We start from the raw sequence: 275,758 nt of genomic DNA, 5'->3' as shown, positions 1-275,758 counted from the left end.
TACGCTCGAGGAAGCAAAACGATGCTGATGGACAAGAAAATGGCATCTTGACCTGAGAGAGAGACTATTTTTTTGTTCCCTATATTTATGTCAAAGCTATCCTTACCTTCCTTATTCATGGAGACAAGTGTTCCCATTGTGGCCTTTATGTTATGTACATTTTTGAGAGTAATATTAAAAGAAATTACCATGCATAGTTGCAAAGTATTTTATTCTCAGCACAAACTGTTTACGTTCAGACCGCTTTATGCTCTAACTGTATAGTGTGGTTAAAAAACTAAAAAAGAAGAAGAAGAAAAGAATAAATTTAGTTGTTCAACTAGCATGGCAACAGACTCGTGTACATAGTTGATCTAATGTTGAAAGCTTATTACTGTATTTTCAGTATTGACTCGTTCATCGTTCTAAATGTTTTAGAGAAAAAAAGGTTGTAATACAAGCTACAGATTAAAATGATTAAAAACAATAATAAACATAGCCACCATATAGCTATTTCATTTATATGGTATATATTTGATTTATTTATTAATTCTGTTTTGTACTTTTTTTTTGGTTCAGTGAGAATTTTTGCCTCATACTGTTACTCTTATATGCTGAAATATTCTTTGCGTTCCTTATAACAGTGCATATCTTTAACACGTGGAAACGCTTTCTCGTCTGTCACGCAGGTGTTGTTCCTTTCATTTGACCTCATCTACTGATTTTGATGTTTTAAAGAAAAAAAAAAAAACAAGACTAATAAAACTATGCTTTGACATATTCTAGGTTTATTGATTAGGATCCAGCAAATGTATGGTCATAGGACTGCATGTGTACGTTGTGTTTTATTAAAAAACATTTCATGTGACTGTATGATGAAGCCTTTCATTATTGTCTGTGGCTATAATATATGTGGCTAAACTCTGAAACTGTAGTTTTCTTGTCTTTTTTTTTTTCCGAGTACCATTGAGTGATTTCAAAAACATTTGTGAAATCCGTCATGTCATACTGCATGAGACAAGTGGTATCTCCAGCCAAAGGATTGGATATGGTCGACTAGGCCTTAACGGCATGACAGCACCGTTAAGGGTTTGTAATTCACTATGACGTAGCCTCGTGAAAGCTACAAAACCAGCGGATGTCATTGGTGGCTCATCCATCTCCAGCATTACACTATAATTTCCTAAAAACTTGCGTTTGGCTGTGTCTTTTGTCATGCGACACACAATCGATCACCAACTTAAGTGATGCACGTCGCACTTACTTCTGTGATCTTCAAAACATTAAATAATCACAGAGAAATTTAGCTTTATGCTAAATCTATCTGGTATATGGGTGAAGAGAGCATGTTCTAATGCAAGTCATGGCTAATTTAACCCGAGGTCCACGCTGCGTAATCACCATCCCAAAAAATGAAGGAAAGAAAAAAAAATTCAAATCTGCCAGACAGCTTATGGATGCCCAGTAGCAGATGAATCGCGCTGTGTCACATATATATATCATCCTGGGAGAAAGAGACCACAGCCTTCCTGCTCTGCTTAACCTACCCTGAAATCACAAATATTTCCACAGGGAGCCTGTCAGTGTTGAAATACCCCTCAGTTTATGGGCTCCATGTCTATCTTAAGGCCAAATATGCAGCTTTAAGTGCCTGAACATCTTTCACAGGTGTTCCAAGTGACACGGCAGACTTTACCCAGGAGGCTTTTCACAGCTTAACAGTGGAGCCGCAAAACCAACATGTAGTAAAAGGTTATCAAGTCAAAAGAATAGCTAACACATTTGGTTATTTTAGTTACCATGACATTAGAACAATGAGAATAGAAACATTTAATCAAACGCAATACAAAATGTCAGCAATGTTTAAATAAGCCCTGTATGGCTATAGCAAAGAAATCATTTTTGGCTAGCATGTTAAGTTCACAAAGAGGATCCAGATCAGGTGCTGCCAGGTCACTGATAGAGCTCACTGAGCCTGTTCCAGATCTGGGAGTAGATCTCCAGGAAACTGTCGTTACATTAGGAGCATGCCCTGATGTTGTCAGGCATGTGTACAAGAACATTAGGGAGCCATGCAAACTAGTGAGCTGCTGCAGTGAAATTCCAGTATAATGGACTAGCCTGCCTCATCATTTTTTCACTCTGATTTTAAGAGCGACTTTCAAATCTGCACTTTGTAGTTTGATTATTTTCATTTCAAGCAAACAGTGTGGCATCCTTTTGTTCCAAAGACATTACCCAGTCCGTATCAGTATAGATTTCTAGCATGATTTTTTTCCCATTGAGATCTTTCCTTTAGTTTTTTTTCTGTCTCGTTATTTGGGCTTTTGGAAGCAGCCAAATTTTGGGGGGAATAACATCAATGGCCAACCCATGGCCTTTAATACCTTATATGTAATTTAATGCACGTCTAAAGGTAGCTAACTTTAACTCTAGCTAACAAACTTACCCAGATGCAAGCCTTTATTTGACAGACAAGTAGTATTAAATAGTTTTAGGCCTCCATCTAGAGCTGTCGTAAAATTATACTTTCTAAAAAAATGTATTTAAAGATGGCAAAAGGGAGCCCATAAACAACCAGTTGGGCCAATGAGTAAATGAAACAAAGCAAAAATGAAATAAATTTTTGAAAGGAATTAAGCATGTCATAGAGGTTGAGTAAGTTGTTTTTAAAGACATCTGCTGCCGGTTCCAAGTTAATGAACGATTCACAGATGTCATCTCCCGGGCCAGACTATCACTACTCCAGACTTGGGGATTAAACCTTACAGCTTACGGAGAGGAACTCCACTGAAGTGGATTCATTAAGCACAAGACCACCACTAAAGCACACATTGCAGCATCCACAGTGGAAAAAAGAAAGTACAAAGAATCACATCGCACATTTGATGCGATGCGATCAAACTCTTATAGTTATTCTTTAATATCGGTCTGTCCCTTTCCACTCATTTGTTTTTCTGTGACTGTGAGAAAAAGGACATTGCTGCAATTCTCAGTGTTGTTGAGGAGGTTAACAGTCATGCACACATCAGAAGGAATGGTCCTCCCTGTGCAAACCACTTCTGTAAAGTGTGTGAGTGTGTGTATGCCTTCCTTTGTGCGGATTTTTTTAATGTTTGTGCTGAATGCGGTTAGGTGGCTGAGACTGAAGCTCCCTTTTAATCTGACAGAGAGCATTTTCGTTCTGTTGGGTCCTATTATTAAAGCCTGCTTCAAAGGCACAACAAGTGAAACCACTAACAGGAAATGACCCAGTGGGCTTGAATTCGGATAGATCAGTGCTTTTAAAGCAGGTTGGGATGGCGCTTAAGCGTATCTGCTGTCGGCCATGTATGCGGCTCACAAGACAGTAGGAGGATAACAGGAGGGGTGCCGAGACCTCTGCCCTATATTAAACATGCTGCAGCTTAATGCGAATAAGCAGTTGTGGCATATGTGACACATTCGTTCCAATGTGCATGGCAGAAGTGGAAGTTATGACATTGGTGGGGCAAATAAGATTGCCCTGGATAATAAATGTTGCAATAATTTGCTGTTTTTAATAACTGTATAATGAGCCATCGCTTTGCCCTGCGAGTTGACGGAAATCTGGAATCATTAATCTCTGGTGGGTTAGCCATGGTGTTTGGCACGGGCTGAAACAGCACTGAGTAGGAACATACTGGTGTCAAAGGACAAGCAGATCTTAAATTTTGAACAAGTTTGCCATATGTTAGACATCATGATGTGTACAAGGCTGCGAAATGGTGGCATTAATGGGTGACTTTTATTACTAAACTCGCTCCTAATTGCAACAATGCAATCCAAAGTCAACTCTCAAAGCAGGAACTCGCTTCATTTGGAGTTGCTAGGGAACACGTTAATCCCTAGAATAAATACAGTCTTCAATAAAAGCTAATTGTCTGTGACAGTCATTTGCTTTGCTGCAGAAACATTCAAAATGGGAAACTGTAAAAAGATTCAGAGTTGGAGTAGCGGTGCACCGGTTAAGCCTGCGTGGATGATCGCAGTCGTGTAGCCCCGTTATGTCGGCCTCACCTGCGGGACAGGAAACGTAGGCCCTTTGTCATAATGCTCACCTTGTGCATTAATATTGCCATGCTTTGACACACATATATTTTTGTTTAAATTTCTGGATGACATATGGGGATATTTATGAGTCACTTGCGCTGGTAGTGTTTCAGTTGAGCTTCATTGCAGCAGGTGCAGAAGAGAACATGGGACATTTTTTATCACCATCCATTACATGGAGCAGACAGGCATTCTATACCTACCCGGCGTGGCGATTCCTAAGGGTGCCGTAACTATTGTTTTTCCTGGCCGATTCAACCCCGCGTTCTTCTGGAATACCTAGCTGTTTCTTTTACACTGGGATTCAAATGCAACACAAAGCCATTGTCCCTGCTCAGTATAGGCAGAGCAACTCGCTCATACCACTCAGGATGTGACACGCAAGGGCTTTATGACCTGAAATGAATCATACTGCACACCTTAAACGCATTACAGGCTGGGCAAACAGTCCTCTAATGGTGCTTTGAGAGCCATGGCACAACCAGTATATTGGACTCAAGAGCCAGCTGGTGAGGACAAATCCACAAGGATTCCTATTTTCCCTCTTCTGACTCTCTGGCAGGCCCTGCTCCATCATTCAATTTTTATATGTGCCCACTGCTAGTAAGCTGCGTTACTACTGGTTTCAAGGGAGAATTAATCAAAAACAGGTCTTATTAAAGGTATAATTGACGACCAGTTGAATGGGAATATAATGTACTCAGTCAGAGCCCAGATGGGCTTTATGTGAGCCATAGCTGACACTAGTGGCTTCTACGTGTAGGGATATGTTGTTCTGTAGTGGCACTGCATTCCTTCCTGGGGGGCTATCGCTTAAGCCAGGTATTGCATTGTGGGTAAGCAGATTTTAGAGTGGGGTATAGAATACAGCAGGGGGTAAAAGCAGGGCTCTCATTGTCCAGGAATGTTTATTCCCCAACCCCTCTCCTTGAATCAGGGATGGATTATGCAGTAGCATGCTTCGAAGCAACCTTGGCTCCACTTGGAGGTTCTGGGGAAGGAATAGTCATTCATCATATACACACACGTGCAAACGGTTGTTATCCGTCTAATAAGAAGCCAGGTTGATTGCTCCCTTAAGGCCCGTGGTGAGTAGGTGGAAGTGGAAGCCGCTGAAGCAGGGTGTTGAGGGTAAGTCCCTGGGCTGGGCTCTTTGGGAAGACTGGAGCCAGTGATGCCCCCAGTGAGGGCAGCACAGTCATCATCTTCCGCACAGCAAATTTTATTGGGCAGTGTGTGGGTTTGTAGAAACGTGTTTAATCAACTCAGCTATAGGGGAGGTCTTGACCTCATCGCAGACATTTCCAGCCCAGATTGAGCGTGTGTGTGTGCGTGCCTTTGCTGTCGAGCGTGACCTGCAGTGGAGTCAGTGGCTGACACTCTGCTCTTTGCTGGTTTAAGTGATTAACTGGAGAAAGTGATAACTGATTTGTCAGTTAAGAGTCTGAAACGAGACAGCGTTCCTGCAAGATCATGCTACAGGGACTACATAAAGTGCAAGTGTGCAAAATTGCAAAAAACAGTGCAACAGCACACAGAATGATGCAGACATAAGACAGTGCAGACACAGAAAGCAGAGCTTTCTGACACCACGGGCAGGTCATAACCTTCAAATAACAATTACTGACTATTTGTAAATTACATTTACTATCAGATGGGCTGGCATCCCATTTGAATTCTGATGCCTATAGTTTATTTCCAGACATTCAGCAAGTGCTGCCATCAGGTCAAGAGTTTGTAGCCCAGTAATATGTGCTACATAAAGCTCTTGTTCCAGTTGTGTTTGGTCTTAAAGATCTAAAGTGACTTTCTTTTTGTATGATTATTATTATTTTTCTGGCTAAACGCCTTCCCCTGCAAATCAAATCACCAACAAAAAGCAGCACTGTGTGATTTCCTCATCTTACCACCGAGAAGTTTAGTTACACACTTAAATATCACTAGTTTAAAAGATTTATAGACGTAGTGTACTGCATTTACCGATGCATAGGGCCCTAATTGGATACCTGCCTGCACTGTGCCTCATATGTGATGTGGGTTATGAGTCAGATAAAATAAACACATGGTGTGTGTGCGGTCTCTGTGTGTGTAAGGAAGCTGAACAGAGCTCTGTGCACTCATTTACTATCTCCTGTGTGGTTTGGCAGCAGCTTTGTCGGTATGGGGGCGTACAACGGGCATCCGTCTGGACGTGAGGCAAGCCTGGCATGCCTCTCAGCCCCCTGCAAGGCTGAATGAGGGTGGGATCAGAGCAGGAGTCCACCAGGCTCCAGACTGGTAGTCTGTGCATGCGTGTAAGCAAATGTGTGTGTTTTTCTTTGTGTATCTGCACTTCTGTGTGTATTGGGGGTAATTAAATTGTAATCACACAGGCTTAAACAGCAACCACAGGGTTTGCCATTGTTCTGCATGTCACTTGCAATCTGTTGACTTCTTTGCATATTGTTCCATCCATTCACAACTCTGTCAGATAGACTGCCTGAGTCTGTGTGTTCCCTAATTATTTCTACACCGGTTTAACACCGCATCATTTATTTGACCTTTGTGGTCATTATAATAGTGAGGCACGATCCAGCCATGCTGAAAGTAACACAATAGCATGCACACCACCATGGCTGGATGCCATACCTCCATGTTCTGTACTGGATAATAAGTGAACCACTGCAGAGCTGAGCCTGGTTTGCACTTGGATTGCAGACCACCCTCGGAAAATATAGCCGCCTCTGTTGTTTGTCCCTAGACACTCCCTCTTTCTGATCATCACAGTTTGTTTATTGTACATAATAGTAAATACAGCATGGATAAATACATACATCATATTTTTTTAGCTGAAGATGAGAAAGTAAAGCTGCTTTTGATGGAAGCTACTCAAATCTGAGCCTCACTGGCACATATGCCACAGCCACTGAGCAGGCAGCAGTCACAGCAATGATGGCATCTGACGGGGCTAGTGTCGGCGATTCTCCCCGATGTCAAAACGGCACCTGTGAAAAAAAATTGAAATACGTCTGAACAATAAATACATCAAAGAGGTTTCTTCCTGTTAAAAGGGAGTTTTGCTTCCCACTGTTGCCAAGTGATTTCTCACAGAGGGTTGTTTGATTGATTGTTTGGGTTTTCTCTGTCTTATTGTATCGTCTTTACCTTACAATATAAACCATCTTGAGGTGACAGTTGCTGTGATATGTCATTATATAAACTGAATTGAATTGAATTTTCCTGACCTAGAGTTTAATTTTCCCCAGATACTGGTGTAGGTACAGTACGTCAGGGCTGTAACAACTAGAGGTTTTAAAGGAAAGAAGAAGCCGAAATTCTACTGTGTTTTATTTAGTGTGAGTAGCTTTAAATCCAATGTTTCCTGCACATATTTCTAGCAACATGTGGACACCCAAAATAATGAGTAATTGCCAGTGTAATATAGGGTGGTTGGGGTAATGATACAGTAATACAGCCCTCTCCCCTAAAATTGCAATGTAAGATTGGGCAACACCGTTTGTCCTTTCCTCTAAAATATCTCAGTTATTAATTCCTCATATACACTTGATGTATATTTTCTTTGTCTTTTATCCTTTAAAACTTCAGTTTGCTACTCCCTTGTTCTGCTTCTTTGGGTACTGAAAATGCACCCTAAATTAAAAAAAATTGCCCTGTAAAATTACATTATAGGTTGTAGGCTGTATTTTGAAGTGCTTCTTGAAAACACTGTAGATTAGAAATTGAATGAACTCAAGCTCCATGACTTATTTTAAGTATTTGATCAACTCAGCATACCATCCATGTTTCTACTGACGTCTCTTCTTGCATTGCAGCAGGATCATCAGTGCTCTTTTCTTCCTCCACGTCTTCTACCTGTTGATTAGTTGCATACATTCAGAAACACAGTAAAACACACAGAGCTGATGAGCATTGAATAAAAAGGAATAAATCTTAATTTACATCAAGCAGGCTACTCACTGTTGTGAATGGGAAGGCAGCGTTCCCCTCAATGCAAATAGTTAGTGCGACAGCCAAGACGACTGCAGACGCGAATGTTTTCATTTTCAGCAGTTTAAACTTGTCAGAGTAGTTGAATTTTTCATTTCTGCTATCAGCGCTTTTGAGCATAATGGCTCTGTTTGCTGATCATGCTGTTATTTATACAGTGTTACCTTGTCACTGGCAGTACTTTATTCCCTCTTGGGAAAGACTTGCAACACTACTTAAATGATGCTGGGTATTGTAATAGGAAATTCCCAAACAACAAAATGTTCAGGACTTTGCACTGGTGCGAACAGTATTTGTTCAATAATCTTAATTCCTTAATTCAGCCATAGTATTTAATTTTCATGAGTGCAACAGTTTAATACAGCACACAGTTTGTCACCTATATTCTGCACTATGCTACTAATACACTAATTATTATTTCAAATTAATGTGTCCAGTGCTTGGAACTTTCTCATAAGAAGATGCTAGACTGAGTGGGTTTCCTTTCAGTATTGACCAGTTATGGGACAGTGCAGCTTAAACAATGTAGTTTGCTACTGTCTAATACAAACTGAATTTAATCTGATCACTCAGTTTTCCCTCAGTTGTGTGAATCCGTTTCCTGCACTCAGACAACTGCACTGAATGCAGGGATTATGGTTTTATGATACAGATATATATTTGATGTCAATGTGTAATACTCTGGCAGCACGGTGGCATGGTGGTTAGCACTGTTGCCGCACAGCAAGAAGGCCCTGAGTTCAATTCCATCATCAGGCCAGGGTCTTTCTGTGTGGAGTTTGCATGTTCTCCCCGTGTTTGCGTGGGTTCACTCCGGGTACTCCGGCTTCCTCCCACCATCCAAAGACATGCAACTTGTGGGGATAGGTTCATTGAATAATCCAAATTGCCACTAGGTTTGAATGTGCGAGTGAATGTGAGTGCGAATGGTTGTCTGTCCCTGTGTGTTGGCCCTGCGACAGACTGGCGACCTGTCCAGGGTGTACCCCGCCTTTCGCCCTATGACAGCTGGGATTGGCTCCAGCACCCCCCGCGACCCTGAACAGGATAAGCGGAAGCGAATGGATGGATGGATGGTGTAATACTCTGTATTGATTTATTACAAATAATAAAGATCCTAATATGCTGACATGATCCAGTTTTCAACAGATCAGTATCAAATGTCATGTAACTGTCAACTTAAACACAGAGCAAACAGCTTATCTTTAAATTTTGTCACTCTATTACAACCACTTTAATAATATAAATCTGTTCAAGGAAATAAATTGTAGGGAAAAATCAATAATGAAAGGAGTGCATGGTGTGTTTACTCTGATAAAGGTTGAAAGGGTCTTTTGAATTTTACTAAACATCTTGTGCAATAACCAAAATCCCTTATCTCCACTCTGTCTCATGTACTGTGACCTTGCTGACCTGTTAGCTTTAGCTTAATGAGCACATCTGTGTCAACAACAACAGTAGGATTATTGGCTCTGCAGGAATACATTCTGCCTTTTTAACTGTTTTTTTAGGACTATAAGGAATAATTACTTCATTTTTTGGTCTCATTTATAGTAGCTGCAAGGACCACTGCAGCTATAAATCCGCCTCGAATATATTGATGAATTGATGGATGATTTCATTATTTTTAAAAAGATTCCAGCCCCTGAGGAGTAATGCTTTCAGCACTGGAGTAATGAGTGCAGTGTTAAAGTACCTGTGCAGAAAAATAAGAGCTTCTTGCAGTGTTGTCATTAATGGAGATCACACAGCTGGGATTTGTTTACCTTTTTCCTCTAAGTCCTGATAAAAGTAGTCCCCCTCTCCTCCCCCCTATGCATTACTTAATGTGATCAAGTTTAGTTTGAACACTTCACACCAATAAATGATCAGTGAAAATGATCAGCTACATAACAGCCAAACCTACACTGTGAATTGTTAACCAACTTGTTAAGAACAACAAATGGAAACAAAACGAGAAAGTCTAATCCATCATCAGATCAAAAGATCTGTACGGGAAATAAAGATGTGGTTTAAAGTTTACATGCACTCATCATGGGCATGAATGTCGTGGTAACTTTGGGCTTTTAATGCTTTCTTTGAACTGTTGTTTTTCCAGGGTGGAATGATTGTACTGAAAATATCCTTAAAACAAGAATTAGTTGCAAAAGCTTGAATTTATTGATATATTAGAGCCTGTGTATATAAATATATAAATTCAATTTATGTCCATAATGAGTCTATATAAATGTTTGACAAAAAACAAACAAACTCCAGGGCTAAAAAAATAAAGCTAAGATGTTAGTGCCAAAAACCACTAGCTGGTACTATTTTTCTGCTTGAAAAACAAGCCAGTCCCCGTAGACTTCCATGTTAAATTTACAAATTAACTTCTAAATCAAAAAACCCAAACAACAATGCCATAAATATAAGGTCCCAAGCATGGAGAGGCTAAAGTCTAAAGTGCTGATGCACAAATACAGACTTGGCAGGAACCAGTTTAGCTGGTTACTGCTTTCAGCTGTTGCCATCTATATAAATGTAGTTATAGCTGCATAAAGTGGATGAATCAACACTTCATAGCACATTTGCTGTCATATACCATTGTGTCCTTATACAGTGAGAAGTACTACTGAGTAACGATTGAACTGTCTATGTTATATTTATATAAAATGTTATGTAGTGCCACATAATGACTTCAAGTTATAGGCCATCCATGTAAAAATGTAACTTGAAGTAATGTTCTACTTCGTGTTTAGTCTATCTACTGTTGAACTTAAAGCTGCTCTTTATCGGCTGCAGTGTAATAAAATCTGTTATTCAGAGCAAAAGAATTATTCTGAAGTACCGTTTAATGTTATTATTTGACAGACTTGATTAATGAGTACACACATGTGATTAAATATGTTGATACAGTCACATCATTGAAGACATAGAAAATACAACCTTACCAAATCAAAATGTTTCATCCTATGAACACAGTTAAAACTGACTATTTTAAAGCTTCATAAGTTAATATTGAGTGGTTGTTGGAGCAGGAATCCTCAGAACCTGCAGCAAATTCCACAGATACCGGGGGTGCAGCAGCCACAGCAAAAGCGACACTTGATGCCAGGCCTGTGTATGGTGTTATACAACTTCTGTGGGAAACACAAGAGACATGAGCACAGAGTTCATCTGCAGCAGCATCACTGCTCTTTATTTTCACCTGCTCTAAAAAATCACTTTCATTTAGCTGAAGTAATTTGGCCACATTCACTCAGTTAGTGTTACTTACCTTCCATGAGTCCACTAATATCTGCTCCTGTGCTGCTGCTGGATAGTCCATGCTCATTGGCTCCTCCAGCTCCTGCTCCTGTTAATGAATTGAGTGCAGTAGAAACCACATTGTAGCACTGAAACAAACATTTGCAGCTTGTAAGATAATACACTTGGTTAAAGTCAAGTTCTTACTTCAGTGACTGGGACAGCAGAGCTCTGCTGGACACAAATGAATGTGAGCACGACGGCCACTGCAACTGCAACACTGAACGTCTTCATCTTAGGAGGCTTTGAGAGGCTCAACTTGGACTCTTTCTCCTGGTCCGGATGATTGTTGTGAGCTGAGTCCTTCTGTCTGATGGTTAATGTGTGCAGAAGTGCTGATATTTATACTGATTTGGGCCCCTGCTGCCTCGTCACTCACAGCTCTTACTCTACCTGATTTCAGGAACATTGCAAAACTCCATATTTTCCTGTGCTATGAAATTCTGGGAATGGGAAATTCCTGAGGAACGAGAAAATCTGTACTTTTCTCAGTCGGCATGAACTTTGACCTTTTCTTTGGATGTTTAACTATATGGGTATATGGCCTCGTCACTCACAGCTCTTACTCTACCTGATTTCAGGAACAAGATTGCAACATCCTTAACTTTCCCATAATTCCTATGTGACCCCAGGGAGTAGAAATTTCTGAGGAACTTCTCTTGCCCAAAGTGATGCATTATTATGAACATGAATAATCATAAATGATTTTCATGTCACTATAAAACATTGCATATCATTTTAAAACACTGTACAAAAGAGACTTTTTCAATATAACATTCATTTTCACATTCTGTTCAAATCAGTTTTATTTATGTAGCGCCAAATGATGACAACAGTGAGGTAAAGACCTTACAATAATACATGTCACAGTAGGATAAAAACTGGTAGAAATAAGAAAAATAGTGAAGATTGATCCATGATTCACACTGATGTAACTTACTGGAAGACTTAATGATTTCACAAGACTTTAAACTTAACTATAACATAGATCTACATACACAGTGTTTTAATGGCAGAGATAAGATAAGGTTGTCTAAAACATTTATGAATGAACTTGTATAGAAAGTGTTTCTAGGAAACATTATCTAACACTTCTACATTCTTTAAAAAAGTATGCTTGGTTTAACTTTCAAATAACCAATGAACCAGTCCATCAACTCAAAGCTGTTGCACATTACTGCATTTTTCTCATAATTAGTGGTAATATTAAATGATGATGAGATGCTCCCTACAAATATGGGAAAATTCCACCAGATGTAAAACTCATTGTGTTTCTGTCCTCCTATTCAAAAATATTGTCGTCTTGAGTAACATATCTATAGAAATCTGAATAATGCTGTGAGTGTAAAACCTTAGTTTTCATGAAAATGGTGAATGGTGAAAAACTTCATGAAACAACATCAGTTTTGAAAAACACCAAAGGATGTCTTCATGATGACTTTATTAAAGAGCACTAGTAATAATTTTTTTTGACAGTTTTTGACAGTTTTTGACAGTTACTGTAAAGCTGCTCACTTTACTTTTGCTATCAATGGCTTGGCTCTATTAACAGGTTGTACCACATACTATATGGGCAAGAGTATGAGGCAACAACTCTTAACTGACATCGGCACAAAAACTGTATATCAGGAGCTTCATGTCACTGGTTTCCATTAATGTTTAATTCTTGTCAGACAGAAACAGAAACAGACAGCACATGTTGTAGTATAGTGACTCTGAACTTTTTAATATAATAACATACTGTAGTTCCAAATGCTTGGTACACTGTTCACTGTTACAGCAGGATGACCAGATGAAGAAACACTGTCAGACTTTAACAAATGCTAAGCAGTCAAATCATTTCATGTATAAGAGTCAATATTTAGTGGTTGATGTGAGAATCGCAGGTAGATATTCTCAGAATCTGCAGCACAATCCACAGACACCAGCATTGCAGCAGCCGCAGCAAAAGCGACACTTAATGCCACGCTTCTGTCTGTAGTATGGCATCTGTGTGAAAGAGGAGAAGAGCAGAGAGTTTATCTTCAGCTGCAAGTCACTTCATTGTTTCTGATTTTATGTAAAGCTGTGAGTGCACAGTTTATTTTAAACATCTTCCTGCATTTGAGAGATCTCACAATTACTGTCTTCATTCATTTATTGAATTAAACTCACCACCCATGAGTCAGCTGATACCTCCTGATGTTCAGCAGCTGGACTGTCATTGCTCACAGCCTCTTGTAGCTCTTGCAGTTCTCGTATCTGTAGAGAAAGAAAACAGATCTTAGCATCTTCACAACAAATTCATGCAGAAGAAGCACATTACATGAATTTAACACAGTCTGTAACCTCAGCAAATGTGGCAGAGCTCTGCTGAATGCAAATACACATGAGTGCAACGGCCACTGCAACTGCAACACTGAACGTCTTCATCTTCAGGAGGTTTGAGTGGTTTAAGGTGGTCAGATCCTTTGACTCTCTTGTTGACTCCTGTCAGCTCCTTTGTGATGGTTGACTGAGGGAAAAGGTGCTGGTATTTATACTCATTTGCTCCACTGCTGCCTCGTCACTTAGAGTACAGAAACTACTGTCGGGAACAGGCTTGCATCAATAGGACGGGGAAAACCCATATAGTTAAATACTGTTTTAGTAACATTGTGTCCTCAGTTACTGCATCAACTACATGCTTGTATTACACAGTTTATCACAATAAACTTTATGGTCATTTAGATATAATGTGGATTTTTGTTGTCATTTTAAATGTTGTATTTTCCTTTGTTACATTTGTAAAACGGACTGCTATGCACCGTCCATCCATCAATTCATCCATCAAAGCTGCCATAAAGCTGCCATAAAACCTAATTTTTGGATTAACCCTCCAAAGTCTGAATCCCAGCTTGTGCACATCAACATCACTGATTTGCACAAATACAGTTTATAATGAAGACATGTTAAATATTAAGCACTGAAAACAGTTTGGTTGTTGTTGTTTGGAACGTCATTTAATGCATGTTGTTTTGTTGCCATAGTGATGCCTCCAGGGGAAAATTAGGGAGCAGAGCAAGAATAAGACTGTGGATATATGTTCTGATAGCTTTGGGTTCTCTTTGTTTTTGCCTAACAATCATAAAGAAATGTATTAGATTTTGTGTGTGTCCTCATTATTGAGCTTTAATCCTGCATAAAGGCCAAGATGAATCTCTTAGAGTAGAACTTTACAGTAACTATTAGAATAAAAAAAAAACACACATTGACTGCTTTAGTTTTTAAGATTCACTTCTGTCTTAAGTATTTTTTGTCTCCATATAAAAGATATCAAAATCTGTGCATACAACTTGATGTAAAAAGAATCTATGTACATTCTGCAGTCTATGATGCTAGAATGACATCACAGCATTTAAACATGTTTTGAATGAAAACATCAGCATATGAAAACAAAACTGAAGAGACACTGCAACCGTATGAAGGAAGACGACTATTTAGTGAAATTTCTACATTTCCCTGAGGATTAACTGCTCTGTAACTTACCAAGAACTAAAGTAAGCTCAAATTTCATTTGGTTATAGACTTAAGATCATTTACTTAAATATAAAGCCTGATTTTCCTGCCTGCCAGGACAGTATTTATGTACTTTACATTGTGCAAGTCTAGACTATATTTTACATCATAGAGAGGATGATGTGGATCTATTATTCAGGAAAACAAATGAAGACTTAACTATTTGTCAGCTGTTGTAATATTTGACAAATTATACATAAATTAGAAAATGTTCTTAATCATATCTTAGAGTGACAGAAGCTCTGCTGTTAATCTTAGTATCTGCAGTTTTTACATGCTTACATAAACACACGCAGTTACTGTCCCTCCATTTAGAAAGACAGAGGCATCAGAGTGAGCATCATTCAACACAGACGCTCTCACAACACAAATCCTGACGTCGGTTTGCAATAAATGTAATTTAAAAAATTTACATTCATGTATGCTATATGCATTTTGTCCATTCCAAAGTTGTGAGTCTATACCAGCCAAAATGCTGTCTTTAGTTATTAACATTTGAAATGATGAAGGCACTTGAAAGTAACACAACATTAGCTGCCTTTCCAGAAAAAGACAAAAACCTTTCAGAAGTATGTAAGGTTTTGTGAGGTTTTCCTCCCAGGCTTCTAGACTTCTGATTGGCCAACATTTCTACACTGTTAGGATTTGGCATGTTCCTGACTTTGTTTTTAGGGTTTACATGTGGAAGGAGATATTTTTTCAAAACTGCACATGTGGACGGGATTTTTTCTAAACGAAAAAGGAAAATTTCCGTTTACAAAAATGCCCGTGTACGTGTGGACGTAGCCTAAAGTTATCACAAAAAAGCAAATTCGCTGAACATTCTGAGTTGTTTAGTGATCATTGTTGTTTTCTGTTCCTTGTAGTCAAAATGGATGGAAGCGGAGATGGATCACAAAATAACCGTAATGGTAAGCACATGTACTCAGTCGTAAAATTGATGAAAAACTGATTTTCAGCAGATATTTATGAATGCTAATTAAAAGATAAAATGATCTTGCAGGCCGACAGGTTAACCCAGAAATGTTTCCAAGAGGAGATCAGGAGCCAGCTTATGAACCTGTTGGTGGATTCTGGGGTTTACTGGAAAGACTTTATGTTAGTCTCTATGATATCCTTTTTTGGAGGCTGACTGAGCTACTAGATGAATTAGAGGATCGATATGATGTCTTCTATATTGACTTTCACAATGTCAATGACGGCAATGTCAACAATGTCAACAATCACAATATTAATGTGAGAGACAATAATGCCAATGTTGACAACAATGAACTGCATGATGATCATAATGCTGTTGTTGTTGTCGGCATTGAAAATGACGATTCTGATGAGGCATTTGAAGACTGTGAGGATGTTCACCCGTACGTCCCAGAAGAGGATCCTCAGCCAGGTGTATCCAGGAAGAGGTCTAGAGAGATGGATGTGGAAGATGTGGAGGCAAACAAAAGAATCAGATGGAGCGAGGAGTTTTCTGATGATGACTCTGACTTCATCTCTGCCTGTGACACTGATAGCGAGGGCTGTCCTCATCTTGGTAATATTGCTGATGAGGTACCGCTGTCTGTTGGATCCACGAAAAGGTCCAGAAAGGAAGATGGAGATGAAGAAGAGCCTAATAGCAAAAAATCCAGGCTCGCAAACTCTGATTCGGGGACCAGCTCAACTGTGTATGATCACTCTGAGAGCAGTAGTGATGAAGTCTTTGAAGATGCCCATGAAGAGCCTGACAACCATGAAACCGGAGGCTCGAGGAAAAGGTCCCGAGATGATTTGGAGGAAGAAGAGGAATACTTGCGCGTTTGCAAATTTCGGAGGTGTTCAAATGAGTCCACCAGCACCAGTGATGACAACTAACACTATTTCAACGGGATTTTTCTGTATCCTTTTAGTAGGCTGATGGCCTACTCAGGTGACCCTGAATCCTCCCTTGGTTTTGCTGCCATAAGTTGGGCATACACTGTGCAATTTTTTCAGTCGTGTTATTCAGCTCCTGTTCAAACTGTCCGATTGACTCGTAGGGGTTAGAAGTTCGTAGGTCACGATGCAGGGTCTCATACTATACGGCCCGATGCTCTGTGCAACCTGAGTGCTCACACTGTGTGTCCATAGCATGAAGGTTATGGTAAAATGGTAAATGGCCTGTATTTATATAGTGCTTACTAGTCCCTAAGGACCCCAAAGCGCTTTACATATCCAGTCATCCACCCATTCACACACACATTCACACACTGGTGATGGCAAGCTACATTGTAGCCACAGCCACCCTGGGGCGCACTGACAGAGGCGAGGCTGCCGGACACTGGCGCCACCGGGCCCTCAGGTTATAACACAAAATTTTACACTATTTTCACGGTTGTTGTGGTCGCGATAATTTTGTGAGGCCACATCGAAAAGGCTCGGATGAGCTTGGCAGTTCTACAAGTTGTGCCTCCATCGCTTGTGTCCGGATGACACGCTGCACTGCCGTGCTGTTCTGTCTTTTCGCTTTCATCTCTGTGTTTGCGCGTGCGCAGTGAGAGACGCTGCGTTGACACCCTCACAACGGCCGACAGGATTTCAAACAGGTTTGATTTTCTTACGACCAAACGACTGATGATCGGGAGCTGGTCGTGAGGTGTTAATCACTTCTCGTTACCCCATGTATACGATGCACGACACACGATTAAGGCCAAACTCGGGTCGATCCCCAAAACGGTCGCACGACTGAAAAATCGGCTCAAAATGGGCCAAAAATCGCACAGTGTATGTCCAACATTAGGCGTAGGCTGCTGGGGGATTCCCATGATGCACTGGGTGTTTCTTCTTCACCCACTATGTGTTAATAGACCTCTCTGCACTGAATTGTACTTGTTGTTAACCTCTGGCTCTCTTCCACAGAATGTCTTTATCCTGTTTTCCTTCCCCCTCCCCAACCGGTCGCAGCAGATGGCCGCCCCTCCCTGAGCCTGGTTCTGCTGGAGGTTTCTTCCTGTTAAAAGGGAGTTTTTCCTTCCCACTGTCGCCAAAGTGCTTGCTCATAGGGGGTCATTTGATTGTTGGGTTTTTCTTTGTAAGTATACCTTACAATATAAAGCACCTTGAGGTGACTGTTACTGTGATTTGGCACTCTATAAAAAAATTGAATTGAATTTAAAATTGAATGGATGTGACTGTGTAGATTCCAAATCCAGCATGTCCAAATTAACACTGTCGGATTTGATTTCAACACTATTAAAGTGTCTGTATGGGTCCACACCAGAGAGTGTTAATTTAACTCTTTTGGAGAGTTGGTACGTTAACTCTGATTTAGTGTTAAACACCAAATCTGTCTGGAGTTGATAATTTAACACTTGGTGTTAAGAGTTTATATATTAACTCTCAAAAGAGTATTTTAGTTTAACTACGTAAGAGTTTTCTTCTAATTAATTCTAAAAAGCGGGAATTTTACTGTTCTGAACTTCTAGAAATTTCTTTTGGAAATAAACATTTACTAAAAAGATGCAATGGTTTTTGAAAAAACATTTATTCTGAACTGTGCACCACAATTTCAAAACATTTTCTGAAAGATGTAACAGTGTACATGTTCTCACTTTCATTAGAATTTTGTTTATCAAAAGGTCTGACATAGGTGAGCTGGTAAATGCAAATAACAGCATTCTCATCACTTATTTCTTCAATACAATATGCATGTCCTTCATTCATCCCTTTGTGGAACTTCAACGCACTTCTGCTCTCCCCCATATTCCATCTTCACAAGCATATCCTATGTGGAGACTGAATAAAAATTAGTTGACACTAATTAATGGCACAAATAATCCAGTAATCAATTGCAGCACAGTAAAAAAAAAGGAATCCTTTTTGAGCCATTACTTGTGTAAAGTGTTTTCCCAAAAGACAAGGACACAGGCAACAGGTAATACTGAACTAAATGCACATGGTTAAACTATTTATAAGAATTTGTTTAAAGAGATGGGATGGAGAACGTGGCTAGAGCTAGGAGTGTCAGCAGAGAGCAGGAACCAGAGGAAAAGCTATCGAGAGACTGATCACCTGGGTCGTGATGGGAACAGTCCAACAGGAATTCTGCATCAATCAGTCAGCGTGATGCCTAAAAGTTTATTCAGATGTAAATATATTACATTTTTAAAATGAAGAATATGAAAAAAAATCATCAGTGTTTTTAATGACACTGCATTTCATTCATGTGTCTCTATTGGACAGTGTTGTAGAAGTTACAGAAGATAGGAATCAGTTCCACCTTGGCCTGACGTTTGATCACGTTTGGTTGTTCTGGCTTTGAGCCTGTTTGTGATACGCTACATCCACATGATACAGCTACTCTAGCTTTTTTTGAAGTGTCGTGAAATATTTTTGTTTAAATGTTCTGCAGAACGGAGGCAGCGCACATACAGTACAGATATTATCTGAAACAGCATTACACAGTGTTACACCTACTTTACAGTTTCACCACAGTGCAACGTCTCTCAGTATTGTTGAGATGTTTTCTATTATTATGTCCAGTATCAAATTTCTGCTGTACGCAAATCTTTCTATTCTGTCTTTTTCTTCTGTGTGAGGGATTCCTGCATTAATCATGCAGCTTAGAAACTTCATATGCACACCGTGAAAACACCTCCAAATAAATTCAGTGAAAGGTTGTCAAGATAAGGTTGTCTAAAACATTTATGAATGAACTTGTATAGAAAGTGTTTCTAGGAAACATTATCTAACACTTCTACATTCTTTAAAAAAAGTATGCTTGGTTTAACTTTCAAATAACCAATGAACCAGTCCATCAGCTCAAAGCTATTGTACATTACTGCATTTTTGTCAAAATTAGTGGTAAAATTGAATGATGATGAGATGCTCCCTACTTATAATTACAAATATGGGAAAATATGCTCACTTTACTTTTGCTATCAATGGCTTGGCTCTATTAACAGGTTGTACCACATACGACATGGGCAAGAGTATGAGGCAACAACTCTTAACTGACATCAGCACAAAAACTGTACATCAGGAGCTTCATGTCACTGGTTTCCATTAATGTTTAATTCTTGTCAGACAGAAACAGAAACAGACAGCACATGTTGTAGTATAGTGACTCTGAACTTTTTAATATAATAACATACTGTAGTTCCAAATGCTTGGTACACTGTTCACTGTTACAGCAGGATGACCAGATGAAGAAACACTGTCAGACTTTAACAAATGCTAAGCAGTCAAATCATTTCATGTATAACAGTCTATAGTTAGTGGTTGATGTGAGAATCGCAGGTAGATATTCTCAGAATCTGCAGCACAATCCACAGACACCAGCATTGCAGCAGCCGCAGCAAAAGCGACACTTAATGCCACGCTTCTGTCTGTGGTATGGCATCTGTGTGAAAGAGGAGAAGAGCAGAGAGTTTATCTTCAGCTGCAAGTCACTTCATTGTTTCTAATTTTATGTAAAGCTGTGAGTGCACAGACTATTTTAAACATCTTCCTGCATTTGAGAGATCTCACAATTACTGTCTTCATTCATTTATTGAATTAAACTCACCACCCATGAGTCAGCTGATACCTCCTGATGTTCAGCAGCTGGACTGTCATTGCTCACAGCCTCTTGTAGCTCTTGCAGTTCTCGTACCTGTAGAGAAAGAAAACAGATCTTAGCATCTTCACAACAAATTCATGCAGAAGAAGCACATTACATGAATTTAACACAGTCTGTAACCTCAGCAAATGTGGCAGAGCTCTGCTGAATGCAAATACACATGAGTGCAACGGCCACTGCAACTGCAACACTGAACGTCTTCATCTTCAGGAGGTTTGAGTGGTTTAAGGTGGTCAGATCCTTTGACTCTCTTGTTGACTCTTGTCAGCTCCTTTGTGATGGTTGACTGAGGGAAAAGGTGCTGGTATTTATACTCATTTGCTCCACTGCTGCCTCGTCACTTAGAGTACAGCAGCTACTGTCGGGAACAGGCTTGCATCAATAGGACAGGGAAAACCCATATAGTTAAACATCCGAAGGTCAAAGTTCATGCCGACTGAGAAAAGTACAGATTTTCTCGTTCCTCAGGAATTTCCCATTCCCAGAATTTCATAGCACAGGAAAATATGGAGTTTTGCAATGTTCCTGAAATCAGGTACACAGTAAAAAACCAAGTGTCAATTTTACACTTACAGAGTTGATTTTAACTCTGCTTCAGATAACATTTGGTCCCACTCAAAATTAGAGTTAAATTTACTCTATGGCCAGTGTTAACTTTTCAGTGTTAATTGTACTCAATTTAGTGTAAAAATTAACAACAAAAATGTGTAAAAATATTTAACACTGAGGGTTATTCACACTGTTCAGAGTAATTTGATTACACTTTATAGAGCTATTTTTACTCCAAGTTTAGTTTAATAATAACACTCTGATGTGTAATAATATATCATTTTTATTTCTCTGTAGTGTGATTTTTTCATATTCATCTTATGATGCTATATTACTAAATAACTGTGATCTATCCTGCATTATGGAAATAACAACAAATATACAGGTTAAAGTAACAGCATTTATTATGTTTCTCAATTCAGTGTCATTTAATTAACGTAACAAACCTTTACAATTCACAGTTCTATGATGCTCACTAGAGAAAGCAATATGACATTTCCCCAATGTCGTAGTTGCAGAAAAGTAACAAAGTTGGTCAGGGATGAACTGTATGATGTACCAAAGACATAATGGGCCCTAAAGAGTTCATCAAGGGCTCCTACTGAACCTCTCGCTTTACATGGAAGTGCATGCTTCTCAATCACAATGAAGGTGTGAATGCTGCTTCTTGTGGATCCCTGAGTAAGATGGTAGGGCTGACTGCTTCGGGTGATGTTGCCTAGATGCTGCTGTACACTGGTTCCAGCCTACAACAACACATTAAACAACAGTATTAAGTGACTATCCTCTGACAGTAGATTAGCTCAACTCACTGTCCATGAAAATAGAGGTGATGGAAAGTATATTTTAAACAACATACCTTTGGGAATTTGATGAGGTTATTAACAGCTTGAGATGCAGACATCTTTCCTGGTCTCTTTCGCCCTTGTGCAGATGGTGGTAGCAGATGTAGCAGCAGCAAGATAGTAGACAAGTCACTGTCCCAGCCTACAGACCAATAAACAAGGAATTATTCCAAAAATACATTGAATTGACAGAATTACCTATATAACCAACAATGGCAAATAAAAACAGTCACAATCATGCCATTCTCAACTTCAGTACCTGACTCAGCATTGCACATTAACTCTAAGAGCTCTGAGGTGGGGACAAGTCCATGACTTTCCTTTACAACCTTTGCTTTGAGATTGGTGAGCCACCTCTCCAAGAATTTGCTCCCAGTGACCTCACAAAACAGGAGTCGGAAATCTTGTTCTATCTGTAATGCTTCTTTCCTCCACAGCTTTTCTTTGAATGGTCTTCAACCGCCATGCAATGTATCCTGAACTGCTCTCTGGATCGTAGTAATGTTTCTATGTAATTAAATAAACGAAGAAGGACTATGTTATCAACATTTCTGAGGGCAATTATGTATTTAATGTCGAAAAGTTCCCTTTACTTACATATCCATGTTGTAAATATGGGTCTTCCAGATATGGAGACAGAGCAACAATGCCCTGCGCATACATCACTCTTACGCTTTTAGGGGGAGATGTCCTAATGTATAAATTCAATAATTGGCATTAAACATCACAATTAAAAATAATACAATGTTTAAAATGTTTCTTTATATCTTACATTTTTGATTCTTACCCATGTTATTCTGTCATCTCAGCCTCTAGTGTGTTTCTCATCCATCTTCTGGTTGCATCTCTCAGAGATTTGGTTTTTGCGTACTCTTAAACCTTTCTATAAAATAGGAAACATTACTTAATATTACTTAACATGTCATTAACATTGCTATCAGTTAATTTACACAAAATACATATTTCTTACTAAATAATGAGCAAAACTCTAAAGTAGTGTATGCCTTTGGCATTTGCTTAAAATAATATAAACCAGTAAAGTTAACTTTATGGTAATGTTACCCACTTTTTCTGAAAGTATGTTCGCTTATGTAAGCTAATTAGCGATTATTAGTTTACTGATAAACGGTAATTTAGTTGTTCAAACTGTGCGATTTGACATGTGACAATGATATTATTTAGACAGCATTTAGAAGAAATACATAGTTAAAATGTTTTAGGTTCATATTAACGCAGTGATAAGATAACGAACATCTTAACTTTTAGCAACTGCTAGCATGTAGCTACTGGAATGCCATTAAACCTATGGGTAAATGCTGCTAACATGTCCTCACTCGACATCAGTGAAACTATAAAGAGCTACTTAGTTTAAAAATACCTTTTAAACAATGTTACCAGTATGGGAATGTTAACTTCACTTACCTGACTGTGGCAGCTCTTCGGAGAAAATTCCCTGCGCATTAGAGCTCTGAGGCCACACACGCCTGCGGACTGGTAATAATCAACACTGTGTGGAGTGAAGTCTTCACTGCGTGACTAACAAACTTTACAATGACTTTTAACTCTGATGTTAGAGCTGGTTTACTCCTCATAGAGTTGTAAATACTCTATCTAGGTTAAAATAGGTTTACTCTGAAATATTGACACTCCATTTTTTACTGTGTAGAGTTAGGTAGAGCTGTGAGTGACGAGGCAGCAGGGGCCCAAATCAGTATAAATATCAGCACTTCTGCACACATTAACCATCAGACAGAAGGACTCAGCTCACAACAATCATCCGGACCAGGAGAAAGAGTCCAAGTTGAGCCTCTCAAAGCCTCCTAAGATGAAGACGTTCAGTGTTGCAGTTGCAGTGGCCGTCGTGCTCACATTCATTTGTGTCCAGCAGAGCTCTGCTGTCCCAGTCACTGAAGTAAGAACTTGACTTTAACCAAGTGTATTAGCTTACAAGCTGCAAATGTTTGTTTCAGTGCTACAATGTGGTTTCTACTGCACTCAATTCATTAACAGGAGCAGGAGCTGGAGGAGCCAATGAGCATGGACTATCCAGCAGCAGCACATGAGGAAGCATCAGTGGACTCATGGAAGGTAAGTAACACTAACTGAGTGAATGTGGCCAAATTACTTCAGCTAAATGAAAGTGTTTGTTAGAGCAGGTGAAAATAAAGAGCAGTGATGCTGCTGCAGATGAACTCTGTGCTCATGTCTCTTGTGTTTCCCACAGACGCTGTATAACAGCAGACACAAGCGTGGCATCAAGTGTCGCTTTTGCTGTGGCTGCTGCACCCCCGGTATCTGTGGAGTTTGCTGCAGGTTCTGAGGATTCCTGCTCCAACAACCACTCAGTATTAACAAACTGTATGTCACAGACAATGTGTGAGATTTTACTGTTTTAGTCACATTGTGTCCTCAGTTACTGCAATCAACTACATGCTTGTATTACACAGTTTATCACAATAAACTTTATGGTCATTTAGATATAATGTGGATTTTTGTTGTCATTTTAAATGTCGTATTTTCCTTTGTTACATTTGTAAAACTGACTGCTATGCACCGTCCATCCATCAATTCATCCATCAAAGCTGCCATAGGGCTACAGGCAGGGTATATCCCGGACAGTGTTAACCAGTGTTGGGACTAATGCGTTATTAAGTAACGCGTTACAGTAACTACGTTATTATTGTGGTAACGAGCATGGTAACTAGTTATTATGCCAAAATCAGGAACGCGTTACTCGTTACTGGGATTTAGATAGGGTCGTTACTCGTTACTTCGTGTGGTGGCTATCGCGGAGCTTCCACAGATTCAGTAACATTAGCAAGTGGTGGAGGCCAGCAGGTGGAGGAGGGAAAGGGGAGGCAGGAGGAGGAGAGACCCGAAGCGGCCGCTAGTCCGAGTGTCAGGTGAACTGAACTTCAGGTAAGACGTTATGACCTGCAGTCTATCTGGGTCAGATATAAACCAAGTTTAGGTGGAGTTTATTTTCGTTATGCTGACTTTTTCGTACTGCGTGCTAGCTAGCATGACGGGGTTTCTATACAGCTGGGTGGGTGCTATGATGTTAATGATGTTGAACTTTACTTTGTTCATAGGTTAATTATTAGAGTTGCCAACCGTTCTCTAAAAAACGGAATCGTCTCGTATTCAGAGGAAATTATTACGCAATTCGTATTGAGGTGAAAAGGAACAGTTTGTCCCGGACTTCAGCTACAATGAAAAAGACACAAAGCTGGAGTTATTCTTTGCTGCACAGCTGCCTCTCATTCTCTCCCCTCCCCCTCTCCTGCTGCTACTTCAATCATGAAACTGATCAATGATCAGCTGATCGGCTTTTCCCTCTTGTTTATTTATCGCCCACTTTGCGCCAGAAAGAGGAAACCAGCGGATGTCGCGTTAACAACAGCAGCACGTTTGGTCAGCTGTTGTTAGAATTTATTTAATATTAATTTCTAGTATCAGCTGATGTTTGCTGGAGCCACATCTGTAAGCTGCTGGTCATGATATCGTTTGGTTATCTGGTGAGAGGGAAACATGAAGATGAAACCAGGAGATGTCCTTACTGGATCATCAGAGCTGAACAGGTGATGGAGAAACAGGTTTTCCCTTTAGATGACATGAATGAGTTGAAGTTATGAACTGTTTCTGAGAGACAAATAACACCAGGATCCTTTTCTAAGTAGCTGACAGCTGGTAACTGTGCAGGGGCGGATCTAGCAAAGTGTTGCCAGGGGGCCAGGTAGGGCATTAAAAGGGAAAGGGGGGCACAAGGAAATACTTTCTTATTCTCATTTCAAATGTCTAGCTTTTAATAAATAATTATCTGAGTCTTACAACAAACGATTGATTGATTGATACATATACCATCAAGACAGTATACATCACTGTCACAACAGTGTTGTTTTCATTCAAAGGCTTTATGATTTTTGCTATAATGGTGGGCCGGTCTCAAGTCAAAATGCCCGGGCTGATTTTTTTGTCCCAGTCCAGCCCTGTATGCAGCTCATCTGCAGTCTGGTGTTACCTACATCTTTCCTATTCAGAAGGCAGAATTTCTGAGTTCTGAGTACAATCAAAGCACCACGACTGCAGTTTTTGTGTTGGATGTAAAAAGCGCACGTGACGCTGTGACGTAGGCTAGAATCATGGCGGCGGTCAACAAACGGTCCAGGCGTGGGATTTCTATCGTGGAATATGCACATTATTTTTCCTTTGGTAGGTGGCACAGTGCACTTGTGGCAAGTAAGCAAGCTAGAAGACTGGCAGTCTTGCTGGGTATCCAGTTAGCAACACATTAACAAGAGAAGTCTGAGTAAAACCAAAGTTACTTTCCCTAGTAACTAGTTACTTTGAAAGTAACGAGTAACTTGAAGTAACTGAGTTACTTTTGATGGAAGTAACTAGTAATGTAACTAAGTTACTAATTTAAAGTAACTTACCCAACACTGGTGTTAACACATAGAGAGAAAAGCATTCATGATCACAGTAACCCTGTAACTGATTCAAATCACAATTTAAACCAAACACCAAAGTGTTCTGACTTGAGGGGAGACTCTCTAAAATATTCTAGTTTTATTTCAAACACATACGCAGTTGGTTACATATGGTTAAAAATGATTCAAATGCAGTAATATATACATTTTTCATATAAATAGAGTCATAACTTGATATTGTCCTGTAAGCCCCACATAATTAAACACTTAGTTAGATAAAACATGTGAGTTTTGATGTTATGTACTGTATAGCTTGTGTAATAAATAAACATGTAGCCCAATAAGTATAAAATCCAGAAAGCTACACGACATGGGGCAGTTCATTTACAAAGACAAGTGTAGCTTGAGTTTCACACTGTTTTTTGTTAGAAAATAATCAAATTGTTAAATGCTTAAAGTACACAAAACGTCAGAAATCTACACTGTCATGAACAACAATGTAAACCAAATTTTTGGATTAACCCTCCGAAGTCTGAATCCCAGCTTGTGCACATCAACATCACTGATTTGCACAAATACAGTTTATAATGAAGACATGTTAAATATTAAGCACTGAAAACAGTTTGGTTGTTGTTGTTTGGAACGTCATTTAATGCATGTTGTTTTGTTGCCATAGTGATGCCTCCAGGGGAAAATTAGGGAGCAGAGCAAGAATAAGACTGTGGATATATGTTCTGATAGCTTTGGGTTCTCTTTGTTTTTGCCTAACAATCATAAAGAAATGTATTATATTTTGTGTGTGTCCTCATTATTGAGCTTAATCCTGCATAAAGGCCAAGATGAATCTCTTAGAGTAGAACTTTACAGTAACTATTAGAATAAAAAAAAAAACACACATTGACTGCTTTAGTTTTTAAGATTCACTTCTGTCTTAAGTATTTTTTGTCTCCATATAAAAGATATCAAAATCTGTGCATACAACTTGATGTAAAAAGAATCTATGTACATTCTGCAGTCTATGATGCTAGAATGACATCACAGCATTTAAACATGTTTTGAATGAAAACATCAGCATATGAAAACAAAACTGAAGAGACACTGCAACCATATGAAGGAAGACGACTATTTAGTGAAATTTTCTACATTTCCCTGAGGATTAACTGCTCCTTAACTTACCAAGAACTAAAGTAAGCTCAAATTTCATTTTTATAGACTTAAGATCATTTACTTAAATATAAAGCCTGATTTTCCTGCCTGCCAGGACAGTATTTATGTACTTTACATTGTGCAAGTCTAGACTATATTTTACATCATAGAGAGGATGATGTGGATCTATTATTCAGGAAAACAAATGAAGACTTAACTATTTGTCAGCTGTTGTAATATTTGACAAATTATACATAAATTAGAAAATGTTCTTAATCATATCTTAGAGTGACAGAAGCTCTGCTGTTAATCTTAGTATCTGCAGTTTTTACATGCTTACATAAACACACGCAGTTACTGTCCCTCCATTTAGAAAGACAGAGGCATCAGAGTGAGCATCATTCAACACAGACGCTCTCACAACACAAATCCTGACGTCGGTTTGCAATAAATGTAATTTAAAAAATTTACATTCATGCATGTTATATGCATTTTGTCCATTCCAAAGTTGTGAGTCTATACCAGCCAAAATGCTGTCTTTAGTTATTAACATTTGAAATGATGAAGGCACTTGAAAGTAACACAACATTAGCTGCCTTTCCAGAAAAAGACAAAAACCTTTCAGAAGTATGTAAGGTTTTGTGAGGTTTTCCTCCCAGGCTTCTAGACTTCTGATTGGCCAACATTTCTACACTGTTAGGATTTGGCATGTTCCTGACTTTGTTTTTAGGGTTTACATGTGGAAGGAGATATTTTTTCAAAACTGCACATGTGGACGGGATTTTTTCTAAACGAAAAAGGAAAATTTCCGTTTACAAAAATGCCCGTGTACGTGTGGACGTAGCCTAAAGTTATCACAAAAAAGCAAATTCGCTGAACATTCTGAGTTGTTTAGTGATCATTGTTGTTTTCTGTTCCTTGTAGTCAAAATGGATGGAAGCGGAGATGGATCACAAAATAACCGTAATGGTAAGCACATGTACTCAGTCGTAAAATTGATGAAAAACTGATTTTCAGCAGATATTTATGAATGCTAATTAAAAGATAAAATGATCTTGCAGGCCGACAGGTTAACCCAGAAATGTTTCCAAGAGGAGATCAGGAGCCAGCTTACGAACCTGTTGGTGGATTCTGGGGTTTACTGGAAAGACTTTATGTTAGTCTCTATGATATCCTTTTTTGGAGGCTGACTGAGCTACTAGATGAATTAGAGGATCGATATGATGTCTTATATATTGACTTTCACAATGTCAATGACGGCAATGTCAACAATGTCAACAATCACAATATTAATGTGAGAGACAATAATGCCAATGTTGACAACAATGAACTGCATGATGATCATAATGCTGTTGTTGTTGTCGGCATTGAAAATGACGATTCTGATGAGGCATTTGAAGACTGTGAGGATGTTCACCCGTACGTCCCAGAAGAGGATCCTCAGCCAGGTGTATCCAGGAAGAGGTCTAGAGAGATGGATGTGGAAGATGTGGAGGCAAACAAAAGAATCAGATGGAGCGAGGAGTTTTCTGATGATGACTCTGACTTCATCTCTGCCTGTGACACTGATAGCGAGGGCTGTCCTCATCTTGGTAATATTGCTGATGAGGTACCGCTGTCTGTTGGATCCACGAAAAGGTCCAGAAAGGAAGATGGAGATGAAGAAGAGCCTAATAGCAAAAAATCCAGGCTCGCAAACTCTGATTCGGGGACCAGCTCAACTGTGTATGATCACTCTGAGAGCAGTAGTGATGAAGTCTTTGAAGATGCCCATGAAGAGCCTGACAACCATGAAACCGGAGGCTCGAGGAAAAGGTCCCGAGATGATTTGGAGGAAGAAGAGGAATACTTGCACGTTTGCAAATTTCGGAGGTGTTCAAATGAGTCCACCAGCACCCGTGATGACAACTAACACTATTTCAACGGGATTTTTCTGTATCCTTTAGTAGGCTGATGGCCTACTCAGGTGACCCTGAATCCTCCCTTGGTTTTGCTGCCATAAGTTGGGCATACACTGTGCAATTTTTTCAGTCGTGTTATTCAGCTCCTGTTCAAACTGTCCGATTGACTCGTAGGGGTTAGAAGTTCGTAGGTCACGATGCAGGGTCTCATACTATATGGCCCGATGCTCTGTGCATCGGGCCGTGCTAATCTGTGCATCACATGTGCCTGCACATGTGATGTGACAATAAAAGTGATTTGATTTGATTTGATTTTGATTTGCACCTGAGTGCTCACACTGTGTGTCCATAGCATGAAGGTTATGGTAAAATGGTAAATGGCCTGTATTTATATAGCGCGTTAATAGTCCCTAAGGACCCCAAAGCGCTTACATATCCAGTCATCCACCCATTCACACACACATTCACACACTGGTGATGGCAAGCTACATTGTAGCCACAGCCACCCTGGGGCGCACTGACAGAGGCTGAGGCTGCCGGACACTGGCGCCACCGGGCCCTCAGGTTATAACACAAAATTTTACAACTATTTCACGGTTGTTGTGGTCGCGATAATTTGTGAGGCCACATTGAAAAGGCTCGGATGAGCTTGGCAGTTCTACAAGTTGTGCCTCCATCGCTTGTGTCCGGATCACACGCTGCACTGCCGTGCTGTTCTGTCTTTTCGCTTTCATCTCTGTGTTTGCGCGTGCGCAGTGAGAGACGCTGCGTTGACAACCCTCACAACGGCCGACAGGATTTCAAACAGGTTTGATTTTCTTACGACCAAACGACTGATGATCGGGAGCTGGTCGTGAGGTGTTAATCACTTCTCGTTACCCCCATGTATACGATGCACGACACACGATTAAGGCCAAACTCGGGTCGATCCCCAAAACGGTCGCACGACTGAAAAATCGGCTCAAAATGGGCCAAAAATCGCACAGTGTATGTCCAGCATTAGGCGTAGGCTGCTGGGGGATTCCCATGATGCACTGGGTGTTTCTTCTTCACCCACTATGTGTTAATAGACCTCTCTGCACTGAATTGTACTTGTTGTTAACCTCTGGCTCTCTTCCACAGAATGTCTTTATCCTGTTTTCCTTCCCCCTCCCCAACCGGTCGCAGCAGATGGCCGCCCCTCCCTGAGCCTGGTTCTGCTGGAGGTTTCTTCCTGTTAAAAGGGAGTTTTTCCTTCCCACTGTCGCCAAAGTGCTTGCTCATAGGGGGTCATTTGATTGTTGGGTTTTTCTTTGTAAGTATACCTTACAATATAAAGCACCTTGAGGTGACTGTTACTGTGATTTGGCACTCTATAAAAAAATTGAATTGAATTTAAAATTGAATGGATGTGACTGTGTAGATTCCAAATCCAGCATGTCCAAATTAACACTGTCGGATTTGATTTCAACACTATTAAAGTGTCTGTATGGGTCCACACCAGAGAGTGTTAATTTAACTCTTTTTGGAGAGTTGGTACGTTAACTCTGATTTAGTGTTAAACACCAAATCTGTCTGGAGTTGATAATTTAACACTTGGTGTTAAGAGTTTATATATTAACTCTCAAAAGAGTATTTTAGTTTAACTACGTAAGAGTTTTCTTCTAATTAATTCTAAAAAGCGGGAATTTTACTGTTCTGAACTTCTAGAAATTTCTTTTGGAAATAAACATTTACTAAAAAGATGCAATGGTTTTTGAAAAACATTTATTCTGAACTGTGCACCACAATTTCAAAACATTTTCTGAAAGATGTAACAGTGTACATGTTCTCACTTTCATTAGAATTTTGTTTATCAAAAGGTCTGACATAGGTGAGCTGGTAAATGCAAATAACAGCATTCTCATCACTTATTTCTTCAATACAATATGCATGTCCTTCATTCATCCCTTTGTGGAACTTCAACGCACTTCTGCTCTCCCACATATTCCAGTAATCAATTGCAGCACAGTAAAAAAAAAAGAATCCTTTTTGAGCCATTACTTGTGTAAAGTATTTTCCCAAAAGACAAGGACACAGGCAACAGGTAATACTGAACTAAATGCACATGGTTAAACTATTTATAAGAATTTGTTTAAAGAGATGGAATGGAGAACGTGGCTAGAGCTAGGAGTGTCAGCAGAGAGCAGGAACCAGAGGAAAAGCTATCGAGAGACTGATCACCTGGGTCGTGATGGGAACAGTCCAACGGGAATTCTGCATCAATCAGTCAGCGCGATGCCTAAAAGTTTATTCAGATGTAAATATATTAAATTTTTTAAATGAAGAATATGAAAAAAAATCATTAGTGTTTTTAATGACACTGCATTTCATTCATGTGTCTCTATTAGACAGTGTTGTAGAAGTTACAGAAGATAGGAATCAGTTCCACCTTGGCCTGACGTTTGATCACGTTTGGTTGTTCTGGCTTTGAGCCCGTTTGTGATACGCTACATCCACATGATACAGCTACTCTAGCTTTTTTTGAAGTGTCGTGAAATATTTTTGCTTAAATGTTCTGCAGCACGGAGGCAGCGCACATACAGTACAGATACTATCTGAAACAGCATTACACAGTGTTACACCTACTTTACAGTTTCACCACAGTGCAACGTCTCTCAGTATTGTTGAGATGTTTGCTATTATTATGTCCAGTATCAAATTTCTGCTGTACGCAAATCTTTCTATTCTGTCTTTTTCTTCTGTGTGAGGGATTCCTGCATTAATCATGCAGCTTAGAAACTTCATATGCACACCGTGAAAACACCTCCAAATAAATTCAGTGAAAGGTTGTCAAGATAAGGTTGTCTAAAACATTTATGAATGAACTTGTATAGAAAGTGTTTCTAGGAAACATTATCTAACACTTCTACATTCTTTAAAAAAAGTATGCTTGGTTTAACTTTCAAATAACCAATGAACCAGTCCATCAGCTCAAAGCTATTGTACATTACTGCATTTTTGTCATAATTAGTGGTAAAATTGAATGATGATGAGATGCTCCCTACTTATAATTACAAATATGGGAAAATATGCTCACTTTACTTTTGCTATCAATGGCTTGGCTCTATTAACAGGTTGTACCACATACTATATGGGCAAGAGTATGAGGCAACAACTCTTAACTGACATCAGCACAAAACCTGTACATCAGGAGCTTCATGTCACTGGTTTCCATTAATGTTTAATTCTTGTCAGACAGAAACAGAAACAGACAGCACATGTTGTAGTATAGTGACTCTGAACTTTTTAATATAATAACATACTGTAGTTCCAAATGCTTGGTACACTGTTCACTGTTACAGCAGGATGACCAGATGAAGAAACACTGTCAGACTTTAACAAATGCTAAGCAGTCAAATCATTTCATGTATAACAGTCTATAGTTAGTGGTTGATGTGAGAATCGCAGGTAGATATTCTCAGAATCTGCAGCACAATCCACAGACACCAGCATTGCAGCAGCCGCAGCAAAAGCGACACTTAATGCCACGCTTCTGTCTGTGGTATGGCATCTGTGTGAATAAGTTGAAGAGCAGAGAGTTTATCTTCAGCTGCAAGTCACTTCATTGTTTCTAATTTTATGTAAAGCTGTGAGTGCACAGTTTATTTTAAACATCTTCCTGCATTTGAGAGATCTCACAATTACTGTCTTCATTCATTTATTGAATTAAACTCACCACCCATGAGTCAGCTGATACCTCCTGATGTTCAGCAGCTGGACTGTCATTGCTCACAGCCTCTTGTAGCTCTTGCAGTTCTCGTACCTGTAGAGAAAGAAAACAGATCTTAGCATCTTCACAACAAATTCATGTAGAAGAAGCACATTACATGAATTTAACACAGTCTGTAACCTCAGCAAATGTGGCAGAGCTCTGCTGAATGCAAATACACATGAGTGCAACGGCCACTGCAACTGCAACACTGAACGTCTTCATCTTCAGGAGGTTTGAGTGGTTTAAGGTGGTCAGATCCTTTGACTCTCTTGTTGACTCTTGTCAGCTCCTTTGTGATGGTTGACTGAGGGAAAAGGTGCTGGTATTTATACTCATTTGCTCCACTGCTGCCTCGTCACTTAGAGTACAGCAGCTACTGTCGGGAACAGGCTTGCATCAATAGGACAGGGAAAACCCATATAGTTAAACATCCAAAGGTCAAAGTTCATGCCGACTGAGAAAAGTACAGATTTTCTCGTTCCTCAGGAATTTCCCATTCCCAGAATTTCATAGCACAGGAAAATATGGAGTTTTGCAATGTTCCTGAAATCAGGTAGAGTAAGAGCTGTGAGTGACGAGGCAGCAGGGGCCCAAATCAGTATAAATATCAGCACTTCTGCACACATTAACCATCAGACAGAAGGACTCAGCTCACAACAATCATCCGGACCAGGAGAAAGAGTCCAAGTTGAGCCTCTCAAAGCCTCCTAAGATGAAGACGTTCAGTGTTGCAGTTGCAGTGGCCGTCGTGCTCACATTCATTTGTGTCCAGCAGAGCTCTGCTGTCCCAGTCACTGAAGTAAGAACTTGACTTTAACCAAGTGTATTATCTTACAAGCTGCAAATGTTTGTTTCAGTGCTACAATGTGGTTTCTACTGCACTCAATTCATTAACAGGAGCAGGAGCTGGAGGAGCCAATGAGCATGGACTATCCAGCAGCAGCACATGAGGAAGCATCAGTGGACTCATGGAAGGTAAGTAACACTAACTGAGTGAAGGTGGCCAAATTACTTCAGCTAAATGAAAGTGTTTGTTAGAGCAGGTGAAAATAAAGAGCAGTGATGCTGCTGCAGATGAACTCTGTGCTCATGTCTCTTGTGTTTCCCACAGACGCTGTATAACAGCAGACACAAGCGTGGCATCAAGTGTCGCTTTTGCTGTGGCTGCTGCACCCTCGGTATCTGTGGAGTTTGCTGCAGGTTCTGAGGATTCCTGCTCCAACAACCACTCAGTATTAACAAACTGTATGTCACAGACAATGTGTGAGATTATACTGTTTTAGTAACATTGTGTCCTCAGTTACTGCATCAACTACATGCTTGTATTACACAGTTTATCACAATAAACTTTATGGTCATTTAGATATAATGTGGATTTTTGTTGTCATTTTAAATGTTGTATTTTCCTTTGTTACATTTGTAAAACTGACTGCTATGCACCGTCCATCCATCAATTCATCCATCAAAGCTGCCATAGGGCTACAGGCAGGGTATATCCTGGACAGTGTTAACCAGTGTTGGGACTAATGCGTTATTAAGTAACGCGTTACAGTAACTACGTTATTATTGTGGTAACGAGCACGGTAACTAGTTATTATGCCAAAATCAGGAACGCGTTACTCGTTACTGGGATTTAGATAGGGTCGTTACTCGTTACTTCGTGTGGTGGCTATCGCGGAGCTTCCACAGATTCAGTAACATTAGCAAGTGGTGGAGGCCAGCAGGTGGAGGAGGGAAAGGGGAGGCAGGAGGAGGAGAGACCCGAAGCGGCCGCTAGTCCGAGTGTCAGGTGAACTGAACTTCAGGTAAGAAGTTATGACCTGCAGTCTATCTGGGTCAGATATAAACCAAGTTTAGGTGGAGTTTATTTTCGTTATGCTGACTTTTTCGTACTGCGTGCTAGCTAGCATGACCGGGTTTCTATACAGCTGGGTGGGTGCTATGATGTTAATGATGTTGAACTTTATTTTGTTCATACGGTTAATTATTAGAGTTGCCAACCGTTCCCTAAAAAACGGAATCGTCTCGTATTCAGAGGAAATTATTACGGAATTCGTATTGAGGTGAAAAGGAACAGTTTGTCCCGGACTTCAGCTACAATGAAAAAGACACAAAGCTGGAGTTATTCTGTGTCTTTGCTGCACAGCTGCCTCTCCTTCTCTCATCCTCTCACCCTCCCTCTCCTGCTGCTACTTCAATCATGAAACTGATCAACGATCAGCTTATCGGCTTTTCCCTCTTGTTTATTTATCGCCCACTTTGCGCCAGAAAGAGGAAACCAGCGGATGTCGCGTTAAACAACAGCAGCACGTTTGGTCAGCTGTTGTTAGAATTTATTTAATATTAATTTCTAGTATCAGCTGATGTTTGCTGGAGCCACATCTGTAAGCTGCTGGTCATGATATCGTTTGGTTATCTGGTGAGAGGGAAACATGAAGATGAAACCAGGAGATGTCCTTACTGGATCATCAGAGCTGAACAGGTGATGGAGAAACAGGTTTACCTTTTAGGTGACATGAATGAGTTGAAGTTATGAACTGTTTCTGAGAGACAAATAACACCAGGATCCTTTTCTAAGTAGCTGACAGCTGGTAACTGTGCAGGGGCGGATCTAGCAAAGTGTTGCCAGGGGGCCAGGTAGGGCATTAAAAGGGAAAGGGGGGCACAAGGAAATACTTTCTTATTCTCATTTCAAATGTCTAGCTTTTAATAAATAATTATCTGAGTCTTACAACAAACGATTGATTGATTGATACATATATACCATCAAGACAGTATACATCACTGTCACAACAGTGTTTGTTTTCATTCAAAGGCTTTATGATTTTTGCTATAATGGTGGGCCGGTCTCAAGTCAAAATGCCCGGGCTGATTTTTTTGTCCCAGTCCAGCCCTGTATGCAGCTCATCTGCAGTCTGGTGTTACCTACATCTTCCTATTCAGAAGGCAGAGTTTCTGAGTTCTGAGTACAATCAAAGCACCACGACTGCAGTTTTTGTGTTGGATGTAAAAAGCGCACATGACGCTGTGTCGTAAGGCTAGAATCATGGCGGCGGTCAACAACGGTCCAGGCGTGGGATTTCTATCGTGGAAATATGCACATTATTTTTTCCTTTGGTAGGTGGCACAGTGCACTTGTGGCAAGTAAGCAAGCTAGAAGACTGGCAGTCTTGCTGGGTATCCAGTTAGCAACACATTAACAAGAGAAGTCTGAGTAAAACCAAAGTTACTTTCCCTAGTAACTAGTTACTTTGAAAGTAACGAGTAACTTGAAGTAACTGAGTTACTTTTGATGGAAGTAACTAGTAATGTAACTAAGTTACTAATTTAAAGTAACTTACCCAACACTGGTGTTAACACATAGAGAGAAAAGCATTCATGATCACAGTAACCCCTGTAACTGATTCAAAATCACAATTTAACCAAACACCAAAGTGTTCTGACTTTGAGGGGAGACTCTCCAAAATATTCTATTTTTATTTCAAACACATACGCAGTTGGTTACATATGGTTAAAATGATTCAAATGCAGTAAATATATACATTTTTCATATAAATAGAGTCCATAACTTGATTATTGTCTGTAGCCCACATAATTAAACACTTTAGTTAGATAAAACATGTGAGTTTTGATGTTATGTACTGTATAGCCTGTGTAATAAATAAACATGTAGCCCAATAAGTATAAAATCCAGAAAGCTACACGACATGGGGCAGTTCATTTACAAACACAAGTGTAGCTTGAGTTTCACACTGTTTTTTGTTAGAAAATAATCAAATTGTTAAATGCTTAAAGTACACAAAACGTCAGAAATCTACACTGTCATGAACAACAATGTAAACCAAATTTTTGGATTAACCCTCCAAAGTCTGAATCCCAGCTTGTGCACATCAACATCACTGATTTGCACAAATACAGTTTATAATGAAGACATGTTAAATATTAAGCACTGAAAGCAGTTTGGTTGTTGTTGTTTGGAACGTCATTTAATGCATGTTGTTTTGTTGCCATAGTGATGCCTCCAGGGGAAAATTAGGGAGCAGAGCAAGAATAAGACTGTGGATATATGTTCTGATAGCTTTGGGTTCTCTTTGTTTTTGCCTAACAATCATAAAGAAATGTATTATATTTTGTGTGTGTCCTCATTATTGAGCTTTAATCCTGCATAAAGGCCAAGATGAATCTCTTAGAGTAGAACTTTACAGTAACTATTAGAATAAAAAAAAAACACACATTGACTGCTTTAGTTTTTAAGATTCACTTCTGTCTTAAGTATTTTTTGTCTCCATATAAAAGATATCAAAATCTGTGCATACAACTTGATGTAAAAAGAATCTATGTACATTCTGCAGTCTATGATGCTAGAATGGCATCACAGCATTTAAACATGTTTTGAATGAAAACATCAGCATATGAAAACAAAACTGAAGAGACACTGCAACCGTATGAAGGAAGACGACTATTTAGTGAAATTTCTACATTTCCCTGAGGATTAACTGCTCTGTAACTTACCAAGAACTAAAGTAAGCTCAAATTTCATTTGGTTATAGACTTAAGATCATTTACTTAAATATAAAGCCTGATTTTCCTGCCTGCCAGGACAGTATTTATGTACTTTACATTGTGCAAGTCTAGACTATATTTTACATCATAGAGAGGATGATGTGGATCTATTATTCAGGAAAACAAATGAAGACTTAACTATTTGTCAGCTGTTGTAATATTTGACAAATTATACATAAATTAGAAAATGTTCTTAATCATATCTTAGAGTGACAGAAGCTCTGCTGTTAATCTTAGTATCTGCAGTTTTTACATGCTTACATAAACACACGCAGTTACTGTCCCTCCATTTAGAAAGACAGAGGCATCAGAGTGAGCATCATTCAACACAGACGCTCTCACAACACAAATCCTGACGTCGGTTTGCAATAAATGTAATTTAAAAAATTTACATTCATGCATGTTATATGCATTTTGTCCATTCCAAAGTTGTGAGTCTATACCAGCCAAAATGCTGTCTTTAGTTATTAACATTTGAAATGATGAAGGCACTTGAAAGTAACACAACATTAGCTGCCTTTCCAGAAAAAGACAAAAACCTTTCAGAAGTATGTAAGGTTTTGTGAGGTTTTCCTCCCAGGCTTCTAGACTTCTGATTGGCCAACATTTCTACACTGTTAGGATTTGGCATGTTCCTGACTTTGTTTTTAGGGTTTACACGTGGACGGAGATATTTTTTCAAAACTGCACATGTGGACGGGATTTTTTCTAAACGAAAAAGGAAAATTTCCGTTTACAAAAATGCCCGTGTACGTGTGGACGTAGCCTAAAGTTATCACAAAAAAGCAAATTCGCTGAACATTCTGAGTTGTTTAGTGATCATTGTTGTTTTCTGTTCCTTGTAGTCAAAATGGATGGAAGCGGAGATGGATCACAAAATAACCGTAATGGTAAGCACATGTACTCAGTCGTAAAATTGATGAAAAACTGATTTTCAGCAGATATTTATGAATGCTAATTAAAAGATAAAATGATCTTGCAGGCCGACAGGTTAACCCAGAAATGTTTCCAAGAGGAGATCAGGAGCCAGCTTATGAACCTGTTGGTGGATTCTGGGGTTTACTGGAAAGACTTTATGTTAGTCTCTATGATATCCTTTTTTGGAGGCTGACTGAGCTACTAGATGAATTAGAGGATCGATATGATGTCTTCTATATTGACTTTCACAATGTCAATGACGGCAATGTCAACAATGTCAACAATCACAATATTAATGTGAGAGACAATAATGCCAATGTTGACAACAATGAACTGCATGATGATCATAATGCTGTTGTTGTTGTCGGCATTGAAAATGACGATTCTGATGAGGCATTTGAAGACTGTGAGGATGTTCACCCGTACGTCCCAGAAGAGGATCCTCAGCCAGGTGTATCCAGGAAGAGGTCTAGAGAGATGGATGTGGAAGATGTGGAGGCAAACAAAAGAATCAGATGGAGCGAGGAGTTTTCTGATGATGACTCTGACTTCATCTCTGCCTGTGACACTGATAGCGAGGGCTGTCCTCATCTTGGTAATATTGCTGATGAGGTACCGCTGTCTGTTGGATCCACGAAAAGGTCCAGAAAGGAAGATGGAGATGAAGAAGAGCCTAATAGCAAAAAATCCAGGTTCGCAAACTCTAATTCAGGGACCAGCTCAACTGTGTATGATCACTCTGAGAGCAGTAGTGATGAACTCTTTGAAGATGCCCATGAAGAGCCTGACAACCATGAAACCGGAGGCTCGAGTAAAAGGTCCCGAGAGGATTTGGAGGAAGAAGAGGAATACTTGCGCGTTTGCAAATTTCGAAGGTGTTCAAATGAGTCCACCAGCACCAGTGATGACAACTAACACTATTTCAACGGGATTTTTCTGTATCCTTTTAGTAGGCTGATGGCCTACTCAGGTGACCCTGAATCCTCCCTTGGTTTTGCTGCCATAAGTTGGGCATACACTGTGCAATTTTTTCAGTCGTGTTATTCAGCTCCTGTTCAAACTGTCCGATTGACTCGTAGGGGTTAGAAGTTCGTAGGTCACGATGCAGGGTCTCATACTATACGGCCCGGTGCTCTGTGCAACCTGAGTGCTCACACTGTGTGTCCATAGCATGAAGGTTATGGTAAAATGGTAAATGGCCTGTATTTATATAGCGCTTTACTAGTCCCTAAGGACCCCAAAGCGCTTTACATATCCAGTCATCCACCCATTCACACACACATTCACACACTGGTGATGGCAAGCTACATTGTAGCCACAGCCACCCTGGGGCGCACTGACAGAGGCGAGGCTGCCGGACACTGGCGCCACCGGGCCCTCAGGTTATAACACAAAATTTTACACTATTTTCACGGTTGTTGTGGTCGCGATAATTTTGTGAGGCCACATTGAAAAGGCTCGGATGAGCTTGGCAGTTCTACAAGTTGTGCCTCCATCGCTTGTGTCCGGATCACACGCTGCACTGCCGTGCTGTTCTGTCTTTTTCGCTTTCATCTCTGTGTTTGCGCGTGCGCAGTGAGAGACGCTGCGTTGACACCCTCACAACGGCCGACAGGATTTCAAACAGGTTTGATTTTCTTACGACCAAACGACTGATGATCGGGAGCTGGTCGTGAGGTGTTAATCACTTCTCGTTACCCCATGTATACGATGCACGACACACGATTAAGGCCAAACTCGGGTCGATCCCCAAAACGGTCGCACGACTGAAAAATCGGCTCAAAATGGGCCAAAAATCGCACAGTGTATGTCCAGCATTAGGCGTAGGCTGCTGGGGGATTCCCATGATGCACTGGGTGTTTCTTCTTCACCCACTATGTGTTAATAGACCTCTCTGCACTGAATTGTACTTGTTGTTAACCTCTGGCTCTCTTCCACAGAATGTCTTTATCCTGTTTTCCTTCCCCCTCCCCAACCGGTCGCAGCAGATGGCCGCCCCTCCCTGAGCCTGGTTCTGCTGGAGGTTTCTTCCTGTTAAAAGGGAGTTTTTCCTTCCCACTGTCGCCAAAGTGCTTGCTCATAGGGGGTCATTTGATTGTTGGGTTTTTCTTTGTAAGTATACCTTACAATATAAAGCACCTTGAGGTGACTGTTACTGTGATTTGGCACTCTATAAAAAAATTGAATTGAATTTAAAATTGAATGGATGTGACTGTGTAGATTCCAAATCCAGCATGTCCAAATTAACACTGTCGGATTTGATTTCAACACTATTAAAGTGTCTGTATGGGTCCACACCAGAGAGTGTTAATTTAACTCTTTTTGGAGAGTTGGTACGTTAACTCTGATTTAGTGTTAAACACCAAATCTGTCTGGAGTTGATAATTTAACACTTGGTGTTAAGAGTTTATATATTAACTCTCAAAAGAGTATTTTAGTTTAACTATGTAAGAGTTTTCTTCTAATTAATTCTAAAAAGCGGGAATTTTACTGTTCTGAACTTCTAGAAATTTCTTTTGGAAATAAACATTTACTAAAAGATGCAATGGTTTTTGAAAAACATTTATTCTGAACTGTGCACCACAATTTCAAAACATTTTCTGAAAGATGTAACAGTGTACATGTTCTCACTTTCATTAGAATTTTGTTTATCAAAAGGTCTGACATAGGTGAGCTGGTAAATGCAAATAACAGCATTCTCATCACTTATTTCTTCAATACAATATGCATGCATCAGGCAGCCTTCACACCTCCAACGGCCCCAACAATAGAGACACTTTGGACACTCATTCCCCCACCTCTCCCCCCTCCATAGAGCCATCACCACCTTCAAACACTTCACCTACAACACCCCCCTCCTCACCCCACACAAAGGATGATTTCACACCACCTCCTCCCACCACAACTCTTCATATTCATGAAGCAGGTGTGAGGAAGCAGTTTAAGAGTCTGAATGCTCGGAAAGCTCCCGGCCCAGACGGTGTGTCTCCTGCCACCCTCAGACACTGTGCAAACGAGCTGGCCCCAGTGTTTTCTGGCATTTTCAACTCCTCACTGCAGGCATGTCATGTGCCTGCCTGCTTCAAGTCCTCTACCATAACCCCTGTCCCCAAGAAACCTAGGATCACTGGACTAAATGACTACAGACCTGTGGCTCTGACATCTGTGGTCATGAAGTCTTTTGAGCGCCTGGTTCTCTCCTACCTCAAGACCCTCACGGCCCCCCTCCTGGACCCCCTGCAGTTTGCATACAGAGCCAACAGGTCTGTAGATGATGCCATCAACATGGCTCTACACTTCATCCTGCAGCATCTGGACTCCCCAGGAACCTACACCAGGATCCTGTTTGTGGACTTCAGCTCTGCCTTCAACACCATCCTTCCAGACCATCTCCGAGGCAAGCTTTCCCAGATGAATGTGCCTGATCCCATCTGCTGGTGGATCACTGACTTCCTGACGGACAGGAAGCAGCACGTGAGGCTGGGAAAGAATGTCTCGGACTCCCGGACCATCAGCACCGGCTCCCCTCAGGGCTGTGTTCTTTCTCCTCTGCTCTTCTCCCTGTATACCAACTGCTGCACCTCCACCCACCAGTCTGTCAAGCTAATCAAGTTTGCAGATGACACCACCGTTATTGGACTCATCTCGGACGGGGATGAGTCTGCCTACAGGAGGGAGGTTGAACGTCTGGTGTCCTGGTGCAGCCACAACAACCTGGTGCTGAATGCCCAGAAGACAGTGGAGATTATTGTGGACTTCAGGAAGCACACAGCCCCACTCCCCCCCATCATCCTGACTGACACCCCCATCACCTCTGTGGACTCATTCCGCTTCCTGGGTACCACCATCACCCAGGACCTGAAGTGGGAGCCCACCATCACCTCCGTCATCAAGAAAGCCCAGCAGAGGATGTACTTCCTGAGGCAGCTGAAGAAATTCAACCTGCCAACACGGACAATGATGCAATTCTACACTGCAATCATCGAGTCCATCCTCACCTCCTCCATCACCGTGTGGTACGCTGGAGCCACTATCAGGGACAAACAGAGACTGCAGCGTGTTGTGCGCTCTGCTGAGAAGGTGATTGGCTGCAGACTCCCATCTCTGCAGGATCTGTACACCTCCAGGACACTGGGGCGTGCAGCTCGGATCACAGCTGACCCTTCTCACCCTGGACACAGTCTGTTTGACCTGCTCCCCTCAGGCTCCGGTCCATTCGCACCAGAACCTCTCGCCATAAGAACAGTTTCTTCCCCTCTGCTGTTGGACTCATGAACAATAACCATATGACTGTTCCCACCACTAACACATGACCCTACGCTGTGTTCACTGCATCATTCCATGTTTGGCACTGATCACCGCCTGCACTCATGTATATACCTATCTACTTAGCACTTTTAATTCTTATTCTTATTTTTATTTATTTATTTATTTATTTATTTATTTATTTTTCATGTCTATTTAAGCGTAATTTATGACAGTATGTTTGCACCGAAGCACCGCAGCAATTTCCTAATGTTGTAAACCTGCTCAACATTTGGCAATAAAACCCTTTCTGATTCTGATTCTGATATCCTTCATTCATCACTTTGTGGAACTTCAACACACTTCTGCTCTCCCCCATATTCCATCTTCACAAGCATATCCTATGTGGAGACTGAATAAAAATTAGTTGACACTAATTAATGGCACAAATAATCCAGTAAACAATTGCAGCACAGTAAAAAAAAAGGAATCCTTTTTGAGCCATTACTTGTGTTAAGTGTTTTCCCAAAAGACAAGGACACAGGCAACGTCTTCATCTTCAGGAGGTTTGAGTGGTTTAAGGTGGTCAGATCCTTTGACTCTCTTGTTGACTCTTGTCAGCTCCTTTGTGATGGTTGACTGAGGGAAAAGGTGCTGGTATTTATACTCATTTGCTCCACTGCTGCCTCGTCACTTAGAGTACAGAAACTACTGTCGGGAACAGGCTTGCATCAATAGGACAGGGAAAACCCATATAGTTAAACATCCGAAGAAAAGGTCAAAGTTCATGCCGACTGAGAAAAGTACAGATTTTCTCGTTCCTCAGGAATTTCCCATTCCCAGAATTTCATAGCACAGGAAAATAAGGAGTTTTGCAAAGTATTGCAACCCCGGTATCTGTGGAGTTTGCGGTTCTGAGGATTCCTGCTCCAACAACCACTTAGTATTAACAAACTGTATGTCACAGACAATGTGTGAGATTATACTGTTTTAGTAACATTGTGTCCTCAGTTACTGCATCAACTACATGCTTGTATTACACAGTTTATCACAATAACTTATGGTCATTTAGATATAATGTGGATTTTTGTTGTCATTTTAAATGTCGTATTTTCCTTTGTTACATTTGTAAAACTGACTGCTATGCACCGTCCATCCATCAATTCATCCATCAAAGCTGCCATAGGGCTACAGGCAGGGTATATCCTGGACAGTGTTAACACATAGAGAGAAAAGCATTCATGATCACAGTAACCCCTGTAACTGATTCAAAATCACAATTTAACCAAACACCAAAGTGTTCTGACTTTGAGGGGAGACTCTCCAAAATATTCTATTTTTATTTCAAACACATACGCAGTTGGTTACATATGGTTAAAATGATTCAAATGCAGTAAATATATACATTTTTCATATAAATAGAGTCCATAACTTGATTATTGTCTGTAGCCCACATAATTAAACACTTAGTTAGATAAACATGTGAGTTTTGATGTTATGTACTGTATAGCCTGTGTAATAAATAAACATGTAGCCCAATAAGTATAAAATCCAGAAAGCTACACGACATGGGGCAGTTCATTTACAAACACAAGTGTAGCTTGAGTTTCACACACTGTTTTTTTAGAAAATAATCAAATTGTTAAATGCTTAAAGTACACAAAACGTCAGAAATCTACACTGTCATGAACAACAATGTAAACCTAATTTTTGGATTAACCCTCCGAAGTCTGAATCCCAGCTTGTGCACATCAACATCACTGATTTGCACAAATACAGTTTATAATGAAGACATGTTAAATATTAAGCACTGAAAACAGTTTGGTTGTTGTTGTTTGGAACGTCATTTAATGCATGTTGTTTTGTTGCCATAGTGATGCCTCCAGGGAAAAATTAGGGAGCAGAGCAAGAATAACTGTGGATATGTTCTGATAGCTTTGGGTTCTCTTTGTTTTTGCCTAACAATCATAAAGAAATGTATTATATTTGTGTGTGTCCTCATTATTGAGCTTTAATCCTGCATAAAGGCCAAGATGAATCTCTTAGAGTAGAACTTTACAGTAACTATTAGAATAAAAAAAAAAAACACACATTGACTGCTTTAGTTTTTAAGATTCACTTCTGTCTTAAGTATTTTTTGTCTCCATATAAAAGATATCAAAATCTGTGCATACAACTTGATGTAAAAAGAATCTATGTACATTCTGCAGTCTATGATGCTAGAATGACATCACAGCATTTAAACATGTTTTGAATGAAAACATCAGCATATGAAAACAAAACTGAAGAGACACTGCAACCGTATGAAGGAAGACGACTATTTAGTGAAATTTCTACATTTCCCTGAGGATTAACTGCTCTGTAACTTACCAAGAACTAAAGTAAGCTCAAATTTCATTTTATAGACTTAAGATCATTTACTTAAATATAAAGCCTGATTTTCCTGCCTGCCAGGACAGTATTTATGTACTTTACATTGTGCAAGTCTAGACTATATTTTACATCATAGAGAGGATGATGTGGATCTATTATTCAGGAAAACAAATGAAGACTTAACTATTTGTCAGCTGTTGTAATATTTGACAAATTATACATAAATTAGAAAATGTTCTTAATCATATCTTAGAGTGACAGAAGCTCTGCTGTTAATCTTAGTATCTGCAGTTTTTACATGCTTACATAAACACACGCAGTTACTGTCCCTCCATTTAGAAAGACAGAGGCATCAGAGTGAGCATCATTCAACACAGACGCTCTCACAACACAAATCCTGACGTCGGTTTGCAATAAATGTAATTTAAAAATTTACATTCATGCATGTTATATGCATTTTGTCCATTCCAAAGTTGTGAGTCTATACCAGCCAAAATGCTGTCTTTAGTTATTAACATTTGAAATGATGAAGGCACTTGAAAGTAACACAACATTAGCTGCCTTTCCAGAAAAAGACAAAAACCTTTCAGAAGTATGTAAGGTTTTGTGAGGTTTTCGTTACATTTGTTTTTAAACTGACTGCTATGCACCGTCCATCCATCAATTCTCCATCATAGCTGCCATAGGGCTACAGGCCGGGTCTATCCTGGACAGTGTTAACCAGTGTTGGGACTATCGCGTTATGGAAGTAACAGCTAGTACAGTCACTACGTTATTATTGTGCGCTAACGAGCACTGGTCACTAGTTATATGCCAAAACCAGGAACGCTGTTACTCGTTACTGGGATTTAATCGGTCCGTTATCGTTACTTCGTGTGGTGGGCTATCGCGCGAGCTTCCCAGATTCATAACTTAGCAAGTGGTGGAGGAGCCAGCAGGTGTGAGGGGAAAGGGAAAGCAGAGGAGGAGAGACCCGAACGGCGCAGTCCGGTCCGTTCAGGTGAATGAACTCAGGTAGAAGTATGACCTGCAGTTATCTGAGGTCAGCATATAAACAAGTTTGGTGGAGTTTATTTTCGTTATGCTGACTTTTTCGTACTGCGTGCTAGCTAGCATGAGTTTCTATACGCTGGGTGGGTGCTATGTTATGATGTTGAACTTTTATTTTGTTCATACGGTTATTATAGAGTTGCCAACCGTCCCGTAAAAGGACATCGTCTCGTATTCAGAGAAAATATTACGGGTTCGTTATTGAGGTGAAAAGGACATTTGTCCCGGACTTCAGCTACAATGAAAAAGACACAAAGCTGGAGTTATTCTGTGTTTTGCTGCACAGCTGCCTCTCCTTCTCTCTCCTCTCACCCTCCCTCTCCTGTTCACTTCCTCATGAAACTGATCAAGATCAGCTGATCGGCTTTTCTCTCTTGTTTATTTATCGCCCACTTTGCGCCACACGAAAGAGGAAACCAGCGGATGTCGCGTATAACAACAGCCAGCACGTTTCAGCTGTTGTTAGATTTATTTAATATTAATTTTACGTATCAGCGATGTTTGTACAGCTGAAGCTGCTGGTCATATTCGGTTTGGTATTGGTGAGAGGGAAACATGAAGATGAAACCAGGAGATGTCCTTACTGAATCATCAGACTGAACAGTGATGGAGAACAGGTTTACCTTTATGTGCTGTGCGTTGAGTTATGAACTGTTTCTGAGAGAAATAACCGGATCCTTTTTTTAGCTGACAGCTGGTAACTCAGGGCGGTCTAGCAAAGTTTTGCCCTGGCCGGTGGCTGGCATTAACGGAAGGCACAAGAAATATTTCTTTCTTATTCTCATTAAATGTCTCACTTTTAAAAATAAATTATCTGAGTCTTACAACAAACGATTGATTGATTAATGCATATATACCCTCAACAGTTACATCACTGTCACACACAGTGTTGTTTTCATTCAAAGGCTTTATGATTTTCATATGGGGGCCGGTCTCAGTCAAAATCCCGGGACGATTTTTTTGTCCCAGTCCAGCCCTGCATGCAGCTCATCTGAGTCTGGTGTTACCTACATCTTCCTATTCAGAAGGCAGATTTTCAGTTCTGAGTACAATCGAAAGCACCACGACTGCAGTTTTTGTGTATGTAATTAGACAAGCAGGCTAGAATCATGCGGCGGGTCAACACGGTCGTGGGATTTCTTCGTGGAAATTGCACATTATTTTTTCTATTGGTAGGTGGCACAGTGCACTTTTGGCAATAAGCACGCTAGAACTGGCATCTTGCTGGGTATCCAGTTAGCAAACACCATTAACAAGAGAATCTGAGTAAACCAAAGTTACTTTCCCTAGTAACTAGTTACTTGAAGTAACGAGTAACTTGAAGTAACTGAGTTACTTTGATAGAAGTAACTAGTGTAATTTACACTAAGTTACTCATTTAAAGTAATACCCAACACTGTGTTTTAACACATAGAGAGAAAAGCATGTACTGATCACAGTAACCCCTGCTAATGATTCAAAATCCAAGTTAACCCAACACCAACGGTGTTCTGACTTTGCGGGGAGACCCCTGTCCCTCCAAAATATTCTATTTTATTTCAAAACACATACGCCGTTGGTTACATATGGTTACAATGATTCACAGCAGTACATATATACATTTTTCATATAAATAGAGTCCATTAACTTGATTATGTCTGTAGCCCACATAATAAACCACTTAGTTAGATTATATAAAACATGTGAGTTTTAGTCATGTACTGTATCGCTGGTAATTAAATAACCAGTAGCCCAATTAAGTATAAAATCCAGGCAAGCTACACGACCTGGGGCTAGTTCCATTACACACACTCAAGGTTAGCTTGGTTCACACTGTTTTTTGTAGGAAATAATCAATTGTTAAATGCTTAAGTTTACACAAAAACGTCCGAAAATCTACAATGTCATGAACAACAATGTAAACCTAAATTTTGGACAACCCTCCAAAGTCTGAATCCCCAGCTTGTGCACATCAAACATCACTGATTTGCACAAATACAGTTTATACATGAAGACCTGTTAAATATTACGCACTGAACGCCGTTTGGTGTGTTGTTTGGAACTTCATTTACTGCATGTTGTTTTGTGCCATAGTGATGCCTCCAGGGAAAATTAGGGAGAGAAGCAATAATCAAGACTGTGGAATATCTGTTCTGATAGCTTTTCGGCGTCTCTCTTGTTTTTGACCCTAACAACATATCAACGAACGTGATTACTTCTGTTGGTGGGTCTGCAAATTATTTGGCTCTTAATCCTGATTAAATAAAGGCCAAGATGAATCTTGAGAGTAGAAACTTACAGGTATAACTATTAGATAAAAAAACAAAAAACACCCCTTGTACTGCTTTAGTTTTTAAGATCTCATCTTGTCTTAAGTATTTTTTGTCTCCCTATAAAAGATATCAAACTTGTGCATACCCCTGATGTAAAAGCCATTATGCCCATTCTTGCACGTCTATGATGCTGAAGGACATCACAAGCATTTAAACCAGTTTGAATGACCCAACTATAGCATTGGTCTTGAAATCCAAAATCCAAGAAGACACTGCAACCGTATGAAGGAAGACGGACTATTAGTGAAATTTCTGTACATTTCCCCTGAGGAGTTAACGCTCTGAATTCCAAGACTAAGTAAGCCCAAATTCATGTTATACGACTTTAAGGCTCCTTTACATCCCTAACTTAACAGCCGATTTTTCCTGCTGCAGGACAGTATTATGCTTACTTACATTGTGCAGTCTAGGACTAATATTTTACATCATAATGAGGGACTGATGTGGATCATCTTCTAGGACCACAACGATAGACTTAACTTTATTTGTCAGCTGTTGTAATATTGACACTGCTTACCTAAACTTCGACGAAATGTTCTATCTCTATCTTCAGAGTGACAGCCGCTGCCTGTTCGAATCTTAGTTATCTGCAGTTTACATGCTTACCAACACCACGCCGTTCCTGTCCCTCCATTTTCAAGAACGACAGAAGGCATCAAGTGGAGCTATCATTTCACACACAGACGCTCTCACACACACAAATCTGAACGTCGGTTGCATAATCGTAATTTAAACACCTAATTCATTCATGCATGTCTATGCATTTTTGTCCATTTCCAAAGTTGTGTCTCTCTCCATCCCAAACTGCTTTGTCTTTAGTTATTAACATTTGAAATGATGAAGGCACTTGAAAGTAACACAACCTTAGCTGCCTTTCCAGAAAAAGGACAAAAACCTTTCAGAAAGTTGTAAGGTTTATTTGAGGTTTTCCTCCAGGCTTCTGGACTTGATTGGCCAACATTTCACACTGTTCGGATTTGGCATGTTCCTGACTTGTTTTTGGGTTCTTACTGTGAGAGGCGATATTTTTTCAAAACTGCACATGTGGCGGCATTTTCTACGAAAATAGGAAAATTTCCGTTTACCAAAAATTGCCCGTGTACGTCTTGGACGTAGCCTAAAGTTATCACAAAAAGCAAATTCGCTGAACATTCTGAGTTGTTTATTATCCATTGTTGTTTTTCTGTTCCTTGTATCAAAATGGATGGAAGCGGAGATGGATCACAAATAAACAACGTAATGGTAAGCACAGTATCCAGTCGTAAATTGATGAACAACGCCTTTTCAGCAGATATTTATGAATGCTAATTAAAGATAACTGATCTTGCAGGCCGACGCGGTTAACCAGAAATGTTTCAAGAGGAGATCAGGAGCCAGCTTCACAACCTTGTTGGCTGGACTTCTGGGGTTTACTGGAAAGACTTTATGTTAGTCTCTATGAATATCCTTTTTGGGAGGCTGACTGGCTACTAGTTGACTTAGAGGATCGATTGATGTCTTCTACTATGACTTTCACAATGTCCATGACGGCAATGTCAACAATGTCAACATCACAATATTAATGTGAGAGACAATAATGCCACTGTTGACAACACTGAACTGCTGCTGATATATGCTGTTGTTGTTGTCGCATTGAAAATACGCTTCGCATGAGGCATTGACGACTGTGAGGATGTCACCCGTACGTCCCAGAAGGGATCCTCAGCCAGGTGTATCCAGGAAGAGGTCTAGAGAGATGGATGTGGAAGATGTGGAGGCAAACAAAAGAATCAGATGGAGCGAGGAGTTTTTGTGATGACTCTGACTTCACTCTTCGCCTGTGACACTGATAGCGAGGGGCTTGTCCTCATCTGGTAATATTGCTGATGATGGGTACCGCTCTGTCTGTTGGATCCACGAAAGGTCCAGTAAGAGAAGATGGCGACGAAGAAGAGCCTATAGCCAAAAACTCCGCGTTCGCGCAAACTCTACATTCAGGGACCAGCTCAACTGTTATGATCACTCTGAGAGCAGTAGTGATGAACTCTTGAAGATGGCCCATGAAGGCCTGACAACCCTGAAACCGGAGGCCGAAGTAAAGGTCCCGAGAGGATTTGGAGGAAGAAGAGGAATACTTGGCGTTTGCAAATTTCCAGGTGTTCAATGAGTCCACCAGCACAGTGATGACCAACTAACACTATTTCAACCGGGATTTTTCTGTATCCTTTTAGTAGGCTGATGGGCCTACTCAGGTGACCTGAATCCTCCCTTGGTTTTTGCTGCCATAAGTTGGGCATACACTGTGCAATTTTTTCAGTCGTGTTATTCAGCTTCTGTTCAAAACTGTCCGATTGACTCGTAGGGGTTAGAAGTTCGTAGGTCACGATGCAGGGTCTCATACTATACGGCCCTGGTGCTCTGTGCAACCTGAGTGCTCACACTGTTTGTCCATAGCATGAAGGTTTGGTAAAATGGTAAATGGCCTGTATTTATATCGCGTTTACTAGTCCCTAGGACCCCAAAGCGCTTTACATATTCCAGTCATCCAACCCTTCCACACCACATTTCACACACTGGTGCGGCAAGCTACATTGTAGGCCACAGCCACCCTGGGGCGCACTGACAGAGGCGGAGCTGCCTGGACACTGGCGCCACCGGGCCCTCAGGCTATAACACAACATTTTACACTATTTTCACGGTTGTTGTGGTCGCGATATTTTTGTGAGGCCACATTGAAAAGGCTCGGATGAGCTTGGCAGTTCTACAAGTTGTGCCTCCTCTCCTTGTGTCCGGATCACACGCTGCACTGCCTGCTTTCTGTCTTTTCGCTTTCTCTCTGTGTTTGCGCGTGCGCAGTGGAGACGCTGCGTTGACCACCCTCACAACGGCCGACAGGATTTCAAACAGGTTTATTTTCTTACGACCAAACCGACTGCTGATCGGGGCGCTGGTCGTGAGGTGTTAATCACTTCTCGTTACCCCATGTATACGATGCACGACACCACGATTAAGGCCAAACTCGGGTCGATCCCCAAACGGTCGCACGACTGAAAAATCGGCTCAAAATGGGCAAAATCGCACAGTGTATGTCCAGCATTAGGCGTAGGCTTCTGTGGGACTCCCATGATGCACTGGGTGTTTCTTTCTTCACCCACTTATGTGTTAATGACCTCTCTGCACTGAAATGTACTTGTTGTTAACCTCTGGCTCTCTTCCACAGAATGTCTTTATCCTGTTTCCTTCCCCCTCCCCAACCGGTCGCAGCAGATGGCCGCCCCTCCCTGAGCCTGGTTCTGCTGGAGGTTTCTTCCGTTAAACAGGGAGTTTTCCTTCCCACTGTCGCCAAAGTGCTTGCTCATAGGGGGTCATTTGATTGTTGGGTTTTCTTTGTAAGTATACCTTACATATAAAGCACCTTGAGGTGACTGTTACTGTGATTTGGCACTCTATAAAAAAATTGAATTGAATTTAAAATTGAATGGATGTGACTGTGTAGATTCCAAATCCAGCATGTCCAAACTAACACTGTCGGATTTGATTTCAACACTATTAAAGTGTCTGTATGGGTCCCACACCAGAGCAGTGTTTAATTTAACTCTTTTGGAAGTTGGTACGTAACTCTGATTTTGTTAAACACCAAATCTGTCTGGAGTTGATCATTTAACACTGGTGTTAAGAGTTATATCATTAACTCTCAAAAGAGTATTTAGTTTAACTACGTAAGAGTTTTCTTCTAATTAATTCTAACAAAAGCGGGAATTTTACTTTTCTGAACTTCTAGAAATTTCTTTTGGAAATAAACATTTTACTAAAAAGATGCAATGGTTTTTGAAAAAACATTTATTCTGAACTGTGCACCACAATTTCAAAACATTTTCTGAAAGATGTAACAGTGTACATGTTCTCACTTTCATTGAATTTTGTTTATCAAAAGGTCTGACTAGGTGAGCTGGTAAATGCACATAACAGCATTCTCATCACTTATTTCTTCACAACTTGCATGCATCAGGCCAGCCTTCACACCTCCCCGGCCCCAACATCGCGACACTTTGGACACTCTTCCCCACCTCTCCCCCCTCATAGATCCCTCACCACCTTTCAAACACCTCACTCACACCCTACACACCCCCCTCCCACCCCACACCAAGGAATGATTTCACACCATCCCATCCTCCCACCACAACTCTTCATATTCATGAACGCATGTGTGAGGAAGCAGTTTTTAAGAGTCTGAATCTCGGAAAGCTCCCTGGCCCAGAAGGTTGTTGTGTCTCCTTGCCACCTCAGACCACTGTGCAAACGAGCTGGGCCCCAGTGTTTTCTGGCATTTCAACTCTCACTGCAGCGAATGTCATTGTGCCTGCCGCTTCAAGTCCTCTACCATAACCCCTGTCCCACAAGAAACCCCCCTCCCCTAGTCCCCATTCACGGACTAAACTGACCTACAGACCTGTGGCTCTGACATCTGTGGTCAGAAGTCTTTGAGCGCTTGGTTCTCTCCTACCTCAAGACCCTACGGCCCCCCCTCCTGGAACCCCCTGCAGTTCGCATTACAGAGCCAAAGGTCTGTAGATGATGCCATCAACATGGGCCCTTTTCTTTTTTTTTTAACCCCAAACAAAAAAAAAAAACTTCCATCCCTGCAGGCATTCTGGACTCCCCAGGAAAACCTCCACCAGGATCCTGTTTGTGGACTTCAGCTCTGCCCTTCAACACCATCTCCAGCCCCTCTCCGAGGCAAGCTTCCCAGAGAAATGTGCTGATCCATCTGCTGGTGGAATCACTGACTTCCTGACGGACAGGAAGCAGCACGTGAGGCTGGGACAAGAATGTCTCTCTGACTCCCGACCATCAGCACCTGCTCCCCTCAGGGCTGTGGTTCTTCTCTCCTCTGCTCTTCTCCCTGTATACCAACTGCGCCACCCTCCATCCCACCAGTCTGTCAGCTAATGTCGCACGTTTGCAGATGACACCACCGTTATTGGAATCCTCTCGGACGGGGATGAGTCTTGTCCTACAGGGGAGGGAGGTTGAACGTCTGGTGTCCTGGTTGCCCAGCCACAACAACCTTGGTGTGACTGCCCTAGAAGGACAGTGGAGATTATTGTGCGATTCAGGAAGCCACACAGCCCCTTCCCCCCCCCCATCATCCTGACTGACACCCCATCACCTCGTGGAACTCATTCCCCCCCGCCTTTCCGGGTACCACCATCCACCCAGGACCTGAAGTGGGAGCCAACTCCACACCCACCTCCGTCATCAAGAAAGCCCGCAGGATGTATTCCTGAAGGCAGCTGCCGCAATTCAACCTCCAACACGACAATGATGCAATTCTACACGCAATCATCGAGTCCATCCTCACCTCCTCCATCCCCGTTGTGGTACGGCTGGCGCCACTATCCGGACAAACAGAGACCCTGCCCTGCGTGTGTGCGCTCTGCTGAGGAAGGTGCTGGTCGCAGACTCCCATTCTTGCCGGACTGTTACACCTCCAGCGACACTGGGGCGTCGCAGCTCGCGCTCACATGCTGACCCTCTCCCCCTGGACACAGTCTGTTTGGTACCTGCCTCCCCTCAGGCGCCCCCCACCCTCTCCGGTCCATTCCTCCCGACACAACCAGAACCCCAAACCCCCCCCCTTCTCGCCATTAAGAACAGTTTCTTCCCCGCTGCTGTGGACTCTAGGAACAATAAACCATTAGACTGGTCCCACCACTAACACAGTGACCCCTACGCGATGTCACCGCAAATCATTCCATGTTTCGGCATGATCACCGCTGCACACTCATGTATCGACTATCTACTTACACTTTTACTTCTTATTCTTATTTTTATTTATTTATTTATTTATTTATTTATTTATTTTTCATGTCTATTTTTAAGTCGTAATTTATGAAAGAATGTTTGCACCGACGCACCGCAGCAATTTCCTAATGTTGTAAACCTGCTCAACATTTGGCAAATTAAAACCCTTTCTGATTTGATCTGATATCCTTCATTCATCACTTTGTGGTTGTAACTTCAACACATCTCTGCTCTCCCCCATTATCCCTCTTCACAAAGCCTCTCTATGTGGAGACTGAATAAAAATTATTTGACACTACTTAATGGCACAAATAATCCAGTAAACAATTGCAGCACCAGTTAAAAAACAAGGAATCCCTTTTTTGATCATCACTTGTGTAAGTGTTTTTCCCAAAAAAATAGGGAACATGGCAACTTCTTCATCTTTCAGGAGGTTGTGAGTGGTTTATCAGTGTGGTCAGATCCTTTGACTCTCTGTTGACTCTTGTCAGCTCCTTTGTGTATGGTGCCTGAGGGACAAACAGGTTGCTGGGCCTAGTTCTTTCAAATAACCCATGACGAATCCATCAGCTCAAAGCTATGGTAGCAATTACTGCGTTAATTGTCATGTAAATTAGTGGTAAATGATGATGAGAGAATGCTCCCTACTTATATGACATATGGGAAAATATGAGCATTCGTTACTTTTGCTACAAGGCTTGGACTCTATGAAACAGGTGTACCACCTACGACATGGGCAGAGTATGAGGCAACACTCTTAACTGCATCAGCACAAAACTGTTACAGCAGGAGCTCATGTTCACTGGGTTTCCATTAGGTTTTAATCTGTCAGACAGAAACAGAACAGACCAGCACATGTTGTAGTATAGTGACTCTGAACTTTTAATATAATAACATACTGTAGTTCCAAATGCTTGGTACACTGTTCACTGTTACAGCAGGATGACCAGATGAAGAAACACTGTCAGACTTTAACAAATGCTAAGCAGTCAAATCATTTCATGTATAACAGTCTATAGTTAGTGGTTGATGTGAGAATCGCAGGTAGATATTCTCAGAATCTGCAGCACAATCCACAGACACCAGCATTGCAGCAGCCGCAGCAAAAGCGACACTTAATGCCACGCTTCTGTCTGTGGTACGGCATCTGTGTGAATAAGTTGAAGAGCAGAGAGTTTATCTTCAGCTGCAAGTCACTTCATTGTTTCTAATTTTATGTAAAGCTGTGAGTGCACAGTTTATTTTAAACATCTTCCTGCATTTGAGAGATCTCACAATTACTGTCTTCATTCATTTATTGAATTAAACTCACCACCCATGAGTCAGCTGATACCTCCTGATGTTCAGCAGCTGGACTGTCATTGCTCACAGCCTCTTGTAGCTCTTGCAGTTCTCGTACCTGTAGAGAAAGAAAACAATCTTAGCATCTTCACAACAAATTCATGTAGAAGAAGCACATTACATGAATTTAACACAGTCTGTAACCTCAGCAAATGTGGCAGAGCTCTGCTGAATGCAAATACACATGAGTGCAACGGCCACTGCAACTGCAACACTGAACGTCTTCATCTTCAGGAGGTTTGAGTGGTTTAAGGTGGTCAGATCCTTTGACTCTCTTGTTGACTCTTGTCAGCTCCTTTGTGATGGTTGACTGAGGGAAAAGGTGCTGGTATTTATACTCATTTGCTCCACTGCTGCCTCGTCACTTAGAGTACAGCAGCTACTGTCGGGAACAGGCTTGCATCAATAGGACAGGGAAAACCCATATAGTTAAACATCCGAAGGTCAAAGTTCATGCCGACTGAGAAAAGTACATATTTTCTCGTTCCTCAGGAATTTCCCATTCCCAGAATTTCATAGCACAGGAAAATACGGAGTTTTGCAATGTTCCTGAAATCAGGTAGAGTAAGAGCTGTGAGTGACGAGGCAGCAGGGGCCCAAATCAGTATAAATATCAGCACTTCTGCACACATTAACCATCAGACAGAAGGACTCAGCTCACAACAATCATCCGGACCAGGAGAAAGAGTCCAAGTTGAGCCTCTCAAAGCCTCCTAAGATGAAGACGTTCAGTGTTGCAGTTGCAGTGGCCGTCGTGCTCACATTCATTTGTGTCCAGCAGAGCTCTGCTGTCCCAGTCACTGAAGTAAGAACTTGACGTTAACCAGTGTATTATCTTACAAGCTGCAAATGTTTGTTTCAGTGCTACAATGTGGTTTGTACTGCACTCAATTCATTAACAGGAGCAGGAGCTGGAGGAGCCAATGAGCATGGACTATCCAGCAGCAGCACATGAGGAAGCATCAGTGGACTCATGGAAGGTAAGTAACACTAACTAAGTGAAGGTGGCCAAATTACTTCAGCTAAATGAAAGTGTTTGTTAGAGCAGGTGAAAATAAAGAGCAGTGATGCTGCTGCAGATGAACTCTGTGCTCATGTCTCTTGTGTTTCCCACAGACGCTGTATAACAGCAGACACAAGCGTGGCATCAAGTGTCGCTTTTGCTGTGGCTGCTGCACCCCCGGCATCTGTGGAGTTTGCTGCAGGTTCTGAAGATTCCTGCTCCAACAACCACTCAGTATTAACAAACTGTATGTCACAGACAATGTGTGAGATTTTACTGTTTTAGTCACATTGTGTCCTCAGTTACTGCCTCAACCACGTGCTTGTATTGCACAGTTTATCACAATAAACTTTTAATTTAAGTGTAATGTGCATTTTTGTTGTCATTTTAAATGTAGCTTTTTCCTTTATTAGACTTGTAAAAATGGCCATCCATCCATCTATCCATTTACATAACCACTTTCTTGTGGGGTGGGCTGGACAGTGTTCACACACAGAGAAACAAGCACTCAAAGTACAAAAGCTATGTCTGGAGCAGTCTTGCATCAGTGGGACTGGGAAATTCCACTGCATCGGAAATGGGAAATTATCCATGTTTGTTTCTTTGCTCTACAACTCCAACTTTTTTTTTCAAGCAACATTCTGATACTTTTATTGAAGAACCAAAATATGTACTATTTATATCATTATACCTTGATAAGTTGTTTCCCTATAATAACTTCAAAAATTTTAATGGCTCATGAAAGAATTCTTTAAACCAACCAAACGGATGAAAACAGATCAGGATCTCGAATGTTTATTTGCTTCAGATAATAACTTTTTAAATACTCAGATTCAATCCGTCAAACTGTGGATGTCACTTGTGAGTTCATTTAAGAATGATGAGATAAGCATATAACCAATATTCTGAAAGCACTGCATGACGTGTTGAGTCCTGTAGAAAATGCGCTTCTGTAGTTGAGTTAAAGAAAAGCTATAAACTCTTTCTTCTATGTTTAGATTTCATACACAGTATAAAGTGCCTAATACAAGCACTGGATTTGTATTAGGCACTGGACTACTACTGGATTTATAGCTGTGTGTGAACCAGCAAAGACAGGCTTACATTTGCATAAACTAAGTTGTTATATTACATCTTAACTCTGTCTTAGTTGCTGGTTCTAATTTCTAAAACCTGTCAGACTCACAGTAAAAGTGCCTCATAGAACCATAGTGTAAGCAACATTTACAGTTACTGTACATAAAACAAAAGAAGGCCTACATCTAAACAGAATTATTATCTCTTAACTCTTCCTTAGCTGCTGTGTTTATTTTCTGAAACCTGTCTGGTGTGCTGCTCAATGTTGTTTAAGCAGCTAGGACACGTTTTGTCGCTCATAACTCACAATGGTTCAGCCTGCTCTCACAGGTGAACTTGCAACACTCTGTATTCCCAGCATCTATGCTTGAGCCTGCAGCTTGGAAATTCCAAGTGAAAGGCAAGCCTGCATTTGCTTGTTCACCATAGTTTGTCCTCAAATACCAAAGCAAAAGGAAAGTAATGCCGATTCTTTGAGATATAATGACAAACACGCATAACACACAAAATTATTTTTTTTAAAGAAGATGGATATATAATGGTGCTGCAGTTGTTTGTATTGCAGTTGCTCACTATTGAGTCCATCCCTCCATCTATTAATCGATCCACCCTCTTATGGTGTTCCTATATTTAACTTATTGTTGACCATTCATTGTGAATAGCTGTGTAACTACTGTGTAATGGGTTTCATTTTAGGGCTTTTGCCTTTTGGTTCGGGGTCTGTGCACCTGCAAACCATGAGTGGAGCAGCTCATTTATGTGCTGAAACACCTTACGAATAAATCCAAGAATCTGTGTGTGTGTTTTTGTGTATACTGTATACTGTAAAGTAGCAGTACTAGTGCAGTGTCCAATGATGTGATAAATCATATGAGCATTCATAAGCCACCCGCTTTGTTTATTTTCCTGTTTACAGCTTTTTCACCCCCACAGGAGCTAGTGCTATGGAAGCCCATTTCTGCCAAAAAAAAAAAAGTATTCATAACTCGAAATTTCATGTTATTTTCTCAAAATTTCGACTCATTAACTCGAAATGTAGCTCAAAATTTTGACTTACTTTTCTCAAAATTTTGAATTAATAAGTCGAAATTTCGAGTTAGCGCTGCCAATCAGTAATCTACGTGAATGACGTCTTTTCCTTGTTACCTGGAAGCTGAAGCCCTCAGCTACAAATGCTACAGCTAAGCTACCAGTGTTACAGCCAGTCATGAATGCACAAATTGCTGATTATTTTCAGCGTGACTTCACAAATGATGAAATCCTTGAGTTATTAGCGGAATCACATGGCGTTTCTATCAGCAAACGTACTCCTGAAAGCACCAATTTTTTGTGATCTGGTTTTGAGTGTGCATTCCACGTAGATTATTGATTGGAAGAGCTAACTCGAAATTTTGACTTACTTTTCTCAAAATTTGGAATTAATACATTGAAATTTTGAATTTATAAGTCGAAATTTCAAGAAAATAAGTCAAAATTTTGAGTTAATAAGTCGAAATCTTGAGAAAGATAACTTGAAATTCCAAGTTATGGATACTTTTTTTTTGTGGCAGAAACGGGCTTCCATAAGTTTCAGTAGTCAGTAAAAGCACGGATAAAACAATCTACTGTCTGAAGCAAAAGTAACACCTGACACCTAACAGGATTCTGTTTGATTTTGTGTGAAAGACAAGAGCAAAATGTCAAGAGCCTGCAGTATGATCCGATCCCTTAGCATATCCCCCCCACCCCCACCCCCCGCCCCCCTTTTTCTCCTGTGGAGAGAGGCATTGGGAAAATATGTTTTAAAAGAACCACACATACACACACACACACACACACGCACACACTTATATTTGAGTGATTTTACAGTCATTGTTTTAATTGAATGAATTGAGCACACCAACTGTGAGTCAGCTAACATCTCCTTATGTTAGCTGACTCACAGTTGCAACTGGACTGTCATTGCTTGTTGCCCCCGATAGCTCTTGTGGCTGTTTAAAGAAAACCAGATGTTAGTGTCTTGGCTGCTCATTCATGAATTTAAGTCGGCCTGTTTCGGCAAATGTAGCAGAGCTCTCCTGAAGGGCCCCTGCAACTGCAACATGTTATGTCTTCATTTTCAGGAAGGTTGAATGGTTTATGTTGGTCAGATCCTCTGACTGGCTTCTGTCAGCTCCTTTGTGATGCTTGGCTGCGGTAAAAGGTGCTGGTATTTATACTCATTTGGTCCAAGGTGCCTCATTAGTCACAGTGTAGCATTTCACGACCAGCTTACATCAGCGGTACTCTTAAACTGCGCAGTGTTTTGCTCTGAAAGCATGTATCCTTCAGCAGTGTTGTACAGGAGGCTGTGCAGTGCTCAGGTCTGACCTAACAGGGTGGTATAATTTCATTCAGCTGTCTACTTTGGCTATAAAATATATATATATTCTAAAAAGAAAAAAAAGAATTTAAACTGAATAGATAACAGCCTTTTCACCTCTTATGATGTTCATATATCTGTAACTGTATAAAAGAGCCCAAAGTTCACAGGACAATTCTATTTGAATTCTGATACAGGTGTTTGTAAGTTTATATAAGTTTATAAACTGTTCATTTAATATTTAACCTTCTGTTAGTTTGATCCAGCCCACTGTCTGGTGACATCATCCAGTTAGTAAGGTGGGCAGTTTCATGTCGGACGAGCAGTGTTGGTCCGGTGGGGGTGCACTGATTCCTGTGGGATGTGATGTGTGCGTGAATGATAAAAAGCCACACACACACACCCCTGTGATTACAACCACAGGAATTGAGCTGAAAGTATAAAGTGCCTCAAACCAAACCTCAAGTTCCTTCTTCCATACTTTGTGACAATTTGGCCTTAGGTGGTGTTCTGGCCGACACACCGGGGTGACCATATTTTTAAAGAGTGAATCAGTGCCACAACCGTGCCTATCCCTGATATCTCCACTCCAGTAACATTAATGGAGAGTTTCTTAGCATCTTTAGTACTCGATGATTTCTAAACACTTGTTGTACAATGTGCTACATGTCTGAGACAACATGCCTTTTGTGCTGTCTTCTTTCTCTCACCCCAACAGATGACCGCCCCTCCCTGAGCCTGGTTCTGTTTGAGGTTTCTTCCTGTTAAAAGAGAGTTTTTCCTTCCACTGTCGCCAACATGCTTGCTCATAAGGGGGTCATATGATTGTTGGGTTTTTCTCTGCATTATTATTATTGTAGGGTCTACCTTACAATGATGCTAGAAAGATGCGACTGTTATTGTGATTTGGCACTGTTTAAATAAAACTGAATTGAATTAAGACACACAAATATAAATTTGTGTGTTAATTATATTTATTTAATCTATATTTCTAAGCACCTTTAAAACAATGACTTATTGATGTTAGAAATTGATACACATATTAATGACTTTGGAGATATGTAACTTTGTTTTTTTTTTAAATTTTCCTCTCACCTCTGATCTGACACTGAAGCGCTGCTGTTACCTTTCAGACAGAAGCAGACAGATGATTATAAGTTTCACTTTTTTTAACATTAAATATATATATATATACAGAATACATAGAGTTCCATTGATTACATTTGTTCTATTATTTATTTGATAATAGTTTACATGTTACTGGCACTTACTTTAATATACCACAGACTCAGACTGAGATTAAAACGACATAGCCTTTAGGAGCTGCGTGAGATGTCGCAGACTCACCTGTGTGGACTCACCTGCAGGTCGAACTGAACATGCTTTGAAAGAAAAGATGCAGTTTGGTTCCTCTGAGGATGGAGGAAAAGGTCTGTCAGAGTCTTGCAGAGTAACTGCTTATATCTGCAGCGGAGTGGAGACGTCAGAGCAGGACGCCTCTTTACACACTCAACAATTATGCGATAAAATTTCACCCAAACTGCCAGTGTGTGTTTCATTTAAAACAGTTAATCTGTCATCAGCACAGGTGAATGGAAATGTGTGTAATGTGTGTTTTAATTTACTGATCCACCCAGTCATTAAGCAAAGGTTTATCTTTCGGTGGAGCACCTTGAATACTTCATGTTCCTCTTGTAGTCATGGAACAGTAAAGAGGTGGTTTGCACATATTTCTACATAAATACAACATTGCTCTTTGGTGTGTACTAAGAATAGAGAAAAATGAGAAAAAATGATCTGAAATGACAAAGAAGTGGAAATGTGAACACAATTCTGGAAGCATGATGGTCAATGTAACACTTCAATTCAACTTCCACTGGTCTCACTCAAAAATCATTCTGTTTAATCTCTGAACACAGACTGGATCATTTAGCAAGCTTTGTTCACCTACACGAACGCTGGACTTTTCTAGCAACATGTCTTAAAAATTGATTTATTTTTCCAGGGGTTTAAAGGCACAGTCTGTAAAATCTCACCACTAGATGTCAGTAGACTGTAGATTGCAGTCAACTAAATTCTGTTTTCTTACTCCTCTCAAGTCAAGTGCATAATCCCATTTCTGGTGGTTGCTGTAGAACAACCACATTAATCTATAATCAGTGTTGGGACTAACGCGTTATTAAGTAACGCGTTACAGTAACTACGTTATTATTGTGGTAACGAGCACGGTAACTAGTTATTATGCCAAAACCAGGAACGCGTTACTCGTTACTGGGATTTAAATAGGCTCGTTATTCGTTACTTCGTGTGGTGGCTATCGCGGAGCTTCCACAGATTCAATAACATTAGCAAGTGGTGGAAGCCAGCAGGTGGATGAAGGGAAAGGGAGGCAAGAGGAGAGACCCGAAGCAGCCGCCGGTCCGAGTATCAGGTGAACTGAACTTCAGGTAAGAAGTTATGACCTGCAGTGTATCTGAGTCAGATATAAACCAAGTTTAGGTGGAGTTTATTTTCGTTATGCTGACTTTTTCGTACTGCGTGCTAGCTAGCATGAGTTTCTATACAGCTGGGTGGGTGCTATGTTACTGATGTTGAACTTTATTTTGTTCATACGGTTAATTATTAGAGTTGCCAACCGTCCCGTAAAAGGCAGAATCGTCTCGTATTCAGAGAAAATATTACGTGTTTCGTATTGAGGTGAAAAGGAACATTTTGTCCCGGACTTCAGCTACAATGAAAAAGACACAAAGCTGGAGTTATTCTGTGTTTACGCCGCACAGCTGCCTCTCCTTCTCTCATCCTCTCACCCTCCCTCTCCTGTTTCTACTTCAATCATGAAACTGATCAATGATCAGCTGATCGGCTTTTCTCTCTTGTTTATTTATCGCCCACTTTGCACCAGAAAGAGGAAACCAGCGGATGTCGCGCTAAACAACAGCAGCACGTTAGATCAGCTGTTGTTAGAATTTATTTAATATTACTTTCTACTATCAGCTGATGTTTACAGCTGTAAAGCTGCTGGTCAGGATGTCGGTTTGGATATGTGGTGAGAGGGAAACATGAAGATGAAACCAGGAGATGTCCTTACTGAATCATCAGAGCTGAACAGGTGATGGAGAAACAGGTTTACCTTTTAGGTGACATGAATGAGTTGAAGGGAAGTTATGAACTGTTTCTGAGAGAGAAATAACACCAGGATCCTTTTTTTACTTAGCTGACAGCTGGTAACTGTGCAGGGGCGGGTCTAGCAAAGTGTTGCCAGGGGGGCAGGTAGGGCATTAACAGGGAAAGGGGGGCACAAGGAAATACTTTTCTTTCTTATTCTCATTTAAAATGTCTCACTTTTAAAAAAATAATTATCTGAGTCTTACAACAAACGATTGATAGATTAATGCATATATACCATCAGAACAGTGTACATCACTGTCACAACAGCGTTTGTTTTCATTCAAAGGCTTTATGATTTTTCCTATAATGGCGGGCCAGTCTCTAGTCAAATTCCCCGGGACGATTTTTTTTTGTCCCAGTCCAGCCCTGTATGCAGCTCATCTGTAGTCTGGTGTTACCTACATCTTCCTATTCAGAAGGCAGAATTTCCAAGTTCTGAGTACAATCGAAAGCACCACGACTGCAGTTTTTGTGTTGGATGTAAAAAGCAGGCTAGAATCATGCGGCGGTCAACGACGGTCGTGGGATTTCTCTCGTGGAAATGTGCACATTATTTTTTTCCTTTCTATTGGTAGGTGGCACAGTGCACTTCTGGCAATAAGCAAGCTAGAAGACTGGCAGTCTGGCTGGGTATCCAGTTACGGAAGCAACACATTAACAAGAGAATTCTGAGTAAAACCAAAGTTACTTTCCCTAGTAACTAGTTACTCTGAAAGTAACGAGTAACTTGAAGTAACTGAGTTACTTTTGATAGAAGTAACTAGTAATGTAACTAAGTTACTAATTTAAAGTAATTTACCCAACACTGTCTATAATGAGTTCATGCTGTCGGTGTACTGTGTTAGCTGGAGTCCATGTCTATTTACTCTGGAGGAGGCTGTAAATTTTTTTGAAAGGAGTACAGTACAAGTCTTTTTAGCACATGTAGTGAGAGTCAGAGAATAATAATACTGCAACAAATCAGGACATGATCTTTCATCGACTTCCATCAGGTTTGTTCAAAATGCAGTCAGAAGATATTTGAGCATCTGTGCAACCATTTCAACAAAGAAAACCATGCAGAATTACTGCACCATTTACTACACTTAATTCAGACATATCAGATAAAAAGAGGATAAATAATCGTAAAGAAACATTTGCATTTGCATAAAGTAATAACATTTCTATGAAAAAAAGCTTTGTTCAAACTGGCTGCTACAGGTCAACAAATCACATTTTGTCAGTTTTCATATGTTTTTTGTTTTTTTTGTCATTAAAGTTTGTAATATTAGGCAAGAAGATGGGTGAGCAAGAACAGAGAGAAAGAAGAAAAGTGAGAGTAAGAGCACGGGGCGGGGGGGCTAAGGAGGCAGAAGGTAGTTATTACTTATTTATTCATTGTCAGTTCAACTGCATCATTTGTATTACAGTAACAAATAAATATTTCCTGTTACCTTTTTGTATCTCTGCACTGATTTTCTTTCTTTTACTGTACTTAAATTACCAGGCTGAAATGACAGAATTTTGTTACATATTGTGTGAAATAGACAACATTTTAAAAACTTCACCAAACTAAGCTGCAGTTTCTGGAAACATGTTTAAACATTTGAAAAAACTGGACTGTCTGTGGGCAAAAACGCATGTGAACTGGAGGGTCAGCAGTAAATCTGAAGGTAAAATTAGAGTCGGAACACATCGCTTTTTATGTTATGATGTGATTTTGTGGCCTTCATTTAGCCTAAGGACACAAAAGCGTTGATATATTTTTATCCACCAGGGCATACTGTGAACCCAGCAACTTATGTGTGTGATCTCTTATCGCTCTCCAACAGCTGGTATAACATTCACTCCTCCAGGTGGTTCCTCTTTTGGGGTACCCAGGATGTTTTCTGAACTAGGCAGAACAGAGTCGTGTTATTTTGCACCTCAGTCACAAAAAACCTTCAGAAAAAAACTGAAAGCTTTTGTCTCTCTGGGAGAATTTAACGCTCTTCATACTTTTAGAGCAAAGCTTCTGTTGCTAAACTAGACTTTGCATTATGTTCCTTGTTTGTTTTGACTTTCCGTATTTTTATCATTCCGTGTCTGTTTTTGACATGATGAATTTTGTAATTATTGTAACCTTACAATGATGACCCTTCTTAAAAAAAAGTCTCCTCAGAATTCATCTGAAGGGAATTCCTGCTTAAATTGAACAAATATATTTTTAAAAAAATCCAAAGATCTGTCTGCATCTGTTCATTAGCACATAGAGAAGAAGCTGAACTTGGTAGTTCAGCTGAGCTATCCAGTATTTTTTTTTTATGTTAGCAGAAAAAAGACTAAAAGACTATTTCAAATGCTCGTTGGCTCAAATTCATATATAAAACATTAAGTATGACCACAGTTTGTGCTACAAAAGGCAGAATTTTAGCATGTCATTTCAACAAGCCTGCTTTTGCCTTAGCTTAGAGTTTAAGCTGGCACTATAAGGTTGATTCTACTCTGTTGTTGACACGAACAGCAGAAGACACCACACCCTGTTAGTCACTGCTGTTATACTATTTGAAGTTCACTGTCTCGAGCACATTCACAGTCGGTGGATTGTAATGTAGAGTCCCTGCAGTCAAGTCTGCGCAGTCACAAACATTTGGTTGGTATGCAGATGTCTTCCCCGACCCTTGCGTTCAGCATCCAATAACAAAATTGGCATCACTTGAACCTAAATAGATCCTAACAGATTCACATATGCAGTAACATCAAAAGCTTCCCTCCTCTCTCCCTGGTAGTAGGTTATTATAGTAACCTGGGAATTATTACTGAGTCTACCACTATTGACAGTGATGCTCACTCTTGATATTACTGACGTTTGATTTTCTCATGATAAGTAGTGTCATTCACCACTTTAAAACCTCAAGTAGATCAAGTTCCTGTTAAGGTCCTTCCAGTTAAAAGAACCCAAAACGTTTTATTTAGAGTTAAAACTGTGTTAACATCTAATTTACAAGCATCTAATTATTCAGCAGTAGATGCTTCTAAATTAAGCATTTCCATGAAAATAGCACATTAGAATAAAGCACTCTGACCACATGTCTATGTCTGAACCACTTTCAGCATTTTGCTTTAAGACTTTTCCTTTTTAATGTTGATTTTTTAAAAGTTTTTGTAAGAAAAGCAGAGATCTGATATTGACTGCGCTTCTTGGCTAACTAAAAACTAAGACATTTGGATGTTGAGTGGCATCTACAGACCAACTGTATGACTTTATTCCAGGTGACTGTAGCAGTCAGATGATTTTTTTAAAATAATAACAAATAAATGTCATCGCTAAACAGCTTCTTTATTACAACATATTAAAGAACACATGTACAACTATATTTTAGTGGTTGATGGAATTCTTTTTGAACTTTGTTAACACTGAGAAGATGTGGTGTGTGGTTGGCTGTTCACAAAGGTATACTAACCAATTAAGTTGTCATTGTTTAAAGACTATATGAAGACGGATGCATTATTCCCTTCACTGTAATAACCACATCTAGACTTCTCACTTTGTAGGACCTATGTTGTTTGTGGAGACATCAACATCTGTCCAAACTGCGGTTCAGTTTTTGCAGTCATACTTTAGCTTTGACCAGTTGACATCAGGGTTTCAGCCATGTTCGCCAGAACATCTTTACCAGTCACAGTGATTACATGCCTTTATGTATGCCAAATTCTAGCTGTGATCGAAAGCCACAATATTTAAAAATTGGAAAAACAGAAAGAAAGAAAGTGTTTTTTCAACGATCACATTAACTTCTTGGTTATTTTCTAAACGATGTCGATCCAATTTTAATAGCCTATTGGAAGAAAGCCATTAGCTTACTAAAGAGTGTATTCTTTGACTTAACGCCAGACTTCTAATTTGATCCATCTGTAAGAAAAATACTTCAATAAATGTTCTGTGTTTGTTGGAAGTTAGACAAAATTCAAGTGCCTATCAAGATCATAACTGATACATTTACAGCTGGTGTTTATTATTGCTGCATGTCACACAGGTCAGACCACAATAAGTTAAGTGAATGTCAGAGTGCTGAGGTGAGTGATTGATTGGTCAAATATCGGTGTGTTACAGACATTCTTTCTATGAAGAAGTATTAGGGCCACATTAAGAAAAAAAATGTATTTGTTCAGTTTGCGAATAAAGTCAAAATTATGATATTAAGCTCAATACTATTTTGAAAAATAAGTCGAAATGTGGAGATCAAAGTTGTTGTTTGAAAGTGGGAAACAAACGGCCTCAGTGCAAGAAATAAGTTCTAATAGTGACCAGTAGAAAACCACCACACTCACACTGAAAATAGGCTACACAAGCCTTATTTTTCTTTGAAGCAGACTAGTGGGCTGAAGGCGTAGTTCTGAAGCCACCACAGTCAAAGTAATGTACTTGGTTACAAACAGGAAAAGGTGGTCACTCAGAAGAACAAGCAGGCAATCACATATCAGTCTTGCATCTTCCCGAGAAAGGCTTTTCACCCACCTTTACCTGCCTTGCGTCAGTACGGAGTGATTCCACACCAGATCCTGCGAATACAACTCTAGAGCTCTTCCTCTCCATATTCAAGTGACTTCTTCTGGTTGCTCACTTCCTAATTACAGAGTAGGCTTTTCCTCCTTAAAATCCTGTGATGTGCAGTCTTCATTCCAATCTGCAGATGTCGCTGTGCGGCGTTCAGGAGAAAGCTTAGACATGGATACGGGGGTGGAATAAGAAACCAGAAAAAGGATAGCTTTGTTTTTGTTCTTTTATGACTGTAGTAACATGTGAGTTTGCTCCGAATGGCTGCGCTTGAGACTTTTCATTACAACTCTCTAAATCCACCGGTCCAACAGTTTCCAATCCAGGCTTTAAGTACAACAAATCCACGTAAATCTTAATTAAAATGAATCCTCCTTCCGGTACAACTTTAAAAGCAAAACCATTCGGGCCAGGTTAAAACTATTTTCTTTTAAAATGTCATTTTCCCTCACCAGAGTCTCCAAGTTTAACCAGCTTCCCTGCTACAACTGTGTCCTACAACCTTCTCCCTTCCTGTTTCTCTCTCTCAGTTCCTCTTTCTCTCCCCTTTATAGAGAAGGGCTCAAATCATCATCAATCAACTACTCCCTGTACTCAACTCCAAATAGCTGGCAGACATATTTCACCATGCCACTTTCTCCAACACTACACCCTATATAAAATGTCTTGCATAGATGAGTTAGAGAAATCGTACTTTAGAATCAGTTTGAGTTGCAATTAAATGATTTCTCTCTTAGCACATAAACACAGTGTGGTGATAAGTATAAGGTTGTTGAAAAGATGGTGCAAGGATACTGATGGTTACATCCACGTGCAATAAAGAGAAAGTATCACAGGACACAATAAGACAGCTGATCAAGTTGTTTCACCAACTCGCTAACACAATGCATTTTGTTGAGGGTAATCTCTCCTTATACACTGCCTCCAGAATTAAAGTGTAGCTTTGTCCCTAATGCTACTGCTTAGGAAGTGAAGGACAAGAAACTTATTTTTAAAGCAAAAGTAATATTCAAATAATTGATTTTAACTAGCTAAGAAATCTATCATTAGATTCTCAGTTTTTGGGACAGTATTAGGCAGGCCATAATATATTGAAAATTGAAATGTTTACAATTTTTTAATTATATTAATCAATTTAAAACTTATTTCTCATCTCAGTTCAGATGACCAACCACTGACAACCTGGACAGTGGTTGGTCATCTGAACCCTGTGAAGCAGGGAAGTGAAAAAAAAGCAAAAGATAGATATTCCTTTGTGCACCTGTTTTATATTTTGTAATTTTGGATAAACAAAAATGTTAAAAATACATGAGAAGCACCAAAGGAAAGTCTTGTTAGTCTAATGACGTGACATCACAGAAAAACTAAAAATATAAGACATGTTTAGAAAAGAAGCGTTTAGCTAACATTGACTGGACTGCGACTGGATCTCATCCCTCTTGAGCTGTTGTGGGAACAGAATGATAAGGTAACCAAAACATGTCAATCAAAGCTGTCCAACTTATCAGAGCTGCTTCAGGATGCATGGAGTAGAATTTCTCCAGATGACCTCAACAAACTGACAGCTAGAATGCCAAAGATCTGCAGGTCTGCTTAAGGTTCTTTAAGATAGCAAAGTCTGAAAGATTATTATTAGCTTGAGTCAAATCGTGATAAAAATTCTAGTATTTTCTGAAGGACCACAGACTTTTGAGTATATAAATGTCAAGGAAACCCATCAAACCAAGTTTGTTACTGCTCAGGAAGTCCTGTTGTGTACGGCAAAATTGCCTTCACGTGTATTTCCATCAGCAATGACGAGATCGGACCATATAACCATATTCTGTTGTTTATCACTATGATAATTGTTAGCTAATTTCATTCAGTTTACTTGCTATTTAATGATAATTTGTTAGTTGCTATAGCTACTGTTGGGTTTAAACATGTGCACTACTAATTAATTAGTATATGACTTACTTTCAGCGAGATCTGCTGATGTACTTAAGTGCCAATGCTTGAATGGGGAATTCAGTGTGCAGTCCAATGGTAAGATATGCTTATTAGACTTTGTACATCGGCCTTTCTTTAAAATGAAGATTTTCTGCTTTCATTATGTTTTCCAAAATACCTTGTACATGAGGAACGGGCCTAAATTGTTTTTGGCCTAATGATGATGACTGAAATATTATTTAGTAACTTAACTAGGCCTGCAGTCGCCACAGGTATATGTTTATCTCCACATTTTAGTTATTCAAGTTAAATAACATTTATATATAAAGTAAGCACAAATAACACAAATATATTTAAGCATTATATTGTAGTAATGTTTAGTTAGTAAGTTTGTTATTTATAGACGGGAAAGATCTGCACATTTATTAAGAAAATATTTGGATGATGCAGTTACACGATTGTAAATAGATCACAGACTGCAAAATTACCCAAAGCCGGAAACATCTGCAAAAGTTTACATACCACGAACAGTGGCTCTTCAATCATACTTTTTAATTTCTTGTCTATGAAAGTACATTTTACACGTCAAAAGAAAATGACAACTGGCTTTTTTAAAATTTTATTTTAAAAGAATTTTAACAATGTGGCATGAATTGATCTGTCATTGTAATTGCCCCTTCACATACCACTACAAAGGATTATAAGCACTGTGGGCTTTCTACATTCTTACTGTAGCTGTTTCACTGCTTTGCTTACAAATATTGCATCTTTTGCAATAACTCAAATCCCAAACTACAGTCACGTTTACTGAAAAGCCTTCTGAATTCTGTGCTTGTCTCAGAAACAACAAACTGTACTATGTATACATTCACAATTTATCTTTATCTTTATACCTTTATACCTCTCATTGCTTTACCAACCATAAATATTTTTTTCAACATTTTCAAAATAACACTTTTTTGGACTATCATGTCATTTATCAGTCTTCATTTTCATCTCAAATATGTGAAACTGTGCCCGTACTTTTTTCCATGTTAATTTGAGATGGAATGAACCATTAGTGTCATATTTTGGATCAAGGTTTTTTGTTTTTCTCGAATTTCCTTACACACACACACACACACACACACACGTATGTATTAAAGAAGCTTATGCATAAATTCCCCTAGGATGATTTATGGTATCTGATGTTTGTGACATAACTGGTCTACTCCAATCCGCAGGTCAATCAGCATTCATGGCGCGTACTTTAAATCTCATTGTGCGTTAGTCGTTCTCATTGGCAGATGCCTTCGTCCAGTCCACCTCCTCCTCATCCCCACCTCTCATCACTCAGGGTCCTCTGAAGCCTCCATCTTAATCTCCACTACCAGGGTCTAGACTCCAGGGGTCCTGCTCTAATTCCTACTACCGCTGGGGTTCTGTTCCGTGGCGACGGGCCATCGGAGTCTGACTGCCAAATACCTCTATCTAAATTCTGTATATCAAAAAAATCATGTTCACTCTCTTTGTTGAACTATCTTTGTGCTATGTTCATTGACATAGTTCATTCCATTTCTGCAAAGACTTCCTTAGTTAGCATTAGCTGCTGCTCAGATTCCCTTTATGTGTGCTATTTTTATGAGCAGTGATGCTTGCAGTGACTGTACTCTTACCGTTGAATGTCTGCATGTGAGTTTTTTATGGGGTATCTGTAAATTTGCTGTGTTTTGCAGAAAATACCCTGGGTTACACTCTCACCCTTACATACCTTATTAGTCAAATAACTGTCACCAAGACCCATTACACCAATGCTAATTCTTCTTTTGCTGAAAAATAAAACAGTTTTTATCAGCATTCAGCAGTAGTGACCTGAAAAAAGTACGTTCAGGTAGTTGTTTCAATTTGGTGTAGCAAATTTGTTTTGAATCTAACTGATACTGATATTGTTTTGATAGTCTGATATTCTGATATTACCTGCTTGCTTAGCATGCTAGCTTGCTAATTAGTTATTACAGAGTTTGCTTTAAGCTAGTGTTCCTGAAATTATATATTATTTTGTACTACAAGCTCGAGCTGACTAATACAAAAACAAACAGATCAATTAATTACTGTATAACTGATTTTCTGCGAGACTTGTAGAAGTATAGCTAGCTGAAGATGCTTTGTTAAGCTATTGCTTATAGAATTTTGTTTTTAGCTATAGCTGCTATATTTTTCCAATTATTCCAAACTACATACCTTAACTAGAGTTTAAATATTTAACTAATTTATTTAAGGTGTTTATCAGTGAGGTAACTCTTTTTTTTAACATATACGTTATAGAAAAAATTCTGTAGACATACAAAATAACACTGAAATGTATGATAGTAATGCTACATTTTATTATTCAGGCATTTATTTTTGCAAGCAATTCATGTTACACAGTTGTGCATAGAACATAGCATGGGTAAAAACAGCTGCATTTTTTTTAACAATTTAAAGTTGTCAGCTGATAAAAGGAGTAAAACCATATCAAGTTAGGCATAGCAGCACCTCCAGCAGACTTTGCCATTACAGCACGTGCCGCAAAAGATACCACGCTTTTGTCTTCCATTATGCAGCATCTATGTAAAAGACAAGAAACATGAGCACAGTGTTCATCTTCAGCCTTACAGCTCACTCTTGTTTGTGCTCTGTAGCTCCCTGCTGGGCACTTTTAAATTAGCCCAATGATTCATTCAAATATCCCTGCTCACCTTCCACGAGTTCAGTGATATCTCTTCAGGTTCTGCAGCTGGATTGTCAGTGTTCATTAGCTCCACCAGCAATTGCTCCTATTAATGAGTTGTCATGTTTAGAGCGAGAAAAATTCCTACACAACAGAGTTATTAATACTGTAATAGTAAAGGTTAATTTCTTACTTCAACAACAGGGACAGCAGAGCTCCTCAGAATACACATAATTGTGACCACAATGGCTACTGTAACTGCAGCTGTCAGTGTCTTCATCTTAAGAGGTTTTAGCTTAAACTTCTTGCTCTTCTCTGATGTTTTGATGTCTCTTGTTGTCAGCTCTTTGAGATTTTCTGATCCGATGGCTGAGTATAGAAAAAGTGCCAGTATTTATATCCCCTCAGGCTTTTGTTGCCTCATAACTGGCACCATACACGAGACGCTCGGGAAAATGGGTGAAAAATTTCCAAAGACTGGTAAATTTGGAATTTCTTCATGTTTTACTCATGTCTGCTCAATCATTAACTTCTTTCTGACTGTCATGTCTGTGAAAAATGAACCTAACTGCAGACTCTGTTCATTGGACTGCTATCTTAACAATTACTGCAGTTTTTGCAATGACTAAAATCCCTGGCTTCACTGTGTCAAAGCCTTTTGACCTGTGTGCTTGACTACAATGTCATGGTCAACAAATGATGAAATGTTTTTTGATAAAGCAGGAGCTTGACTTATCTTTGAACCTCTGCTGAATATACTATCAGCCACATAATAAAGCTTTTACCACATCTCTGACATTAACAGCATGACGTAAAGAATAAAGTTCACTTTTCTGAGATTAATGAATACGTAAACTACTGATAAACAAAAAGACAAAAGAATTGACAAAAAGAATTTTGCATTAAAGTTCGGGATTTGTAATTTAAGATTGGATACTCTGTTTGATAAAAGTATAAATCTGTATATGAATGTCTACATTTTTCTTGAAGTTGGGTCCTTTGTGAATTCACCATTTTAAATGTTATCAGTGATATAACAACGAAACTATAGCAGAATATGTTACATGAACTATAAAAGATTGAAAACATATTATGTATTTAGAAGTATGGGATTATGGAAAGTAGCAATAGGACATAAATAACAGATATTCAAACGCTTGTATGTAGCCTACATGTGGGTGATTACCAAATCCACCAGAAACATGATTAAAAATAGCAAATTGACAAAAAAAATGTCTTCTTAAAAGTTACACATAGAATAAAGTAGTGAGATTTCTTCTCCTGACGTATGGTAGAGTCTGCTGATACATTATTTACATTCAGCTGGGTCACTGTTGCCTCATTGTTGGCAGCATGTAACTGCCTCCAGGAGGGAGCTTGGAAATTGCAGTGAATGGTTATGGGAAATGAGAATTTCTTGATTTTCTTGGCTGAACAGTCTGTAACTAAATCAAATCAAACCACAACTTTTAAATTAAATCATTTCTGTATGATGGGTTCTGCATGTGAAGTAAAAATATGCATCTGTTACAACTCAGCAAAGAGCAAACCAGCACTAGATCAGGTGTTGCATACCTGCTCTACACTGATGTAAAAATTCCTCAACAAGATTACCTACTACAGTTTTCTATTTTTTTATTGCTCCAGTTTTTCACTGGAGGTTCATATCTCTCAGATGCAATATTAAATAAGCTCAGATTAACAGAAACACCATGAACTATTTCAGCTCTCGTGCTTTCTCCAAGCTACTTGTATGTACCTTTAAAGGTTTCACTGGTTCCCCCTCATGTGTCCATCAAACAATTTTGCATATACCCAATATTTTATATTTATGGTACTGCAGTTGTAGTTTTGCCTACAGAGACTCCTGCACAACGTGTATGATGTGGTGCATTAGCCAAATGCTAATTGGTTAACAATCGAGCTGGAACAAGGAAAGGAGTGACAGCGGCAAAGACCAAGAATACGACATGAAAAGTACAGACAGTAGCTGCAGTGCACACTCGGTTTCACTTCAGTTCTTTGTATGTTATAAATTAGTTGTTCTCCATGGCTGGCTAATTTACAACAATGCAAGCACTTATTTTTGACACTGCCCCCATTTGACAACAGATACTCTCTGCAGGTAGATGGACGGTCTGAAGCTGCCAGCGGACTGCTAATGGGCTACCACAGCCGAAACATAATTTTCCTTTTAGCATTGTAAAAAAAACTTTGTAATGTAATGTAATCTCACTCCAAGAAATGGAAAAGCAGAACCCTTCTAATTGTAGACAAATGTTAGGATGGCAGCCACTGCAGCTGCAACCCTGAACGTCTTTATTTTCAGAGCAGTTTTGAGTTCTGCCTGTTTGTTTCAAACAAACAGCTGGTATACTCTGTTAAGTTCATGTTGCGTCATCACTGGCAGAACCTGCATGCTTCCCGATTGACACTGATGCTTTTGACTTTTGGCTATATTTCCTATTCCACTACATCAACCATGACATTTATTTTCAGTAACTGTGTGTTTACCTGTGACAAAAAGAGCTAAACTCCACAGTATGGTGACCGGATTGTATGGTTTTGTCACTATACAGTCAATGGAAAGTCCTGCTCCAGAGAAAGGTAATATCTTTTGCTTAGGAAAAGGGGGCTTTACAGGCGCTAAAATGGAACAGAATTTTCACCACCTTTGCATATTACCTACAGATAAATCACAAAAATCACCTTGAGACAGAAATTTCTATTTAACTTAATTCTTAATTGTTTGTGTAATTCAGTGGTGCAGCTGGTGTGGGGTATGAGGTGAAATCAGGTCACCAGCTCATCAAATGGCCAACACTCAGAGACACCTATTCACACAAAGGTATTTGGGTAGTGACACAATTCTTGCTCAGTAAACTCTCTGTATTTACAATAATTATATTGTTTAAGTCTAACCTAGACTATATCTTTCAGACTGTCCTTGACTTAGACAGATGTTGTGAAAGGGTTTTTCTTGACCAGTAATCTGCTGTAATTGTCTTATGTGGTCTTTCAAGCCTTTTGGTGTTGTTGACCTGGTCGTTGCATTGTTAAGGATGCACCAGATTATTGATTTGGCCACAGTTTTTGCTGCTTGTCTGATAGTCTGCAAAGCCCAAATAAACCTAACAATGGCCTCCTTCACTAGTACTGACATCCCTTTGGACTTCATATTGAAAGCTCCAGAGAAAAGATATTAAATGAAAGCTCAACACTTGGAATCAATCACAGCTCGTTTATCTGCTTAATTTGTTATGGAGTAATCAGGGGATCCGCCTCGGCTGGCCACAGAACTGCTTGTCAATCAATTGCACAATCACGTTTGAGTCTGAAAACAGGAAACTGTTTAAAAATGGCTTCCATCCATCCGTCTGTGAAGGTTCTCAGTCATCCAGCTCATGGTAGTCTAAGGAGCTTAGAAAAGCGTCTGGACTTCTTAACCCTCTCACTCTCAAATTAAACTTTTTGTTGTTAATGCACAACCAAGTCCTGCAGTGGTACTTCTGAGTAAAAAAAAAATCATAAAATATGTATGTGGGGTAATCAGGTTGTTAGTTTTTAACTGTTGCAAATCGGCAACGCCTGCCTCGAGAGGGTTAAAGTTGCTTGAAGACGTTTCACCTCTCAGCCAAGAAGCTTCTTCATTTCTAGGGTCAAATGGTGGAGAGTCCCAGATTTAAACCCTGTGGGAGTTTTCCCCCAAAGAGGGACAAAAGGACCCCCTAATGATCCTCTACCTAATCACATGAGCCAAGGTGGCTGATTGTGACCTAGACCCATTTTCACACCTTGGCTCATGTGCTTAGGTAGAGGATCATTAGGGGGTCCTTTTGTCCCTCTTGAAGGTAATACTCCCACAGGGTTTAAATCAACAGGGATTTTTGTTTGCTTGTTTGTTTTGTTTTGTTTTTTCCAGTTTTACATCATCCTGCCACTATCGCACGATTGTGCAATTCTGCTAATATTTGGTGGAACAGTGTTCCATTTCTAGTCTTATAATACTGCTTATGAAAAAAGTGATTATAATGTCATTTTTCCCTTCTTTTTTTTTTGCCTGTCCCATTTGGTTCTTTAGTCGTCAAAATTGTTGTCTGAAGACCAACAAGGATACCCAATGGATTTACTTTGCCAAATGGATCATCACGGCCTTGCCGTATTGGTCCATTTGATCGACCTTTGTTGTTACTATTTATTTGATTTGATTTTCAGTTGTTACAGATGGGACAGACATGACTGGGGGATAGGAAAGGTAGAAAGAAAGATGAAGGAAAAGAAAAACACAACGGAAGAGGGACAGTGAGAAAGGGCACTTAAAAAGAGAAAGAAGAAAAAAAAATCTCCTGGATCACCTGTTGAGAGAAAAAGAAGAGAAAACAAGCAAAAAAACCCAGAGCGCTTGTATTCAAAAGGTTTCCCCATGTAATGGTCTGCTAGAGGATGTAGAGAGCCATAGCCCTGTCCACCAGGGCATGAAGCAGGCATGGAGGCGATCCAGGCCCCAGACATCCAGATGCCCCAGAGTGCGAGAGCCCAAGGAGGACACCCGGAGGGGCTTCCGTGCCACCCTCCTGGGAAGAGCTGAGGAGAGCCCCAGATGAGGGGTCACCCAGTAGCCACGGAGCAGAAACCAGATGGCTCTGCCGGCAGCCAGCTGTGCCAGAGTGAACCGAGCTGCAGGCCCGGAGGCCCGAGGGTCCCCTTTGCCCCGGAAGAGGCCTGACCGAGCAACAGGCACCAGGCCCCACCAAGTAGTCACCGGGAGTGAGCTGGTACATACCTGAGCGCCCAGCCCTGGACACCAAGAACCAAGAACCACCAACGCACCGACCCCTGAGGGCATCAGTTACCGGCAGGGAGTGTGGTGAGGGGAGATAGGCCTTTGGAGGGCCTGGGAGTTCCCAGAGAGGTGGAGTGTAAGACCCGACCTGACATATAGACACAGACACAAACATGCATTCCCACCCTCATGCACACATATACAAATACTCAGCACTCACCCCATGTAGGGATAGATATACATGGACACTGTACACACAATCACATTCCCCAAACAAACTCTATACCCCGGGTCCAGGTACCCTCGCCCCTGTAGGGGGAAACGGCACCTAGACCCAGGGGATGTTACCCTTTCCCCCGGGGTGGAGGCAAGCAGACCGCCCCAGGCTCCGCAGCAGCAGGGAGGCCCCGCATCCCAGATCCCAATCGGACGGCCAACACCTCCTTCCAGCCCCCCGCCCTGATGGCGAGCAGAGAACAGGGGTGTGTGAAGACCCCAAACCTCCCTCCTCTTGCTATTGTGTAGTGTTGCTGCGTGTTGTTCTAAGGTGCATTTAAAACACGGGAGAGCATGGTGCTGCTGCCAGAGAGCAGCAGGTGTTAGCACGGTCCCTCCCGAGAACCCTCAATGTCTACATGGATTTAAAACTGAGAGGTGGGCACCGGCGCCAGAGGTGGGGTTGAATACACAGACTGTTAACGTGCCCACCCTCAAGGCCCTACATGTATGTGTTATGAGAGTGTGAGTAATGTGGATGTCTAAGTTGTGGAATAAAATTGAGGCACAGGTGGCCAGAAGGGGACAGGGGACAGGGGGGGGGGAGCCTCCCCTGCACCCTGGTGACACACCCGCACCCCAAGGTCCTACTTGTGTGGGTGGGTGTGTTGAGCGGGAAGAGGGAGGCAGCCGGGGATGGGGAGGAAAAGAAGGGAGGAGCAAGGTGCCCCTCCCTGGGGCCAGCTCCCCCGCTGACCCCAGTAGGCACCCCTGTCCTTCGGCACCCACCAAGGCAAGGGAGCCCAGGCTCATCCAGACCGGGGGCCTACGGCAGCAGGACCGACCAGCCCCACAGGACCCAGAACAGCCCACCCGACCCCACCACAGAGGAAACTGTACCCACCCTAACATTCAATCATCTCCCAGACTGCACAAGACAGTAGACACCCAGGTTAAGTTTATTCTCCACCTCTCCTATGACTCTCCCCCACCTGCAGAGTGGACTCCTGCAAGGATGGAACACTACTCCCTTCTAGTAGGCCACAAAAACTGGCTCATGTTTTCGCAGCAAAAATGCTGGAAAGAACTTCGACCTTAGAGTCCTAACAGAATTTTGGCTAAACAAAGATACTGGAGCCTCAGCTGACAGATTGGTCCATTTTAACTTTACCATGTTTGCCACTTTATCATTGTTTTTCTCATCAACTTTCCCTTGTAAATGTAATTTCATACATCCTTGACTGCAACATAATCCATCATAAAGCAAATGGATTTTGTGAGTCTTAAGAAACGCCATCAGAGAGGATGTCTTGGTCAAAAAATGTAGTCCCCTACTCCTTGTTTCCCTCCAAGGTGCTTTTCCCTCTTTCCTTTCTGCTGCCTGCCTGCCAGTTAATACCACATTCATGAGTAGTGAGACATTTCAATACAATACTGGGAACTGTGCCAAAGCATGTGTAACACAGGAAGAAAATCCAACGCGAGACCATTGTAATTAGTCCAATAAATGTTTTCACTCGGATGTATTAGAAACAAAGCGGGGCTTATTACGACACGCATGGGTTTAATAGCGAGAGCTTGTAAGCGGATGATGTCTTCTGCGCAGAGTCAAAGGGCGCTGCTTTTCTGTGCCAGTGAAACAATTTAACAGGAGCCTTTGCACCAACAAAACCCTATGTTCTGCTACCGTAGAAGAGAGAGAAAAAAAAGGAAGTGAAACGGCATCGCTGTTTCCTAACGTGAGGATGCAATAAATTTATTGATGAATTGCGCTTAAATTTAGGTTCTTTTCATCATGTTTCACTCGCACTTATAAAAGATATAAATAACAGAATTCCACTGCAGTGACATTCTCGTTTAATTTGCTTTAATTATCTGCTAAATAACGCGGATGCTTATAACTTTCATTAAATCTCTGATGCTTCTTAGAAACTTCCATAAATTGCTCAGTGAGGCTGGTTAAACAGGATAACAGAGCTTCTGAAGTGTTTAATACAGCACAGGAGACTGCCATGCTCATTACTCGTCCCAGAGAGGCCCAGAACGACATTTTGTAAGCTGTAATCCCTTCACTTCGGAGATGCAGACACACACAGTTCAGCGTGGCTTTAATGGGCTCAGGCTCCCAGTCAGGGCCCACAAAGCTCCAGCGATAGATGTGGCTTTTCCAGAGGGTGTTGGGGAGGGAGGCTCGAGGGGGCAGAAAGGGGGTCAGGCACATTTGCCACTGGGTGTCGGCTGACCTAAACCATTGCCACATGAATGAGTTGTGCATGTGTGATTAAAAAGAAAATAGAAGGACGGAGATGTAGAAGAGGGTTTCTAACTGGTTTGGATAGGTAGAAGCACAAAGTAGAAGGGTAAACAGGGAGCAAATATGAAGTGAGGTAGCTGGGTGTACAAAAGGGCATCGATGATTGATATGATATGAGGAGCTGGTTTGCATTGTGGTTTCAGTGTGGTAGTGCCTACAAAGCATGCCCTGGCCTCTAATTTGCTTTGGCTCTGACCTGTGTTTGTTAATTAAGCCGAACGATAGCCGGTCAGAACCAAGAGTTTCTCTGGTGCTTCCTGGGAGGCGATATATTTAGCTGTCTCGTGTGGCCCTGCGGGGTGGCCTTGAGGTGACAGGTCTGTTGCGGCGTACTCGGTCGCAGCCTGTTACGCCTGTAAAAATGTTTGTGAAGCGAAAAGCCCAGAAAGCTGTGGTCTTGTGCCAAAAACGGGTCTTCATTCACTGAGTGTGTAATGACAGAGCAAGGTTGCACTTGGTGACAGTCCTGTGGATGTTGGTCTACTATGAAGTAACTTGGCCTCAGTGTTGTAAACAAACTTCTTTTCATTATTTATTTATTAACCCTTGGAACAGCGAGTGTGTATAACTGAGGGAAGGAATTGTGAATTGGCCATCTTCTGTGCAGATCTCATTAAAATGACTTCGACTAAAATTAGCATGGAATCTTAATTTGGCTGGAAAGTTAATTAATCCACATAACTTTCAAGGAAGGCTCGTAAAGACCTGCGCTCATATGGCTGTAATACGTTATTGGAGACTTTTGCAATGGAAATGCTTAGTCTTCCAGCCACCCAGGAGTATTTAGTAAGCAAAATGGCCTTTTCAACACCGCATCTTGTCCCCTTTTCAAATTTCTTAACGCCTACCACTTATTCCAAGCAGGCGGTCGAAATGAGGCACACTGGAAATTGCTCCTGTTTTATCCATGTCGCTTTACACCCCAGCTTTTATAACGTAACGTGGCAAGCATTACACGATGAGGGACTAATGATATATTTTCTCAGCTGGAACGTGGGAATTGCACCGCGGACCCAAAACAGTGTCGAGTCTCAGTAAATTAGTGTGTGCCGCTAAGTGAAAAGTGAACCACTTGCCAGATCTGTGTTGGCTTGGGACCCATAGGGAAGCTGCTGTGCTACATAATGGGAGCGAGAGCCTCAGGAGATGCTGAACGTATGGGGAAAGGAAGCCCACTGTCAGCGAGAAGTAAGCAAGATACTCTGCAAAACCAGACTTCACCCTCTGACAGCTCGGAAATATCCATTTTAATAAGGGGGAAAAGTGGATTTGGCCAGACATGTTCATCCCTCCATGGAAACCCATCTGTCCTGGTGTGAGGCGACACCCTCACCCTGACTTCTAACCAAAGGGTTGAGCGCAGCAGACTTCTTCACACCAATTGGCCCCACAGAATGTATCTGCAGTTTTCTCCTCAGTCTGCTGACTGCTTTACTTTCTCTAAATAAATCAGCCTTTTTGACAACATGTAATGTATTTATTTATTTTTTAATCCCATCCTGTCTGGCAGCTTTTGCAATCAGGATTGTGATCTAAATGCATTGTGGTGCCACACATTTTGCTTTTGCAAGAACAGCTACATCTCTACATCTCTCCTCTTTTTCATGCAAATCTTTTATCTGTTTATTTTTTCATTTCTATTTGTGTTATTTCAAGTATTGAATTATAAGTGCTATAGTATGACGATGTCTAAGGCAATACAGCCAAGAGACAAAACAAAGGAGGTGGGGTAAAATATAAGGATAGAGTACAAATAGAAATGCACAATGTTATTGTATTCATTCATGCTCCCATTCTTTTGTACTCTACAGAATTCTAAATACTCATGCTCAAACCTCAAACCTATAAACATGATCTCTTTTTGGCTGATCTGCCAATATCTGCTGCTATAAAAGACAAAAAATACTGGCCTGTCTAATCATAACACCTACAGGAGCCGCTCAGCCATGGAAACCCATACCATGAAGCTCCTGGTGCATAGCTTTTGTGCTGATGTTCATGCAAAAGGAGGTTTGCGTCAGGACTCATTGACTCTGCTCTGTAACCCTGTGGCTGAGGTCCTGTGGTTCCTTCCACTTTGCAAAAATACCGCTTACAACTGATTGTGGAATATTTAGGAAGAAATTTCACAAATTGCCTTTGTTCTATTACATGATCATACTGGATTCCAGTGAGCATTTGTAAAGGCAGACTACACGACTAGGTTCTTGGCTTTATACACCTGTGGCAATAAGACTAAAAACAACTGAGTTGATAGACTGCTGTGGGCCCCGATAGTGCAGCTTCTGATTGAGGAAAGTTTTTTAGCTGCATACAAATAGGTCCAGTGGTGAACACTGGACATAGGACAGACAGTAAAATTACCCTAGTATCCCAGGGTCCAAACGCCAAAGAGCATTACTTGCTAATATCAAATATTTCTTAAAGGCAGTGGAGGGATGACTGGAATTATAGGAAAAATTCATTTAGGAAGGACACTCATAATTCAACTGCCACCATAGATTAATTCTATATTTCTGATGTTACCTTATAGAGTCCATGCAGTTCAGTTTGTAGGAAAAGATAACGTATAGTACTTCATATTCTTTTCTCAGTGCTGCAGCTGATTGTCTGCTCAGTAAACTCAGAGTTAAACACAACAGATACACTGCCCTGGATGTGTAATCTGGCCAAAATGACAAATGAAAAATGTTTAGAAAAATGCAGCTGGCAAAAGCTGTCAATTATTTGTACTATTACTACTTAAAATACTTTCAATAACAAAATATTTGCTACCAATAAAGACTTCTTTGATGGTTGCTTAAGCTGTTTTTTTTTTCAGTTACAAGAAATGCACACAAAGGATCCAACTCTACATTGGTTAACTTAAATTTAAATGTTTAAGTGAGCCACATTAGCTTTTTTATGATTTTGATTATAATGGGGCCTTATTTAAAACACATGGATGTAGTAATATTCAACAGCTGCGCCGCTCTGCCTCAGGGGCATTCTTTGTTCGGCTAGGAGGAAGGGAAAAAGGGGAAAGGAAAAGAAAAACTTCCACATGCTAACATTTACACAGTGATTTCTTTTAATTGCACTCTACTTTTTAATTTGCCATGGACTAATGCTTTAAAAAAAAAAGAAAGAAAGAAAGAAAGAACTGGAGGCATTTTATTGAAGTCATGCCTTGCACCGGACCAAGTTTTCCTGATTGCTGTGGCCTTGTAGCCTGGCTTTTTCCTACCTGACAGCCTGCGTTATTCCTATCATTTGCTAAGTCAAACATGCCATAAAGTATTTCGACTCAGTAAGATGAAGGGAACGCACTGACTGGGTGAGCTTCCTCTGGGTTCACTGATGGATTGATAGATTCACTGGGTGAGGGGAAAAGATAAAAAGGAATCCTGTTTGAAAGTGGGCTTGAGGTGAATATGCAAAAAGCCTCTCATTTTCTTTAAAGAGAAAGGAGAAGAACGTTAAACTGATTGTAATCTAAGCAGCTAGAAGGCAGGTGTAATATTTAGTTAAACACTTCCAGTCATTAATAAAACATCTGTTAAAGCTGTGAAAATACACCAGAGCTGATTAGATGCATATATATATATATATATATATATACTTACTGTGGGCTTTGTCACATCTTGGGCCCACTGATACTGCAGAGGACATGTCTCATTAAGATTTGCATCAAACACCTGATACTTGATCTAAAACATGTCAGATGTTTAATGCTCCAATGCATTACCCTGCAACTTTTTTCCTCCACTGATGAAAAACACCCTTGCCCTGATGAGAAAAGCAACAGTGAATTTTCCCTCCCGAAATTTACGATTATAAGCTGTCAGTTGCTTTGGCTTTATGTCTCTACTGTCTGGCTCCCTGTACTACAGCAGCCACCGCCAGGGTGTGCAGAGAGTCTGGCAGAGCACGGTGTCAGCAGTAAAACAAGCCTGTGTCTGCACTGCGTGACAGCTGCGTCCCTCAGTGTTCATGTGCTTTCTCAGACCTAAACACAGACATTTGCAAGACAAATCGCGATAAAATATATGACGAATTGCTGCTTAGCTAAGAATTTGATCTAATCCTTTCACAACACCCCTCAAAGTTTTGACTTGACCTAAGCCTGTACATGCTAAAAATGTGCAAGATCAAACATCTATGTTTGCAGATATGTTTAGGTTCCATTTCACTCATTTTTTTCCCCTCCCTGTTTTGTTAAACAACTTCAGGAGGTGGCCTTTTGTAAAACCTGCAATTAAAACCCAGTTCATACTGCCAAAACCGAATTACCCTCCGTTGTTTCTTTCTCGATTAAATGGCCGTTTCTGTTGACTGCTGCTATAACAGTGATTCAATCTTTGCTAGTTTTGCATTTTGCTCCTGCATCTGTTGCTGCTCCGTTCTACACATTTTAGCTCTGAAATAAACAGAGGGAGAACTGGGTAAAGTTTAATATAATGGCTGGAAAACTGATCAAAGAAGAACCATGTAGAAAACTGCAACACCAAAAATAAATAGGAAAAAAAAGAGAGCTAACACTGAGGGCAGTGGTTAGACCACTTTTGGGTCAACAAATGTAATTAAATAAACTAGAGGTGCAGGCTTCTATGCCCGACTCCAAGCAACTGACAGTGAGGCTTTAAGGCTGTTGTTTAACGGCTGTGTACGTAGGCCGGGATTCTTTCCTGGTTTGCACACTATCACAATCTCCTCAGGCCACGGCCCCACAAGGGACAAGGATTCTGGATCCCCCTTTAAAACTTGATGTATACATGACACTTGATCTCCTATAAAGTTTTAAATCTATACTACAGACACTGCAAGAATGCAGATTCTGGTATCAATCTGATAGCAAGTAAATACAGGGCCAGTGCTACTGATACCGATACCAATACTTTTAACTTATAAAAAAAGTAGCTTATGTAAGGAATCAGTGTTTCTTGATTTATAAGCTGAATCACATAATGATTTTAATATTTGTGATTGGTATTTTTTACTTTCCACAGTAATTCGTTAACACAACGAAACACTTTTGTCTCTTTCAGCTTTTCATGTATTTTGTGACTGGGTTTTTTGTAGAGCTGGAATGTAAATGCATCTGCCTCTAAAGCACTTTGGGTCTGCTTCTGCTGTTTAAATGTGCTATAGGTTCATGAAAATAGAGGCGATAGGTAAGGCAAAAGGGTTTTTGACATTTTTTTTACAGCGAATGTTTGAGGTATATTTTTTTCAGTTCCAAAATATATATATATTTAACATAATTCAGTGGGCTGCATACTAACCTTAGAAGACAGAAACACAGTATCGATTCTGTCGCGCTGGTATCAAGCTGATACCAATACCGGCAATGACATCGATACTATCGATATTTGCACCGATCTGTCCACTTCTGAATCACTGGGTAAACAAGGAAAACCAAAATCGAGCGCCTAAAGTATTTACAGCACTAAAACGTTTGCATCATGTTTTTTCTGTACAGTTTTCATTCATCATTTCATTTCACTTGTGCTCACATGCAATCACTGGCATCTGAATGAGTGCCACCAGCTGTTCATCGTGTTGCCCTAAGCTTTGAATCGCTTAACAGCAGGGGAATAATGCGCACTTTAATTTGCATTATTTTAATATTTGCTGATTCGCAAAACACTCGCGGTAAGTCTGCAAAAAGATCGGTAAACTGCATCTTCACGTGGAGTCTACGGTACCCCGGAAAGTCCTCCGCCACTTGTTTACTGCACACTCGTACCGTATTTGTTGACATCCTTGATCATGCCACCAAGACAATGTAAACAGATCTGAGGGGTGCTAATCACTCCGGCTGGCTCAGAGTGGATGCTGTGTTTCTGATGAATCGCTTGCGCAGAATAAACAGGAACGCTTCATTAGAGGGGTAAATGGAAAAGTGAGTGTTTATGATCCCAATTACCACCTTTGCTTTAGTGCCTACTTTAATCATAGCCATATTCGTCTTTCTCACTCAGCACTACAAAGCTTCCCACTTCACCACCACACACACACAGTCACACACACATACTACAAATAAAACTGAGCTAGACTGAAGCAGTTCTAGCTGCCATGCGATGTGGAAAGGAAAACAACTTTGTCACTTTTACAAGACTGTGTGCTTAAGTTATTGCTATCCCACTTTTTAAAAATCTATTAAATACTTAAGAGCTTTCTTCCAATCCTAAATAATAAGTTTTGTAGAACATGACTCTTCCATTTGCAAATAGCTTAAAAGGGCTCCTCCTTCTCGGCCTTCTCTATGTAGACCGGCTTAAATAGTCAAATAACCTGTGGCACATAACCTTTCTTCATCATTATAGTTAATCACCGTTCATTTCCAGTTTCACAATAGCCCACAAGATCAAACATGGAGTATTTTCAGCATTTTTCTATGGCATGGTCTGGAACAACAGTTTGGTATAATTGAAACAATATGCAGCATATCAACACTCACAGTTACTGAACCATCACCACAGTTTGCAGTTATCGTGAAAATGATGTGAGCTCTGTTTGCTCTCTGTCGCTGCCAAAGCGAGCGGCATTGCGGCTTCGGTTAGTTATACGATACGCCAGCAACACCATCTTGTGGACACAGCAGGTACACTCAACACACTGGCAACTACTAATCAAGCCGGGTCACTCCCAGCCATCTGTAGCCTGTGGTAAACAACGGTGTTTGCTTTTTTTTCTTTTTTTAAAAACCCTCAGAAGTAAATCAACAAGGAGCTACAGACTTCACTGAACTGTTGGCTGTGATGTGATCGTGAAGCTGCATCAAACGTGACATGAAGATGTGTGCGATGGGGAGGAGAAACACTTGCCCCGGCACAGCAAGAACAGGACGGCCTCGGGCTCTTGAATCCTCTATGATAAATTGCCCAGACGTTCCCCACTGTTATGACCAACATTTGATTTGTGGTCTTTGTCTCGGAGGCGGCATTTCCTGTATTTGATACATGTTCAGTTTTTTTTTTTTCTTGCATGTTTCTCATTTCACTGTGTTTCTCCCTTTTTCTTGTTGTGCACGCCAACGATGAGGGCTGGGTTCCTAGTATGGTGAGATGCGACAGTTCAAACATGCTGTGGTTCATTAAAGACATCCTGTTGGCTTCCAGAGGGAAAAAAGATTCCAAACCAGCCTGCTGTTGCTCCGGTCTGCCCTCTAAAACCACAATGGCCAGACCACATCAGCGCTGAAGCTGGAAATCACAGGACAATCGTGGGCAACCGTACACACAATGCCATTTTCATTTGTGGTGTGTGTGCAATATTCAATAGCTGATCCAGTATAGACTGCTGCTGTAAGCTGTGCAGATGGCTTCCTGTGATGTTTAATGTCACGTTTGTAGTGGCAGGACAGTCACAGAAGCATTAAATACTGATAAATCCCAACTTTACTGTACTTCACACAATGCTGTATTTTGATTTAATGAGACTTTGACTTTGTCTAAAGTCAGCGTAATAAGGGGGAGCGACCGCTAACTGTAACTAATAGCATTCAGACAGGGAGAAACATGCTTCCCAGTGAGCACAAGGAGAGGTTTGGTTTGGGTAAGTCATGTTGTAATGAGCTGAAGGAGTCACCACCTCGGTTGACTCATAGGAAGAAAGTTGATAGCTGAGGTTGGATCCGAAATTGCTGGGATCCTGGAGAAAACGCAAGAAAAGAAATGAGAGTCGAGGATGATCAAAATCAACCCCTGACCTCGTTGTGGATGCCAGTGATGAATTAATTTGACAGCTATTTAGGGAACGGTGGTCTCTGAGAGTAAAGATACATTCTTTTCATAACCCCATATGCACTTATTTTTGTGTGTTTCATGGCGCTTCTGTCGAGCAGTGCGTTAGATTAAAGTTGGACAGTGAGACTGTGAAAGCCAGTATATTCCAGTGGATACTTGAGCACTGTTGACTCACAGCAAGACGATGCTAAGTTCTTATCCACCCACAGAAAGGCTGGGGCCTTTCTATGTGAAGCTTGCATGCTCTTCCCGTGCTTGCGTAGGTTCTCTCCAGATAATCTGGTTTCCTCCCACAGTCCAAAGACATGCATGGGTTAGGTTAATTGGCAGTAGGTATGAATGGGAACACACCTACAAAACATGATACATTGTTCAAAAATACTTTTCATCAGAGCATAGCATCAAGTCAGTAAGTGGCAGAGGGGGTTGTTGATGTCAGTTTCAGCTGCTTTGATGTTAATGAAAGCAACAACAGGTGCACTATATGGGCAAAAGTGAGATAAAGCCCCAAACTAGGAATGCTTTAACAGGTGGAGGCCACTGACATTTTTTCGCTCCACATCTTTTATGACTGTTTTTTTTTTTTTCATTTGGCTAGGCTCAATGTCACTACTGGTAGCATTAGGCCATACATGGATTGCACAGAAGTTGGATAGGTAGTGCAACTCCTCCAGGATGCCACATTAATATAAGTGCTATTACCAGAAGGTTTGCCATGTCTCCCAGCACAATCTCAAGAGCATGGAGGAGATTCCAGGAGACAGACAGCTACTCTAGGTGAGCTGGACAGGGCCGCAGAAGGTCCTGAACCCAACAGCAGGACCGGATATTTTGCTCCTTCTTCCATGGAGGGGTGGATGAGCTACAAAATGACCTCCAGATCATTGGTGTGAATGTTTCTGACCAAACAATCAGAAACATAGTTCTGACGTCCTCTAGTGGACCCTGTGCTCACTGAACAGCACCGTCTGGCATTTGCCGTAGAATACCAGAATCAGCAGCTGGACCACTGGTGCCCTGTGCTTTTCCAGGACCACATGACTGGTTTTATTGTGGGTCAGTGATGGGATGGGGAGGCATATTCATGGAGGGACTAACAGACCTCTACAGGCTAGGCAACAACACCCTGACTGCCATTAGGTATCAGGATGAAATTCTTGATGGGTATCTCCTGTTGCCGGGCAATGCACAGCCTCATGTGACGAGAGTATGTAAGCAATTCCTTGAGGATGAAGGAATTACTACCATTGACTGGCCCCCATGCTCACCTGACCTAAATCCAATAGAACACCCCTGGAACATTATGTTTTAGTCCATCCAATGCAGTCAGATTGCACCTCAGACAAATCCAGGAGCTCAGTGATACCCTGGTACAGATCTGAGATGAGACCCCTTAGGACACCATCAGTAGTCTCCTTAGGGCATAGATACCCCCACTGAGATCTGATGTGTTTTCAAAGTGTTCCTTTAATTTTCTGAGCAGTGCACTTGTTAAGAATCTTATTTATTTGATATATTTCTCAGGAGGAGATCAAAGCAGATCTATGCAGAGATCTAACATACTTAGATCCAGCAGGTGGACAGAAGAGAAATCCAATTTCATGTTCATGCAACCAAAAATTATTTATATGTGATGACTTTAGTTCATCCATCCACATTCTTGCCCTTATCTAATTCAGGGCCACATGGGGGCTGAATGCCAGCTGTTACAGGGCAAAAAGTGGGGCACCCTGAACTTTGTGCGTCACAGTGGCTAACACAGAAAGAAAAAGCTTAATGCTGTATGTGTTAACAGCTATGATAGTGTGCCTGCTGTTAATGCTAGCACTGGGATAATTTGTGTGTAATTATCACTGCCAGCAACCCCCGCTTGTGTTACAAGTTATTTGACCTATTAACCAGCTTGTTGCAACTACAGATTTCCAATCAGTGTCATTCCACTTTGCCTGTTTAATGAGTTTACTTATTTCAGTGTCTGACCTTGCTTTTCTTTGTATCATTCCTTCACCATTTAATGTGGACTATGTAAGCGCCTTAATATCAGCTATTCTCATATTTAAAGGCTGCAATGACAAACTGTACAATGTCTGAATGTGTTGCCGTGTAGCATTTAATACCAGGAAAGGTGAGTAATTTGAATTATCAGCAGACAGATAAAGAGCAACAGTTTAGTAGTAGAGCAGAAAGCTCAAATTGTTAAACAGACCAAAAGTACAGCAACAATACATTACTTGTAAATTCTCTGCATAAGTGCTAGAAACAGTATACGCAGAGCTGCAGTTAAACAACTTGAATGAGTTCAAGTATTCATGTATGCAGTGGAAGTGTGTGTATGTGTGTGTGTGGTGCAATACAGTAGCTGTGTACCCAGGGCTCTGATCCAAACAGCTGGTACCCATCTGTTTCTTCTTCTACTCCTGCGGCCTGTGGCTCAGGGAGTGAGGTGCACTGGCATGCGGTGTCTGGGTCTGGACCAGTAGTAGGGAGGTATGCACTGCAGGAGTGTGCGTGTGTGTATGAGTGTGGTTTATGGCGAGTGAGCGCTCCTGTGTGTGTATATGTGGTTTCGCACTAAACTCCTGTATATGTGTATGGACTCGTGGGTATATACAGCCATGTGTGTGGGTTACGCGTGTTTGTGTACGACTCTGGCCGGCGCCGCATCCTGCATGCCTGTGTGGTGTGACTATGTGCGCACGAGTGTGTTTGGTGGTTAGCAATAAGTACAATATATATCCACTTTAATATTGTTGATACCCAGTCGTACCTTACAGCAAACATATCTCAAAGCACTCTGCTGCCCTCTTACTGCCTGCGCAAACTCTCCCATGATGCAGTCTGCTCCAAAAATGACTCACTGCGGAGACGCGTTCAGTCTTTCCATTTGTTGTTTATGTAAATCATATAGACTTGAACATAACGTTTGCCATACCGTTCCAGATTTCCGTCATTACTTTATGGCTTTACTGATCGCTGTCTGAAAATATGTGCTTTCCATCACACAAACACATAAAAAATAAGACTCTTATGATGCTTTAAGCAGAAAAAGGCTCACGGTGGGTAAGGTGGTATTTCCGTTGGGTGAAGAAGTAGATGCCTGGAGAATGTTGAGTGCTTGAGGAATAAGATGATCTTTATTGATGTGGCAAATGTTATGTCTGAGGCTTTGAGGATAAAACAAGGTTCCTTCCAATTGGTTTAATAAGACTGTTCTCATGAGGAATTGGTTAAATAATCCATGACCTGCACTGAACTTAGTCCCAATTTTTGTAGCTTTTGAGGAATTTTTTTTCAAAATTCCACTGGAGGGCAGTGTTGGATGGCTGCCTGAGAATTTTTGGCTGCTGCAGGTGACTGTGTATTTTGTGTGTGTGATTGTAAAAGAAGAGACATCATCAGATGCAGTCTGTTTTGTTCTTTCTTGTCTAATCTTAAAACACAGTAGGCCTACAAGGCGCAGTCCCAGCACTCAACTTTCTTGTCATTTCTTTAAGTAGTCTTCAGCAATAGTGGACATTCAAAGCTCTATAGATGTTGGCTGCCTTTTGTTCTGTTCTCTGTCAAGATGTTCCCACACTGCTTCAATAATACTGAGGTCTGGGCTGTGAGAAGGCCAATCCATGACTGATAATATTTCATTGTGTGTTTTTCTATCCGTGTATGCTTTTACTGCATTATGATGGAAATTAAAAACATTTTCTTAGAGCTGCTACTTCTTTTGTCTGTGTGTTCTGCTTCCTCCAGTGTTTTAAGGACACACTGCACACCATGCTGAGTGAGATAAGTTTATCTAGCAGCTCTTTGGGAATCACCTTGTTGGTGCAAAAATACTGTTTTATGCCTGTCAAACTCTATTATCTGTTTTTGTACATCAAAATAAATAAATTGGAACAGTTTCTTTGTAACAGGCTGCTACCAACAAAGTACCTAAGACACAACTTAAAATTGGTTCTTTTCTTAGTTTTCCTATTATGTGTAGACAACAACACAACACAACAAGGAGGCTTTTTTATGCCTGAGTGATTCATAGGTGAGTGTTAAGTGGCTTAACAAACAAATATTTATCTGAAAATGAGTGAAAAACCACCCAATGCCCAAATAAGAACTTTGAATGACCTTTAGAAAGCTCAGAAAAGTACTGCTCAAGACCACTTGACTCCTGACCTTTACACAGAATTGTAAGCAATACTGTAAGATGCCCCACCTTGTGATGTAACCCACTGAGGTCACCTTAAGCACGGTCTGAGTGGAGGAAACTCATTTATCAAGACTACACTGTCCATATGCCACCATTCTATTGATGGTTGTTACCGTGGACATAGGCCTCTTTTACTTTAGGCCTCTTTTACTCCTTTTTCAAACTTCTTCTTGGTCCAGAATGTAAACACTGATATCCTCAAAAGATCATTCTTTATCCTTTATGTAAAGATGTAAAGCCTCTTGGATGAGAAGTGGAAAAAAAACTTAAAGAAGTCAAGTTGCCTTCTCTTTCAAGTTCTTTAGGCCACTGCACAATCAGACTTAATGGTAAATATTAGGAAAAAATACAGAATGCAAAAAAACTGAACTCTTAAAAATGACACGAAAAATGAACACAAACCAATAAAAATGATTGCAGACACAGAAAAAACTAAAGGAAAACAAAAAAAACACTTATTTTTTTTTTTTACTTAACTGTAAAAAAAAATGAAGAGCCACACAAAGCAGTTATAAAAATAGACAAAATAACAGGAGAATGACATGAAAACATAACACATAAAGCTGTAATGGCACACAAAACACCTGTAAACTATTTTTCTATTTTTCTATTTTGGTTTTGATAGAGTTGTTCCAGATTAGTGGGAGACTGTTTCTCGATAATCTGTCCACATGAAAACATGCTGTTTGAGTGGGTGGAGGTGACGTGAGCTGCTTCTTGTAAAACAGCTGATCTGATCTGACCTGCTGGCACCCGTCCCAGCATTTCTTGTTTAACACAAATGTACTGGTACTGAGGGACATCTGACCACTAAACCTTTTGTGGCAATCATGCAGACCGACCAGCAGTGAGACAAATAAGGGACATTGAGGAGGAAATCAGGCCACTACTGAACTTAAAAGAAAAAAATACATTTACTTGCTGTCAGAGTCAGTTTAGACGTAATGCAGATAATGTTTCAGTTATAAATTATGAATGCAGTACAAAATGCACAACATCTGTGGACTGATGAATAATTCCAGGAGTAATTAATGCAGAGACAAAAACAACAAGTAAAAACTTCAGCTGGATGCAGAGTGAGGACATCTAATGAGTAGCTAGGAGACACCAAACAAGCAGCAGAAAAATCCTAATGGCTAACAGAGAGACTCCTGACTGTGTCCTGTGTTTTGCTGACAGTTACTTTAGTTTATTTTTACTGTAAATCTATAGCAGGACTTACAAAATCACAAACTTAATGTCGTAGTTTCTCTTTTTTTCCTAATTTTATTAAGAAGCTGAATGTCTGCTGGAGGAATTCTTCCATTTGCAATTGAGAAAAAACAGAACTGACCATAAATCAAGGGTATTAAAATAATTTTAAAAAAAAGTTTTTTGTTGTTTTTGTTCTATTTTTAAATGGTTTTTGCATCACCAAATGTAGTTATCTTCATAGTAATGTTGCTCATTATTCCGTCTATGACCTCTGTCCAAAAAGATTAATATGGGATTTGAAATGGGTAATACTTTGTGAAATTTACTGTCAATACCTGTGGGACACACACTGTATTAAACCATATGTCTCACACAACTGAGGAAATGCATATCATGACTTTTAGTATGTTATTATGAATAGTTGTTTATAAACTCTACATTCCAAATAAAAAAATGGTTAAAAAATCCAAACACTGATTACTTAGTTTAGCTTTCTAAATACATTTAAAACAACTAGAAAATATCTGGTGTGTCAAAAATGTTAAATGGCAGCAAAAGTAGCACCCTGAGTAGTGAACTGGAGCTCTAGAGACAGCAAAGCAGCTTCAGCTGACACAATGAACCCAGGAGGAGTCTCAATACTCTTCGCTGTATGTGCAACCTTACAGTAAGAGCCAATCAAAATCTCTGTAAGTATAGATCCAGTGAGTTCTAAACACATAAAAAGGTTAGGTGTCACTTAATGGCCCTACGACTGCTATTACCAAGTCACATGACCTTAATCCTGGCTCAGTTTTCATGCTGCCATTGTCCCTGACTGTCCCATGCAAGGCCACATGGGTTGGCTGGAAGACTGTTTACTTAGCCTGGCAGGGCGAAGGACACTGTCTCAGCTGAACTATGGACACGCAAACACATATACTGATACTGATAAGCACTCACTGACGCATCACCCTCCCTACCCCGGATCCAACGCCACCTCCAACGCTTACCTCCCCTTTGATGTGGACATCGGGTAAGTTGGAGGCGCAGTCGAAGATTGCAGCGGTCCCAGATCAGATGTACACACTGGAACACTTTCACATGTTGCTTGTCTGTGTTTATTGTGCTATGGTGTGTTGATATCTGTGCATTCCTGTATTATCCTTCTGTGTTACACATTTCAATGTTTTTTTTCCTCGCTACCTAGCCTGACCTGTCTCCCCAATGTGATGTTTTTGTGTTGTATGTATGGTCGGCAAGGTCTGTCATCTCTCGGTTGTGGGCAAAAGACCTGCAACTGACAAATAAAGGCTATCTCATCTCAGTTGTCGTGCTGCATTTACACTAAACCAGTAGTGCAGGCAATGCACTAGAAAATTTCATTCACAGCAACTGTTATAGTGGATACACACAAGTTTCAGCTTGTCATGCAGTGGTAGCATCGTTGTGCAGCAATGAATGCGACTCTTGCTTTGTAGTCCGAGGTCTTTGAGATAAGAACTGTAGTTGAGGAGCTTTTGTGTGAGAAAATCAAGGCCATATTTTAAATAAGACTGGAAACCTGTTCTTTTTAAGGATAAAGTGTTTAATATCTAATCTTATTATTATCAATACAATCTAGTTTTTTTTTTAGATCAGTATTACTTCTGTCTTGATAGTTATACCAGCTCGGTACATTCAGAATTTAAAGGGTGGTTTCAGACTTCACCTTAATGAGAACATTACAGCTGTTGTCAAATAAAAGCAAAATGCAGTCTATGAAATGTTTAGTCTGATGCCATTCAAGTCCACAGCTCTAGTGTTCTTTCCAGCTCACCTGAACATCCTGCACGTGTAACTGCAGTGACATGTACAAATCTGGATGGACAGGAAGACTGAGGTATTTGTCACTTAAAAGATAACCAAGTTCTCACTGACAAACAGAGGTGAGCAGGATACTAACAGTGGGTCTTGAAAGCAGCCATCAGCTTCAGCTGGATGATTTGTTCATCTTTTTCGAGTAGTTTTTTTTCCTATTGTCAGAGATTTTCATTGACTGAAAACTCTTTTTCCTGAGATCTATTGCTTAACTATCATTCTTTCTGGTATATCTGAAATCTTGTATTCCTATAAACAGCTTATGTCATGGTCCTGGGTTGGTGATCCAGTGTTTTGTGGTTTTGGGTTAGTTATACTCTTTGAATGATGGTTTTCTGTTTGTATTGTATTTATAGTTTCTGGTTTCTAGGTTTTCTGTTTCTGTGTCTCCCCTGCGTTCCTGGTGTCATGTCTCTAGTGAAGGTTTTGTTCTGTATTCTTATTTTCCTTATTTGTCTCCGTGTGTTGTATGCTTGTCTTGGTTTTCTGCCACTACGTCTTCCCTGAGTTCCATGTCTAGTTCCTTTTGTCTCTGTGGTTCATATTTCCTCTGTTCCCAAGTCTTCCATGTTTCCACGTCTCAGTGTCTAGTCTGCATCTTTATGTCATGCTTCCTGTTTTATTTTGATAGCCCCTGTCCTGTGTTAGTGTGTCTAGTTTTGCTTTCGCCTTGTCTCATTATGTCTGATTAGTCCCAGCTGTTTACCTGTATTCAAGTTCTCCACAGCACAATAAAAGCTGCCTCCCTTAGCTCATCAAATGTCCTGCATTTGGGTCCTGTCTCCTACTGTCCACACAGCTGTAGCTTTGACAGCTTAAATTTAAAGAAAATCTGTACTGTCTCAGAGTATTTCTCCTTATATTACCACTAACACAAAGTTCTCTCTGCGCCTGAAATACTGCTTATATGGATTATGGCGTAATATCCAGGATAAGATTTCATTTTGTGCTTTGGACCTGCCACATTTCATAAAGCAAGCATGTATTCATGAGAATAATGTGAAAACATTAAAAAACATGTTTTACTACCTGTAAACTACCTGATGTTTCAGCACTTTTTCCTATTAGTCTGCATTAACAAGCCTCTTAATGCATTAGTGGTGCTGTGACATGAGATACAGGATTATGATACCTGAAGTGACCCCCCCCCCCCCCTGCATTCTGGTGAATTTTTATGCACCACTTTCAGCCTTTTTGCATCAATAAATGAAGGAAATGAGGCTCCGGGTGGCAATACATACTGATATATAATGCAGTGAGTCATTCTCTATTGCTTTCAAACAAATATTCTCAAATTTTGTCATTTATTATCATCCCTGCTGAGTCCAGACACACGTAGACATGATATTACTCTTTTGTGTTATTTTGTGTTCCCCCTTTTCCAGATGTGAGTCAGAGCTTCGGCAGACAATAACTCAGCTTGTTCGATAAATCCATTTAATTAAATTCATTAAACCCTGGACCTTTCATAGCCGTGATACGTTTTAGCATATCAGGCACAAAGTAGCATCACAGCTGAGCAGATGGTGGTGCAGAGTCAAGTGGTGACCTTGGTGTGTTATGGAGTCTTATCTTTCTCAGACTTCGCTGAAATTCAGCTTAAATTTGTGCTACGCTTCCACTGAAATCCAGCTACTCAATGCTAATTTGCACTAAGTTAACCTTCCAAACATACAGTGACTCAACACAATGCAGATTTAAAGCTAGATAGAGCACACACACACACACACGTGCGCACACAAAAAGAGTCCCCATATTCTAAGGCACACGCCCCCATATTTATTTTCAAACTCCATTGCGGTTTATTTCACAACTCAAACATTTAGTAAACAATTAAGCAAATAAAAGTAAACTGCAATAAATTACAGGTAGTAACTACTAAGTCTTTTCCGCTACGTCCACACCTACACGGGTATTTTTTAAAACGCAGCTGTTTCTATGCGCTTGTACCTTTAGCCCAAATGGAAAAGAAACTTATAAAAGACTTGCATAAGATGTGGCCTACTTCATATAGTGAATCATATAAGGCTTATATGATTTACTCATGAAAGTGGCCACTTTCTCATTACTTTGATGTATTGTTTTAGTAAGGCTCTGCCCCACACTTTGGGAACCTCTGACTTAACCTTCAACACTTTACTGTTTTGGGAAGGACGGGCTCTTAAAATCATAGTACAAAAAAATGCAGAAAGGGAGTGCCAAGCGAAGTCGTTATGGATATATTCCTTAAGAGACTCACATGTTTTGTTTCTGTATTTGTTTACTGTATAGTGACCCTAGCATTACGTAACAGTGTATTATTTGAATGGTCCAAAACTAATCTTAATAGACTACAGCGACATGTATGTTTCAGTGCAGTAAAATAGGAGCTTGTGATACTTACTGTGTAAAATCAAACCAGTTAACTGCTTTTCTTCTAGTTAATCATTACAGTCTAAACCCTCGCAGACAGCGGCTGTGTCATCACAGTTTCTTACTCTCTCCTTTGCAGTAGCCTGCAGACACTACACTATTCAGTCCGGGACAAGCAGGCAAACTAATCGAACAGTGAGTCATGCAGCGTTTCACCGCAGCACCAGACCCTGCTGGTGGAGGAACGCTGTTAATTGCTTTGGATCGGAGCACAAACCCAACATCAGCCCCGACGTGCGGACTGAGCGTCTAGAGAAGGACTGTTCAGTTTCTCTCGGAGTAATTAAGATCGGAAGCTGCACTTTAGAGTTGTTGTTTTGTTTTTTTTTGGAGGGGGTGTGAGTTAACGACTGCGCGAAGGATCACCGACCTTTGAATTCAGTGGTGTCGCCATGCAGTGGAGGATGGATGAAAGAGAGCGAGCGGGGCGGGAGAAATATCACAGATGATGCGGATTCTGCACGGCGGGTTGTCTCTTCAGCCTCTTCCAGCAGCAGCCCTGCCTCCTGTAAAAGGTGTGGCTATCGTGGCTGTCGGCGACTTTATTTGTTTTGGTTGGCGACATCCTGCAGGGCGCATAGTGAAGCACTGGCACTCATGGCTGTTTAACAGGCGTTTACGCACTGATCCAGCTCAGCAGTAAGGTAAGACAATGCCGGTGTCCGGTCCTGTGCGTGGGTTGGGTTGGAAGAAACTGGTAGGTGTGGGTGACAGCACAGGAGTGTAGCAATAACTTGACTCAGTGAGCTTTGCAGAGAGATTTTGGGCTTAGGTTGTTGCAGGTGCGTCCACCTTGTGGAGAAATTCTGCGTTGCTTAAGGTACTCAGCAAAACCGTACATCATTACAATCCTGAGCTAGAAGACAGCGTGCTCCCGATGCCACATTTCAGTATTGTCAGATGGAAAATGAATCGGTGGTATATGGTAGCCTGACTTATACTGTAATCCAGCACCACAGGAAACTGTGTGTGTGTGTGTGTGTGTTCTGTAATGGAGGCAAGCTGAAGTGAGACTTTCTTTCTCTAGTGTGGAAACATTTTTTTTTTGTACCACAGGTAAACACTGAAACAGTCCAAAAACAAACATTTCTAAAATGAAATCGCTGAAGGAGTATATTCCTGCTTTAAAGTGTTTTCCAATTCTTACCTTGAGTAAATCTGCAGGAAAAAAAAGGTAAACCTCTACTGCAGAGACAATATTTGCTGTGTCGACATGGAAACAAACAGATTAATTAAACCAGCTTCGATGCTATAACTTGGCAGCCCATTTATTAACCTGGTTACAGTAGCCTGTGTTGTCATGGCATCAGTATCCAAAGGCTGGATAGCTTGACAGGAATTTACATGTGCAGCATGATAACTTCACAGGGGACTGAGCTCTGCTCTCAGGTCAGCTGTGACTACTAGAGGCATGTGACACCATTTCATCACTGCTGAGCTTTGGATTATTGACCAGAGTTATCTCTCACAGCGGGTGTGTCATCACACACACACTCACACACAGCTATTTCTTCAGTCAGGTGGTCAGTAATGGCAAATGTGTTCCATGTTGTTGTTAAATTAAAGCATGCATCTCTTGGCGTTTTAAAATAGTTACGCTGACATTAAGTTAAGTGAGACGATGAGACAGGAGAAAGTGACGCCTCAATTGAGAAGGTGGGTTGTCACTTCAGGTGACACCATTCGTTGTTTTATTTGGCATCCTTACAGACAGAGTTTATGAGTTCTGATGAGTCAGTTAACTGCTATGTGTTGACTGAGCTCGTGCTTTTGTTAAATCAGTAATCGTTACCAATGTGTGTATACTACCATGTGAGCTTCATACCTTTTCAGTAATATGATGTTGGTCATTGACCTAATAGCTTTTTATTTAGTTTTATCTCCATATTTAAGCTCCTCAGTCTGTAAGTTTTAGGAAACCAAATCCTTTCTTCTACCATTTGTCTTCCCACGGCATTTAACACCATTTAATGTAGGAAAAGTACAATAGAAGTGACAGTTATAATGTAAATGTTTTCTAATCAGCTTTGTCACTGTCACTATCTTTTTGCTCTAATGTTTTACATTTTTTGGACATACTAAAACAATCTTCTCATTAACAGCTCCTAAACGTAGGTAAATACAACCTCAGATAAACAACGTCATGCCATATCATTATTAATTTAACAAAAAATGAATCCAAAACATAGGAGTTTGCGCAAAATGAAATACACTCTTGCTGCTTCCAGAGTTAAGAGGGCAAACAGCAGCCTGGTGCTGATAATCAGATGCGATCAGGAAGTGTGGTGACCTCTATTAGAGCAGAAGGCCTTTGAGAATTCAGGTATGTATAAAAACAGCGCCAAGGAGGAAAGACATCAGCAATGGAATTGGAGAAGCAATTGTTGTTTCCTATCAATAAGGTAATTCAGTGCTGAGAAAGAGTATTTACAAGTGGAAGATGAATAGATTCAAGACAGTCTAATCAGGAATGGATGTCCCAGCAAATTCAACCCAAGGTCAGACTGTGCAATGCTCAGAGAAACAGCAAAAAAACCCCTCAGGAGCTACATCGCAAACTCTACAAACCTCATTTAGCATGTTAAAATTCATAGTACGATTATAAAAAGACTGAACAAGTATGGGTTATTTACCTCTTTGTTCTAGCACAGCTAGGTTTGTAAAGTTGCATCTGAATAAACCACAAGACCTGCAGAACTACGTCCTTCGAACAGATCAAAGTGGAGACGTTTAGCCTTAAATGTACAGTGCCACGTTTGGTCATAACCAAGCAAAGCTTATGTGCCCATTTACTGCATACCAACTGCCATGCACGGTGGCGGAGTGGTGATGATTTGGACTTGTTTTGCAGCCACAGGACCTGGGCATTGAGTTGGCCATGAACCCCTCTGTATACCAAAGTATTCTAGAGTCAAATGTGAGGCCATCTGTTTAACAGCAAAGGCTCAGCTGAAACTGAGTCGTTTAACATTTAACAAAACAATGATGAGCATAGCAGCGAATCTACAACAGAATAGCTGAAAATGAAAAGAATAACAGTGTTGCAATGGCCCAGTCAAAGTCCAAAGCTCAACCTCATGGAAACACTGGGATCTTAAGAGAGCTGTGCATATAAACAAATGCCTACAAATCTCAGTGAAATTAAGCAAGGTTGTAAAGAAGAGTGGGCAAAAACCACTCAACAACAATGTAGAAAACGGATATAGTCATACAGAAAACAATTGCCTCAAGTTATAACTGCTATAGGTGGTTGTACAGGCTACAGTTTTTCACACACTGCTCCTGGATTTTGGCTTAGTTTAAAAAATAAATAAATAATGAAATAGTGTAATATGTCATGTGCCGTTGTTCATCTGAGGTTGTATGTACCTTATTTTAAAACCTGGAAAGGGTTAGATAATTTTTTATTATGTCCTGATATGTAAAACGTTAGAACTAACTGTAACTGATGCTGCCCTGTGCGTATAGGCTAAATATTTAACAGTAAACGTTAACCTGGGCACACAGAGGAAGTATGAAAACAAGGAGCAAGGATGCTCAGCTGCATTAAGCAGTTGTACCTTTTTAAGCATTTCTAGTGAAGGACAGTCGTGCAAGCTTTCCAAGTGTCTGTTGCTGCCATTTCTTACCCCTACTTCTTGCACCAACAGGTGAAGCTCCATGTGGTACCGTTATCTTGATCATGCAGCCTCTCCCATCTCTATACACTGATAGTATTCCACAAAGTACATGGTGTGTCTGGCCGTGCAGTTTGCATTTTTATAGCACTCGAACATTAGGCGACCTGAGTTTAATCTTGTTATACATTTGGGTGGCAGTTAAATGTTAGTATGCTGAGGTCGGTCAGCACAGAGAAGAAAATAGCTGACCACTGGTGGTGTGCTAATATTTGAGTGTAAACGTAGCAAAACATTTATTCTGATTATGTGTGCACCTTCATGCAATCAGTCCCTAACTAAGCCTATCCATCTCTTTCTTAAGTGGGTGATGGCGACCCGTAAAGACAGACGTAGGGATCGAACCCCACTGGAGGAAAGCTATGAAGAGAGGAGCGGCGTCCCCTTTCTTGGAGACACCCTGCCCTGGAACTTGTCCAAACACCAGAGAGTCAAACGCTCCAAATCCGCCACAGCGGAGGTCCTGGATCCAGCTGACAGGGCTGTAATTCGCATTGCAGGTAGGGGGACTAAACAGAGTTATATCTATGCACGTGAAAGAGTGCTTACTTATTTAAAGCAGACATTTAAAACAAACTTAAATCTTATATTTCAGTTGTTACAGACATATTGACATGGAAAACTGAAAAGGCTAGCTAATGAAGCCTTGTAGTAGTTAAGCTAACCCAATATGAATATGCTAGTGCTAATTTCCTTTGCACTCCACCTGTTTTCCCCATAAGCTTTTATTCTTATACCTGTATGTCATGTGATGTAGAGCAAGTGAAGAGCGACTAGCACTCAGAGCTCCAAAACAGCTATGTGTTGCTTATAGTCTTTCTGACTGTCCATTCTGCTATATGTTGGCACTGAAAAGTTAGCCTGCTGTTAGCTAACAACGCCAAGTTGGATGTCAGAGGTCATTAAAACTGAACTCCACATGAAATATTTTATTTTCAATATGGAGCTATTAAATAATAATGGTCTAGTGTTTCAATTCCGTTTTAAATGCATTAAGAACTCAATACAAAGCTGCAGTCGCATTAATAATGTTATTATTACTATTATTTATTTATGTATGTATTTATTTAACTATTTATTTATTTATTTATTTGGGTGGCTGTAGCTCAGGTGGCAGAGCAGGTCAGCCACTAACCAGAAGGTCGGTGGTTCGATCCCAGGCTGCCTCCTGGCTGCATGCCAAATATCCTTGGGCAAGATACTAACCCCGTGTTTGCCTAATGGTGGTGGTCAGAGGGCCCGGTGGCGCCAGTGTCCGGCAGCCTCGCCTCTGTCAGTGCGCCCCAGGGCAGCTGTGGCTACAGTGTGTGAATGGGTGAATGACTGAATGTAGTGTAAAGCGCTTTGGGGTCCTTAGGGACTGAGTAAAGCGCTATACAAATGCAGGCCATTTACCATTTACCATCCAGGTAAAAGCCTCATTGAGATTAAAATCTCTTTTCAAGTGAAACCTGGCCAAGAGGTAGCAGAGGCTGTAACACATAACAATATACCAAGAAATCAATACAACTGGCATTCAGTGTAGTGAACACAAATACACAAATCATATGCAACAACAGATCATTATGACTGTAGAACAGATGTGCAGCAATGAATAAAAAATTAGTGATTTTACGGGAGTAATGTGGAGCATATGACTTCTTCCATGTGTGTACCAGTGGATGTAGTGGATGCCAGGCCGCCTATCCTTTTTAAATGTCAAACCTTAGAACCAGCAAAGAAAGAACATTATTCATCATGTTGACTCTTCTATTTATGAAAAGCAGTACAGAAAGCCTGCATTAATTATGTCAGAGCCATTGTCCTCTGTGGGAATATTCTTGTTTGCACTCTGGGCAGAGCATGGAAGATGACAAAGTGTAGACAGTTTGTCATCTTCAGCGCTCTGCATAAAGTGCCACCTATATTGTGGCCTGAGATACTGACTGCTGGATTCCTTAAGTAACGAATTAGTGTTAGTAAATGTACACATGGCAACGAGAAATAACTGTACTTTATAAAATGTCAGTGAAAAACAGGCACATACAAGCGCCTTCCTTGAGCTTCAGTCATTGCTATATGGGCAGGATGTAACACTCCTCTTGTTTCACTCCTACTATGTTTTCAGACTGCCAACAGCAGTTTTAAATGCCAGGACAGTGAAACCATTAACCTTGTAAGAAATACTGTAAGGTTAAAAAGGAAACCAAGAAGTGCTATTTTGTACATGCATTACATATACAAGTCCCTGCCCCCACCCCCTCCCCCCCTGCAAACTAATAATGGATTTTCTCAGCTGGACAGGTTACACATTACACAGTGAGGATTTAAGGTGATGATGATGATGGTGAGAGCTAGACTTTTTCAAAGGTTGAGGTGTGGTTTTTTTTTTTTCCCCCGATCAGTGGGCTAGGATCATGTTCAAGTCATTTGTAGGGATTGTGGAAACACATTATTTATACTGTGGGTTAGCAGTATCATCACTGGTCCAAGTGTAACACAGATTTTAAAAGTCACATAAAACTGACTGAAACGGAATATGATATAAAGGAAAGAAAGAGTTGTCAGGTCATTATAATTTCTTAGTAATTATAAACACTTCTATAACAGCGTCTCGCTTTTATTAAAGGGGCATTCCCTGGCAGGGAATGCTCATCCTCAATCACCAAAGCAGACAGCACAACAAGGATAAAACAACGGTTTAATGTAGCACAGAATATACTAATTTTCAGTGTGCCAGTTTAGCACAAGTCTTTGATTGAACACAATACGTCTGTGATCGAGTTTTGGAAAATTGTGCTCCTGTCTAGGAGGAAGTTTGTATAACTCAGGATGTGCATGCAGGTCTACAAAAGGCCTACATCCACATCCTGTACGTCTCTTTTTCCAGCAATCAGAAGGCCATGTCAGGCAATATCAGCACCCGTGGGTGAGGCTGAGTTTTTGTAGTAAGCTCTGATGAATGACGAGGTTCTGCTACAGATTTCCTGACTGTATGCAGATGTACAGGCCTGTCCTAGAAGGGGGATTAGAATAGACTATGCACAGTTCTTGTTGGAAGATGAGCACTCTTCACTGATCAGGTCCAATAGAATGATTATATAGCCATATGGAAAAGAGAGTTTTCAAAGGATTCTGCCCTCACATTTGACTCCAGAAGACATGATACTCAGATACTGATCAATACTAAAAATTGCTATTGGGTTAGGTACTCATTTGCAGTAGTATTGATACAAACAGTGCCATATTCACCTTCTCCAGCTGACAGACAACTTCTCATGGCACCGCTGGAAACATGCGTGCACACAGCCCCCCCCCCCAGTCACTAGCAGCTGAACACATTAATTAGTAGCATAAAAAACTTAGCAAAGCATTTTAAAGACTGACAACACGGTCTTTGTGACGAATTTTGATGTCACTAATACTCACATTTACTTTAAAGTGTTAAACCGGTAATAAACATGTGTCCAGCGGATGCATTAACATTAGCCATTTACTATTAGCAGTTACTCACACTGGCCATATGCTAACTTATTATTAATGTAAGGCTAATACTATAATGTTAATGTGGGAGCTAAGAAGCAAACATTATCAGCATTATGCTGATAATAGGAAGTGTTCATTAAACAGGAAGCACATTTTTTGTGTTTAAGAGAAACATAATACTTTTTAAAGTCCCAGGTTGGACCTAATAAAGGTCTACCAGTTGCTACACAGAAACAGTGATCGCCTTCTGTACCTTATGGAAAGCAAAAATATGGTGCAAAGTCACCAAAAGCAGAAGAAATAAATACATTTGGATGGCGTTTAGATGGTTGATCTAATCTTTATTAAAAATATTTGTGCATTTATGTATCTTAATTTTGTGATTTTTCTGTCATTCTGTCATTTCCAAACTATAATATAGAAAATGGTATTAAATATTTTCTTGTTCTTGTAATTAAAAATTAATGGCTATTGTGAAAAATTTAAAATCTCATTAGCCTTTATAATTAATTGTATTATTTTAAGCAGATCAAGTTAGTTTTTGCAAACTGAACTGCACATGAATTGTGTGTGTGTGTGTGTGTGTGTGTGTGTGTGTGTGTGTGTTTTGCTGTTGGCTTTTAGAGCCCTAGCTGTATTTAAACGGCAAACATCCCTGCAGAGTACTCTTCAATAATTTATTCTGCAGTGGCTATGATCTGATGCTTAGACGATGCTAGGCTCAGACTCCATCTCTCTTCCACTCACATCCTCTTGCTATCTCTTTCTCATGCACACACACGCATTACAGTTTAATATAGCGATTTTCTGTGGAAATGATCAGTGCATGTGAACACAAGCATAAATATCTATTCTAATTTCGAGCTCCTGCGTTACAGGAAAATCATCTGAGTCATCCACATCCCATTTCCTTCAGTTTATTGGTACATACTGTTACTGTACACTACACCATTAATTTGTGGAAGCTACTGTTATGTTGTGTATGCACTGTATGTTGTTGTGATGTAAAGTTTTCGAAAATATTTGGATGAGAACGTACAGCTGGAGATTTGCCACATGCTGCTTTTGCCTGCTAGCTACTTAAATTAGCAAGGTTCATCTGAAATTCACTATGATGTTAAAATGTTTACTAATTTTGGTTGGCCAAAATGTTTTCTACCAGAAAGACTGAATAGCCAGCCAATAATTTGAGGTCTTTAATACAATTGAGCACTGGGACCCACCTGGAGCCACTTAATTAAACACAACTTAATACATTTTAAAGGGGTTAGCATTCATCATTTACCATTTACCAAAAGAGAAGTTAACTGTAACGGCCAACTGTATTTGTACTATGCTGTAAACATGTGTATGTCTGATGTAATGTTTGGTATTTTAGAGATTTGTCGCTTTTGCAACAAATGTGTAGTCGCAATTCAAAGAACTTCAGTTTTTGGCACTTTTGACGTCATCTTTTAGCCCCCGATGTTGTTTATTAAGTGAGAGAAGAGCCTTTAAAAGTATGACTCATCTTCCAAACAAATGCTGGTTTTGTACTGCTGACAGTTACTCCAGACACATACTCAGACTCTTGCCCTGTAGCAGATTTTATACAAGCTGAATGCATTGACATTTTATTATAATGAGCTTTGGATTTTTATACTGTTGAGCTGACTCAGTTATGAAAGGCTCTCTGAGCTGGCCTGCCTCTTTTGTGTGCCTAATTGTATTCCTCAGATTTTATAATAGCTTGTGATTGCAATAGCTTCTTAAATGTCCTCTATTCTTACATCTGTAGCTCCCTGCTCATGTGTGAACACAGCTATTGGCTTCCCTTCAGACAGCTATAACCCATTTCCCCAGCAGGTGGCACTTTCTGTTAACTAGCTGGTGGCCTGCTCGTACTAAAGAGTCGTCACTGCTTCTGGAAAATGTTTCTCATTCGACACCCGTCTCAAATAGCATCGACTACATTGTGTGTTCATTATGTGTCTGGTATTACAGAACTCTGCCTTTTTCACCATACAGTATGCTTTCATTCTCATTTCGAGACCCTTCCGGACAAAACACTTTTCTTCTTTTTAAACATTTGACCTTCATGGTCTTCCTCATTCTACGCCATATCAGGGAAGGAATGCTGCTCCTCACCATCAGTTTCAGATTCTGTGAATGAGCCATGATGGAAAAGCGTGGTGGGCTGAAAAGGTCAGGGCAGTCAACAGCAGCATGTCTGATCCACTGCTGCGCATTACATGTGTTTCTGTTGTGGATATCCAGAAGAGGGAGCCAGGCCTGTTTCTATGATTGTCTGTTACCCATAGCTTTACTGGGCAACAGTAACAGCAGCATTGCACCCGGATTGCACCATACTCAAATTGTTTAAGGCTTGGATAACTGACAGAGAAGAGCATCAAGCCTGGTGATCATCAGCTGACAAAAGTAGTCAAAAGTGAAAAGACACTAAAGATCACATCCTCACAGACTGTATAATAAGAGTATATAGATAAATATACCCAAGTGTACAAGTAATTACTTTGAAAGGCTACTATTACAATACAATGAAGGCAGAAACCATTGTGAGATTTTGCTCTTTTGTCTCTACAGACAAAACAATTTCCATTCATCAAAATCTAACAGAGGATAAGCCCTGGCTTAGTTAAAATGGACCATAAATTCTCCCTTAATAGGAGCTGCCACACTACTGTTGGGTTTTGTGTCATATTCCACAGCCAGACCGATCAGTCTAGCTGTGGGTCAGCATTAAACTCCTGCCTGTGCATGTGTGCACAGTCCAGGTGTTATTTGTTTCCCCCATGGTTTTTTTCCTTTTTCTGTGAGCGGTGCTTCGGTAATCCCCTTGACACTTGAAAAAAGATGTGCTGTGATTTGTGTGACTGCCGTCTCATTCTGGGAACCGAGCAGTGTGGAAAAACATTATTAATGTTAAAGCCGTCGCTCTGAGTTGGCCCCATTAGAATATCAAACAAAAGGAACGTACTGGAAAAAACCCCACACGTTACAGGCTGTTAAGTGGACAGCCGTGGAGCTTCTTTAACCACTGAAGATTGCAAGAAATTGTCTCAGTGGGGCATTTTGTATATTAAAAATGTATATCTACCTTTCAATTATAAAATACTATTTTGATGAATTTTAATTTGTTCTATTTTATTTATTCTCAGTTTATTTCTTGTGACCCTTAATTCAATTTAATTTAATTTTATATAGCGCCAAATTACAACAACTGCCCCCTTGAGGTGCTTTAGATTGTAAGGTCTTTACCTTACAAAACAATCAGACCACCCCGTTTGAGCAAGCACTTTGGTGACAGTGGGAAGGAAAAACTCTATTTTAACAGGAAGAAACCTCCAGCGGACCAGGTTAAGGGAGGGGAAGCCATCTGCCACAACCGGTTGGGCTAAATGGAAGGGAGACAGGACAAAAGACTCTGTGCTCTGAGTAATAAGCAGAGTATCAAGTGAAATGCAAGTGCATTCACTGTATACATTATAAAAACGTCCACGTGCAGGTTAAGCTGTTCATACACTGAAACATCCAACTGCAGTTTCAGATTTCCTGATGTGGAAAGCTTGTGTGTGTAAATGAAAGAATGGACACTGGACACACAGGCCCCTGTGTGCACCTGTCGGGTATTTCTGAAGGAGATCTGGAAAACAAACTACACACAGGCGCCCATGACCCACACACACACACACACAAACACACAAACACACACACACACACACACACACACACACACACACACACACACACACACACGTTCATATACTTTTTCTATATCCTTCCTCAACTTTTATTTGACTTCACATTACCAGATTATCAGCTCTTAAAAGTAGCAGCTTGAGTAAACAAACAGATGTCATGGAGCCAGATAAAGTGGTCCAACTGTTGGGGAGTGGACAGGGAGCTAGAATGATCCAGCAAGTTCGGAGTGAGACACTATCTTCTATGCGTCACCACTGCGTGTGTGAGAATGAGGTCATGAGAGCCAGCGTCACTGATCGTTAATAGTAGCTGATGTGTTAAAGGTTTAGCCTTGGCAGTCGTGTAGTTGACACTCACTCCCCACTTCCAAACACTCAAATCTAATGTCACAGTAATATCTAACATGATCACAAGTCTGACTGAGTCATTCATTACATGCATATATTAATGTCAACTGTAAAGCCCCAAATTAAATTCTACTAACTTCTGTCATAGTGAAAACATTTCTGTCTCCTCTCGCCTTCCTTTCATTTTTTTTGTGTTGGATCTCAGAGTGGATATGCTGATGTCATCCTTCTGTTGCACCTCTCCCTGTTTTTTTTTAAGATACGTAATCTTTTTTAAAAGGAGGTTATGCCAAGTACATATTAGCTGGTATGTGTTCGTCGAGCATATTTGTAATTGCAGTTATCATATTTTTCTCTTCTTGGATTTCTGGGAAGTCAGTAACCACAGTGGAATTTGCACTCAAGATAAAGCAAAAATGTGTGTGTTTCTGCGATATTACATAATTTATGCAATATGACCTGACTGCCAGCTGCTCAATTTTTTTTTACACATTTAAAAATTCATATTTTAATGGTGAAAAACTGTCAAGAATAATAAAAGAATTCATTGTATGTTAATCAAAATAGTGACTAGAAAATATGAGTATAGGGAAAAAAACGCCAGTGTGTGAGCTTTGTTCTTCAGAAGATACAGAAGACTTACAGTGCAAGAGTTAAGCATAATGAAATATCCTTTTGGATCTAGTGAAAAGGACACAGACGCACACACACACTGTCGCAATTCTCCAGCTGCAAGAGCAAAGAGTTTGGAGTGAACTTATCGCGTTTCCTCCCAGGAAAGTGTCCCGGCTGATGTCAGTGTGGCCTTGGCCAAAGAAACGTCTGACAGTCAGGCTGAGCTGCAGGGATTTTCCTTTTTCCTACATCACATCCCTACCATTGTGCTACAGGAGACTCCTACGCAAAATCCAACATGGAAACAGTGCAAGTGTGATACAGTGTTCACTTTCCTCCATTTTTATGAGGCTCTCCATCATAAAACGGCTCAACAAGACAGCATTGTTAGATCCCAGCAACTTACTTCATTTTCTGTGCATAGTATGTCTCTGCTAGTTGACATCAGTTTGCTGTCATCTGTGTTATCAATTATTTTTAATGCTACAGCCTGCGTAGCTATTAATCAAATCACGGTGTGAATTTTTATTATCCTTTGACACAAGAAATCTGTAAGTAACAAATGAAGCTTTGGCATAGGAAGGAAATTTGTTTTGTTTTTTTCTTTTAACTCCGTTTTTGTCCAGACTGTCATCGGCTCGGCCGGTCTTGGCATTTGTTGAATATTCAGTGGTTGCTCCGACTGTTTATGTTCCCAGTGGATGTCAAGGGCATATCTGCACTGCAACTGCAACTGAATGTATTTATTCATCATGTTGCAGGTGTCAACTTTCTGAGAGACCAGCTGAAACACAGCAGCTACCAGCTGGAGTGTGTTTCCACAGCACATAGAGGATCGACAATGTCTTTGTTATGAGATTATGTCCTGTAGACGTGGACTAAATTTATTGAATGTAGAAATCTGATTAAGGTATGGCATTATAGAACAAGATATGAAACCTCTTTAAATTAATGAGGAAGGATGAAGTATTCAGCCAGATTGGGTTCAAAGATATTTGGAGGAATTTAACTTTTTTAATGGATGTTATTTTATTTAAAAAAAAAAACAAAACAAAAAAAAAACTAATGTGGAAAATAATGTTTGTTCTTCTGATATTTGGTTTGCCATCAATGCCACACAACAGTGGCTCTCATTCTAAAGATGGCATAAATAAAATTAAAAAAACTACACTAGTAAAGAGAATAACGTCGCTCATCTTGTTAGAGTGCAAACCTTGGGTTCTGGCATTCATGTGGAAGTTACTTTGAAAGACACGAAACAAAACGTTGCACAAAAAAAGCTCTATTTTCTGAATTCCTAATGTGTTCAAAGATCTACAGAAGGTCTGATCCACCCACAGAATCCAAAGCATGTGCTGGCGCACTCCACAGAACACCCCCAAAAGCTCTGTGGCTGCGCCCCAACTTCTCTGATGGGACATGAGAAGCAAGTACTAAATACTAAATATAAGCATGGGCTGGAAAGCAAGGCAACTTTCAACCTGGAAAGTGTTAAACTCACAGTTCAGAACAAATTTGCTTTACCATACACCATTTACTTCAGTTTCACAATACATTAAATATTTGAGCTCTTGCTGAAGTTCGGTCACTTACAAAGAAATGAACTGTCTCAAAGTTTTATAGTAGTTTAATTTTAATAGTGTTAATGTTGGTGTGATTGTTCGGTTAGTGGGCGATATCTAAAATGACCAATCAGTTGCCCTTGGTCTAGAGCTCCATGCATTGGGTGAGGATGACCATGAGAAAGGTGGTGGATCAGAACCTTCAGAGCAACCTTGCACATCTGTGTAAGCCTTGTGCATTTGTGTATTTGTGTAGTTGGTATTCCAAACGCTGCTGCCAAGGAGCTGCTTCAAATTTCGTTGAACATCTGATGTTCAATGACGACAAAAGGATTCTGATTTAAATGATTCAGAGATGGCCAGGAAAAAGTGAAACCAAAATCGAGCTCTTTGGCATCAACTCTGAACCACTGCGCTTGGAGGAAGAGAAATTCCGAGTATGATCCAAAGAACATCGTCTCCACAGTGAAGCACTGAGGTGGAAACATTATGCTTTGGGGCTGTTTTTCTGCTAAAGGTACAGGACGACTTCACCACATTGGACCAACCAAAGTACTATAATATTTCACAGTAGATGAGAACCTCCTTCTCTCACCTGATTGTAACCTATGATTACTATTCTGAACTAACAAAGAAGTTATCTGCTTGGCTGAATACTACTGTATGGTTAATGATTGTTACTGTGATACAAAACAAGTTAATCTCCCTAAAAGCACGCTGCCATTCAGTATTGTTTTTTTCCACTCTGCAAGTGCTGATGATTATGGGAGCTTCTGTTGCCTAAATTTATGTGTCGTTTCAGTCGAGCCCTCATTAATTACTATTTCATGATATCAGAATTTTTCTAGCATTTTATGAGGTTACATAAACAAGGTGGTGGGAAATCTTATGCTTGCCATCCATTACAGTTGAATTCATCTGAACCAGAGAGCCCTTTGCTGCTGTTCCTGCTGCTCTCTGTGAGTGTGTGCTTGTTTCTTCCAGCCTGTGTGTCTTTAAGAGGAGGAGCCTGACATTTATATTAGTATTTCTGAGCCAGGCTATGGGAGGGTATGGAAGAGAAGGGAGGCAAAGGGGTGTGTGTATGTGTGGTGACGCTGGGCTGTGGAATGAAGTTTCGAGCCGTGGAGGGTTCACACACAGCTGAGAGACCAGACAGAGGACCGCACCGGTCTGCCTCACATACATCCAAACACACAGAGGGCTGACCCAAAAGGAAAGAAGAAGGAGAAGGAAGGAAGTGCTGGGATGGCCATGTATGAACCTGCCTATCTACCTCCCAACGCTGAGGAGCAGGACTTCATCCAGGCTTATGAGAACGTCAGGGAGAAGTACAAAGGTGGGAGAGTGCGCTCGTGTTATAGGAACAACAGCATACGCACATCTCTAAGTGATCGTCAAGCATGTGTCTTTGTGTTTGTATCTGTCCCATTCATTTGTCTGACTCAGCACAGGTGGATGCATGTCTGCTGTGCTTTTAAAATGTGCCGGCTGCCGTGCATGTTTCTGGAGCGGTAGTCCTGCATGCTGCATCTCTTGACTGCTGAGTGTTTTTTATTGATTGCCACACATGTTGGCTGTCACTTTTCCACACTATCTCTGCTGTGTGTTTGTGTGCGTTGCAAGAGTGCAGTGGATTTACAGAAGTGCTTCACTCAGTGCTAACAAACAGCCCGCTCTGCTCACCTCTGACCTTGATGTCATTATGAGACTTTATTTTAAAGTCTCAGCACTTTGCCCATTGCAGCCTGCGTCCAGCACAACAGAGGGCATTAACAGGTGCTGCTAAGCAACAGTGAAATTCATTAACGCCCCACAGGAAGAACTTGCTTTTCTTCTAATTTTATCCCATTATCTCCCCCTAAGTGTGCTGCATGCCTTGCCTTCTGTCTAATATTTCACATGGTTTACTTTATTTGGAAATGTAATGTGTCACAAAGGTTAATCAAACAAAGATCAAGATGAGGAGGATAAATTAAAAAAAAAAACCCCATCCATACAAGAGTCATCTGTCACAACACATCTCCACAACTGCTTTCACTTTCTCCACATCAGAGGAAGTCAGCAGCATCCTCCAGGTGCTTTCACTTTAAAAGTTTTCCTTAGCTGCCACTCTTGTCTGCGCCTCATATGTCGGTCTTCTTTCGCTTTTCCTTGCACTAAATGTTTCTTCCTGTTGTGTGTTTCATCTCCTCTGTTCCAAAGGATCATCAGGAAGAGCAAGAGCTACTCTATAAATATTGCCCCAGTTTTTTCCCCCTTTGCCTCTCTCTTGTTGTGAGAATCTGGCGGCTGTGCTTGTGCTGAATCACCATTGCTCATTTTTCTGTGTATCAGCATGTTTTTCTTTGTCTGGGTCTCTTTGTGTACACGTTCCATATCTTTAAAATAATGCTGCTAAACTTGGCATTGTTAACATCTTTGAACCTTCACTGTATTGATTTTCAATGTCTGTGTAATTACTGTAAACAAATGGAATGAGTGCAGAATACTTCGGCGATGACCGAATACTTTGGCAGTAAGACATCCCGTTGGCCTTCTCCAGTGGGAATTTGTTGCGTTTAGCTGGGAATTCAGACAGGTTGGTTTTTGACACAAAACTGCTGCTCTACTGTTATCAAGTCTCAATGTTTTATGGGTTTCGGCAACGCTGTTGCTGAAATAGAGGCTGATAAGAATTTGTCTTCAAAGCGTGGTGAACGTCCCACAGGACAGGAGACGCGCTAGAACTTTTTAGCAGTTAAGTTTAGAAAACTATGTCGGAAACACAGACGCTGGACCAGATTTGCCTCATTTGTGCATGGGTCTGTATGTTTCAGTGTGTGTTTGTAATGCTGCTTCTGAACCAGGAGGTAATGGGAAGCAGAAGCTGGCTCTGTGGCAGGTGTTTATGTTCCAGACGTTCTTTTGTGTTCCTACCTCAACAGCGTCTGTGCTTCTTGCAGATCCTGCTCTCCTTATAAAGGCACAAAACTCTCCGACTTTGTCACATTCCTATCTCTGATTTTTTTTCATATTGTTTTTAGACATGGATATCTTGCAAATGTAAATAACAATAGCAATTTTTATGCAGAACCTGCAAGGCTTTAAAAAGTATCTATATTGTAGTTCCTATGAATAGAATAGGCTACGTGTCTGCATTGGCTCCATGCGGCATGGTTGGACAGGTTGCGTGTATGTTTGTACCTCCCAGAGCTTAATTATGAAAATTATTAGGTTTGTAAAGCAGTACCCAGCAGTTTTAAAGTCTGTTTCTCACATGCTTATTTGTATCTTTGCAGAACATAGCCACGCTGTTCTAAATACCCGTCCCTCTCCATATTCTCTGCATACTGACCCCATTTTGTGTTTAAAGACAAATCAGCCACTTTGTCTTTTTTCCCCCCACAATAATGATTTATTCCCTGCAAGATCTACACTGGATCAAAAGACATGCTAATGTGGATATTTGCTCTATGCATTTTGCAATAGCTCATGCTAAAAGCTTTTTCATGACTGCGGGTGTTTACTTAACATAGAAGGCTGCCTCGTGGCATCTTTAATATGCAACCATGCAAAGAATCATTTGCCTGTGTAATCACTGATACCTTTGAGATACAGCACACGGTTTTCCAGGTGTAGATTTATACCCACCTGGGTGCGGTCAACCTTTTGCTGTTGTATCGTTCTCCTCATTGGCATAACTGATGTTATAGGAAGAAGGAAGTGCTAAGATTGTGTTTGCTGATCATCAATATGTTCACACTTTCACTGTGAGTATGGCTTAATCGTTTAGCTCAAAGTTCTGCACGATCTCAGCCAACAGACCAGTGCATGATGTCTGTGGGCTGTGCAGCCCTAAAAATGCAAATACCAGCAAGTAGGATTCGTGGGACGATAGATTCATGGAATTAAACAAATCCTTAAAGTGGAGTATGATGGTGTAAAAAGTCTATGGACTGTTTTGTAAGATGCAGTAAACAATTATCTACAAGACTGTCCCACGGATATGGATACACTTCTTTGTGGAATATAAGGTGCATTGAAAATTCACACTCTACAACTCAACCTATATGCAGCATCACAGAGGCTTAGCTAGATTCGTGTGCTTTTTTTTTTACCCCCAGGAAACCCCTTCACCACTCATTCAGTTGCCATTTTAAGCTAGTGCATGTGTGTCCTGGTTCCATAAGCCGTGGTTCCTCTATCTTTACATGCTGGGTCTATTTTTGCTGGATAGGTTTGCATCTCTGTAAATGAATAGCATGCTTTTGGAGCTCATCCAGAATATGACGTACTGAAACCTGCAGATAGAAATGGTTTAATACTTATCCTGGAGAAGTTGTACTAGGGTAACACAATGAGGTAGAACCACAGATTTTCCTATCCCCATATACAATTGAGTCACCAGTTAACATGAAAAGCATATCTTGTGCTGTGTGGAAAAAAAAACAAAAAAAAACAACCCATGCAGGCACAGGTAGAACATACAGGCCCAACACAGAGAGGCATCAGCTGACCAAGAGATCCAATTGTACCTACTACTAACTCCTAGGAACCTTTGAATCATCTTTCATTTGTTGATAGTACTATAAACATCTCCGGTGGTCCTAATTTACAAAGAATAAGGACTAGAGCATGACACTGGATTTGGGATCAGCCATATTTTCCGAATGGGTTAAAATAAAATTATAGTCTATTAGTCAGTCTGCACTTTCTAATGTTACTCACTGCTGTCTCCTTGCCTTTTCTGAATTGCAGCTGGTTGGATGGTAAAGGCCTGGCTGTCATCCCACTGTCCTCTAATGCAATTTGTAGCAGCAGCTGATGCCAGTGTTACTAGGCCGCCTGAGTGGGGGATTGCCCTGTGCAAGTCGGGTGGACTTCTGAGGGTGCGCAGCCATGGCTGGCATGCATTTTTGCCCCAGTGGGTGTCCTAGAAGGCCCTGTCCTATGCTCTGCAGGGCTTAAAATAAACCCTAAATATAGCCATGGCAATGTTCAGTCAACCAATTAAACTGTTATTTTTGGCCAGCTTGATTAGTTGCTATGGGTAATTTAAATTGCAGTTTCTCTTTGGCTGAAAAGTATCAAACAGTTGTGAATTATTAAGTAGTACTTTATTTTTGCCATACATATCATGGAGATGACTTTACAGTGCAGACATGCAGCATATGTCTTTATGAATGACTGTAGCAAATTCTATTTCCAGTATGCGTGACGTGAGAAGCAGTATGGGAAGTGGTTTGTCACATACACATTTGTGATGAATGAAGTCTTTAAAAAACCAAATGACAAATTGGTGTGTGAGTGTATGTGTTAAGTGTATGTCTGTTTAAAGCCACTGAGTATGTGTTAGTCATTCTTATCTAGCACACACTCACTAATAACTTGTCAGATCTCAAAAGTTTTAAATGACAGTTTCTGTAATATTTTCTCAGCTTGTTTCAGCTGGTTGCCATCTGTTGAGTGCCTTTGAGAAAAGCACTTAACCTACAACAACTAGATATGAGTACAGTTGCTTAGAGGTTCTGTGAGGCTGTTGTTGAGTGTCTGTACTTTTAAATCAACTTCAACTGTAATAGTGTGCTATAAACACATTTACAAGTGCCCACATTTTTCTTGTGTATCTATATATATATTTTAATGCTGTGCAACATTTAGTCAACCTGTACTATGGTTACACACCTTTCTGCTTAACATTGGTTCACCATTGAGTCCCAGTCATTGATTTTCCTAGAATTCTTTTCATTACAGCCCTGATTTGAAACAAAATGGACAAAACTGGGCAGAATGAGACTCGCCACGTCTTCACTTTAGCTTAATTTTCTCAGTTTTCAGCTGTTGGTTCTGAAATTTGCACAAGAGTAGATACTGATATCTCTGTTTCATTTATGGAGGATTTGCATCTCCTTCAACTGCCAGGTATTATCTCTACACTTAGTCTACAGCCACGCCAGCTGCTCTGTGAGACTGTACTAATTACGAGTTCAGGTCACGTTGGATGTTTTGGAAAGGGTAGAGAGATTCTTTTGTAATTTGTTTGGTTGTGCAAGCATTGCAATTAAAACTACTATGCAAAAAATACTATACTATATATTTAAAGGATATAAAAGGACATTTAAAAATCCTAAACAAGTAAAAAAAAAAGTTTAACTTAAAATAAATGAATGAAGCATAGCTGTTAGCATGCTAACCTACCAACAGTGTTTGTTTTAAGTTACTGAAATAGTGAATTGACATTTAATAATTAGCATTAAACACAAAGAGCAACTCAAGCAGGAACCTCTAGGGCAAAAACTAAGCAAAAGTACTTCTTTGAATGGCCACTTGAGGCTGCTTCAAAAGCATGTTTAAAGACTGGTACAGAAACTAAGCTAGCTAGCAAATGCTAGGTTGGGTTGACGGCAACTCCCCAAGCAATACTCTGTCATATCAATATGTTCACGTCCAGTGTCCATCATGGCAACAGTTAAAATGCCAAAAAGTCAATATGCTCCTTGCGCTAGCCTTGTGAAGACATCTCCATGGCTACATCTTTTATCGAGCACTGTCATTGTCATTGTCCATATTTCGTTGATCATTTTGAACTAGCTTTATGAAAACTTCGTTCAGTATCAGTTTTTGAGTCATTCATTCAATTCTAGAACAGCATTGAATAGAAATATCCTTTATTTTCCCTCACTGGAGAAATTTAGGTATTCTAGCATCAAAGTGACAGATGGATTCATTTACTCATTCATTCACCCAGAAAGGCACAACTTTGCAGTTCCCAAAGTTAGAATGCAGTCTCACATGATTTAACCTACCTTCTGCCACACATGAGACAACTTTTAGAATCTTAAATAATTATGACATCAGTTATATGGTATTCTGGGCTAGCGGTAACATCAAATGTGGGCAATTTATTTTCCTTCTCTTGATGCAGTTGGCTGTCTTTTCACTGGAAACTACTCTGGCTACCACTTCTACAAACAGAAAATGCTGAATTCTTTTTGAAGTCAGCCATACGCAGATGTCAGTGCCAGGTGAAGTGCTTGTGGAAAATAGACCGTTGGTATAAAATCTGTGGATCTGGCTTTTTTTTTTTATGTGCGTCTGTTTACAAATGTATGACATTTTAGGGCTTGCCTCTAATATCAGTGTAGCCAAATGGAGCCCTTTTAGTGCTTTCAGTTGCCAATTATCCACCAATGAAACCAAAAGGAAAAATCTAGGTCATGGAACTTTACTGTTACTGTATTTCCACCAAATAGCACCACACTCAACCGCAGGGCGTGACATTGTTTAGCATGAGGGTCACAAAGGCCCTTTAGCTAAGCTGCTGTGAGAATTGCTACATTTGGGTGGGTTTTTCCTTTTCTTTTTTTAGTTATTATATTTTTCGTGTGTGTCAGCTTCCTGTTGCTTGGGATAGATCAGCAGTGACACACAACTCAATTGAGAGGTTACTTTGGGGCAGGGCTTGATAAGTAAAACTCTGCTGGGATCCCTTTAGGGCCTTTTAAGGGAGAGAGTGAGAAGCTTCAGAGGGATGTTTCCCCAGTCTGTCGACCTTCCTGTCAAATAGTCAACAGTTTTCCAGAACAGAAGCTGCTGTTCCTTTATGCCTGAATCTCTTGTGTTTTTTGCCTGTCTGTGTTTGTGAAGTAATGAGAGCAGTAAATAGAGAGACAGAAAGGAGAACATTTAAAAGAAAGTATGTTTACACGAGGCAGGGAGTGCGATTGGATGCTAATATTTACAGCGATACAATGTCATTTGATGTGTTTATTTATGCTGAATGGGATGGATGTTTTGCTTTGTAGAAAATCATTTAGAATGATGTCAGCCTTCATGAACTCTTGGTTGACTTTTTGTGGGTTTGGCAGTCACTTCTGTGAGTAATATTAAAGCTCCACTCACAGTCTGAAAAATAAATGAGATGATTAAGAAACATGAATTCAGTTCAATTATACAGCGCCAAATCACAACAACTATCGCCTGAAGGCACTTTATATTGTAAGGTAGACTACAAACTGTAGGGAACCACAGAGTATTTACACAAACCTCTGGATTGGCTACACTTGAACTGTAAGAGAGATAGAGAGAGTTTCTGTCTATTAATTTGGGTTTTACCTTGAAATTAACTGGTTTCGGTAATCAGGGTAAACTGTAGCTTTGTTTGCACACTATCTAATCATTTAACTTTTATTACTTGGGAAAGAAGAGGGGAATGTCTGGCAAGGCCAGTGACCGTGTAGCCTTGAAATGTTGCATCTGTTAAAGTTTTTGGGACCTTGAAAGTGTCAGCATTCTGACAGACTGGTCTACCCTTGGCTTCAGCTGCAGGTGCATGATATGCACCTAATTTTCTTTTGCTTGTTCTCCAGTTGCACTCATGACTTGTGATTTTTTTTTTCACTGTGTAGTATTAATTCACAAGAAAATGATGGCTAAAGCTATAAAATGAAGGCAAAAATTGCAGTAAACTGGAATTTTTTTTGACATCCTAATCATTCAAGGCTCTACAACCATTAATACATTTAGTGTCTCTCCACCTCTCTATAGTGCATGTTTACGGTCTGGTGCAAAAAATGGTTTGGGTTTCTTATTTTTATTATTTATTTTTATTGTCTTCTTGGGAACTGTATTTAAATAATAAATATATATATATAATTTATGAATATAAACTTTACTATTTCATCCAAATATGATGACTTCTTGAGGACTAACTAGGTCACACAGATCTTTCTTGTGGGTCGGATTGAGGTTCACGTGGTACAGAAGGTTACCTGTTGATCAGGTCGGTGAGTCGACATCCGATACACTCAGGGTTCGATATCCTTGGACAAGATACTGAACCCTGACTGGAGTAACAGCGCTGTATGATTGCGTGTGTGAGATTGGGTTAATGAGAAACTTAGGAAGATACATTTTCAGTGCCCAGCTAGAGTAGAAAAGCACTATATGTTAGTAAATTGCCAATCCATAAAAGTTATGCATTAGTAGAATTCTTTGAACAACAGGTGGGTGGCAGCTAGGATGCTAGTTAGTTTTGTGGTTAATTGTACTAACAACCCAGCCAAGAAGTCAGTTATTCAGTTTTAGTGTGTGAAACTGTAATATTTTATTACTCTGACACTTTATTCTATCCAGGTAAAATCTCTTTGTTAAGAGTGACCTGGCAGCAAAGACAAGGGAAAAAACAGCATCCAAATTGGAGTGAAACTTCATTAACACTATATTCTTAGTCCTTTGAAATTGACTTAAACTCCCTAATTGTAACCTCTTCTGTCAGTTTCATGGAGGTGTTTCTTACTGTGACTGCACCTTGCTACCATCTCATCCAAATATGGTCACTTCTTGTCTAAAATTCAAATGGCGGCAGCAATAGTGCTAAACCTGACGCTCCAAATGAGACTTTGGATGACCTTTAGCTTCAAAAGTTAAAATGATGACTCTGGATAAATGCGTTACATGCATTTGGTCAAAACCCAGTTAGATTCCACCTTTCAAAGTCATTCTCCTCTTTGAATGTCTGACATGCTGAGTCAGACAGATGTGGATGTGCTCAGTGCTGCGCAGCAGTTCAGTAGACGGATGATTGTGGCTTTTAACTGTCCTGATGATCCTATTTAATCTGACATCTTGTTTGCTTTTAGACGACGTGAGATCTGCTTAAACAGCAGATTGAGTGGCAAATGTCAGCTCACTCTGTCTTCTCATATACTGGAGCTCCAGACCTTTCAGCTCACAGCTTACCAGGGTTGGACGGCTTTACTGCTTCTCTTTTTAAACAAATAAGGAGTCTTGTGGTATTTAAGCATTTATAGCTTCTCCATGATTTTTACAAGGACTTTGAAACACATGGTTTTGCGGCTTGAGAGGGAAAAGTCAGTGTGGAAAACACATTTGTGTGGAAAATAATAACGTTCTAACACCTGGGTTGTGTCTGACACAAAGAGACTTTGTCTCTGCTGCTTTATAATGGACGGCAGGGCTGTGAGGCTTTATTAAGTCCAGTATTAGTTTGGGACTGTAGCTTCAAGGCTCCAATGAGCTGTGAAAAACTTAATGAGGAGAACAAAACATCCTGGAGCACTGTGCTGCAGCTTACCTGACACAGCGTTGTGCAAGCATACCGTGGCTACACCATATTGTACACATAGTATAGATGGAAAAATAGCTTTAAAAGCAGAGCCTCCACTTCCAGAGAGAACAGGGAAAACCATCCCTCCCCCTCATTTCCCAGCCTTCTCCTCTGGAAAAAAGAAAGAATGAAACTGGATTTTTTTTTTTTGCTTAATTGTGCATTTATGTGACAGATTGCTCTCAAACACAAGTGTTTTAGCAACATTTTTCCCTTTCTTTAAGCATTCACTTTGACCTTGTTGCTAGTTCTGTTATGTGTCTTCATTTTGGATGTTACGATTCAAAGCACAGTTACATATTTCACTTCAGGCCCTGAATCCACCTTGTTACTGCAAACGTAGGCTGAAAGAAAGCAGAGAAAAAACAGAACTGAAAGCTGAGAGCATACACAGAAACCAAAGTCCCATCTGTTTCACCGTGGTTGGAGTTAACAGAAATCTCTGTGTCCAGCGTGAAGGAGCACTCTGTTGAGGGAAGACAAGAACTTTTTGATAGCCCGGAGCAATTACGTTCACATTGAACTCTTTCCAGATTTTTTTCTGAGTAAGTGGAAAAAACTCCTTTTTTTGCCAAGCAGACTTCAGGCTTATTATGTTCCAAGTGAGTAATAGTAAAAATAGTCCTTAGCACATGATCTGATACCTGTTAATTCATATTACCAAGTAATGATGCTCGTGAGCAATCATTTGTGAATGTGTATAACTTTCCATCATTTCCTGACACTCAAAGGCAGTGAGTTTATTGCTGGTCAGTGGTATTCAGAGCAACTGGAGCTGGATTGTGTGACAGTCACCAACACAAGCCAGGAATGTCACGGCAGGTCACCCCACACAGCTGACAGTGGGGGGGGAATGTGTCCCACGTGTGCACACACTGTCATTGCACGTTAGGTTTCTCACTGATCTTTCCACATGCACACGCTCTCCCTCTGGGACTGCAAGCATACCACAACGAGTAACTCGTTGCATTTTCCTCTGTTAGCGGCTGACTTAATCTCCTCCTGGTCGAAGACACCAAAGATGGAGGAGTGAAGCTTGTTAGCCTTCCACAGTCAGATTCTGTGAGGCTTTGACAGAATATGCAAAAAAACTACCCTAAATGGCAAGCTCAACTCCTCCGTTTCACTGAAAAAGGAGCTACACAGACTGGACTTACGTAAAAGGCACGACTTGCTTCATAGATAAAGATGCTTCTCAGATGATAGACTGCTGTGAAACTAAACACGGCCTCTCATGCTTTTGTGTGTCTCCTGCCCGCTGGCTCTCTGAGGGGCGTGTCTGCCCTCCCAGGAACCACAGGTCAACAGCAACCCTGGAAAAAACTGCCTGTTGTTTGTTTTCTTATCTGAAAGTTCAAATTACTGCCAATTCTGGCCTTCCTGTAGGGCTGTAGCTACACTTTGACACGGCTTAGACGCTCCAGTTGCTCCAGGGCAACTTTGAGCCTGGCGAGGGCTGCGTTTGAAATGTTTGGAAAGTGCATTTGGAATGAGCTCTGTGCGCAATAATTTAGCCTTAGTTAAGTTGTTACAGCTGTTGACATTGTTAAAAGAAGGACTAAAGCCAATTCCATGACCTCCTGCTTACATTATTTATGTTTGGCCTTTACCATCATTCCATGAATTCACGGCTGAAGGCCAGGAGAGATGTGAGAGCACATTAACATAGCCAACTGACATACTGCATATAATGTGCTTAAATTCGTGGTACAGTTGCAGCATTTTAATTCTACTGTCAACTGATAGACCTGATTAATTTCAACTGATTTTGAACTTTACAGTATTACATTTAAAAATTTGTGATAACCTGAATTTCATAGAGGGGGGGGGATAACTGACATATAAGGGTGTTTTCAACAGGAAGTGCACTTCACATGCAATCAGAACCAGTGTCCTGTATTACCAAACAGCACAGAAGGACACATAAATCAAGTTTAAGGAAACTGAATTAACATGTGAAACATAGCCAAGGAACAGTCAGAAGCACTACTTTTGTCTCTGGTCATGAGATCTGCTAAGTTATAGTCATGGTAAAAGGTTGTTGGGGGCCCAAACTACAAGGATTCTCTGTGGCTTCCAGTAGGAGGCAGTGAGCTGCTGGCATCGGTCATGGAATAGAGACAGACTCACTGGTGTCAGTTTTAGGAGAGCTGAAAGCGGCTCTGGACGAATCGATTTAAATTTGTCAGACATGCGGCGAAAGTCCCACCATCCATCCTGGGAAAGGAGCATTACGGGCAGTAGCCAGAGAGACGCCTCAAGCAGAAACTCCCTGTCATGTGTGGTGAAGACAGAAAAAGATGATGAGGCACTCCGAGAGTGTGAGAGAGCAGCAGGACAGGAAGGAGAGAGACAAAGTGCTGAAAGACAAATCAGTTTTCACAAGCAGAAATTAAGAGGCAGATAAAGTAGAGGGTAAGGGGAGAGGAGGATTGGATTCTCTCTCCTCTCACTAAGCATCGATCAGTCGTGGTTGGGTTCACGCTTGGCAGCAATTTGTTTAGATGAAGCGGCGTGTAAGGTGGGACCTGTTGTTGCAGCAGGCCTCTGGTTTTAATTTTTGGCCTTTAAAAAGGCTGTTTCTGCCAATTCACCGACATGATGCATGAGCCAATTTATACTCACATTGTTTGGAGAGAAACATATGTGTCACGGTATTAATATCCTAGAGCTAGATATTGTTTCCCCCACTGTTGCTTCTCTGCTTATGTTGGCTGACTGCATCATGGCTTTACAGAGTAAGCACAGCCCCTGGTGGATCATTGTTCTCATAACAACAGACCTGATGATCAAAAAAGCTGACAAATGGACTTTTAAGGAAATCCCCAAGGATTTTAAAAAAAGCTTTGGGTTGACATCAGGAACAGTAGCTGAAATAGCGGAGATTGTATTCCAGAGTGGAGATCAGTGTGTGGATTCCAGGCTTTGGATTAATGTCCTCTGTCTCAATAGCTGATGGGTTCGTTTAAACAAAGCTAAAATGACTGCATCGCTCCAGTGACGCTACTTAGTCCAGTTCCAGCATAGTGAATCTCAGTGGAAGCCAGTGAGTCAGAGCGTGGGTGGGGTGGAGTGGGGGGGCAGGGGGGGGACCTTTGGGGACCCATTTTGCTCCATGTCAACCACTTATACTTTTTCATTTAAATGACTCCCTCTTTTCCGCCTTTCTGTAAATAGAATGTGACTCAGAGATAACGTTCTTGTGCTCGCCTCTCCATCAATCATATTTCCAAATCTCAAGAAGGTAGAAAATTATAAAGGGAGCCACCTGCTGCAGCCGAAGGTCCACACGAGAGCTGATCTCTGGTCTTTAGCTGCCTTGTTTTTAAGGTCGTGTTGTCTCAATTCTTAGAATTCCTCAGGAGTCTTGTGTGTAGCAGTATGGTAGGAAAAATCACCCTCCCTGAAGACATTTGCAGGCTGCTTGCTGTTTGCCTGTCAACATTAATGATAAAAAGAAAACCTCCCGTTTATGCATTTTCCTGCGTTATATACATAGCCTGTAAAATCACAAAAAAATAATGATGAGATGGTTTTCAATCAAATTAAAATAACAGGAAACTTGTGATAAACTATGGAAAACAAAATCTGCTGAGATCACACTGGCACTGTTGACAGGCTGTGTTTTGTCAGGTTCAGTCCATTGGCTTAACTATTTTATCACAGACAAACACGCGGGCGATCTCTCTTGATGGGGAGCCCGGTCTCCTGCTGACTGCTGCCTTGTGCTCTAAGCCGGTACATTGGGCCGGAGGTCTGAGTGGCTGGGTGACCTCAGACAGTAGGAATGTTTTGTCTGGATTGTCCACAGCAGGGCTACCGGTCTGATGTCGGTGGAGCAGCAGAGCTGAGAGCCAGCGGGACTTTGAAACACTCAAAGGGTGAAAGTATCAAAAATTGTGGTTGGTAAAGTTGTATGGAACAATAAGAGGCCACATAGGAAATAAACAAACTATCAAAGTGGTATCACTGAAAAACAGCTGTCCACGTGCTGCTTTGTAGCCACACAGTTGCACCTAATTTTGTTGCTGAGAAACAAGTGTTTGCTTAACCAGATCAGCAATGAAATTTCAACTGCATCACTACAGGGGAGGCAAAGCTGTCTGTTGTGTTTTTGTAGCTTACTGCTCATGGAGCAAGCACCTATAGTAAACATTTATGTAGCACAATCAAATGTAATCCTATTAGTTCAGAGGAAATATTTTCCATTAGTGATCATTCGAGGTGACTTTGGTCTATATGAGATTTTCAGGATACTGAAAACATTAAATGTATAGCAGAAATGCCATGGCAGAAAAAAGTAATATTTATGAGGTCTTTGGACGGGATCATCTTTATCATCTTCATGAGAACTTTTATGACCTCAGAAATGAAAATATTTTGAAAGCTCGGGGTTATGAATGTTTTCAGAAATAGCAGAAGCCACTGAAGTTAATTTTTCAAAGGATGTAAAATTGAAAAAAAAACAAAACAACCAACAACATAAAAATGAACATTTCAGTCCTGAAAGCTTCTTTTGGCTGTTCCCTTATTTACAAGAACATTTGATTTGGCAGATTGCCCTTCCTAATAGAGCACACAAGGAATTTCAGTATATATAAAGGTAGATAATGCCCTATCATTTATGTGACTTTGGGGCCAGAGTTGTTTGTCTTACAGCATCATCTGTGGCAAAGTAACTTTGGCTGTAGTTGTAGTTTGAGACAAATATGTCGTGTGATGCCTCGTCCAGCAGCAGAGGTGATCCAGCGTAGCACCAACGACTTGCTTTCCATGACATCTATCACAAGATCCATTTGAAGGCAGCTTTACACAACTTTTTAATGACCACAATGGCCAGTCTGTGTGTGTCTGTGTGATGTGATATGATTTATTGTTTGACCAGTCTCAGAGTGTCAGCAGTTACTTGACTAAAAGCTATTTAAAAGCAACTGTATTGTATTACTATTACTGTAGTCTTAAGTAGTTCTTTAAATCGTTGTCTCCAGCTCTTCTGAAAAAGGAAAGGTTTAAAGGCAGCAGAAGTAATCTGGAAGGCATGCATTGCAATGATAAACTCATCACAGATGGACAGATAAAGCCAACAAGTGACTGTGACTGTTAGCGAAAGGTCAAGAGAAATTTCCCTTACCAGGCCTTGACAAATAAATCTTAGCAATTTACAGGCTGCCCTGTGGCTAATAAATGCTCGTGTAGCTTGGCAGGATACTTCTAAAGCCAGAGCAGCACAAACTGAACAGGAGCTCTGCCTGGACATTACAAAAGCCCTGCTCCTCATAACTCTCATTCCTTTTTGAAACGAGTTATGAAACACTGCTAGGGGCCGAGAGATTCATCCCTGTGTAACCTTGAAAAGCTGAAGAGTGTGCGTTTGACATTGTAGCCTGTATTTGTTCTAGTTTGTAACCGCATGAGCAGCTGCAGGCCTTTTTTCTTTTTTTACATTTCTCTAAAATATTTGAAAATATAACATAGGAAACTGCACTGATCCAAATGCCAGGAACTAAATACTTAACAGGATTTTAAGATGCTTGAACCTCTGAACAGTATGTGTTTTATGTTTTTATGTATTGTATTTAGTTAAAGTCCAAAGCAGGTATTCCTTAGACAACAACCTTAGACAACGTTTTCTAGATTTAATATAACAAAATCTTCAACCTGACTACAAACCTCTGGCTCATTTTTAATCATACTGGTAACACACAAACACTTTTTGCTCATTTTCTGGTTTATTTTCTGAACTTAACCAAGATTGTGTTCTGACTGAAAATACTGTAGCTAAGCTTAAATGCAGGCAGCATGGCGTGGAGGTGTTAGCATTAGTCTAAGAAATATGCTTTCTCTTAGAATTTTAGGACAAATGTGCAGCTACTGCTAGTAGTTAGCTTACTTTGATTAGATGTGGATCTGACATCTTCACAGTGATGGTGAGGTTTCAAACTAAGAAAAGAACTTCATGTATTCTCATCTGTCTAGAAATACAACATATTTTGATTCTGGCTAGCACGTCCTTTTTTTTTTGCTCCTACTTGTACTAAGCTAACTATCCTGATGTTGTGTCTGTCACCAAGAGTTTGCCAAAACTATGAAACCGAGTATTATGAAACTTATTGGAGGAAGAACCTATAAAATGTTGGTGTGAATACCAATCACCTCTTGTACTCTTACTCTTACTCTTAGAGTATCTTCGTTCCTTTCGTATTGTCACAATGTGTGCAATATTTATGTTTAACTTTAATGTTACTTGTTTTAAAAACTAAAGGTTTCATAACTGTAATAAATAACTCTTTCGCAGCTTATTTGAGTGCAGCTGTGGATTAATTTAATCCATATTAACTTTGACATGGTTGCCCATTGCAACTAGTGCAAAAACAGGCTGCACTGATGAGCTGGGTCATGCTCATCAGTGCAGCCTGACTCAGTCTGACTAGGACGTATTGACTGTTTGCTGTTTATAAATTAGACTGCAAACCTCTCTGTGGATAATTGCAGTGACTCTGAGCTGGACCTCCAGCCAGGTGACCAGTGCAATCACCTTCTTGTGCCCTGGAAGTTGGAGGTATTGCACATTTGACCTCTTGCTGACCAGTTGATCACAGCAACTACTTGCAGTCAGTCACCAAATGTAAAAAAACAACAACAACCCCCCCTCCCCGTTAATCTCATTGATAGAAGCATAGCAAAGCATATACTGTGCCTTTCTGTGTGGAGTTTCCCTGGTCTTCGTCAGAACCCCATCAAGGATCTACTGCACCTTTCATTGTGTCAGCTGGAATATATTCTAGCCCACCCACAACCATAAGTTGTATAAGTGGTTAAGAAAAAAGATGAATAGGTGGAAAGCTGATTGGTGTATTAGTATGTATACCTGGAAGTATCTGTAGGGTCTTCTGTTTAAAGGTCCTTGTAAACATCCTTCAGTTGCAATGCCTGGCTTTCCTTAAGGGAACATGTCATAGTCACAAGTGATGGGAGTGGAAAGAGTTTGATGGGCACAGATCCAGAGGGCTACTGATGTCAGCCAAAGCAAGCAGTCAAACACTTTATACGCAAGAAACACTCAGCTGTGCCCTTCTGTAAATTCACAAAACATGCTTGCATGGGTCTTTTTTCTTGTAAGACAAGTATGGAAACAAATTCTCTAGAAGTACTCCGAAATCTCCTTCAACTGCTTCCAAGAGCTGCACACTCTTGAACACACTCTGAAAAAACACACACACTCGAATATACACAGATGATTGAATTCTCCTTGACAGTAAAGAACAGCAAGACTCCCATTTCCCCTGCTGCCAAAAATGTGTCAGTCATTTCCTCCAGACGTCCTTTATTATGTGCAAGAGGCCATACAAGAGCTGAATCAAATAATAGTGCTGCAACAAGGCCACCCACTGTCTGAGCGGAGATGGAGGCTAACTGATTACTAGTGGGTGGATTGATTTGCCATCATTTATTTTGTTTAATTTCTCTTTGGTAAACTCCAATCCATTTCCTGTGGCTTTTACCACAGCCTGTTCTACTGGGTATCGGCAGGGCTTCTTTAGTGAGGCTTGATCAGTAGTTGATGTTTAAGCTTACGACAGAAGTCAATGCGGTTTATTGACTAAGGATTGCTATTGATTTAGTCGCATGAGGCACTGATTATGTAGTGACTTAGCCAAGTTAGTTTCATTCTGATATTAAAGCTTTTCAGCAGATTTTAGGAAGTTATTAATACTGTGAGTTCATTGTGTTTGGGGAAGTAGATGTTTGATTTGGGACACAGCACTGGGAGTGTCTTTTGCTTTTTGTTTTCCTCAATTTGGCAGACTAGCAGCTGTTATTTTTTGCTTGTGCTGTGTCTCTGTTGCTTGTGCCCACTGAAGGAGAAAACACAGGTTTATTGCATTTTTAGAGTGCCTGCAGATATGAAATAGCACATCCAGTAATCATTCCTCTTCCTGTGGTGCAAGCTTTAGCACGCTGGGCAAACAACTTCAGTTTACATGGATAACGTAGCCAGGATTTGTATTTGTTTTTATAAATTGGGCAGTTTTGAAAGCACTTCAGCTATTTCATTTTTTTCCTAGCCTAGCTTGTCATACTGGGAGGGCTCTGTTTTTTTTCTTACTTTACAAATTAGATTAGTGTTTTAATGTACTTAGCTAATCAAATACATTTTCTTTAAGGTAAACAGGTATGAAAGAGCAAATTTTGCTGATGGGGACCTACACTCAGGGTACGTGAAAGTCTTTACCCTAGCACAGGGGTCAGCAACCTTTAACACCCAAAGAGCCATTTGGACCTGGTTTCCACGCAAAAGAAAACACTGGGAGCCGCAAATACTTTTTGACATCTAAAATGAAGATAACGCTGTATACATTGTTTTTTACCTTTATGCTTTGTGTGAAGAACTAAGGTGTGTTGCTTATGAAATCCATGAAGTGCTACAGAGAAAATTACATTTTATTTATGTAATTAACACATTTTGAACTCTTAAAGAAATATAACAAAAGGAACTAAAATGATCCATGTAGCAAACAAAAACTGCTGTGAGCCGCCACCCTTATATCGCCTTTGGGCTTTTGGAGCCTTGACCTGGCTTTTAAAAAATAATTGGAAAAAAAGCACTATGCTGCTAAAAAGAAAAAAATATTTACAAAATTCTGCCTAAATATGTATTTTACCTGGTTAATGTGTGTGGCGGGGCGTGGCCTGCAGCGCTGCTGCAGGGGAGGCGGACATACAGTGGGGCAAAAAAGTATTTAGTCAGCCACCGATTGTGCAAGTTCCCCCACTTAAAATGATGACAGAGGTCAGTAATTTGCACCAGAGGTACACTTCAACTGTGAGAGACAGAATGTGAAAAAAAAATCCATGAATTCACATGGTAGGATTTGTAAAGAATTTATTCGTAAATTAGGGTGGAAAATAAGTATTTGGTCACCTCAAACAAGGAAAATCTCTGGCTCTCACAGACCTGTAATGTCTTCTGTAAGAAGCTTTTCTGTCCCCCACTCGTTACCTGTATGAATGGCACCTGTTTGAACTCATCATCTGTATAAAAGACACCTGTCCACAGCCTCAAACAGTCAGACTCCAAACTCCGCCATGGCCAAGACCAAAGAGCTTTCAAAGGACACCAGGAAAAGTATTGTAGACCTGCACCAGACTGGGAAGAGTGAATCTACAATAGGCAAGCAGCTTGGTGTGAAAAAATCAACTGTGGGAGCAATCATCAGAAAATGGAAGACATACAAGACCACTGATAATCTCCCTCGATCTGGGGCTCCACGCAAGATCTCATCCCGTGGGGTCAAAATGATCATGAGAACGGTGAGCAAAGATCCCAGAACCACACGGGGGGACCTGGTGAATGACCTGCAGAGAGCTGGGACCAAAGTAACAAAGGTCACCATCAGTAACACACTACAACGGCAGGGAATCAACTCCCGCAGTGCCAGACGTGTTCCGCTGCTGAAGCCAGTGCATGTCCAGGCCCGTCTGAAGTTTGCCAGAGAGCACATGGATGATACAGCAGAGGATTGGGAGAATGTCATGTGGTCAGATGAAACCAAAGTAGAACTTTTTGGTATAAACTCAACTCGTCGTGTTTGGAGGAAGAAGAATACTGAGTTGCATCCCAAGAACACCATACCTACTGTGAAGCATGGGGGTGGAAACATCATGCTATAGGGCTGTTTTTCTGCCAAGGGGACAGGACGACTGATCCGTGTTAAGGACAGAATGAATGGGGCCATGTAACGTGAGATTTTGAGCCAAAACCTCCTTCCATCAGTGAGAACTTTGAAGATGAAACGAGGCTGGGTCTTCCAACATGACAATGATCCAAAACACACCGCCCGGGCAACAAAGGAGTGGCTCCGTAAGAAGCATTTGAAAGTCCTGGAGTGGCCTAGCCAGTCTCCAGACCTCAACCCCATAGAAAATCTGTGGCGGGAGTTGAAAGTCCGTGTTGCTCGGCGACAGCCCCAAAAACATCACTGCTCTCGAGAAGATCTGCATGGAGGAATGGGCCAAATACCAGCTATGGGTGTGCAAACCTGGTAAAGACCTATAGGAGACGTTGACCTCTGTTATTGCCAACAAAGGTTATGTTACAAAGTATTGAGTTGTATTTTTGTTATTGACCAAATACTTATTTTCCACCCTAATTTACGAATAAATTCTTTACAAATCCTACCATGTGGATTCATGGATTTTTTTTTCACATTCGGTCTCTCACAGTTGAAGTGTACCTCTGGTGCAATTGACCTCTGTCATCATTTTAAGTGGGGGAACTTGCACAATCGGTGGCTGACTAAAATACTTTTTTGCCCCACTGTACCTGAGTGCACCCGCAATCACGCCTCGCCGCCTTAACGTCTGCGCCATCTATGCTGTTGTGTTGGTGGGTGTCGGGCTGTGAGCTGAAAAGCTACAGCCGGCTGTATGCGTACAGCAACAGTGTGTGAAAAGTGGTCAATAAAGAGATGCTGAAAAGCATGTTCATGGAAACATCGTCGGGTCTGCCATGATATGTTTACAATGGGACTTCTGCTCCTGAACCTCTGCGCACAGCGTCTGCAAATCGGGGCTGTACGGAGTCACTTTCATCTTTACGCAGGACTGTAAGCTGTCATCTGTGAGGCGTGAGCGGTGTTTGTTTTTAAAATAGTTCACGGTGGAGAATAGCTGCTGACATAATGTGGATCCGAAGTGCCATAATTGGCCTACTTGGGGTTGAAAGTCTCGATATATGCACGGCGTTTCGGCGGGTATACCGGCTTCCGCGAGTGTGACGCTCATTTTGAGCGATGAAAAAAATAATAGAATATATATATTTTTTGTATTTCAATATCACAATAATCTTCCAATTTAGAACTACAAGTTAAAAAAGAACCAATATAAATAAAATACACTTCAGCTAAATACTTCTAATTTATTTTCCCAAACCAATAAGGACTAAAAAAGCTGCATGTGGCTCCGGAGCCGCAGGTTGCCGACCCCTGCCCTAGAAGGAGTTTTTCAGAAGACCGTATAAAAGATGGACGTAGTTACCACAATTTCACCCATTGGTTTTAGGAGCTTCAGTGTTTTAGTTGCTGTCAAGTCAGTTTTTTGGAGCCGGAAATATCTGGACAAGAGGGTGGAGTGCAAAGTTATCCGCTAACGCTAGCTAGCTTAGTTAGCAGCTACATCCACAAACTGTAAAGGTGCCACGGACACACATGTCTGCTGGCTGGGGCTAAGAAACAAAATGAAATATTAAAATTTCCCTCACAAACTTCTTGGATGGCCATCTTTACAGTAATTGCTATATATATGTTTGCATGTATACATACTTCATCTCCTCCTTAAAGGGTTGGACAATCTAAATGAAACTTTGCATGAACATATCACACATTTAACCATTATTGGTTAAATAATACGATTTTACAAAAGATTTATTAGAAATCCCATTTCCCATGATATGCGTTAATCCAGATCATAAAAGGTATAAAAAAAACTTTCGATAGAGACCAAAACTGTTTGGTTTTTTTTTTTTTTTTTTTTTGTACCAGCGTCTAAAATATGCTTTTTCATCTTTTTTATGCTGTGAACCTTAACATGGGAGTGGGTGGGGATTGACTCTCCTTTGAAGCCAGCCTTTTGTGGCCCCTGCAGTCTGTTAGCGTTTCCTGCAATGGCCTCATTTTATTTTAGCTCCGGAAATTGTTCCTTAATAAACAATAACAACTATTTTCTAACATGACTGTTTTTGACTGCCCCCTGGTGATTAAAAAAAAGAAAGAAGTTTACTCACAGTCACAGTAATTTTAGTAGTTTTTGGTGACTTAAAATTCCAGATTTATGTTTCTTTGTTCTGCTAAAATTACACAACTTGTAAAATACTTTCCCATCTATTTCAGAAGAATATCTCTTTGTACTCCAGCTACAGTGTGTTGCTGGAGCGTTACGCTCACAGAAAAACCCTTGTTTTCATACAGCTTCTACATGTGCAATTAGTGCAAAGCTAGTTTGTTTTCATACAGCTTCTACATGTGCAATTAGTGCAAAGCTAGTTTGTTTAGGATTTAGAGCAAGAGTTGTTTTATCCTCTTATGTATTTATGGATGCTCTGAGTGAGCACTGGCTAAACTTGGGAATTACTACAGGGATCTGGGGGTGGTGCTGGGATTCTGTGTCACTACATGGGCATGCACACGCATATACATGTTAAACGTTCACTTGCTTCTACTCCTGCTCTCTTGTCTGTATCATCTGTACAAACTACTTCCTAATGTCAACCTTGTGGAGCAGGCTGATTGATAGATACTCTACTCTGTCTCACGATTCGCTGGTTTGTGACCAAAGTCTTTGTGGCAGATTCTTCACTCAGTCTTGGGCAAAAGAGAAGGTGGAGGAAGAAAAGGAGGGGCCAAGGGAGGGGTTTTGCACGAACAGATGCCGGCACACACAGGATGTTTGTGCGTGTGTGTAAATGAGTGTGTGTGCATGCACATGGTGTGTCACAGGAACCAAAACAGAGGAGAGTCCCGGTCAGCAGACCTGCAGTAGCAAGAGGAAAGTGATCAAAGTAAGCCAGAAAAGACTCTGTACTACTCAGACTTCAGTCACAGGAATTTAGTCAGAGACACCATTGGTCCTGTCGTCATTTGAGGGGAAGGAGTCCAAGCTCTTGAATCAGCATCAGCATTGCCAGTATCTGTTATCATCACCATTCAAAAGGAGGCCTAACAGTGACAATGAACAACCCTAGGTCTATCCAGAATGAGATTACGTCTCTAAAAGGTATTTAACATTCAGTTTTTGATTTACAGAAAAAGTGCCTATCGACAGGCTAACATACCAGCAAAGAATGAGGGTCACATTTGATTGTATCAGTCTGTCTATAGGAAGGGAGGGGTGTCATTGTTTGAAAAGCAGTGGAAGCTCAGGCATGTTTAACTAGCCGCTCACAATTGTATTTTAAACTGAGAGATACCATTTTACCGTTATAATAATCTTACCTGTGTTCGGCTGTTTTAATATCTGCCTGTCTGTGCTCCAAAATGTGTGCCATTGTTTCACCGCCTGTTAAACAGATAAATACTGAAGGAGTAAAGCAGGCTGGTATTTTGATAGACACACTTGGACCTCACATTTGCCATGCAAACCCTCTATGCAAACCTGGAATATCCATTTTCTTGGCTTATCTAAAATTAATGGTGAAACTGTGCTTAATGATTACACAGGCTGGGCTTTATTTTTGTACAGTAGCTCCGTGAAAGAGTGATGGAAAATGTAGCACAGCATTCTTTGACTATCACGCAAACCAGGGAATGGGAGGAATGTTGTCCACCTTTTCTTTCGCCATGCTTCTTGCTTGTTTTCAGTGTTTGCTTTCTTCCATCACAGTAAATCTTTCATAGTTGCATCATTTCAGCATGCGACCTGTCAGGTTTTACCTTTCTGAACCAGTTATTCACACGTGCTGCGTGTAGTTTCTGTTGATGAATGACTTAGAGTTAGCGTAAACTATGAATGGCCATATGCTTGGTAAACTGATAGTAACAATGAAGAGGAAGACAGTGACCAGAAAGATAATAGAGAAGAGTTTTGCAATTTCTTAGCTCAGCATGTTAAGTATAACCTGAAAAACAAGTGCATTTCTTATCTGTCTTTAAACAGGGCTTTATATATGTAAATGCTTTATTAGAAAGGCTAATAGCAGACAGATAGGTGCAGTAAGTCACCTTCTGTTTATTTGCTTAGAACACAGTCTTTTTTCTTTATAGGCTTGGATGAAAACTAGAGCACAACCACAAGAGAGGCAGTTCAAACAAACATGAGTGCTGCCTGGCCTGATGTGGTGGCAAATAGAAACGGTGTATGAATATTTTTGTATGAGGAACAAATGCAAAATGCAGAATTCTAGCAGTTAGCTTTTCTTCTTTAGATTATAGTTTTATGTTTTCATTTGTTTCAAGCTGTTAGGGTTGGAAAAAATGGTAGGGGACTGAGATGTTCAGCATTGATTTTCTGTTGTAAAAGGAGCACCATGCTGACTAAAAAATATATCTAATTATATCTAATGAAAAACAGGAATGGTTCCAGACATCCCTCTCCTGTTCAAGTTTTTTATAGGAAGTGTCTTTAAGCATGATTTTACCGAATTACCAACAGTATGTATGATCAGAGCTTTACACATTCTTCCCAGCTCTCAGCTCTTTCAGCTTCTCCCATAATAAATCCTTTTGTAATTACAGCTGTGCCACTGTCTGACACTTTGGTTCTTTCTTTAGACGGCGTGTGTGAGCTTTCACACAGTCACACTAATAGGAAACTACTGGATCCCGCTGCAATGCAGAAATTGCTTCCACTTATGTGGACAGAGTACCTCAGTGTGTGACGCTCAATCATCAGACTTTTTTATCTGCGGCATTAAGACACTTGGAACAGTAATGTCACACTGCTGCACAGAAAACAGGCCCGTTCATGCACAGTACGCTACCAGGAGAGATCAGTGCAAATGAGAGCTACAATTCCAAGAAGCTGTCATAGGTTCAGGCAGTGTGATTAATGTGATCTCAACGGTAGGCTTTCTCTCTCTGCGCATCTGTGTCTCTCCATCTCATCTCTAGATTGATTTCGGCCTTAGTTTGCATTTCCTGAAGGAGTCATGCAGCCATAAATTCCCCCGTTTTACTTCATGACACATAGCCAACAGACTATGTGTGCTTATGAGGATGAGAGCCGTAGGGCTGTCTCCTGCTCTGATAAATTCTTTTCAAGTCTTGTCTCTTTTGTTTTGGGTTGTATTGTATTTCTTTTGGGGTCAGATCTTGCAAGCATAGGTAATGAGTTGAATTCTATAAAACCAGAACACTGTGCGTGCAGTTGCACTGCTCTGTCTGGCTTTTCAAGCGGATATGCAGTTCTGTATGAATTGGTAGTAGCGTGACTTTACAGGGTTGCCAGCTGTCAAGTATCAGATTGGGTGGGTGGCATGGTTAACCTCAGCAGGTTATGAAACAGCTAAATGTACTGCCGTTGTTACCAGGAAACATATTGCAATGCTGTTTTAGTTGCTAAAAAACACAAGCAAACGCTTATAGAAGTGTAGTGTATAACAAATATATGCCAGCCATATAAGGAATGTCTACACAGGAAGCGACTCACTTGTTGCCTTGTACCCATTTGTATTGGACATTCCAGGGTCTGGTTGCCTAGGTTACCCTCTAATGTATTTACCTCGTTTCATATGCCAGCATACTTCAGACATTCATCTAGAAGCTGAAAGTTTAACTCAGGACACCCAGTTCACATTGCCCACAGTCTCTTCTCCCGTTGCGAGAAGTCACTGACTCTCTGTGGTCTCTGCTCGTTTTCTGTGTTGACGCTTGTTTAATGTGTTTTCCTCTTATACACCTCTAAAGACCGTAAAATTTACATACTAACGATTTTAGACATCATGATAATTAAGGTAGACATGCACGCTCACTCTGTAGTAGTCACTGCTACAAATACTGTCTTTGAATTTAGGCATGAAAACTGAAAAAACCAGAAATATAAGAAGAAAAATTGACCAGACTTACTGAGAGGGACTGTGGACTCATCAAACTTTATTCGAAATATGCTCACAACCACCCAGCATATGCTTTCCTTGGGGATCTGCCAAACCTGGTAGTCGCCACCGATCCACAGTGAGGCCTTTCCCAACCCACAGACTCTGGCCTAGCATGCTGCTACATTATCAATAAATGTTTGTGTTTTTGTTTGAGGTGCTTGCTCATTTTAATCTGTCTAACCTAACCTATTTAACCTATTTAACCTATTTTCACAAAGTACTGGCTTTCATCTTTATTTATTTGTATTTATTTGGCATTAAATTTGTGTGGAAGCATGAGAGTAGTGAACCCTGCTAATTAGCATAAGCCACAAGACATTGCTAACTCACGTATCATCCTATATGTAGTTATCAAAGCTATTTTTGGCCTATATTTACATACATGTTCTTTACACCAACACGAAATATACTCTTTATTTTACAAAAAAGCTCACATAAGCTGTGTGTATTCCATCTAATGCTAGGCTAACAGGGCAGTAGTGTTCATGCTATAAGCTACTGCGATGATACAAACCCCAGTTTCTCCACCATGGCTCTCATATAATAATATATATATATAAACTGGGTTCTCCTCTCTTTTCAGTAACACACATATTCATATTCGTCACCTGAAACCTTCTGTTTACCAAAATAGCATCAAATAGCAGCAAATAAAAGAAGACAAACAAGGTGATTGCATATCAGTAATGTAATCAGAGAAGGTAAGTTAGTCGTTATCTGAAATGTGCTGTTTCAATTAAGAGAACTAAAAATGTTTGATTAAATCTCGACGTTCCCTTTTAAAGTGCAATGACACATATGGTTAGCGATGCCAAAGTGCAAATTAACAACTGTTAAATTGGTATTCATGGCATGTCTAATGGTGACCTCAGTCTATTTTAACCCATCATAATACTTTTAATAAAATCATATCTTAATGCTGCAGTTCACACTGATTGTTTCACCAGCCAATCCGGTCACACATCACATATTTATGAATACAGAAAGCTTTTATGACATTTAGTTGAATACAAATGTTACACAATAATCTCAAGTTGAGCAACAATTTCTTAAATGTCTGCTATGCTCAATCTGTGACAACAAAATACAATAACTGTTTCATTCAAGTATACTTATGCAACATTGGTCTCACTGCTAAAAAAAAAGCAAAAAGGTGGTCAGCAACCAAGTTTACACTCCAGTCATCTGAGAAAAAGTGAGAATCAGCACAAGGTCCCTGCATCCTGCGACCCCCTGTCCTCTATTGTCTGAAGGAAATACCTTTTGTAATGCAGGAAATGTTCTTAGTATTGCAAATCTGCTTGCATTTCCAACGTGTTTCAAGAAAAAAGAGATTGAAACGGTTTTTATTTCAAGCTTTGTCTACCAGCCGGCTAAAACACCAGAAGAGTCTGCGCACAGTCATTCAGAGATGAAATGTTTATTTTACTTTGTTCTTGTCTGTAGAGACTGACTGAAAATGTTAGGGGTAAGCTTATAGAGGGATTGAACAGATCCCTTCCTTCCCCTTGTTCTATAAGCAGTATGGTCTCTATAGTGTCTGGATGGGCCATGCTCCACACTGTACACACATGAATCGGTTAGAGGAAATTCCATGACCTGCTCGTAGGTATTTTGGGAATTACTTCTCACTCATAACCTTGCGTTTATTTTTTTAATTTCCTTTTCTTTTGTCCCTGACCCTTCTGGACAGATTGCATCCGCATTTCTGAAATGTAGCGTATGCTTACGTACACTGATTTCCCTTCTGTTCCACTCTGCAGTTTCTCTGTTTTGATGAGAAAAAAAACCCAGTGGCAAAATATGACATTCAGCACTCTTTGTCATGAGGTAAAATAAACAGAGAAGCAGCGCAAGTGGGTTTCCACATTATAGTGTAATTAATGAGTAGCAAATGTGAGCATTGGGAGGTTCTTCACTTGTTTACCTCAGGCCTCTGAGAGTTAACCTTCTTTGTTCCTCTGGATTTGTCTCCTTTACAAAAAACATTACACAAAGATGTACAACATTTTATGGGAAATGTAGCTCACAGAGTGACACGACAGAGTGGCAGGTATAAACTGGCTGGTCACTCTGTGACCACTTTGCTGATTGCTGAGAACACTGTTTGCATTCAGGATAGTTTCAGGCCTGTCATGAGTGCGGCGCCACAGCATGGGGTAATGATGAATATATTCCCATTTAACAGCAGAGTGAGAGGTAGTACATCCCCTCAGTATGTTTACCCTGGAGTGTTGCGTTGTAGTGCGTGCATGTCTGATGCATACTCGAGGCTCTGCAGCTGTGTGCTTGTCTGTGTTTTTCTCATGTGGATCATGCCCTTACTTTTGATAACACTGTAGGGATACTTTCCATCTATTCATCCCTCATCACAGATTCTGGTTCTCGCCTTATGAGATTCACTCTAAGAGATGCTTTTATTATCAGGCAGCTGGGACTGGAGATGACTGGGTGTTACTAGTGAGATTGTTCTCATGGTTAAGATGTTGGATACCAGAGAAATGGGAACACCTTATTGAAGTTAAAAAGGGAAATATCTTAGATCAGCGGTCCCCAACCTTTTTTGCGCCATGGACCGGTTTATGCCCGACAATATTTTCACGGACCGGCCTTTAAGGTGTCGCGGATAAATATAACAAAATAAAACTAGTACCGGTACCGAAAAAAAGAAGATTTATTCATAACACACGTGAAAAGACCCAGGAAAACCGAGTTAATGATAAAAACGATAACAAAATAACGCTGAAAACCGATAAAAACCCTGAAAACCATACATTTCATCCCTGAGCCTCAACTCTCGCGGCCCGGTACCAAATGACTCACGGACCGGTACCTGTCCGAGGCCCGGGGGTTGGCGGACCGCTGCCTTAGATTACTGAAATATCATGTCTTAATATTTTTCTTCCTGTTATTGGTGTATGAATGGGGTAGTTTAGATTGAAAAGAACACGTTAGAATATAAAAGTCACATAAAGTAGACCAGCCAGTCCTGGTTTCTCTGAGGTAAAATCACTATTTTATCTTATCTCATATCTCTTCATTGCTCTAGAAGAACGTGTTCTCCCTGTGTGGTTCACTCTAGTATAGTCCAACTATTTGTTGACTTGATATACATTTATTTTCTTTGAGATGCAGAAAACATAAAGAGTTCAGTTATAAGTCTGTTATAAAAAGGTCACTATAAAAGTAGATATCGATATCGGCAGCACTGATACATGGGTTAGACTTTATTCTCTATTGATATGTGTTGGCTGTAGATGTGGAAGAGGGTGAGGGTGATTATCTCTATGTGTGTGGCTTGTTCATGATGTGCCTTTTACTATATGATAGCCTCTAGTTGCCCGCACAGCCCTGATACAGGCAAGCAGTTAAGAAAACAGATAGTTCAGTATATGATACTAACTTTCAGCAGTAGTCGATACCTATCTGCGGTGGTCTGATGAAAGGGAACATCTGATAGTAGCTGTTCCACCTGGCAGCTGGAACCTTGCTTTAAAAGATCTGTTGTTATTATCTCCATACCTGATGATATAGCACACCTTCAGAGCCCCTGTAGTTTTCCTGCTTGTGCAGTTTGCACTTTTTGGCAGAACAAGAAAGACCAACAGGATATTATCCAGAGGCGTAACATTTTGGCACATGCGTGTTGGCAGATCAGTGTCGTCTTTGTGTCGTCTTTGTATTACATCAATCGACCACTATCACAAAGCTGTGGCATAGTGGGTTTTTAAAAATCTGTTAAATGACACCCTTTTTTTCCCTGTAAGTCTATAGCAAGTTTTTCATTATCTGAATTTTGTTTGTCTCTATCAGTGTAGCTAGTGTTTGAACAACACAGGTTCTAGATACTGTTTTAAAATCTGATGTTTGGCGTTCTTGTCTTGTTTTATTAACAGTTGTTATCACAATTGCTATTGCATTGGATCCAAGTCTCATTTTCTGGGACCACGATGATAGAACTGAAGACCGAGCACAAAGACAGGAAATGAAAATTACAAACGGTTTTCTTCAAGTTTCAGGAAATCGTAGCCACTTTAAAGCGTACTGTTGATATAATGTTTAAACAATTCTTTTTTTCTTGTTTTTATTCTGCTGTGTGGAAATTGATATATTTGCTTGTTCAGTATTACAGTAGCTTAGATAAAATCATTGTAACCCATCTTAGCTGCAATTCTTAAGTCAGGAATGATGTTTCTTTGGCCACAGGCATTTGGTCTTTGATCAGAGACAGCTAGCTGCCAAAAAAGGCAGCAAACTGTCTGATAAGTGCTTCATGTCAGAGGAATGGAATGAGACATCTCTGAAAAGAAGAGATTAAAAACCGTGTAGGATTTCCAGAAATTTGGCAAACAAATGATTCTCATGGACTCAGAACTTAATGATCAGCAACAAGGCCCTTGAACTTGAAGTAAGGACAAGTCTTTACACAGCTCGGGTGTTTTCTCCCATCCACATCCATTCAGTCACCTGTGTTTCATTTCCCTTCAACTGACGATGGCACAGAGAACGACAGCTGAACTGTATGTATAATGCAGAAAGGAAGTGACTCATCTAGTTACTTGCCAATCTGTGTTTTGTTTGCTTTAATTTCTATGTCAACAAAAGATGTCTGATCAAGAAATGACTCACAGTATCATAGGCCACAGTTCTGACCACAAGCAAATGACTCATCTTTTGGGACCGCATGCTAACTGGCTGCACGATGTCCTCGTGAATTCTCCTAAAATGATAACAAACCTCCTGCAATATTATCAGTCATGGTAACTGATAAACGAAACTTTTTAGCTTCCTGGTGTTAAATATTCTTTCAGACCTCATATTTTGCCTTACAAAATAACAAAAATGTCAGCTTATTGGTGACTTAAGACAGACAGAAAATAATGAATACCTAAACCTTACTGTCCCATCCAGTGAAACAGAACTGCTAAACTACAGTTAACTTTAATTATCCTTTAGTTTTGCTCTAATCACAAACTTCAAACACAGTCTGTTCACAATATATTATACTAACAGGGTGTTTTTCTCTTTATCTGTGACACCATGCTTTTGCCATGCTGTAAATCAGGAGTGGCTGCTTGCCTCAAATGTTGTGGCTACACATAAATGTCCCAATGAAGCTGGTCAGTAAATTCCACTCAAATAAAGTTTGCTCCATCGACCGCTGTTGATCTCTTTCGACATCTCCGCACCCCCGAACATTAAGAACAAGCCAAAACAATGCAGATACAAAGACAGACTGATTTATTATCACCCCCTTCTCCCCATTGTGATGGGCGAATTCAGCAGCCAAGGCCTAAATTTGTTTACAATCTTTCAGTCTGCTTCACACAGGAGGGTAATTTGATGGGAACCCAACTGTGTAGGCGATGATTTCTGTGTGGTCCGAACCATGTGGTCTGTTTTAGAAGATATGACAGGACAATTGTTTTTATGTGTTTACTTGTAACCGTTCCATCCTTTTCTCCCATTTTTCCTTTTTTAAAATACCATATGGGAGTTATCAAATTCCTGAACTGTTTTCTGAGTGGCATCTTCCAGCTGTCGACCCAGCCCTGAATTCAGAAACACAAGCGGTATTTGTTATGGACGTGCTTTATGCTGTTTGCAAAGCCTCCACGCTCCTATTGTCGCTTCTGTCATCTGGGACATCTGCACTGTTTGAAGCAGGCGCTCTGTGGAATCATTTCACACTCATGTCCACAATGTTTTACAGCAATTTGCACACAATTCAAGACATTCCTGTCGTATAGTTAACCCTGCTTCCCTGTAAGGAAATGCATCATGGGTAGTTTCCCTTCTCTGTTGTTGAGCTATTTTTAGTTATGGCTTTCTAGCGCTATGGGGAAAGACCTTATAGTATACTTAATGAGAACAACAGCTGTGAAATGACTTAGTGTCTCCCTCATGGTAAACAAACAGAAGCCAGGGGACAGAACCAGCCCTCTCTGCTCTATTTACTTTCTTATCTGAATTAGGCTTAAATATTTCCTTTTTGACAAAGGTTATATTTAGGGATGGATTACACGACCCTGAATCCTCCCTTTAGCTATGCTGCAATATACCTAGGCTGTTAAGGGCTTTTCATGATGATTCACCTCTTTTCTTAGTGTATTTATAGCACCACTCTACATTTAACCATTAGTATTAATCTCTCTTCTAATATCATAAAAGTACTGTTCATTATCTTCATACTGAAAATAACAGTAATTAAAAAAAAAAAAAATCCAACAACTTGCAGCCAAAGTTCCTTGTTTTTTCTGCTTTTCTCCTCCCACGCCTTCCGGATACCTTTAGCTTGGGTTAATGTGTGTGAGTGTGTGCTGTAATTCAGGAAAAAAGTGTTAATGATTAACCTTATGGCTTCCAATGCCTGCTTCACACGCAAGCTTTAAATGCAGCTATGGCTAGCATTGACACTGCACTGCAGGATCGAATTCATCATGCATGTTGGCTAACGCCGTCACTTGCGTTGTTACATTTTAGAAGACCCAGTTAAATGGCCCACTTGCATACATATGCTATATATAAATTTGACTCCCTTTCGCCTCGTGGACATCAAACACTCGCCACCTTTATCTTCACAGTGTTTTACACAGTGCACATGCAATACAGTCATTTCTCTTTGATTTCCCTGTTCTGTGTTCAGTGTCTTTTCGATTAGAAAAACCTGCTGCTGTTTTTGTCCAGCATTTTTGTGTCTCCAAATCGGCAGATTAATAGTCTTTTCACACCCTATCCCAATGCGGGTTTTTCATCCCACTCAAAGCTGCATGAAATGATTATATTTAACCCTCATGCATACTCTAATGTGAGATTAATTATTGAGTTAAACATTTATTTTGTCAGTCCAGCGGGAACATGGAGCAGTGCTGCCTGATTTAATTGAATTTAACTTGTGTTCTATTGTTTTCTTTCATCTTTACGCCCTTGTTTGCTTTTGTTGCTGCCCTGAAATTTTAGCTCTTTGTCAAACACTTCAGCTCCATACACACTCACGTATGAGTATGCACACAGATACACACATACACAGAGGTATTATTATGGAGGGCGGCTCTGACCTGTGAGGAGGAGGAGGAGGAGACTGGCGGGGGGGACTTCTGTTGATCTACGCAGCGTGACGTGTTTGACAGAGAACATAGGCTGCAAGAGAAAGTCAAAAATCTGGAGTGAAAGCGGAAAGGAGAGAAGAAGATAGCTGTAGGGAAAAGCCGCCGTTAGTAAGCCGTGAGGTTCCAAAGTTCTTCTTGAACGCGTCTGAATCATGGAGTCCTTCTACTCGAGCAAAGGTACGCAAACGCAGTGAACAAACATGCAGCTGAAAGGAGAGAAAGGAGACAGGCAACAAAGCTAAGAGGTAACGTGATACAGGTGCAGGGCTGGCAGACAGAGGATTTCAGTGGGTGGGACTGCACATGGGCAAAACTACAACAGTAGAAAATGTGTAACAGGTGTCTGTCTGCAAACATGTGAGAATGTATGGATCAAAGAGTGCAAAAACAAATATATATAGTAATCAAGACTGTTAATCAATCTTCCATCTCCATATTTGCCAGTATTGGCTGTGTTGTGGGACTTTCATGTGCAAAAAGCTAAGGTGCGACAAGAATTACTCATAGAACAGACAAGGCAACAAGTATGCCACTGATTCAGTCAGAAATGCCTTTGAAAGCCTGAATTGGAGCAGTTGGGGTGGTGGTGGGTTGCAAAGTGGTCTGAAAAGGCTGCAGAAACTCTGTGCAAGCTGAGTTGTAATAGCATAGCCCATATGAGGTGTGCCAATAGGATGAACAGGTTGGGATCAGCTGAGCACACCTGGTTGAATGAGGTGTTGAGATCAACTGATCTGACACGATTGCTAACGGAGCTTGGCTCTTTGGCCTGCCAGAACCAATGCTATCCTCAATTCATTTTCAATGGTTTATAGCATGCTGTTTCTTACATGGGTGCATTGTAGCCAGTGCAGTTACCTGCTGAAATGCTAGAGCTGAATTTAGTGAGTTACTCATGTCACTGGACTTTACCTGTTGTACAGTAAGTGATGCACTAACACTTGCTAACCTCTGATCTTGTAACAGAGTGCTGAAGATGTATTAAGCTTTTAGAGTGTAATAAATGGATGCTGACTGTGGCCGTGTGCTCCTGCGGAGATTTACTGCCTTGTCCTTGCTAGCAGCTCCCTAATATGCTACTTTACGTCCCTGTTTCAGCAGCCCGAGCAGTATTTTACCCTCCGTGTGTGCAGTGTGCTGCGTGCGATGCTGCCGTGCTGCTGACTCTCAGTCGAGAACCCACAAAGGAGGGATTTTTCTTGCACTCAAAGGCCTTTTTACTGTCATAGTCTCAGGGATTACGGGCTAAAAACGTTCCCACTGAGCCTCCATCAGGCCGCAGCATGATTCAAAGACCTCCCACAGAGTGTGAAGAAGCGGTGCACTATGTTGGTGCTTCTGAGTGTTTGGCAGGAGAAGGTTTGCCTGTGTGGCGGTGAGCAGTTTTGCACTGGAGATTTGTAAAAGCCCAAGGCAGGTTTCTTAGGTTGTTTTCACTGATGGAAATGTGTGTTGGTGTGTTGTTTTTGGGCAGGGGTTGGTAGTAGCCACTATCAGCTGGTGTGCAATGGAGTATTATTAAATAGGCTTAAAGTTTCAGTCAGTGTCTTTGTGGGTTGTTTTAGTAACATAGTTAGATTTATTTAGTCAGTGAAAGCTTCTTGTGGAATTTCCCTAAAGTTGGATGATGTCATCGACGCTTCTGTCGTTGATCAGATCATTAGGCTTTCTTTAACCTGAAGTAATGAGGAAGACCTTGTGACAAACTGTCCAGCTGCAGTATGCAACACATGCAGTCTTTTTCTGGAAACCAGTTTCTCGCTGTATTTGTTAGCAGATGAAGCTTGCTTAGTAACAAACACATGATTTTAGACTCTCTGTCTCTTTGAAAAGAGTTATTTTGGCCTTTATGATACAGTAGTATCTGGATAAGGGTAAAACTGAGCCTAGGGCGGTGATGTAGAAAGCTCCGCCCTGCTATGTTGGTCCTGCACTCGTCGAGCCGACCTGCAGGGGTGTTCAGTTTTTATTAGCGCATAATAGCAGTGCAGTCAGACAGCTTATGCTTAAAATGATGTATTACAGCAATAAAATATAGTTAGAACTTGGAGTCTAGGCACCAAACTCATCACTCACGTCAAATACGTCACATGTAGAAAATGGGGAGTGATGAGTAAATATCTCCCTGGAGCTTACAGATGGAGCATGGGAGGCTTGGAAACATAGGCCTGCAGTCCTGGGTTGCACTGACATGTCTTAGGCAGAGATGGGAAAGTTTGCAGCTCAAATAGGCGGTGTGTTTGACACATGATGTTAGGCATGATTACCATTTGAACCAGCTTGTAGCCTTCGCTGTATTTACAGTAACACTTATGATACACTCAGTGACGTAGCATGAAAGAATGAGAATCTCTAAACTTTGACCTACTGCCCTTACTTTACCTGTTGAAGTGTCCTTGAGAACAGAAAGTAAGGTCTGGGATGATAATAAATTATCTGCTTTAATCTGTTAATTTGTTTGTACAATAAAAGGGTGCAGGGTTCACCAGGAAGCAGCTAATGCAATATTTTGGAAAACACAGTGAATTAAAGCCACAAGTCTGGACTTCAGCCACATCTTGAGTGTTTAAATTACAATTTACTGTGGTGGTATCGTCCTCCAGCTCTTCTAAGTGGACAGCGAGGCATTCCCAAGCCATCTGAGAGACATAATTTCACTAGGCTGTCCTGGGTCTGTACCCCAGGCTTCTTCCAAGCAGGACATTCCTGAAACGCCTCACCAAGGAGGCACCAAAGAGACTTACAATATTTTTCCTGAAATATTTCTGTGCAGTTTCTTGTCAGCAGACTGTCCATGCAGGAAATGTGACCAGAGGTTGCTCCAGAGGAAAGTCTGCCTGCTCTTGCAGGATGCTTCCTCTCATATCCTTTTGTTCTGTTGTCTTTGAATTTAGTTTCCTTCACTTTTGGTTTTGTGACTTCCTGTAAATGGATTTCCTGCTATAAAAAATCATCGAAAAACTTGTATCATGCACATCAACAAAATAGTGGTTCGCTCACACCATCGGTGTTACAGCAAACCTTTGTGTTTTTAACAGATAAATGATCAACTTAGTAAACTGCACCCATCAAAGATTCTAACAGAAATATTACTGTTTTCTAATTTATGGATTAAGCAATTAAAAGAGACGATAATTCTGAAGTTAAAAGTTTTTTATTAACTGGAAAATGTCTATTTTCACAAAAAAGTATATCAAATGACAAAATCTTTTTTAATTTTCATCTCCTCTTACTTGCATGTCTCAGTAACGTCTTGTTTCTTGGAATGTAGTTCCTGAAGATAAAGCCATAAACCAAGTACAAAACGTGAATCCATAAAATCTTAAAATTTGCCATTAAAACTTTACTGCCCTCACCATTAACACAGTCATTTTTCACATCATGTCAAGCATTTACTGCAAATATTCGCCATAAACAGTTACGTTCAGCTGCTAGAAGCCATACCATAAGTTAGACAGGTCCAATTTTAGAGCGGGTTAGTTCTCGGTTCATCTGTGTCAAAGGGTGAAAATTTAACGACCTTGTGGTTCCCCATGAGAAACACTAGCATGGTGGCAAGTTGGTAGTCGGTACTTGTGCGTTACTGTTATAGACTGGAAACTGTAGTGGTGCTGCTGAAGAGAATGTCCTACTCAGTAGCAGGGCGATGTGGGTGGTAAAGATTGGGTGGGGGCAGAGTGGCGTGACATCAGAATAAAGGACAACTGTGGAGCTCGAGCCTTTGATCTGTCCTGTCCCTAAAGGCTGGAATACTTTCAAGCCAAGAGCGTTGGCCTGTATTTACTGTGAAATTTTAAACTTCACTTTATAACTTTGATGAATACAAAGGCAGAAAAGTTCTCTGAATATTTATTTAAGTGTAGAAAATACTAAAAAATAAAAGTTCAGTATAAAAGGTAGAAAAATAATAATAATTTGCATGGTATTATTACTCTTATTATTGCAAAAACATGTGGAGATGAACCAGTTTGGATGAGTCCTAATAACATGTGTCTTTGTCCTCTCTCTCTCTCTCTCTCTCTCTCTCCAGTAGATGGTGCTATTGCCCAGTAAACTTGAATTAGCCGCTCATTCCCAGTGAATGCTTTTTTTATGAATTCTCTGAATCGGAATGGATGGGCTCAAGATGTTCTCTTTCTTTTGTGCAAAAAAGAAAAAAGGAACTCGCTTGCATAACAGTTGAAGCATGAGGATATAATTCAGCTCTTTGTCCGGCCGACTCTTGAAACAGAATGTTCCCACATGTGGGACCGGTTAGTTTGAAGTCTTTGCAAGTGTCAGAGCACACATTTACTTTTGGCATGCGCTGCTAATGCAGTCCACATGACAAACCAGTTCTTCTCCATCGTCTTTTTAACTGTCCTGTTTAAAGTTTGCCTTGTGCGTTTATTAGGGAGTTCAAATAAACTCGACTTTTCTATCCTATAGCATGTGCCTTACACAATTAACACTGCTGTTTGTTTCTCTTTGTTTTTCAGGTGAGTCCCATCTTCTCTTCTGTCTTCTGTCGTGCTGACTGATGATGGTCCAGAACACCTGGAGCTATGAACCAATAAGTACTCTGATTGCATCAATCCAGTTGTAGTGTTAGAGTGGAATAAAACACAGGAAATGCGTGCAGCTTGATATTGTAAGAACTATTTTCTGCTGACACATGAATAAAAGCTTCATGTTTTGTTGACTTAGTACAGAGTTGGAGCGCAGCTAGATACACACTTGTGCTTATATTACTAGTTTAGTGGTGTAATAAACTTTTACTCTTATTTTATGACACATAATATTTTATCTTGAATCTTGAATCATCACTCTATGAATCACAAGGGTGGGGTCATTTCCTCTAAAGTATATATGCAATGTTTAGCACAAGGTATGAGGAATGCATGCAGGTGTTGTAACACCTGGGTGTGACCTGTTCACGAGAAGGCCACCTCATCACATTGCTTCATTCTTTTTAGCTCAAAGTGTTCCATGGAAAGGATGAGCTGTATGTGAGGTGTATTGAAAGCCCACCGCCTGCTTCGGTGTTTCACACGATCTTTTAAGGAAATTTTGGAACTGCTGTGCCGCAGAGTGCTTGATAAAATCTCAACCTTCTGATCTTGATGAAGTGAATGTGTGGATGTGCGATTGGAGGCATGGGTGGGGGCAAACAATGCTTGTTCAGTTACTCCCGGCGTTACTCACAAAGCAAAAATGCCAAAAACGTGTGTGTGTGCTCGTATGTGTGCTCGGCGAGTGTTGAGACAATAGCAAACTTGTGCTTCCACACTTCTTTCTGGTGATGTTTGGTAAGGGATCTCATTGTATTAGTAGAGATATGGCCCTCCTGTAACTTTTCAGTGGCCTCCAGTGCACGGCGGTTCACATTTCTTTACCCGAGGGGGAGTTATTACTGTTGCCACACCTCGCATAAAGGTCCTAAGATCCTGACAAAGCCGGTTGCATGATTGTTAAAGGTGATCCAACTGGTTTGCATTTCTCTCTTTCTCCAGTTCAGTTCATTTGATAGTCTAGTACGTCTAATTACCCTGCAGCACGTTTAGTTCAGCAAAGCAACGTTTACAAAAGGCTTCACCTTCACTACAAGATCACACTTTAAGTGCAGCGCATTGCTATTTGTGTTCAACTTGCACAAGTGGTCCCACATGTTTCTAAAAGTGCATTGATTGATTGATTAAACCACAGCAAACCCTTTAAAAGCTCATAGTGCGGTTCTGTTGCAAAGCCTGCATCGCGAGATTGGCTGCGTAAATGTTAAGCAGCTCTTACAGTTGTCAGGGGAGTAACCTGATAGGCTGTTGGCTGTAGTTACTCTGCTGTTTGGTTTCAATGTGGGACATACACCCTCAAGGACAAACTATCAGGATACTTTTTTTTTTTTTTTTTTTAATGGTTACCTGTAATTGCTTCTTTGTAATCGTTTCTAAATCACAGTTCTTTCACGCAGAAATGCACCAATGCTGGTTAACGAGTGCACAGCTAGAACAGCGCCTACTCATCTGGGTTTTATTATAATTTGGGGACGGGAAGCTTGCCTATTGTTTGGACTCCTGTTCTGTCTTTAAAGGCAGGAGGTTTAGTTTTAGATGTCACAATGGAAAACAGGATGCAGAACCACTCCAACCACTCCAAGCTTGCAGATGGAAAACAAGCAAGCAAAAAAAAAGAAAAAGCCATCTCCTGCAGGAGTGAAGACATGTGAATTTTGGGGTGGAGTGACTTGGCTCATGAAAAGCACATATAGAGGAATTCTGGCTGATTACTAAAATTGGTATCAGCACTGGTAACCAATCAAATATGACCCTAGATTTTCACTAGCAGTGCATCTGTAGTTTCCAGTCTATTGTACTTTGAACTTGTGTGTCAGACAGTGACCGGCTGATATTTTATTAATCCTGCAGCTGTGCAGCGCTGGGTGTGGTGTATTATTTCTCCTGTGGTTTTGTGCCTAGCCATTCTTATTGGGAATGCTGTGTGAAACAAAACAAGAACCATGGGCATAAGAGAACAATATAAAGTCATTAATTCGCATGTATTACCACACCCATAAAATGAGGCGCCAATCCTGCACACGAAATAATTTCTTTTTTAATACCGTTGCCTTGTTGCAGGCACAGAGTTGGCTTTCATTCCTTGCAAGTTTTTATTGTGGCATTATAGTGTCTGGATTTGAGTTACTTCTTGTCCTTGCATTGTTGCATGCGAGGACATGTTGGATAGTTTATTACTCTGGGTAATTATACTCTACTGCCATAATACCAGACAACCAGAGCATTCCTAAGATTATGCAATTCTTGGGAAAAAAGAAAAAGAAAAACAAGAAAAACACTTGAACGAGCACTAAAATGTCCATCACCTGCTATGTTTTCTTTCATTTCATTTTCATTGATTGACTTCATGTCTGTTATGCTGCTGGGGCAGTGCTCTGTCTTGGAATGGCAGGATTTCAGGAAGAAAAGTATTATATATCGCTTCCCGTTCCCTCCGATAACCTGAAAAAAGAGTTCAGACTCTCAGTAGTAATATATGTCAGGAAGAACAACAGCCTGAATCTAAAACTCCACACTGACCCTTAGCGCCACCTCTGCTGCAATTCTTTCCTACATTAAAGAGCCCTCTTGTGGGTACTTTGGCACACTGAAATCCAGTTTATGAAAGTCACGGACATAATAGTGGTAATGAGTCACCACTGAGTCTGTAACTGGACTCTAAAGCTGTGGCAGAATGGGCCTTTTGTGTGCACACACACTAAATTTACTGCACGTCTTTCTTTTGTGAAAGAAAGACTCATGCAGTCATTTTAGTGTCTCTCTCTGCCCAGGGACGAAAGAATGCGACTGATTCATTCTGCCCGGATGGTGGTGGTGCGGCTTGTGTGTGTGTGTGTGTGTGTGTGTGTGTGTGTGTGTGTGTGTGAGGGCTCATATATATGGGTGTGCATGAGGAGTCACCTGTATTGTGTTTGTCTGTTTTATTCTGTGGGTCAGGATGCCTGACTAAAAATAAAGCCGAGGCTCTTCAGGTTACAATGCAAATCTGCACACTGTGACAGAGTCAGGAAGGCCAGAGTCGAGATCCTGTGACAGGTTTTGCTGTTTGATAGTTGGTTGCCCGTGGCAACAGCAGCAGCAAGTCCATGTTCCCTGGGACCTCAGCCGTGGACAGCACATGGTGTTTGCCTAACCTGTGGGCTGTGTTGCTGCAGCAACCAAAGCCTGCATGGCCACTCCTATATGTGGTTAGCAGTCGCTGACTCATGAAGCAGATATTCATCTTTTTTTTCTCTCTCTGTCTCTCTTTGATAAAAATGTTACACATTGTTTGGAATGTCTTACAGATTTTCTCAGATACACCTTCTGTTGTTTGGTTGTTTTTCATACCATGAATGAGTTACAGTACAGTGGCTGTCTGTGCCTCTGATGGCACAAATGGACTTGCCCCTGCTGGCTGGCACTGCCAGTCCTGGCACTCCCTACAGCCATTTTATACCCTCACTCACCAGTTTGGAGCTCCATTTTGTGAAGGGCCAGCCTTTATTCAAATGCAGTTTCAAACTATTGGGTACTTACTGATGGGTGTCATGACCACAAATCATCGTCAGCATATCGTTTTTTATGTAATTAGTGGTAGTTTTTTTGAATGAGCGGGCATTTAAATGTCGTCATAAAATAAAGAAAGTAATCAGAATCAGAATCAGAAAGCATGACGTTGAAGATAAGGACAGGGCAGTAAAAAAGTATTTGGCATAGGTTCAGCTCACATTCAGGAAGAACTGGGAGCACAACACAAGCAGAAATGAAAACAAAATGTGTCTCTTAATAGCACAGAAAGTTTCTCTCTTATTTTAGTGCATCTCTGCTCTCGTTTCTTCATCTTATGTCTGTCTTTGCTGTTTATTAATAACGCCAAGGAGCCCCTTCCAGCTTTTAACACCTTGTTATGCTACCTGACTAGCTAGCATTACCCACAATGCTCTTCAGATATGTAATTTTGGACATTTCTATTTTTTAGTATTACAGATTTTTTTGTTTTCTCGAGTGTGTGTGCTGTCATGTTTGCCTGGTTTATCCTTAGATTATTATTTTTTATCTTTTTGTTTTTTCTTATTTTCTTTCTTTTATTGTCTGATGATTTTTTATTATCAGAGCTAAAAAGTATATACAGCTAGCCAATATTATTAAGTCAATAAATTTAAAGCCTACTTTTCGCACATTCACTGAAACAGTAGTATTTGGAAAATTTAGCATGAAAATGCCGCTACCATCCAGGACTACATGTATTTAAATGTATGTTATTTACTTCTGTTCATACAATACTCACATTCAGTTCAATTCAGTTTTGTTTACATAGCACCAAATCACAACAGTTGCATCAAGGCACTTTATATTGTAAGGTAAGGACCCTACGATAATACAGAGAAAACCCCAACAATCCCCCTATGACCAAGTGCTACAGCCCTCTACCACGACCAGTTGGGGGTAAGACGGGAGACATACTGCGGAAGAGAGTCAGAGATGAACAATTCTTATACATACGTTCTTTTAAGCCACTTTTAATGTCTTGTTACTTATGAAAATGCAGTTTTAAAACTTGTTAAAGTTTGAAGCTAGTTAGCAAATAAAGCATTATCAGCTAATGTTAGCTAGCTTGGTTAGTATCGTTAAATAGACACAGATACCTGCTAATTAGCGCTGAGTGACCTACAAATTAAACTAGAATTGCTGTCTCTAAAACTGGAGCCTATGGTTGGATTGTTTCAGTACGATTTTAATCAAACAGCAAGCCATGTTATGTCAGAGCTCCTGTTCTGTGACTTGGATCAGCAGACATCTTGGTTTATGCAAACTGTAAGTCTTCTTAGAGGATGAGTTATGAGAAAACTTACAGTCATCATAAACGGGGCAAATGGAGTCACATACAATTGTCACAAATTCTTCCTATATAAAAAAAAAAAAAAAAAAATTAAATAGTGTTGTATTGTAATAAGACAAATGTGTTGTTTAATGCATCATTGTGTGAACGTACTCCTTTACTGAAATCTTGTGTATTCTCTTTCAGTTCAGCAGCTTCATACTTTTGTGGTGCCCTTTAGGCCCATTGGAAACATGCCAGAAACAATAAAATCGTAAACTGATTATCCCTTTTCTCTTGAAATATATACAGCAGTTGGCTGTTTGATAGCATTTCTCCTTTGGATTGCCCGTATCTGAATGCAGTTTTAAGATTAACATGCTTCTTTTTAACAGTTAACAAAAGGCTTAATTGCTTGATGTCAACCAAAATATACAAGAGGTGAAGTAAGAGTTGTTGTTGGGTGTATTTCGGGTGCCTTGGTGTGTCTTTTACAGACTGACTTATAGTTCTTTGTATTCTGTCTCTGCATAGTTCTCTTGTCTATCCTTTTTCACCCTCCTGTGTACCCTTCATCTTAATGTCTGGGGCTGTAATTTGCTTGGTTTCTCGAACAAGGTATCCACTGTTCATCCCTCAGCTGGCTGATAATGGAATAAAGCGTGGGCGCCTACAGATGTATGGGACGTGTTGCAGGGTATCCGGGGCAGCAGAGAGGATGTGTCCAGTTTGGCAAGACCCTCAGATTTATAGTGTAGATGTTACTCTGCATTTATGGGACAGATGAAAAGATTTCCTTGTTCCCTTTTTTTTTCTCACAAACACCCTCCCTGCCCTGAAAGTAGCCCTCCACTCCCATTCATTCTCTTTCTTAGCCCCATATTGTATGCCATGTTGATCTGCTGGCCGGGCAGTGGGTCTCTATGTGAAAAGAAGGGAGTAGCAGTGTGGATTTGAGTGTGTGGCAAAAGCAGGAAGGTGTTTTGTTGGAGCCTCTGAGGCCTCTCTGTATGATAGATCAGATCAAAGCAGCATGGAGATAGGAGATCCTCTTGGAGATCGGTTCTGGCTGAGCCCAAAAAAAGGTAAGCGTTTATAATAAGTGCTTGAAGCTGAGAACAGAGGCAGCAAGTTAATGATTCTGTGCACTGGTTAGCATTAGGCTTATGTCATAAAGAGGTGTGGCTAAGTAAGCTAGACATCTTTTGTCAGATCTTCGAATCAGAACAGATAAATTGAAAGTTCTCACCCAGTTTGTGCAGCAATATTTAAACCTTTCTAGCTCCTAAATGGCGTAATACATCCTCTCCGTGCTGAGTCGGATCCCTGGCTGCTGTTTAGCTGAGCTGGCATACGCCTCTCACAAGAGAGAGAACAAGAGAGCTGAGAGCTGGTTCAAATTTTCTGTCCAGATCTCACGGCTGGAACTTATTTACAGCACAAAGATTTTTTTGTAATTGCTGGCTGTTTGCAGAATTTAACACAAAAGACTGATGTCTATTACATTTTTTTACATCAGACAGTCACAAAACATGCTCTACTTTTAGTGCAAATTTTATTGTTGTCGATTGAAATTCTAAAAGTGACGAATGTGTCCTCTTCATCAGCCGTAGGGACTGTCTGCCAGATTGCTGCTTTTTTTTTTTTGCTTTCAGTCGACTTTCTTACCCCGTCATTGGCGGGCTGCTGTCCAAATTTGAGAGGCTGCCAGGGACATTGTAAGGTTGGGCAAATTAGGAACCCTCCACTAAGACGTGACAAAAAGCTTGTTAGAGTGAGAGTAAGCGGGGATGAACGGGACTTGGCAAAACTTTTTTGGGTGCTCCTGCTCTTTTTTGGCTGGTGAGGCGGGCGACAGGAGACACAATCTGTGACTTAATTTCTTTCCACTCTGGAAAAGGAAAAGTCAGTGTGATCCGAGACTGGTGGAACCTAAGACCCAAGCAATGCCTGTCATTTTTCTTACCTCAGACACTCATCACTTTATAGATTTTTCCATGTGCGTTTACGTGTATGTTGGCAAGACAGAAGCCAAAACTTGGCTTTCCTTACTACGCTCTCACAGTAGTCTGTTGTTTTTTTAACTTGTGACGTCTCTGCAGATTTTATTGGTCAAGCTTTTGTCAAGAATTTCTTTTTCTAGTTCTTTCTATTAGTTACTCATGCCATAATTAAAAAAAAGGTTGTCTTACTACACGGTTGCTTTTAACAAGGCTTACTGAACACTAGAGATATTTATAAGTCAACAAAAGTTTGGATTGGCAGAGCAACAAGCAGCAGGTCCCATAGTGCCTTGATTTATTTCAGAACTTTGTCTATTGTTCTCAGTGCAACAAAGCAAACATTTTTCCTCCTCCACTTTGATTTCCCCCCTTTTTTAGTTCAGCTTATCCAAGAACAGTTGATTATTTATTTTTGCAGCAGAGTAGGCAATGCCAAAGACACCCCTCTCCTTCCATGCTCAGCAAACCCTAACACAAAGTGCTTCTTTGTATGGAGCAGTTCTGCGGTTTACTGACTTTTGTGGCTTTGTGTTTGCTTGTTCTGTTTACAATATAAAGAGTTTGGGGTTTTTCTCTTAGCCACCCCTCCAACTATATCTGGCTTTGCACAAGAGGCACAGTTCTCTTCAAGTCCTCAGTCTCATGCGCTCAAAGTTTTCAGCCACCCGCCGTCACCTCCAGGGGTTAATCCTTTCAGCCTCTCTCTTCTTGCATTTCAAAAGCTTGTTTGTCTGCCTGTTTAAGCACTAATTGTTGTTCAGGCTGACCCATCCAGAAATCAGTCAAGGTTGTTGCAAGGGTTATATTACTGATGGGTTATATTAGTGATGCGATTAAGGCTTCTTATGCCAGGTTCTCACAATAGTAAAGACAAATTTATGTATAGATTGGCTACATAATTTATTTATAGCTTTATTTTTGGGCATAGAAGTCATATATTATGAGTGAATATATGAATACATAAAAACTGGCCACTCATTGCTGAGTAGTTCGACAAAATCCTAGAAGTTTTCCCCCAAACTGGAGCACAGTTATCTGAAAAACGCTACGTCCAGATGAACTGAATCAACCTTTTGGGATAAGTTTAAAGAGTTTATTTACTATTATTATTGGGTTTTTTTGTTTTGTTTTTTAAATTAACCATCATAGAATTGTTATAAAAAGGAGTATTACAAAAATGTGAGTTTTAAGAGGAGTGTTATTGGGGATTAACTCACTCTTTGAGCCAGCGAGTCCACATTAACTTCAGTTTTCAGTTCCAGATGTTTCTATCTGACGTATACAGATCCAAATGTAGCATTCTGCATGAATACATTCTCCCAGTGACGATTCTGGCACAGTGAATTTTCGCAGGCATGTGCTGAAGGTTTGTCATCTTATTTTAGCATGTGAGCAAGCTAACGTTTAACAGTTAGAGTTAAATACAGATTATGTCCGCAGGTTATGTTGTTGGTCATAAACTAAAGAATCAAACTTATTGGAACGCTAGAACAAAATAACAAACCAAATATCCAATGGATGTCTTTTTGCTATGTTATTTCTTTTTTCAACTTCATGCATGGCAGTTCATTTAATAAATGTCTAGGTAACACTGTTACAATGAAGCCTTTAAATGAAAATGTCTTCAGAGCCCTAAGCAAAACTCGCTGCAAGATCTAAGGCAACGACAGTGCATGGAAAGCATTGTGGTTATTCTGTTTAGGACAAATTCATATTTAATAAACTGATAAATGATAAACGTGATAAACTAGCCTGCCCCTTCGTGTCTCTGAGCATTATTGACTGTGACGGAAACCACTTGCCCAGCATCCTTCTATGTATTTGTGGAGGTGGCTCAAAAAGATAGGGCAAAATAATTCAGCTATGACCAAGTTCATTAACTGAATTACTCTAATTACTTAGAAAGCCTATAAATACACTGGCAGCAGTCAGAAACCTCCATATAAAGTTGTTCACAACAACCTCTAACTTTAGCAGATTCCTAGGTCGGGTGTTTGGGCTCTAACATGCACCAGCTATGTCAGGGGCCACAGCTGTCTCAGACTATGGAGTCACTTGCCTAACCACACACAGCTAAGAGGCAAGCTCCTCAAATAAAAACGGGCTTATCATCTGGATAAAAATGAGCTCTCATGCATCACAAAACAATTTGTCACAACTACAGAGACACAAGTCATAACTTAGGGTAGACTAAGGGCCACACTTTGATTTGTGCTTTTGTAACTTTTTACGTTTTCATCTGGCAACGCAGTCAGCTCAAATGCTTCAGTGTGCTTTCATTACCAGCTTACAGTATTTTGGACTTTTTGTTTTACAGCTGGTTGTGGACTTTACCCTGAATCATAATAACGTGATAGTTATCTCTGCTCAGTTTCAAATATAACATTTCATATGAAACAGTATGTGTGTTTTTTATTTGGAGGATCAGTCAATTTAACGAGTCATCTTTCCTGCTGCAGTTTAGAAGGTGTTTTTAGTTTTTTTAACTTATTGTAATGAGCGTTCTTACATTGGTGGATAAGAAAGGCCTTGCTGACCTTTGCTTTCCCTTGAGTGGCTTGGATCTGATATGAGGGTGGAGGGCACCTGTGAAGCCCTTTACATTGGGCCATGAGCCAGCCACCATCAGCTGGTGCTGACAAGTCTATTTTGGGACTGGTGGAGGCCTGAAACATAGCAGGAGGAGCAGACTCCTAACCAGGAAACTCTTCGGGAACTCTTCCCCAAAGTCCTATTTCTCCATTTCAGTCAATCACATTGGCATTCATTCTGTAGTTGGTCTTCTCTTGTTCTTTTTATAGCCTGAATAAGATTAGTTCTGTATTGCCATGACATTCCCTTCTGGTAGTCTGCTTCTTATTAGAAAAATTGACAATGCCACATCAAGCCTGCAAATAGCTTTTGCAACCAGCAACTCCCTTTGAAAAGCAGCAGCAGCACATCCTGGTGATACAGTGTTTCTTTTGAAGTGTGACAATCTAATATTTGGATGGCCGAAGAGGTCGGGCCTTGAGCCAGGATAAGGGTCACTGTCAGAGGCTTGAAGTTCACTGAACACTTTGTGCATAAACAGTGCATGAAATCACAGTGATATGCAACACAGAGGGCAAGGCACCCCTACACACTGATGCCAATTTCCCCCAGTGAGATTGTTTTAGGGCTTGCAATTTAAATCATAGTGGCTACAAATGATATAAAAACTGTGATTTGCATTTAATCCCTAATTAAAAACAACCCAACAACAACTGAGATATCTTTTTTAAATAAGTAAGATATGTAAGGAAGTAGTTGCTGTAAGTTTAGAAAGCAGATTCCTCCTTGATGTAGGATTTCATCTGCTCAACTACTTGGGTCCTTTTTGGTGTTCTTCATTTTCATTGTATATTAGCGCCTGTGTTTTTTTTGCTAGACTTTTGAATACATGCAAAATGGTTTGGCATTGCCTTGGTGAAGCAAACACGGTCTTAGACTGCAGCCTAATGTGGTTTAAATGCTCACTCACACTGATATCTTAGGATTCTTTCATGCACATACACTTCCCTGTCAGGCAGACGTTTGTTTCGCAAGTCAGAGGAATGTCTTCCTTGTTCCATAAACCGAAAAAGTCTCTATGTTCTCCGAATGAATGCTCCTCCCTGCTTTTTGAATCACTGACTGTACATACATCTCTAAAGTTAATACCATAACATAACAGGGTATAGGTGGAGTACATGGCTTAAGGCTTCACCCAGTCTGAGAGAGATGTCAAAACAGACAACGGCGTAAATCCTGTGTGAAAGGAATTGTTATTAGATAGCAGATTAGTAAAGGCGTTAGTCGGGTTTCTAAGAGGTCCAGCGATAGTTATGAGGGGGGTGTCTCCCTTACTTTAATATGTCAGTATTTTACATTTGTATATAGTCTTTAAAAAGAAACTATTATTTTGCCATGACATGTTTTTTTACTTTCATGATTACTGATGAAAGGTTGATAACCTGATAATAACTTGTTTGATAATCATGAGATAATAATGTCCTTGCAAATAGCAGTCTAATAAGTTGACACAGTGGTCCAGCTGCCTAGCCAACAGATTTATGGCCAGCTTCTCCACTGCAGCTCTGAAAGCGGATATGTGGCTTACTCAAAACTGGCTTACTTCATTTGACTGTTGCCATGGTAAAAAAATTAAAACAGTTTTCTGTCTGTGTTTGTATGTGTAATAGTGTGTGTGGTTTCAAACACCGGGGAGAATGCGTCATTTCATCTCTGCCCATTCACCACCACTATAATTTCATGAGTATATCACTGTCTGCAGCGCAGACAAACGAACGCATGCTACTGTGCTGTAAGCGACAATTGTAAGGTCTCCTTCCAGTTCGGCTTTCGCTGAACGCTGGTCGCAAGTGATCACTCTCTCTGACACTAGGAGACGAACAGGAGACAGATGTACAGGGGAGAGAAGTGATCTCTGGATAGAAAACTGATATCATGTTTCTGGGAGTGGTGAAAAGGTTAGCTATAATGCATAGTTCTTTATATAGTTGTGCAAGATAGATTCTTCTTTCCCAGCTCTAATATTAACTGTCTGAAGTAGCAGTACAACTTTAGGCTGCTTTACAGCCTGTTGCATCACTTTAATGAGCTGCAAAGGAAACACCGATTGGCCCGTCTAGCCTTCTTTTCTTGTCGGCTTGGAGACCCCCAAAACAAACACAGATAAGAATACATAAGATAAGAATAGAATTAAACTTAACGTTAGTTTTGCTATTATTATATAGGCATGGGTCATATTAGATAATTAGTAAGAGTTTAGTCATCTCCTTTCATATCCTTGTCCAGCCAGAGTACATTATTGTGATTTATGTAGTTTCTCTTGAAATGTCACCAGCCTTCATGATATATTCTAAGACTGTGTCATATGAGATGTGAGCACCATGCCCTGCATGAATAGTAAGAGCTCTTCACTGAAACCTGATCGTGAAATGTGTAAAGCTAAAGACACCTTGTACATAATAACTTGCATGGGCAGGATCGGATGGATGCCAGCTAGTCATCTTCCTTTCTGATATCTACTCGCTGAACACAGAACAGCCCATTCATTGGACCGGTGTGCATCACACGCCAGAGGGTGTGTGCCACTCAGTCCTAGTGTGCGTTCAGAGGTGTGTGTGTGTGTGTGTGTGTTTGCATGTGAGTAGGAGCCATTTGCTTTTGGTTGTGGGCGGGACTCTTCATAAAAGTCATAGAGTTGTAGATCACGTGCTCCCTCCATAGGTGTGTTGATCCATTCATTTGACTTTGCTCGAATTTTATTTCAGTTTATTGCAGACACTCTTCTCCCCCCCCCCTTTCTAGCTTCCTGCTGTACTATTTACTCTAGTGAGATTTTTTTTCCATGACAGTTTTTTCCTAAGAGAAAGAGAGAGAAGGTAGGAGGAGCCAGACTGAGAAGTGTGTGCCTTGCTCTCTCACTCTCTTTCTCTCTCTCTCTCACACTCACACACACTCCCTCTCTTCCATTCTGTCATTGCCATCTCGGCCCGAACAGAGACTGCTCATTCTCAGCCACCCTGAATGTAGGGGGGGCATTAAACTTATTAACAGAGGAATATTTATTTTCTTCACTACAACAAAAGGATCGACAAGAGCAAGGAGAAGAGACAGTAAGGAAAAATCATTACAAGGATTTCTTTCCCTTATTGAATTAAGAAACACGTGCCAGCCGGTCTTGGCACTTGACTCTTTCTCACAACACAGCGTGAGGTGCTGTTCTCTTTGTTTGGCATTGTGCATTTTAGTTTCACTTGAGAGAGTTTACTGAATCAAACAACAATGGTTGCTGGAATGCTGATGCCCCTGCATGACCTGAGGGCCATCTACGAGATCCTGTTTCGAGATGGTGTCATGGTGGCTAAGAAGGATAAGAGGCCACAGATCAAACACCCAGAAGTACAAAGTGTAAGCAACCTACAAGTAATTCGTGCCATGGGGTCTCTTAAGTCCAGGGGCTATGTAAAGGAAACATTTGCTTGGAAACATTTCTACTGGTACCTGACCAATGATGGCATTGTTTACCTGCGTGACTACCTCCACCTGCCCACTGAAATTGTTCCTGCCACCCTGCAAAGGATTAGGAAGCCGGCCGCCACTCTGGCCATTGCTCACCGAGCTGCACGGGTCCAATCTGTAGAAGGTCCAACGTCTTATGTTCCTAAGCCGGGACGCAGGGCTGAAGCAGAAAGAAGAGAGGAACTAGCAGAGCGCCAAGGCTACCGCCATAAGATGGTGGGTTCTGGAGAAAGAGAGAATAACCCGGATAGGACCCCGAGGTTCAGGGGTCGCCCACTGGCTGGAGAACCGGCCAGAGAAAAGGCCTTATGGGAAGTGGAGGGCCAGCCTCAGGACGTTTTTAGGAAGACCACCAGCTTCAGAAGCGAAACAGCAATGATGGAGGATAACAGGGGGAAAAGAGCCACTCACCAGGAGCTTGATGTTTACAGCAAGAATCCCATAGCATCACCACAAAAGAGGAGAGCACTGGAGGTCGAAAAAGAGAAGCCAACAAGTTCTGCTCCCGCTCAGACAGCAGCTTTGAAGCAGGATGTGTCACAGACCACTCTGACATCCTCCAAAACAGCCCTACCATTAGCTGTGGCTGCTGTTGCTCAGGCCACAGGTGCTGCAGCATCAAAGATTCCAGCTAAGCCCTCTGCTCCCAAAACAAATGAGGAAATGAAGACCAAGGACTGGCCTAATATCGCCGAGGAACAAACGTCAATCAAGCCTACTCAAATGATTACAAGCAAACCAGTTCTCACAATGCTTCCTGATTTTGATGCCAAAGAAGACAAAATGAAAATGGTGGTTGTGGATCCAGTTAAAGTTGCAAATGTGAGTGCTACAGCAGCCAATGATCAAGTAAAGCCCCAACAAGTAAAGCCTGTCACTTCAACAGGCTCTGTCAAAGAAACGAAGCTTAAAGTAAATAAGGAATTGATTAAACCCACAGAGGTGAAGGCCCCTCCAGTTTCAGCTGAGTCTAAAATTATAAATGATAAAGCAGAAAAAGTTACAGATGCAGCTGCCACTCAGGAGACTGCCAAAGCCAAACCTCACAGCGCCACAAGCAAACCAAAGGGCTCCACTAATGAGGTTAAAGATTCTAAAACTGATGAAGTGTCCCTAGAAGTTACTACAGTACAGAAATCCTCAACACTTGAAGTCAAATCCACCATTACCACTGCAACTCTCGCAGCACCTTTGACCAATGCTGAAGATGCACAGCCTGTCACAGCAAAAGCTGCAGAGATGACTGCTGAAGAGAAGAAAACTAATTCAAAAGGGATTCCCCCAGTCAGAAAAGAAGCCCCTAAAGGTTCCGTGCAGGAGCCCACAGTAAAAGTGCAAGATGAATCAGATACATCTCAGCCTCCTCAAAATGCTGTCACCACAGAGGTGCTTAAAGAAACCAAACAAGCGGTCGAGGGAGGCTCAAAATCAAAAAGAAAGAAAAAGAAATCTCAAGCTGAGGCCTTGAAGAGTGTGGAGAGTGCTGAGGGATCACCTGGAAATAAGACTGAACTTAGACCAGTGGCTTCATCAGAGCCTTTAATTGTGTCTACCTGCTCAAAGGGAACAAAGACAAACGAGGTTAAATTACATACTGACAGAGAGAAAACAGAAGATGTCCCCAAACAAATAACAGCTTATTCAGAAGAAGCCTCACTGCCACTAGGACAGATTCCTGCAGCGCCCCTAGTGGAGGGACAAATAAAAGAGAAGTCTGAGGAAAGCAATGCCGGAAAGATTGCACAGGGACCATTATCCCCTAAGGGCGAGTCAAATGTTACGTCGCCCCATATGGAGCCAGTGAAATCTGAGGAAATAACTGTGACCAAAGTGGAAACAGTGACAGTGCAGAAAATAAGTGGAGTGGAGCTCGTGCAAGCAAGCCCTAAATCTGAGCAGGAAAACCCTGCCCCACTGTCAGAACCTCAGAAACCCACAATTGAGGCTAAATCCGCCATAAATACAGAGAAAGCTACACAGGAACCTTTAAAGGGAAAGAAGAAGGGAAAAGGTAGAAAGCAGCCTAAAGAACCAGAGTTAGAGGATATAAACACAAATCCTGTCCCTTTGCCTGAAGCAGAAACATTGCCATCAACTGACACTACACCCCTGCATGAAGCTGCAGTTAAAGACAGCCCTGACATGGCCTCCGGACTGACAGAAACTAATATTTCTTTAAAGATGACTCTTGAAAGAATGTGCAGTGAGGAAGTCAGGCAGGCAGCAGCTGTGCTCTCTGAGGCCCCAGCAGACAAAAGGGAGGTGGAGCCAGCCCTGCTCTTTGCAGAAAAAATCAAGCGGGAGGCTCCAAAACCAGAAACATCCTCCAGTGTGAGGGAAGCACCCACAGCCGGAGAATTAGCGTCAGCAGCAAGAGCGCTAACAGCAGAGCCAGCTGCAGCTCAGGCACAGGCCAGCCCACTCTTCGAGCAAGAGGAGCCTCCCAAAGTTGCACAACATTCGGCCGCTCGGGCAGCAGAGTGCAGCACAGAGGAAAGGCTCTCTGTTTCTGAGGCCCTAACGCAGGAGGGAGAGAAGAAGAGGGACTTGATAGAGGACACACCCTCTGCCACCGCCACGCCCGTGACCCGTCCTGACCAGCCTCACCAGCGGGACACCTGCGAGTTTGAAACATCTGACATAGACGAGGCCACCATGAAGAGGAAAATAGTAGTAGTGGAGGAGATTGTTGAAGTAAAGCAGCTCCTTAGTCCGGAGGCAGCTGGACAGCAGTCACCACCTCCACCTGTGGAGTCTGAGGAGGAAGGCGAGGAGCTGGACCTGGATGTTCTGCAAGAAATTGCTATAGAGCGGGCAGTCTTGGCACAGGTGGCAAGGGGCAAGGGGCGAGGAGCCTCACCAGAGGTAGACTGGGACCACTCACTGGCGGAGCCAGAGGAGAAGACATGGCCTAACTTCATGGAAGGTTTGTTTGAATGCGTGCCAGCTTACCTACTTCTAATGTCTCTGTGATGCAATCACTCTTGAGTCTAGATTCCCACCTTTCTTCAAAGCATTTGAGGTTTTAGGGTGCACTGTTGGTGCTCTGCACTTATGTACCTTGAATAGCATTACCATTCTGTAATTGTCTTTGACTTCCCATTCAAAGTATTATTTGGGGTGTTGTGATTACAGTTTGTGGCTTAAAGTTACATGTTACCAAGCCCAGAGTCTATTTTGTGATGTGGTGCAGAGGGAGCCTCTTTTAGGAACAGTTTCAGTGAGAGGGTGAGGAGACCTTTGAGATGTGGCTGTGATTGAATTAGCTTTGTGTTAGAAGAGATAAAGTGTCTGACACAGTGCTTGCCCCTTGTTGTCCTCCTGCTGTCAGATTTCACAGGTCCCTGTGTTTTTTGCTGTGGTAAACACTCAAAAAATAATTTACCGCTATTCTTTCAATTTTTTACATGCATCAGCAGCAGTTTTTATTTTTAACAAACAATTCAAACGACAAGAAAAATTCCCACATTTCCAGGGTGGGGAATTGTGATTGAATTGTGTAATCAATTATACTCACTGTTGTGAGTGGTAACAGTTATCTCTGGAGCTATCTGAGTGTTTGCCAGCAGGATTAGTGAGATCTGCAGCCATTCCAACTAGGTGGGGCTGTTTTGGTGAGATCCAGCCTCGCCTGTTCCCTGCAGAGACGGCTAACCGTGAGTTAAAGCCAGAAAAAGAGAGGTGTGGTCCTTTTGGGAGTATTAGTCTTTAGTAGTCTCTTTGCTCTAGTCAGGCTGTGTTCATGGCTCTGGTTTGTGTTCTAGGGTTGTTTTTTCTTTGGAGAGATATGCATGCCCTTTGCATTCCATTATGCAAAGGGCATTAACACGGGAGTTATGTGGGTAAAGTCAACACAGTACTGTGCGCCATCCTCCTTTGCTGGTTTAGAGAAATAAAAGTGGCACATGATGCTGTGGTTAGCTTTTGTTGAAGTGAAACTCATATGGCTCATGTTAAATCCTGATGATGCTGAGGCACATTCATGTGACTCCAGAGTTTTGGATATGATATGTAACGTCTCATAACTTCCACGAGTGAAGCAAGTTGTTGCTGAAACCACCATGTAAAATGTTATATCTCCGGAACGGTGTGCAAGACAGACTTTTTTCGGGCGTTGTCTGTTGAGGGTGTGAACAGCATGCAGATAGTCAGAAAGTTGGAATAAGTTGCTCACAGATCCATGGGTGTGTTTGTTTGGATCCACACGTGACGGACGTTCTGGATTCAATTAGAAGCATGGCTCCTTGAGCCAGTCTGTGTTACTCATCAGGAAAATAAGTTAGATTAAAAACTTCATGACAGCTGTACACAAACACAGTCACTTATAGAGCTCATTATAAGCAGAACTCTGCTTCTCTGCAGTGCATTTTGGTATCTAGAAGAAACCTGAATTGTAGATGAAGAGCTGATCATTGCCATGGTGAACTATCGCAAAGATTTTAATTTGACTTTTACTACGGAGGTCTTTCTGATCTGTGACGTTTTCACACATCAGACACAGCAGCACACTGCTGACATCTGCTGTCCATTAACAACCATATTCATCTGTCACATAGACCTAATGCTGCAACTCCACTGCAGAAGTCTTTGAAAGGAGCTCAGATTTGTTATCATGTAATAAAAAAGCCACTTTTTTTTTTCTTTTTTTCTTTTAATTTTACCTCATATGGATTTTTAGAGCAGTGGTTTCCAGAAATACTGATTTTACTACCTTTATTCCTAGAGTGTAGTATTCTTGGTATGTTGCTTTATTAAGTGGCAGTCGGTAGACAAAGCTCCTCGCTGGATATTTTTGCAGTTAAGTATGCATACTTTTGTCCTCCTCCAGTTTCTGTTACAAGCTTACTTTGCATCAGTGATGCGGAAACTAGGAAGGAGGAACGTACTGAATGAAATGTGACTTATGCCACAAAAATGTTGCTTTCAAAGCAGCGACTATAAGCTGGTTTGAATTTCAGAGTAACAGTTTTCATCAAATGTGGCCTTCCGGATGCACTTAAACTAAATCTGTGTAGTAAGCACTTTTGTGTGGACTGTACACACTGTTTAAACTCGGCGTGGACATGGCACCAGGCACAATTTGAGTAAATCACATCACAGACGTGCCGCTGAGGGTCTTCCATGTTTTCATCTTTGAAATGGTGCCCGGTGCATACTTGTGTGATTGGATAAATGAACAGCTACAGTGAACTTCAGCTCTGTGTCTCTCATTATGGTGCCACTTCATTTTAATGTCGTGACTCACCCCGGGCGATTTGCAAATTTTGGAGTTGATTCATGTGCGTGACCTCTCTGTTGAAAGAAAAAAAAAAAGTAGGGAAAAAGTGAGAGACAAACTCTTGGCGTCTGTCAGCAGACTGTGTTGCAAACTGGCAACTTAATCTCCTGCTGCCGCTTTTGCCGATTGGCCCACGGTGCTGTTTTGCTCAAAACAAAGTAAATGACCTTAGCTGTTGCATGTCTCTAACTGCTGACTCCGCCTGTGAAACCCCTTCTGATATTTAGTTCGGAGTCTCAGAAGATATTGGAGTACACTTCAAAATTTATGACACCTGGAGACCAAACAGACATTTTAATAATTAAGGGATGTTGAAATGAAACCTGAGATGATTTCTTCTTGGCTTAAGTGCAAATTTTTGAAAAATTATGGCACAAATATAGAACAGGAGTCACAAAAGGTGAATATTTATGAGGCCTATTTGAAAAGTGAAACAGAATCCCATTCCACCAGCTGTTTGTGCGTTCAAATTGCTACTTTGAATTGCCGCATTTACGTGCGCAGAGTGCTTGATATCAGATTAAATGGTATGCTATAGCAGGAGCTGGAGAGTGATGCAGGATCGAGGATCTCATGTTGCAGTGTAATGGTTAACTCACAATAGGCCAAACTTTGGAAACAGGATTGATAACATGTGGAATATATTGAGGGTTTGGCCAACATGGTTATGACGTTAGTCATTTCCCAGGGTGCATGTTAGACCTTATTAGAAGACCAAACTAATGTGACTACAGTTGAGTGAGAGGGATGCGAGTTTGGCCTTCATTTTAAAGTTCATAAAACCCTAATTTTATCCAGTATTTTCTCACCAGCTTAGTGAGTAGAGGAGGAGCATTCTTGTTTACAAGAATGAATATCTGCACTACACAGTGTGGTTGAAGAGTAAGGCTACTGGTATTTTCCCCAGGGACATAAGCTTAGAATACCTTTCAGCCATGTGTCCTGACATGATTCATGTGTGTGTAGAAAGCCTGTTGAGTTCAGGAGTTTGGGATTGCTGCGCATAAAGTTGTTGATGAAGGAATTCCCTGCAATCCTGTCTAATTCTGCTCAATGGTTTCTCAGTACAGCTGCTTTCATTTCACTACAGAACATCCATACATAATGTCAGCATTTCACAACAGAATGCAGTCCTCACTCTGCTCTCCAGACAGGTTTGCTTTTAGTAGTGTAGAGAAGTGGAGCCAGTCGTCAGCACTACAATTGCCCAAGCCAAATGCATATATTAGAACTTACTATATTTAGAGAATATCGTGCATTGACATGATCCTGCAGCAATAAGGGGATGAACACTGAGGTCACCAGCCTTGCTCTCTAGAGCATCCATCACTAAACTGTGTTTTACTGAATAAGATCCAGTTTAATCCATCTCATCTACTGCCAGACTTTCCGGCCGCAGTATTTCTGTGTGTTTAAATTCAGCTTGTATTCGGTTGTATCAGTGTGTCACACTTTCCTGTGGTTTAATTGGGATGAGTACTTTACTTACTACTCAAATGATTTGGTTATGTTAAGCCTAAGAGAGCTCTTACATGTGATGTGTTTTCTGGGTGAGAGGTGTGACCTAAACAGTTCCCACCATCATCCTCGAAGAGAGAGAGAAAGAGAGAGAAAGAGAGGGAGGAGAGGGGGGATGGAAGGGCTTGCTTGTGGAGGGTGTCTCTAAAGGACGAGAACAGCCAAGTGTCCCGCCAGAGCGCTTCCATCAGTTTCTAAGTGTGAGCACTGTGTGATCATCTGGCTCTAGTGGATATTTATAACCCCCAGTCAGCTCCAGCCCTCTTTCTCCCCCCTGGCAGCCCTCAGAACCCCTCACCCCTGCCCCCTTCCCCAGGCTTGGTGTGTCATCCCTCCTCCCCTGGCCAAAGGAGAGCAGGCTGACGGATTCAAGCAGCAGGCACAGCCTGTCAAAATTCAAGACCAGGGAGAAACAAGGCAGTCGGGGCAAACAAGCACGCGCCTCTCTTGTCCTCCTCATTCTCCCTCTGTCCAGCTTGTTGTTTTTTTCTTCACCCTTGTCCTCCTCTTCTTTCCACGTACCTTCTTTTAGATGAAGATCATACCTGGTAGGTCACACAATTGAAGTTTCTGTGTTGTGTCTTTGTGTCTAACTGTGCTTGTCTTCCTGGCTGATGACTGTTGTTGGGATTTTGGCAAAGGCAGTGGGTAATGTCTTGTTGTTGTGCGTACACACTCACTCTAACAAGACATAGGCACACACATTCCCATCACAAACAGCTACTGCGGCATGGATTGTCTTTCATAGTTGTTCACAGTGTGACTGAGCTGTTGTGAGGAAATTCTTGGCTGCCTTCTGTATTTTCATTTATTTGATGGTATGTAAGTGAAGGAGGGTGAGGGTGAGAATTTGGGAGGAGGGGGGTTGCAGTACCCCCACCCCTGCTATTACCTCTTGTGACATCTGATGGAAGTCAACAATCAGCAGCGGCTCATGCAGCGTGTTTAAATGTGCCCTTGTGTGTGTCAGATAGTTGTGGGTCTCTCCTGGCTATTTCACATTGCTGTAAAACTAGCTCTGTGTAATTCATTTAATTTACATTTTTTTCATCCACCCATTTAGCATTGCACCATGTTTTGTTTTGCAATAATTCTCTAAATCCTCTTCAGTTAAATTAGAATTACATTTTGAAAGAAATCCACAAAATTAAAAAGATAACTTCTGCCTTTTTTGAGTGTTTAAACAAGTCCACCTGTTCCAAAGTCTCCATATTCATGGACACCTGTTGGCATCCAGCACAATACCAACGCATTTTGTTAAGAAATGTCAGCAGGTGGCAGCTAAAGTCCTGGATTTGTACTACTGTTTATATCACCATGTCACCTGTTGAGTTGTTTTTTTCTAGGTCCTGCCATACAACAAATTGAATTGTCATCATGTGCTGTTTCAGTCTTTTTTAAGTCATAAAACTTTTGAAGGATGTTGTAATCATAACAAAATCCTTTTTCCTAATAAACAAAAAAAATCCTGATGATATAATGATTATAATCACTGAGGTGATTTTAAGTTCTGAAAACATCTTTTTTTGGGGGGGGTGGGGCAGAGAGACCCTGCAGTTTCAAATGTCCCTGCCACGCCTCTGCCATCCCTCCCCCTCCTAATGAAGGCCCACCTGTCACGAGGCTTGTTTCTTCACACCCTTTACGTTATCTCTGTCCAGACTAATGCTGGAAAGCCACCCATGACCCGCTCTTCCCTGGCTGCTCATTTTGGGGCATTTAGTAACCATAACTGTGGCAGGATGTAAGGTATTGAAGCTCTTTCAAAGTTTACACAAAAAAGCAGTGAGATACTAAAGTTTCAGGGTAAAGCAGCTAGATATCAGAAAATATATTTGCCTCATCTCTTCCTCTCTGTGTCTGACTAGAGATTACTAGAGATATTTTCTGTTGCATTGGTGATACTGATCTGAAGAGGTCACATTACTAACCCTAAAACTCTCTTCCGCGCAGCTTCACATTTAGCATGTTTACTGTCTGTATAGGTCATGTGGAACCTTGAAAATTTGTCAGTTGTGACAGGTCAAAGGTGCCACCAGGCCATAATGTGCCAGTTTTACGCCGCCATATTTCCCAGACAGCATGAGAAGCCTGTTGCAGGTTCTTGAGACACGTAGGTCTGACCGGTCACACAACATAGATGCGTACTGGCCCTGGCTCCACCTAGCTGAACTTCCACAGAAGCTCTTTTGCTGCACGGTAGAGTAGCTGAGCAGTGTTTGTTTTGGTAATTCAGTTGCTGGTAAGGCCCCTCCCAAACCTGTTGGGCCATGTTTGCTTTCAGATCAATATGTCTCTGTCTGTTTTTGTGTGTGGATGTGTTGTTCCTGTATTTCTTTAAAAAAGTCCGGTAGTGGTTCAGTACACCTGCTTGGTTTGAGGCACTGCCAATTTCCAAACCAGCCAGTAGCTTTTGAAACCCTAGCAGTGTTACAAAAGAGATGCTGCATCCATGAGTCAACACTTTGATGACTTTTTCTTTGGTTTATCCTGGATAAATGTAGCTTTTGTGTGCACAGAACAGCTAACAGATAATACAGTCCTACACTAAATAATATCTTGTTTGATCCAATGCCTTTACATGAGTCGTTGTTGACACGATACCCCAAAAGTACTCAATTGCTTAAATTTTAAGACATGCACAAGTCTGGTTATTGATCAGTCCAAACCCTGTTAGAAACCCAGGTTTCTAAGATGTCTAAGGTGTCACTAGTAGTCCTGATTGATTTCCAAAGTGTCTGTAGTTTAGCTGCCATGGCTCATTGTTGTTATCATGATAAAGTTTAAAGTTAGAGAGCGTGGTATCTTGCTCTTGCTCATGGGAAGTGTTAATGTTATCAGTCTAAGATAGGAGTAAAAGGAAAGCGCTTGTTGTGAGACAACTCTAAAATGAAAGCTGGCCGAGATGCTTTCATGCAGGGCGTAAAGCAAACGTTAACTTCATTTCCCATGGCTAAAATGGCATTAGGCAACACTAAAGAATGCATTGACCTACACAACACTACGCAAAATGTAATATTCTTCAAAGTTGACTCACTACTCTAAGGACACGAAGACGAATATTTGATGCCCAGTTGCTTTGGCTGTAGTTTCGTGTTATGTGCCCTGACATTTACTCTATGATGTCCTTTTGTATAATGTTTTATTGTCTTTGATACTGAAGCATTAATGCAGCAGCTCTTCCTGCTGATCTGTCCCCTTCGGTCTAGACCCATCAGGGGGCTTTTTTTTTTCTTAGCTGTCCTATTTTTCACTGGCACCCATTCTGCATGATGACAGCTCTGTCCTCTATCCACTCACTAGCTCAATGGCTCGAGCTATCACTTATACAGGAGTGAGAGCAGACACCACACGGTCTGACCACTTGTGATTTAGCTTCTGGTCTTATGCTATTGACCGTGATAGGCTGCATGTGCAGATATGGAAACGCTGATGCTGGCATTTTACTCCATCGATGACCAGTATGGAGAAAGATGGTGAGAAGGGTGGGGGCGGGGGGAAAAATGCTGTGAGTCACACACAAGGTGCCTCACTCTGCATTCTCCTCCGGAGCTTTGACCTTTCATCTCTGTTTGTCTGCCCTTACACAGACAATCAAAATCAGGATGAATATATTTTATGGTGCAACAGAACCCAGATCTGTCGCACTATTTACATTGGCTGATGGCTGTTTTGGAACCAGACTGTTAATTTGCTTAAACTGCTTTGCATAAATGATCGGTTGAGAATTTTCAGGCGTAACATGTAGCTGCTGTAGCTATGGAAAGCTCTTGCTCCAGCACTCTTCTGCAGTCGCCCAGAAGGTGTCAGAGTTTTTACAGAACGCTGTGAAGTGTAACATCCGGTTTGACACGCTAAGCGCATGGATGACATTCAATCGCCAAGCAAATGCTCGTTTAGAGCTACATGTGGGGCCCTCTCATAGCTGTGTGGGCTGTGATGGTTGACTTCTGGTTATGGCTTTGGCTTGGTTCATGGAAAAGCCAGCATTCTTCCTGGAAACAGGCAGGAGTTTTATTCTGGAGCAATCCAATTACTACTTACAATACAGTACACCAGTGTGTGTGGGTTTGTATGTGTCTGTTTTTTCCAGGGCTCGTGAGTGTATATAAAAAAAAAAGTCTAAATGGCCCCTACCATTGTGGTTGGTGCTGGTAAACCAGTGGGCATGAGTCATAAATTAAACAGTACACTTTTTCCTTAGGGGCTTATGGAAGCCGGTTTGGATACAGCTCTCATGTCCTCTGGGAATAATGAACAAGCTGTGATGAGACACACAGTCAGATGGAGCTCGTATAGAGCTGATTTATTTATGAGCAGCACAGGGATCATAGAAACAAATACGATTCTATGATCTGACCCCCTCCTTAAAGCAGATTAATTATGCTTTTTTTTGTCATATAGCACAGAAGCGTCACCCACATGCTATACAAAGCTTCTTTTTTTTTTTTTCAAAGAAAAGTGGATAAAGGGACAGTGAAGGGAGCTAAAACAGCTTGTTTTAGATGATATATTAATTCATAGGCCCGGTATTAAGTCAACAAGTGTTATTTTGTACAGTGAGTCATATAATGCTAATTTAGTAGAGTCCAAGAATCCAGTGTGGCACTGCAAATGCTAGCTGTCAGTGTGAAGGTCTTAATGTCCCTGTCAACATTATCGTTATCCTTTTATTTGATGTCAAAACATTAAAGTTTCTTGTAAAATAAAATCAAGGAGGTCAAGTGAAAGTATCCGTATCAGCGTCCGGTGTGATAAGATCCTGGCAGACAGGTAGTCCTGGGTCAGAGATCAGTGATCTGCACTTTCCCTTCAACATTTTACTGCGCTTTGCCCCGTCCTAAATATCCAGATCCTAAAGTAAACCGGTAATGGGTAGGGGCATATTCACTGTATTTACTTTCAGGATTATGTGCCTTAGGATTTGTTAAGCTTGAAGATTTTCAGACAGCACTGGGGACTAATCTGAATAAATACATTGTATTCTGGCAAGATGCAGGCTATTGAAACTCAGAGCTTTTGCGAAGGTGAAAAAAGCAGTGAGAGACGAAAGTTTCAGGTTAAAGCAGTTGGACTAAATACTAATCATAACACAACAGAAGTCTAGTCTGCTATCTTGGATTAGCATTAAAGATGCAGTGAAGCCTCATAATAGTCTCACAAACCGACGTGCCTGCAGGTGCACAAACACCTCTGTTTTAAATGCTTGTACAAACTGTAAACTGACTCTAGACGAGTGACAGTCCGATAAATGGATGGCTGTAGGGCAACAAAGCACTTTTGCTTCCAGTTTTACATTTGTCATGGTTCTCATGGAGCAGATATGCTTAACCAAATGACTAATAAGTCAAAGGACGGCATAAAGAAACTATGAAAATTATGTTGAGCTACCAGTCTGCTGTCTATTGTGTTTGTCCTTAAAAGAGCCCAGCACTGGGCTGGGCCCTGCCCCCCTCAAAGAAACGACTTTCTGTTTGAAAGTCATTCCTGTTTCCACTCTTTACACCAGCTAGCACAGCTTACCTGAAACACAAAAGGCTACCTGTGTACACTTCCATTCGCATCAGCATGGCTGGGATGTGGAACTTTGAGCGAGGGAATTATCTGCATGAGATGAGCTCGCATGGAGAACGAACCAGATACCTGTACAGCAAGATGTGTTGTGCAGGTGAGTGGTGAGACTCGATTTATAGGACACGGTAGGGAGGAGTTTGGTGTGTTGTTTTTTTCATTGTATTGAATGTTACATGGGTGGTACAAGACAGTCCTGCTCAGAGAGACTGACGGAAGGTTGGGGGTAAACTACATTTATAGTTTATGGAATTACTTTCACATAAATATTTCAAGTCCAGATGCAATTAGAAGATATTTCAAAAATGGCAATTATGAACATAGTTGTATGACTTGAAACAGATCTAATTACAGACTCTTTGCAATGACATATGCATCTGCCATAAAACAATACAATTAATACTTCCCACCATCACTTCTGTTACAACACTTGGAAATGCTCGTGCAACTCGTGCAACCTGTTCTCTTATCTTCTAAAAGTGTTTTGTTGTTGCTGTGTAATGTGATGTTGACCTTATCTCATTCCTGTGGCGTAACGTCCTTATCTTACTTCATTGGATTTTAGCTTTTCAAAAGTTTGAAGCCTCATTTCATTATGTGTCAAATGTTTTTGATGGGTAACATGTCAGGACAGTGCACAGGCCTTTGGAGCATGAGGACTGTTGTGCTACAAACACATGCTGTTGTAGTGTAGCTTTGCATTATCTTGCTGAAATGAAAGATTTTGTCTGGATGGCAGCTTGAATTGCTCCATAACCTATATTGTTAAGCATTAATGGTTCCTTTGCAGATGTCGCAAATGTGCACTGTTGAATCCTGACACCATGATTGATGCTGGGTTCCTATCTATACATTAATAATAACCTGGATAACCCTGGGAAGTCTATGGTTTCCCTCATTTTACCTCATTGCAGCCCAGAGACGACATGTATGAATCTTGTTTATACATGTATTTTCTTTGTGAGATAGACTTCTAAGTTTCATTTGTGGATTCAGTTATGAACTTTATTCAGTGATGATAGTTTTCTGAAGTGTTCCTGAATCCATGCAGTAATTTATTTGCACGAATTTAAAGTGTATGAATTTGAATAGAGCTGCAATATTGTTTTCTGGACTTCTGGCAGAGATTTCTCTGGCGCCTCTGATTTATTTCATTCTTTTCTCTGGATTGCACTCACTGGAAACTTTCTCAGGTACATGTGGTCAACTGCTCTGCTCTAATCAGCCCATCATACGCCAGAAACTTAAATGTAGACATGGTCAAAACAACCCTCTGAAGTTCTGAGTATGTCAATGTGGAATAAAGGTGATTTAAGTGATTTCAATGTGGCATGCTTCTGAGTTTTAATGTATCTGAGTATTTTAGAAACTGCTGATCTAGTGGCATTTACAGAGAGAAGTCTGAAAAAAAGAAAATATCCAGTGAGCAGTGGTTCTCTGACCAAAAATGCCGTGTTGATGCCAGAGTAGAATGGCCAGACTGCGTCAAGCTAATAGGGACGGAACAGTGACTCAAATAACCTCTCATTACCACCAAGATATGCAGTAAGATTTCTGAACACAGAATATGTCGAACCCTGAAGATGGGCCACAGCAGCAGAAGACCACACCAGCTGCCTCTCCTTCAGCTAACGGAGCCTCAATTTCTAATGTCACATTTGGATGTTAGGGTAAGAATTTGGCAGAAACAATGCGTAAGCCTGGATCCCTCCTGCCTTGTCTCAGCAGCTTGAGCATCATTTAAACACCACAGCCTAGCTGAGTATTGTTGCTGACCGTGTCCATCCCTCTATGGGCGATCGTGGCTCAAGAGTTTGCAGTTCGTCTTGTAATCGGAAGGTTGCCGGTTCGAGCCCCGGCTCCGACGGTCTCGGTTGTTGTGTCCTTGGGCAAGACACTTCACCCGTTGCCTACTGGTGTTGGCAGTGTCCGGCAGCCTCACCTTTGTCAGTGCGCCCCAGGGCAGCTGTGGCTACAATACAGCTTGCCATCACCAGTGTGTGAATGGGTGGATGACTCAATGTAGTGTAAAGCAGTTGGGTGTGGTTGTACTCTGGTGCCATCTAGTGATCAGAATATTTCACTACCTTCAGCCAGCGGAGGACCAAAGTGTCATGTGAGGCGAGGGTGGCGTTTTCCTTTCGTCAAATAGTCAGTTATGGGAAACCCCTCTGTCTCTGCCTAAAAACACACGCATGAGTAAGACTCAGTAATAGTTACCACTGAGAAACACGGTGCTGTATATTTGTGGATGTTGTCATAGAAGCGTCTCTCAAGTTCCCTTTTTTTTTTCTCCACATTTTCAAAAAAGTGTTGAGGGTGATTTAGCAGATGGAAATACCACATGTGATACTGACTGTTTTTCTTTTTTAATTCCTAAAAATAATTTCAGCCGATTAGTACTTAAAAAAAAAAAATCTTTTATTTTTTTGACAAATCATTAAATGTTTTTTTGATTTACACTCAATTACATTTTTTATATGATTGCCAAGAATTTAAATAGTTCCATTTACACTATCTTGTGTTATTTAACTTTTATTTATCTGATTTATCTGAAACATTTTCAGGTACTTTTGTTAATGTGTACATTTTCAGCCAAATGACTGCATTGTGACCTGCAGGGGGAGACACATGCTGCTTTTAAACATTAGCCGCCGCGTGCCAGGCAGTCAACTAAGTTATATCTCAGTCACCAGAATTGCACATTAGCAACTAACATGACCCCAGATGCGGTGCTTTCCACAGACTCCTGCAAAGCTCAGGACCGAGCTATTTTAAACCTCAGCTGCTGTGGCTAATCTGAAGGCCTGTTGAGTCTGAGTTAAATTGGGTTTGGAGTTTCATCACTAGAGCTGGTTCTGACAACATCATCCAAAGTCTGCTGTCAGGCTGATGATGGCTGGCAGTGATAACTGGATGGTGTGTCACGGCACAGCTATGACTAACTGTGATTAGAATGGGTCTTACTTGTGTAATGTAGCTTTTTAAAATTACATTGCCAATCATTAACTTCTGCATAACATCTGTTTATATCTGAATAAAGATGTAAAGTGTAACAATGTAAAAACATATACAGATATCTCTGGTCGTAGTTTTCAGTTTTCACTTAATAGAACAGGATTAGAAATACAGCATTTATCACACTTAGGGGCTAATTTAACCACTGGATTTGATAGCATAACGTTAGTGCTCTCATTAGTTTTCCATGACTTTAAAATTGCCAGATAGTTTGTGTTATGTCTTTTTTTTCTTTTTATTTCAACTGAATGTTTATAGGAGTTCATCCAGGTAACATTAAACAGGTTTAAGGTGTGTTTGCTTTGGTGTGCTGCTTGCCTAAATGTTTGAGTCATGTACTCAGTATGCAGCTTGGATAATACAGCTTGTGATCTGCGTGAATCAGAACCTTCTGAAGGATGGTCATGCCACTGATGACTTTGTATGCTAATCGTATCAGAAATTTGAGCTAACGTGTGCTGTGATTCAGGTGGGCATTTCCTCGATCTGCCTCCTCTTCGCCCCATTCCTCCTTGTAGCTTCTTGTCATTAAAGAACGACTCGTGAGATAATGCTAGGTGTGTTTAGGCTGCTCCCAGTTTATCATCATTCCATTTTAAAAAGGTGTGGCAACCACATATCACTTTAAACACTTTCACCTCAATTGAGCAAGTGGCCATGGGGTTAAAAACAACGATGAGAAACATGGGAGAGAGTGATAGAGAGGCATGTAACCTGAACTGTTGGAGCAAACCTTGTTTCGCAGCTTTTTCATCCTCTGCAAAGAAAGGTGTTGTGCGTCCTCCCTCTGTTTAAACCTTTATTTTTCCCTGCGCTTCAGCACTTAGAAAAGACCATAATGACACATTCCTAGAATTCCTTTGTCCTCTAATTTGTTTTGCTTTGTTGCTCCATAGTGCTTAAATGAAGGTTGTTGTAGTTTTAAGTGGTGGAAGGCTTAGCGGTGTCACGGGGATCAGCTAAAAGCACATAAATCCAGTGTGATGGTCCTGTTTCAGTTTTCACAGCAAGAAGGTCCTGGGTTTGAATTCACCATCTGGCGAGGCTACATCTATATATGTGAAAATACAGATTTCTTTATATTAATTTCAGTTCACTTTCATATATCAAGGCACTTATATTGTAAAACAAGGAGCCTTCAACATTATAGATCAAAACTCCAGCTATGCAACAACCTGGTACCATTGGGGAGGAAAAACAGGCATAGAGAGAGGATAGCAAACAGGGCAAAACTAAAATGACACAACCATTAAAAGACACAAAGTTAGCGTTTCAGGACCACTAGCACATAGAACTGCCTAACCCCATTATATTGGTTGTCACATGTGTTTATGATAATTATACCAAACCATTTCCACGATGATACAGTATATTAGTGGTAAAAGGAGTAAGGGTCAAAAGCCATGCTAGTGGTGCTTTCTGCTATATCAGCATCCACAATAATAAATAATGCTAAATTTAATTCGTAAAGCACTTTTTAACACATAGTTAGAAAGACCATAGCAGAAAAATATAAAATAATGCACAAAATTCTAATTAAAATCAATAACAAAAATACATTTTAATCAAAATTTAGCCACAATGGTGCTTTTAGCTAAACATTTGCATTAGCATGCTAACATGCAGGTCGTGGACAGACCATGCAGGCATGATATGTACCATGTTCCCAAATTTAGTTTAGCTTATTTGTGTCTGATTTGTGTATATACAAAAGACAGCCTAAGCCTCATCTTAATGGCAGAGAATAGCAGATACTGTACTATATTGCTAGTAGTCATGCTAACAGCAACACTGCATCCGGGACTACTGTGGTATGACCACTGCCCTTATCAAGTCCATCATCAAACTTGTCATCAAAAAAAAAGCAACTCTCTATATTTTCACCACACTTTCTCCGTTCTTATAAAAAACCCAAGTGTTCCATCTGGTTTTTGATGAAGCCAGATGAAGGAGCAGTGTAATAAGCATGTTGAGATGTTAATGATATGCCTCCTTTTTAGAGGAAAGATCTAAGGACTAAGATGTTCCACACTTTCGCCCATTTTCCTTTGGGTCTCCTTTGCTATAGTGTTTCCAGTGAGAGTAAATGGTAAATGGCCTGTATTTATATAGCGCTTTACTAGTCCCTAAGGACCCCAAAGTGCTTTACATATCCAGTTATCCACCCATTCACACACACACACATTCACACACTGGTGATGGCAAGCTACATTGTAGCCATCGGCCACCCTGGGGCGCACTGACAGAAATGCAGGTCAAGTAGGTGCTTGTATGCTTTTGCCCGCCAGATCGTCACTGATATCTGTTACCATCTACCGTTTCCTCTGCATCTCAGATCAACTGTAAATCAATTTCTTTTCTAACTTGTGTTAGGAGATGAAAAACACCTTTTTCCATCCATTTCAAAATCATATCCTTTGAGTATTTTCACAGCACGTTCTGCCTTTGATAGGATTCCTTTCCTGTTTCAGATTTAATTACCTGCCCACATACCGCACCTTAGTTCTGCAGCTTGCCTAGACAATGTAGAAACTAGAAAGGTGTGTCTCCAAATTTGCTAGCAGGGCTCAAATGAGTCAGGCATCGCTTGCACACACACACCTCCAAACAAGCACACTCACACTGACACATTAAGTGCCTGCATGTCCACACAGGCCATGCTGACTACACTGAAGAAAAAAATATGTACTTTCAGATGCCTGATAAAGTGATGTCAGCCATGGTGGGGCAAATGGGATATATAACCAACCTTAGGCTAAAGAGGGGCAGGATTTAGACACACCCTGGCCTCTAGCTTAGCTGTCAGCACATAGTACCGTGACCCTATAGGGGACTGTTATGAAAGCAGGGTCTAAAGTTTTCTGATCAACTGATAATTGTGGAACTTTAGACACAGAGCTGGAACTGTGTGAAACTACATACTGATAGTATTTTACTTTTAAAGTAATCAATAATGAAACCATCCTCTTAATAAGTAAGACATGATCAAGTAAATATGACATTGCTTATGTTAATAGGCCCACTCATTTTGCTGCTTCAGTCTTACCTCATAGTTCATATGAACAGTATTACTGTGTTGTTTTGCTAACTGTACTGCGGCTTCTGTGGCGCTATCATTAGGGTGTATTCTAATAATTGCTTTCCAGTTATTGCCACAGGGCGATAAAGCAGAGTGACATTAGTGGAACTTGGAGTAAAAAAATGTCAAAGAGAATTCATTTTTACCTGTGACTTCTTTTTCTATTTTTTTCTTAAAAAAAGAGGGATGTTTTCGCTCGCTTTATGAGATTTGCTGTTCAAAAAAAACTCTTGTTGCCTGGCAAAATCATTTAGTTTATACAGCAGGAATTAATGCATCTTTTGTTCCCTTAAATACTGCAGGAAATGTGTAGTGAAGCTGAGAAAAGGAGGTTACTTTGGCGAAGTACCCCCCCCCACACACACACACACACACACAAAAACCCTTTCGATTCCTGAAATGGAATTGAAAAGACAGACGTGTTGTTTGATTAGAAGTGTGAAATACAACACTTGACAGCACTTAATGCTCTACATGGAGACTTAAATAAACAAAAGGATGTATTTTTCCGTCACCAGTAGTGAAAAAGAAAATAATTACACGCACAGACACATTCAAACATGGAGTCATAATCTCTCAGTAAATCTGAGATGTTTAGGGCGTGGTTTATGAGAGCATTTCTCAAAACTATTTCATCCCTCATCTCTACTGTTTTTACATCACAGTGACTGACAGCATGAATCATAAATAATGATTAACCGGAGATGTGTGTGCGATACTCAGAAAATTCTCTTTTACTTTTTAGGCTCTTGTTGGACATTTTAGTCATTTAAATAACATTTAATTCACTCTTAAGCATAAAAGGTCATGAGCATCAGTTTTTATGGCTCTTTATTGCGTCCTCTTACTCAGCTGGTGTGTGTGCATGTGCGTGTGTCTTTTCTTGCGCAAGTTGGGTGAATAAGTAATAGTACATGCAGGTTGCCACACCTCGCCTCTCCTACTTCTTCTTCTTTTTCTGCCTCACATTGCAAGAGGTAGGCGTGTGTTTAGAGCCCCACCCACAAACCTTACTAGTGTGTAGAGTGTCCTCTACACACTAGGGCCACCGCTAATGCACAGTTGCACATCACACATAAGGACAGGCCCAGACGTCATAGCCCACAGGCACCATTCGCGGGAACAGAGTGAGCAGCAGAAAAAGAGGAAAAAAGGGAGTGAAAAAAAAACCACATAGGGAGGAAAGAGAAGGGCAGAGCCGAACCCAGTGAGGGAGCGAGGAGGTTAAGAGAGGAAAAGAAGAAGAAGAGGAGAAAAAAAATCATAGGTTTGTGAAACGCTGAGTGGATTGTGGCCACAGGACTGCCTACTCTGGGACCAACTGTAGTGCTGGAGGGATAGATACAAGTAAAAAGCAAAAGATCCTGTCAAAGGGGACGATCACCACGGATATTTTATCATTTAGGAATATTATTTTGTGCCCTGACAAACGGCGACAATGACCTCTCAGCAGCAGAGGTACAGGAATTTCTCCTCTGACAGCTTTGGCAGGGAGAGGGTGCCTTCAGATGACGGCTACTACCAAGGGATGCTGAAGGCCATGGACGGCAGGAAAGGTACAAGTATGGTGGCACTTAGTGTAAAATAGCTGAATTGCAAGTCTTGATCTGTTTGGTCCCACATGTGTGAGGAGCCTCTGGGCACAAATTAAGTGTTTTTTTCCAGGAAGGGGTGAGACGTGTAGTTAATTTCCCAAACTGGGCAGAGTTCCCGTTGCAGACGTTTTGTCTGCGAGAGCTTGGAAAGCTTTGTGTGAAACTTTTTTTTTTTTTTTTAAACGTTGTGTGCATGCCAGATGATAATCTTTTTATTTTGCTGCTTATTGTTTGCTTTTATTGTAGTGGCAGGCGTGCATCATGTGCTGCATATTATTTCACATCCAGTGGCAGTTAGTCAGGCTGGGCTGTGCTGTCCACTCTTTCCTTCCATCAGCAGCTTCCTCATTTCACATTGGTCAGCAGAGCCCATTCACAACTTTTGCTGTGTGGTGGTTTTTTTTTTGTTTTTTTTTGGGGGGGGGGGGGGGTTGAGTCACTCCAGCTACAGACTGTTTCTCCTCGGTTGCAGCCAAAATGAACGATGTGTCACTCCATGCATCACATTTCTTTTTCCTGTTTCTCCTTCAAATTGTTCTTTATTCCTGTGAAGATGGATATTTTTGAAAGTTTCCACAGTCATTTCTCTGTAAAAGCCTTGCTTCACCCTGCGCATGTCCTCATGTAAACCTACTAAGCCTTGAACTTCAAGGATACTGATCATTTTACGTTTTACTCAAGTAAAAATATCAATTCAGTCACGTACTAATACCAAATCTTACTACATTTTATATTTATTTTCAATGACATATCAAAATAAAAGCGTTTCTTACACTATTGTTTTACCGTTTACAGTTTTACTGAGCCTTTGCAGAGTATACGCTAGTATACACTGACTGTGTGTTAAAATGTATCTTAAAGTGCTATTACCTGCAAATATAAAAAGAAGATAAAATATTTTCTTCTCAAATGTAGTTAAAGCATCTTCAAGTACCATTAATTATAGTTCAGTAAATGTAGTTTTTCCACAGAGTGTTTTCTATTATAGTCATATGCTCTTCTGGACCATAAACTCCACCCCTCAATCAAGCATGTTTATGTGTGGTGACATGTGAAAATTTCACCTTCACCTTTACTTTCTAAAAGCACATGAAAAGAGTTGTAATTTCATTATAAAAGGTAAAACAGGGCACAGCCAATCACAGGTCAAGGTGCAACTCGTAACACTTCCTATTTATGTGGAATTTTGCATCTTTGACAGGAAGTATAAGCGTGGAGATAGTTCCATATGGAACTATCTCCAATGCTGGTACAGATGAAAAATGCGCAGGCTTAAAGGACTGGTGGTCTCAGTATGTTGTTTCCATGGCAACTCAGTTCCATAACAGAGTTGTCCAGAAGTTGCTGGCAACTTCCTCTAAAGAGGAAAAAAAGGTAGCCTCTGGGCATCTATTTTATGTTAGCACTGAATCACTACCCTTTGCTTTTCATTGCTGGGCGTGTCAACATATATGGGTGGATGGGTCACTCCCATTAAAACTGATAAGATTTTGTGGTATGTCTGTGGGACATTCTAGCATAATCTGAAGGAATTGCTGAGTGGGTCAGTGAAGTTGGGTGGTGCACTTCCTGAACCTGTCTGAACAGTTGAGTAAACCACAACTTTTAGATCACGTGGGGTAACGTGAAAGCAAACAGACTCATCTATCTACTGCGTCCATAATAAATGATTGTAGTGGCACACCTTTTTATGTTTGTGTAGGTGTGTATGTTTTCTTTTTTTTCTTTTTTTTCTTTAAACCTGAACTGAACAGGAATAAGAGGGAGTATGAAGGTTTGTTTTGTTAGAGGGTGAATTCCATGCCTAGGCCTTGTTCTTTCTTGTCGGATAATTGCAGACTAATAGTTATGCTATTATGTCGCACGGTTATCACGCCCAAGTATCTTCACACTTTAATAATATTTCACTTCTGCAGCCTCAATCCTTTCCTTTTTGTTTACGTCTTAAGAGCACAGCTGCCAGTGGTGTCATAGAGTGAGACATGACCTTACAAACCTGTGTTCTAGACAACAGAAGTGCATCTACAGACAGTGAATGGTCTCAAATGTTCCCTGACTCAGATGCAGGCTTGAACAGGAGCACAAGAGCCGTTCTCCACCCAGAGATGAGTTATGTTTATTCTACAGGAGGAAAAAAAAAGTCTTGTCAGTCAGTCTTGGGGATTTCCTCCTTAGCGTGCTGACGGAAATACACTGAAGAAACACATGAATCGCACACCTGATGCTACTCATTTTGAAATTAGTTTTAGCTTCTCCTCGTCTTACGAGTCCGATGTTTAACTGTGCTCTTTCTGTGTTGCAGATGAACGAGACCGAGTCCAGAAAAAGACCTTCACAAAGTGGGTGAACAAGCACTTGATAAAGGTGAGGACCTATTCTGGGTTTTTTCTGTGTTGTAACTAAGGCAACATTGACGGTCAGGTTTTTGTACGCACACTCGCTCAATCCATAGCATGACTTAAGGTACAAAGAGGGAGAAACATAAGTGTGGACATCACAGAAGAGTGTCAACAAATTTCCCTTTTGTTCAAACACGTGTACGGGTGTTTTCTGTCGCAACAAGCATAGCTTTTGTCAGTGTCAAACTGCAGATGTTTGCATAGTGAGTGATTGCCCTGACCCTCATTTAACAACAGGAGGCTGTTGAATAAAGCTGTATAAATGTTGCAACTCATGTATTCTGGGATTATGTCCACGTATGATCATTACATACGTCACTCCATGCATTCTTCCATTCATCCATTTATATAACTGCTGTTACAATTCCGGGTTGCTGGAGCCTATTGCAGCTGTTATAAGGCTAGCACAGAGAAGAACATTCAGACTTATGCACCAAGCCAAGCCAACATGTGTGTTTTTGTACTGCGGTTGGAAGAATGAGTACCTGTAGAGAGCTCAGTCAGGCACAGGGGGAACATGTCGAATCCACACAGAGCTCCAGCAGTCTGTAAGATTTGTGCCAATTTAAAGATCACAAACTCAGGTGAACAAAGAACCACATAACAGCAAAATCTTACAGCAGCTGAACGAGTGTCAGCGTGTGTTCATTGTTAACATCTCTGCAGAAATCATTACCAACACCGCCACCGCGACCCTCACCCCCTCCCTTCTTGCATAAACATACATTAGCTAGACAGTTTTTTGCTTCGTGCTAACACGGCACCGCGATGGGAAGGCTTACCAGAAGTCTCATCTGTCATCAGCTGAGAGAGTGTGTAAGCCGTCCATCAGCACTCTTCAAATCTCACCTGTCTCACTCTCTATTCGCAAAATATGGCCCGAAGGCTCACATGAACAGGTCAGGAGGCGAGTCAAGTCAAAAGGACTATAGTCCTCATTTCAGACCTCCATATTAAGGTTGACAAATTAGCCCCGTGTAACACAATACCGCTCTCCCAGAGTGCTAAAAATATTCCTGCTTGTGCCACTTTTCTTCCAGAAAACTCCAATTGGCAGCACTACATTTACAACCATTAAGTGCTCCACTCCACAGACATAAGGCCCATTCTTTCTTTTTTTTTAATGGAACAAGAAAGAGGAAACAAATGAGCACAAAGAAAGTGTTATCCTTTCCATAAATGTGCAGAGCTATGGTTTCTTTTACCACTACATGAGAACCTAGTTCAGTTCCTCCCTCTTGTTTCTCTTAAGTGTCCACTGTGAATATTCGAGGGTGAGTCACAGACATCTGGACTCACTTAGCTCCCTCTGAAGAGGCAAATTCTGGTCTGGGCTCAGAGCCCATGGTGGGTTAGGCCAACGGTAGCACATGTGCTGCACAGACTGCTTGGTAGGGGTGGCTGTACTGGCATCAGTGCACGCCTTAAACTGAAAGGCATGCATTGATGCATGGGGAGTTTCATAAGTACTCCCATCCAGTTATTGTTACAGTTACCCGCATACTGCAACACTACATGAATTTAAGAATTTCTTTGTGCCCTTTCCAGGTACAGTTTCAGTCTGTTGCTTTTTCTGCAGACTACTTTCTACCATGACTTGAAAGCGAGTGTAGTTAAAGGAGAGGTGCTCATTAGATAACACTTATTTTCTCAGGATGACAACATGAATCCGTATATATTCGAATTATATCAGTATTCTAATAGAAAAGTCTGAGTCTGTGTTTATTAGCAGCAAAAAAAGAAGCGTTATCACCACGTACAGCCCAGAGTAAAGAACCTCACTGAAGCAAATGCACACGTTTGGGAGGGAAAGCGTTAAAGTATGTGTGCGAATGTGCTGATCTGCTCTAGTGAGGTTAAACCGCTGTTAAACTGATTTAATGGCTTAATGGTTGAGTGGGATAGGCTGGAGGTTGGGTGCAACCATGAAGAGCTGTAAAGGGCCATTGAGTGTTATGCCCTCCACCCCACCTAGCTCAATAAATCTCTTCATCTTGCGTAAGACAAGAGTGAAACATCAAACCAGCTATGGGATGAACATCTGTTTTCTAGTAGATGCCTACAAATTGCTTGTGATGAGGTCTAGAACCTTGAACTGTTGCACATCAAGGCTACTCTGTAAGGATGGTTATCAGAAAAAGGATAAAGAAAATGAGAGGAACTCCACAAGATGATATAAAACCTGAGGCATGTTAAGCATGTTGCTTCCAGACAGTGGCTCACAGACCACTGGAGGGACCAGTGTAAGGCATGTGCACTAATGACTTTGTCCTTGAAAGCAGCTCCTTTTTACTGCCGAGGCTGCAGTTTGCCTAGTAAACTTTCAGCAGCAGGACAAAGTAACCGAGGAGTGGCGATAGATGGCTGTGCTAGATTCAGCAAGATAGAGGACAAATCACAGCATTCATTACCTGACAAAGAAAGACCGGATCATCATCGTTTAATTGTGTAAACAGGTACTGATCTGATTGGAGAGAGCCCTGACAGACAGTTTCAGAGGGTGCAGACTTTAACAATATGGCCCATCCTAAAAAGTAGAAGAGCTTTTATTGTGCAAACAGTGAACTCTAGTGGCAGCAGTGTTGGTTCCCTTCCCTAAATTTAGCTCTGTGGTGCACTTCGCTTAATCATCTCTCTCTGCAGGCAGGGAGGAGCATATCATAAGATGGATGGATAGATGGATGGTAGGAAGGTGCGGAAATTCTTGCCAAGATAAATCAGTCACTGTTGCAACTTGCAAGGGAAAATATGCCTTCATTCCATTTTAGGGCTGAGGCCCATTTCCCACATGGAAAACACACACCCAGTAGACCAATATATCTGCAGACTACGAAAAAAGAGAGTACTTTAATTATTCTGTTTTTCATCAGTTTGTCATCATGTCCACCATCAAATCCTCCAAAGTCCAACTATCACTTAATTTCTGTTCATACGCTTTTCTCGTTCTCTTGTTTCTATCCTTTCCTTTTTCCCCATTACTCATATCATCTCTTCTCTTCTCTACCACCAGCATTCGAGGGTAGAGGTAGGTGCTGGCAGTAAATATGTAGCTGGTCAGTATCTCACTGCATGGAGGCTGTCTCCCCTCCCTCATGTCTGTGCACCATCACATCTTTCCCTTGTCTCTTTTGCTTTCCCTCACTTGTTTTGTTGTCTGGTTGCAAAAGCACAGCGCATCTGTTGCATAAACAATGAATTCAGTTAACTGAAATCCAAAAGGTTAAATCATTTTTTTAACCCTTGATGATCTCTTATTTTATTTAAAGTCCTATTCATCATGTGTCAGGCTGCCAGCTGCCAGCAGTCGGGCTTGGCTGCTCTTGGCTATGCATTCTTGACATGTGTAGAATTGTGCTCAAAGCACTGTAGAAAACTTACAGTACGTGACTCTGCAGGTGTTTTAAGCCGTCAGCTTTCAGCAAACTGCACCACAATTTGAGTTTGCAAATCTCACGTGGAACAGGTTATTCCAAGTTGTATCATCATGAATCCTTTTGACATATTCTCTGCTGTGTTTTCCTTTTTTTCCCCACCGTGACAGTCACAGCGTCATGTGACAGACCTGTATGAAGACCTTCGAGATGGACATAACCTGATCTCGCTGTTGGAGGTCCTCTCTGGAGAAACACTGGTGAGTACAGTCTCTTGATTTTTGTCAGTTATTCTTTAGCAGTCCTCCAGCATCCAAACCCAAACCTAATCCTGACTAACTACACAAGGATTACTTTAATGAGGTCGACCTGGAATGCCACCCCTGTGGCAACAAAATGTAAAATATTAGCAGCCAAGTTGTCAGTCAAGAGCTTAACCTGAGCTGAACTACGCTAAACAAACACCTCTTAACTTCCTTTTCAGTGTACCGTCCTCTTCTTCCGATTTCACTAGCTATATTTTAATTACTTTCTTCTACTTCTCTCTTTGTTTTGCATAACGATTATGTATTTCATATCCTGGGGTTCAAAATTGTACACAAAGCTTTTCTGCTGCTGCTGCCCTCCACCGGCTTCAGCTCTGCTCATTTTCACAATGCATCCATAGCTATAACACATTGCTACCACTTTGGACTGTGTGCGTGTTTGTGAACTGTGCTCCTATCTGATCGACGGTTCTTCTTTTCTGCTCCTCCTTCTCCCGTTTGCCTTCCTTTAACCTTCCTCTGTGTGTGCTGATCATTGCCGTCTGGCCTTCGCCTCCTCTCCTTTGCACTGCTCTTGCTGGGGCTAGCCGAGGGAGAGAGACATGGCCAGGAGCGTTCGGTTGGTGAGTGGGTTTGGAACTTACAGTAGGCATTATGTTTTTGTTTTAATGATCCATCGGCACTTTTCCGGTTCTTTGGCTGCGCATGGTATCCACAAACCTCAAGCCATGATGAGTTCTGTTGCTGGGACTTTTTTGTTTCTTGTGCTGACAGGCTTGCTTTCATCATGTAGCTGCTGTGAATGTATACAAGAAAATATTTAGTTTGATTTCTGTTTGTTTGAGAATTTCTCCTTGATTTCTGTTTGAGAAGCCCAGAAACAAGCCACGCAACATGATTATATATTTGCTTCCTGACAGATGGCTTCAATTTGGCTTAGCTAATGCAAATTTCCCATAATTTTATTATTTTGTTTCTCTGGTCAACTAAAGGACTAAGATGGAGAAAGGAGAACCATTTCATCTCTCTGTTAAATGTTTTTCATTTTGATTTTGATTTTTACATCATACATTTTTTGTTATTTATTGGTTGCTATTTGTCCTTTCTAATGGCAGTAACACTGAGTACTGAGTGTCTGCAATGTAACTAAACACTTCTTTATCTGTTCTTTCACCTCTTCAGCCTAGAGAGAAAGGCCGCATGCGATTCCACAAACTTCAGAATGTACAGATAGCACTGGACTTCCTCAGACATCGGCAGGTATGATATGTGTAACGATACATCAAACCCTTAAAAACCCGACTGCGAATATCAATCATTAGAAGATGACTGATAGTTTCAGCTGTAATCCTGCAAGTAATGTGAATGTTTTGCTTTCTTAGGTCAAACTGGTTAACATCAGAAACGATGACATAGCTGATGGGAACCCTAAGTTGACCCTGGGGTTAATATGGACCATCATCCTCCACTTCCAGGTCTCCTCTTCTGTCAGTGTTATGTTTCATTATATTATTGCTGTCTACCTCTGTCTCTGGGATTTGAACCTCTCGGCTGCTGCTTCCCATCTCCTTGGAGCCAATCAGAGGGGACTCTGCTCTTCAAAACCTCTCATAAAGGACTTTTTTTTTTTTTTAATCAATTGCTCTCATTAAATCATATTCCTCATAGAAGTATTATTTTAACATAAAAACTCTAGTCAGGTATTTAGAGTTTAGTAGCTAATATGAAGTGTTTAAACAAATATAACACTGTCAGGGTGTGTTAGTGTGAGTCAATCTCTCCCTGACTCCCAGGGGGAGGGCGTGTCAGGTTGGAGTGCACAGCTTGATGGCATCCTCCACGCCCTACCACATACTCTCCAGGCCTTTCTTTCTGCCTTTCCTGTGTACGCCAAAAGCTGCCAGGCAGAAATCCCTGGGTGATAGCCTAATAGTCACGGCCTCACCCTCAGCCATATAAAAATGGTTGAGGTTTTGATTGCAGAAAGCTGAAGCTAAGCAGAGAGGGAAAAAAAGGTGAGAGTGGTGTGGTTTGATTATGGCATTCTGGTAAAGATAATATTGTGCCCTCTAGATACACACTGCGTTCCCAGAGTCTTTATACTTTTATACAATAGAGACAAAAATAAGAGAGCTGGGCTGTGGCTGCTGATGAGTCATAAAGGCTCCAGACTAAAAGGGAAGAGAAAAACTACTCCCCACAAATCTGATCCGATTATCCTAAATTAACTTGATCACAAAGGAAAGAAGATGGTTTGATCCAAGAAATCTTTGGAGGATGATTTTAATTGCAGATTTAATTGCCAGTCTCAAGATACAGTAATGGGGTGAGTTTTAGTAATGAAGTAATGATGGCTTTATACTTTTTATTTTTTTATTTTAGTTTTTTTACTGAATTGAATACTCAAAGTGTTATCGCATCTGTAGAACAGAGCTATTAGAAGAGAAGAATCTGAGTTTAGCTCGCCCATTTACACTTCATTTACCCTCAGTTAAATTGGAAAAAAGAGAAAAACCAAGACTGCTATGACTCATCTTTCCTACCATCAAAATCCCCAAATGAAACGTTATCCAGATGCCACAGACACAGTGGTGTTTTCCAGCAATCCGTCAGGCAAAACTCGACTACATCCTGTGAAACACAGACACTCTGTTCTCAGCCATGAAAGATATTAAAGGTGAAATGACTAAGGTGTCAATTAAGGTGGTGTTGAGCAATTCTGTTTAAACTGGACCTATTGTGACTATTTTCAGTTCCATTTTTTAACTTGAATTCCACTAAAGTTTCTTTTAAACCAGCTTTCTTCTGATTGGCTGCCTCTCGAAAACAGCTATATTTAAGAAAAGCATAATAGGTCCACTTTAAACTGCATCTTTTGGGTTTCCACTAATGATGGATTTCTTCCACATTCCTTGCGTTAGCCACAAATCCTCTCTGTCTTCCACAAGTGTTAACGCTCTTTTGCATGAAATTGTTACAGATCTCAGATATTCAGGTCAACGGCCAGTCAGAAGACATGACGGCCAAGGAGAAGCTGCTGCTCTGGTCTCAGAGGATGACAGATGGCTACCAGGGCATCCGCTGTGACAACTTCACCACCAGCTGGAGGGATGGCAAACTCTTCAATGCTGTCATACACAAGCACTAGTGAGTGTGCACAGTTTTTTTGATGGAAAATAACCCCAACGCCAATGGCAACAAATATGCTAGTATTACATAGAACAAACTGAAAAGCCCGCTGCAGGTCCCTGTACCGACCCTGTTCCAAGCCTGCACTGCCAACATAACAAGACTTAACATATTTAAGACTGACATAATAGCATTGTCTCCAGAATGGAGCACTTTCTCATAGCTTTTTTCCACGGTCTTGTCATGACACACAACCATCCATAAGTTTTATTCAGTATAGAGTGCACTGGAGCAGGAGTGTGACGTTGGAACGCTTTCAGATGTCAAATTACACTTTATAGTGCCAGTTTAAGCCTGCACTGTAATTAAACTCGGCCTCAGCATTGACAGAAAGAATTTTTTTTAGACATGATAAGCACAAGTGGCTGTTAAAAGCTACTATGGCTGATTTATTTTAACTAAGAGACAATAAGTCACATCATATAGCTCCTTCCATACAGAGCCTCAACATACTGTGCATAGCTGCAAACGTATTTACTTTGTTTGAACTCAGTGATACAGTTGGACTATTTTTGCCACGGTCTCCCTTTAAAAATGCCTCTTATAGATACTTTTCCGCACCTGACTGTGCACATGCTCATGCTGCTTCAATAAAGAGCCTTCATGCAGATTCCAAGCCTTAAGGCTTAGAATACCACTGGTAGGTGTTGGCCCCGAGTAACTCTGTGCCTCCTTTGGCTGCGTTATAAGATGGTAATTCCTGCTTTAAATGCAGCTGGCTTGTTAAATTGTTGGGAACCTAAGTTTGAAAAGCTAAATCCAAAGCTCTTTTTGTTGAAGCCTAAATATGCTACATCCCACAAATCTGTTGTGGGTCTTCTTAGTAGAATTAGTGGTTGCTTTGTGTGTCATTATCCTGGGAATTGAACATGCGTGCATTTCTCAGGATATCCGCAAATGAAGTGAAGTATTTTGTTGGTCCTAAAATGACGGTATTCATACATAAGTCCAGAGTACAAATGGGACTAAAGCTACATTTCATAAGACAGAGGTGTATTTCTTTAGATCCATTATTAGAAAAGAAAAGAAAAAAGACTCTTGCAGGGGCAAGTTTTCTTGAACTTCAGCTCGTACCTGCACTGTTTGTTTTTTTTCTTTTTGTAGGAGGCTGCTGAGGCTGGCTCATTGCTGCCTTTCATGAAGGTCAGGGGTGTGGTGTGTGGGCGTAACTGTAGCACTCTGTGTCTGCTACATGAAAAGTGTAACGTTACTTGGTGCTGAGGCATAACTCAGAGTAATCTACTGTCGAACTGTCATTCACCCGGCGAATTCAAGATTTTCCAGGTTTTCTGCACATGTGTGATGGTTTCCAGCGTGGATTTGCAGAGACGCAGCTGAAGTCAGGTTTCAGGGCAAAGAATTCGATCAGGGATCACAGCTGAAGGATTAAGCAGATCCTCTGAAGATGATGGACACCTGAGACAATGCCAGGATGCATTTACATGCAATGGGCAAGCCTTAAAAAAGATTTGCTCAAATTAACGCACCTGTTAACTACAGTCGATTCAGCTTTTGGACCTTCTTGTTGGTGTTAAAATGCTCAGTGTAAGGAAGAAGTCTAAAAAGAAGAAGGGAAGCCTGGGCTTCATCAGGAACTTGTCAGAAAGTGTCAGCGATGTGGACAACAGGGTGGTCATGTTGTGTGAGGATATCCCATCAGAGGGATCTTCCTGGGACTCAGGACGGGGCTCTAATAGCTCAGGGGCCCGCTCAAGCAGCGAAGAATTGGGGCATGGATGGAGGTCCCGAAGCTTTCACGGAAGAGGGGGTCAGAGCATGAGCAGTCCACCAACGCCAATAAAACAATACTCTGTTCGAGAAATCCGTCATGCAGAGTCTTCTCCTGTGTACAGACACAATGGGGACCATTCCACTCTAACGATGAGAGATTTGTATGTATCTGCATATACTCTCTTTTGCTTGCACGTTCGAATTTGTAGATTTGGAAATGTCTTTAAAACTGCCGATTGAAAATTTTGTAATGGGGATTGCGTGCATGATAGATAAGGAGATAAGGCGAGGCATTCAATCATCCTGCTCTGCACTCTGGAAATTTGAACTTTTGCCTCTTGTGGGAGTCAAGCTGCGGCTGGTTGCCAGCCTAACTTGTGTCAGCTTTGATTATGTTAGCTGCTCTGTAAATTACATTCCACCTATAGATGCTCTGACATCTGCCAGAAAGCGTCAAACACCCTGAGGACAAAAAGGCAGGTGCTCATGCAGCTCTGTCAGAAACTGAACAGGCGGGCTCTCCTACAGCATTCAGCCACAGGCAGAGGGTCTAAGACAGGGGCGCTAAACTCATTTTACACCGTGGACCACACATAGCCCACATTGGTCCAAAGTGGGCCGGACCAGTGAAACTACATGATAAATGTGTAAAACTACAGAAAATATTCTGGTAGTTCATTGCTCTGACTGTGCTTTTATTATCAAATATAAAGTTTTCATTCATTCACATGAATATGTTTACTGTGGAATCCATGCCCCACTTAACATTTTCTGAAGCTGTCCAGTGGGCCAGACTGGGGTCTTTGCTAGGCCGATTCTGGCCCCCGGGCTTTATGTTTGACACCCCTGGTCTAAGAGGTTCTACTGCTAATATGCTGTATTGGGGTCATGTTTATGAAACGTGCTGGCAGAGACTGCATTAATTCTGCAAATGCATTCAGGTGTGATATTTATCTTCCTATCATTTTCCTCTGAGTTGAGGCATTGGTGGTGTCATTTTATATGTGCGCCAAGCTGGAAGCGTTTCTAGTCCTTTCAAATGCAGCTTTTTTGAAGACAACATCCTACTTACCCACTGGGGACTTCTCAAAACCAGTGCTTTTGAGAAGTCTGATGTTATTACACGTTAGGATATAGAATCAAATGTTATTGGGAGTTATTCTGAACATTGGACTCGCGAGTCTTGTGGCCTTGTGGGTAATCAGTTGCATTTTTGTGTTCCGTAGTCCCAGACTCATCAACATGGGCAAAGTGTATCAACAGACCAACCTGGAGAATCTAGAGCAAGCCTTCAGTGTGGCTGAGAAAGATTTGGGTGTGACCCGCCTGCTGGACCCTGAAGGTAAAAGTGTTCATAAATGTGTTCAAACAGACACAGACAACCTTTTTTTTTTTTTTAAGACCGATTTCAGCTGAAGTAATTCTGTTACTCACAAACTGCTGGTGACTATGTCACATCACATAAATTTACCATATCCTTTCAGATGTTGATGTCCCACACCCAGATGAGAAATCCATCATCACTTACGTGTCCTCCTTGTATGATGCCATGCCTCGCACTGATGTACACGACGGCATGAGAACCAACGTAAGGAAAACATGGAGACAGTGAAATAAAAAAATAAAGCTTCGCAACATGAACATGCACTTTAATTTGATCTGATGGAATGCTCTATCAGATTTAATCAGGACTGAAGAAGCTTGTGACTGTGCCTAAACTTAGCTTTTGTAGTCAGTTTTATTCTTATCCTGTTAATGCTTCAAAGACAAATTGAAGTCTTGTGAAAGTAAGTATCACAGGAAATGAACAACCTGTGGTGTTTACAGCTACCAAGACAGTGAGGATTTGAACATTTATTGTCACCCATTGTCTGTTTATAGAAAAACATGTAGCTTCCGCACACGCACAAACTCGTTTACTTGATTCAGTGTCCAGAGTTTAAAGTTGAGCTGTGTTATAGTGAATATTGAATACATCTGAGGACTTTTTCTTTTCACATTACTGTCCTCACAGGCGTGGCTATGACCCCACGTACATGAAATCTGAAAAACGCTAAAAAACCATGCTCCTTTCTGTCTGGCCCCACTTATTATTTCTCCCACTTTCCTCCTTCAGCAGTCCACACTTTAACAACCTCTCCTCTAGCCTCTGCTTCTTTGTCTACTCGCATAAGACTTGGATTGTTGCCACCTAATTGAGTTTAGGGTTGTGTGTGAGTGAACTAAAATGGAGATGCAGGAGAAGAGCCCTCCTGTTTCTTGTTGTTAAACTCGCAGCTATCTTTTCTGCTGTGCTGGCTGCAGGAGCTGGAGCTGCGCTGGCAGGAGTACTACGAGCTGGTGACCGTTCTGCTCCAGTGGATCCGTCACCATGTCACGATCTTCGAAGAGAGGAAGTTTCCTGCCAGCTACGAGGAGATAGAGGTGAGATGATATGCTAAGGATATGCGCTTATTTTGTCTCTAGGCCAGGGATTTTGTTACAGGCATGTTTGCAGTTGAGCAATATCGAAAGACACACCGATAAGTTCTCATTATGTTCTTAAGAAACAATTAAAACATAGCACCTGTGTCAAAAATGGGAATACGTTTGCAGCCATCCATTATTGGATCAAAGGACATGCTTACATAATGTCTGGCTGTAGGCAGATAGAGATGACTATACTCACAAGCATTGTTGTACTGAAGGTGGGGCAGTGCTGGAGCTGAGAAAAGACAGCCATAAGGCAGATAATGCTTAAGTTAATCCTCGGGAGAATCACCACTCCCTGTCAGCACTCCCTTTACAAAAGCATAGCGTGACTTTAGTATTTTTCTACATTTCTTTGAACGTCTGTATTAGTAGAATATTTGTATTAAAAGTAGCAGGCTAGGGTGTTCTTTTTGAATATACTCAATCAAATTCATTTAGACACTTTGGGGCAGAAAGATTTACGAGGCTAAATGAGTTTATTGTGGTCACAGGAATGTGTGAATACTGTTTCACCCCACTGCTGGTCACAGAACTGTCACAGGATGTGTTACTTTATTGTATTCATACTCATATAATTAGGGTTTTACCATCTGACAATTCTGATTTAAAAAAAAAATACCAGGAACTTTTATAGATAATTTGAGGTCTATAAAATTATTAGAATGAATAAAGGGAAATCTAATTTAACAATAAACAATTTGTTTGTGTTTCTTTTTTTTCCCCTTAAGCTTCTTTGGCGCCAGTTCTTGAAGTTCAAAGAGACAGAGCTGCCAGTGAAAGAGACTGATAAGAGCCGCTCCAAACACATCTACCAGTCCTTTGAGGCAAGTTAACCAACAATCATTTAATTTAATAAGTTGAATTCTGTTCCGTTCCTTCAATACTGTTATACCAACGCTTAACAACTAAATGCTTTCTACATCCATATACAGAGTGCAGTGCATGCTGGTCAGGTCAAAGTCCCTCCAGGCTACCATCCCATTGATGTGGAGAAGGAGTGGGGTCGACTCCACGTGGCCATTCTTGAGAGAGAACGACTCCTCAGGATCGAGTTTGAGAGGTTGGGACAGATTTATAAGACATATGATGATTGTGATCAGTTTGCATCAGTTTTTCTTTAGCAAGGACTGCTGTGCTAACAACAAACTGCAAAAGAAAAATCCCTTGAGAGCCATATTTAATAAAAAGGTGGTGATATAATTGTCAACCTTACTGGGAATAATGCACAAATATACCAAGTTATAAATAAAACACATGATACGCATTTGTTTTTCCAAAAATAATAAAGAATTTAACTCTTCATAGTTAACTTTGGGAAAAGAGCTAAGCTAACATGAAATCCTTGTAAGGGACATATTTTCAACTGGAATAAACAGATGATCATAGGATAGTAAACTAAATCCATTTAAAACACAAAGACACAGTTTTATCAAAGGCATTTTATGATAACTGACAAAAGGCAGCAAGCCTGTTGCCTGTCTTTAGCTTTATTAAATTAGCCAGTTATGTTCATTGGGGAATGGCAAAATAATATCCAGTTGCATTTTATTCATTATCTATTAATATTTAAATGGTTAAATAAATAATTGCCTTCATTTTCTGGTAGCTAAAACATTCTAAGAGTATTTTTCTGCATTTGTGGGTTGCTCTATAATGAGATAAAAGGGTTGTGTTCCCCATAACTGGACGCACATAAAGACATAATTAGGTATGAGAAAATTGTACATTTTTGTGTACTTAGAACAGCGTTGTGTCACGCTTGGGACAAAATGGGATGGCTTCTTGTCACAAGACAGTCCCGTCATGTTGCAGTCTCGCAGCCTTGTTTATGGAGTTCTCTGGGATGTGGAATGACTGAATGGACTGACCGGACTTCTTTGTAAGAAAGGCATTTTTGTCCCCCTCTGGGCACGTACGTGGCAGAGTAATGGGCGTGTGAGAGCCAAGAAGAGCCAACTTTTTCATAGCTTGAATTGAAATCTGTTGAGAAGAAATGCGATATGGCTTTTGTGACTGACCCTCACAAACTGGAGTATCTGCTGCAACGCAGGGTCCCGTAAGTGTTGTGAAGGTTTTGTTGTGAGCTCTGGCGTGTGTTACACGATGGGCGTTTAGCTATTAAATATTGGGGAGGACAGTTTATCCATTTTCCTCTTGATTTAATTTGATTGCTCTGATCATATCTAGACTCGAGAGACTTCAGAGGATTTGTGGTAAAGTCCAGAAGGAGTCAGGAATGTGTGATGAGCAGCTTGCCCACCTGGAGACCCTGCTGCAGACGGTGAGTTAAACTGCTATGTGTTACTGCAGTATGAGTTGACAAACTGACATGAAATCCAGAAACTGAGTGATTAGTGCACAAAGGGAAAGAAAAAATCACAGGAATGCATTTTCCAGTCACTGTCATTAACATTTTTTGTATCCTGATGTGCGTGACCAACTAAGAACAAGGCTAAGATTAATACTTTAATTGGCTTCCTTTCCTCCAGGACATCCGTCTGCTGAACGCAGGGAAACCAGCTCAGCACGCAGCAGAGGTGGAGAGGGAGCTGGACAAGGCAGACAATGGCATTCGCCTGCTCTTCAATGACGTGCAGGTACTCAAGGATGGGCGCCACCCTCAGGCTGAACAGATGTACCGCAGGTGAGTGCTGTGTGTGTGCTGAATTTAAGTGAACTTTCAAAATAGAAAGCTGAAAAAGCAAGGGCATTGTCAACTAACTGCTGTCTGTCTGTACTTGTGTGTGTCTGTGTTTTTATTTTTCATTGACAGAGTTTACCGCCTCCATGAGCGCTTGGTGAATTTGCGCACTGACTACAATCTTCGTCTGAAGTCTGCCGTGACTACTGCCCAGGTCCCAATTACCCAGAGCGTCCAGCAGACCTCCGTGAAGGGACGGCCCGAGTTGGATGACGTAACCTTGCGTTATGTTCAAGATCTCTTGGCCTGGGTGGAGGAGAACCAGCGCCGCATCGATAACGCAGAGTGGGGATCTGATCTGCCTTCGATGGAGTCCCAGCTGGGCAGCCACAGAGGCTTGCATCAGACCGTGGAGGACTTCAAATCCAAAATCGAACGGGCTAAGGCTGATGAGGTAGTGTTTCTATCGGACCACTAAAAAGTCTACATACGGATTTTAAGTATGTATAAAAGTGGTTCCCTATTTCCTAATAATGTCATTTTGTGGTTTTCATATACAATAGACCCAATTATCTCCTGTCAGCAAGGCCACATACAGAGAATACCTGGGAAAACTGGACCTTCAGTATGGCAAACTACTGGTAAATGTTCATAAATAATCTGATTTCAGATTTTAATCACTCAGCACAAAAAGGTTGAAGCTATAAATATAAGCTATGGATCTTTAATCAGCTGTAAATATTCCTTCTTCTTTTTTTCAGAACTCTTCCAAGTTCCGCCTAAGAAATCTGGAATCACTGCATGCCTTTGTCAGCGCTGCTACTAAAGAGCTGATGTGGTTGAATGACAAAGAAGAGGAAGAGGTCAACTTTGACTGGAGTGACAGGAACACTAACATGACAGCAAAGAAAGACAATTACTCGGTGCGTTTAAGAAGTAGAACCAAATCTAAAATTTCACAGTTGCTCATTTTTATCCCCTAATCCTGCCCTGTAGATTCACTGACAGATGTTCAACAAATAAGCAGATTTTCAACTACATCTGTTCAATTCTTCAGGGTCTCATGCGAGAACTGGAGCTGAGGGAGAAGAAGGTCAATGACATCCAGACTTTGGGAGACAGACTTGTCAGGGATGGACATCCTGGCAAGAAGACCGTTGAGGTAATTGCAGTAGTTAATCCAGCTGAGCAGAAGACATCTGCATGCAGAATATAGACCTAAATGTGTCCAAACTAATGCACTGTCATTGTCATATCTTCTTGATCTCTACCAGTCCTTCACAGCTGCCCTGCAGACTCAGTGGAGCTGGATCCTCCAGCTGTGCTGCTGTATAGAGGCTCATCTCAAAGAAAACACAGCCTACTACCAGGTATGGAACACAGACATTTAGGAATATAAATCTCCAGGATAATCATCCCTCATATTCATCAGAGTCAGGAATATTGTCCGCCTCATGTGATCTCCTTCTTTACAGTTCTTTGCCGACGTTAAAGAGGCTCAGGACAAGATGAAGAAAATGCAAGAGAACATGAAAAAGAAATACAGCTGTGATCGCTCTACAACAGCCACACGCCTAGAGGATCTGCTGCAGGATGCTGCGGTATGTACATGTTCAAATGCATCGTACCGCACACACACTTTAATAAAAGCATCAAGATAGCGGTCTGCTTTCTTTTACTGTAATCTAGTTTAATCTTCTTTTCAACAGGAGGAGAAAGAACAGCTGAATGAATTCAAGACTGTGGTGGCCGGTCTGAACAAGAGATCCAGGTCAATCATCCAGCTGAAACCACGAAACCCCACCACTTCCATCAAAGGCAAACTGCCCATTCAGGCTGTCTGTGACTTCAAACAGCAGGAGGTTGGATTATTTCCACTGCAGAAATGCTTAATCATTCACCATTGTGATCATGATTGCCACAGATCCTGAGACTACATCTACTTTAATATATCCTGGCTTCTTTTCAGATCACTGTCCACAAAGGAGATGAGTGTGCACTCCTCAACAACTCTCAGCCCTTCAAGTGGAAGGTCTTGAACCGTTCTGGACACGAGGCGATGGTGCCTTCTGTCTGCTTCATTGTACCTCCTGTCAACAAGGAGGCTGTGGACGGTGTGTCCAGGTGAGGCTATAAAATTGATCCCCTATGTGACGACGACATCTTGGCTTGATCATGTCAATTATTTAATTTGTTTTTTCTTTTGTTGCCATAATGCACAATCTTGTCCTACTGTAGTCTGGATGCAGGTCATCAGGGAATGGTGTCCATGTGGCAGATGCTCCATATAAACATGAAGAGTCTACTGTCATGGCAGTACCTGATGAGAGACTTCACACAGATACGCTCCTGGAACATCACAATGGTTGGTACCAATGTTCCCTCTAAGCTGCGCACGTGCACAATTGCGCACTGCTGGCACGGTCTCTGTGCAGAGAAAATCTGCGTTGCGCACAACAAAAATCTAACCTGAATTGAAATTAAAATTAATACTTTAACATTTCTGTTTTGCAGTGTTAGTCAATAAGTGACTGGCTGCTCCCATATGGGATTAGAACGATGCCACTTTATCTCATAGTCCAGCAAATGATGCGATTTACATTCGTATATACGCAGCTAATCAACATCGCTGACAGGCTATGACAGCGTCCTTATGTGCCGACGCCGGTGTTTTAGCGAGCAAAGCGGCGTGGCTGATGTAGAGTGAAGCCACATTAATGACAACGTGAACAACCATTGGAAATGTGAGCAGGACAGACGAAACAATTAACGGAAAAGTGTGGACTTTATACCAGTTTTTAAATTGTGTTGATAGGCCACGTAAAACCAGAGTTATGATAAAAATATATGCAATCTTTGTTTGTTTTTTCCTGATTACTATTGTTGTTTATATTTACTGTGGGAATAAACGGTAAAAACGGCGTTTTATAAGAAAAAAGGCTCGAAAGCGCTCTCCACCTGTGAGCAAAAACAAACTCCACCCCCTCTCCCTTTCCTATCCGTCCAAAAAAGTACCATGTCGACCAATCAAAAAATGATATGGCAACGTGGCATCTAGTTGTTAAGAAACGGGGGGAAGTTTTAGGAGTGACGGCGGTGCTTTGAGATGTGAGAGATTTGAGACGTTTAGCGCAAATCTTGTGTAGTTAGTGTGTAGTGTAGTTTTTGTTGTGTGTGTCAGAACAATGAGGCGACTGCTGAATGTTACAGGTGTTACAGCAGTGATACATCTCCTGTTGTCAGGCCTGCAGGTTTCAGGCTGTTCTCCTTTATCTCATAGTGGACAGAAATTATTTTTTTGGAGTGGCACAAATAATTTGTGTGGCATCAGATTTGATGCAGAACAGCTGATTGTTCTAAAAATAGTTTGAAATGTTTATTTAAAAAACCGCCTTGGCTGCATTTAAAAAAAAAAAAAGCTGCAAAAAACTTTGTTTGCCAAACTGAGTTACTTTAAAAAGAAAGAAAGTTGTGTTTTCAAAATTGGAGTTCAAGTTAGTTTTACTTCCAATAGTGTTAACATACTACACAGGTCAATGACTAGATTTTTTTTTACATTTTCATTGCAAGTTGGCTAAAGCAGTTAATTAAAAGTAGTCTAACATAAATGCTGTAATTTGATAATTTTAATAAACCATGTAACTTGGATGGATTAGATGCCGGCGTGACCACAGTGCACACGTCTGATTGTCGCTCACAGTGGTCCAAGGGATCGCTCAGGGAGTTTGTGTGTTCGCTCAGACACGTGAAAAATTAGAGGGAACATTGGTTGGTACTAAAGTAAAAGTATCACCTAAAACTTGTAGAGCTGACAAAGAGGGGAACTTCATTGTGGTTCATTCCACGTTTGGAAATGTAAATTCCATTTCAGTGTGTACCAAGTTTGGTGTAGCTGACGATAAAAGGGGCCTTGTTTGTGCTTTGACGACATTGCGCTAAGTCCTGTCTCCTAATTCCTCCACTGCTTCTCTTCATTGTGTGCAGTTAAAGACCATGAAGCCAGAAGAGTACAGGCTGATCATGCGGAATCTGGAGCTTCACTACCAGGACTTCATGCGTGACAGCCAGGACTCGCAGCTCTTCGGCCCCGATGACCGCATGCAGGTCGAGGACGACTACACCAAGTCCACCCAGCATTTCGACAACCTGCTTCGCTCCATGGAGAAAGGTGAGATCTGATTTTAACAAACTGATTTTAATGATTCATAGTTTTACCGAGGTCAAGTGTGTAGCAACTGAACAGCATATAACTGTCAATTCACCTTTCAGGAATAATGGTTGTTAGGGTTAAAGGTGAGTGACTTAAAGCAAGCACAAACTACTGCTCACCAAACTAATATGTGTACACGCCTTCCAGCCTTTGATGGAATGTCCCAAAACACGTGTTTGTCTTTAGTCATGTGTGAGTGCATGTTGCTTTGATTTTCAATATGCATTTTTTTGTGGCAGCTCTGCACCAAGTAGAATATGTGTTCTGATTGTAGGTACTTGGGTAGTGCATATGTTGTGTATGCTATAGATATGGCTGGAGCTGCGTGTATTTTACACATCATATATGAAGAACTGCATGGAAGGTGTGACACAGGTGATCGAAAACATTACAGTGCAGCAGTACAGCATTATCTATTTGTGGACATGACATCTTAGGATGTGTCATATTAAAATTGAATTGAATGTTTCATACTAACAAGAATAGTTCAATTTCAGAGTGCTTTAATTTCACAGCCATTCACGGGTAATGATCCAAATGCTTACTGTTAGAAAGGGCGGATACGGGAGTTTCACTTGGTTGCTGGTAGGTAGCGTAACAACAGCAGTGACTTTTGCGACTCGACATTCATGCAAAAGTATGGGATGAGTTTGACTATCGGATGGACGTATGCTGTGCATCCAGAGAGGGACACATTGGACACTTGTGAACACTGTTTTTTTTTAATGTAAAACTTTATATTTAGCAATGTATTTTAAAATTGACAGCAAACTTCTACGTCCTTCTATGTACTGGATATTACTGTAAAAGATAGTCTTTATTAGTCCCAGAGTTGGGAAATTCAAATATAGCCTTTTCAAATCGGAGGATCTTTTCTATTCCTGCGATTCTAAACTAATACAAATGTGTTCACAGGTCAACAGAATGAGACTCTGTGTAAGAACTACATCTCTGAGCTGAAGGACCTGCGTCTGCGTATAGAGGACTGCGAGGCTGGTACTGTGGCACGCATTCGCAAACCTGTGGAAAAAGAGCCTCTCAAAGAGTGTATTCAGAAGACCACAGAGCAGAAGGTACAGAGCTCAAATTTTGTTCTGTGCAGAAATGGCAATGAGGCATCAAATGAAACCAAAAATAGCTGTGCTGTGGTTAAAAGACGGATAGGTTTGTTGGATAGTTGACTAAATGTGTTATTGATGAGAAGCAAAAGTAGCTAACTGAACCAGAATCCATGCAGAAGGATGGAGTGGGGGTTGAATTAATGAATCGTTGCAGTAGGTTTAAAATGTGGAAACACAGCAGAGAATTAAAATCAATTTAAGTGCTTAACAGCTTATATGTAATTCAATGAGAGCTGGGATGCTGGCGTCAAACCAGCAGCTGTACAGCCCTGCTAGTAGGTGAAGTTCAGCTTAGGGCTTTGTGCAAAAATAAAAGTTTTGAGTTATTTGAGTTTGGTTGACACATAAAAAATGGGGTTAAATTGTTAACGATGGCAGAAAACTTGCCATGTGCCTCTGGTTCCTGCTCTCCTCGAGCTTAGTTTAATTTAAATTTTAAATGTTCCTTTTTATTCTTTCAGTTGTTCATAGTCGGCTGGCTTGGATTTGTTTGGGTTTTTCTTTGTTCTTCATGCTTGTCTTCTCTGTTGTACAGAAAGTTCAGGGAGAACTTGACAGCCTTAAGAAGGACCTTGATAAGGTGTCTGTTAAGACACAAGAAGTCTTGGCCTCCCCTCAGCCTTCTACCTCAGCTCCTGTGCTGCGGTCAGAGCTCGACCTCACTGTACAGAAGATGGATCATGCCCACATTCTTTCCTCTGTTTATCTTGAGAAGTAAGTCCCTAAAAACTGACTGCAAAGAGAAAATGTGCTGTTTTCTAGTGCACTTAGATCTCCTTAATTAATTTATTGCTCCTTGTCTCAGGCTAAAGACTGTGGAAATGGTCATCCGCAACACGCAGGGTGCTGAAGGCGTTCTCAAGCAGTATGAGGACTGTCTGCGTGAAGTTCACACTGTGCCCAGTGATGTCAAGGAAGTAGAGATTTACAGAGCAAAGCTTAAGGTAAACAATACATGACTTATTTTCTTGCCAAGCCTCTTTTTACAGAAATCTTACTTATGTTACAAAGAACCATTCTCAATTGATTCTGTGTAAGAAATAGAAGTCACACTTTTAATAGTAGGTTTGCCCAGTTTTGATGTATTTACAGACTATTTATTGGTGTTCTTTGTACGAAACTTGCAGAAAATGCGCACTGAAGCTGAGGGTGAACAGCCAGTGTTTGATTCCCTGGAAGAAGAACTGAAAAAAGCCTCTGCCGTGAGCGACAAGATGGCTCGTGTGCACAGCGAGCGCGACGTTGAGCTCGACCACTTCCGCCAGCAGCTGTCCAGCCTCCAGGATCGTTGGAAGGCCGTGTTCACCCAGATCGACCTTCGCCAGAGAGAGCTAGAGCAGCTCGGCCGCCAGCTCGGTTACTATCGTGAGAGCTATGATTGGCTAATCCACTGGATTGCCGATGCTAAGCAAAGACAGGAGAAGATTCAGGCTGTGCCTATCACCGACAGCAAAACGCTGAAGGAGCAACTTGCCCAGGAGAAAGTATGTTCAACGATCTAATATTAGCACCATTATTTGCTTTATTTTTGAGTGAAACTGCTGAGATTAACTTTTATTTGAACCCTTTTCTTTCCTTTCAACACAGAAACTGCTGGAGGAGATCGAACAGAACAAAGACAAAGTTGATGAGTGTCAAAAATACGCTAAAGCATACATTGATACTATCAAGGTGAGCCTGAAATAACACTATTCTGCATATTTTTTGATAAATCTTGCAGTTTAGAGCATTTACTGAAATAACCTGTAATGTGTTTCATGCTAATAGGACTATGAACTCCAACTGGTTGCCTACAAAGCTCAGGTGGAACCTCTTGTCTCGCCCCTCAAGAAAACCAAACTGGATTCAGCTTCTGACAACATTATTCAGGAGGTGAGTTTATGAGTACTGGAAATCATTACAGAAAAAAGGTAATTTTTTTTTTTTTAATTGAAGGTTAACTCTACCACTAACCACTGACCCTGTGAAAATAATATTCCTGAAGCTGTTGCATTTCTAAATGTTATTTTTTTCTCTCCTGTATCAGTATGTAACACTGAGGACCCGGTACAGCGAACTGATGACTCTGACTAGTCAGTACATCAAGTTCATCACAGACACGCAGCGCCGCCTGGACAACGACGAGGTGCGTGACAACTGGCTGAGGATCCCAAACAAACTAAATTCTATCTAACATTAACCTAACAAACCAATCAAACTGACATCTAACCAACACAGATGAGAAATTGCTAGTCACTGAACCACAGGCATGCAAGCACGCACTTTTCTTTGTGTGTTTTATGCACACACAAACCCATATATACATTATATTTAATGTACAGGTGACAAATAGATTCTTTACACTGGTTATGCGTGAAACATTGGCCTGCTGTAGCTGATATTTTTTCCAGTGAAATACACACGTAAGGCTAATATCTAATAGGGATTAGTTAAAATGGTATTTAAGGTTATTAAAAATACCAGAAAACAAACAGTGTATAAAGCTCATTCACCCACGTGAATGCAGTATGAAAGTAGATTTGTTAAGTTGGAGTGTTAGGTTCTCCATTTCCATCCATTCTGTGTGTTGTGTCATTTATAGATTTAGAACGAGGGGTTCTTTCTTTCACTCTTTTCAAGCTTCCTTTTTCTTCCTTCGCATTAATTCCCGAGGTCAAACCCAAAGTTCTGATCTAAGGTTCAACCTGGTTATCATGGTCTTCAGCTCTCTTTCTTTTTCCACAGTAACACAACTTTAAAGTGTTACATTATTTTCTAACCCTGATGTTTTGTTTCCTTCTTTGCCTCTCTTAACTGCTTGCCAGTGCTTTGCCATGATGAATGCTTAACCTGTGCATTAAAGAGGTAAATTATTCAGTGTTTTCGGGGTACCTACCGACCCTATTACTTTCATCATCCTTTGTCTCTGTCAAACTCCATTGGACATTTTTTTCACTCCATTCTTTATATAAACACTGCAGCCATTCATACTGTCTCAAAGTTACTAATATTCTTACTAACAGCTCATCCTGTAAATTTACAACTTTTCCTGAAATTAACACAGCCATAAGCAAGCTTCCTAATATACACTGGGTTGACTTGAGCCGCTTATCATTGACTTCACCTTTGCTTTCTCCATTTTGTCACAAATAGTGATTTAAAGAACCCCCAGTGCATGGGATGAGATTTAAAAAAAAAGAGTGGTGATTTCTAACGTTAAACTATTTCAACAAACCTCACTTAAGTTTTCTCACAAACTTTCAAATGCAGGAAACATGAGCATGAGAAGCTCGCCATAAATTCTATTCATGAGTGTGGTGAATCCATTTATAGTGCTAATTTAAACAGTTTAATTGATCCAATTTTATGGCACAGATTGACATAGTTCAGTTACAGCTACAGTCGCATGCCATGTTTTTCTTGCTGTGTTGTGAAGTGATATTTTGTTCCCATACATTAATAGATCCACTGCCATCTGAATCGTTTTACTTGCATCGTGAATTTAACATGACTTTGATGAATGTGCATCTAATTTGCAACTAGTGAATGATCTTTTACTAAGCTAATTTTAACATTAACATTGCCTGGGTAATACAGTACATTTAGATGCTTGTTGCAGTGTGTGTTTTGGCTGTGATTACCACAGTACTTACAATTTTAATTCACACTGCTTCGAGCAGGTCAAATGTGATGTATTACCTTTAACCTGTCATGCTTGATTATAATCCTTTCTTTACCATTTGCTTCCACTAATGCAGAAAGCTGCAGAGAAACTCAAAGCAGAAGAGCGGAAAAAAATGGCCGAGATGCAGGCAGAGTTAGACAAACAGAAGCAGTTAGCTGAAGCTCACGCGAAGGCTATTGCCAAAGCTGAGAAAGAGGCTCAAGAGCTGAAGCTCAAAATGCAGGAAGAAGTAAGCAAGAGAGAAATTGCTGCTGTAAATGCAGAGAAGCAAAAGACCAACATCCAGCTGGAGCTGCAGGAGCTCAAAAATCTCTCAGAGCAGCAAATCAAGGACAAAAGTCAACAGGTAGATGAAGCGCTTCACAGCCGGACTAAGATCGAAGAGGAAATCCGCCTCATCAGGATCCAACTCGAGATAACACAAAAACAAAAGTATACCGCCGAATCTGAGCTCCAGCAGCTTCGCGATAGAGCGGCTGAAGCAGAAAAACTCAGAAAGCTTGCCCAAGATGAGGCTGAGAAGCTCCGTAAACAAGTAAGTGAAGAGACGCAGAAAAAGCGCCAGGCTGAGGAGGAACTCAAGCGCAAATCTGAGGCAGAGAAGGAAGCCGCTAAACAAAAGCAAAAAGCTCTGGAGGACCTTGAAAACCTCAGGATGCAGGCCGAGGAGGCTGAAAGACAAGTGAAGCAAGCAGAGATTGAAAAGGAAAAACAAATCAAGGTCGCTCATGAGGCTGCACAGCAAAGTGCTGCAGCTGAACTCCAGAGCAAACACATGTCATTTGCGGAAAAGACCTCAAAGTTGGAGGAATCACTCAAGCAGGAGCATGGTGCTGTCCTTCAGCTGCAACAGGAAGCAGAACGCCTCAAGAAACAACAGGAAGACGCAGAAAATTCCAGAGAAGAGGCTGAAAAAGAGCTCGAGAAATGGAGGCAGAAGGCTAATGAGGCTCTTCGTCTGAGGTTGCAGGCCGAAGAAGAAGCTCACAAAAAGACCCTCGCTCAAGAGGAAGCTGAGAAACAAAAGGAGGAGGCAGAGCGTGAGGCTAAAAAGAGAGCCAAAGCTGAGGAGTCGGCCCTGAAGCAGAAAGAAATGGCTGAAGAAGAACTCGAGAGGCAGAGGAAGATAGCCGACAGCACAGCCCAGCAGAAACTCACTGCCGAGCAGGAGCTCATTCGACTCAGGGCAGACTTTGACAACGCAGAACAGCAGAGATCCCTCCTTGAAGATGAACTTTACCGGCTGAAGAATGAAGTCGCTGCAGCTCAGCAACAAAGGAAGCAGCTAGAAGATGAGCTGGCCAAAGTTAGGAGTGAAATGGATATCCTCATTCAGCTGAAGACTAAGGCAGAAAAGGAGTCCATGTCTAATACAGAGAAGAGCAAGCAACTACTTGAGGCAGAAGCTGCCAAGATGAAGGACCTTGCTGAGGAGGCAAGCAGGCTTAGAGCCATTTCAGAGGAGGCTAAGCATCAGAGGCAGATTGCTGAGGAAGAGGCAGCTCGTCAGAGGGCAGAAGCTGAGAGAATTCTCAAAGAGAAGCTGGCTGCGATCAGTGAGGCCACTCGCTTAAAAACAGAGGCCGAAATTGCCCTGAAAGAGAAGGAGGCAGAAAACGAGAGACTCCGGAGGCAAGCTGAGGATGAGGCTTACCAGAGGAAAGCTCTTGAAGACCAGGCCAACCAGCACAAGCAAGAGATTGAGGAAAAGATTGTGCAACTCAAAAAATCCTCTGAGGCTGAAATGGAAAGACAGAAAGCCATAGTGGATGACACACTCAAACAGAGGCGAATTGTCGAAGAAGAAATCCGGATTCTTAAACTCAACTTTGAAAAGGCCTCATCTGGAAAACTGGATCTGGAGCTGGAACTGAACAAGCTGAAAAACATTGCAGACGAAACCCAACAAAGCAAGATCAGAGCCGAAGAGGAAGCAGAGAAACTGAGGAAGCTTGCCCTTGAGGAAGAGAAGAGGAGGAGGGAAGCAGAGGAAAAGGTGAAGAAGATTGCTGCTGCAGAGGAAGAGGCCGCCAGGCAGCGTAAGGCAGCCCTAGAAGAGCTTGAACGGCTGAGGAAGAAAGCAGAAGAAGCCAGAAAGCAGAAAGATGAGGCTGACAAAGAAGCTGAAAAACAGATTGTTGTGGCCCAACAGGCAGCCCACAAATGCAGTGCAGCAGAGCAACAGGTTCAAAGCGTCCTTGCCCAACAGATAGAAGACAGCATCACGCAGAAGAAGCTCAAGGAAGAGTATGAGAAAGCCAAGAAGCTGGCCAAAGAGGCCGAAGCTGCTAAGGAGAAAGCAGAAAGAGAGGCAGCTCTCCTTCGTCAGCAAGCAGAGGAGGCAGAACGGCAGAAAGCAGCCGCTGAGGAAGAAGCCGCAAACCAAGCCAAGGCTCAGGAAGATGCCGAGCGACTGAGGAAGGAAGCTGAATTTGAAGCTGCCAAACGAGCCCAAGCTGAGGCTGCAGCGCTCATGCAGAAGCAGCAAGCTGACGCTGAAATGGCAAAGCACAAAAAGCTGGCCGAGCAAACGTTAAAACAGAAGTTCCAAGTGGAGCAAGAGCTCACAAAGGTTAAGCTGAGGCTTGATGAAACTGATAAGCAAAAATCTGTCCTAGATGAAGAACTCCAGCGCCTCAAAGACGAGGTCGACGATGCCGTCAAACAAAGGGGCCAGGTGGAGGAGGAGCTGTTCAAAGTCAAGGTCCAGATGGAGGAACTGCTCAAACTGAAAAATAAAATTGAGGAGGAAAATCAGCGTCTGATTAAGAAGGACAAAGACAGCACACAAAAACTGCTTGCTGAAGAGGCTGAGAACATGAGAAAGCTTGCAGAGGACGCTGCTAGGCTTAGTGTGGAAGCGCAAGAGGCTGCACGCTTGAGACAGATTGCAGAAGATGACCTTAATCAGCAACGGGCACTTGCGGAAAAGATGCTCAAAGAGAAAATGCAAGCAATTCAAGAAGCATCTCGACTCAAGGCTGAAGCAGAAATGCTCCAGAAGCAGAAGGACTTGGCTCAGGAGCAGGCTCAGAAGCTGCTGGAGGATAAACAGTTAATGCAGCAGCGCCTGGAGGAGGAATCCGAGGAATATCACAAGTCACTGGAAGTAGAGCGAAAAAGGCAATTGGAGATCATGGCTGAAGCTGAAAGACTCAGACTTCAGGTTTCTCAGCTCAGTGAAGCCCAGGCCAGAGCTGAAGAAGAGGCTAAAAAATTCAAGAAACAAGCCGATACAGTTGCTGCCCTTCTTCACGAGACTGAAATTGCTACCCAAGAAAAAATGACTGCAGTGGAAAGACTGGAATTTGAGAGACTAAATACCAGCAAAGAGTCCGATGATTTACGCAAAGCTATTGCAGACCTAGAGAACGAGAAGGCTAGACTGAAAAAGGAGGCTGAAGAACGTCAAAATAAGTCTAAAGAGGTATTGTGTCAAAAATGGCATAACAGAGCAGCTTATGTCATTGTTAACTCTATCAAAAAGCTAACTCACTTCATTCTTAAAGTTTCCTCTGTTCCTTCCTTACACTAATCATATCACCATATTTTTTACTGAATATGATTTAATTTTTTTCACAGTGCACTGTGCTCATGCAGAAAACAACCTGAATGTGCAGCCGTATCATGCAATGTTGACATGCTTCATTTTTTCTTTCAGTTTCAAAACTCATTTATCCCTTAGCTTGTGACAAAATTAAAAACAAACATTATTATAAATACAGTTCGAAAACCAGATGAACTGTTCAGCAATTTGAGCAACAGAGGGAAATAGAGAAGATCTACACTAACTCGAAGGACAGTATAGCCATCATTGTGAATACTCTGTTGCCACTGTCCAAAGAGTACATCTGCCATAGAGCTGACTTAATATATGGAGCCCTGTATGTCCAGTCATAATAATCGTTTTTCAAGCCCCCTCTCCCAAAAGAAAACCTCACAATAATAATGATATTGCAATATCTATAGAAATTCCCTATAGTTAGCAAGATTGGTCGCTTTGTCATTATTACCACCAAAAGCCCAGTATCCTAATAATTGTATTATCTATTTAAAAAGCTACCATAATAACTTGATAACAAACTAACTGATTGCTTAATAATCCACATTAAGTTTGTTAAACATATTTCCCATATCCTGTGTTACTTTTTTAACAGCAGTCACCAAGAACAAACCGATCTGTTGTTTTGGAATTATAGTTTATAGTCTATAATTAATTATAGTCAGGTATATTTTATGAGTTTACATTGTTTACTCCAATTAGTAGGAGTATTTTTTGTAATATTTTTAAAGCCCCCTCACCTATGGTCATGAAATCTGGGTAATCACCAAGGGAGTAAGGTTGCGAATACAAGGGGGTGAAATGAGCTTTCTTCGTAGGGCGACTGCGCTGACGAAGATCTCTGGAATACTCTGCTTAGCCTGCTGCCACTGTGACCCAACTTAGAAGCACTGTGTCAGTTTCATGACTGGCAGTGGAATATCTAATACTGACTTTGATAAGTACAAGTAGCATCACAAAGCTTTGAGAAAAATAAAAGAGCATTGCCAGCATTTGGATAGACTCTAGAGGTCAGTTGTTATACACAGATTTCAATGTTATATGTAATAATGCAATTCTGTGCCTCACTTGTGTGAAATTATATTTATATTATAACAAAAGCGCGAGCAAAAAAATAATCAGACCAAATAATTTTATTTCACAAGCGCAATTAAATTCCTCACATTTAAATTCAACAACCTGTCAAGTAGAATTCAGTCGCGTACATAAAGAAGCCGTCTTGCATGCGAGAGCTTTGCACAAATCAGAAAGTCACATTGTACAACAAGTCAAGTAATGTGACAAAAATAATGCTGTGTGAGTCCAGGTTTACACTTATTTTTCTCCCTGGAAACAGCATGCCAATTCAAAGAGGGGCAGCTACAGGAGATTCAACAACCCTAACCCTATCAACACAATTTAAAAACTGGTATATAAGTTGAAGTCCACACTTTCAACACAAGTTGAAATGGAGACACAGTGTGGCTGTATCTTGTTGCTATTAGTTGCTTAAATTGGTCATGTGTTTTGGACATGTCGGCACATCCGTCGACCACAGAGGGTTAATTATCAACAGTTATTGTTTGCAATGCAGTAGTGGAAACACCGACAACTGTCACTGTATTACTTTAATGTTGAAGAAATATTTTAAACCAGAGGGTTCTAAGGAAGGTTCTGAAGCCTCTGCACTGTTGTCTGTAAAACTGTAGAAGCATGTGCAAAGCAGACACTCTTACACGCACGATGGTACCTTTTGTGGGTGCAGCTACTAAGTTCTACGTCTGTGGGTTGCTGAATTTAAATGCGAGGAATTTACCTGCAAAAAATTATTTGCTCGGATCATTTTTATGCTCGCGCATTTGTTATGACATAAATATGTCAGATTAATCCTTAGAATGGCTCTCTCAACCTCCAAAATGTCAAAAACAAATTCTAACAGAAGAATTCAACATTTTTTCAAAAACATGTTGAATCTCCTGTAGCTACCTCTCTTTGCTCTGAAATGGCATGCTGTTTCCAAGGGGAAAAAAGTGTAAACCTGCACATATTAGTACAGTAGCAGTATATGCGGCTATAGCCAAAAGCTATAGTTTCGAACTTTGGGGTGCTAATTGTCATCCCAGCTGCTTCACACTTGGCTGCAAAGTACCTTAGCGCAAGGTCAATACAGCCAACAAAACCACATCATTTACAAAAAGCAGATATGAAATCCCGAGCCCACCAAGTTCTTTTTTGAAACTTGAATCAAAATCTCAAAGGCTGTTGCTCAGGTCAATGTATTACTTTTTAATTCCCCCCAACAGGTTCAGCCTCTGTGGCCCCCTAGACACCCATGCAGATTTTCTATTAAAAATCTTTCCATTAAAACAATTAGTATGATATCAATAATAATTAAATATGATTAACATTTTTCAGTTCAGTTTTAGTGTTCTTTAAATGAGATGAATGAGATAAAAAAAAATTAGATCAGAGCTAACACATTGTTTCTGTAAAAACAAAAGCATCTCTTAGGGACCCCAAACTTTTGAACAACAGTGGGAGTTCTAGTGGATACACATGACCAGGGGTAACAGGTTACAACAAAATGTGTATCAGACATTAGATTCAGGTTTAGCTATGCTAATATGAAGTGACAACAGTTTTTACATAATCTTATTAAAATGGTAACTAAAAATAGATAGAAGAAGACGACTGGCTAAAAAATGATAACATAATCATGAAAAAACAGGAACGCACACATGTTCACATTATAATTTCATTTAGTATTTTGCGGCATTAGCATAAGCAGAGTGCATTGTATAAATTTGTTGCAATTATTAAACAGAACAAAAGAAAAATAAAAAACGTAGTTCGGTGCCACAGCTATGAACATATTGTAACTTATCTTTTTATGTTTTTTTTTTTTCCATCAGATGGCTGATGCACAGCAGAAAAAAATTGAGCATGAGAAGACAGTCCTCCAGCAGACATTCATGACAGAAAAGGAGATGCTATTAAAGAAAGAGAAACTCATTGAAGATGAGAAAAAGAGGCTTGAGAGCCAGTTTGAAGAGGAAGTGAAAAAGGCCAAGGCTCTCAAAGATGAACAGCAACGCCAGAAACAGCAGATGGAGCAGGAGAAAAAGACACTCCAGGCTACCATGGATGCAGCCCTTAGTAAACAGAAAGAGGCTGAGGAAGAAATGCTTAGAAAGCAAAAAGAAATGCAAGAACTCGAGAGGCAGAGACTAGAGCAGGAAAGGATTCTGGCAGAAGAGAACCAGAAACTGCGTGAGAAGCTACAGCAGCTTGAGGATGCTCAAAAAGATCAGCACACTAGAGAAACTGTCCGTCACAAAGATGTTATCCATCTAACAACGATTGAGACAACAAAGACAGTTTACAATGGTCAGAATGTTGGTGGTGTGGTAGATGGTATAGACAAAAAGCCAGATCTGTTGGCTTTTGATGGCATCCGTGACAAAGTACCTGCAAGCAGACTTCATGAGCTTGGTGTCTTACCAAAGAAGGAGTTTGATAAACTGAAAAATGGTGAAACCACTGTTGAAGAGTTAGGCAAGACTGACAGTCTAAGAAACATTCTCAAAGGAAAGAATGCCATTGGTGGTGTTTTGACACCCTCCAATCAAAAAATGTCAATCTATCAAGCATCAAAAGAGAAGAAAATTACTCCCGGCACAGCCATGATCCTTCTTGAAGCACAAGCAGCCACAGGTTACATGTTAGAACCAATTAAGAACCAGAAACTTTCTGTTAATGCAGCTGTCAAGGAAGGACTGATTGGCCCAGAACTGCACAACAAAATGCTTTTAGCTGAGAGGGCTGTTGTTGGCTACAAGGATCCATACACTGGTGGAAAGATCTCAGTCTTTGAAGCCATGAAAAAGGGGCTAATAGAACACGATCATGCAATCAGAGTCCTTGAGGCTCAGCTTGCTACTGGTGGCATCATTGATCCAATCAACAGTCACCGTGTGCCCACTGAAACAGCCTATAAACAAGGACACTATGATGCAGAAATGAATAAGATCATGGAGAACCCATCAGATGACACAAAGGGATATTTTGACCCCAGCACTCAGGAACCTTTGACATATTCTGAGTTAATGGCAAGATGCACTACTGACCCTGAGACCAGTCTGTTACTCCTGCCAATCACAGACAAAGCTGCGCAGTGCTCTAGTATATATACAGAGGAAGAGACCAAAGATGTATTCGGCAAAACAACTGTGTCTGTACCATTTGGTAGATTCAAGGGAAAGACTGTCACGATCTGGGAGATAATCAACTCAGAATACTTTACAGAAGACCAGAAGAAGGACCTCCTCCGTCAGTACAAGACAGGCAAAATCACAATTGAAAAGATCATTAAGATTGTTATCACTGTTGCTGAGGAAAAAGAGAAGAAAAATGAAATTACCTTTGATGGTCTGAGAGCACCCGTGCCTGCTACTGACCTCCTGGAATCCAAAATCATTGATAAAGATCTGTACAACAAATTGCATAATGGCAACATGACTGTCAGTGAGGTGTCTCAAATGGAGCCTGTCCACAAAGCATTGAAGGGCACGAACTGTATTGCGGGTGTAGTCATTGACTCCTCTAAGGAGACAATGTCCTTCTATCAAGCCATGAAGAAGGACATGATGAGGCCCGGGCCTGCCTTGAACTTGCTTGAAGCCCAAGCAGGTACAGGCTACTTGGTCGACCCAGTTCACAATCAGAAGTATACTGTTGATGAAGCTGTCAAAGCAGGTGTTGTTGGTCCTGAGCTGCATGAAAAGCTTCTGTCTGCAGAAAGAGCTGTTACAGGCTACAGAGATCCATACACTGGAAAAGCTGTATCTCTATTCCAAGCAATGAAAAAAGATCTCATACCTAAAGAACAAGGACTCCGCTTACTCGATGCCCAAATGACAACTGGTGGCATCATAGATCCAGTAAAGAGCCATCGCATTCCTCATGATGTGGCTTGCAAGAGAAACTACTTTGATGATGAAATGAAGCAGGCTCTGAGTAATCCAAATGATGAAACTAAATGCTTCTTTGACCCCAACACAAAAGAAAATCTCACATACTCTCAGCTCTTTGACAGATGTGTCACTGACAAGAAAACTGGTCTGCGGGTCCTGCCTCTTTCTGATGAAGCAATCAATGCTAAGGAACAACCAGCATACACCGAAGCCCAGACCAAAGAGGCTATGACTCAGGCTACTGTAGAAGTTAACTCTGGACCATTTAAGGGCAGGAAAATGACCCTGTGGGAAATTATCTACTCTGAATACCTCACTGAGGAAGAGAGACTTGACCTGCTCAGACAGTTTAGGTCAGGAAAAATTACAATTGAAAAGATAATTAAGATTATCATCACAATTGTAGATGAGAAAGAAGCCAAGAAACAAGAACAGTCCAGCTTCAAGGGACTCAGAGCTCCTGTTCCAGCAGACTCCCTGTATGAGTCTAAAATCATTGACAAACCAACCTTTGACCTGCTTCAACAAGGCAAAACTACACCCAAGAAAGTCAGTGAAAATCCCAATGTCAGTAAATACCTCCAGGGCTCTAGTAGCATTGCTGGACTCTACCTGGAACCAACAAAAGAGAAACTCAGCATTTATCAAGCTATGAAGAAAAAGCTTCTCCGCCATAACACTGGCCTTTCACTTCTCGAGGCTCAGGCTGCAAGTGGGTTCATTGTAGATCCTGTAAGAAACCAATGCCTGTCAGTAGATGAAGCAGTAAAGTCAGGAGTTGTTGGTCCAGAGTTACATGAAAAACTCCTCTCTGCAGAAAAAGCTGTCACTGGTTACAAAGATCCATTCACAGGCCACAAAATCTCCCTCTTTGAAGCAATGCAGAAAGATCTAATCTTAAAGGAACATGCGATGCCCCTATTGGAGGCCCAGATTGTGAGTGGAGGAATTATTGACCCTGTAAAAAGCCATCGTGTCCCCACTGATGTTGCATATCAGAAGAACATTTTGAGCAGAGATATTGCCAAGACCCTCTCTGAACCATGTGATGAAAACAAAGTTTTCTCTGACCCAGAAACTGATGACACTATAACCTACAGACAACTTAAAGACAAATGCCAAAAAGATAAAGACACAGGCCTGTACATGCTCTCACTCTCCAAGCCGCAGTCTCCAACTGTTGTAGAGAAGACATACCTCTACACAGAGGAGCAAACACAGAGTGAGCTGTCCAGTACCCAGCTTGACATTCCTATTGAGGGGCTTGCTGATAAACCCATGAATCTCTGGGATATCATGAACTCAAATTTGCTTCCAGAGCAAGAGAGGCAGAAGCTCCTAGATGAATATCGCTCTGGTAAAATCACTAAAGAGCGGATGATCATCATCATTATTGAGATCATGGAGCAAAGAGAAATCATCAGAAATGATAGTCCACTGTCATATATGACTATAAGGAGAAGGATAACTATTGAGGAGCTCTACAATGCTCGCATCATTGATTTGGAAACATACAACCTTCTTAAACAGGGCAAGAGAGACATCCGTAACATAATGGAGTTGACAAGTGTAAAGCAGTATCTTTATGGAACAGGCTGTGTCGCAGGCGTCACAACAGACTCGAGCTCCAAGCTAAGCATATACCAAGCAATGAAGAGAGGTTTTATTAAACCAGAAATAGGCCTCACCCTCCTAGAAGCCCAAGCTGCTACAGGATTCATTGTTGATCCACTGAAGAACGAAACACTCACTGTTGATGAAGCTGTCCGTAAGGGTGTTGTTGGCCCTGAGATCCATGATAAACTTCTTTCAGCTGAAAGAGCTGTCACAGGATACAAAGATCCCTACAGTGGAAAAATCATAGCACTTTTCCAGGCCATGAAAAAGGATCTCGTTCCAGAGGATTATGCTCTCAAAATGTTGGAGGCACAAACTGCCACTGGTGGTATTATTGATCCTGAATTCCAGTTCCACCTGCCAACAGATGTCGCTATGCAAAGAGGCTATATCAACAAGGAAACCAATGAGAAACTGAATGATGATGTGAAAGGATTCATTGATCCTGTCACTGATGAGAAACTGTCATATGCACAGCTACTCAAACGATGCAAGTTGGATGGTGGATTGCGCCTGCTTTCATTGGGAGACCAACGGCTGACATTCAAGGGTCTGAGAAAACAAATCACAATTGAGGAGTTGATTCGCTCACAAATCATTGATCAGCAGACCGTCACTGACCTGAATGAAGGTCTTGTTTCAGTAGAGGAGATTAGCAATAGGCTATCAAGGTACCTGCAGGGCACAGGCTGTATTGCTGGTGTATTTTTGGAGTCCACAAAGGAACGCCTGTCAATTTACCAGGCTATGAAGAAGAACATGATTAGGCCAGGCACTGCATTTGAACTCCTTGAGTCCCAGGCAGCCACAGGATATGTTATCGATCCAATCAAAAACCTCAAACTGACTGTCAATGAAGCAGTAAAGATGGGAATAGTAGGCCCAGAATTCAAAGACAAGCTTCTCTCTGCTGAGCGTGCAGTAACAGGATATAGAGATCCTTATACAGGCAAGACAATCTCTTTGTTCCAGGCCATGAAGAAAGGGCTTATCCTAAAAGATCATGGTATCCGTCTACTCGAAGCTCAGATTGCCACTGGCGGAATAATTGACCCGGAGGAAAGTCACCGTCTGCCAGTTGAGGTGGCTTACAATCGTGGCTTCTTCGATGAGGAAATGAATGAGATACTGACAGATCCATCTGATGATACCAAAGGCTTTTTTGATCCCAACACTGAGGAAAACCTAACCTACCTCCAGCTGATGGAGAGGTGTATCACTGATCCTGACACTGGCCTGGTGCTTCTGCTACTCAAAGAGAAGAAGCGGGAAAGAAAGACCTCTTCCAAATCCTCAGTACGTAAACGCAGAGTTGTCATTGTAGATCCAGAGACTGGCAAAGAAATGACTGTGTATGAGGCCTACCGCAAGGGGCTCATTGACCACCAAACCTACCTGGAGCTTGCTGAGCAGGAGTGTGAATGGGAAGAAATCACAATGACTTCTTCTGATGGCACTGTAAAATCCGTCATTATTGACAGGAAGTCAGGAAGACAGTATGATGTTGATGACGCTATTGCACGTGGCTTTATTGACCAGAAGGCTCTTGAAACATACCGAGCTGGAAACCTGTCCATCACAGAGTTTGCTGACTTGCTTTCTGGAAACATGGGAGGCTTCCGTTCACGATCATCCTCATTTGGTTCTACCACTGGTTCCACTTACTCCTCTTCAATGAGCCCCCTACCATCAATTAAACCACCTGCAGTCATATGGAATGACCCAACAGAGGAGACTGGCCCTGTAGCAGGAATATTAGACATAGACACATTGGAAAAAGTGTCTGTCACTGAGGCAATCCACAGAAATCTGGTAGATAACATCACTGGTCAAAGACTGTTGGAGGCCCAGGCATGTACAGGTGGAATAATTGACCCCACAAGTGGAGAGAGATACTCAATTGCAGAGGCCACAGAAAAAGGTCTTGTGGACAAAATCATGGTTGATCGTCTGAACCTGGCTCAAAAAGCATTCAATGGATTTGAAGACCCCAGAACTAAAGTGAAGATGTCTGCCTCCCAGGCGTTGAAAAAGGGCTGGCTGTATTATGAGGCTGGTCAGCGTTTCCTTGAGGTCCAATATCTAACTGGTGGACTCATTGAGCCTGATGTTGAGGGCAGGGTGTCAATAGATGAATCCATTAGGAAGGGTACGATCGATGCTCGCACTGCCCAGAAACTGAGGGATGTCGGTGCCTATTCTAAATATCTGACCTGCCCAAAAACCAAACTGAAAATCTCCTTCAAAGATGCCATGGACAAAAGCATGGTTGAGGAAGGCTCCGGCTTAAGGCTTCTGGAAGCTTCTTCCCAGTCTAGCAAAGGCCTCTACAGTCCCTACAATGCTAGTGGCTCTGGATCGGCTTATGGCTCCCGGACTGGCTCAAGAACCGGATCCCGATCAGGCTCCAGGAGAGGCAGTATTGATGCTGGCTCTGGCTTCAGCATGAACTTCTCATCTTCCTCCTTTACATCTTCTTCTGGCTACAGCCGCAGATTCTAGATTTTATATATTGACTAAAAACCAGCAGTACTAATGCACTTTACAGTTGCATTTCTAACAGGAAATAAATAGTTAAAGTAACAGAAAATATAATTTATTTGTTCTTCCCTGCATGTGGTCAAAACAAGAATTGTCTAGGTTATTACTTTTTCATATAACATCAGTCTAAACATGCGCTCTAGATGTAGAAACATAACCAGGCATTGCAAAATATATAAAATATTCATATCTTCTGGTACAGATGACAAAGTGAGTTTATATTTTTCAAAGCAAAGCATGCCTTTTCTGCTGTTTGAGTTTATAGTTTTTATATAACACAATTCAAAAGATGTATACTTTATACTTTCTGAAACTAATATATACTTCCTGTATATCAAACAGAAATATTTCTTGAATATTTCATGTTTCCTTAGAAATTTTGTTTATTTTTTATCTTTTTCAACAGTACTGGTAAAGAGATACCAAATGTTAACATAATTCTAATGTTTTTAACTAAAATATTTGGATGCATTTAAAATTCCTGAATGTTTGTAAAGAGTATGCACAGAGTATGTGTTAATTTTTTAATGTTACAAATTGTCTGGGTTACTGCATTATGCACCCAGTAAATTGCAGCACAGAATACATCTGCGACACTACACAAAGAGACACTATAGGAATGCAACAAGTTCCACAATTAAATCCATGTACACTGTTCTGAAATCAGTTTTAGATCTGTCATTACTTTGCTTTTACACCCATTTATATTCAGTATGTGTTTTCATCTTTTGAGTTAACTGCATCATTGTTTTACACACTGCTCATAACCATCATCACTCAAGTGCTCCCACTAAATCCCAAGATGATGTCAGACTCTATCCCGATCCCCTCCACAGACCTGCTCCTGTTATTTTGATTCTTGTAAGTTGAATTTATTATTTCTATTTGTTTTTCTTTCGTTGCCCATTTTCTTCTGTTTGTTTTGATCACAACTAATAGCCAGTCCCAAACACTGCCTTTGGTGTCATTTCAACTTTCTCTGTTTATTCTCATTATTGTTGTTTTTCACCATCTTCCTTGTTTTTTCACAGCTGCCTCAGTCACTCAGAATCCAACATCTGGCCACATGTACTCAACTGGCTGGAGAATACGATCTTCTAACCTTGGATGGATCTGTGAGTCCATGCCAGCCTCATGCTGTAACACAGGTACAGAGCATAATTGCATCATTGTTTTTCAAAGATTAAGCTTTGTTTCATCAAGATTTGTTTTGCAGTATTCATTTCATTGCTTTCTTTTTAATTTCTCGCTGCATTGTTTGGTTTATTTTGATTACATAGGTTTTTTTTCCCTTTTGCTTCTAGATACCATTGAGTATGTCCTTTCTTCCATTGTACATCACTGTTGAAGGAAGCTGAGGCTGAGTCAACATCATCTTGGGAAGCCTTTCTAGGAACACTTCATTTATTACCATTTGTCATGTATTTATTACTTGAATGCTAATACTGATATTTATGTTATATCCTGGCATTTTTAGAGAAAAGCCACTCAGAATAAAAACATTTATGTGTACATTTCAATCGAGACAATACATCAAGACTTTTTTTTTGCTATTCCTGACTACATATCCAGTTCAACTGAAGTGCCTATGAAAGTAATTTAGAGAACTGAGATATTGATTCAGCACCACATTGCATGAATTTATGTTTTTTCAAATTAATTCCTTTCTTTTGCCCTTTTTTTTTTTTTGCTGCAAATTTCCTTTTTTGCAGATTCAAAGACAGCACAAAGAATAATTGTGCTTACAGTTATTTTCTCAAATGACCTATTTCTGTTATGCATCTTTAAAGTTTTACTGCTGTAAATCTTTTTGTTTTCATGATGGTTTTGATATTATGAATGTCTTGCATGTTTTACTAACTTTTTAAAGGATATTGGGGGGAAAAATGTCGGTGTAAAATAAAAGCAACTTCAGTAAGTGTTAAGTGTGCCAATTTAAGTTTCAGCAATATATAAAACGACAAACTAACTGGTTGGATTTTGTTATGGGGCAGATGTTGCTTCAGCGACATGGCAAAAAAAACCTCTTGTATGTGAACTTAACACTATGTTGTAAATAAACGTGCTCTGAAGAAGCATTCTTGTCATTTGTATATCAGTACCCAGTTTTTTAAGAGTACTTTTTCACTGCTTCTGCCTCAGTTTACATTAATATAAATACTATGTTAATATTTGATTAAATAAGTATGTATTCTATATAGAACAATTGCTTTAATACGCCTGTAGATGTGATATGATACTATTACCTGAAACAAGTACCTTATCACTGATAGAAGAGAAGAAAAAAATAAATAACAGTCAACCACAGGAGGGCAGTGTTAGACAGACCTACTTTCTGCAAGGAAGCAGTTCAGTCAGGTGAAAGCGCCACAGGTCCAACTCCTGCTCTGCCCTAAACCCACTGTTTGTTCTGTTTATCACATAAGTGAGTTTCTGTCATTAGGCATTTCACGACTAATTACAGTCAATTTTCTATACAATTTCTATTTTTCTAGCTTTTCATAAATCAGAGTGAAAAGACCCCAGAATGGGGTTTCTGAATTCAGGGTATGCATGTTTGTTTACACCCAAAGTCCTTCACACTACATGCATACAGATGTTTGCTCTGTGTGCCAACATTAGCCAGTGGGTTTGATGGAAGAGCCTGCCAACAGAAGCTCCGGGGCATTCACCACCCTGAATTCTTCACTTAGCTCCCTTGACTACTCTGAATTGACCCCTTCTCTCCCAACTCTCCCTGCGTTTGATGAGCGGGAGGTAAGCACACAGAGAGAAATAAAACCCACTGTATACAGAATGCTATAAAATAATGAATTGCTCCATTAACAGTCTCAGCTAAAGCAGAGAGACTGGAACAGGGATCATTTTGTATATTTTACCCACTGGTTTCTTGCAGGATAAAGGCTGCTACTTGTTTGGATCACCAGGAGCTACTTCACAGGATCAGAGCTATGGGTATGCTACTGTAAACGAATTTAAAAGCAAAAGGAATGAATGAAATACTCTGGACCACAACAGATAACAATCTAGGCACATTAAAAAAAAAAAAGAAAAAAGAATGACTGCCAGATTGACAGCGGCCACCAACAGCCTGTGACAACAGTCATTTGTAGCAGCTTTGTGGACCAGTGCATTTCCATTTGTCACAGACACAAAGACAGGGTCTTGAATTGTGTAGTAAGCACAAAGTGTAAAGCATCTGATTGGAACATAGTTAAACAAGAAAACCAGAGTTCCAGCCCAGCAGACAGAGAGAGCACATGCCTTCCTAATGATCTATTTTGGAAAGTTTTTAAACCAAGAAATCCTGATACTGTATCTGTGTAGCTGTAATTTCATTATAATAACAGTAACACATAAGTAGCAATAAAATGATGAGCCACAAACGGCAGTGTATTGTGTCATTATCAGGATATAGCAAAATGAATACTGTTATTAGCATGAAAAGGTATAACCAACCAAGACAGGCCATCAGTTCACACACACCAGTAAAAGTAGTCATAAAACTGCAAAAAAAAAAGAAAAAAAAGATCTGGCAGGTCTGTATATGAATATTTAAATATTACCAATGAATAACTGTATTTACTTATGAATATTAATGATGTTAGCTGTTTGAGTGCCGTGTTTGCAATCATTTAGTTCATTTAGTACAATCCTTATGTGCATGATTCTAAATTACAGTGGTAATAGTATTTGACTAAAATGTGATCAATGCAACGTTTTCTCCTGTTCTTCTCTGATTCAGCAGGGAAATAGAGGACATGAGCCAATGGCAGTGTGAATTCAGGGGTCAAATCAGAGCACTGAGACAGTGGCTCAAGAGCATGGAGATGAGGCTACCTCCTCTGGACCCCAGGGTCAGTTTGCCTTACTGTGTGTGTGTCTGCTTGCATGCTGTTGCCTGCATTCTAAAGTTCATCGTATGACACGGGCTGGTGAAAAAATGCACCTCTGCGTATGTTTATATTGTGTTAATATCCCAGGGAGTTGAACACTGTGATGCTCATTAGATGCCACTGGTATCTCACAGATAGTGAAGTAAGTAGGTTCACTTCTGGGAGCTCTGTGCTGAGCACCAAAAGTGTGTAACTGCACAATAGCATTTAAATGTAATGTATAGTGACTATTTGCAGGTCTGAAGGACACCTTGTATGTAACTTTGAGACATCAGTGACAAAAGAGCAGTATTTGATTTCCAGGGAAGAAGAAAAAAAGAGGTGTTTGGCACTTTTATAAAGGGGAAAAAATAGTATATTTAATTAATTGATGTTGTTATTAAAATCTGTAGCATCTTTGAGCTTCCTGCCAAGTAAGTCTACATAATTAAAATCCATCTGTCGTGCCTCTGCTTCCTTTTCTCTCTCCCTGACTCCCTGTTTATGCCAGCTACAGTACTTTTACAAAAATATGTTTTGGATTCCATTTCAAATCAAATCAAATCAAATCATTTTTATTGTCACATCACATGTGCAGGCACACTGGCACAGCACATGCGAGTGAAATTCTTGTGTGCGAGCCCCACAGGCAACAGAGATGTGCCAAACACAACAACACAAACGAGCAAAATACAAGAATGGCCAACCTGAAACTAATAAATATATGTACAATATATAATAGTGTATGCATTTCTGGATGTGTATACTAAATATTTTCCTACGTGTGTGTGTGTGTGTGTGTGTGTGTGTGTACACATTTTTACAAATTAAATAGTAAAAAAAAAAACAATAATAATAATAATAATAATAATAAAATATATAAAATATACAGAGTTGAATATGTGCAAAACAAGTGGCATTTATATACAGTGTGGAGTGCATAATGTTAAAGTTCCAGTAGTGAAGCTGAGGTGTCTATGACGTGTTCAGCAGTCTGATGGCCTGATGGAAAAAGCTGTCTCTCAGTCTGCTGGTACGGGACCGGATGCTGCAGAACCTCCTTCCTGATGGAAGCAGTCTGAACAGTTTATGGCTGGGGTGACTGGAGTCCTTGATGATCCTCCCCGCTTTCCTCAGGCAGCGCTTCCTGTAGATGTCTTGGAGGGAGGGAAGCTCACCTCCAATTATCCGTTCAGAGCACCGCACTACTCGCTGGAGAGCTTTGCAGTTGTAGGCGGTGCTGTTGCCATACCAGGTGGTGATGCATCCAGTGAGGATGCTCTCAATGGCACAGTGATAGAAAGTCCTGAGGATGCGGGGGCTCATGCCGAATCTTTTCAGTCTCCTGAGAAAGAAGAGGCGCTGCTGCGCCTTCTTCACTGTTTTGTTTGTGTGTACTGACCACGTAAGGTCCTCAGCCAGATGTACTCCAAGGAACCGGAAGCTGCTCACTCTCTCCACAGCAGCGCCGTTGATGGTGATGGGGGTGTGTACTTCTCTGCACCTCCGGAAGTCCACTATCAACTCCTTTGTCTTTGCGACGTTGAGGGTGAGATGGTTGTCTTGACACCAGTGGGTCAGGGCGCTGACCTCCTCCCTGTAAGCCGTCTCATCACCGTTGGTGATAAGACCCACCACTGTAGTGTCGTCCGCAAACTTCACAATGATGTTGGAGCTGTTAGTGGCTGTGCAGTCGTAGGTGTAGAGTGAGTACAGGAGAGGGCTCAGTACACACCCCTGTGGAGCACCAGTGTTCAGTGTGATGGGGGATGAGGTGATGCTGCCCAGTCTGACCATCTGGCGTCTGTCAGACAGGAAGCTAAGGATCCAGCTGCAGAGGGAGCTGCTCAGTCCTAGATCCTGCAGTTTCCTGTCCAGCTTCGAGGGAACGATGGTATTGAATGCTGAGCTGTAATCTACAAACAGCATCCTCACATACGTGTCTCTCTTCTCCAGGTGTGACAGGGCAGTGTGTAGTGTCAGGGCTATGGCATCATCAGTGGACCTGTTGTGGCGGTATGCAAACTGTAGAGGGTCCAGTGAGTCGGGTAGTGCAGAGCAGATGAAGTCCCTGACCAGCTTCTCGAAGCATTTGCTTACGATGGGGGTCAGGGCTACAGGTCGCCAGTCGTTCAATGAGGAGATGGTGGAGGATTTGGGTACAGGGACGATGGTGGCCATTTTGAAGCAGGCTGGGACTACAGACAGAGAGAGGGAAAGGTTGAAGATGTGCGTGAACACTCCAGCCAGCTGAGCCGCGCATTTTTAATCACACATGAAAACAATTCAGCAATGCTACTTTATTATCAGGTCACAAGATTAGAAAAAAACTCTACTCTCATTCTACTTTCATTTATTAGTTAGGTGCAGTTTGAGCTGCACTAATCTCTGCCTGCTAAGTGATTGCTATGACAATGCTAATGTTTAGCAATTATGCTTACGAAGGGTATTGTAATTTTGTTAGCATATTAGCATGCACATGAACAAGAAATACAAGGTGAGGACTTTTATTTCATTGCTCAACAAGAGACACCCGTGGAAGTCAAGTAAATTAATCTTTTGTCCTGCCTCCCTCTCGGCACCCCCAACCAATCATGGCAGACGGCTGCCCCTCCCTGAGCCTGGTTCTGTTAAAAGACTGTTAAAAGGGGTTTTTCCTCCTCACTGTCGCCAAGTGCTTGCTCATAGAGGGTCATTTGATTGTAGAGGTTTTCTCTGTTTTATTCTACGTTTTTTACTTTACAATATAAAGCACCTTGTGCTATATAAATATAATTGTATTAGATTAATAAATAATAATAAAAAAAATAATAATAATTAATAAATTGAAGCTGTAGCGGCCGGCAACTACGTGAGTAGGCAGAAAATGAGAGATTCAGTTCTGTCCATACTTACACAAGCAAGCAACTCCTCCCAGGGTCAGAGAGACACTCCCATGCATGAACATCATTTTTATTGTTTATCACTATCAATTGTGTTGTCACTCAATGTTGTGCCCTATTCCCTCATTATTGTCTATCACTCTCATGTAATGTCACCCTGTCTTTATGTCTTCTACTTCAGCTGCTCAATTTCCTAATGGAGATTAGGCTCCGTTTTAACAATAGTATACTGGATCCTGTAAACGATGTGGAGACTAAGAGAGCAAAGAAATCAAAGGGAAGCTAAACCAATGACTCATGCAAGTCACTATACTGAGACCTTTGAGTGTACTGAAAGAGAGGAGCAGGAGTGTGGAAGTTTGTCAAAATACTCAGAGGGCCACTGAGGTGGTCCTCGTCCCCTCCTGCAGAGAGACTTCTTTAGACCACAGGAGGACAGAGGGGCTGGGGAATCAGACCCTATTGTGCCTGGCCTGGACAACCGGGCTAGAGAAGTGCTTGGCACTGGAGGCCCTCTGCACACATGAGCGAACACATTGAAAAGACATCAGACTCAGATGGGAGGAAGAGGCAAGGGGGCAGGAAAAAAAGAAAAGAAAGGAAAGCAGGATTTTTACGGTAAAAGCATTCAGATCTAACTAAGTGGGCATTTACTGAACACAATTAGATTTAGTCATACAACCAATTTTTTTTACAAATATTTATAAATGCAACTTGTCGCAACCGAACCCAGTTACAGTTAGCCAGTTACAACCAGGCTTACTAACTGGGTTACTGGTGATTGAGAAAATTGCAAGATAATAATCAAAAAACCAAACAAGTATTAGAAAAATGCAGGTCATAGTGGAATGCCATTTTGCTCTTCAAATGTTGGACTCTCTCTTGCTTTTTTCGATAAATGTTAATGCTAATAAAATGTAAGGGTTTCCTTTCAGTCTAGCTGCCCATAAAGTTTGTCATGTTTCCATCAACTGTTACTTTTTAGTCAAATTACTTCAGTTTTATACAACTATAAGAGACCATGTATGGCTAAACTCTAAATGTGAATCTAAATTTGCTAATTTATTATTTCTGCTCGTCTCACAGCATTTTGTGCTTTATTGGCACTTAAATAATTAATTCAGCTTTGAATAAAAGAACATTTTCATTTTGGTTACCCTATTGTCCAGTAAATGAAAGCTATCCCTGCTCATAACATTAACATATTACGACTCTGTGGGGTACAAGGAAGGCACGGTAATATTTCATGTGATTATTCCTAGTGAGGGGTGACTGCACCTTTTCAATCATCGGTGAATCGGTTGCACACAAGGATTAAGAGGTGTTTGATGTTTTGATTGATTTAGTCTGGGCATGGGTTTCACAGTCCTGACTGAATTTTCAAGGCACTGATTAACTGAAAAGGAACAGAATAAACCTGTACGTATATCTTTTGTTTTTTAATACTCTTTTTTTAAAACAGAAGCTCTTTTTAGTTATTCATTCTTCAGACATTTTACATTTTGTGTCTGAAAGCGGCTACTGTTTCCTTGGGGACCAACGTCAAAGATACGGCGCCACATCTTATCGCATAGCTGGAAGGTTTTGGCGAGCTTCAGCCTTTTTTATTTTTCATACTTCCAATGGCTGAGACATAGCTTGCATTATTTATATTAATGTAGAGCATGAATTTTATACATATCTGGATTAAAAATAAACAAATACAATTGCAATTGAAATACAAAAACACAAACATTACTTTAGGAAATATTACAGATCAGAAAAAGGAAAAAACATATAAAGACATCTCGTGTACGCTTCACAATCTGCAGAGCAGACATCAAGAGTTACTGGCCGTCCATGACAAAGTACAACAAACCAAAAATGACGAGGAAAAGAAAGTTTGAGAAGAAAAATATGAAGAACTGGAAGAAAAGCATGAGGAAAAGCAACAAAAATAAGAAAAACTGGAGAAAAAGTGTAAAAACCTTGAGGTGCAGCATGAAGAGCTTTTCCGAGAGATGACAAACCTCACAACACAGAACGAAGATCTGCAGGAAGTATGCCTGAAAAAGTGGAAAAAGCACTTCACGTTTTTCCAGAAGAAAGACTCTGTTGCTTCTACAATTCAGCTGGACAAGAGTTGCCCAACAGGGGCAAATCATACCATAAATGATGCAAATATATTCACGGTGCTTCAGGGTCTTATTCAATCTCAGTGTTGTTTAGAAAACCCAAAGACACAAGAAAGAAGCATCATTCAGATTAGCCGCATATTAACTTAAAATCTGATGCAGCCGTCCAACACAATCTCAGTCTCCATGTCTTCTCTAGGGAAAATAATTATTTAATCTTCAAAAGGAAACATAGTGAAGCTTTAGTCTGGACCCCAGCGAGAGAAATAAATAAAGGAGTGAAATAAAGGAGTGTCTTTTATCTGTACCATTCCTTTATCATACTGCATCCGACCACAGACCTTTGTCATGGTAATGCTGTTAGTCTGCTGCACTGCTGGTTCCAGTCTGGCCTGAGGGACTTGTTAGTTAGCAGCATGAATAAGGACATCCCTTGGCATCCCCTCCGCCACAATACAGACCCTTCTCCAAAGCAGAGGAGAGAGTTACACACCTGCTCCTTAACACAAAACAAGCAATGAAGCATCTTACTCTGTTTTCCCATGAACTCTCAATTACATCTTAAGCTTTGAATTGGACACTGTAAATTATGAATGTAATAAAAATCTAAATGGAATTTGTGCATCTGTTTCTTACAGTCCAGAGAAACCTGAACATAGTTGGTAGTAGTATTTTGGCAGTCGTAACAAGTTATTTGCTAACATTGCAGTAATACTGATGTCATGATCAGGCTGTGTGCAGGCAGGATGAGGACCCAAACGCAAACTCACAGGAAAACAGGACTGAACTCAAAATACAGCTTTATTGCTGACAAAAGATAACAGCGATACAAAATAATATGAAACTGAACTGGGAAGTACTAAGGCACTGACTTACAAGGAAACACACGGAGGGGCACACAGTCATGAGGGAGAACGCGACACTGAACTGAGGGAGATGTGGACATAAATGCACAGAGGGTAAACGAGGGAAGTGGGAGCACATGGGGAACACAGCTGACACAGATAATCGTAACGAGACAGGGCAGGGGTGAACACAACATGACGCATACTGACGAGAGACTGTCAAAGTAAAACAGGAAGTACACAGAGGTTCAGACAGGAGGAGAGAGCGCGGACATAACGGAAAACATGGAATAAAACACAAGGAGGGGAAACAAGGGTTCACAGATACATAAAGGGGCACACAGGAGGTAACCAAATAAGGAACATCTTAACTAAACAACCTAGGAACCAAGGCATAAATAGAGAACAAAATACAAAACACACAAAAACTAAGAATACTGGGCCAACATGGCCCAGGACCATGACAACTGAGCACAACCAGAGATATGCAAGTGTAAAAAATTGTTTTTTTAAATGGATTAATACTTCTTTGGGAACACCACAGCAGATCATTCTCTACCTCTTTTTACTCTGTCCGACTCACAGGATGATTAATCTGAACTGCATGCTTATCTGAACTTGTAAGTTATAGAATTAATTAAGTGGCAAAATTTCCAATTTGTTTAACAAGACAGAAACTGAATGTAATTTCATACACTTCTCCGTCCACTTTGCCTTACCTGCACTTTTTCCTCACCTCTCTTCTGAACCTATAATACCACTTTAAGAGCAAGTTGATTAACGTGTTAATGAAATTATTAGCACAATCGCTGCACTTTCTACATTTCTCTTTACATATATCACCGTAGAAATAATTTTACCCACTACACCGGCACTTTAAAAATGAAAACGCATCAGAGAGGCTGAAAACCGCAGTCGCAGCGATGGTAATTTCAACTTTCCTTTTGTACGGTGGCAGAACAAAATGTGACTGACACGTCAAAGTGACAACGCTTTGTCAATAAAGGTTAAGGTCAAAAGTTCTTCTCTCCATCACCCCCCACCCACCCCCACCCCCCCGCCCCCAGTCCATGCTGATGAGATAAAGACACTTTGTGTTTTAAAGGTCTCTGGTTTTGCTCAGACTTTGGCAGATTCTGCATCCCAACTAAACCCCGTGAGGACGACTTCAAAACAAACTCAGGAAAGGCAGTGAAAGATCAGAACCTATTATCCGCTCCTCTCTGTCCCTGACAGCTTGCAAACAGTAACCCTCCTCTGACGCTGTCATAACCTTTAGGAAAGACGAGGCTTGTTGCCGAAAAGGCAAACGGATAATCCATTAGGCTCAGATGGCCGTGAAGTAAATTTGTTTATTTTAACTTGAATCTTATTTTGAAAACAATTTGATGCTCTTTTTGTTCTCGTAGCGCATCTAATTCATTTTCATCTTATTGCACTTTGGGTAATCTCGTCCATTACAGACTTTTTGTCCACAGCAGTATGGGGTCTCTTCTTTTACTGCCCATGCTTTCCTGTTCTCAGTATAAAATGCAGACTTATGGCTTTAAATTTTCTCCTCCTGGCAGCGATTGAATCAAATGCATACTTGATGATGTGGCTGAACTCCTCTATCCTCGAGTGGCTGAATCCTTCTCTCACCCACGGGTGTGATTTCCAGTATCCAGGCAGCCCAGTAGGGCCCAAGCAACCCAGCAGGAAAACCCATCAGCTTTTCATCCACTTTTCTTGGAAAGGACCTCTTTGGTGATAAATGACAGTGTGTGTGCGCTGAATAGTGCTTCTGGTTTGACCCTCAAAAGGGACCTTCTCTTTTTTTCATTTCTTGTGAAGAGGGCTAATTACCATGTTCTGTAGAAGAGCTATTGAGGTCTTATTTAATTTGAAGGCAGCAGAGAGGATGAGATAGGCGAGGAGGGGGGGAAACAAGCCTGTAAAATTAATCTTTTCTCTCAGGTCCTTTGGCACACGGGATCTGTGATCAAATTTAGGCTCCCACTGGACACTAATTTGATATCACATTAATTTGGGCTTTACTCAATTTTCAAACCTGCGTCCACTCCATTATCACATGCATTTTGGGAATCTGGATTCGGCAGAAGGAAAAATGAGATGATTTCACTACAGTTTCACCAGCTTATTGCATCATTGCATAGCTCAAAGTGCCAGCTGCTCTTTAACCACACCAGCCTTCTTTTTGAGAACTATTTGAAGCTCTATGTGCACCTACTGTGAAATGGAGAGGGGAGATTTTGGCAAAGTATTTAATTAGTACTGAGGGGACTGGAGGATGGTGAAAGCCGGGATCAGGTGTCATGGATTTACAACAATGTCTTCCTGGCAAAGTAGTGCCCCTTTACTGCCAGCTCCTTTCAGAAAAGAAGAAAGGGGGACGGGGAATGTGGGACTTACTTTCTCATTAAGCAGCTAAAGACAAAAGCTCTCAAAGTGACCTAAGGAAACAGCTATCAATGAATGTGTGGATCTTTTACTGCTAAACCGTCAGCTAAAGGTGTTCATGGTATGTGACTGCTTTCTGTATTACTGTACATTTCCAGGGGTGTGTAATACAGAAAGCCTTTTGTCCTATAAGACAAGACAGCGAAGCTTTGAATCTGCACTGGAGTGTTCAGAGGTTAAATAACTTGACCTTCAGAGGTCATTCTATTCAATTAAGCCACTCTCTCACTGGCCACAGTGACAGGCTTTTTTTCAGTTTTTTCCCTCTATGACATCGTCTACTTCTTTCCTTTTTTTTTCAAACACCAGTTGCATAAATTTAAGTTGTAGAGGGCTGGGGGTCAGAAGTGGGGCACTGTTGTAGGAGTTGAGGATCACCGAAAACCTGAAACACATTCAAAGCAGATTAAACAGCCTATTTTTACCATCACAAGACTCTTCATGTGTCATTAACACAGGAAGGTCTTGAATGCTGTTGAGCACAATAGAACAATGACTGTTTAACCAAAATTTCACTATGAAAGATTTTAGAAACAGAACATAGCCGTGTTAGCTGTCAGAAGACAGAGGGACAGAATCCTCCTGTTAGTCATAGCTCAACCTCACCACATCCACTTTTAATAGACCCAACAGAGCAGTTTCACATTATATGTTTTAATGGCACGTTTTAGGTTATTTACCCATGGGGTCGCCACAGTGGATGGCTCTCCCTGCTTCATTTACCACAGATTTTACACCGGATGCCCTTCCTGATGCAATCCTCCCATTTATCTGGGCTTTGGGACCAGCACTACGAGTAGACTAGCTTGTGACACTCCCCATATCCTGGCTATGTGGCTCCTTCCGGTCTTGAATCAGGAACATATTATTACTGTATATGTTGTAGTAATGCTATCAAACAGCTTATATACTACCAACTATTGGTCAGTCCATGCTACATCTCACAAGATATTTCTAAAGACATTCGTTACCTCCATTAATGTGGATGAATCCTCATGGTGATTTTCATACTTTTGCGTTGGGTCCAGATGACCTTTATTTGGTTTTTGGTTTTGTGGGGGTATTTAATAAGTATTGAATTGATTTAGGAAAAACAAAATAGTGATTGCACCTGGCTTGATTGACAAAATCTCAGCAAAAACAGAAATATTTCCAGCATCTACAATAATTGTTAGTTATCATGGTTATTAGCATGTTAAATAAAGGCTAAGATGCTGAAGCTGTTAGCATATGATAACATTTAGCAGAAATTAGCATTATTTAGACCACTGGTTTAACTCTAGACCAGTTTTGTGTTGTCTGGTGTTTAGTCTAAAGTGAAAGTAGATTATCAAAAATGGTAATCTTGGGCCGAGCAATGTATTTCAATTTAAAGGGATAAAAAAAGTATATTGCTTATTTTAATCGATTGTAACTCTTTGTTAACGGAGTTACGTTGTCGTTCTGAGACACAAACTGAATAAACCACGACTCGGCGTACATCTCATGCAAACAAAGTTTACATTGACAGCTTCCAAGACATTTCTACTCACGTGTAACGCAGTAGGCACTTCACACGAGAACAATTGATATTGATTTTATGATATAAGTACCTGTTCAGTGAATGCACATTAACATTCCTGCTGCTGTTAAGATATTGCAGTTCATGGCAACACTGGCTGAGAAGTGTGGCTTAGGCAGCAGGCTGAGTGGCAGGTATCTACATGTACGACTGAGTGGATGTGTACAGGCGAGACAGAGTGAAAAAGAATGTGTGTGCAAGGTGCATGCATGTGTGCATTTGGAGAATTAGTCAGTTGTTTGATTGTTTGGTTGGCTGGAGAAAGATAGAAGGAAAAATGATAAAGAGGGCAGAGCTTGGCCTTGTTACTAAGGTACTCGCATAAATCCGTGTGTTTATGTATCCCGCCTTCACATCATTTCCAGACATTTTTTGGCGTTACTTATGGCATTGGTCATGTTTGAAGCAATACCAGAAATGTGTTAAAACATGGTTGCCCAGATTATTCACCTTAAATGATAAGGATGTATTTTTGTAATGGCGTTGGCATACATAATGCTTGGTGTATTGCATTTCTAAGGCAAATATTGTGACTTCCTTAAATGGGGCATGATAGAATTTCACCATAGGGGTCTTTCCTTGCTTTCCCATGCCAAAAGCATAGAAAAGACTCTGTATTATCTTCCCGTTGCTCTCTATTTTGTGTTTGCTTCCAGCCTCTTTGTTTACAGGGTTGAGTTGCAGTGGCTGGAAGTGAGTTGAAAAGTAATCTGAGATGTTTTACAGTAATTAGTTGTCCTTGTTGCTGCTGTGGAGACTGCTGCACTGCCTCAGAATGGGGAATCGGGGACTGCAAGGGGGTTGGGGTGAATGTGTAAGTGGGTGGATGGCAGGGTGGGTGTGGGTCCCTTCTTTTGTAGCCTGCACTACTCTCCCTCGCCGTCGAGAGAGGGAATGGGCCGAGGCAGCTGTCACTTACCATGTGAATGTTTCAAGGGCGACCCAGGGGTCTTTAGAAAACTCTCCTTTTTTTTGCCCCCCACCCCATTTTTCATGAAGAAGCAGCATGGAGTTTCTGAGCCACAGTCGGACCCAGAGGAGGGGCTTTGTTGGATGAGAAGGGGGAGAGTGAGAGAGAAAAAATAAGCCTGGGGAAGGTAAAGGGGGCACTTTGCTGCCAGGCTGCCCGGTACAGGAGCAACCTGAGCATCAGCAGCACTGGTGGGAATAGCGCTGCCACGCCGTTATATGGAACTGGCACAATTTGACCTCAATGTGAAAACTGCTCTTGGCTGGGAACTGTGGGAGTTCAACTGAGCCGTTGGAATACATTGTCTCCATCTGGGCGCACTATCCCATCGGTGGCGTTAACAAGGAAAGAATTCCTCCATCGCAGCTCCCACAACAAAGAAGAAAGGGAGAGGAGCAGAGCTGGTGGGAGGAGAAGTGAAGTGACGGGAGGGGAGGGGAAGGGTGCACTGTGAAGGGAGAGGAGGGCATTGTTTGCCTGTGACTGTGGGCAACGGAAAAGCATGAGTTATCAGGACATGTGTGAGTGTGTTTAGAAAGTGTGTTTGTATGCGAGCATGTGTGAATGAGTGCACTTGATTGAGTGTGAGCTGGAGGGAGCATGCATGTGTATGCATTCGGGGAGCCTTCAGTTCAGGATGTTGGAGGTGGGAGGCCATTCAAGGGATGCTCAAACAAAGCTGGATTTTTTTTCTATCTTTGTCTTCTTTTTGAACGGTGATTGAGGAGTAGCTGGATTCCTTTACTCATGCTGTTGGGCTCGACTGTGCTTCGGGGTAAGTGTAATTCACGTAAGCTTCTAACCGCCAAAACTGCCACTAAGTCAGGGCTGGCCTAGAGAGACTTTACTTTTGCACTTTGCCGGTCAGGGATTAAACTAAGAGGTCGTAGCAGTGAGAGATCCAACTGAAGGATTTTCTGCATTTACTCAGTTCAAGAGGCAATAAAATATTCCAAAGCATCAATATGAATGGATCATTCAAATGTAAGTACATAAGTGTATTTTTTTTAGTTCAGCTATATATTCTTTGTGAACATTTTCTCAATTCCTTGTATGGAGACATGCCCCTTTTACAACAGCTACAACTAGCACATGGTATTTTATATAGTAGTGCTGTATTGCACATTTAGAGGACAGTGTGCAACCTTGTACATTATCCACCCTAAAATGTTATGAGTCTCATGGGTGAATGCACAGCTGCCATCCCTGATTAGGGACCACTACAATGATTACTACTTCAGGACCTCCCTCAAAAGAAACCAGCACACAACAGTGACACAACATTAAGGCTCTACTGTTCTGATTGATGATTATTGTTCGCCACTAATTACCAGTCCACTCGTATCGAGCTTATTACACCAAATCAGTGTATAAATATGATGAAAAACATACAATACAAATATCCTCTATATGGTATTTTAGATGCTCATAATGCATACACACATATAAATGAATATTACTAATTTTGATGTTCGTGCTTTTATACTATATACAAGTCCCTTTACTATAGTCATAATCCAATTCATCAGGAAATGGACTGCAGTCGTGTATCATAAATCACAGCTGAGAGCAGAGAAAGGGCCATTTGAATTAAGGGCCATTTTAAAGGTGGTTAAGTGATGGGATGGTTAGGTCAATATCAGTTATATAGTAGAGTGGCTCTCTGGTTGCCTGGCTCCCTTTCAACTACCATTGTGCAAAAAGGTGAGAGGTGTATATCAGATCCAGGGATGCTGAGAAGGGATTCTTTCATGAAATAATGTAGGTCACTGTGTTAGTACATGTCCTCCTTAAAAACCGAATGATTATTGTTTTTTTCACTCTATATCAGGTCGAAGGGGTCAAGGCAACATAATGAGAATAAGAATACATAAGCCTGTGTATTTCAAACAGAATCTCCTTTTTACTGTAGCATGTGATGAAAGTGGTCCTCAGCATATCCTCACACAGTGTGCTGTGAAATCACTGTAAGAGCAGCCGTGTAGTTTAGTAAACGACCACACATGTGGTGCGGTAACCAGAGAAGGCACACCCTCTCTGCTGAATTGTTAACCCATATTGACAGAGCCACAGACACTCTCTCGCTTCCTCGGGAGACTGCTGGGCAGTGATCTGGGCTAACTGGGTAATCATTGATCTTCAGGCTGGGGCTTTGTCTGGGCACTACTCTCTGATCTGACTGTGTACTCCCCTGTGGTTTCTTAACTGCATCATCTGCTCAGCAGAAACATGCATGATGTAGGTAATTGCTAGCTTAATGCACATGGAGGCATCATACCAACATAGGTCATATTTAGATTCCCATCCAGTTAAACACTGTCAGATTTCATCTTACTACAGTGATCAAGCATATGTAACCTTAGCTCCTTTATGGGTGTGCCAATTTGAATGAAACTTTTCACAAACATCGTCACACATACAGCTATATATATATAATAAATAAGAATTGAGTCAAACAAAAAAGGAGAACCAAATGAAGGACTTTAAAAAGCCCGCCTAAGGCAGATCTGATTTAAATTTGTTTTGTATATTGACAGTAGAGAGACGTTCTCCTTGGCTGTAGACTTTTTTGTCTAAGAAGCTGCAAAAATAAAGAAGCTGCATCTACAGGCTATTTTTTTAGCAATCGATTATGGGTGTAATATACAGAATAACTGTCTATCTTTATAGCACTGTACATCCACATCCTCCGCATTCTCAGTAGTTTGAGGAGCCAACATCCCAATTTCCTCTTTGATGACCCATAGAGGCCCCCCACAGATCTTTAGTCACCAAGCATGACCTGAAATGACCTGTAATAATTCTGAATGGACCAGTCCAATCATGACTCAGAGGGAGGACCTAACTCCAACAGCACCCCTCCCTGTGCTATCCTGATGGGCTCACCTCAGCTCCACTAGACCGAGATAATTACTCTCACCTTTAACCTTCCTGTTAAAACAATGAAGGCACTGAGCTGAGGGACAGGCAGACAGGCTAACACCGTAAACTGTCACTCATGTAGTAATTCTGATCAGGTTAGATGGTGATCAGATCATTTTTGTATTCAGAATTCTGCAGTAGTAGTGTGGTAATAGGAGAGAGTCAGGCTTTAGTTTTCCATAAAGGTCACCAGCTATCAGTCTGTGTAATAACAGTGTATACTGTAAGGTATGCTACTGATTGGTGTCTGTTACACCAACAACTCCCCCACTACTCTCATGCCGCTTAGTTTTCCTGCACCTCCTCTTGTTGTCACCCTCTAGAAAGGCGATGTCTGCGTGTTAATGGCTGTCATATTTGATCAGATCCTTAGCGGCTTTCCCAGGACTGGTCCAGGCTGAGTTACAGAAAGCGCTGGCTGATTGCCACTGCTTTTTCTGTGCCAGGCTCAACAGTGGGATCCTCGACAAGCCTGTCACATTGATTTCTAAGCCCAGAATATTTCGGTTGGTGATGTGACATAGAGGGGAGTGCGTGTGTTTGCGGGTGTTTATGTGAAATCTAGACAAAGGGATGGGGAGTATCCTGGCCAAGTATCTCTGATGCATTTTCCTATGGTCCTTCAGTGCCAAGAAAAGGGCAACACTGGCAAAGAAATGTAGCAAATGGAGAATGTGAGACACTGATTTACTTTATTTGTTAGCAGTTTTCTGGACGTGTAAGCTATGCAAGGAGTAACTCGTGCCTTTGAAACTGGGAAGCTATGCTTTTAAAATAAGTATTATTTTGTGGATTCACAAACTGAGCAATTATTCATTGCATGATGACCCCCTTGTCTTATTTTAGGTAGCTGAAGAAACTCCCGCATGCATGGCCGCTGGCCCTTACCTGACCTATTACCTCATTAGCCACTGGGCTGAAGGATTATGGGCAACCTCATCAGCCGGCCCAGCTGCCTGGGCCAGAAGTCCAAGCATGTCAGGTCAGATGAGGACTTTCTGAAGGAGTGCTACCAACGAAGAAAAGAGTGGCAGCCCGCAGAGCAACATGGGGAGGCCAAAAAGGAAGAGACTATCAAAGACAAAGCCAACAATGATGCGAGCAAGGAAAGAGAGGTGGAGAGTTACAAGGAACCCCAGGAAATTGATCTTAAAAGGGAGCAGGGAGCTGAAACTCCCATTTCAGATAAACCCCTTCACAGCTCTCCTGCGTCAACAATCAGGAGTACCAGTACTCTAGAAAATGCTTGGCAAGGCAGCCCGTCTCCCATAAAAACCTCTCGAAATGGCACACTGACAAGGAGGACAGTGCCTCCTGAGTTCGCCAGATCACCTCTGGCTCACCCAGAGAAAACCGCTGCAGAGAGGAGGGCCAGCTTCCAGAGGAGAGACTCTAGAGAAGGAAGCCCCTGGTCCTGGAAGAATGTGGCATCACGTGAGGTCACAGAAGTGACAGAGGTGACAGAGACAACTGTAACAGAAATTGTGGAAGTGACAGAGTATCCACCAGGAGATAAAGGAGGGAACCCGATTGTCACCAGAACCGTGAGAGTCTTGAATGGTGTCGCGGAGGAACTTGCAGAGGTTGAAAAAAAGGTTGACTCTCAAATATGAGAAGTTGTATCTGGTTTTCTTTTCACTCTTTACATTATTCTTTCTATCCTAGAACTCTCTCTGTCTGTACAAGCAATATGTTTTTTGGGTATTTCTATATCAAAATGTTTATGAATTGACAAAACACTAGGATTGTCTTTACTTTGCAGCTCCAAAGTTCAAGCTCAGATCAGGATCCCACCCTGGATAAATGGAGGGTAGGTTTTACCCATATCATATTTCTGTTGTAGTTAAGCCGATTATATTTCAGGTGAAACAACCTTGTTTTAAAGAAAACATTTTTTATTCACAGTTAAGAAATTGATACTGATATGTTGTGGTCTTTTGTCAAGGGAACAAGATCTGCCTTGGCACTAAAGGATGTTTCTACAGATTCTGAAACATTTCTCCAAAACCTGGAAGCTTTGCTTAAATGGGTCAAAGAAATAGAGGAGCTCACAGCAAATCAGAAACCCCCATCATCAGAGGTGAAAGTGGTGAAAGCACAGCTCCAAGAACAAAAGGTTTGTTATGTTCAACATCGCATCATGTTTCCACTGAGTTCTGCAGCGGGCAAAAAGAATTACCTATAGGAAGATGTCCTGAATCCATGGAAAATGCTCTAGTGCTTCCGTTTTAAGGTAAATCTGCTCTATTCAGCAGTGAATGGGTGGTGTTTATCACCACAATGAGCTTCAGTAAGTCTTTGTCTACATGTCCTGAGGGCATATAAAAGCAGGGAAGTCTCTCACCTTTCAGCGGCAGTCACACCCATTGTGCGCTCTTTGGAGGAGGTGAAACCTGTCTGGTTCTTGATAATGTAGGTTTGTGAAACAGGACTCCCCCCTCACTGACTGGCACAAAAACAGGAAGAAAAACAAAAAAAGCAAAAATAAAAGGGGAGGCGGCTTTGAGAAATATTAACATTAGGTGCAAGCAATGTCGCTTCTCAGAAATCGTACATAAAATGTTAAGAATAGGTTTTCTGTATAGCAGTATCAATAGTGTTTGTGATTCCACATAATATCACTTCACCTGAGATGTTCAGCTGTTTCACAGCTCTTGCAGCGTCTCCTAACAGACCGGAGGCGTAGTATGACCTCCATGATGTCAGAAGGCACTCAGCTGGTGGAGGCCCATGTGGGAGAAGAAGGGGAGCAAGTAAAGGTCAAACTATCCACTCTTAATCAGAAGTGGGAGGCCCTACAACAGGAAGCAGAACAAAGGTGAACCACTTTTACTATCAATATTGATTTGACAAGACTGCATCACGAGACAAACATCACTCACTGATTACGGGGACTTTCGTAGGAGGGCAAGCCTGGAGCTCATCCTTCCCAGGGCCCAGCTTTTCCAGGAAGGAGTGGACAGCTTGCAGCAATGGCTCATATCTATGGAACAGACTCTAGCTGAACTTCGAAATGCAGAAAGAGTAATGCTGCATCTCACAGAGGCCTCCGACCGGGCCAAGGTTAGAAATCTAAAGCGAATGGACTGCCATGCAAAGTAAAGGTGGATTGTATTGTTTAAATAGAAGAATAGATTTTACAATACATTTTAAACACTTTTTTTCTTCCTTCAGGCTGTTGTTGAAGAAATTCAAGTTAAAACTGCTGAACTAGGGAAAATACAGAAGTCAGGTCATGAGCTAATGGAAGCATTATCAGGTAATGTTTACATACATCTTTAAATTAGTTATTGTAGATGGATGTATTAATAGAAGTTCTGCCCATGTCTGTCCCTTGTCGCTTGTTTGATAACTCCTTGATTAATCAACACTATTATATGAGAAGACTGAGATGTGATCTACCACTCGTTCAAACAACTTCAAACCAAACACTGCACTTCCTTGCATCCTCAGCAGTACACCTGCCAAGCGTGATGCTGGTGGTTATTTTGATGAATGGCTACTGTGTAAATCTGGATTTACCTTTTCTTTCAGAGGAGGAAGCCCAGCAAGTCCAGGAGAGGATGGATGCTTTGCGTATTCGTTGCTCTGTGCTGAGTCTGAGCAGTCTGGACGTGCTGCAGAGACTGGAACAAGCGCTTGAGGCCTCCAGTCGTTGTACCTCCAGCCAAGAGGACCTCCACCTGTGGCTGGGTCGCATTGAGCGGGAGCTCTTGGGGGCAGCAGGGGCACAGACTCATGCTGGAGATGCAGTACTATGTGCAGCTGAGAGACAAAGGGTAATGTTTACACATAATTAAAGGTTTTTAGGGTTTATACAAGGAAATACCACTTGATCGCCATTGAAAAGTGGAAGTGCAAAGCTAATGTAATATGTGGAAAAAAAAAACATTTTCACAGGACTCTGTAAAAGTAATGTGAAGAACTAAGTACACCACCAAATTCAAAAGAGCCATCTAAGCAGCAATAAAGTAATTGCTTCTATATGACTTCATCAATCTGTCATATTATTGTGGAGCTGGGGTTGGCATTTCATTTTCCCAAGAAGAAACTGGGACTGTCTGTTGTAGGTTTCTTGACGTACTTGGGATTGTTGTCTTGTCACCTGATCTAATTTTGACCAAGCATTAGCTGCCATCAAGTCAGTGTTGTTGTAGGACAGTCTTGCTCTAATAGCACTTTCATGAACTTTAAGATTTAACTGAGACCTGAAGACTCTGAGAGAAAGCCATTAGGTTTTGTGTAATTTCTTTATTGTCACATGGTGTTTTTTACTTAAGATGTTGGAAGCCTTCAGAACATATCTATTTGTATCTGAATGATAATTGTTTTGTTTATGTGACAATACTGTGTATTTTTAACAGTTGGAAAAGGCAGTGGTAAAGGAGATAGCTTGGTTCAAAGATACAGCAGCCAAACTTGAGAAGCTGAAAACTATTGATCTTGATCCAGAGCTCATCGCAGAACAGGTCTATGAGCAAAAGGTCAGGACACACACACACAGACACGATATATTATACAGTACATGCTACAGTTTTATAAGTCCATCAATAGGAATGTTTGGTAACTGATTTTAACTTGATTTTAACTTGATATAATGTTACCTGTACAGATTTTAGCAGTTGAGATTCTACAACATCGGTTCAATATTGAGAAGATGGTAAAAATCACTGAAATCTTGATGACATACAGCGATGAAGGGGAAACTGGCGATCTTCGGGTACACTCTCAACTAAAATTTCATCAATGAAGCAAACACATACATGACTCGGGAGGTTTGAATGTATTTTTTCCACTGTTACATCTCCTGCAGACCCCAATTGAGGCTTTACAAGAACAATGCAACACCACCTCAGCTACCAATTCCCACGTGGTCCTGCAGCTTGAGCATGCTCAGTCACTCCTCCATCAATTCTCTGAGGGCTTTGCTGAGGTTTCACCGTGGCTGGAAGAAACTCAGACCCTGATTGGCCAGCTGTCCCTCACCACAATTAGCTATGAGGCATTTCGGGAACAACAGGACCTTTTACAGGTAAAGAAACCTGCTTTCCCATATCAGAGTGCCAGCTTTTCTCTTCTTTCATCACCCTTTTTGTGCTGGTGAACAATGAAGTCCTTTCAGACTTTATAGCCACTGCCACTATTTTTCTCTGGGTAAATGTGCTAATCTGTTAAACCATAGTTCATTAATGTAATTTACTTCATGACAGGGTTACTCTCCTGTTGTGTCAGGCCTGTCACTGCAAGTGACACAAAGGGATTTTTAACCTTTCCCTGTCCATTTCAAATGCTTTCTGGTAAATAAAGTGCTCTCTGCATTGTTAAACTTTTTTTTTCTCTCTTGTGCTTAGGGTCTTCGGGAATCTATAGCTGAACATAGACCTTTGATTGCACGTTTATGCTCTCTGGCAAAACGCCTGTCAGAACTAAACTCCATTCAGGGGGATCAGTTCTGCCGCAAGGCCACAGAGGCTGAGGAGCAGCATAGAGCTATTAGAGACCGCGTGAGAGAGACTGCCAATCTACTGGAGGAGTCCTTGCCTCGATTCACTCAGGTAAGAATCTTTGTTTGGAAATGTTCACCAGTTTGTCCTATACTGGTTCACAGCTTAATGTTTTCTTATTCCTCTAGCTGAACGAGAGGATGACTCTTATCAAAGAGAGTCTACACCGCCTGCTCAGTCGCATACAGACACCCACCTTACTTCAAGGTCTCACGCCAAGAATCCAAGAGCAGCTGCAGGACAACAAGCAAACCTTGGCTGAGTTGTCCAAACTTGAGTTAGGCCTCAGCAGCGTCAAAACACAGGCAGGTGAACTACTGGCTAACACTCGGGCTGCTGGGGATGGATCAATCAGCACAGGTGACCATATTCTCAGATCTCCTGAAAACACACAAAACCACAAGCTGCAATGTTTTTTATTATGTGGAAAAGTTTAAATTCTAAGCAGTTTGCTTGCCATATCCTTGTGATCCCAGCAATTCAAGAGCGAGTGTCCAGCTTGTCCCTGCTTTGGGATGAGACACATAATCAAGCTAAAGAGAGGGAAACCTGGCTGCTCAAACTCTTGGACCTTGCCATTAAATACTGGAGCGATGTCGGCGATGTCACAGCTGCTCTTAATGATGCTCAGCAGGCGGTTTTGGATCTCAATGCTAGTCGAACAGACTCTGAAACAATACGTCAGAGCCTTGAAACCATGCAGGTTGGTCTGGAGACTTTAAAAGGAAGCGTGCGTGAAGAACCCATATTGTTAGAAAGACATGTTGTAACTTTTTCCATCTTTTCAACTTATAGACTCTCAGGGAGGATATAGACAGTTTGCAGGGAGATCTGGACAGTCTTGGCGTTCTGGGAATGGAGCTGATGTCAGCATGCGGGGATACTGACAAACCAGATGTCACAAAGAGCCTAGATGAAGTATGAAACATATCTGAAAGTAATTTTTTTCAGCTGATTAAACTGTGCACTGACATAAAACCATATATTTTTGCTGGCTTAAAGCTCTATTGCACGTGGAACAACTTAAGCAAACTATGGAATGAATGTCACAAAAAGCTGGAGGACTCCTTGCAGATGGCACTGCATTATCAAGATACCATGCAGGTATGTGTCCAAGTGCAATACAAAACCATTTATATGGTATGCATACATTTATAATAACATACATGTCATTATCACAGCTATATTAAATAACACACCACATCTTTTTACTATCAGGGACTGTTTGAGTGGTTGAAATCAGCTGAGCTGAGTTCTGCAGAGGAGTTCGTGGTAGGAACTGACTTGGAGTCAGTCAAAGAACAGCTATGTGACCTCAAGGTGTGTTCATTCTCCATACTGCCCTAGAACCTGCAATTACATTCATTCATAACGGCACCTTTGCCTATTAAAAGTAATGTGTTCTCTTGGTATATGTTTGCGTACGGTATCCCTTGTTTTAGGAATTGAAGCGGGAACTTTACCAAAAGAAGATTGAGATAGAAAGTCTGAACCATCGGTTTGTGTGTCGGCTGTCTCCAGGCTCAGAGCGTCCAGGCTCAATCTCGCCACTGTGTGACTTCAGACAGCGCTGGGACAGTCTGGAGTCAGAGACTGTCAACAGACAGGTAAGAAGATGACAGGAGGTAGAGTGATGCAATGCTAATGTTAATGTGGCTATTAGCTGCTATATCTGCTGTGCCACAACTTCAAAAGACATTTTACTGAAACAAAGGTGAGCTAGCCTGTAATAAATGTGTAAAAATGATCTGTTTCCAATGTTTCTAATGATATGTACTATCCACTCATTATGTTTACAGCATCAGTTAGAGTGTGCTCTGCTGGGTCTCGGTCAGTTCCAAAACACACTGGATGAGCTGCACACTTGGCTTTCCAGGACCACTGAACAACTGCAGGGCAGCCAGCCAATCAGCATTGACCTGCAGGCATGTGAAATAGAGCTGGCTAAACACAAGGTTGGTGGTGGCCTTAATAAATACAGACATACTGTGACTAACATTTCAATCCAGCCTTTCAGTAGGCTACTTTGTCAACGCTGGAAACTTTGTGTTTGCATGTGTGTGTCTTGTTTATTGTATGCTTACACACCACCTATCTGAGTCATCTGATAAGAGTCAGAAATAACTAACACCAGAAAACACTTAGCCCAAAACAATCCAAGCAATACATTGCGGAAATACTATACATATGCATTAAATCTCTTCCCTCCTCCTTTTTCCTTCTCAAAGGTGTTGCGGAATGATGTTATGTCTCATGTTCGCACAATGGAGTCCCTCAACAAGGCAGGCAGGGGGCTGCTGGAGGTTGGGTCCGCAGAAGGTCCACATGGTCTGCAATCTCGATTGGAGCATCTCAATGAAAGCTGGGAGTTTGTCCGCTGTGAGACTGAACGAAGGCAGCTGGAATTAGAGAACAGACTGAGTCAGGTGAAGACAGAATTATATTGTTACACTGGATCAGAAGTCTTTTTGATTGTAAAACACGATTCAGTTTATTTATAACAAATGTTGATGCACGATATATGTATATTGTGTTGGCACAGGTGCAAGATGTTACAATGGAGATTCAGGACCTTTTACAGTGGTTGGAGAATACAGAACTGAGACTGTCCTCTTCTAAAACCATGTGGGGCATGCCGGACTCTGCAAGTGAAAGGCTCAATGCCCACTTGGTGAGGCTGATTAGAGTTTAAAATTAAAAATGTCAACTATAATCCTGGAAACATACATGTGAAGATATTGGTTCTAATTCTTTGGCTCTCCTGACTTGACGTGACAGGAGTTGTGTAATGAGATGGAGTCAAAGCTCCACACCTATACAGATGTGAAGAATGCCATTCACAGGATGCTGGAGAGCAGCGGTGTTGTGCGGGGATCGAGCACCGAACACAGCTTGTCGATTCTTGAACAGAAATGGGCGTCTGTTTACAGCAAAGTCCAGGAGCGAAAGGTCCTTTAATATAGCACAGTCAACACGCTGCCTCATTGAGATTTGTTTTCAGTTCCAGTGTGTTTTATTGCAAATACATGTTATTACAGTAAATCAGAGTGAATGGCTTTTTTCTACAGGCACAGCTCACAGAGGGACTCAATTTGGCCAAGGAGTTTCACAGCAGTGTCCAGGAGCTACTCACTAAGATGAGCAAGTGTGAAGAGTCTATGGGGAACCTGCCAGCTCCTAGCTTTGTTCTGGACACAGTTTGTGCACAGCTGCACAGTCACAGAGTAGGTTTTATTTATTTATTTTTTTAAATACCTGTTGTATTTTTGTTTTTATTGCTTCCAGTCCAGAGATCTAAACCCTGTAATATGTATTGGCTTTTCATTTATGAAATTCTTTTATCTATACAGACACTGGTGAATGAGGTAAACAATTATGGAGAGAAGAAGACCACAGTGGAGAACGCAGGCCTCAGACTGACTGAGCTCAGCAGAAAGGACGACTGTGATGTCATTCATAACCTAATCATGACCATCCAGGATCGATACAAAAAGTTACAGCAGCGGACTTCAGAAAGAGGAAGGATGCTGGAGGATGTTAAAAAGAATGCCAAGCAGGTATATTTCATCTCTAATATACAGAGATATGTAACCTTCATCTTTCTCATGCGTGTATATGAATCTAATGTGCCACACCCACGGAGAGCTTTGTATAAAATGTTTCGATCTCATTCAGTTTAATGAATCTTGGCGCCTCCTGGTGGACTGGATGACAGAGGTCGAACAGACATTAGACACACATAAGGAGATTGCGGTGTCCCACGAAGAGATTAAGCAACAATTGACAGAGCAAAAGGTACATTATAAACATGGTGTGTAAGCACCTTTGCTGTTCACTTATGTGTCACTCATTTGCCGATCGCTCTTGTAATTAGGAGTTCCAGAAACTACTGAGATCAAAGAGGCCCATGTACGAGGCAACACTGAAGAGCGGTCGCAGTCTGCATGAAAGAGCTCAAACCTCCCACGATAGGCAGCATCTGGAGAACTTAATGGCTGAACTCAAAGACACATGGGACACCATCAGTGGCAAGTCCATGGAGAGGTACAGAACTGTATGCCGTATACAACTGAATTTCTACCAAAAATGAGCTAAACATTCACATTAATACAGATAAATAACCAAAAAAAAAAGCGTACTCAAAGTGTTTGTGTTTTCTGTTTTCTTTTAGGCAACACAAGCTAGAGGAAGCACTGCTGTTCTCAGGAAGATTCACTGATGCTCTGCAGGCACTGAACGACTGGCTGTATAGAGCAGAACCCCAACTGGCTGAAGACGTACCTGTTGGTGGAGACAAAGACATGGTCAACAATCTCATAGACAAACACAAGGTACCCACAAATACAGTTTGGAAAAAATCAGCCTTTGCAACCAACCCACAGGACTTATTCTAATGTTTTCATTCTAAATGCAGTGTTATTCATTTCCTCATTTTCATATTAGAGGGTGTAATGCAGTCTTGTACATGAAGTGTTTACTAACAGTTGTATATCACATGTATTATTAATGTATATACGTACAATTAATGTTAAGTGCTACTTGTTGTACTCTGAATTTGCAGCTCCTTCTTCACAGTCCTTCCTCATGAGTAAAATAAAATAGTTGGTTTTAGCCTTTTTTTCTCTTTCTCTCAGGCCTTCCAGAAGGAGTTGGGAAAGCGAGCCGGATGCATTAGGACCCTGAAGCGCTCTGTGAGAGATCTGACCAGGAGCAGCACGGCCGACGCTCACTGGCTGCAGGAGCAGATGGATGAACTAGAGGGCCGCTGGGAAGCTGTGTGCAAACTGTCAGTCAGCAAGCAGGACAGGCTGGAGGCTGCGCTTCAGCAGGTGTTGTACACGAATAGTAAAGGCTGTGAGGCTGTCCTGTGTGTGCAACAGCTGTTTTAAAAGTAGAAGCTGGAATTTTGACATTCAGTATTAAATGCTGATCCGACTGTGTCACTTAATCTGTCAAGACATAACCTTTTGCACTGATACTGATAGCTTCTGCACAAAAACTGACAGGTAGTCGTGTTTCTTTAAGTTTTGTCAAAAGTCATGAAAAAACACATGATGTGAAGCACTAATAAGGAGCTAAACTCCCCTCTTTGTTCTTGTTAGGCTGAAAAGTTCGACGGGCTCGTTCATTGTTTCATGGAGCGGCTCACCGAGGCCGAGAGGATCCTAAAATACGGGGTCATACCAGAGGAGGAGGAAGGTCTGCTTTCCTTCCGCAAACAACACGAGGTCAGTATAAAATTTTGTCACTCCCTGTAGAGAAATTATTGTTTTTCCCAGCTTATCAGCTTCCAGTGAGTGCAAAGGACAGACTCTGCTACAGAAGAAGCTGGTGCTGATAAGAGTTTAGTGTTTGGCTGAAGGTCAGTTAAACAAAGCTGTGCTTGATCGTAGCTGTAAGGACGGCTACCTCGAGCATCAAAAAACTCATCCAAGTCTTTTTATTGCTCCGCCACAGGAGTCGCTGTCTGCCTTGCAGGCTCAGGCAGTGGAGCTTGAGAACATCCAGTGTTTGGGTGAGGAGATTCTTGCCTCCTGCCATCCAGACTCCATAATCACCCTAAAATCGTGGATCAGTGTCACTAAGACACGCTACGAGGAAGTGAGTGCCTTTGTGCCAAAGTAATACACACAAGGTTCTATTTTCCTTTAATTATATTAAAAAACAAATCATTTGATTGTTTAGGTAACTGTTGCTATCAGTCACCAAAATGGCTTGAATGCTGGAAGACATTTTATCAATGTATAAACAGCGAGCTGTGTAATTTTCTCCCCCTCTTTTGTTTTCCGAGTCAGGTTCAGACCTGGGCCCAGCAGCAGGGCCAGAAGATCCAAGCCAGTTTGACAGCGCTGGAGACAGAGAGAGAGGAAGTCCAAAGACTGCTGGACTGGATCTCATCAGCAGAGGAAGCCCTCAGCCTCAGAGATCAAGAGCCTCTGCCTGAGGCCACAGAGCATAACCAAAAACTCATTGAGCAACACACAGTATGAGTTCCTTTTTCTTTGAGAGCACGAGTTATTTACCATGTTTGCACTGCAAAACCCCCAGTTTTACAACATGCTTACTGTACTTTGTAGTCTCAGTTATGGACTCCTCTCCGCAGGTATTCATGGAGGAGTTAAATAAAAAGTTCCCAGAGGTAGAACATGCCACAAAATCCTGCAAACACAAGAGCATTTCGAAGCAGCAAGTTTCCCCAAGCAAACGGCCCCTCACCAGTAAGCCACTGTGAAAACAGCATTCTGTGCATGCATTCGTAAAGGGTTAAAGGTTGAGTAGTTCACTGCTAATGACCTGTCAAGCACATACAGTATCATTTGACTGAGATGAATGATGACTTTCTTTGTCCAGAGAGAAGGAGTGCTATGAAGTTGCAGCCTGCTATACCAGTCCCCCTGGAGCACCTTGACCCTCAGACCCCACAGCTCAGTCAGCTGGTCAGTGAGTGGCAGAAACTTTGGCTCCTGGCTGTGGCGAGACAAAACCGCTTGGAACAACACCAGCAATTGCTCAAAGAGGTCATTGTGCTTTTTGCAACATAACTGTAATAACGTTGAGAGACTCTGGTACCATTGTAGGTGGCCAAAACAATAAAAATGTTTTTGAAATTATTATTAGGAGAGACATTTTGACATTCAAAGATTTAAAAAGGTTGTGATATTTTGCTGTTTCCCACAGATGGAAGAATTTGCAAACTTTGACTTTAACATTTGGCGAAAGCGTTACATACAGTGGATTAGTCATTTGAAGTCTCGGATCTTGGACGTGTTTCGCAGCATCGACCGGGACCAGGATGGACGGATTAGCCAGAAGGAGTTCATCGATTATGTTCTTGCCTCTAGTGAGACTTTCTTACCTGTAATAATCAGTTCATTGCTGACACTAATGTAGCTCTCATTCTGGATTATAGTGCTTTAACTCTTTACGTTAAGATCTGCATGGCTGGTGTTCAAGATAAGGCTTTGTACTCCTTCTGTAGAATTCCCCACAAGCTCTCTAGAGATGAACGCTGTCGCCAACATCTTTGACATGAACAACGACGGTTTCATCGACTACTATGAGTTTGTGAGCGCGCTCCATCCCAGCAGAGATCCCTACAGAAAAACACTGGATGCCGATCAGATCAATGAAGAGGTAAGAAGAGCATGTTCAAAAGGAATAATTAAGAAAAAGTTAAACTAATGTATTCCTTATGAGGGAGGTTTTTCAACTCATGGTGTCATTATCCTGCCTTTATTAGGTGAGCCGACAGGTAGCACAGTGTAACTGTCCCAAGAGGTTTCAAGTGGAGCAAATAAGTGCCAACAGATACAGGGTGAGTCGACTGTTAGTCACTGATTCAAAAGATATGCAACTTCATATTTAAAATGCTAAAATCCTCGACCACAGAGGAAATTTATGTCTTACATGGATTTCCTCTGTCCATCAGTACTTCTAATGCTGTAATATTATATTATTTAATGTTTGCTCCAGTTTGGAGATTCCCAACAACTGAGGATGGTTCGAATCCTGCGTAGCACATTGATGGTCAGAGTCGGAGGAGGCTGGACTGCTCTGGATGAGTTCCTGGTTAAAAATGATCCCTGCAGAGGTTGTAATAGTCATTATTTCCTGCATAACTAAAATGCCTTTCTTTCAAAGACAAGCTGTTACAAAACCATAAAGGATAAAACATCTCTTAACATTGCTTTCTCAGCTATATCTAGTTGGCCAATAATGGCCTTTTCATTTGACATTCAGGTGAATTAGATTAAAAAGTGAAAGGTGAAACAAACTAATATCAAGAACTGACCAATTCATGTTTAGCACTAAAAAAATCCTTTTGCAATCAAAAAGATCTACATGTAGAGCCATCAAGGCTAAAATCGGGTTAAATCTGGTCAAAAGTAAAGGTCAAATAGATGACTAGATCACAGCTGGCTGTTGACCTCTTATATTTAAAGAAAAAAAAATGCAAACTTTCTGTTTCTGATGGGCTCCTGTTGTTATTTGTCACATGGTAAGCTGATTAGGACAAGCCTGTGGACATTAAAACATTATTTTTCCCATGTGGAAAGACAGAACGGCAGATTCCAGGTTTGAATCTGTTGGTTATGGAAAGACTTTGTAAAAGTCTTTATGAGGAAGAGTGTATAATTATACATGTCTGTGAAGGTTCTCAGTCATTCAGGTCATCGTAGTCTAAGGAGCTTGGAAAGAAAAGCATCTGGACTTCTTTAAGTTGCTTGAAGACGTTTCACCTCTCATCCGAGAAGCTTCTTCAGTTCTAAGGTCAAATGGTGGAGAGTCCCAGATTTAAACCCAGTGGGAGTATCCCCCCAAAGAGGGAAAAAGGACCCCCTGATGATCCTCTAATCACATGAGCCAAGGTGTGAAAACGGGTGTGGGTCACAATCAGCCAGGGTTTCGGGTGAGCTCATTGTGAAACCTGGATCCACCCTATCATGTGATTTCTTGAGGTCAGATGGCCCAGGGTGCGAGTGGATTCACCCGAAAGACAAAACTCCAAAACACAAACTTAACAATGTGGTGTATGCTGTACAGTGCAGCGAGGAATGCCCAGACCTCCATATTGGAGAGACCAAACAGCCACTTCACAAGCGCATGGCACAACATAGAAGAGCCACCTCCACAGGACAAGACTCAGCAGTCCATCTGCATCTAAAGGTCAAAGGTCACTCTTTCAAGGATGCCAATGTTCACATTTTGGACAGAGAGGATAGATGGTTTGAAGGAGGAGTGAAATAAGCCATCTATGTCCACTGTGAGCGACCATCTTTGAACAGAGGCGGTGGTTTACGACACCAACTGTCTGCCATCTATAATCCAGTTTTGAGTTCCCTCCCCAGACGCCTTAACGCCCACTCACACCCTGGGCCATCTGACCTCAGGAAATCACATGATAGGGTGGGGCCAGGTTACACAATGAGCTCACCCGAAACCCTGGCTGATTGTGACCCACACCCGCTTTCACACCTTGGCTCATGTGATTAGGTAGAGGATCATCAGGGGGTCCTTTGTCCCTCTTTGGGGGGATACTCCCACTGGGTTTAAATCTGGGACTCTCCACCATTTGACGCTTTTCTTTCCAAGCTCCTTAGACTATAATTATACACATTTTTTTTCTTTTCACCCTTCAACCAAATCTCAACATTCTTTAGACATCTTGCAAAGTTGTCTTCAACATATTTTAGCCATCTTTTCACTGAGTTTTTGTTGGGTTGGAGGGGTTGTTAACACAGCGTATGTGAAAAAACTTTAGTCTTATTAATATCTACATGTTGGCTGACTATAATAATAGGTGTATCTATAAATAATGAGAAGTTTTGCCATTTTCTGTAAAATCCCTCTGTTGTGTCTCCAACAGTAAAAGGTCGGACCAACCTGAAGATAAAAGAGAAGTACTTGTCCCCAGCTGGGAGCACCTCTAAAGGTTTGACTGTCAGCAGGTCCAACTCAAGCCTCAGCCTGTACAGCAGTGCCTCTGCCCCCACCAGCCCCATGACACGCAAGGTAAGCTTTAAGCTGCGGGTAAAGAAACTTCCTATCTTTCTAATATTGAAATGAGCGAATTTCCATAACAATGTAGGATCAAGTTGCACCTTTCTACCTCTCAAATGAAGAACAGTAGCAACCAGAAAAAATGTAAATGTATTTTATTATGGAGACATTTATCAGTAATTGGTGTAACATATCTGGCTTTAGGCATTACTTCGTAGGAGTTTCTCAGGTGACCGCTGCATTCGCCCCAGGAGCTCCATAGCTGCTTTGGGGTCTGACCTACAGTTTGCCACAACAGGGGAGGATAACTCTCCATCACCACCAGGTTATTTTTTATTTTTTGCTTGATTTTTTTAGGCAAACTGCTTTCTCGTGCATCCAGTAAAGTTGCAACATTCACTTTTAGAACTTGAGAAACTTGTTGTGTTAACCCGATTCTGTCTGTTTTCATTCTTTTGCACCTTCTAGACGAAACTGAGAGGTTGCCCACATGATTATCTCTCCTTCTGAGCACCCTGAGTATGCTGCAGCGCTCAACCCAAACACAGCCTTGAAGCCCCAAAAGAATGACAAGCAAAAGTTAGGTGCTAGAAGGGGCCTGAAAATAATGGAATCATTCACATTTGACCAGGTGAAAATGAAGGAAAAATACAGGAAAGGTCACCGAAAGTGCTGCTAACAGGCGTGCAGCTTTAGGTAATCTGCGTGAGAAGAATGTCTCAGTGTGGACAATGAGGGGTCAGTCCAGATGCAAGGCAGAGATTTTTTTTGTCCCTTTTTTCTCATTTCATATATTTGTATCTGATTGCGTAGAGAGTAAGAATTTCTGCATGGATACTTGCTGCATGATAGCCAGAGCATTGCTTTAATCAGAACTGCTTTTATTTTCCAAGCCTGCTAAAGATGAGCTAAAGTTGGACGGTGTCGGGAGATGTCAGTAACGCTCTGTTACTGATTCAAGGTGACATAGTGCTAAGACTCACATATGATGGCACTGAAAGGTGTTGTGTTATCTGACTCTGCTATCAACATCCAAAAAAAATACTCATATACCAAAATCATAACTATATAAAGGGTACAGTATGCCGTCCGTCAGCTTTGTAATATTTTTTTTTGTTTTTATGTCATTCCATGATGAGGATATTGTTGGCAGGGCCACACTTTCTTTTGTCTTTTAATTTTTTTGGACAGCATGTTTTCATATAAATGTATTTTTATTCTTTATTGTAAGGATGCTCTAAACACTGGAGATTGTTTAACGAACAATGCACTGAAGTACGACGGGCCATTGTTGATTTGTAGAGATTCTTTTTCTCAGGACTGGTTGTGTCTTTCGATGTATGTTTCTATGGAACATTACTGTGAACATGTAGATGTGTTTTTTTCTTCATAACACTGTACTTAGAAAAATTTCTTTAGCGCATTTGTCTTTATAAATATGCACTTTTCTGTGTCCAACTACTGTAGATATGTCGTGCTAAGTAAGAGGATGTCTTACATATGATTTATACAAACTATAATTTTAGTTTGGGGTTCATAAAAAAATAATGTTGACAATTTTATGTCATGAGAATGCAGTGGTTGTATATTTAATATTTCTGTTAGTTTCTATGCTTTTCTGGCATTTTAAGCAACACAGTATCGTTTTTTTGTTTTGTTTTCTGCCATTCAATCAGTTCAGAAACTCTCACATTTGTTAATTCATTATTCGCCTTCCAAAGATGTTAAAAAGAACATTCAACACTAGTTTCCTTAATAACAACACATGAGCCTGGACATAACAGTATGTATTGTTTCAGCAATAAACAACAAACCACATTTATCTTGAGAAATAATCAACTACAAGTCCACCATCATCATCATCATCATCCACTGGTAGTGTTGCAAAGCTTTTATTCTGCGGGTTAATCATAGACCAGTTAATACTCTACAATATGTGTAACCACTATGTTTGTAAGTGTCCCTTTGTACTAGATCCACCTGAGGTTGAGTAGCTTCAGTAGCTTATGTCATGGCATTTGGTCTATGCAGTTGTCAACTGAATTTTTTAAAGTCAAAAATGTTTTACGTGATGGAATACATTTTCTCTTTGCCTCGTGTTTGGAGACAGTTGATAATTTACTGTACTGTAAAAAATTACAACAGCCAGATTTCACTTCGATTGCTATGCACCCTGATCTTTCTGTACTGTAAATGTTTCTATACCCAGCACTCATTCTGATGTCTAACTTTAGATGAATGTCACTAATAATTTTACATCCACTTGTATAAAAAATAAAACTTTTGTATAAAAATATGAAATAGTTTGCTATTAATATTATTACATTTGCTAATATATAGTTCTAGGGTTGGTACCTACCAAAATGCCCTCTGTGGAGGAGGCAGAAGACCAACTACAATGGCAGAGGTTACTGGGGTAGTTAAGAAGCTCCGTGGTGCCAAGTTGCCAGGCTAGGATGAGATTCCAAAATCCTGAGATGATAAAGGTTCTGGCCATTGTATGGCTGTCTTGGCTGACACTTGGTTGACGTGGAGGTCTAAGACAATGCCTGTGGAGTGGAGTGGTGGTTGCCATTTACCAAAAAGTGGGTGTGCTTAAATTTTCAGGGTATCAAGATCTTGAAAAAGATTCTCCGGCTGACTGTCGAACCTCGGTCCAGATCTTCAGGAAAAGCACTGCCAGTTCTGTCCAAACAGTGGGCCAGGTCATCATCCTTACAGGACTTTTGGCTGGATCATATGAGTTTGACCCTCCCTTCAATCATGTGTTTTGTGGATTTGGAGAAAGTTTACTGGGGTGAACTGTGGGAGTATGGAGTGTGTCTGTTGTTACAGGCCACGGGGTCTATGTATAATCAAAGTCAGAGTTGTCCACATTTCTGGCACAAAATCAGGCATGTTTTCAGTGGATGTTGGGCTCCACCAGGGTTGAACTTTATCTCTAATCCTATTTGTCATATTCATTGACAGTTGAGGTGGTTCAGGTATTAAGTTAAGATGTTTTAGGGGCTGCTCCCTATGAAGGTTTTCCAACCATGCCAGACTGGGAAGAGATGTCAGGGTAGGCCCAGAACATCTTACACTGTTGGGAAGCCTCGTTGTTTTTCTCAAATGGTGCCAAATTTGATGCATTTGTCAGTTCAGAGTTGAGGACGTGGGTTGTGTCAATGATAGACAAATCCTCTCTGTCAAGGCATGCTTGGACAACTGACCGCTATAGCTGGGTCAATGCTTACAGGTGGGCACTAGATGCTCAAAACAAGATTCAATAGCAGTATAAGCTGATTGGCTAATTATTTCCTTTTAAATTCCAAAAAACATTTTGTTTGAAACATTAAACTGAATCTGCCATATTACCTGACATGGTATGACAAAGAAACATCTAAATATTAGGCTAAAAGAACATGTCAGTCACTTTAACTACAGAATGTGTCTGAAGGTCAAGTGTTTATGATAGATTCTCAAAGAAATGTAATCTGTTGATTCTCAGGAACATTGCCCTCCTGTTGGTGACTCTTTCAGACTCCGTTGCAGAGTACATGCAATACCAAAAACACAGACATATTTATTTAAACATGGGGCCCAGCTGTTTTGAAAAAGAAAGCAGGGTATTGTACTTCTACACAAATATTCATTATGAATCCAGGTCACAGGAGTGCCCTTTAGCCTACTTCCAGTCCTGAGTGGCTTTTTGCTTTGGTTGTTTTTTTTCTTTTTTCTTTTTTTTTTTTTCAAAACAACTTCTGTCCTGTGACTGGATATCAGTCTTCATTTCCCAGTGATAAACACACATTTATCATGAGGCAACATTTCTTTAACTGGTTATAAGAATGTTTTAAGTTTTAAGGGTGCTTTCAGACATGAGCACCTCTCTGTGGTTTGTGTGTTTTGACATTTTCAAAAACCCGGTTGCCTATTTAATGTTTGATGTAATCAGTAGTGTTTGGTGATTGTGGCCAGCATGGTTCTGTTGAAGTCTTTCGCCCCAGTTTTTATAGAGTTGACAATGAATTGATAAAGAAAGAAGAGGCACAGTTTTCTGCACTTTCAGCAAATATGAATTGATATAATTCGACACTTTAAGAAATATTTAGCTGATTTTGGACTCCACATTTATGCATGTGTGTGTGTAATAAACTGAAAAGGCTCTTATTTCCCCTTCTGAATATTGTAATGCCAAAAAGATTTTCAGAGCCGAAGGTTACACTTTGCTTTTTATCAATAACTGATGTTGCGTGCTGTCGCTTTATCCCTGCTTGAGCTCCACAAAAGTTGGTATGTGCTCTGGAACTCCCTCCTTCCTGCTCTAATGTCTAAAAGTCTGACTCTCCTTCTACAATTATAAGTAAAATCCTTTCTTCATCAGTCAGCCCTCTGCTTCCAAAAGTATGCGCATAGGTTGAAAACAGAAGTTAGTAAGTCTTGGTGTTAACTACAAACAGTGTTGGGGAGTAATAGAATACATGTACCGGTGTTACGTATTTAAAATACAAAATATGAGTAACTGTATTCCGCTACAGTTACCATTTAAAAAGGTGATAATTAGAATACAGTTACTCTGTTGAAATAAACTGATTACACGGCGGCCTTTTCCTGTTTCATATGTTTGGCTATTCCTTCAATCCAAACAAAACACGCAATAAGAGGCTCTAATGTAAGCGTCCTGTTAATGTTGGTGGCGTTAGTTACACAATGGACCCGAAGCCAGGACAACAGAGCCAGCAGTGCACGGGCAGGAATTCATTTCTTACTTGGAAATTCCGACATCACTTCACATTTAAAGAAGAAAGGGATGGGCGAGAACTGACCATGCAATGCAAACTCTGTTTGCCTGCAACCAAGCTGCTCTCAGCGTCAAAAGACTCCACCTCCAATCTAAAGAAATATCTGGAAGTAAGTTATTTTTAAAAAACTAACATTAGCCTAAGCCTACTGCAACTACCTGGTTTTAGTTGTGCTAGCTACCTGGGAGATGTGCCACTAAAGTATCTTCGATTTACTATTGCTGTGTGATTTATTACTATTACTGAAGGCTATTCGCCACCGCCACTTCTTTTGTCCTCCACTTGTCCAGGTTCTACAATTTTTTTTCAAGGACACCCTTCACACCATGCCAATATATATATCACGTTTTCAGCTAACAGCCATTTGGGAATCATCTCGTTGGTACAAAACTGCTATTTTATGACTGTCAGCTGTTGTCATGTCTGGCATTTTTCACAGATTCAACTAAAGAAATGGTGACATGTTATATATTTTTGGACAGGAAAACAGAGAAGAAATTTAAGGGACAGGAGAGATTTTCTTATGTAGAATTATCATGTATCAAAAGTAATTTGTTTCATATAACAGTCATCAAATTACAAAGAATTTTGTTTTTCAGGAAAGGAGCATATAATACCAGTCAGTGCTGAGGTGGGTGCAAGGACACTCAAATGAAAAGCCATCCAGTGACGTTAGTAGTCAGCAGGGGTCATTCATTTGAGCTGGAATTTGCGCTGAACAAAAGCAAGACTGACCCCAACGAACCAGCCAGTCAGAAAGCTGTCCAAAGTCATCTTCTGGTTGGCTAGACTGCCAGAATTTACTCTACCCAATTTGGGAAAAACCTTCATGTTGCTGTAATAATGCCATAGAAGATTTTATACAGGTTTTTATATGACATATAAATTGCCTTTTCCACCCCTTTCTCTACAGTTTCTTTTCTCCGTGTGTACCTTTTCCTGTTATCCAACTGTTTCTACTGCTAAGAACTTTGGTTCCCAAACTGAACCCCTGGCTCAGCCCTCCTCAGTGGTCACATGACACAGATTCTTGTAAAGTACAAAGCCCACATCTCACTGTGCATTCATACTCTATAGACAGTATATCAGAAGGAGACTGCACTGTTACACGTCTGAGCGACCTTCATTATAACTGACTCTGCTTCCCACAAGCAGGTAGGTGGTTCCCTTTGTAATTCAGAATGATAAACAGGTATAAAGTGATTAATGGAAAGCACTTTCTGTCTTTAGTTTTTAGTGTATTTGATTTATGTGAAAGGTTAGTAGATGAAGAGATTATTGTTACTAATAATCTGCATTTTAGAAATACAGGAAAAATTCTTTCATTTTTAATAAACAAATAAGGCTTTTCAGCATAGCAGCTTTCCCACAAAGTTGCATCTGCAGCTGCTAATCTAAGACTTGCTGATAGTTCTTTGGAGTTCATATAATCCCTGACATAACTGTATTTAAATTAGATGTTAAAGATGTGGATGATTTCATTTTCCTTACGTTGATTTTTTTTTGTATCAGGTGTATGTGTTACATAGGCTGTAGCTCCAACCTACTCACTTTTGATTTGTCATTTGATTTATTTATGTATTTTTTTTTTCATTTAATTTTGTGTAAAATGAATTAACCAAATAAAGACAATGATAAAGATAGTGATATTAATATTGCAATGCAGTAATGGAACACTACTTCATTTGGCCCGTTCCTATTTTAGCAGTCTTTCCATATATTCAAATTATATATGCCAAGAGTGAAGGTTTTGGCTGCTAAAGTGCCATGTCATGCTGAACTTGACAAACTGGTCTGCTTAGATGAATCACTGCATCTACACCATCTATGACTGTGAAACAGTCATCCATAATCCATAGTCATACAGTGAAAGCATTAGAAATTAGAGAGCAGAAGAATGAAGCCCCAGCTGCGTGGAGTTAACTGTATACTATAAACTATAACTCTACTGACTGTGAATCCAAAGACAGCCGTAACCTTCCTACTCACTCTGCTGCCTGTGTGTTTAAAGGAGGGGAGACCATAAAGTCCCAAGCTGGTTGGAGGAGGAAACAGGAAAGGGAGGAGTTCTTATTGACACCTCCCCCTCCACCGGCTCTCTTTTCCTAAGCTCCCTGAAACACAGAGCGAGCACATGGCTGCCTGGTTTTGAAACCGACCTCACTCATGGTGGTAGAGGACATGTGCGCCTGTGCAGTCCCTCCCCTGGCAAGTGCAGAGGAAAACGGAAGCAGAATGTAAGCCTGTATGTGTGTGTAGAGAGGTTAGAAAAGGGGAGGGCATAAAAACACACACACACACATTTGCGGCAGATGTAACAACAAAAAAAAAGGTCGAATCAGCCAAGAGTGAAGGTTTTTGGAAGGAGAGAAGCCAGGGGAGAGTGGTTTCTTGTTCCTTGTTCTGAAACAGGTAGGATGATTGATTTTGTGTACTTACAGCAGCATAGAAATGATGTATGACGGAAGTAAGGGTGATTGAATTGCCTGGTTATCTTAGATCCTAAAGCCTCAAGTCTTTCAGTCCATCTGTTCTGTGCTGTAGTACATCTGCTTCCCTCCATCATTAAAAGGTAACAGAAATGAAAAAATGTATATAAAAATGGTTACAAAAGGCACCAGATAATTAAGTTTAGATTGCAGATCAAGATTAGGAAGATCAGGAAGTTATATCAAGGTAACCTGACGTAACAGCCAGAGATTCTTACTCGTTCCTGATTCACATGACATATAATCTTGTGTATTTTAGAAGTTTGACACAATATATTGCGTTTGTGTTATATAGCCAACCCTAAACGTAAAACATGTTTATATCTTTAATTGATTGGCACTAATTGTTCATAGTCATTATCAAGACTTACATTATTTTTAAAGTTACTTAACAATGATTTCTTTTTGATAAATATGTTTATGTCAGAACCACATGGTGTTTTTATGGGAGCACCGTGTCAGTGTGCGAAAGGTCAGGCATCCATTTCTAGACTGCACATGTGAGAAGGATGGAAGAAGCTTAGAAAGACAAACACTGTGAAGGTCAATGGCTCCTACTTGAAACAGTGACTTTAAAAAAGTGTAATCAAATGGCAAATTAAGCTGTAATGATGCATGATTTCATTTAAGTGGGTGAACAGGATAGTAACACAGTATATGACGGCATATTGAAATGCCCAAAAAACAGGGATTCCAGATTAGGGGTTAGTGATTAGAACCTCCATGGGCTTGCCAAGTAGAAGTAGAGTAAGTAAAGTTTATTTTTAAAGTGCTGTTCAAGAACAAAGATCACAAGACACTTTACAATATAAAATAAGATACAATGACTAAAATGTTAGTAATATATAAAGATAAATAAAACCAAGCCTACACAGTGCGTCTCAAACGTTTTAAAGGTATCATCCATGTACAAAGATCTTGGGCCAGATTTACTAAATGGGCAAAAACAGGGTGTAAGCACAATCCCAAATAGTGCTTATAGGTGTGTTTAGTTTTACAGATGATTTAGAAAAGAGGCGCGTTTTCTAAACAAAGGAATTGTCAGCTCATTTCAATATCAAACCAAATGCAACAGGATGAGTTGCAGAAATATCAGCTTCCACCTCTTACATGCAATTTTGTCACTGCTTTATGTTTGTACTTTTTTTTCTTTTTGCCACATTTGCAACACATCTCAACACCTTAATAACTCTGGTCCCTTTAGTCCAAAGGAACCAAGCTCTATAACTTGGGAACCACAAACAGTTTCCTTTTGTCTTGAACTTAGACCTGGATACCAACAACAACCATTGAACAGCTGAACTCAGAGACCTGGTAGTTATGTATGGGTATAGTCGTTCAGTAACACAGAGAGGCATCTGATCATGAAAAACTCTCAAAAGTCAAAGGACTAACGAATCACAATAATCGAGGCGTGATTAAATACAGGCATGTAAATTCAATTCCATTTCAGATATTTAAGATGGGCAATGTTCTGCAGATGATAAAAACAAGTTTGTACAAGACAACCAACCTGCTAATCATAACTGAATGTCCGATGAAGTTACACCCAGATTTCTTACAGTTGGGCGAACTGACGATGAAGTGGATCCAAGATTGTCAGATAACATGAGAACATAGCTGTCAGGGAGATAGATAAGTGTTCTCTTTGCTATTCTCTTTGCCCACAGCCCTTCCAAATTTTTTGCTTACAAGCAGACAGTTTGACCAAGATGTCATAAAAGATTCTTCTAACATGTGACCCTTATTACAGCAAAATTGCAGAGTATTAAGGCCTTGCCAGGAAAAAAAAAAACATTTTTAAATCAATTTGAAATCTTTTGGATTTGAAATGGGAAGTCCATGCACAAAAACTCTTGAACGCATTGCTACTGAAGCAATAAAGAGAAATAAAAAGCTTTATCAACCTGGTTGGATATCAGAGACCTAGAGGATATTAGAGGCTGGTTGAAAATAATTCACAAGATTCTCAAGGTTATTTCTGCTTAAGGGGACAGTATTAACTTATGACACCAATGTTCTATGTGCTGTTTCCATAGAAGAACTCATCTATTAACTTTTGTGTTGAAACAATGAAATAAAGATGACGAAAAAGCTCATTGTCCTTTTGCTGTTGTTTAGTTATGCCACCTTATCTGAAGGATTTGTTTCAGAGAGAATTTATTTTTACTTGTTGTTTCGAAATCTATCAGAAAAAGACTTCCATGGAGTATTATTTCTTTTCATATACTATTTGGCTCAGGAATTGATATATTGGTATGAAATATGGTGCACAAATTCATGTTCCCTACAAGATAACTTTAGAAACTGTTCAAAAGTAAATGTTACCCTAAATCACGATGAACATGACTAACATCATACATGCTGAACATCAGTGACAACCTTTGCTCAAAGCTCCACTGTAATCAACCTCTACCGATGAAGCCTCTTAAACTAATTGCAGTTAAAAAAGATACACTCTACAACTCACTTCATTGAAGCTCATTTGTACATAAATGCAATAAAGCAATAATCCTTCAAATGCATGCAAACTACACATAAACATTTCTTTGCCTGAAGGTTTAATGACTGTTCTTTTAAATGCCACTAATCAGTCACGCTTATGCTGTGTCTCTATGTTTCAGATTCTGTAGGTCTTCATTTGCTCACTTCTGCTTGCATCATGTCGCTGCTGACTCACGTGCTGGCGTGTCTGTTTGGAATGGGCTCCTGGGTGGCCATCAATGGGATGTGGGTGGAGCTCCCCTTGATCGTAAATGATATCCCAGAGCACTGGTTGCTGCCCTCCTACCTCACAGTCCTCATCCAAATGGCCAACATAGGCCCTCTCTTCATCACGCTGATGCACCGCTTCCGCCCAGGGGTGCTCGATGAGCGGCCGGTCATCTACGGCATTGTAGGATTGGGCATCGTTGCTACATTCCTTCTGGCTTTCCTTTGGAAGCATACAGTGACCTTCGGAAAATCTTTGCATAGTGTTCCACTGCTGACATTGAGTTTCCTGCTATCTGTGGTGGACTGCACCTCATCTGTTACCTTTCTTCCTTTCATGATGCGGCTGCGTCCACAATATCTCACAACGTATTTTGCAGGTGAGGGCCTCAGTGGTCTCGTGCCTGCAGTGGTGGCACTTATTCAAGGCGTTGGTGTAGTTCACTGTGAAAATGCCACTTTATCTAATAATTCCAACATAACTGACAATGGAATGCTACAGGCCATCTACCAGCCTGCTAAATTCTCTGCACAGGTCTTCTTCATATTCCTTAGTGTAATGATGGTCGTGTGTCTGGTCGCTTTCCTCCTACTCAATCACCACCCAGCTGTGGCTCGTGAGAGAAAAAGCGAACGGTACTTCAGTGGGGAACTTGATCGTGAGAAGAAAGAACAAGGCCTATCTCTGAATGCCCAGACACCAGAGCAAAAGCCCATGATCAGCCCCTCGGAGGCTGGCAAGAGGGAACCTAGGAGTTCTTTCGGGAGGGGGACATATAGTATCTTTGAGGTGGTCTTTATCTTTGTAGTGTTGGCTTGGGTCAATGCTCTGACCAATGCAGTGCTGCCTTCAGTGCAGTCCTACTCATGCATGCCTTACGGGAACAAGGCTTACCATTTAGCTGCCACCATGGGAGCTGTTGCTAACCCTGTGGCTTGCTTCATCGCCATGTTCATACCAATAAGGTGAGCTATAGAAAAACTACAATAATTATAAAATACTAATCAAGACCATAGATCCAAGAAATAAGTTCTAAGTCACCAATAGCTTGTAAATCTGTTTTCTGTCCAGGTCTCTTGTCTTCATGGGAGTTTTGACCATTTTTGGGACTGGATTTGGAGCCTACATTATGGGCATGGCTGTTCTAAGTCCCTGTCCTTTGCTGGTCCACAGTACCTCTGGAACTGTAGTCATAGTAAGACTCTTTATTTTCTTGCATGTACTTACTGTGTACACAGAATAAAATTTCAGACTTCATGCTCTATCTTGCATCTTATAAAAGCATGAAGCCACCACCCATTCGCAATACTCACTTAGCATTTATGAGATTTCCTGTGATTAAGGTGTGTAGTGTGACTGACAGGTTTTACAATATAATGTTAAGTCAGCTTAGTCTCATCTACTTGATGCTGTCATGGAAGAGCTGTGAAAGTCCACTGAATGAGTCAATGAGTCAAACATTCAAAAAGAGTACATTGTTTTTGTGCACTGGCACAGGCAACTATGCCACCTAGCTATAAAATGTTATTTTTGCTGTCAGAAGTGCCTTTCCTAATACACTTTTTCGAAGCAAAAGTACTTAATACTAAAATGGTGTTAACTGCTAAAATACTTTTTCAGTCACCAAACTGAATAAGAAACCAAGCGGCTATGCACTGAATGCTACTAAGCTAACCAAGCTCCAACCAGGATATTCTGAGCTCCTACTTATTACTTACAGCAGTAAGAGTAGTAGCAGTAAGAGTAAGTCATTCAATGCACAATTCTAACAAGTTCTCTGTTGCAGGTGCTGGCCTGGATACTCTTTGTCCTCACCCTGTCTTATGTCAAAGTCATCATTGGGGTGATCCTGAGGGATGAAGGCCACAGTGCCCTCGTGTGGTGTGGAGCTGTAGTGCAGCTGGGTTCAATGCTTGGTGCTCTAACCATGTTTCCACTTGTTGGTTTCTATCAGTTTTTTAAATCGGGTGATGCTTGCAACACTAAGTGTCCAACATAGATGTAAAATGTGTCTAAGTTCAACTCTGCTGTACAGAACTCTAGCATTAATTGCACTTGTTTTAGTAGAACTGCACTTATTCCAACTTGTAAGAGAGCTGGCAAGTTATAGATGAAAATCCACCACAGTATCACTCCGTGTTTTTTTTTTTACCTAAGTTCTGTTTGTAAATTTCATATACTTTATCAGTAGTTAATGATGTATGAAGTACACATACACCCAGTGCTTAGCAAATTATTTGGACCACCTCTCATAAAAACAAGAAAACACAAATAATTTCACAAAGTTTGAATTCACACTTTTATACCCAAATCTGAACGGACAAACTGGACCTTATCTGAGAAGTCAGAATCAAGCACAACATTCAACCACTAAAACAAACTTTTCTGTTCAGTAATACAAGTAAATGAGTATAATTTGTCATCTTAATTTTGAAAAATAATTGAAAAACAAGCTTTATTTTTATTTATTTATTTATTTATTGTGAAACACAAAATTTGAAAAGTCTACTTGCAAAAATTGATGCAGTCTCTTTAATTCATTAAAGAAACATAAAATAATGATTTTGGTCATTACCAGTATTATTAATATAGAGCTGCTGTGGCACAAACCTTACATTGGATGGTGATCTAATAAATTTGTTAAGCACTATATCCATCTATAGTGTCTCAGACTACAAAAAGACCAAACTAAATAGTGTTCTGCCACTGAATATATCAATATAATATACAAAACCTTGTCAGTTCAAAAGGTCAAAGCTATTTTACTTGAAGTTTGAACATCATGTCAGATGATGATGTTCAACATGTACTTTATTGATTTTGCTTTATAAGAAGTTATGGTACTTTCGCCTTTAAAATGTGCCTTAATTCTATAAAATGACCTGGGCATTTTGGGGGGTAGACTACTGTGTTGTTTAAATAAAACTACAATGTGCTTTGTATATGTTACTGAAGTGGAGAAACTGTTGAACAATACCAAATAAAACATTTGTTTAATTACTGTCTAAAAATGCAAATTTGCATGTTGTTTCATCCAAAAAATTGCTTCTTTTTTTGTTGTAAATCATCCCTACACTGAGCTCTATACATACATTTTATTCATCCTCTGAACTATTTAGCCAAGGGTTGCAGGCAGTAAGAACCCTGGACCAGCCACCAGTCCTTAACAGGACTAAGGCAAGAAAATTAAACATTCAGGCTAATTTGCATCTTAGGCAAATTTTGAGAGGCAAAATAATGTAAAATGAATGAGGTGGACACAGAATATCATATGTATCAGTGGATTTTTGATTATGCCACCTACTGTTGCAGCACATCCCACAGGTACTCTATTAGTTTGAGATCTGGTAGCTGTGGAGTACATTTGCATACGTTAAAGTTACTATCATGTTCAAGAAACATCATTGAATGAGTTCTGGTGCATTATTCTACTGAAAGTGGCCATCAGAGGATGTGATCATAAAGGGATGGACAATCCTGAGCAGCAATACTCAGTTTGTTTAAACGACACTCAACTTGGGCGCCTTAATACCAGCTTTCTTCCAATCCAAGGCCTCAACATTACATCACCACCACCTAAACCACTGGTACAAGGCACAATGGATCCAGGCTTTCATGTTGTTTGATCGAAATTATGACCCTACCCTCCATAATGTGACAGCAGGTATCTAAACTCATCAGACCAGGCGATGTTTTTCCAAACTTCACTTCTCCACTGACTGTTTGACTCAACTGACTGAAGTGTTTCCTGATGTGGGTTTTCTGCTGCTGTTGCCCATATGCTTCAATGTTGTACATGTTGCACATTCAGAGATGCTCTTCTGTATTCTGTTATAATGATTGGTTAAATAAATTGCTGTCAGTTCAAAGCAGTCTGGCCATTTTCTTGCAGGAAACTGCCAATGACTCTGTAAAGCATAGAGATGGTTGTTCAGGAAAATCCCAGCAGTTTCTAAAATACTCAGACCAATACTCAGACTCAGAAAAGCACATCTGGCACCAGCAACAGATGCCGTGTTCAAAGTTTAAATTATTTTTACTAGTTAAAAAACCTCTCAATGGTTTGACCAAACAATACTTCGCTGAGTTGCTCACCGTTTACAACCGAGTTAGACCCCTCAGTTAATCACGTGCAGATCTTTTAACTGTTCCTAGTTATTGTGGTCCTGTTCTTTGGAACAAGCTGTCTGCAGCCCTGAGATAAATTATATCTATTCATAAATTTACTGTATTTTTCGGACCATAAGGCACACTGTCGATGAATGGGTCTGTTTTCATACATATGGCGTACAAACTTTTGTTTTGTTTTATTATATTTTACTTCTATCACTAACTCAAAGTGTTATAAATCTCCCCTTCTGACTGCACTGAGGCACTGAACTTCTGCCATGTCATTGGTTTATTACAGGGAGTGCAGAATTATTAGGCAAATGAGTATTTTGTCCACATCATCCTCTTCATGCATGTTGTCTTACTCCAAGCTGTATAGGCTCGAAAGCCTACTACCAATTAAGCATATTAGGTGATGTGCATCTCTGTAATGAGAAGGGGTGTGGTCTAATGACATCAACACCCTATATCAGGTGTGCATAATTATTAGGCAACGTCCTTTCCTTTGGCAAAATGGGTCAAAAGAAGGACTTGACAGGCTCAGAAAAGTCAAAAATAGTGAGATATCTTGCAGAGGGATGCAGCAGTCTCAAAATTGCAAAGCTTCTGAAGCGTGATCATCCAACAATCAAGCGTTTCATTCAAAATAGTCAACAGGGTCGCAAGAAGCGTGTGGAAAAACCAAGGCGCAAAATAACTGCCCATGAACTGAGAAAAGTCAACCGTGCAGCTGCCAAGATGCCACTTGCCACCAGTTTGGCCATATTTCAGAGCTGCAACATCACTGGAGTGCCCAAAAGCACAAGGTGTGCAATACTCAGAGACATGGCCAAGGTAAGAAAGGCTGAAAGACGACCACCACTGAACAAGACACACAAGCTGAAACGTCAAGACTGGGCCAAGAAATATCTCAAGACTGATTTTTCTAAGGTTTATGGACTGATGAAATGAGAGTGAGTCTTGATGGGCCAGATGGATGGGCCCGTGGCTGGATTGGTAAAGGGCAGAGAGCTCCAGTCCGACTCAGACACCAGCAAGGTGGAGGTGGAGTACTGGTTTGGGCTGGTATCATCAAAGATGAGCTTGTGGGGCCTTTCCGGGTTGAGGATGGAGTCAAGCTCAACTCCCAGTCCTACTGCCAGTTTCTGGAAGACACCTTCTTCAAGCAGTGTTACAGGAAGAAGTCTGCATCCTTCAAGGAAAACATGATTTTCATGCAGGACAATGCTCCATCACACGCGTCCAAGTACTCCACAGCGTGGCTGGCAAGAAAGGGTATAAAAGAAGAAAAACTAATGACATGGCCTCCTTGTTCACCTGATCTGAACCCCACTGAGAACCTGTGGTCCATCATCAAATGTGAGATTTACAAGGAGGGAAAACAGTACACCTCTCTGAACAGTGTCTGGGAGGCTGTGGTTGCTGCTGCACGCAATGTTGATGGTGAACAGATCAAAACACTGACAGGATCCATGGATGGCAGGCTTTTGAGTGTCCTTGCAAAGAAAGGTGGCTATATTGGTCGCTGATTTGTTTTTGTTTTGATTTTGAATGTCAGAAATGTATATTTGTGAATGTGGAGATGTTATATTGGTGTCACTGGTAAAAAAAATAAATAATTGAAATGGGTATATATTTGTTTTTTGTTAAGTTGCCTAATAATTATGCACAGTAATAGTCACCTGCACACACAGATATCCCCCTAAAATAGCTAAAACTAAAAACAAACTAAAAACTACTTCCAAAAACATTCAGCTTTGATATTAATGAGTTTTTTGGGTTCATTGAGAACATGGTTGTTGTTCAATAATAAAATTATTCCTCAAAAATACAACTTGCCTAATAATTCTGCACTCCCTGTAGATACCACATCAACTAACACTTGAACCTGGTGTAGCAGCTATACCTAATGAAGTGGCCAATGATGTAAAAGACTACATTCATAACAGAAAAGAAAAAAATATCATCAACAGATCGACAGTTGGCAGCACTGATGTACTCCACACGTCACATGTGTTTAAATGCAAATCAAAGGCATTCAAATCACATGAATTTTGTTTTATGAAATCCAAAAGGTAATGCCTTCACATTGGTCTGCTAAACACTGAAAAATGGCTGGCTTAAAGAAAAAAAAAAAAGACAATATTTTTAGGTCAATTAGCTGCCTATTTATAGTTGTAATTTACCAAAAACTCTTTGATCTGAATCTTACATATCTATGTAATTCACAAAATTACCACTAGATGTCACTTTTTGATTAAAAAAAAATAATATCGCCAAGAACTTCTCATAGCTGCAGTCAAGGCTTAACATTTAAATGGCTGTGGTCTGATTTGAGGGTGTGAGCTCTAGAAAGAACTCTCAGTGTCGCTTTATTGAACCTCAGCTGGTGAATGGGGCAATGACGGAAGATCCTCTGTGGTTAAATTGGATAAATTAAGCAAACCTAAATTAGCACTGAGATGTTCAGACATTCACCTGTGCTGAAATACTGATTCTGCTTAAATATTGGGGTTTCCCCCCCCAAAAAAATATAATTTATACATATATATATATGTATAAATTATATATATATATATATATACGTATAAATATATATATATATATATACATATATATATATATATATGAATCAACATCAGTTACTATTCAGCAGTATGCATCTCCCCCAGCTTATTAGAGTCAAGCTGCATCATATGCTCGTCACATTAAATCGGGAGAGAATGTCTTATGCATGTAGGTGGATGCGAGAATGTGTGTGCGTGCGTTGTTTTGCGTGTGCATTGCACACGTGTGTTTGTCCTTCCTCTATTCCACATAGACAAACAGGAATGAGGAACTCATGGCCAGTCAGAGGCTGATTCAGATCCCAGTGGCTCTCCGGAGAACATCTGGGGTCATCATCTCCTGCTGTCTCATACTTCACCTGCTCTCCTTATCGCTTCCTGTAGTTTCTGTGACTTATGGCGTGCAGAGTTTAAAAGCTGCACAACGGTTTGGAATCATCTCAACAACAGCTTACTGTCTGAAAACGGAGAAGCATTTTTTGATGCACTTTTGAAACTGTGTAATGATCCAAATGAGCCAAAGAAAAATGCATTGAGATTAAGATAAGACTTCAGATCAGAAAGCCTGCTCTATATGACTGTGGGTGGGGTGGGAAGGGGGAAGCATGATTTAGGCAACATAATAAGCAAAAGTGTAAGAGGGCAGCCTTTCTTATCTTCGTCCCTCTCTCTCTCTTTCCTTTAAATATTGTGATATCTCCGTTTCCCCCAAGCTCCTTGTCTTCCTCGATTCTTGCATATGGCAGACTTTGTGACAGTAATTTAAATTTAAAACACATGAGGGGAAATCCTAGCCCGCGCTGCTCTTTAATGGGCCGTCATGGGATTGGAGTATGCAGAGAATGATTGAATTTTGTGAGAAGGCCAGGAACGATCAAGTCTCGCCTGACGTTATGCAATCGACCATTCCCCTCTCACAACGCGACGTCTGGTAAAACCTAGCAGGAGGAAAAGGGAGGAGGGGGTTGGATAAGGGTTGGAAACCTCAACGTCTAGACCAAAAAAGAGAAAAACATTTTTTCTTCTAAACGACTCAAGACTTCATAATAGAGAAACTTGGCTATCATACACACACACACACACACACACACACACACACACACACACACACACACACACACACACACACACACACACACACACACACATGTATATTTATATATATATGTATAAAGCCAAACAAGATGTGATGGGCCACATCAAAAGCAGAGATGGATTGCTTTTAATGGTTGTAAATGAGTCTTTTTACACTGTAATGCATGACATCCTATATTTCCTGACAGATGGAAACATGTGGATCCCATACAAAGCCTGCCACACTGTTTTATTTATATGATTGTGTCATGTCTGTTTTCTGCCTTTCTCTCCTCACCTGCTTGGCTCACTTTGACAAGGCAGAAATTCAACAGACTCTGAGGCACTGATATTGCTGCACTGTCCAAGCTTTCACACCCTCTGAGTAAGATTAAACCCCTGCTATATATCCTCTCAGTGAAGCAGGAAAGGCTACCTTTCCCGTTAAGTCCATTATATTCAAATAGGCGGGGCCTTTTCTTTCTTTATCTTTTTCTTTTTTCTTCTACGCAAACAAGACAAAGTAATCAAAAGTTAAAAGCAAACACTCAAGGAGGCACTTAGCAAAAAAGAGAAAGCTTTTATGATAAAACATTCATATACAGTGCAGGAGACAGGTAATCTTTGAGGATGATAGGGTTGTCTTGTGGTCAGTTTCTGTATAGTATTGCTTGGGGAGTCTTGTAGATGAATGCTCCTAATAACATCCCTGCCCACCCATCAGCTACCAGAGAATGCAGGCAGAGCAGCTAATACCTGAGTGTATTTCTTCAGGGGTGTGAAGTATGCCTTAAAGAGCTGTTGGAGGCAGCAGTAAAGTAGGGTTCATTACCTTGACAGACTGATGACAGCTACAGTAAGAATGGCTGAGGTGCACGCACACACATATAAAGGCTCAGTAATGTGCTATCAGTGATGCTGTGCTATGCACAGTAGAATTTTGCATAAATGATGCCCGAGATGCTACAGTCAGTACTGCTTTCATTGAGATGTGGTGATGAGCAAGTCATTGAAAAGTACTCTGTGGTAAATATGCTAGGTTTGCATTTGAAAAGGTTTTAGTGGCCAAAGAGTTTATTTTATTTATTTTGTTGCTGAACGTTGGGTGAGTACAGTATATTGACATCACATCTACCAGCAGCCAAGGAGATTAGCCATAGTAAATACTGAAAACAGGAAAGCAGAATAGTTCTTATGGATGCAAAACAGCATGATCACTAACATCACAAATTAACACAGTAAAGCAACTTTTTCTTATTTTCATTTCAGTGACTTTTAAGGCACAAGAAGCTTTGGAGAGGGTGAGGCTGTTTACTAGGAGTGCACTCGCACAATCGAGGGTACTCCTGTAGCCGGTCCCAAGCCTGAATAAGTGGAGAGGGTTGCGTCAGGAAGGGCATCCGGCATAAAATCTTTGCCAACTCAAACATGTGGATCATCAAGAAAGAGATTTCATTGGATGTTACCAGGATGGACAAGATTAGAAACAAGAACATCAGAGGGACACCTCAGGTTAGAGAGGCAATGCTGAGTTATTTGAGAGGAGGGATGGTGGCTAGCTCTCTTATTGTTAAGCCCAGTTTAGATCCTTACCAGATTACTACACAGATATTAGCAGCTGAAGCCAGACTAATACCTGCTTAAATTCTCCAACTTGTAGGAACTAGTTTGAATTCAGAGTTATATTCCATGAAAGATCTAAACATACATCCCTAAAAACTCTTTAAAATATCTTTAAGAACGTTCATATCATCTAAAATACTTCAGTTTTTAAAAATATTTTTTAACATCTTCTGTTATTGTTCTCAGTCTTTAGGTTAATTAAACTCAGCTGGTTCTGATGGTAACTTTTAATGTTAGTTTAGGGAGCAGTTTAAATTCATATTCACAGATGACAAAGAATTTGTGGCAAGACATTTACTGATAATTTTATGTTGGGTTTTAAAACTTTATAAGTATAAAAAAACAACAACAAACGAATTAATAAATAACTAAAGAAGCAAACTCACAGTCCATCGTTTCGGGAAGTCAGATCGCAGGGGTTGCATCTGGGGTCAGCTTTAGGTCACTCTGGGCATCCATTAGTGGCCTTATTTAGAGTCTTATTCCTTTAAGAGGAGTGATTGGCCAGCAAAGACAAAGAATCATTACCTTTGCCCGCCCCCTCCCTGCCAGCAGTCAATAATGAGGGATCATTAAAATGAATAGATGGACATTCCCCTTTTCTCCGGATCCTTATTGCAAAATCAGTGTCAGGGGAAATGAAGATTGAGCTTGGAGAAGGCGTCTAAAAGCCTCACAGTGATTGTCGTGAACTCATCTGCAGTGCCAGGCTCCTTTATCTACTGTAAGAGTCTGCACCTGCCTGAACTCCTGACTAGCAAGGGCTTTTACTGTAGCCCATTAAGAGCATCCCTAATGCGCGCTACAGCGTACTTCAACATAAACATTCTGCATATGTACCGAAACATTTACAGCAAACAACACAAGAATGATTGCTTTGGATGTCTTGAGGCTTTTTTTTTTCTCGTCCACGAAGAAGACAGAGCTCTCAGAGTGAACTACAAATGTGATATTAAACACTTCGACTTTGATGTGGAGGATAAAGTGATCATGTGATGCGATCGTATAAACAGACACTTAAAGACAATTCTCACTTTTCACATGTCTTAAACTCAAGCATCTGTCCCGTCGCTGAATTTTATAAATCCTTGCACAACACTTCATGCATCACAAGAGTGAGCGCAAATCAAGCTGAATGATTACAGATGGAAAATAAAAGAAGGCACAGGATTTTTCCAGGCCCCATCTGGTTGCCTTTCTGGGCAACCTCTTAAAATGTCTTTTAAAAAGGTGATTTGTCTGTGGATCCGCAATAATATCATCGTGTCAGCGTGTCTTCTGCTGATCCTGTCACATGTTGAAACCATCCCATAAAAACTGGGTTTGTGTACACCTGTGGAGCTGGGCGGCCCCGCCTCACACACATGTAAACATGTGCCGAAATCCACACACACACACACACACATGGTCCTTATCTTCCTCCTTTATCATCCTAAAGGTAACTGATAAGAAGGTCTGTTTATAGTCATCTGACATATGTTTCAAACGAATAAAAGCGAAAAAAGTCACAGAAACTGACTCAAGAGTCCAACAGAGATCAAATGCTGGACTGGCTTATGGGACAGAGTTATCAAAGGTCCCTCAATGTGGTCAAGCAATTATCTCTTAAAGGATCTCTTAAAGTCACCCCCATGGCTCTCTCAACATGCCCTTCATAACAGAAGTATACTGAGGATTTACTGCTTGCAGGTGGCTCATGAGAGACAAGGGCAGGTGCTCCACCACAATGCCTTTACACTTGCTTTATAAAAGCCCAAATCAAGGGCTCTTTGGGAATACAATAGGGGAGGAAGTGGGACCAAAAAGGCACTATAAATCTGTATAGTGAAACTTCGAAGTCTGACCCCTCTGCCAGGCTTTGTGGACATGTTAACCTTTTTGGGGGCGGGGGGTGGGGGGGTGGGGGGTGGGAGAAGGCACGCGCTGCAATCATTATAATCAGGGATTGACATTTTCCTTGTCTGGACTCTTGACTTCACAGCAGAGACGCTGTGGCCGTCAAATGACAGACTGTGCTGTCTGCTGCTCACTGGGGCTGTCTGTCAGCACATCAGCCTGTCAGTACCATTAGCAGTTGATCAAATTGTGATCATTTGGTGAGGCACTTGGTCAAATCTTAATCATAATCATGCATACACATGAGGCAGCTATGATGTTTTTTTTTTTTTATACAAATACATACAATACAATACATGTATTTGATATATTTCGTAAATATAGGATGGAAATCTCCTTGCAGCTAGTAAAAATATGCGGTTGCGTCGATGTTCTTTTTGCATTTGGTTAACAACTGCAAGCAGTTACAATGACTAACAGGTTACGCCCTTAACCTCTGGATCATCACTTTCAGCGCAATATCCTGGTAAAAACCAACCGGTATCCAAACAATTGTAATCTGACTCAGACTGAGTCATTCTTGGAAAAGGTTTGGAAATAACTGCAGTCTAGTTAGTAGTTTGTGGATGTGGATTTCTGTGTATGCACATGTTAAAACTGTATAGTTTTGCAATAGATGGAAATGGAATTGCAATTTTTGCAGATTATTCACTGTATGATCACAACCTTATTCGATTTCTAATTGATGACAGAGTGATAGCAGATTCTGTTTTATTGCCCTTTTATTGTTGTCTTAACCCAAAAAAGACTCTTGTGCTTTAAGACTACTGACTGCGAGTGGTGGCAGACTTGGTTTTGAAGCAACCATTTCAAAATCAACCAAGTTTGCAATGAATTTGTTCATGCCACAGCCTCCAACCACTCTTTTCCATAGTGTGACTGTCGCATAAAACTCTGACCTTTGAGGTCAGCGAATGGACATGAATGCACATGAATCCTTTATGTGTCTGGCAGGAGAGATAGCACCTTCTTGCAAGAAATCAGATCAGAGGAAATCAGATCAAGAGCTAAACCCAAGGAAGCCTTTTAACTACCTACAAAAGTGTCTACCAGCTCTTCTAAGAGTGATGAGCAAACACATTGTGAAATAAACTGTGTTCAACACATACACTCTCTTTCCCCACCACATTTATCAATTACACATGCTGGCAAATTAGATTTGGTTGCCCTTGGGCTGATTGTGTCTCCTTGCTTCTGGGCTTTTTGCTAAGCTATGCCATGCTTATATGTACGGTGTTTATTAAAAATGAAACAACTTTTGAGTAAATGTTTAATTTAATTAGGTGCTTATTTCGGCTGTAAATTCTTTATGCTGTGAATTGTTGATTTCCACATCATACATTCAAAGCTTTTCGTGTTTCTGTACTTCTAAACAAAAATGTAACCGATAAGAAAAGATTCTAAAGCTGGGTTTGTCCATTGATATTTCACTTTTATGGACCACTGCTTCGGCTTTGGAAACCATAGCCCGGAGTCATTGCGCCACTGTGTCAAAGGGTATGGCGCTGTGAGAGGAAGACTAAGGTAAGAAGGACAGGGTGCCAGGAAAAAGGGGCGTGACTGTATCTGTAAATAGTGGCTCTATTTTGGGCTTACCTCGGTCAAACAGGGGAGCACCGCCTAGGCCTGCCTTCTGTTACTATGGGGATGGGCGCTTCATAACTTTGCTGAACGGAAAAAGTCTGGAGGACTGGCAGGTGGTACACAGGAGCGTGGCACAGATCCCATGACGAGGAGCTGGTTCGCTTCTAACTACCCACCGCTAACAATACTCACTGGAAAACACGCATGTCTCTGCTTGTACTTGGCATATCAGCAGCTTGTTGCATTTTATCCTGCAGTGTTGTACTGTGCAGTGTGGCTGGCAAAGAGAAAACTTGCAAGATCTGAATTTCAAAATCAGTGTTAGAATGCACAGTTTTTCCTCTCACAGACGTCCAGTGATTTAATTGCTGGGCTGGTGCTTTGCTAGTCTTACAAAATTTATTTTAGAGACAAATTTTTAAAAGAAAATAATTTTTGAATGTTTTAATTACTTTTTTATTCAATTCAAACAGGTTAAAGGAAATAGGGAAGCTACTACTCAACACAATGCTTTTCTTTTTTTTTTTTTACTTTATTATCAAATATTTGTTAACTTTTTTTTTTCAACAATCAACTTACTCACTTACAAATATAACACTGGGACATTTGTTACTTATGGTCACCAATATGCCATTTATTAGGTCATTTTTGAGAACACATTAAATGCACTTAAAACACATTTCATTTTTTTTCATAAATATTTAATATTAAAGAGAAATATATTTCACCTTGTGCCTACACAGAAAAGCATTAGAGAGTTGCAACAATTTTGTAGCCAAGAAAGGTAGTAAGGCACAAAATACAAACCTTATTGATAGAGTTTAGTCATGCTATTATAATATATGTTGAAAAATGTATTAGGAAAGCTATCCTGGAAGCTACTATCAGCTAAATGATCCCCAACATCAGTACAGTGTGCATGCTCCAAAAGACAGACGACATGGAAAAGACTGCGTTTATGTGAAGAGTTGACAGAAGCGCGTTTATGACACTACAGTGGAAATCAGTCTACAATATTTGGTCTGGAGGCAAGAAAATCGGCTCTGTGTTTACGGTAAAGTGCATGTCTTTTTTTTCGTATGATGGAACCATCCTATGCTAAAGTCTCAGTCAGAGAAAAAAAAAACTTTGACAATAATTTCACCAAAGATAAAATCCTTTGGTCTACTCAGATCAATTATTGCCAGCTGTAAGTAACAGTCCTGTCAGCTCCTCAGTGAAATCACCCAGATGATGAGGAAAACTGAGCCCGTGGTATAGATTATCCCTGTGCCTATTTACATGCAAACCTGCAGAGCAACAAGTAACAGACAAATCTATAAAAGTATTCCCCTTTAAATCCAGCAGGTACATTTACCTTTGTTCAACAATCTCTCAGCTGGGAAAGAATAAAACTGATACCTGCCTTATTAAGCTCCTGTAAACCAGGAATTTTGATAGGATATGTACTTTAAAAAAAATCCTCTGATTGTCCTTGCATCATTATGTCATGATCTGGGTGGAAAACTGGAAGACCAGGAAAGGATGATGAGGAAATAGGCACCAAGGTGAAAAAGTAAAGGTGAAGGGTAGCAGAAATGCTACAAAATCATATCAGGGAAAGACAGGGGAGGGGGGGGATAACAAACTGCATGATATGAGCATAAGGCATACATATTTTCAAATACATGTTTATACAAAAGAATATCATACATAAAATTCCGTATAAATGAACAAAGATAATAAGGAAGCAGGCAAAACAAAATTCGAATCAGTTGACATGCTTCCTATAGATGTTCCAGCCTTTTTGTTTCCCTGTAAACAAATAATTGAAATAATACAAAAAAATGTCATAGAAAACTTCAGTCGGGTTTTTACACTGAACCATTTGCATT

General features: G+C 40.9%; 14 protein-coding genes and 1 long non-coding RNA gene across 53 annotated transcripts; 9 read left to right on the top strand and 6 right to left on the bottom strand.

The window, feature by feature from the left end:
- Positions 1–10,056: 10,056 nt before the first annotated feature.
- On the bottom strand, positions 10,057–11,655 carry LOC120722000 (hepcidin-like). Of its 2 annotated transcripts, none has more exons than XM_040012696.1 (3): positions 11,470–11,655; positions 11,294–11,371; positions 10,057–11,153 (listed from the first exon to the last, which is right to left on the bottom strand). In XM_040012696.1, the coding sequence occupies exons 1-3, from the start codon at positions 11,554–11,556 to the stop codon at positions 11,061–11,063; spliced, it is 258 nt and encodes an 85-aa protein (XP_039868630.1). In that variant the 5' UTR covers positions 11,557–11,655; the 3' UTR covers positions 10,057–11,060. The 2 variants fall into 2 exon arrangements, with proteins under 2 accessions (XP_039868630.1, XP_039868629.1); XM_040012695.1 differs by having other exon boundaries at positions 10,064–11,156; positions 11,470–11,650.
- A 1,111-nt stretch (positions 11,656–12,766) lies between these two features.
- LOC120721994 (hepcidin-like) lies at positions 12,767–13,795 on the bottom strand. The gene is made up of 3 exons (XM_040012689.1): positions 13,651–13,795; positions 13,477–13,563; positions 12,767–13,311 (listed from the first exon to the last, which is right to left on the bottom strand). Exons 1-3 carry the CDS (start codon positions 13,732–13,734, stop codon positions 13,219–13,221), a joined length of 264 nt encoding a protein of 87 aa, XP_039868623.1. The 5' UTR covers positions 13,735–13,795; the 3' UTR covers positions 12,767–13,218.
- Positions 13,796–14,664: 869 nt separating this feature from the next.
- On the top strand, positions 14,665–16,974 carry LOC120721977. Its single transcript, XM_040012659.1, has 3 exons — positions 14,665–14,840; positions 15,726–15,770; positions 15,863–16,974. Exons 2-3 carry the CDS (start codon positions 15,731–15,733, stop codon positions 16,711–16,713), a joined length of 891 nt encoding a protein of 296 aa, XP_039868593.1. The 5' UTR covers positions 14,665–14,840; positions 15,726–15,730; the 3' UTR covers positions 16,714–16,974.
- Positions 16,975–19,708: 2,734 nt separating this feature from the next.
- Positions 19,709–20,732, bottom strand: LOC120721990 (hepcidin-like). The gene is made up of 3 exons (XM_040012684.1): positions 20,558–20,732; positions 20,384–20,470; positions 19,709–20,218 (listed from the first exon to the last, which is right to left on the bottom strand). Exons 1-3 carry the CDS (start codon positions 20,639–20,641, stop codon positions 20,126–20,128), a joined length of 264 nt encoding a protein of 87 aa, XP_039868618.1. The 5' UTR covers positions 20,642–20,732; the 3' UTR covers positions 19,709–20,125.
- Positions 20,733–22,249: 1,517 nt separating this feature from the next.
- Positions 22,250–23,495, bottom strand: LOC120722003. The gene is made up of 3 exons (XR_005693314.1): positions 23,254–23,495; positions 22,429–22,714; positions 22,250–22,338 (listed from the first exon to the last, which is right to left on the bottom strand). It is a non-coding gene; the product is annotated as an uncharacterized LOC120722003 (long non-coding RNA).
- A 69-nt stretch (positions 23,496–23,564) lies between these two features.
- Positions 23,565–24,245, top strand: LOC120721995 (hepcidin-like). Its single transcript, XM_040012690.1, has 3 exons — positions 23,565–23,743; positions 23,842–23,919; positions 24,056–24,245. Exons 1-3 carry the CDS (start codon positions 23,657–23,659, stop codon positions 24,149–24,151), a joined length of 261 nt encoding a protein of 86 aa, XP_039868624.1. The 5' UTR covers positions 23,565–23,656; the 3' UTR covers positions 24,152–24,245.
- A 456-nt stretch (positions 24,246–24,701) lies between these two features.
- On the top strand, positions 24,702–29,345 carry LOC120721982. Of its 3 annotated transcripts, none has more exons than XM_040012667.1 (3): positions 24,702–24,750; positions 28,332–28,376; positions 28,469–29,345. In XM_040012667.1, the coding sequence occupies exons 2-3, from the start codon at positions 28,337–28,339 to the stop codon at positions 29,317–29,319; spliced, it is 891 nt and encodes a 296-aa protein (XP_039868601.1). In that variant the 5' UTR covers positions 24,702–24,750; positions 28,332–28,336; the 3' UTR covers positions 29,320–29,345. The 3 variants fall into 3 exon arrangements, with proteins under 3 accessions (XP_039868601.1, XP_039868604.1, XP_039868602.1); XM_040012670.1 differs by lacking the exon at positions 24,702–24,750 and adding an exon at positions 25,361–25,412; XM_040012668.1 differs by lacking the exon at positions 24,702–24,750 and adding an exon at positions 27,401–27,448.
- A 3,070-nt stretch (positions 29,346–32,415) lies between these two features.
- On the bottom strand, positions 32,416–33,350 carry LOC120721988 (hepcidin-like). Its single transcript, XM_040012682.1, has 3 exons — positions 33,180–33,350; positions 33,006–33,092; positions 32,416–32,840 (listed from the first exon to the last, which is right to left on the bottom strand). The coding sequence occupies exons 1-3, from the start codon at positions 33,261–33,263 to the stop codon at positions 32,748–32,750; spliced, it is 264 nt and encodes an 87-aa protein (XP_039868616.1). The 5' UTR covers positions 33,264–33,350; the 3' UTR covers positions 32,416–32,747.
- Positions 33,351–33,656: 306 nt separating this feature from the next.
- On the top strand, positions 33,657–34,411 carry LOC120721999 (hepcidin-like). The gene is made up of 3 exons (XM_040012694.1): positions 33,657–33,840; positions 33,939–34,016; positions 34,153–34,411. The coding sequence occupies exons 1-3, from the start codon at positions 33,754–33,756 to the stop codon at positions 34,246–34,248; spliced, it is 261 nt and encodes an 86-aa protein (XP_039868628.1). The 5' UTR covers positions 33,657–33,753; the 3' UTR covers positions 34,249–34,411.
- Positions 34,412–34,797: 386 nt separating this feature from the next.
- LOC120721979 (bromodomain-containing protein DDB_G0270170-like) lies at positions 34,798–39,710 on the top strand. 3 transcript variants are annotated; one of them, XM_040012662.1, is made up of 3 exons: positions 34,798–34,846; positions 38,450–38,494; positions 38,587–39,710. In XM_040012662.1, the coding sequence occupies exons 2-3, from the start codon at positions 38,455–38,457 to the stop codon at positions 39,435–39,437; spliced, it is 891 nt and encodes a 296-aa protein (XP_039868596.1). In that variant the 5' UTR covers positions 34,798–34,846; positions 38,450–38,454; the 3' UTR covers positions 39,438–39,710. The 3 variants fall into 3 exon arrangements, with proteins under 3 accessions (XP_039868596.1, XP_039868597.1, XP_039868595.1); XM_040012663.1 differs by lacking the exon at positions 34,798–34,846 and adding an exon at positions 35,472–35,523; XM_040012661.1 differs by lacking the exon at positions 34,798–34,846 and adding an exon at positions 37,399–37,564.
- A 15,446-nt stretch (positions 39,711–55,156) lies between these two features.
- LOC120721989 (hepcidin-like) lies at positions 55,157–55,946 on the bottom strand. The gene is made up of 3 exons (XM_040012683.1): positions 55,772–55,946; positions 55,599–55,685; positions 55,157–55,433 (listed from the first exon to the last, which is right to left on the bottom strand). The coding sequence occupies exons 1-3, from the start codon at positions 55,853–55,855 to the stop codon at positions 55,341–55,343; spliced, it is 264 nt and encodes an 87-aa protein (XP_039868617.1). The 5' UTR covers positions 55,856–55,946; the 3' UTR covers positions 55,157–55,340.
- Positions 55,947–56,253: 307 nt separating this feature from the next.
- LOC120721997 (hepcidin-like) lies at positions 56,254–56,997 on the top strand. Its single transcript, XM_040012692.1, has 3 exons — positions 56,254–56,432; positions 56,530–56,607; positions 56,744–56,997. Exons 1-3 carry the CDS (start codon positions 56,346–56,348, stop codon positions 56,837–56,839), a joined length of 261 nt encoding a protein of 86 aa, XP_039868626.1. The 5' UTR covers positions 56,254–56,345; the 3' UTR covers positions 56,840–56,997.
- A 40,246-nt stretch (positions 56,998–97,243) lies between these two features.
- On the top strand, positions 97,244–220,488 carry plecb (plectin b). Of its 27 annotated transcripts, XM_040012610.1 has the most exons (38): positions 97,244–97,680; positions 101,018–101,213; positions 182,977–183,038; positions 186,084–186,098; positions 186,615–186,704; positions 187,298–187,333; positions 187,893–187,970; positions 188,093–188,197; positions 189,691–189,857; positions 192,857–192,972; positions 193,115–193,218; positions 193,935–194,054; positions 194,831–194,926; positions 195,035–195,162; positions 196,290–196,383; positions 196,592–196,746; positions 196,876–197,197; positions 197,307–197,384; positions 197,505–197,666; positions 197,801–197,905; positions 198,018–198,113; positions 198,219–198,344; positions 198,453–198,605; positions 198,713–198,867; positions 198,982–199,108; positions 200,728–200,911; positions 201,013–201,036; positions 201,869–202,026; positions 202,610–202,788; positions 202,880–203,018; positions 203,202–203,558; positions 203,662–203,745; positions 203,842–203,946; positions 204,101–204,199; positions 205,812–209,165; positions 212,192–219,271; positions 219,442–219,558; positions 219,715–220,488. In XM_040012610.1, the coding sequence occupies exons 2-36, from the start codon at positions 101,024–101,026 to the stop codon at positions 218,369–218,371; spliced, it is 13,743 nt and encodes a 4,580-aa protein (XP_039868544.1). In that variant the 5' UTR covers positions 97,244–97,680; positions 101,018–101,023; the 3' UTR covers positions 218,372–219,271; positions 219,442–219,558; positions 219,715–220,488. The 27 variants fall into 27 exon arrangements, with proteins under 27 accessions (XP_039868544.1, XP_039868545.1, XP_039868547.1 ...); XM_040012611.1 differs by lacking the exon at positions 186,084–186,098; XM_040012616.1 differs by lacking the exons at positions 97,244–97,680; positions 101,018–101,213 and adding an exon at positions 111,500–111,743.
- Positions 220,489–221,053: 565 nt separating this feature from the next.
- On the top strand, positions 221,054–251,602 carry macf1b (microtubule actin crosslinking factor 1b). Of its 6 annotated transcripts, XM_040012632.1 has the most exons (41): positions 221,153–221,167; positions 221,307–222,267; positions 236,886–237,634; positions 237,802–237,849; positions 237,985–238,155; positions 238,691–238,857; positions 238,943–239,102; positions 239,214–239,298; positions 239,574–239,818; positions 240,404–240,523; positions 240,652–240,759; positions 240,853–241,071; positions 241,391–241,594; positions 241,672–241,903; positions 242,020–242,246; positions 242,339–242,461; positions 242,546–242,647; positions 242,762–242,863; positions 242,986–243,150; positions 243,343–243,498; positions 243,772–243,969; positions 244,086–244,214; positions 244,322–244,492; positions 244,612–244,767; positions 244,894–245,100; positions 245,219–245,338; positions 245,418–245,587; positions 245,715–245,874; positions 246,178–246,372; positions 246,646–246,771; positions 247,001–247,144; positions 247,339–247,527; positions 247,647–247,761; positions 247,895–248,061; positions 248,222–248,384; positions 248,523–248,677; positions 248,784–248,858; positions 249,017–249,134; positions 250,911–251,056; positions 251,249–251,369; positions 251,513–251,602. In XM_040012632.1, exons 3-41 carry the CDS (start codon positions 236,966–236,968, stop codon positions 251,536–251,538), a joined length of 6,354 nt encoding a protein of 2,117 aa, XP_039868566.1. In that variant the 5' UTR covers positions 221,153–221,167; positions 221,307–222,267; positions 236,886–236,965; the 3' UTR covers positions 251,539–251,602. The 6 variants fall into 6 exon arrangements, with proteins under 6 accessions (XP_039868570.1, XP_039868569.1, XP_039868565.1 ...); XM_040012636.1 differs by lacking the exon at positions 236,886–237,634 and having other exon boundaries at positions 221,054–221,365; positions 222,159–222,267; XM_040012635.1 differs by lacking the exon at positions 236,886–237,634 and having other exon boundaries at positions 221,054–221,365; positions 222,156–222,267.
- A 5,303-nt stretch (positions 251,603–256,905) lies between these two features.
- LOC120721970 (riboflavin transporter 2-like) lies at positions 256,906–264,899 on the top strand. Of its 3 annotated transcripts, XM_040012651.1 has the most exons (5): positions 257,832–258,240; positions 258,328–258,400; positions 260,942–261,995; positions 262,102–262,225; positions 262,817–264,899. In XM_040012651.1, exons 3-5 carry the CDS (start codon positions 260,980–260,982, stop codon positions 263,027–263,029), a joined length of 1,353 nt encoding a protein of 450 aa, XP_039868585.1. In that variant the 5' UTR covers positions 257,832–258,240; positions 258,328–258,400; positions 260,942–260,979; the 3' UTR covers positions 263,030–264,899. The 3 variants fall into 3 exon arrangements, with proteins under 3 accessions (XP_039868586.1, XP_039868585.1, XP_039868584.1); XM_040012652.1 differs by lacking the exons at positions 257,832–258,240; positions 258,328–258,400 and adding an exon at positions 256,906–256,983; XM_040012650.1 differs by lacking the exon at positions 258,328–258,400 and having other exon boundaries at positions 257,836–258,240.
- Positions 264,900–275,758: the final 10,859 nt, after the last annotated feature.

This window comes from Simochromis diagramma, unplaced genomic scaffold, assembly GCF_900408965.1.
Source record: "Simochromis diagramma unplaced genomic scaffold, fSimDia1.1 OVJJ01000618.1, whole genome shotgun sequence".
NCBI lineage: Eukaryota > Metazoa > Chordata > Actinopteri > Cichliformes > Cichlidae > Simochromis > Simochromis diagramma.
Note: the sequence above shows the minus strand (reverse complement) of the source record. Positions and strands in the feature narration are given on the sequence as shown.

Bases quoted from the DNA above. Each gene is read 5' to 3' on its own strand.
- LOC120722000 (XM_040012695.1), bottom strand. From the start codon at position 11,556: ATGAAGACGTTCAGTGTTGCAGTTGCAGTGGCCGTCGTGCTCACATTC. The intron at 11,372-11,469 runs GTAAGAACTTGA...ATTCATTAACAG, and splicing joins CTGCTGTCCCAGTCACTGAA to GAGCAGGAGCTGGAGGAGCC. The intron at 11,157-11,293 runs GTAAGTAACACT...TGTTTCCCACAG, and splicing joins TATTAGTGGACTCATGGAAG to AAGTTGTATAACACCATACA.
- LOC120721988 (XM_040012682.1), bottom strand. From the start codon at position 33,263: ATGAAGACGTTCAGTGTTGCAGTTGCAGTGGCCGTTGCACTCATGTGT. The intron at 33,093-33,179 runs GTTACAGACTGT...CTTTCTCTACAG, and splicing joins GCTCTGCCACATTTGCTGAG to GTACGAGAACTGCAAGAGCT. The intron at 32,841-33,005 runs GTGAGTTTAATT...TTATTCACACAG, and splicing joins TATCAGCTGACTCATGGGTG to ATGCCATACCACAGACAGAA.
- LOC120721997 (XM_040012692.1), top strand. From the start codon at position 56,346: ATGAAGACGTTCAGTGTTGCAGTTGCAGTGGCCGTCGTGCTCACATTC. The intron at 56,433-56,529 runs GTAAGAACTTGA...ATTCATTAACAG, and splicing joins CTGCTGTCCCAGTCACTGAA to GAGCAGGAGCTGGAGGAGCC. The intron at 56,608-56,743 runs GTAAGTAACACT...TGTTTCCCACAG, and splicing joins CATCAGTGGACTCATGGAAG to ACGCTGTATAACAGCAGACA.
- LOC120721977 (XM_040012659.1), top strand. From the start codon at position 15,731: ATGGATGGAAGCGGAGATGGATCACAAAATAACCGTAATG. The intron at 15,771-15,862 runs GTAAGCACATGT...ATGATCTTGCAG, and splicing joins ATCACAAAATAACCGTAATG to GCCGACAGGTTAACCCAGAA.
- LOC120721999 (XM_040012694.1), top strand. From the start codon at position 33,754: ATGAAGACGTTCAGTGTTGCAGTTGCAGTGGCCGTCGTGCTCACATTC. The intron at 33,841-33,938 runs GTAAGAACTTGA...ATTCATTAACAG, and splicing joins CTGCTGTCCCAGTCACTGAA to GAGCAGGAGCTGGAGGAGCC. The intron at 34,017-34,152 runs GTAAGTAACACT...TGTTTCCCACAG, and splicing joins CATCAGTGGACTCATGGAAG to ACGCTGTATAACAGCAGACA.
- LOC120721970 (XM_040012652.1), top strand. From the start codon at position 260,980: ATGTCGCTGCTGACTCACGTGCTGGCGTGTCTGTTTGGAATGGGCTCC. The intron at 261,996-262,101 runs GTGAGCTATAGA...TTTTCTGTCCAG, and splicing joins GCCATGTTCATACCAATAAG to GTCTCTTGTCTTCATGGGAG. The intron at 262,226-262,816 runs GTAAGACTCTTT...TCTCTGTTGCAG, and splicing joins CCTCTGGAACTGTAGTCATA to GTGCTGGCCTGGATACTCTT.
- macf1b (XM_040012631.1), top strand. From the start codon at position 236,966: ATGGGCAACCTCATCAGCCGGCCCAGCTGCCTGGGCCAGAAGTCCAAG. The intron at 239,819-240,403 runs GTAATGTTTACA...TATTTTTAACAG, and splicing joins GTGCAGCTGAGAGACAAAGG to TTGGAAAAGGCAGTGGTAAA. The intron at 245,339-245,417 runs GTACATTATAAA...TCTTGTAATTAG, and splicing joins AACAATTGACAGAGCAAAAG to GAGTTCCAGAAACTACTGAG.
- plecb (XM_040012603.1), top strand. From the start codon at position 160,379: ATGGTTGCTGGAATGCTGATGCCCCTGCATGACCTGAGGGCCATCTAC. The intron at 194,055-194,830 runs GTGAGATGATAT...TTTCCCCTTAAG, and splicing joins CCAGCTACGAGGAGATAGAG to CTTCTTTGGCGCCAGTTCTT. The intron at 194,927-195,034 runs GCAAGTTAACCA...ATCCATATACAG, and splicing joins ACATCTACCAGTCCTTTGAG to AGTGCAGTGCATGCTGGTCA.
- LOC120721994 (XM_040012689.1), bottom strand. From the start codon at position 13,734: ATGAAGACGTTCAGTGTTGCAGTTGCAGTGGCCGTTGCACTCATGTGT. The intron at 13,564-13,650 runs GTTACAGACTGT...CTTTCTCTACAG, and splicing joins GCTCTGCCACATTTGCTGAG to ATACGAGAACTGCAAGAGCT. The intron at 13,312-13,476 runs GTGAGTTTAATT...TCTTTCACACAG, and splicing joins TATCAGCTGACTCATGGGTG to ATGCCATACTACAGACAGAA.
- LOC120721982 (XM_040012667.1), top strand. From the start codon at position 28,337: ATGGATGGAAGCGGAGATGGATCACAAAATAACCGTAATG. The intron at 28,377-28,468 runs GTAAGCACATGT...ATGATCTTGCAG, and splicing joins ATCACAAAATAACCGTAATG to GCCGACAGGTTAACCCAGAA.
- LOC120721979 (XM_040012662.1), top strand. From the start codon at position 38,455: ATGGATGGAAGCGGAGATGGATCACAAAATAACCGTAATG. The intron at 38,495-38,586 runs GTAAGCACATGT...ATGATCTTGCAG, and splicing joins ATCACAAAATAACCGTAATG to GCCGACAGGTTAACCCAGAA.
- LOC120721995 (XM_040012690.1), top strand. From the start codon at position 23,657: ATGAAGACGTTCAGTGTTGCAGTTGCAGTGGCCGTCGTGCTCACATTC. The intron at 23,744-23,841 runs GTAAGAACTTGA...ATTCATTAACAG, and splicing joins CTGCTGTCCCAGTCACTGAA to GAGCAGGAGCTGGAGGAGCC. The intron at 23,920-24,055 runs GTAAGTAACACT...TGTTTCCCACAG, and splicing joins CATCAGTGGACTCATGGAAG to ACGCTGTATAACAGCAGACA.
- LOC120721989 (XM_040012683.1), bottom strand. From the start codon at position 55,855: ATGAAGACGTTCAGTGTTGCAGTTGCAGTGGCCGTTGCACTCATGTGT. The intron at 55,686-55,771 runs GTTACAGACTGT...CTTTCTCTACAG, and splicing joins GCTCTGCCACATTTGCTGAG to GTACGAGAACTGCAAGAGCT. The intron at 55,434-55,598 runs GTGAGTTTAATT...TTATTCACACAG, and splicing joins TATCAGCTGACTCATGGGTG to ATGCCGTACCACAGACAGAA.
- LOC120721990 (XM_040012684.1), bottom strand. From the start codon at position 20,641: ATGAAGACGTTCAGTGTTGCAGTTGCAGTGGCCGTTGCACTCATGTGT. The intron at 20,471-20,557 runs GTTACAGACTGT...CTTTCTCTACAG, and splicing joins GCTCTGCCACATTTGCTGAG to GTACGAGAACTGCAAGAGCT. The intron at 20,219-20,383 runs GTGAGTTTAATT...TCTTTCACACAG, and splicing joins TATCAGCTGACTCATGGGTG to ATGCCATACCACAGACAGAA.